Below are 263,832 nucleotides of genomic sequence, written 5' to 3' on the forward strand. Positions count from 1 at the left end.
TAGTTTATATATAAATAGTCATACTAAAGCCTGGTTTTCACTTAGATCTGTTTTTGGTACTAAAATATGATCAGATTACTCAATTGTCAAAATAATCAGTAGATTACTTGATTACCAAAATAATCATTAGTTACGGTCATTAGTTACTCCTCCCCCCCACACAGCCTGAACCAACCAACCAGGATTTTTAATTTTTTTTTGCTTCAACCCCTGTGAATGTACACAGTGCCATTATATTTTATATAATGCTCGGGTGTTATCTACATCTGTTTTTTTTTTTTCTTTGTTTTTTTTTTGGTGTATCAGGAGCACAGACAGACACATGGAACCACTCGTGAACCACTGCTGGAGAACATCACCAGTGATTATGATCTAGAGCTCTTCAGGAAAGCTCAGGCCCGTGCAGCAGAGGATCTGGTATGAACAGACATGCCTCGCTTCTTACACACAATAGTCATTTGAGATGTCCTAATTTAAGTATTTAATTTACGGATATTATAGTGTGGTTATGTAAATTATAGATATTATAGTGTGTTTTTTTTGTTTTTTGTTTTTTTTTTAGATTCCGCAAAAATAATCATATGATAGGGCTGGACTTTTAATCGAAAATAAATCTAAACCAAAATTCAGAACCTCTAACCGACGTAATTTTCCCATGTCTGTTATTTCGTTTTTTAATCCCATTTCCCCTTAAAAACATACTACCGTATCAGCGCTATACGGATGTGTATGATCGTTGCGCTCGCATGTTTTGCTGTGTCTCGCGTGAGTGGTGCGTTAAAAGATCTTAAACTTACATGCAGCGCCGCTTATCAATGTCAGTTCCAAAACAGTGGACCAATCAGAAGACCCCAGAGGTGGGGCAAGCCTTGTGAGCTTTTGTTTACATTGGCAGGTTGATATAACACTCCTGAGCGCTGCGTCTCACGGTTTTAGTCACAAAGATTTGTTCTGTGTGAACGACCAGTAAGAACCTAGAGTAAATACACACATAGAGTGACAGGACAAGATCAATGGTGCCATGCTCTTTCTCTTAATCAGCAGTGTTCTATTTGCATAAATTCATATTTTTTGTAAATATTAATTTGCAAGAGATGCAAGTTATTTTCTGCTTTTCACATGACAATATTTTCTTCCAAACAGAACACCAGAATCTTAAAAAGAGAGAGAGAAAAAAATCACAGAGATATTAAAAAACATTGAGACCGCATGACAATATTTAAAGGCTGCGTTTACACTGGCACAAAAAATAAAATCTTTTGCTCACATCTGATACAGATCGGAATTTGTTGCACATGTGTAAACACAAAAACCCGCGCGAGATCCAATTTTTTCGCATCCGATGTGAGCCACTTCCAAATGTGGATTTTAATCGGATACACATCTGATATCTGGACATCCGACCTACGTCTAAACACACACATCTGATTCTCCACAGAAATCCCAATGCAAGGGTGACACTTTTGCTAATAAAGATTTTTAATGGCGTTTTAATGCCGGCGTGCTGTATTCGCTCACATTTTATTGAGATGGAAACTTTATATAGCTAAGAAATTGCACATTCAGGAGTTGGTTTTCAACCTCTGACCCGTGAATTTTGAAAATAGGCTACAACAGCTAAAAGCTACATTATATTTCTGATCAATGAGGTGATAATTTAGCAGTTTTTGTAATTGCACCGATAAGCTTGTTTGCAATGCTTCACAATCGCTCGCTCGCACGTGAGTGCATGCGTTCGCTGTCTCTCTCTCTCTCGTTAATTCATTCAAATTAATTTCAATAAATATCATCTTTATTTCTCTAAAGAATTCTACCTCAGCTGTAGATAAAATACTCTAAAAAAAAAAAATTACCGTTATTTTCCGGTCTTTATCTGTTTAGTCATGACATGACAGCCGTTGTCCATGCTGGCAAATAATAACGGCCATTCAACGTGAATTATTTAAATAATTTTAATAGCACGGCCATTTAAAACCCGAGAATCTACCATGTGCATAGTAAAGCGATCACTAATTCCCGCCCAAAAGGATTGTTTGCAATGCAAACACGCATAGATGGGCCAAAAAATCGGATATGGTCAAAAGATCGGATCTGTGCATTAAGACTTGCAGTGTAAACGTTCCTAAAATGTATTTTGTTTGCAAGAGATGTTAGTTATTTTATACTTTTGTCATGGCAATATTCATTTGTTATGTTTACAAAAATGTTTTTTTTTTTTGGGAAACGTGCTTTTTACAATAAAACTGAAATTGAGACTTTTTTCATAAGATGTCTTCATTTCAAGCAAGCTTTGATTTCAGTTGTTCAAAATATTCCAAACTTTTTTTTATAAATAGTTTGTTTCCTTCAATTATTTTAAAATCCCAAAGATAAGAAATGCTCTCTTTCATTAGAAAAAAACAAAAAGCCCACATTTAATATTGGAGTATTTTTACACTGTAACCCTTTAGTAAACTGTAAAAAATAAAATAATTATAATTGTTAAATAATCTTAATCGAGGTAAAATGTTCAATTAATCGAGGATTTGATTTTAGGACAAATTGCCCGACCATATGATGATTTACTGTTATTGTGATGAAATTAATTGAATTAACTGGGATTTTTGGTTTTACTGCCCAGTCCTAGTTTTTATGTGTTATTTTAGCTTTTTGATTTCTACGGTTTTTGTTGTTTGCAGGAGAAACTTCGTCTGCAGGGTCAGATCACAGAGGGCAGTAACATGATCAAGACCATCCTGTTTGGCCGTTATGAGCTCGACACTTGGTACCATTCTCCTTACCCTGAGGAATACGCCCGTCTGGGGCGTCTGTACATCTGTGAGTTCTGCCTCAAGTATATGAAGAGTCAGACCATCCTGCGCAGACACATGGTATGAAGCCAAACTTCCCTTAATCTCCGTTATGATTGCATGTCTAAACTTTGTAAAATGTTACTACTGGCTAAATCTATATGGAGATGAAGTTAAATGTGACATGTCATGATCTATGCAGGCTAAATGTGTGTGGAAACACCCTCCTGGTGATGAAGTCTACAGAAAAGGTGCCATCTCTGTGTTTGAAGTTGATGGGAAAAAGAACAAGGTGGGCATTGAATGTTAATTTCCTCATTTTTTGTGGCTGTATGTATACAGAGAGTGTTGGATGCGTGTGTTTGCTTTGTGGCATGGACTGTTTTCCCTCTTAAATCCAATTCTAAGCTGTTGATGAGTATGTTTGATAAACATGTGAAATTTATTCATCCCCGCTCCAACAGATATATTGCCAGAACCTCTGTTTGCTGGCCAAGCTGTTTCTGGACCATAAAACGCTGTACTACGATGTGGAGCCTTTCCTGTTTTATGTCATGATTGAAGCTGATAACACAGGCTGTCACCTCGTGGGATATTTCTCAAAGGTAATTAGGTCCTTGAGGCTACATGTTGTGAGTTACATGATCACAAAACCATAAACACTAAACTGTCAACTAGGGATGTCAAAGATTAATCGACGATCAATTAAGTCGATTGCATCTCTTATCGACAATTAAAGTTATCGGTGGCCGACTAAGCAGTTTAATTTTTGGGCTGCGTGCGGCTCATGTGCAAAACACGTGCAAGCAGATGTGAATGATGGTGACGGGGCTGGATCTTTGACGAAAATAATTCACTAATGTACAAATTGCGCTTCGGATTGGGCTGCGGACACTAGGGATGGGCATTTCAGGCAAAAATATTCAAAGATCACCTAGTATTATTTGAAAATCGCACCCCTCCCCCGCATGCACACACACACACACGCACGCATAGGCTACAGCACCGAAAACATGGAGAATTGTCAAAAAAAATTGTCAAAAAAAATACTCTGTTATTAAATCAACTAATCGAATATTCAAAAATTGTGCCCCATCCATAATATACACAATGTTACATTTGCCTGCTAACCCATTATTTCTTTTATAAACAAAGCTTTGTACCTCACTTGTGTCATAATACTCACATTAAAATGTTTCATGTGAGCAACCATGTGTTTTGCCTCAGCACTGCCGGTGGAAGCAGTTCTCTGACCACACGGCACAGCTCCATGCGCCACAGTTGTGTTTGGGATCATTTTATTTTAAAAGCCAATAATGTCAATTGCAAACATTGTGATTGTGTTATAAAATACAACAACGAGCACCATGAAACCATTTAAAGAGGCGCATTCAGTGGTCCCCGTGACGGGATATGAAACAAACGTAACTACGGCTCGCTCTCTTCATTTTATCAAATGATCATAATCGTATCTATTCATTTTACAATCCTGCTATTAGCCTATTTTTAGACCCCTTTAATTTGGGTGAGGAAGCTGGTGTTTTGAGTGGCATTTGCACATCCTGTCATGCCGGTGAATATGCCACTGCAATAGGCGCATTTTGCAGTGTTAACGTTAACGATTAATTGATCGTTCATTTATTCGACAATCGATCATGGAAATGATCGAAAATTGATATCCTTAATGTCAACACATTTACATTTAATGCCAATGTCCCACAAAACAATTTTTTGACTGATTTTCAAAAGCTTCTTTTATGTAGTTGTTGGAGAATCAGAGGGTGTGTGCAAAAACTGTTCTTAGCTGTAACAATTTAGTTTAGCTTAAGTAGTATGCAGCTTTAAAGCTAGGGAAGTAGAGACTGATTGAATTTAAGACATCTGTTTTGATCTTTGTTGTTTTCTGTTCTGAATATGTGAACGAGGAATCGGCTGGCATGGAATGTCTTTCTAAGGGTCTAATTATGTGAATTAAAAAAAAAAATCTGAACCAGGCTTAAGTGTTTTGTGGGGCTGCTAACCAGTCTGAGGAGCACTTCACCCCATTGAGTACTGAAAACCTCATGACCTGGCAAAACATGCAAATATAATGCTACTTTTAAGAACAATATTGAGAAATGTTAGTCTATAGTGTCTTTCGAGTCGACACGGAAGAGTTGTCACGTAATATGCGCACTGGCTAAACTGCTTCTCCATTTTATGCAGGAGAAGAACTCGTTCCTGAATTACAATGTGTCCTGTATCCTGACTATGCCACAGTACATGAGGCAGGGCTACGGAAAGATGCTGATTGATTTCAGTGAGTACCTGTGTTATGTCTTATGCGAGTTTGCAGACTAGTGATATGAAGATCTAGATGGTAATCTGAAAGCATGTTTAATTAATCAAAATCGTTAAACTGATACATTGTAAAAATGTATTAAGTTTAGCAAATAAATTTTTAGGGCCCTATGAATCAGTTAAACTTTTTCCCCCAAAATTTTATTTAGTTTTTTAATTTAATGTTTCTGAATTTCGCTTTATTGGTTTATAACGTGTAATCAGTCAAAATAATAAACAATTAGCAGTTTAATAATTTATTAATTGTATCATAAAATTGTTACAATCATAGCGTTCCATTTTAACATTTTAAAATGTAATCAAATGAAAATGTAACAGTTTTATTGTTTTGGCAAACAAAGTGCCGCACAAGTGGGTTTACTATTACAATGTAAAATTCCACGATATTCTACGTTATTTTGCAAGTTCCATTTTTATAACTGCATTCTGCAATACCACCTGTTTTCAAGAACACAGAAATCATAGGCCTCTATACATGTAAATGGTTATGATGTCAAAGTACTGATGCCATGTTAAAACTGTAACCGTTCCCATTAATATTGGAGTTATTTCAGAACAGTTGTAGTGTCATTATCTCTGATCCTGTTATTCTTCAACTCGTGCATCACTGTCTTTGTTTGACATGGTTCTAGGTTACCTCCTGTCAAAGGTTGAGGAGAAGGTAGGTTCTCCAGAGCGCCCTCTCTCAGATTTGGGCCTCATCAGTTATCGCAGCTACTGGAAAGAAGTGCTACTGCGGTATATGTACAACTTCAAGGGCAAAGAGATCTCCATCAAAGGTAAGATAAGTTGCCCCTGCCATGCAAGGGAGCATTTGTAGGCACGTTCACTGTGACGTCCCTTTAAAATCACTGTGGGTTTAGCCTTGATTTTTGTTTTGTCCTCTTCAGAGATCAGTCAAGAGACGGCAGTGAATCCTGTGGATATTGTCAGTACTCTGCAGTCACTTCAGATGCTCAAGTACTGGAAAGGGAAGCATCTGGTCTTGAAGCGACAGGTATCAGAAAATATATAGATTTTTTTTTAACAGCACAAATGTCTGCGGCCTTTTTTTTTTTCCTTCTAATATTTTATTATTGGGCTGCTGTTTTCATGGACTGAACTATGTTGATAATTTAATTAATCTTTTAGTTATTCTTCTGCAAATTTAAAAAAAAAAAGTTAATTTAGTAGTAATTGCATTGCTGTTCTTGCAGAAATATCATTGCATTAAAATAGATTTAAATAGACTTTTTGCTTCAACCAGTCATTTTTCAAAGCGAATTTAGACTGGTGGTTGCATGTATGTACCTGCTCTATAGAATAATAATGGAAGTCCAATGGCATTTCACTAGCTTTTAAATATTCCGATTTTGTTTGGAAAACGTGCATGGTTTTGAAAGGATAATATTAAATGAAATGTAACGTGTGCTGGAGGAAAACGCCTCTCTTTTTGTTTTTGTGTATGCTTTGTATTAATTAGTGCTGGGCGGTATACCGGTTCATACAGAATACCGGTGTTTATTTTTCTTATGATATGAATTTTTTAAATACTGCAATAGCAATAGTGTTGTTGTTTAATCAACGTTCGGAACGCTACACTGTTTGAAAGAGGTCTCTCTTCACTGTTGCACTGTGGCGAGGACACAGCTGTGTGTTACTAAGCGTGAAAGTTCTGAAACCGAAGCTGTAGAACTAGTAGAATGTGAACTCGGCCACAAATATCCACCGCCCCCTGCCATCAGCTCCCACGTCTCACACACACAAGCATGACTTCAGCACTGTATATAGATTTATAGCTTTCAGACCCTTTTAGCAGCTATTTTTTCCAGTACCACCCCGCGGGCGTGAGATCTGACTGTCCCGGTGCAGTATCATCTCTTCTGTGCAGAGAAGCAGCGCATTCAGCTGGCCGTACTGCAGTAGACTCATCAATAAATGAATACAAAACAGTGTTTCCAAGCACCTGTCGCTTACTGACTGTTTGGAATTATGAATATGAGCATAGTTCGTTTGTTAATATTATGCACTTCGTTGTTTTTTTAAGTTTGTTACTTGTGTGCTGCATGAGACAAAAAAACTAATATAGCCAACTCTTTAGTGTAGAGATGCATGTTGATTTTATCAGACTATGTCGCGATTATAAATGAGAGTGACTCCTGGTTAATATGCATTAATTTGGTGAGTAATTTTTCTACAAGATTCACTCATCATGACAAGTCAATCTACTGAAGTTTTTCCTCTCTCAATCAGTAGAAAATGTGGTTAACACCTGGTCATGCATGAAAAAAATATATACCGTGAATCCAGTATAATTTTGAAAAAATACCATGATATAAATTTGTGATTATACCCCCCAGCACTAATACTAACTGTTGTTTTTGTTTTTTTTCTGGTTCTGTTTTGTTCTGAATGGCACAGGACCTGATTGACGAGTGGAAGGCCAAAGAGACCAAAAGGGGCAACAACAACAAGACCATAGACCCCAGCTCTCTGAAATGGACCCCTCCCAAAGGAACCTAATGGACTTATGCGTTACATTTCGTACTGCCGTTATATCTTTTTTTTTATGACTCCATCAACAGTGTCTTTTGCAATGGCTTCAGCTGTTAGTGTCATTTTTGTCTCTTTTTATGTGCCCTTTGTATCTCTGGAATCTCTCACTTTTGTTTATACAGTGCTATTTATTTTTTGAAATCGTGTTTCATTCATATTTTTCTCTGGCCAAGATATTGTCAATGCCCCAGCATATGAAGAGTTTATTTGCAAAAACATAACTTTTTTTTTTTACCTTTTTTTTTATGCTATCATGTTTTTATTGTGTTAGTTAGCTGTATTTTATTTTTTTACCTAATCAAACTTAACCAGACTGCATTATGATGGAGATTAATTGGAATGCACAATGAAAAAACAAGATTTTTGAAAACTGTTAAAAATGGAGTTATCTGGTTTTGCAAATTAAGTTAGTTTTTTTTTTTAAGCAAAAAATAGTTTCTCATCAGTAGAATATAGTGAAAAATGAGGCCTTACAAAAAATATTTTGGATTTGTACAAATTGGGTCCATGATTTCTTAGTGTTGAAAGATTTGTGAAAATGTTTCATTTAAATTAGAACTGGGAGAAAAAATGTTTGATACATACTTTTTATTACATCACATTTGATACCTAAAGCAAGACATTTACTTGCTTAATGTTCCCGATTTATGTTGGTGCCAGTTAAGAGTGGAGAATAATTGTGTATTGATTCACGGAGGCTAGTGAAGTCTGTAACAGAGCACTGGATAATGTCATCAGTAGTACTGCAGTCGGTCCCATTCCTCTCGCACATCTGCTGTATGAACAACAACATGATTTCACATTCATAAACTGCTGGTTTTTCATCATTTTTGCATAAATACAGTTCTTTCAGTGTTGTACCTGCTTGCTTGTTCAAATCTCCAGTTTTGTCCATTGCTGTGCTGGTCTCTGAGATTGTTTTTCTGAAATCACCTGCAGATTAATAAGAAAATCTGTTTTTCTCCTTGTTTAAACTGTTGCAGTAAAGCCTAGCAGTTTTTATTGTACATTTAGTCATTCAGGAGATGCTTTTATCCAAAGCTGCTTAGAAATGAGGACAATAGAAGCAATCAAAACCAACAAAAGAGCAATAATATGCAAGTCTTGGTTAGCTTAACACCGTACACGTAGCAAGGTGTTTTTTTAATCTATATAACAAAAAAAACAAAACAAGTAGAATAGGAAAAGAATAGTGAACCCTAGTGTTTGAGTTTTTTTTTTTTATATAATAAAAAAAGTAGATTGAATAGAAAAAGAAGAGTAACAAATAAGACTAAAAACATTAACTGCTGGTGTAAGTAGAGCAGTGTAAAGCCATACCTCCTGAAGATCTCTTGCCCATCAGTCCCACAAACATGTCTCCCTTATGCCCTTTGAGGAAACGGAGCTAGTCTTTAATGCATGTTTTTAAACCAAGACATTTAGACCATGGCAAAAAAAAAAAATTTGTTGGGATACAGGGTTTCTGCAGGCTTCAGAAAGCTTTCAAATAGGAGCAGAAAATCATGTCATGGCATTAAATGTTGAATACACTGCAAACATTAATATCTTCCTCTATAATATATGTTTGTCTCGTTTCTAATACAAATACCTAAACATCCTTAAATCAAGATACATTTTCTGGAGATGCAAAATATGGAGTCTGGTTGTCTGAGAAATTTCACAAGTTAATGCCTAAAAATGAACAAACATTTGTTGTATAATTTTGTATGAATATCGATGCAAGGATCTTTAGACATTAGTGCTGGAAAACAAGACACAATTGTCATGGAAAATACAATGTAAGTTATATTTTCCGACCAAGTGTTGCTAATACAACTCGATGTGTGCTCCCTAGATGTTTTTACATCCAGAGAACGTGCTGATGTATGTTGTTCCCTTGAATTTATTGTTTAAAAAGTCTAACATTTACCTTTATAACATCTGCAGAAACCCTGGATGTAGATATGCATGTTATAAACATTCTATATAAAAATATATACATTAAGGAAATATTTCATTTAGATACTTAAGTTAATTTACTCACTTCTTTGTTCCATTTTCACAGGCTGGACGACTTCTAGAGCAAATAAGGGAAATAAAATCATGAATATACAGTTATTTTTTAATTGTTAATGTCATGTCACTGTATTTTGTGGTAATAATCAAGTATTAATAACTAATACATCAAGGTAAACAACATAATTCTTGTAGGTGTTTTGTATCCTGGAGTCAGTAAAACCAAATCTTACCAGAGCGTTTTCCCATTAGTCCATAGAACTGATGAGATTTTGATCTCTTTAGTAGACTGGCCACTTGGCTGGCTAGTGTCTCCTCCACTGGTTCAGCCTGTCCAAACAACCAAAGCATTTTGATGAATGCACAGCATTGCATGTTTTGGTTTTATGATGGAAAACCCTTTCTAATGGATAAAAACAAATGAATTCATTAATGAAATAAAACATTTCTCACCTCCCAGTTATCTGAAATCCAGGGGTCTCTGTTTAGAGTAAAAGACAACCCTTGAACACTACAGGCAAGAGCAAGTATGGTGGGCATTAACACTGAGAGTTTCCAAATCTCCATAAGGAACCAAAATGTGCAAATAAAACTTATGTTAAAAAATACTGATAATGAGCTTAAAATACAAAAGAAAAATCTTTCTCAGCTAAGAGATTTTCTCCGTCGGTACAGTCTGTCCAGCCAGCAGGAGGGTCTTCTGAAATCGCAGATCTTTTCTGTTCTTCACATAGTGGCGGCTGCATTTATAGCCATATGGCTGCCAACCCCCTCCCAGCTCTCAGATCCCAAAACCACCCTCGTCACACCATCTCTCTGCCATAATTCATATAATGCATTTATTGCAAAACGACATCCACTTGACTTGAGTGATCAATGACTCCATGATTAATCGACCCATCACATACCAATGAAGATGCAAAATAATTCATGAAACAATGTTTTATTTTTATTTATTTTGAATCCATTATTTGGCTCTTTTATGCAAGATTGGTAGATTAGAATCATGGATATAATTGAAAAATATAAACAAAATATGAATCCAATGTACTTAATGACAAAAGCAGTAAATCAAACTTACATTACAGCCTTATGTTTGAAATGACGTTAGCAAATATTTGACCTCCTTTTCTTTGCTTGTAAAACATATATATCTAGTATAGAGGCTATTACCTGTTTCTGCCATTTCAATCGTTGTTTTCAGAGCCAAACAGATTGACTGAAGTGTCTTATACTTTCACAGGTGCTTGCGCAAGTATGACTAACTCATTCTTAATTGTTCAGTAAGTTCTATTCATATACTAAATTACACTTGTCTCCCTGAAGTCAAAAGCCTATAAGCCTGGATTTACAAAATCAGTAAACTCTAATTGCTCAAGTCATATTTTTGCCATTGAAGAAACTGCTGCTCACTGTAACTTGTCTTATTATACCACTTAGTTGTCTATGATCTGTTGAAAATAGGTTTAAATTATATATTTTGCCAAAAAGTGATTTAGATCTTGAAGTTGTCAGTCCATATGCATCATCATTTGGCTCTGTTTTGTTTAACTCTCATGCTGTGTTCTGTTAATGTTGTCTCACTGGAATAAAACGTCCTGACTTTGCTCACACAGGGTAAACCAACTACCAAAATGACTGGCCAACAAAAATGTTCCCGATATGTTTTATTGCTACCAAATATTGGATCTGTTTTCTTTCAATTGGCATTTTTTTTTTTTTGGCTTTTGGAACTCATTGGTCATAGTCCTTGTTTATCTGAACTTAAGCACTTCAGCTTTTGAGTGAACATTGGCAAAAAAAAATAAAAAATTCACTCAAAAACTGGTGCATAGGCTAAGCTGAGGTGCACAAGCTCAGATCATTGAGGGCTACAGTCAATTGGTTCCCAAAAGAAATACAAAACCTGTACTAATCAAAAGAAAACAAGTTGCAGGAAAGATGTAATCCAAGATTTGGTAGTAATATAGCATAATGAGAGATGTACAAGCAAATTTCAAACGTACAGTTATTTTTCACCTGGATCACCAATTTAGGAAAATGATTTTCAAAATATAATAGATCTTCTAAATGTTAATGATGAAACTTGCTTTTTGATAGCTATAGCAAAAACATTTTTGGATGATACATTTGTGCTGAGGGTTGAAATGTGAGGGTTTCTTCTCGAGAAGAAGGTTGAGAAAGGCTTTGAACAACACTGGTGTGATCTGATGATAGAGGCACACGATTGCTTTGTTCTTCTTTTAAACAATATAAGAGAACTGACTGAAAAAAGAGCTGTGCTAATAAAAAGAAATGATGGTGGGATTATGAAATGGTCGGCATCAAAACCTGGAAGCCCATTGGTTCCTTCGAGATTTCCCTGTTTTTTACTTTTTTTCTTCCCAAAATATGAGGAAAACAATGTTTGTGGTGAATATAAATTAACATCACTTTTTGCTCTACAACATGAATTACACCCACGAAAACGCCATTTTTGAAGAAGTTATGATTATTTTTTTAAAATGTATGTTTGTAATAAAAATGTTTGGGGTGTGAATGCGTGCAGTTTACTTTGAACAACAAAACTTATTCAGAAGTCCTTCAAAAGCTCAATGCATTGTTTGCGTTAGTCCGACAATTAAATGTGAAAGTTTTCTTTCATTCCAAATGACTAACGTATCAAGCTTCACACAAACACCTCTCATTGAAACCGAGATGACACAGGATTTGTGCTCTTTGATCTCACCACAGGTGCTTAACAAAGCAAGAAACCAATTTTCGATAATTTCACCTGAACGCCACTCATGCGCTTCCAAGCCCACAGGGATCTAATGTTGAGTGCTGAATCAAAAAGATTCAGAGGCTCTTCATTTTTATATGAAAACTGCTTCATTCAATGGGGCCCTGACAATGCTGACACCATATTACCATGTTATACTCAACTGTTTTCCCATATTAGGCATAGATTTATGATGGAATATACCATTGATACTAGTTGATCAGCATTATGAGAAAAAAATTTAGGCCTGAATTTAAGAATTTGTGTATCTGATGTATTTGAATTGCATATAAACTTTCCATCTTAAGACTGCAGTTTTAACAAAAAAAAAAAAAAAAAAAAAAATACAAAGCATGCATGAAACAGGTAAGGATTTGCATTGTTTACAACATATATTATTATATGTTTAATTTAGATTTTGGCAAGAAAAAAATATAAAAATGTTTATAATTTTCAACTGAATAAATGTTATTAGTTTCACAGTGAACAGATTTATGCAGATTTGAATGATAAATGCATTTTGAAAATGTAAAAACTGTAATGCGAATGGATGGAAATTTTATATGCAATTCAAATACTTTTTTTTGAGTGGATTTATTTGTACATTTGTAAAGCCCCGATGAAGCAAATGAAAGTATGCATAGTCTTAAAGTAATGCTTATACAGCGCACACACACACATTTGTTTTTGTGAAAAGTGGGGAAATCTCATAGGCGTAATGGTTTTTATACTGTAGAAACTGTATGTGCTATTGCCATACACCTAAACGTAGCCCTCACAGGAGACTGTGCATTTTTACTTTCCCCCCAAAACTCTCACTCTGTATGATTTATAAGCGTTTTGAAAAGTGGGGACATGAGGCAATGTCCTGAAAAGTCACCTTCACCTTGTAATACCTGTGTAATACCTGTGTCATTATATAAATTTATGTCACAAAAACGCGCGCACACACACACACACACACACACACATATGGAGCTCAGCTTTTCGTGATCGTGATCTTGGTGGGAAATCGTGACTGGGATTCTGTATATCTTGATTGCATCCACTTTGACCATTGACATTTCCTGAAGCTCTTTCAACTTCCTTTGTGCATCATCTGATTGCTGATATTGTTGCTTTTAATAGATGTGATGAGCCATGTCTTGCTTTTTTATCACCAGTTCAACTTGTCCTGTCATTTCTGAAACCTTTTTTCAAACAAGACAGATGAAACTGATATTTGAAATCTGGTAAAGCTGAAGTAAAGAGTTTTTTTTGCCATTGCAGGTCTTGGTTTGCATTTAGAGGAGCGGAACAGCATGTGCTGGAACTGGTTTTTTCAGCCTTTAAAATGGTTCATGTTCAATTTATATGTCAGAATGAAGGTTATCAAAAGCTGTAAAGAAATATACTAGTAGTTTGATCTGAATATCTTCTGTTAACTCAATTTGAGTGTCACACTGTGCAAAATTATATTAGATTTCTTTGAAATATGACGTTTGTTCATTAACCGTTTATTATGTTTTCAGGGAAATAATTAGCTACAGTCAGTTAAACAACCCCATAGGGGAAAAAAAAAACAAATATCTTTACCACAGCCTACTGTATCATATTTTATACACAAATTACTAAGGCTCTAAATTATCAACATGATCAACTGCATGCTTTCTGTTGTCTGATTCATCATTTATACTTTCTTAGCAAGTAAAAGATGTTTTAGTATCATTTAGTAAAAATGTCAATCTTCAGATAATGATTAATGATAACTTTTATGTTGTTAGTAATAATGGGAAGTCGTGGCCTAATGGTTAGAGAGTCGGACTCGTAATCGAAAGGTTGCGGGTTCGAGTCTCCGGCCGGCAGGAGTTGTAGGTGGGGGGAGTAAATGTCCAGCGCTCTCTCTCCACCCTCAATACCACGACTGAGGTGCCCTTGAGCAAGGCACCGAACCCACAACTGCTCCCCGGGCGCCGCAGCATTGGCTGCCCACTGCTCCAGGTGTGTGTTCACGGTGCGTGTGTGTGTGTGTGTGTGTGTGTGTGTGTGTGTGGATTTGTTCACTACTCACTGCTGTGTGTGTGCACTTGGATGGGTTAAACGCAGAGCACCAATTTCGAGTATGGGTCACCATACTTGACAATACGTCACGACTTTATATTATTTCAAGATGATTATTTACTGGATAGAAGCAACAAAAGTTTACTTGATTATCCATACATAATGTTTTTAAAATATCATGTTAAAAAGTAAGTATCAAATATTATACATCAGGTTTTTGATGGACATTTCTCAAAAAAAAAAATTTTTTTTTCAGTTTAGGCCTTGAAATATTTTTTCCTTTTTCCTAAAGGCCTGATGTTAGAAATATGATACTCAACAAAACACGTGTATTTAATTTAGTTTAATTTAATTTAATTTTATAATATATATAAGATTAGGGTAAGATGTGAGCTAAAAAACAACTATGAGTAATATTTTTTGTGTGTTTATTTAGTGTTAAGGACAGATTTAGACAAATTCTATTAAACCATTTCGAATGGTTTGTGCTTTAAGTGAACATTATTTTTTTTTTAAATAAAGTTCTTTACTACTTTACTTAGAGATAGACTATTTACAGACTGGGTCTATGCAGAATAAAGACAGGAAGCCTGTGGACAGGCCCTCAGCTCTCCAAACAATTGATTGTGCTCTAATCCTGTGATGAGAGATTTGCCGTCAGATTGGCCTAATGCCAGTTTCTGCATGTGTGCGAAAACAATCATTGAGTCCAACAAACTCCATTTAACGCCCTTGTAGATTTCATGTGTTTACTGTTACTTGTAGCAATTGTGAGATCTGCGATCACATTTGCTGTTTTACTATTGTAGCATCATATAAATCAGTATGGCTGATCTTTCTGAAATTTGACAGGCTCTTAGAAATGATCAACTTTATCCCATTAAGTCGATTCAATCCATATAAACACATAATTTTAATCCCCCAGTCATTAAAATGAGAAGGATTTACATTGCTGAAATACAAAATTATACATCAGTCTGATTAACTATTGCTCCTAAAAGAGATGATAGTGCTAATTTCAAATACATTTCTGTATTTATTTAATAGATTTATTTCTGACATAATATTAGCATAATTGTAACCCACTTAAAACCTTAGATAAACTTTTGCTTTAGGTTAGTCTCTAAAAAACAAAAACAACACCAACAAAACTCTTTTCAAAACTATTTAGAACATACTTGACATAATAACACACATCATTTGCATATACTCGTTATTAGATCTGCTAAACCGGTTGGAAAATGACTTTTTGTTTTTTTATTTCGCCCTTAAAATGCCAAATACTTCAGCTTGGGTGTGTGTTTTGTGGTGGTAGGTTTGCTTTTATTTCTTTGATTTGACCAGGTACTATTGTTCACAAGATTTTTTGTGCCTTTCGTGGAAATCAGACACCAATCAGATCCAGCTGTTGTGTACGAAGCCAGGATTGTAAACTTTTGCTTTGGGATAATTCCTGTCTGACAACTTTACTTGGTCCTTGACCTTCTAAGATTCCTGAGGTCTCCTCCCATGGAGTCATCACATAACCAGGCTGAACGGTCTGAGTAGCTTCAACCAATACCTTTTATCTCAGGTATGATCTTACCAGGGTGAGACCAGTATCTCTTCAGAGATGATACTTTGTTTTAGTCACGCAATTTGTTATTGTCTTGACTTGTGCTTCAGTAATAGCAGCCGTATTTAACAGTATCGAACACAAACTATTGATGTCTAAATTGATGGTTGTCTTTGGAACTACATATTCTTGGATAATGTCATACATTGATTACATTAAGTCATATAGAATTGTTGGGTTTCCACATTTAACAGCATTGCTATCCCGGAGTCCCACAGGGTTCAATACTAGGCCTTTTTTATTTTCTGTTTGCACCGGATTACATGGTTTTGCCTGCTCGTAGCAAACTAATTAAGCATTTTAACTCATGAACTAGAGATTATTAAAATATATATGCTTATATATGCAGTGTACATCCCATGTTTTTGGCTAGTAAATCACATTTAGTTGTTTATTGTAGGTTTTCCTAAAGAGCCTTTGTCAATACTAATAATTCAGCATTTTATTACATTAGTTATGCTCTGGTGCTTTTGGTTATCATTCTTTTGTTTGAAAAATATTGGGTCACCACTTGATCTATAAACGGTTAAACAACACCAATTTTGAAAAACGGGATGACATTTGAACTAAACTAAATATAACTACAGTAGGCTTTCAAATGGGAGTGCATTTCAGGTCACCACATGCAAATTAACCCCTCCATGCTAAAATCCTTAGTTTTTTGCACATCTCCCTTGCATGCATCAGGAAATAGGCCTAATTATAAAAGATATAAATGAAAACATTATACTTACCGCTCAAACATGCCTATATATATTTTTTTTATCCGTTAAACCCTTTAAAAATCGAGCTGCTCAGAGGTGACAGATTCTCATTCTGCCTTTAGAGGGCAGTATTGTTTCAATTGTGAAACATTAAAAGTGTCCTGACAGGTCCCTGTTTGCTTCATTTTCCTAGACAAGCCATGTTCTGTTTACCAACATTAACTTGACTTTAACACATTTAACACTTCTTTCTACCTGCAGTTGCAAAGTAATAACCGATCATTATCTGTTAAGGAAACACTTCAAATGGATTTTGTATTTTAAAAGAAGCACGAATTACATGTGATTACCGTCGGCTTAAGTATAAATACTTGTGCAATTCCCAGTCAATCTACTTATGTGACAACAGTGGCACAATCCCAACATTTTGATAAATTAGACGTTCATGTTTGGACCATCTCCATGATGCCTGTAACAGTTAAAGGCCGTGTGGAATTATCTTACACAGCTTTCAGAATAAAATGACTACAGTGGCTGTACAGTTTTAACTCATGAAGTTAACTGTACAGTTTTAACTGTACAGTTATGGCTTATTTGTGGTTGTTGTAGATGTTTGTGATTTTACTGGCTCCATAGCGTCAGCATATTTTTGTCCTTTTGCTTTCACAGGCCTTTGACAAATACTAATATACTTGGCAAGAAGCTAAAATTGTGTAGTACATCAACACTTGTAAGTAAAAAACAGCTTACTCTTAAGACTCATTGGATCTTTTTGTTTTTAAAGAACCAATTCATGCTGTTACTCACATTGATGTAATTTCACACCAAAAACTGCTTTTAGTGTTTCACCCCCATGGATAAAAACTACATGATGTTAAGTCAGATAATAGTGCCAAAATCCTCTCAGCGCCATGTTATATAACATTCTGGGTTGCTAGCATGGCGCAGACAGACTCCTGAAATAAAGTCTTAGTAAGTCACAATAGCGGGCGTAACATGCAGACTTGCACAGAGCTATAAATTGTCAGCGAGAGAGAGAGTGTTCTATTGCATATGTGATCCCAAAAGCCTGATTCTCATGTTCCTTGAGTCATTTTTCTGTGATTTTGAGGCCCATGGCACATTATGTGTGCTCTACGAGAGCAGAAGGAGTCTTTGAGGCAGTAACTTTGGCTTTTTATTTCTATTTTTATCTCTTCTCTCACACTTTCGCCAATGCAAGCCAAAAAACCTTAAGATCCTATGAGACAGCTGTCATTTTTTATTTGAATTTTTGTTGTCACATGAGACTACAACTTATTGATGTGGCAAAGCTCAAAAATACATTGTGCCTGAGAAACATTTGACTTGCATGAAGCAGATCCAAGACAAGCAAGCACTGTCTTTTGATAATAAATTGTATTTTGTAGTATATATTTACTATACGGTATAGTATATGTTGTAGGCCTACTGTATTCTTAGTGTAGTATACTTCTATGTAGGAACACCCTAAAAAGGGGATATGTGTATTGCATGAACTATATACACAAAGATTTAGCATTTGCTTTGTTAAACCTAAACACTGAAAGAAAAAAACATAATGCAATATCAAATAATTTATATATATATATATAGTATATCTGTATACATTTTGTCAGTGAAGTGGTGCTTGATACACACACAATTATTAAATTAATATTATATATAAGATATTATATTTGTTAAAAAATATACATACATACATACATATATAAAAAATATTTAAATAAAATACAAAAAACAAATGTAATGTATAAATAAAACATAATAAAATTATATCCAGCATAAAATGAGATTAAAATAACATAGGTTTATTGGCAACAGTTATTTTTACATTAGTATTTATATGCCCACCACTTTATTAGGTGCCAACCAGCAGTTTGTGCAGTGAACAGTTGCCAGTTCAAACAAACATCAGTCATGGACACAATGACATTTTCTCACAGACCTTGTGTGTTGATGTGGGTCCCTTATAAACAATAACCCACATGCACTGATACACACACTCGTACACTATGTAATTAACAGCGAGCTCTCTTGCCAACAACATAACGGTCATCACAAGCAGTTATTTACCATTTTTAACGACTTACATTTGTCAGGAGAGCCCTTAGTATATTGTGTTCGCCTGTTAGACAGCTGATCACATGGCTGCACGCAGAAACCAAACCTGCAAGCTTGTTATCATGGTTATGTCCTAACATTTTTCCTTTCAGCAGTTTGAAGTTACAACGGCATACATAATGTTTTTTTAGTCCAATCTTGTGGCAACGCTGTTCAGAACACCCTGCAGTGCTCTGCTTTGCATGGTCAAATTTGCTTACTTTGTCTTCCAGCCAATATCTAGCTCCTCTGGTGAACCACAGAGGTGCAAAAGCCAAGAGCATAATGGGTAGATTGGGAGCGGCGTACAACTGGACAAATGTCAGCGAGGAAAATGGCAGTCAATTCATAATGTGGCATTGTGTCAATCATGTCAGAATAGATTAGGATTTGACGTATCCCTCATGTCTATTTGTCTTCCTCTGTAATTATCAGATCTGGTGTGCTTTAATGCGTTCCAACAGTTACTACCGCACAACAGCAGTTCAGATGAGCCTGCATGCATGTCACTGATTTATACATTAGGATCTCCTTCTTTCATTTTGTTTATATTTCATTTCACCTTCTGACTAACTGGGTTATGTTTATAGTGCACTAGCTATCGACCGCATAGAAATTTACACTGATATTGATAAATACGTTGATTAATCAATCGTGAGATTCGTTTTCCTGTATTTTTGTAAAATGAGTGCTAAAATATATTTTTGAACGCTGTCCCAGAAGCTACTTTTACATCTGCTGCATGTATACTGTCCCTGTCTTTGTGATAAAAAAGTACAATTTAGCACACTTTTAAAAAGAGGATTGATTATGGAAATAATAATATCTTTTACTGAATGTAATGTTTTCGGGCACTTTTTTGCATATTTGCAATTAAATGAAAATGCATTAATGCAATTAGTTGACCTTGAGAGCTCTTTTGATACATATAAGTAGTTTACATTTGTTTTAGTATGTTAGTCAACACATTTAGCTATACTGACTTCTATATTAATAATAACTAGTGTCAACATAATATGATTGCAGTGTTTGTCTTGCTGCTAGGTGGATGTTGCTATGGACTATTTAGCCTATTATAATAAACCTGGATGTATGTCACGGATTAATATTTGATTTATATGTTGTCTTTTTACTTATATATGTCAGCTGCACAACGAAGTTGCAGTTTCTATAAATAGATACGTCCTGAAACTGTTTTTTTTTTCTACAAATGGTCAGTGAATGGAAATAACCTTAAAAAAGCTAGTAAAGCCTACTACTACATTTTAGGACCTATCGAATAATATTTCAAACCTTGATTAGTGTGCTTATGTAATTAGTATTAAACATTAAATTAAAATATAAAAAATTATGATATAATATTATAAATATTAAAAAAGCATTTTTACTATCATTTATACAGTATATTATATTTATGTTATCATACTAAATTATAATATAATATAATTTAACAGTGATGAGTAGTTGCGCTTGATGAATGCACACAACAATATTTGTAATATTTTGAAAAAATATCCTTCGGAAATCATACTCATATGCTGATTTGCTGCTCAAGAATATTTCTTATTATTATCAATGTTTTGCTGCTTAATATTTTTGTGGAAGCCATGATCTTTTTTCAGTTCTTTAATTAGAAAGCTCAACAGCTTTCTAATTTTCTAATTTGAACGGTAGTGTGTCTAGGTTTCAACAAAATATTATACCGCTAAAACTTATAATAATAACAAATGTTTCCTTAGCAGCAGATCGGCATATTAGAATGATTTCTGAAGGATCGTGTGACACTGAAGACTGGAGTAGCAATGCTGAAAATCCAGCTTTGATTCGCAGGAATAAATTACATTTGAAAATATTTTAAAACAGAAAAGAGTTCTTTGGAATTGTAATAATATTTCAGAATATAACTATTTTTACTGTATTTTTAATCCAATAAACGGAGCCTTGTTGAGCAGAAGAGGCTTCTTTCAATAACATAAATAATAGTGTAGTATTGTACAATGACACCATCTTCCCAACATTACGTAGAAAGAGTCTAAATGATATTCTTATACAGAAGTTTATGTGTTTAAAACAAGCTACTGTTCATGTTGTGGTAATGGTTGGATAATAGATTATCTACCATATCTAGTAGTTCTGATTAATAAAAACAACCAGGACACCAAGTGTACTGAAAACTACCTGATAGCTAGCTATGGCTCACAATGCCATTGACTTTACGAGGCTTGTTTAATACATACAGTACATTTCTTCCCCTCCTCTGCTGCCTGCTTGTATTTGCAGGCGGCTTTAGCGCCAGACACCCTGAGGCAGCAGTAGCGCCAGTGAGTCTTCCCACCTCTGTTTTTGTGGTGGGAGATGACATGTCGAAGCTTTGAAGAGCAGCGGAGGGAGGGAGGGAAGGACTGAACACATCACTCTGCGAAAGTACAGAAATGTCATGTGGCCAGCAGTCCGCCCAGGTTCCCTCACTGTCTAAGTGGGCTGGATAAATATAGACAGGAAGTACAACTCTCTCTCTTTCTCTTTCTCTCTCTCTCTCTCTCTCTCTCTCTATCTCTCTCTCTCTCTCACACACACACACACACACACATACATTTAAAAGCTCCTAAACTCTGCAGTCCCATATGTGCATTATTGTGCTGTTCGTCAGCTCAAAGCTGTGCCAGAACCCACACCTAACGTTCAGAACGGCTGCAACACATCACAGTTCCTTTAAGAAAGAGAGAGAGAGAAAGAGAGAGAGCAGAAACACTTGGAATGTTGATTCTCTTTAGATACACCAAACAAAAGAGACACAGCACAAACAGACCCAGACGATCCACCCACCCGCAGCACCTACACCAAAATAAATAAAGACACCTATACTATAATAAAGAATAGCACAATGCTTTTTGTGTGTGAGCGTGTCTGTTTGTTACACTTGTGAAGTCATTGTTTTGGGTATTTCTGCCGTTTGCTGGCGTTCTTGTGGTTAGAAACTGCACAGATGCTCAGAAAAGTGATATAAAGTATGGCCTCTGTATAAATATGTATTTAATGTCATCCCAAATTAGGTCCTCCCTCGAATTCGGTCTCTATTAACTATCCGTTTATAGTTAACCGGTACATACAAATGATATTAATCTAAAATTTGTATGTAAACTGCTTACTGTATAGCGCATAATCAAAGGCCATCAGGCAATAAAGAGAGTACCCATTAAGAGTTATTTGAGTTAGTGGGATTGTATGGGACCCTAATGGAAATTTTGTTGGAAGACTTGATTTTTTCCGGCAATGGCTGACTGGAATACTTGATTCTAATCGGCTAATCTGTATTCTGCAGTCAAATATTTTTTGTGGTACTAATCTGACTGCGGTTTTTAATTTAGCTGTTAAAATGGATTAGCCAAGTAGTGCTGTTTTGAGACTGAAATGGCTACAAATCTAGAAAAAAAGCAGATGACATCACGTGCTTATAATAAACGGAACTTTATCATCCATTGGTATAGTCGGTAATGTAGTTATTGCTATAGTTATAGTTATCGTCCTTGGTGTGAATGGCCTTTATATATACATACACACACACACACACACACACACACACACACACATATATATATATTAGGCTGCTAATTTTACTGGAAATTAAACGGTTATAAAATGTAATAAAATTATTATTTTTAATTAGAATATTTATATATATTTACATGATTTTTAAATAATATATATATATATATATATATATATATAATAAAACTATAATACAACACATGATCAAATAATAAAATGAAATAATATTTTAGTAATACAACACTGGGTTTATTTCACAGTACTGATGAGCTGATTTTAGATCATCTCTTTAATAAAACTGTATTTCTACTATATGATTGTGGAAAAATGCATGTTTGCTTGTGGTGAGTTGGATGTGGGTACACCTGTACGCCGAGACACTAGACAGAGAAGCGCACCTCCCTCAGCTGTGCCACCAGCGCACCTCCTGCAGGGTTTATGTCCGCTTGGATCTCCTGTCTGAAGTGCCGACCTTCATTTAGAGACAGAGATTAGAGAGGAAGCCCTCTGCATCCCTCCTATAGAGATCAAACATCGCCAAACCCACGTCTCATGCAGCGCTGCAGTCAGGGTTACAAGGAGTTGGTGCTCAGTTTGAACCACACACTCCTAGACAAATAAGCCACTAGACATTCATGCACAGGGCAGCAAAGACTCAGAAGGCCAGACTAGCATGCTGCATACATTTTGTGCATTTAACTTCTGCTGTAGTTTGTGTTCTGCTTTAGCTTGATTGATATGATATATTGTATTGTAAATTGCTTGTAATGTTTCTCATTTGTAAGTTGCTTTGGTTAAACAGGTGAAACCGAACGCATTATGCAAAGATACGTTTTAAACCGTAATATGCTAAACTACTGTCACATGACCTTGTCACTTTGCAATCATTTTTCATTAATGCAAAGTGAGTGGTGCTAAGAATTTTTTTTTCTCAATTCATTAGGGTTTTCACAATACACATCATTTCAGAGAAGCTTTACAATCATTAATAGCTTCATGCCTTATAGTCACGTTTTTCTTATTAGAGCTGGATGATAATATAGCTTATATTTTGCAAAGATATAAACAATCAAGCAGTTGAGTTTCGCTATGTGGTATATATTCCAAAACACTCATTTGGAAGTTCGTAACTATTTAAGTGTTTGGCAAATTGGTGGCTAATGTTATTAGGGGAATATTCCATTTTAAAATCAATTTGCAAATATTATGGGAATGTTACGTTTGAATGTTCTCTGAACATTTTGAAATAGTAACATTTAAAAATTCTGCTAAAATGTTTCAGGATAAAATGTTGTGTGAATGATGTATAAATATCGTTTTTGAGACCTGAGAACTTTTAACGAATCTCCTATCAACGTTACTGGAAGAATGTTTGTTCATAACTTTGAGAAAGCCTTGCCAGAATATTCTGAGAATGTTCCCTCTTAGCTGGGTTCAGTTTTTTTTTTCTGAATGTTTTCATTCAAATTACATCATACGAATTCATATGAATTCACCACCTCTTTAAATAGTTATGTTTTCTCATAATATCAGGGTTGGCTATTCCAAACACTCAATATCTGTGTTAACAAAACAGCAGAGAAATCCTACAGTATTGGAAAACGTCTGTGTAAATATGTCTAGGTCGGGTTCTCATTGACTTCAGATACCTGTTTGATTAGCTGTAGTTTAGTGCTGCTTTTATTTTGATTTGGCAGTGAGTGATTAAGGAGTTCCATTGGATGACCTCCAGACTCTGTTGATTAGATTTTGATTGCCATCACCATCAAACATTTTGATAAGCTGCCAAGAGGAGGCCGGGAGGCTTGTGATCTCAGCTCACCGTCGACTTGTTGCATTAGAATTTTGCACGATGGCTCCGTCAGTTTCTTAACTGACTGAATCTGTCTTTGACTGAATCGCACAATCCTAGACTGCTCTGTCTGCACCTGCAATTACTGTGAGGCTGAAGGTTCTTTAATCAGGATCTGGAGTGACCTCATCTGTAAACTCCATCATAAACAAGCCTCGTATTCAAATGGCTTCTTCATAACAGTTTACTTTTATTACAACATATTATTCTAAACCTAAGCCTACGCCAAAAGTTCAGTCAGTTCATACAGATGTAAAGTCATTAACCGCTATGAAACCTTCAACAGTTTGGCCATGTTAAAACAAGTATGTGTTACACAAACCAAACGGTTCTTATATGTATTTATTTATTATAAAATATTTATTTCTTCTCAGTTGTTATCAGCATTTGTTATTTATTTATTTATTACAAACTAATAGCATTCTTCTTTTTTCTTTTATTTATTTGTTTATTACAAACTAATAGCATTCTTTTATTTATTTATAAATTATTTATCAACTAAAAGCGTTACTTATTTATTTATTCCTTCAAAGTTGTGATCAGAATTTATTTATGTATTATAAATTACTACCTTTCTTTATTAGTTATGAGTATTTTTTTTTTTTTTTTGGTTGTATGTATGCATTTATTTATTTTAAACTATTAGAATTCTGTCTTTTTGTTTTAAAACTTTATTTATTGAGTTATTATTCAGTGTTTATTTGGTTGTTTATTATAATTGATAAGCTTTTCTTTTATTCATTATAGTCATTTTAGCCTTTAATTGTTTGATTTTTTATTATAAATTGTTACTGTTCTTTCTTTCGTTTCATATTTATTTATTTAAATGGCTTTATAACCTAACATCATGATGGAGAGTTTTGCATTTTTGGCAAACACCACTGACAAATTCAAAATCATACTTTTACGTCATCATTCTATATGCCAGATTTAATCCTGGAGTGCGTATTGTCGTAGTATTGCTGGAGTGCTCTGTTATGTCATGAAAGTCAAAGGGCCGTAGTAACTAAACATATTACACGCATCATTAGAGTGAAAGGCTGTCATTATATGACTGAAAGTCAGGTGGGGTGTCAAAATATAACTCACCCGCTCTGCCAGATCAGCAGTATGTAATTTCTAATTTCATTAGATAATTATAGCACTCAAGAGCTTAACTATGACATACTGTGTCAGTTACGCTGAAAGCAGCTCTCGGACCGGCTACTTTACATGTCGTCCAACGTGATGGCGTGCTGTGTTTGGTTTCGGTTTGGCTCGATCAGGTGAATTTGCCCATGAATGGAGCACCTGGACAAATGGCTCAGCTTTAACGGCAAAACAAAGAAACCAAATAAGCAGCAACGACAGTTATAGATTCCTCAAGGGACAACGTGTTAAAACCTTTTAAGAAAATCAAAAGCTGTCAGAAATGGGGGGGGGGGGGGGGGGGGGGTTAAAAACCTCCGAAAACAAAATAACACCTCCACACCTCCCTCTTCCTGGTCTTTCTAGTTGCGTCTACATTTTCCATGGCTGCCGGCCCAGCTGCTGAGAGAGCTGTTCCTTGAAGCCGCAGTGTATTTAGAAACAAGATTGAGGGAGAGCGCTCAGGCTCCGTGCGGCAAACACAGGCCTCACAGTTCTGGGCTGAGGCTTGGCAACGGACCTGACCAGAGAGGCCAGGCAGCCAACACTCCCCACAGCATGTGAGAGCAGGCCAAAGAATGAGCCGTGTGTGTGTGTGTGTGTGTGTGTGTGTGAGGGAATCTACCTCGGGGCAAGAGCTGCAGCTAAGGTGTGCCAAACAGCAGAACCTGTCTGTCCTCGATTTACGTTTGCATGCATTAGTTGTCCGGCTGATCTGCATTTGGAAAGAGTGACTGTTATTACTGATTAAGTCTTTGACCTGTACACTTTACCGTAAAAGAATCATAATTGTCCGAAAGTGTGATGTGACGTGCGCTTGAACGCATGCCTGGGATTTTTGTCCAGTTGTGAGGTGTTCCTGCCCATGTTTTTGTCTCATATTTAATGCCTGCGTCAGGCGGTTATGGTTTCTCAGTTTTTGTCGTTTTATCTCGATATGCAGGGGTCTGGTTGTTGTAAAGCTGGAGGAGGGTCCAGATGTTCGCAGATTTGACCCATCTGCACAGGAAGAGGAGAGGGGAGAGCGTGAAATTGGTTCCATACGTTTTGCTGACAGTGAGGTCATTACACTGTGTTACACGGGTGACAGTGTGTCATAGTCGGGCGGTGGGGGAATGAATATTCATCTTCAGAGACAGTGTGGTGGCTTCAATACTAGAGAGTTTGGGTGCTTGCCAGGCAATTGCTATGCATTTGTTAAGGTCTTCTGCATGGTTGCCTGCAAGGCCATTTCCAGAGTGCCCATGATAAAGAAAGCGGTAAAATATTTAATCTATTTTAAAATACATGTGAAGAGTTCATAGAAATGTACTCTTGTTGAATTCATAATAAAAAAATATATACAGTTTTCAAGACAAATTTGAATATTAAGACTGTGGTGTAACCATCAAGTAAAAAATAAATAATTTTTTTCAAAAATAAATAATTTTTATAATTCTAGCTTTTCAAATGTAATCTTGTTCAAAATTATTTGCAATTTTTTTATTTGTTTGCGTGTTTGTTTATTTATGTATTATTCATTTACTTATTTATGTATGTATGTTTACAATTAGAATGAATGATTAGCTGATTTGCTCATACATATTATGTTTTGTGACACCACAAAACAAAACATTGTGACTTTTATATTATTGCAATAAAATGAGAGACAGACAGACAGACAGACAGACAGACAGACAGACAGACAGACAGACAGATAGATAGATAGATAGATACCGTCTCTACCTAAGTCACAGTGTTCATTGCTCTTTGGACACATGGGAATGACATTAGTGTTCTCTACCTACACCACATAGTCAGCTGTAAAAAAAAACAAAAAAAACAAAAAAAACAGCTGTCTAGTAGTAATATCCTCCCCGGGGTCTGTATGTCTGGTCCGCAAAATGCAAAACCACTGAGAAGAAATAAATACAAATAAATGTTCCTGATTTGTCTTCTGTGCCTTTGTCTGTCCAACACACTCAAGTCCTCTGTGTGCCAAGCTGAGCATCTACATTTGGGTTTGGCTGTTCTTGTCTGTGAAAACCACAGGAAAAGGAAATGTAAAGCCCTCTGAAAGCTTGAAAAACATTGGCCTGAGTAAAAATGGCTGTAAAAATGGAAACATCCAGTTTATACTAACATTTTCAAATTTTAAGATTCAGGCAGACTGCCTTTTTTTCTTGATAATGTGTCCTGCTTTTACATTTATTTAGCTTAACTCGCTTTTCAGAGAGAAAATTATTCTGGCGTTTACTCCTTTATACCTTTTTTGATTGCCATGACTGTCTTTCTTCAATGAAACAAAAAAATATATATATATATTATTTATAGCTCCATTAAAAGGGAACATTCACCACGGCTGTTAAAAACATTTTCAGGGCAATATGTTGGCTTCAGAAAAACTTATTATAGTTTAATTATACATGCTTTTATTAAAAAATAGTCCCCATCCATGTATCCATTGCATGGAAAAGAGCAGCATGAATATTTTTCAGAACATCTTCTCTTGTGCTTCACAGAAGAAAGTAAGTCATAACTGTCTGGACTCTGGAATGACATGAGGATGAGTAAATGATGACAGAATTGTCTTTTTAGGGTGACCAAATAATGATTTATTCCTTATGGCTTAATCAGACGTCATTCTTTAGTGTTTCACACACAGTTCCTCTCATGCTTCACACATGCCACATATATCCTCGCTCTGTGTTCCCAGCTGTATTGAGTGTGTCTAACAGTCTTGGTGAATGAGTGTAGAGTCTTCGGGATGCTCCAGCGAGGTGGGCCATCTGGTCACTGCCGCCGGGCCCTTGAAGTACTGTGAGAGAAGCCACTGTGGTTGGCCATGGCGACTGGAGGTTTGCAGCACAGCACTTCCAGCCCTTGCGCTGACCTCAGAAAAGGAAATTTGGGTTGGAGAAACAGAGGGGTTGCTCCTGACCTATTTCCAGAGCGCTCTGCCTATCCAGTGCCACCCACGAGATTCCATATGACAGAAGAAGGGTGTGTGTGTGTGTGTGTCGAGTTTCACTACAAATTATATGCAAGTACACTTGCATATGTCCATCAGCAGGATAAGATTTTGAATCTGATAAATCTATAAAACAAAATTTACCCGGGTGGTTTATAAAACAGCCAGTCCAATTTTTCATCAGTGTTGGTGTTTTTGCCATTTATTTTTCCCATAGGGATTTTAAAGTCTTTGTTTAAGCATTATAAGCCATAATCCAAGCCAAACAGCTATGAGGTGAATCACAACATTACAAGATTGTATTTGAAGGATGTTTTTATTTGCACTTAATAGCTTTAATGAGGGAAAAACTACAATCCCATGAGGCTTTGTGAATGACAATCAAATGAAAAATGATGGAAACATATAAACCTACAAATTTAAAGTGGTTGATTATATTTATTTTAAGTGTATTGCTTTATATACAGTATATATATATATATTTACACACACAAACAAGTTATTAAAAATGTTCCTAAAAACCTTTTTTTTCTGACGTTGTGACATTATAGGTGGCGAAAACTGAGTAACCTGAATCATCGTCGACCAATTAATTTAAAGGCAGATACATTCATCAGAAACAAAAGGGTTATGGCTAGATGGCATTCAGATTTGTTTACTGGGCATGCGCACATCAATACAGAGTCATTTTTGTCACACTGTACAACAATAATTATTGTTTTTGCATTAGGCTATTGTAAGGGGTAGGTATAGGGTTAGGGTAGGGGTAGGTGTAGACATTAATAAAACATAATCTAATAGGCATAAAATTACATTTATTAGCTTTCCGGTTCTCTCCATGCTGAATATCCTGAGTCCTCAGTCGTTTCACCCACACATACTGTAACAACAAAACCACAAAGTGAGTCTCAGCAAGTAACCAGAAATCATAAATCACAGTCTTTTTAGTCTGCATACCTTAACCTAAATTTGTAGGTTTGTATTTTCTTTTCCACGACTGTATAAGCAGTTGCTGGTCGCAACTGTTGATGGATATGCAGAAGGGGAGAGCACAAAGAGAAATATGAGGCTTGTGTTGTAGTGCACGAGCTCAAGATTCAGAGAGGCACAACGTTTGGTTCAGATGAGCTCATGGGCATCTCTATTTCAACAGACATCAATCGTATTCTGTGGTTTTGTAGTTACTTCTAAGAACTACCTTTTTATAATCAGTGGCAGTCTGACTGTGAAGCTGTAGTTAGCGACTGAAAAGGCTGAGTATGCTTTTTGACATAAACGTGGACTACAGTGACATTTCAACAGCAACTACAGAGCAATGGGCTATCAATCGTAATTATTCATTTTTAAATCAATTCTTAAAGGGGTCATATGATGCAATTTCATGTTTTCCTTTGTCTTTGGTGCGTTACAAGCTGTTTGTGCATATATAAAATATTTAAAGTTGCAAAGATTAAAGTTTCAAACCCAAAGAGATATAAAAGTTAAGACTCTGTCACGCCTTCCTAAAACGGCTTGTTCAAACAAGCCCACACATTTCTACATCACGGTGTGGGAAGATTTGCATAACACCGCCCAAACGTATAAGCAAAGAAAGAGGGCATAATTTTTATTCTTGCTGTAGTATCGTTGCTGCCGCCGCCATGTCATGGAGAAACGCTGTGTGTTTCGTCGTGAAAGCAAAAGTACTTTGTTTGGCCTTCCAAATGAGTACACAACTAAAAATCAGTGGTTAAGTTATATTTACAACACTGTTTTCCAGAACAGTGCAACGCAAATATTAGAGTGTGTGCAGCGCATTTTACAGAGGACTGTTTCCTGATCCTGGGAGAGAGTAGCTTATAATATGAACACTATGAATGGCTGTGAACACTAAGTGGGGCAATTCCATCGTCGCAAGGACAGTCTGGTGCTTCTGACTCACAGCCTGTAAGTATGTTTTGATATTTAAAGAATTTGCTACTGACTATTCAAATGCGAGTTTTAAGCAGTGTGGAGTAGTGCTTGTTTGGTGTTTCTGCGATCACAAATGCAGACATGATGTTATGTTTACGTGGCGCGGCGCGGTGTGGTGCAACGCGTAAAAAGTCCTTATGAGTCATTATAATCAGTAATTATGTCCTCACTGAATGCAACAAATGCCTCATTTATAGTGGGTTTTATTGTTTTAGTCTTGTCGCGCCGGGACAGGGCATCACAACATGGTAAGAGGCATAGCATTTCCATCACACGCTTAAGGTATTTGGCCAATCACAATGCACTGGATAGCTGGCCAATCAGAGCACACCTCGCTTCTTTTTTTATTTTATATTTTTATTATTGAAACACCTTGCTTCTCAGAACTATGAGCTTTGTAAAAATCGACGTGCTTCAGAAAGGCGGAGCATAGAGGAGAAACAATGATGTACAGTATTTCGAAAATAATGTGTTTTTTGAACCGCGTAAACACATTGCATTACACCAAATACACAAAATAATGTTTTTATTAGCAACATCATATGACCACCATGTGAAAACTTTGCTTTATTTAATATGAAACAAAGTCTCTAGTATGAATCAAATTCTGTCAATTTTATCATGCATGTCAAACAATAAATGTTCTGGTGCTTTTTAAAGCACTGTATGTTTGTTTTGTTTATTTATTGATTTACTTTGAAATATCAGTTTCAAAATCCTTCTGATGGTTCACTGACTTCTAATGAGACGAATGGCTTTTGTTTCTTTCTAAACGTCTGTGTTTGTAAGTTGGTATGTGGGTATGAAATTCTGCGAAAAAGTGCATTGCTTTATGGCAGCAACAATGTACTCGCTACTGTAATTACGACTGTGATATATTTACGACAGTGGACTTCAATCTTTTAACTGCAGGGGGCACCAAAGTTGACAAACCTACATACAGTTGCTTTAATGAGGCGTAGCAGATAGCCATGTCTGTACCTCTTTCTCATTACTATTAGTTACAGCACAGACATAAATACAAATGAACATCGAAAGGCATGTTGAAAGAAACAGTACAATTAACTGAAATGTATGGTGCCTCATGTAATCGCTAAACAGTGTAGATATGTCAACAACAGCTTGTAATCAATGTCAGTTAATGTCAGTTACCTCAGGAAAGCCAATGTCCATAGTTAGCTAGAAAAATAACTGGAGGAGCTTTTTGTGAAATATGTACACTAAATGACATTCATTATATTTTTTCCTTTGTGATATTTATATGATGTGCTTAAATATTTCTTGTCATGAAAACAAGTTTTTTATGATAAAATCATTTATGTTTATACTTCAACAACGAACTTGAGTAGTTTAGAATTGTATCATAAGTTATTATAAAAACAGCCTTATGTGCAATTTAAACGTTCGTATACAACTCGGTTTTTTATTCGAGTGTTGATTATTAAATGTAATATCATAAATAGCAATTGAACTTTTAACCTTAAATATTTTAGTAATGTGCTAACTGACAAGTTTCCCTGTATAGTTTACAGCATTAGTTAAGAGATTCTTTTTGTATAAGAAAAATTCTTTAGTGGATCCAAATGAATCAATATCCAATCAGATCTTGTCAAATCAAGAGCTTGTAAGTCAGAATTGAATCAAATCATGAAATCCTTCTCATTTATCATTAGCATGAATAAATGGTTAATAGTTGGCAACCTAGATAGCTAATTAGATTTCAAATGAATGGAAACAAGGATGTGAAAACCTACAATTTGAAAATATTGAAAACACTGCCAAAAAGACATTTTCAGGTCTTTGTCAGCAGAAGAAAATGCTTTTGCTTAGAGCCAGAGGTTATTCTTTTTATAATTCAGAACTTCATCCACAGAAGTCTCAGTAATGTTTCATTTAAAGTATGGACTTTGTCTCAAATATTGCTACATAAAATTCTGTGGAAGATATAAAAATCGAGTGAATTGTTGACATTTAAAACAAGTTTAAGGGATGTATACAGATTTTCTATCTATTTATTTGTTTTTTTCAGTGTGCAAGTCAGCAACAAATGCATGGCAATGATCCTGGAATCATGGAAATCATGGAAACCAGAGGCTTTTGGTTTCTATGCATCTGTATAGTCAATCAGGAGTCACCTCGCAGCTTTAAAGTCCTGAATGAAGCAGACAAGCCACCCAGGAGGACCTCCAGGAAGTCCTGTAAGTCTCCGGATGGAGCTTTTTAGGTTAAAGTTATTTTAGGTAGCTTTGCTTTAGAGGAAATTATAGCAGCAGTGGTAAAACGAAGAGAGAGAGAAGAGGGGAGAAAAGATCAGGCGGTCAGAAAAGTATATAATTTTCTCATTGCTCTCGTGGAGGATGAGGTATTCCTCGAGAAGGCTTCATTAGATTTATGAAGCCTCTAGCCCAACCCTCTGATGACCCCAGATAAACAACGTTGGTCTTCTTTAGGCTGTGGAGACAGTGGTGTGGGGCTCGGTGTCTCCTGCTGTAACCCTTTCTGCACGCTTGCGTACATGTTATCTAAACTTCATCTATTATTGTAAAACTGTCAACACTATTCCATTTCCATGGAAAGCTTAGAGGCCACAAATGAGCAGTTAGCATCATGTTAGCTCATAGGGTCGTTTTATCATCATTGTACTATCATTTTATGCAATGCTGCACAGTCATGCAGCCTGCTAACTACTCTCAAAGGAGGCGTGAATGCGTTTTGAATTTTGACATAATATGTTTTACCACAAGAAAATTATTTCAGCTCACTCCTGTGAGCTAAAATCACTGTTACAGTAACATAACAATAAACTCGCTACGTATTTCTGCTTTTATACCATGCAGAAGTCAGTTTAGATCAATTGTGTCTTACTGAAGCTGCCACTTTTGCTTTTGTAAAGAAACTGAGGGATAAGTATTTTCATAACGTCATAATGCTCCAAATGTTGTTGCTAGAGCTTAAGTTATATTGAATCTGGAACATTCCTTGATCACTTAGCATCATTATGCTGTCTCTGTGTCTCTTTCAGCTTTAATCATAGCCTTTACAGGGTTTATGTTCTGTCTCTTTTTCAGTAATGTTATGCAAAAGCGGCTTCTTTTTTGGAGATTTTCTCAGATTTTTACTCAGGTTTTGCTTTGATCTCTATGACAGCTGGAATTAAGCTCTTCAGTCTCTCGAACGTCACTGTAAGAAACATAAGTTTCACTCTTAATCTAAAAGATAAGTCAGACATTGTGCATTTGTTAGCACACATGCTCAGAAAGACTGAGCCTTCCAGGCCACATTCGTTTGAATTCTGCTTGCAACAGTTCCTCTTCTTATGCTGATGAATTTGTGGTAAAATACAATAGATATCATTTGTTTGGTCGCACAGCCAATGACATCGACAACTAAATATAGGGGAAGTGTTTCATCTTTCCTTTTAAAAAATAGATTTATTACATATAGTTTGTTGCATTTAATATGAGCATTTATTGTTGCTTTTCAGACCAAACCTGCGACACATGACCCACCAGTTGACTATTGCTGTAAGAGATGTATGAGATCATTTGTGCTGTTGAACTCTGTTTCTACAATGCAAAGCAGTGTTTTGGCAAACAAAAACTTATAAGCAGTTATTTTAACGAGTCTTTTCTCCACTCCACCACACACTGTGCTATGTGATTCCCAGTAGCACATCTATAAAACAGCAGTGAATGACATTAATAATGAGTACTGCATGTCTTTGGGTCTATTCCAAATCTAGCAAGCTTCCTTCGACTGATGTAAAACATTCGACATAGTCAACAACACAAATAATGACACATGAATAGTGCTTTTCATGTGAGGCTTGACTAACAACTGAATTCAGTTATATTTGTAGGCCTAAACCTGGAAAGGAGTTAGGAGTTTACTGATTCTAGTTCCATCGTCAGTGGTTTTTTATTAATGGAATTTGGTTAAAAGTTTGAAATAAGGTCTGTGGTTAACACAAGCTCAAGATATTTTCACATTTTATTTTATGATATAAAATACATCACCAATTCCTCCTTGTGATTTTTAAAAGCTTTTACTTTTCTTGAAAAAGCCGATTGATAACAAGCAGTTAAATGGGACTACAGAGGTTGTCTGAGACATTTAAAGGGTAGTTCACCCAAAAATGAAAAATTCTGTTGTTCCAAAGCTGTCATCTTCGGAACACAAATTAAGATATTTTTGATGAAATCCGAGAGCTTTCTTACTCTGCATATAGACAGCAACGCAACAACCACGTTCAAGGCCCAGAAAGATAGTAAGGTCATCTGTAAAATAGTCCATGTGACATCAGAGGTTCAACCTTAATTTTATGAAACTACGACAATACCAAACCAACAAAAGAGCAACAACGTGCAAGTGCTATTACAAGTCTTGGTTAGCCTAACACAGTACAGATAATTATTATTATTATTTTTATTTATTTATTTTTTTTAAATAAAAAGACATATAGATAAAACTAAATTAGAACAGAGAGTGCTAGAGTTAGAGGGTCAAGTAAAGATGGAACAGATGAGTTTTTAGCCGTTTCTTGAAGATGGGTAAGGATCCGGCTGCTCGGATTGAGTTGGGCAAGTCATTCCACCAGATGGGAACAGTTAATGAAAAAGTCCGTGAAAGTGTTTTTGTGCGTCTTTGGAATGGAACAATAATGCGTCATTCACTTGAAGAACTCAAGCTTCTAGAGGGCACATAAGTCTGAAGTAATACATTTAGGTAAAGGGGTGCAGAGCCAGTGATGGTTCTGTAGGCAAACATTAATGCCTTGAATTTAATGCGAGCAGCTATTGGTAGCCAGTGCAAATTGATGAACAGAGGCGCGATGTGCGTTCTTTTCGGCTCATTAAAGATTAATCTTGCAGCGGCATTTTGGATTAATTGTAGAGGTTTAATAGAATTGGCTGGAAGACCTGCCAAGAGAGCATTGCAATAGTCAAGTCTGGACAGAACAAGAGCCTGAACAAGGAGTTGTGTTGCATGTTCCGAGAGAAAGGGCCTGATCTTCTTAATATTGTATAATGCAAATCTGCAGGACCGGGCAGTTTTAGCAATGTGGTCTGAGAAATTCAGTTTATCATCAATCACAACTCCAAGGTTTCTGGCTGTTTTTGAAGGAGTTATGGTAGGTGAGCCTAACTGGAAGGTGAGATTGTGATGAAGCGATGGGTTAGCTGAAACTACAAGCAGTTCTGTCTTTTATCCTATAATAATAAAAATCCACCCAGTGTTTTTTTTTTTTAAATCCTTATTTTAAAATCCCCTTTCTCAAATCAGGCTGTTCTGAGATTCCTCTAAGAATGATGTAGTTCTGCACAGACTTACCTTAGACCCGCCCTGAGTGAGCTGAGAGCTGTCTGCCTCCGGTGCAGGGGAAGACAAGAACGTCTCCGATTTAAGCGATTGAGGTGTTTCGTTGTTGGATGTATTAATGAATATAGCATTCGTCATTAACTCCCGACATCTGAGCCGCTGAAGATGCAGAGGATCAACTTTCCTTCCGTTTTAAAGGGAATGCGCTGATCCGGATCTACCTAAATGCTTCTAAGTTCACGCAAATCATTCGTGATCCAGCTTCATCTACAGAAGAAGTGAGAATGGGTTTTTTATGAATCTTTGCAAATCACCTTTCCTAATAACGTGCTAGTTAGCCAGTTTCATGGCTAAAGTAAACAGTACTGCTCCTCATCCCACAGAAGAGAGGGGCGGGGTCAGCAGAGCTCATTAGTATTTAAAGCAACATGGACTAGAATGGCTTGCTAAAAACAGCGGATTTTGACGGGGTAAAAAAGGTGTTTTTTACACTACCATTGAGAAATTTTAACCAAAGTTATGTTATAGACTTTTCATTAAGACCCTAAAGAATCATATCAACTTGTGGAAAATGGCCATCTGATGACCCCTTTAAAAACTTCAGTTCAGTTCCTGCTTTAACTTTTTTTTACTTTTCATTTAAAAAAAAATTAAGTTAAGTTGAAATTGGTTAAATTATTTTAAAGGAGCCCTATTATGCCCCTTTTTACAATATGTAATATAACTCTCAGGTGTCTCAAGAATATGTATGTGAAGTTTCAGCTCAAAATACGATAAATCATTTATTATATCTTTTTGAAAATGACTAATTTCCAGAATAGGACTGTGCCTTTACAGCTCATACCTCAGATATTCTGCAAAAAAAAATCTGCTTGGTTCTGATTATCATGTCTTTCGTGCTGAAATCATGCGTTTTAAACCATATTAGTTCAAACTTCTGATAAACGGTTTTCTGAGCACACACATCCGAGGAGCACACACAGAAAGCATCTGTCACACGTCATGTGAGTATTAAACTAAGTTCTCTTTCATGTCTTATTGTGGTTGGTTATGTCTGTGAAGGTAAACAGCTGGGAAAGAAATCGCATGTTTATATAAATCTGTGTGGCAGCAATGTAATACACAACAAATAAATCAAGAAATCCACTGCTCTCTTGTCTCCTCTGAGGCTGGGACTCTAAATAGTGTTCTGTGCTCGTCAGTGCAGCCAACGACAGAACAGTTAGCATGCTTTGCTCGAACTTTCGTCATGGCATTAGAACTGGTACACGTTGTCGCTTACGAAAACACAATGGTGGCGTCGTGGGTGGAAACTTGCAGATTAAGGGGCAGTAATATTATAATAAGATCCCCTTTCTACAGAGCAAAATATGACACACTTGTTTTTTCACAAGCTTGCAGAGAAAGGTTGATCGAAAAAAAAAACTTACTGGGAGGTTCTTTTTCACATTTTCTATGTTGGTAGATGCACCCGATTATAGCACTTAAACACGAAAAGTCAGATTTTCATGATATGTCACCTTTAAAAAAATATTGAAAATGTATATATTATACATACTGTATATAAATATGTCATTTTTTACAGTATAATGGGATTAGCTTCTTTGTGAAGATTACATTCAGAGAGAGAGAGAGAGAGAGAGAGAGTAGGGGGTAGAGCTGTGTAATTATGGGCCCTGTGCTGCAACTAAACTGGCCTGGGCGGTCTCTGGAGCCAGTGGGTCTGGCACAGGGAGGTCTGGCCACAGACCCCAGTGGTGACGGCACAGAGTCTGGGACGAGTCGCAACACCAGCCCGGGTTTGGAGCATTCCACACATAACCCTCCCCTTCCTCTTCTCTCATCCCAGCCCTTCCCAGCCATACCAGACAGGGAATTATGCTGTGTGTGTGTGTGTGTGTGTGTGTGTGTGTGTGATGATGAACATTTATGTGTGTGTGTTTAGCATGCAGGTGTGAATGTTTTTATGTGTGTACATTGTTGTTTTTGCATGCCTGTTTTTGAAAAATGTGTCACATGTTTTCTTTAGGATTTAGATCTAGACTTGCCTGAATTTTATGGGTTTTGGGACAATGGTAGAACAGACAAATGGATATTGTTGAAGTCAACATGAAATGGTATTTGCATTTTAATTCAGTGATGTGTCATTTCTAAAGATATTCAATATGATAAAATGTAAGCAGGGGCCTTGTTTTATTTATCTGGAACTTTTTGGATGGTAAAAAAGATGGTATAGAAGGGGAGGAACTGAAAAATAAAAGGCCTTGGTGACTCCAGCTGAAAAGAAAGGTTTATTTATTTATTTGCAATACTTACACTAATGGACCCTTTTCACATACTGATGGCATGAAAGTAACATCGTTAATCTAGCTATGTTTTTTTACGCTTTCATTTTTAAAAAGATTAATCTACATTTATAGCACTATATATTGTTTTATAACCTTGACGAATTATAGAAATCTGGTTAACGCTGCTGTGTTGTGTGACAAATTTGTGTGAAATTTGACATCTTTCTTTCTTCTAACCAATGTAATCAATTTCTTGTTTTTATTTATTTCTTGTTTTGGTTTTGTTTTAGAAAGTCATAGAAATGTGTGATAATTTCCTGTTGCTATTGGGATAAATGAAAATGCTAAAATTATATTTGTTGTAGTTTTCATTTACCACGATAGAAGTTTACCCAACTATGGCAACTTCTACTTTTGAGAACCCTGTAAATGCAAAAAGGGTAGCAAGAAGACTAATTCTGCATCCAGATAGGCATACTTGCCTGATTCACAATATTCATCATTAGGCAAAATTGCTAGATTTCCTACTGCTTTCTACAATATTCTGAAGTATGCATCCAGTGGACACTTTACTATCCCATGAGGCATGAGGCCCATAAGTACCTAATCAGCTATGATAAATAATAATAATAAAAAAAACGGGGACAATATTTATCCTTGAAACTCTCATGAGTCCGGTGCTATATACAGTGGTGGTCACAATCTGTGCGTGGTTTGCCTGCGTGCTGAGTATGCGGCATCGGCTCTCGAGGGAGCCGATTGCCCTCATTGCAAGCTGCTGTCGCTGCTTACACTCCGCACCTGGAGGGCTCTCTTCGAGGAGGGAGCCTTCACGAGCTCTCCACGCAGTGTTGGTCCCGCTTCTGCCGAGGCAGAGTGGCGGCTGCACTCGTGGGGCTCGCAGATCTGGCGCCCCGTCTCTCGGTTTGGAAGCGGTCTCTTCCCCCCCGAGACGAGGGCGCAACGCTTCAACCGAGGAGGTTGATGTGACGAGCGTTCATGAGGTTTTCGCCGCCTTGTTCGCCCCAGTATGAATAACTTAGGGGCGAAAGTTTCAGACCACGTTTCAGGTTGTGTGTTCGTCCTGCCCTCGCTATTTCACGAGTGGGGACACACACGATCTGTGCGTAGTCTGCCTGGGTTTGGAGCACACGAAATCGGCTCTCGAGGGAGCCGGTTGCCATCATTTCACGAGCTGTCCACGCGGTTTCGGTCCCGCTTCTGCCGAGGCAGAGCGGCGGCTGCACTCGTGGGTCTCGCAGGCTGATCCTTATCTCCTCCCGTATCCGCCAGATCTGGCGCCCCGTCTCTCATTTGGAAGCGGTCTCTTCCCCCCGAGACGAGGGCTTGACGCTGCGTCTTTCTTCCTCCGAGGAGGTTGATGTGACGAGCGTTCACGAGGTTTCGCCGCCTCTTTCGCCAATATGAGGAGCTTTTAGAGGTGGTTACTCGGGCAGTGGCCAAGCTTGACATCAGCTGGTCCCCCAGAGAGCATCTGAGCTGCAGACTAGCCGTTTGGATAAGCGTTTTCGGCGCTCGCGGCCGCCACCTCTACACAGGAGCCTTCCGTTTTCCCCGATCTCCACACCGAGGTGTCGAGATCATGGGTGAAACCTTTTTCGTCCTGACCATTCATTCCCTCCGCTGATTATTATGGCAGCGTTAGGGAATTGAATGAGCACAGGTACATGGCGATGCCGCCGGTCGAGCAGACGCTTGTGAACTTTCTGTCTTCCTCGACGGCATTGTCTTTGAAGGCTCCTGCGCTGCCCACTAAGCCTCTGCGTACAACATCTTTTTTAAGTGGGCAGAGGGTATGTGGCAGGGGGCTGCTGGGCGGGCGCAGCATCCTCCGCATACCAGCTCGTCGCGCAGGGAGCGCAAAAGGTCCTGATGGGTGAGCCCCAGGACCGTGGAGGGTGACCCCTACTGGGCGACCCCACCGCGGTACACGGTGACCGTCTCCCCCCGGTACCCTCCGGGGACTTGTCTGCCGTTGTCCCAGGGCGCAGCTGGTCCCAGCGAGTGTTTATCTCAGGTCTTTCCGCCCTTAAGCACAGCGGAGCAGAGAAACTCGCCTCAGCCGCCAGATCACGCGTCTCCTTCCGGTGCGCCGCATGGAGACAGCGGTCTGGCCGCGTCTCTTACACCAGAGGTCAGTCTCGAGAGACTGATTCCCTTAGTAAATCGTTTGGCAGCTAAGGGAATGTGTCTCGTTGGGTCCTGCATACCATAGCGAATGGATATCGCATTCAGTTCGGCGGGTCATCCCCGCTGTTCAACGGGGTTGTTGTGACTGCGGTCTGCCCTGGTGCCCTGGCTCTGGTGCTGGAACAGGAAGTCGTTACGTTAGGAAGGAAGCCATCGAGTTGGTTCCTCCTCACGAAGTTCACACCGGCTTCTACAGCCGGTACTTCATTGTTCCAAAGAAGGATGGGGGGCTGAGGCCCATACTGGACTTGCATCTGCTGAACCGCTCCGTCAGAAAACTGAAGTTCAAAATGCTCACTGTCAAGCAGGGCGTGTCTCAAATCAGGTCCGAGGACTGGTTTGTCACGATAGACCTCAAAGACGCCTATTTCCATGTCTCCATCCTTCCTTCTCACAGGAAGTTCCTGAGGTTCGCTTTCAGGGGCAAAGCGTACCAGTATCGGGTTCTTCCCTTCGGCCTAGCACTCTCACCCCGCACTTTCACCAAGTGTGTGGATGCGGCACTGGTCCCGTTGCGACTGCAGGGCATCCGCATACTCAATTATATCGACGATTGGTTGATCCTCGCTTGATCAGAGCGGTTGGCGATTCGGCATCGAGATGTCGTTCTCGCCCACATGAAAGACTTGGGGTTAAGACTAAACGCAAGGAAAACGCCAGGTCCGCTTGCGACGGAAGCCTCCCTCACCAGTTGGGGTGCGGTCATGAGTGGCCACCCTGCCCGTGGTCTGTGGAGTGGTCGCCACCTGACGTGGCATATCAACTGGCTAGAGATCCTAGCTGTGTTCCGTGCACTCCAGCACTTCCTCCCGGACCTGAGAGATCACCACGTGCTGGTCCGCACCGACAGCACGGCAGTGGTCTCTTACATCAACCACCAAGGAGGTCTGCGGTCGCGCCCCTTGTACAAGCTGGCACACCAGATCCTTGTGTGGTCTCAGGGCAAGCTCCTATCACTGAGAGCTATGCACATTCCTGGGCATCTCAATGTGGGAGCAGACGTCCTGTCGAGACAGGGGCCGAGGCCCGGGGAATCGATGCTTCACCCCGAGATGGTGAAGCAGATTTCGAGAGTTTTTGGCCAGGCACAGGTGGACCTCTTTGCCACTCGAGAGTCAGCACAGTGTCCCCTCTGGTTCTCTCTAGCTCCTCCAGCTCCTCTGGGACTGGACGCTATGGTACAGACTTGGCCGAGGCTTCGTCTGTACGCCTTTCCCGGGAGTTCTGGCGAGAGTGCGCCGGGACGAGGTCAGTCTACTGTTAGTAGCACCGTTCTGGCCGGGCCGAGTATGGTTCTCGGACCTGATTTCTCTCCCCGACGGCACTCCGTGGGAAGTGCCCATCAGGAGGGATCTCCTCTCACAGGCCAGGGGCACTATCGTGCACCCTCGCCCGGAGTTATGGAAGCTGTGGGTGTGGCCCCTGAGGGGGCACAGCTCTTAGCTTCCGGTCTGTCAACCGAGGTTGTCGAGACCATCCTCCAATCCAGAGCTCCCTCCACGAGGAAACTGTACGCCTTGAAGTGGAGGCTCTTCACTTCTTGGTGCGGGGACCGCCAGCTCGACCCAGTCAACTGCCCGATTCGCACAGTTCTGGAGTTCCTGCAGGCCCGTTTCTCCACAGGGTTAACCCATTCCACTATTAAGGTCTACGTGGCAGCTATTTCGTCATACCACGCCCCTAGTAGTGGCCAGACAGTGGGTAGACACCCCGTAGTTACACGTTTCCTCTGCGGTGCGCTGAGGCCGAGGCCGCCGGTACGCTCCCGCATCCCTACGTGGGACCTGGCTGTGGTTCTGGAGGCTCTGTGCAAGGCACCTTTCGAGCCTATTGAGGAGATAACTGATAGACTCCTCACCATTAAGACCGCTTTCTTGCTGGCTATCACCTCTCTGAGGAGGGTGAGTGACCTTCAGGCCCTGTCTACGGCCTCTATTGACTTTGTGCCCGGCATGGCGAAAGTATTTCTCTACCCCCACGTGGGGTACGTATCTAAGGTCCCATCGGTCGTACCACAGCCAGTCGTACTCCAGGCCTTCTGTCCCCCTCCCTTCAGGGAGCCAGACCAGGAGAAGCACAACTGTACGTGTCCAGTGCGAGCACTGGGCACGTGCATCCACAGGCCATCCCTGTGGAGGAAATCGGACCAACTGCTTGTGTGCTATGGTCCCCCTAAGAGGGGTCTTCCTGCTACGAAGCCCACTCTTAGTAGGTGGATAGTGGATGCCATCTCTCTGGCATACGAGGCCTCTGAGCGTCCCCCGCCACTGGGAGTCAGAGCGCACTCGACCCGAGGTGTGGCGGCCTCCAAGGCCTTCTGGGCAGGTGTCCCGGTTCAGGACATCTGCAATGGTGCTGGGTGGTCCACGCCCCTGACTTTCGCCAGGTTCTATAACCTCGACATCCGAGCCACTCCAGGCTCTTCCGTCCTATTGTCCTGACACCAGGCAGGGATTTGTCAGTCTGGCGGCATTGGTATCTCGTTCCCAAAGTGTCTCTGGACGCAGCTCAAAGTTCCTGGAAGGGAACGTCTCAGGTTACGTATGTAACGATGGTTCCCTGAAGGGAACTGCGTCCCTTAGCCACACTTCCGGCATCCCTGCCCACACTTGCTTCATGACTTGGAGCTGACACCGGTTCCGCCGCACGTGCTTATATACTTCCTGGTCGTGACGTCACCCCGCCCGTGACGCCTCGCCCTCCTTCGGACTGATTACACCTGATATTCAGAGCATGGTCACGCTGATGGCGTTCCCAAAGCGTCGCTGGACGCAGCGTCTCGTTCCCTTCAGGGAACCATGGTTACATATGTAACCTGAGACGTTTTGTGCCCAGTTACCCATTTTTGTGTTGTTTTTGAGGTTTGTGTTTGGATTATTGTCCTGTTGGAAGATCCAAACATTGCCCATTACAAGATTTCTAACAGAGTCAGTCACTTGTTGATTTTTTTATCTGTTGGTATTTGATAGAATCCATGATGCCATGTGTCTAAACAAGATGTCCAGGACCTCCAGCAGATATATAGTCCCACAACATCAAAAATACAACAGTATATTTCATTGTACATGTGGGGTACTTTTTTTTTTTTTTTTTCTGTGTGCACCAAACCCATCTTGAGTGTTTGCTGCTAAAAAGCTAATTTTTTAGTTTCATCTGACCATAGAAGCCACTCCCATTTGAAGTTCCAGTCGTGTCTGATAACTGAATATGCTGGAGATTGTTTTTGGATGAGTGAGGAGAATTTTTCTTGAAACCCTCCCGAACAACATGTGGTAATGTAGGGGCTGTTTGACAATTAAGGTTTTCTGACCCCGAAACTCAACCTTTCTCTACACTTCTCCACCTGTGGTCCTTGAAGAGTCTTTGGCCACTCAAATTCTCCTTCTCACCATGCATTAGGACGATATAGACACATGTCCTCCTCCTGGTAGATTCATAACATTTTCTGTTGACTGGAAATTCTTAATTATTGCCCTGATGGTGGAAATGGGAATTTTCACTGCTCTAGCTCTTTTCTTAAAGCCACTTCACTAATTTGTGAAGCTCAATTATCTTTTGCTGCATATCAGAAATATATTCTTTGGTTTTTCTCGTGATGGATGATTAAGGGAATTTGGACTTTGTTTTCCCTCCTATTTATATTTCTGTGAAACAGGAAGCCATGGCTGGATAATTTCATCTTCATTATCTCCCTGGAGTGCTCAAAATTGTAAATATGAATGGGAATATACTTCAGAGATATTTTACTCATAAAAAATTCTAGGGGTACCAATAATTGTGTATAACGTGTATTTGAGAAGAAAAAAAAAAATCATAATGAGATTTTCCCACATTTTCAATTGTTTTAGTTCAATGAAAGATTCGATTTTTGTGATTTTTTTAAATAAAAGATCAAAAGGATTAATAATTGAGGTTTATTTTCATAGCCTTCTTTGGTCATATTTAGCAAGGGTGCCAATAATTCTCACCACGACTGTTTAACCTTAATGTGCATGAGGCCATATAGAATAAGTCAGATGTTTGGAAATGCATATAATTCATAATTTTTTGTAATTTTCACAAATGATTATAAACATGGTGAAGTTCAAGTGTGTGTGGGCTGAAACTGTATAGTGCAGCAAACCTATGTGGCAGGTGTGTGGGCCATGAAATTTGGTTTCAATCTACACGCCAAAAACAAGATCAAACAAGACAGTAATCCATGCGTGCACAGCTCAGAGCATTCATATCAACACCTTTTCCATCTCGTAATACCAGCACACAGACACGTTGTTCATCTTATTCTTTAAACGTGTAAGCCTGTGGGAAAAGAATACAACCCAAAAAACTCAGTTCTGCTGAGGTAATCTCAGTTTATCTGAGTTTACCAATTCTGGATAAACTTCAAGGTTTAGATCAAAAATCCGGCCAAAAGTTCTCCACTGGATCTTCTGGATAGGCTTGTCATCTTGAATCTTTTTTAGGGCTGTGGCAACATGGTGTAGCAAAATAAAAATATTACAGTTCATGGTGGGAGAGTAGGAGAAAGTGTGGATAAAACTGGGCAGATATTATCCTGTAAACTTTCCAACAACGTATTTCATTCTTTGTAGTTGTTGATGAGGGAGAAATGAATAAATAAAGCAAGCGGCAGTAAATTGTGCACAACGTACAGCTCAGAATACACTGTCCTTAGTTCAAGCACATATTTATGCGGGCTACACCAGCATGAGTCAGTGATCCATATCATTTGTTGTGGCAATAGTAGCAACACTACAGTCCTTTCAGTAATATATTTTGTGGTTCATCATCAGGAGATCTGATGACTGTGAAGAGCTATGGGGTATTATGTACATATAAATATTGTTTTTATTCAGAGCATAGTACATAATACAGAGAGAGAGAGAAGAAATTTACACTAGAGCAGCATTTACCAACTTTTTTGTCTTAGGTACCCGAAAACCTTTAACCAAAAACATCCAGAAATGACAATATTCTGAATATAATTTAGCTATAATAATTTATATGATCAAAGTCACTTTTAAAGAGAAAAAAAAACCCATCCATTTTCCAAACCTGTTGTAACAGATAAAATATGTACGTTACACATTATTTAATTTTTCTTTATCTCTTTTTCTTTTATCTGTTTATTTTTCTGTGGCAAAAAAACCCACTGTGAAATGAGACTCCACTGATGTAGTCAAGTACCTTTTCCCCTCTCTGCACATTGTGTGGTCTCACTGATATGGAAAAAGGTCGGAGTGGAACAGTCATAAGGCTGTTGGTAAAATGGATTCCTTACCGCCTGTGTAGAGGCACAACTCAGTTGCATTCTTGAAAACAACACTGGAAGAACTGCATTGCTCTAAATCGCATTAGCACCCTGGCTGCTTTCCCCGAATGCCTACAGTCATTATAGTCAATAGATAATCTATTGTAAACTAGTAAACAGTTAATCGCATTGTAAAATATCAGACAATGTGTGTTTTGTTTTCATCAAGTCATAAAAATGAATTAAAAGATGCCTGGAGCTATTGGTGGAGAAATAAATCACATTGTGTTTTTGGATACATTTGCACAAGGGATGAATTTAAAAACAATATGCTCCTTCCTGACTTCTTACATGGCCTGAAACGGCAGTATTTATACATTAGGCCTTATACAGGAGCTGTTTTACTCAATAACAAATCATAGTTTGCTTAGAAACAATTAAGATAGATCTTGTCTTCTGTATTGTGATGCCCATCCAAATGTAATGAATTATTGACAAATAAAAAATGTAGGTTGTCTTTTTTTTATTGTTAAAAATATAGCCTACATGGATGAATCGTTTAGAATATCTATAACATGCATTCAACTTAACATTACATTTAATTAAGCACATTTCACTCCAAATCACTGTAATACACATGACTGTTTTGCTTATTTATGTATTTGTTAATTTTAGTTATTTTCAAAGGTCTGCATACTACAGAATTTATAATAAATCAGCATTAAAGGCATTAGAAGATATATTACCATATTACATTATGAATAAAAATCATGTTTTTTTTTAGTCTTAATGTAATCAAAGTAATTGATTAGGACGAAAAAAAAATGAAAGCCTGTTTTTAAGATTTGTGACATTATTTTCAAGATAATTCAGTACATTTCCCTCCAAATTAACATAATGCACATGATTTATTTTTTGGTAATTTCAGTTCTCACGTATATACATCACTATTTATAATATATCAACTTTAAAGGTATCAGAATATATATTACCATGATGTATAAATACTTTATAAATTTAAGTAATGTGTGTTTTTTTTTAGCATTAATGTAATGAAAATGATTTGATTGGGAAAGGAAAAAAAATGAAATGAAAATCTACAAATCTAAAAAAAAAAAAAAACAAGGCTTATGTTTTATACAAAATGTAATTTCCTTTGATCTTTTTTGGGGTAAAATATGACGTGGGCATGTTGTAATGGGTTTGACCCACAGACAAATTAACCCTTATGTTGTGCATTTATTTGTATGTGGACTTCTCCTAGCAACTGAGCACATCTTTTTTAGAGGAAACCAGTCTGAGGATGCTGTAGGTACACAGCACACATAAGCAGCCAAAATAAACCCTTACACTGGCAGGCGGATGCCACAAAAAAAAGAATCCCTGTTTCTTTTTTCATAAGGTCCTTTATTTTTACATGAACAGGAGAAATGGGTATTTATATCCCTGGCTGTGTGCTGCGGCCTCTCCACAATTACAGACTGTTCATCCCAGACTCTGAAGAGGGAGAGACAGAGGGAGGGAGGGAGGTGTAGCGAGATGAAGGGAGGGGGACAGCAGGACAAGAGGGGACCAAGGGACAGCTCAGAAATATATTGTGCATTAATGTATTTATTGACAAAACAACATATTTTAAGTGATAATTCATTCAGAAATCAAAATCTACTCAGCCTCCATATAATTTTGTTCTATAGATTTATATATATATATATATATTTATATATATACACACATTTCTATTATATATTTTGCTATAACTTTGTTCTGAGATACAATAGGCAAATTTTGGAAAATGTACTGGTTGCTCTGTTTAGTGATAACTCTGAAATTTAAGTTGCTTTTCATTGATAATCTTTCTTTTCCAGCGAGCATTTAACTGAATCAGTGGGTGAAATCAAGTACTGAATCAGCTGAAATCATGAATCATGAATCAACTCAAAAAAACAATGAAAGAAAAAACTGATTGTTACAGTAATGTCGTATGACTTGATGCTTTTGCGGCAGTTTTTGAAGTTTGAAACCTCAGTCTCCATTCATTGCAGATGCATAGAAAAGAACAACCCATACATTTCTTTGCAATTTCACCTTTTGTGTCCCATGGAAGAAAGAAAGTCATAGGTTTATCTTTAAAGGTTGATTTGTTGTGCTGTTTATTAATAACAAAACATTTCTTTATGAGGCCTTGTTTACAACTGTTTAATCCTCATACACGAGTGAGGACTCGTTTTACAAGAATCTGCTTCACAAGCGTGTTTTCAGAAACAAAATATACTTGTAAAACAGGGTACACCTGTAGTAAGCCTGTGAAAATGACCAATCAGCACACCTCTGGCAGATAACAGCAATCAAATACTCCCATCATTCGTATTTGATTTTTGTAGAACAATATGGTAACTCAGTAACCGAAAAGTGCAGGATACTTGTAGTTTAGAATTTTTTTAAAGACTTCACATAAATACAGAAATGTATTTATATGTACATTATTCTTTTATTACGTTGAATGAGAATTGTCCCGTGGCTAAGGCCACCCCTCAGGTTTGCTCTGTGAAGACTGTTGCATATCTTGGACTTTGGGATCCGGCCTTGGTTTTGTATGATGGTTTTGATGTATCCAGCATGCTTGATGTTTTTTCAGGGGGCTGGGGATTTGCGGTTTGGTGGGGGTGCCTGAAGCCAGGGTGGTGTCTGAACCACCTTCTCTCCACTGGCCATGTGCCCAGTGGCGCTCCACCTCAACTATATGTCACTGCAGCCAAGCCCATCTAGGGCAGCCAAGAAGATGGCGTGCAAAGCAACAGGAAATACAAGACAGCCTTGTTTATGAGTACAGTGTGTGATGCAATGCTGCCTGTACTGGACCGTCTGGTGCCTTTGAGGCAGACATCTTTCAGTGCTGACTGTAGTGTCAGCAATCACAGCTGCAGAGGGGATTACAGAAGACCCAAATTTCACCAGTAAAAGTTTTAAATGTCCTTAAGGGACTGTAATGTGTTTTACGTAGAGCTGTTGAGTTTGTGGTCATAAAACCCCGAAGAGCGTTAGCGTTTTTGAGCCACGGGTTCCCTTGGGAGATTCTAATGGCTTTTTAGAATAGTAGTTTTCAATTTATGAGCACAGTAAGGTCCATGTTGAATAAATCTTGTAGAGGCGTTGTTGGTTTGTTTGAGTTTACAGTTTTATTTTCTGTGCTTCAAAAATGTAAGTTGCTCAAATATGGATTACAGCTACCACAAGGATGCGAGTTTACATGCTTATTGAGACATCAGTTGTAGTTACAATTGTTTCAAAACGTTTTGTGACGAACTTCATCTCTGACAATGTGACTTTCTTACTAACAATATGACAAAGTCAGCATGAGATAGAAATTGTGATCATTTTTAGTGTCACATCCAAGTGAAATGGCTTCTGTAGGGAAGGAATAACACCGCAATGTTCCATAAAATAATAAAAATGTATGGTGATTTCAGTATCTCACAGCATTGTACTCTCACACTTTTCCTCTAAATTGTGACTTTGTAACTCAGTGTAACTTCATAGGAATATCACAATGTGGCTTTTCCTTATTTTAAACTATAATTATTTTATTCTAAGAAAAATGGGCTTCCATGCTATAAGTTTGAGAAATGATTGTGTTTAATTTCTTTTTTAAATAAATTCAAGTCTCTTCAACTAATGTCTCAAATATTACTTCTAAATAAAAAATCAGAGGAAGCAAATTAACCTTCTTGATTAGCCTACAAATGAACTCTCTTGAGCTCTATTGTGGTGATCATGACTTTGAAAAATTATCAAAATGATCATGACTTTAATTTCCTCGAGCTGCGGTTAAAGCATGTAAACATTTTGTATGCTTCAGCAGTTTAACTATACTCTCCTGTGATGTTAATGTTCTTCCTTGTTCTGAAACCGATATACAGAACAACTCTATTGGGAGTCTGTCAAAGGCTTAATGGGGAGTCAGGTTGCTTTTGATATCACTTTCCGTTTGTGAGACGGATTGCACTTTGCATGCGTTTGTTGATGGATGTCTCAGCAGTCTGTAACCTACTAACAGTGAAGTGTTGGCACAGTAACTAATTGCTCTTTGGCTCTTTTGCAATTCTAATATATTTTCACCTTGACACCTACAACTTTGTTTGCAGATACGGTTGCCATAGCAATGTCTGCTAGTCAAAATAGGCGTCACATTATTTAAAGGTAATGCATCATAGTTTTAAAACAAAGAAAATGTAGCATTGTTTCTAAACTGAACATTTCTCGAAGTTCAATTTTGGAAGAACTTTAAATAAAATTAAAAAACAAACAAGTTTGCAACTGCTAAAAAACAAAACAAAAAGCAACATTCTGATTATTTGTGGGTGGATAAGACCAATCATTAATGCAAATATTAACTACACTTTCTAAATAGGCTACAGAAATTGAATAAAAGTGTAAATCAACATTAAAGTTAGCCTATTCACCAAAACATTTAGTCAAGAGCAGTGAGGGATTTCCTCTGTCTTGTGTTGTTTCATTCACATTAAATGACAGACCGCACAGCTTTATTAGGCTGCTGTCACAAGACTTATTTTGCGCAAGATTTGCTTGCAAACTCAATTTGGTACTCGCAGCGAGCGCGTCGGATGTGACTGCAGTGCACAGAAAAGTGCCTCTGGAGCGCGCGAGTACCGAATGGCTTAAGACGTGAAAATACATTTTTGTGACGATACAATGACCGATTAGGAAATTGACAATTCTGTCAACTGCACCGAAACGTGAGCTAAAGTCTTGAAATCGCAGCGTTCAGCTATGCGCCGATGTGAAGAGAAGATCAGAAAGAGGACGCGGTACAGCTGAATCACTCACGCGGTTTTCAATGACTGATTTGATCTGATGGTTTGTGTAGATTTATTTACTCATCTAACCTACATGCTATAATACGGAAGTTCTAAGCGGCCATGCATTATTATAATTTTTCTGTCTTGTTTTCTTGTGATCACGACTTAATTTTCTCGTGATCAGGACATAACGAGTTGTTTTGTCGTTATCACGACTTAATTTTCTCGTGATCTCGACATAACGAAAGTTGTTGATCTCAACGTAAAAACCGTTTTCTCACGACGTAATTGTAGCTATCATGAGAAAATCAGGGTCGCTATATTGTCTTCGACGATAAAGTTGCAGAGCCGACAGCCTCCTTCTCAAGTGTCGAACACTTATGTGTAAGTCGTCAATCACTGACAGACACAGAGCTATTTCAGTTTGAGTGAGTACCTGATCAAAGTAAAAGCGAATACGATCATCCATGATGCTGCGATGTTGCTGCTTATAGCATTTTCTCATGCCGAATACACAGAGAAAATTAAGTCGTGATAACGACAAAACAACTTTCGTTATGTCGAGATCACGAGAAAATTAAGTCGTGATCATGAGAAAACAAGACAGAAAAATTAGAATAATGCATGGCCGCATAGAACTTCCGTAATATTGAATAAATATTTTGCAGGAATTTCCCTCATTTTAAAGCTGAAAGTAATGCGATATAGCCTGCGCAATACCGCACCGAAATTCAGGACCCAATTAAACAATTCTATTATACAGAGGATTGTGAAATAGTTTTCCATGACTCTTCCAAAACATTCAAGGTTTATTTATTTTTCCAAAACTTTCCAGGCCTGTAAATTGCCGGCTTAAAATTCCATGACTTTTCCGGGTTTTTCATGACCATACGAACCCTGAATGTGATGATCGGGTGCGGTTATCCAAATCAGACAAAAAATATATAGGTGCGGGTGGTTGGCGTGTGGATAATTTATTTGAAGCTGCGGATTCGGGTGACGTTTTAGCTCATTCGCGCATCACTAATACAGTTCCAAAAGTTTAATTAGGATCTGTGGCCCTCCCTAGGCTCAGCGAGGAACTAGATCCATTGGAACTGGGAACGGCACTCCTGGCCGAAACTGGGGAACTGGATTTTCTGGGACTGTGATCTGCAGTTCTCTTGGGGGGTAAATTACTGGAACTGGAGAACTGGAACCTCCTCAGGGCTAAACTGAGGAACTGGAGCCCTCTTTGGGCTTAACAGGGAATCAGAAGCCCTCACTGGCCCGAACTGGGGATCTGAGTTCAATGAAGCTCAATAAACTGAGGAATTAATCATCCTTATCGCTCCCTTTTTTTTTTAGTACAATCAACTGGAGAAAGACATCCACGGAACAACAGCGATCCAGCAGGTAAATGACAAGACAGACAAAGAACTTGTAACCTCGTGACCAAACAATGAGCATATGGATGGAGTGTTGTTTTATAGGGAGCTTGATTGGCAGCAACAGGTGAGGAGGATTCCCTGATGGAGGTCAGGTGTGAGTAATTTATGACGGAGTGCAGGTGAGTGGCAAGAGGGATGCTGTGTGTATTTATATATACATAATAAATATACACAGTACACACACATATATTAGATAAACAAAAACTTTTATTTTTAGTCAAGACATTTGCCAATATGATTAAAAGATGAATATGAGACAAAACTACAGAATATCACATTTTATTATTAGCCGTTTCAACACATACATGCTTTACCAAATAAAAAGAACAGCACTTTTAGAGTTCATCCCATTGATGTGACCATAAGTATTGAGACAGTTAAAAATAAGGCAGATATAAAAGATTAAAAGCTATTATTTAATTACAGATCCCTTGCGCACAATCACAGCAGTGAGTCTGTGACCCATAGACATCACCTGACTCTTGGTCTCATCCTTTGAAAGACTTTTCCCAGCCTTTAATGCAGCCAATTCCAATTGTTGCTTGTTTTGGGGAGTTTCTGCCTTTCCTCTCCAGCTGGTGAAATTAATGTTCAATCGGATTTAAATCTGGAGATTGACTTGGGCAATCTAAGACTTTCCATTTCTTTGCCCTTATAAATTCCTTGACTGAACTGGCAGGATGTTTTGGGTCATTGTCCTGATGCAATATGAAGCACTTCCCAATGAATCTGGTGGCATTTTCTTGAATATTGGTAGGCAAGATGGTTTTGTACCCTTCCAAGTTCATTCTGCTACTGTCATCATACATTAAGTCATCAGTAAAGTTGAGAGGGCCTGTTCCAGAGACAGCCATGCATGCCCATGCCTTGACAACACCTCCACCATGCTTTACAGATGAGGCTGTATGCTTGGGATCATATGTATGTATGTATAAAGTCGTGAAGTCGTGGCCTAATGGTTAAAGAGTCGGACTCGTAATCCAAAGTTTGCGGGTTCGAGTCTCGGGCCGGCAGGGATTGTAGGTGGGGGGAGTGAATGTCCAGCGCTCTCTCCACCCTCAATACCATGACTGAGGTACCCTTGAGCAAGGCACTGAACCCCCAACTGCTCCCCGGGCGCCACAGCATAAATGGCTGTCCACTGCTCCAGGTGTGTGTTCATTGCTGTGTGTGTGAACGTTGGATGGGTTAAATGCAGAGCACGAATTCCGAGTATGGGTCACCATACTTGGCAGTATGTCACTTCACTATAAAGATTTTGGAACTTCATGTTTGCAAGTTCTAAATAAAAAACCTTTGGAACTTCAAGTTCACAACTTTAAATACAACTTTAGACCTTCAGTTTTGCAGTTTCTAAACTGAAAAAACTTTGGATTGTCAATTTTAGAACTTCTAAAAAAGAAGTTTGCAACTTCTAATTAAAAAAACCTTAAGGACTTATTTTGGACCAATTTTGGAACTTCTAAATTTAAAAACAAAAACTTTTGGAACTTTAAATTTGGAACTTCTAAATTAAAGGAACATTTGGAAGATAATGTTTACAACTTCTAATCTGAAAAAAAATTACTTTGGAATTTAAAATTTGGAACTTTTAAAATAAAAATGTATATAATTTTAGAACTTTTTTTCAGTATGGAAGTGATTATTTGCCATATATCATGCAATAACAACCAAATGTGTCCCATAAGGCCACCATATTTGGAGGACAACACATCGTTTCTCAAACCACTTGACATGACGACAACGTGTCTGACCTTTAAGATGTGCATTGTCACTTTTTTTTCTCTCTTCCTGCTCGCTCTACACTTGAAGCAGATCAAAGGCTGCGCATCCTTCACCTGTCCCTGGAATCCACCTCCTCCTCCATCCATCAGCATGTCTCTTCTCCCAGCGCATGGCAGCAGCCCAGGCAAGATCAGGCCTCGGGGAACGCTTTATGATGGACATGCGGCACCACGATACCATTAGAGCTATGTGCATGTGCGTGTATGTGTGTTTACTTGTGCGTTTTTGGGATGGGGCTGGTTGGGAATGGGGAGGGGGTGAAGCGGGAGAAACCAGGGTGTGAGCCTGTGCAGTCAAACATGTCACAGCTTTGCTCAGGTGGTTTTTCTGATGTCTGCGGTTTAGACAGGGCGTTACGCGACGTTCACAAGAACTTTGAGGAGAAAAAACAGAAGAAAAGAGAGGGATTCGGCATGCATCAACATGCATACCTGTTGCTGTGCAGAGAAGGCCCTGAAGGCACGGTGAGAGTTTCTCATGAGTGTGATGAGCCAAACCCAGACAACAGGCCTACGAGAGCACTGTGCTCACCTGAGCCACACTGGCTTAGAGTGGCGTCAACCACCAACACCTTCACATTCTTCTAGGTTTTTTTTCCCTCTCTGCATCATGTTTGTGTGGGCCGCTGCTGACTGCGGCTCGCTTTAGAGGTCTTGTTTTTCTCATGAGTTTGTGGGTGGTAGTTAGAGAGGCAGGTCTTAATGCTCTATGATGTCTGTGTGACTATACTGTATTCGGCACGTCACAAAGAATGGATAATACGACTGGCACCAAGCACTCACCATGATTGTCACCATCATAAGAGGATATGAGATGAAGGCTTACAAAAGTCCTGCAGTCAGATTACTGTGTTGGCTGTTGGGTCAGTGACGTAAAGTTTTATTTGCTTTTCGCAGACCTTTTCATTTTGTACAAAATTTTCTCAAATCTGTTAAGTTATTCAACAACACACTACATGCGTTAAAAGCAGTTTTGATGTTCATTATTGTTATGTGTGTGAGGGAGCAAAAAAGCATTTTTTTTTTTTTATATTTGAAATAAAAATTAAATGTAAAAAAAAATGTGATTAAAAAGTTAAATGTGATTAAATTTTTTTGAGTGCAAATTCATTGACATAAAATAACAAAGCTTCCAAAAAAAATAAAAAATCATACACTAAGTAAAGTGATTTTTAAGTCAGGTGTTTACTTTTTTAATTAATTAATGCTAATTGTACAAGTATTCAAGTAAAACACCTTGTTATTGTCGGGCGCTTGTGCTCTGTCCAAGGTCGTTTCCATGGCAATTGCTATGTCGCATCACAACCTGCGAACTGAGTCGACTGGTTTGGAGTGCTGGCGAAACGGATTTCAAGGCATACGAACTCACACGAACTTACACATACACACACTCATACACTTCCCTACCCCCATCCCACGCCTTCGTCGCTTCATCCTGTCAGGTGATAACGGGTCCGTGTGTTTGCGCTGAATGGCTAGGATTGCTATGCAAGGATTACTAGGATTACTATGCAAGTTATGTTCCTGTGTTGACTGTGCTCCATGCTGAGGTTTTTGTCTGTTCTCACACTGCACTCTCGTTCAGGAACGTAGTGTGAGGACAATTTTTTTCTCCTCTCTTTCCTCATGTTATGCTGTATTTCTTCTTCTTCATTGCATTTCGTTGCCTTGTACCTACATGTGCAATGACAATAAATTGAATCCAATCCAATCCAATCCAATTCTGTAAAACATATTCATATGTTTTCATATGCTTTTACAACATATTTTCTGTTAAAGTCCGCATGAAATCTAAATTTACACTATTTACTTTGGCAGCGCACATTTCTAGTCTTAAAGTGAACAGTTTAATCCATGCAAGTTAATCCACTGAAAAAAAATAACAGTTTCCTTGGTAATATTTAATTAAAGTCTGAACATTTGCTTTTGCTCTGGAATGGCATTCCTTCTCTGATGACGTCAGTTTGACAGCTTGGGCAAAACATCCTTAACCACTCCCCTCCAACCATTAGTTTGCTACGAGCAAGAGATGAGCACTAAAATAAAACCCCACCTTCTAATCAATATTCCTTTTCGATTATAAATACGTCACTATATTGAAACAAAAAAAAAGTCAGCTACATCTTCCAGTTCATGTGGACTTTAACTCTTTGCATTTTGTGTACACTCTTAAACTGACACTGCACTGTAATTATTCAAATTAGAATCCACACCCATATACTACTGTGCACAGAAAAAAACTAACTGTGATTAGTCACTTTTCCTGTTGGGTGGCTCTTGGCCAGTCTGCAAACTGGACCAGACTTTATGCCGATACTTAAAAGTCTGGCTGTGGAAAAATCATATTAACAAAATATAGCTGCAAGCAGCAATTAGGGGGCCAAGCACTCCAGCAGCAAAATGATGACCTAAGCATAGCATGAAGCATCAGATCAAGTGCAATGAGTACTAAAAGCAATTTTAGGATGATTTCAATTGAAATGGCTGAAATACAACCTAAAGTAATGTGATTAAATGGCTTATCACTTTTGACCAACAGGTGGCACCATTATGAAAGCGATGCGTTGTGTTCTGCATTAGGTGACAATGGCACACACAAAGTTTGGTGTCATTCTGGCATCATGCCTCAAATTTGTTGCGGTGTTAGGTGAAAACGGTTTTGTCTGTCAACACAAAATCCATAACTTTTTGTCAGCATGGTCTGAAGATGATACGATTCGATTTTGGTGAAAATCGGACCAACAGTCTAGGAGGAGTTAAAAAAAGGACGTTTTAAAAGAAAATCAAAATGGAAAATTATATATAGCATATATAATTATAGCAACTATAGACTATAGCAACATTGGTATCACTGTTCTCAGCATTACCCAAGGAATCTAAAAATACCAGTCTAATTACAATAGGCAAAATTCACAGAAAGCTATTAGCATTTATTTGAAATTTCATTGTAACTTTTGACCATAAGGTGGCACTATCTCAAAACTCTTTGATTACTTTCAGGTCATGGTCTTGATGGTACCTACAAAGGTTCATAATAATACACCAATGCATTTGTAAAATATAGCATTTTATATAATAATACTCCATTGTAGTCAATGGCAATTTCATGTTTTGTTCAATTATAGGGGCACCAAGAGGCACAATCCCACCAAATTTTTTTATGTGTCCTTAGAGTGTGCCCATACTTAAGTGTGTCAGATTTGGTGAAAATATCTGATTTTGTTTTGGAGTAATAGACATTTTTGTATACGAGAGGAGAAAAAATTACTGTTGACTTTGTTTGCATTTTTGTGCCATGTACTATCAACATTTTGGCAATTGGGCATTAGTATATTACTGGCACGCTATGTTTCCGAATATCCTACGCTGGTTTCGTGTCGATCAGAGTAATGATTTCTAAGATATTGGCAAATGTTTTTTAAGCGCTAAAATGCAACGTAGCACAAACCATAAGGAAAAACCTAGCAAGTTTGGTATCACTGGACTCGGTAAGGATTCAGGAGTCTAAAAAGGTGACTCCCGTGAAAATAAGTCAACCATACCCAAAGTTATAATCATGTGAATATTTGCTTTTACCCACTAAGTGGCGCTGACTCGAAACTTTTCAGACTCCTTCAGGGCATCGTGCTGATGACCCATACCAAGTTTCGTATCGATACGTCAATGCGTTCGTAAAATATAGCATTTTACTACAAAATTCAAAATGGTCGACGCCCAAAATGGCTGACATGGGAAAATTAGATATGGTTCGACTCGGCATGATGCCCCCAATCCAAAGAGACCACTTTTTAGATTTTTGGCCAAACTATTCACAAGTTATAAGCAAAAATATGCATTTTTCATATCTCCTGATCACTAGGTGTCACAGTGCCGAAACACTGCAGGTAGCCTTAGGTAATGCTTGTTATAACACACACCAAGTTTGGTCTCAATACACCAAACCGTTGCGGAGATATACCCTCAGATCCATTTGTGCTTGCTTTTCAGAGAATTTGTTTGCGCGTTATTCGAGAACGGCTAAGCGAATCAACTTGAATTGCATAACTTTTTGCCAGCATGGTCTGTAGATGATCTGAGCCAATTTTGGTGAAAATCGGACAAACCGTCTAGGGCGATTTCAAAAAAGTAGGTTTTACGAACATTTGAAAATAGCAAAAAAACTAAACCTTACGATTTTTAAATTTTGGACATGATTCGACTCGGCTTGAGCCAAGGATTCAGAGGAAAAATTTTAAATTTGTGGCTTACGGTTCAAAAGTTATTAGCATAAACATGAGTGAAACTTTGGACAAGTGGTGGCGCTAGAGAGTTTGAGACAGAGACTCCAAATTTGCTGTGGTTAGTATTGAGACAGTCCTCTATCAGTGTGCCAAATGTTACAACTTTCCCACAAATGGTTCTATGGTCTGCCATAGACTCAAGAGCTGAAGAAGAAGAAGAAGAAGAACGGCAAGAAAAACAATAGGTGCCTAGCTTGGCCCCTAATGACTGCATTGCGTTTTAAGAGGTCACATTTGCAAATGGAGCGCTTTGCTGGCATACATTCCGAAGACATATGAACATTATTAGAGCCCTAAATTAGATCAAGCACAAGCTCAGATTTTGTTATGTAGTTTATAGCCATAAAATTTGCCATAATTCATACCAATGCTGAGCACATAAAATACTCTCTAGTAAACTGCTGGTGCAAAGCCACCGTGGCTTACAGCCTTACAGCTCCGTCTGCAACTAACAACGAATATTCTGTATCATTTCTGCATCCCGGCCGACATCAAAGAATCATCGCTCTGTGAAAGGTCAAACATTTCTCAGAGGCGTTTCGAGTCTGCATGACACACAATGGGAATGATTGCAGCTGTCTGGGTTGCACGAGACAGGAAGAGGCCGCTTGCACATTCCTGTACTTCTCTTTACCTGCTTTGTTACGTCTGCTCTGTCTTTTATTCCACTTACTGCTAACAGACGCTGACAGCTGCGTTTCACAATGCTGCAATAGCGATCTAACAAATGAGAAAAGGGAAATGAAAGCCAGTACAGTAGGTATAGGCAGAAGTGTCTGGAAGGGGGGACAATAATTAGTTTTAGGTTACAGGCCCCGTTTACCAGTTTTGTCATTTGAATCACAAAAGCTGTAATTAGCTTGTAATTGCCTTGCCACGAGTTGTCAATAATTTACATTAGTCTGTGTTTTGGCGCATGTGCATGAATGCAATGGGTACATCCATTAAAGTAAACCCTAATTGAAGGACATCTGATATGATAATTAAGATAAGCCGGTTACAAGGCCCCAGGTGCCAGTTTCTATGTTAGCACTGTGATACAGCAGGTTCTTCCAGAGCTAAATAAGTAGCGATATCCCAGAAACGATAATTGCTGACACCGTCATTTCAAGGGGGCTCTCCCATTCAAAACAGTGGCATGCTGTTGGGTGATAGTGTCGTATACATAGATATAGCTCGCTTCAGGCACTTGTGATGCTAAATGGCTTAAGACGAGACCTGTGTGCACTTAAGTTGTGCCTGATTGTGGTTTTCATATTATGAGTTGTTCTAAAGAATAAATGTGTTTGACTGATTAAGTCAATTGATTCAATGGATTAGTTTTGATTCAAGCAAGACAGCTGTTTCAGGATTTTATTTTGAAATAAGGTAAAGCCTTGTGCACACAATTTAGCTGTCTTAGACAAATAAAGGATTTATTTAGCCATGTATAGGCAAAACTGACAGTCTTTGCATAGTGTGACTTTTCGCAAGTATATTGAAAAATATTTGGTGAATGAAACTTGAAATTTTGAAGTAAACAGAGTAAAATAGTTTTTTTTTTTTTGCAGAACATACTAAAATAATCTTGCTTTTATTGCTTTTTATTTTATTTGCTTTTATATTTTGCTTACTATTACAACTTTACTTTTTTTATATTGTAATCAATTTATTGTACTAGTTGGTCATTTTGGTGGCATTTTGTTGTACCAAATTTGTAGGTAAAACACCATAATGATGTTCCACCTCTAAATCTAAGAGTGGGGAGTGAGCAGATCGGTCAAAAATTTACAAATTTGTGACAAATTTACCAAATTGTAAAAGACAAATTGTCATGAGTCTGTTGGACTTGTTCAATGACAACAGTTAATTTGGCTGTATTCGCTAATTTCGCAGTCTTGCAGTGTGAATACTTCCATGACGTCTGTCTATTGGAGAACAAATAGGAACACAGTTACTGATGAAACTAGGGATGCATGTCACAGTCACCAGTTGAACCGCACTGCATTTCCGAGCATCCCTCTTGCCACTCACCTGCACTCCGTCATAATCTCTCATACCTGACCTCCATCAGGGAATCCTCCTTACCTGTTGCCACTAATCAAGCTCCCTATAAGACTGCACTCAATCCATGCCCTCATTGTCTGGTCTTGAGGTTAAGCTCTTCGTCTGTCTTATCACTTACCTGCTGGATCTCTGTGGATGTCTTCCTCCAATTGATTCTACTAAAGGGAAAAATAAGGACAATTGATTCCTCAATTTATTGAACTTCATTGAAATCTGAGTTATTGCACTTACCTGTTGAGGTTGCCTTCAGTTTGTTTAATAAAGAAGCTCTACCTTACTCATCCTTGTATGCCTCTCCATCCAGTGTGTGACAATGCAACGATACCATTTTTCAGAACTGATCTGATACCAAAAATTCTGAGTGTCTGTCGTACTGATCTGACTCGATACAGCGCAGTTTTCTTTAAATCAGTGTAGAATTTCTATACCTCTGTGTGGTGACCTGATCGTCATTATTTTGAGTGTTGAAAATGAAAAGTCACGAAAACTAATGAAAAATAACAAATTAAAATATATATAATCACAATCTGATACTATTATATGATAAACTAGGTTAGTGGATAATTCAGCAGCAAAAGATGCTCTAGTCTAGAAAAATCATGGGTGCTCAATTTGATAAAATCTAAACATTTAGTGAAACATTATTTAGTGAGGAACAAATAAAAGTTAATAAGTGCAGGACTAAATCTGGTAAAATGTTACAAATTGCTCTTTGTATTGTAAAATACATTCATGAAAAACAAGTAAATATATTTATATAAATATATACTATTAATTAAAAGACATTTCTTTTAAATGTATAGCACAGTAATGAAGGCAGCAACATATGATAGGACAGAACAAGAAAGTCTACTAATAATCTTTCATTGCATAAAAGTATTATAATACGAAAGGGTATGGCTCCAATACAATTTAACGACTTAAATATTCATCTGTAGCTCACATTTAACTATGAAACAGCTTCAGAACACTTGCAATATAGTGCACGAAATGGTGCTTTATGATGTTTTTGTTCCTTTCGTGGGGCTTAACAATAACACAGAATAGTATACGCACAATATCGGATTTGGATCGGTCTCGTTTGACCAATACCTGATCTGGCAGAAAATAACCGTATCGCAGCCGAAACTGAGTCTCGGATAGATGCATCCCTAGATGAAACTGGAAATTTCAACCAACCTCATCACAATGATGTTGGAGAGAAAAAGCTGAAAAAACGTGTTAAATTATAGGCAGACAGACAGAAAAATAAATATGTAAAGGTAGGTTGATAAATATTCAGTCAGTGACTAAAGTAGCATGCAGTCTGACGTGAAAGATGTTGAACAGTCTGTCATGAGTCAATATCCGACAAATTGACAAGCAGCAAAATAGGAATTGTACATCATTCACCTGGTTTTAGAAGAATTATAAATAAAAAAGTGCCCCTCTTTATGCACTTTCCAGTTTCTATTGTGTAGAACTTTTTTTATTTTTAAATTTGAAGTCTAATAACTCAAATAATACATTCTTCCCACATTCTAAAAAATGCTGGGTTAAATACAACCTAGTGCTGGGTAAAATATGGACGAACCCAGCGGTTCGGTTACTGCCCAGAAGGTTGCACATTATTTAGAGTGCACTAATCACCTGGCTTCATTCTGGCCTGTGTTTTACTGAAAGCATCGTAAGTAAATCATAGATACCATTGGCACCAATAGACTGTTACACCCACTTTTCATGATCCAATTCCCAATGGATCAATTGAAGTCCCATCCTGCACTTTTTTTTTCTTGCAAAATTTACACTTTACATCAGATTATGGAAGTATAATGATTCGTGAATGGTGTTTCATGTTGACATTTACCTAAATACATCTGCCAACCTAACATTGTCTCTTAATACATGACTTGTTTTTTGAAAGCAGTAGCCCTTACAAAAAAAGTACAATGGTAGAACCATCAGAGTAATGGTATCTGGTGGTAATACTATTGTGTTATGATACATGCCATTGAATTGAATGATTTCCATATTTTCTACCATAGTTTTCCACACTACCGGCTTCTCAACAAAAACAGTCCGCATTGAATCTTGAGATCGAATTCAGCCTGCTAGAGCATTTTTTAAGTGCCAAGTCAAAATACATGGTGAAAACTGTGCATAAAAATGAAATGTTGAAAGTGCCACTTGAGTTGGGTGTCAAGAACAACAGCATCAGTGTCATCCTGCTGTCTCAGGTTTCCAGCGTGCCACACATGGGCACCGAGCCATAAAGTTTCTCTCACGCAAACAGTTGGCTGTTCCACATGGCTCAGCAGCTTAACAACAGGAGCAGGGTGTTGTGGCATTAAACATATCATTACTTCACTTGGAACTATCAGGGTGTCCTTACAGCTTGGTGCTGTAGCTTCATTCATACCAACTACAGTTTGGATTTCCACCATTCAGGCATGTGAATTTAGGAGCTACTTAAAAATTAATATCTCAGATAGTGTGGCTTCGGTTTCCACTCGTATAACTTTCTACAGAGTTGTCAGAGAAGCAGACAAAAAAATATATATATTTTTTATTTGTCACCAGTATTGGATTCAAAGACATTGTTTTTCAAGATCTGCTGTGACAGAGCACATGAGGTCAGCCCGGTGGTTGCAAAGAGCATCACTGGTCAAAAAGGTGACGCACTTGTCTTGTCAAGGCTCCGTAGGTGCTCATTGGCTTGGGCTTTGGTGTGAATAAGCATGTCATGTGGGTATTAGTCACGCTCATGCTGCTGGTGTCTATAATTGATGAGTGGTTTATGGCTCTTCCAGGACAACCTGAGGATTTATGCTCTCCTAGAACGGGCCGCTACCTCACATCTTATTAATTAAGTAAATGGAGACAAAGTGCACATGAGAGCTTCTGAACAGGATCAATACCTCTCCAGCACTTCACAACTTTTGTCTCACCCCGTTTCTTAATATGTCTCCACTTGAGCGCTGTCCCGTCTTCCCATTTTTCCTTCTTATGACAGCTGTGTGTCTGTCTTGGAGTGATTTGGGTCATTCTATGAAACAGAGGTTGGTTTGAATTTCTGGTGTAAGTCACTTGCATTAAAGCTTGTAATATATGCTGGGATATAATTATGGTTTCAGACAGGGTTATTATATTAAAATGATTTTTGTCACTAGAAAGTAACTGTTAACTGAAAATATATATTTTAAAAAGTATTGTGTTTTAGCTATTAACTTCATCATTTTTCATTTAGTTGAACTTGATGTATTAAACTAAAACCAAAAAAGAAAAAAAGAATAAAAACTATAAATAGATAAAAAAAAGGAATAAAAATGACAAAAACAAAATTACTAAACCTTTCAAATTGTAATGAAAACAGAAAATATGTTCAAAATATGAATAAAAACTATTATAGTATTTCAAAAATATAAAAATAAAACTGGTTTCAGAATGCAAGTAACAGTGTGGACCGTTTTATAGCTTCATTTGATATTATGAGCCTTGTGCTTGAGTTTGTAACACTGCAGAATTTAATTTGATTATTATATAATAGCATTATAACAGGGTTGATATTTAAGATCCACTCTTTTTTGAAAAACTTAGCAAGGATGTTTATGCCATTGAGTTTTTCTGTTAAAAAGTGATTACTTTAAAAAAGGGAAAAAATATGAATGTAACAGGTTTGATGCATGAGCCTGAAAAAAGATCACATAAATGTTTTGATTTTTTTTTTCTTTTTTAAACAAAATATTAATATTATTTGGAGAAATTGGAAATCTTGTTATATGTGTATATGGTATATTGGATGAAATTCTTTAGAAAATAAAATGTCTATATCTGCGTCCAATATTGACCAAATCAGAGTGACAATGAACATTTAAAAAACATAATGTTAAGTCCCTGATATATTAGGCATCCTAGAATGAAGAAAAAGTGTACTTTAAGATATCAGAAGAATCTTCCTCAGTTCTCCAGCAAGGTAAGGCAAGTTCAAAATAAATCCGAATGACTCAGTTTAAGATATTTTCTCTGAATACAAGAGAGAACAATACACAGTCCACCTGAAGTACATGCATTAGTTTAATTTGTCCATTACTTGTCTTGTAGTCATAATATATTGTTGCTTCTCCATAGTGTTGACTATCCAGTGTGCCAGAAAGACAGCAAATGAGAGGTGTAAGGCCAGAGGTCTCGAGCAGGGCTAATGGAGAATGCTGTAGTGGTCCAGTGTTACTGTGAATTATTGAAGAAGATTAGGTTTCCTGTGGTAACACTCTCTCACACGATGGAAAGAAAACCAACACCACTAATCCCGGCACTTTGTGTGTTGACTTCACCCTGCACAACTTTACGTCTGTGTTTGCACTTTGCTTTTGCAAGTTTGTGCGCTCCAGTGTTTGTTGTTTCAGTGTATGGCAAGATTAAACAAATCTAAACAGATCAGCTTGGGATGGATTTTCTCGGTGTATGCTAATGCTAATGCTAATGTGTTCTTGTCAAATTTAGAGTCGTAGCGATTATTAATGTGATTAGGTTGCGTTTTAATTATTAAGCATCCTTTGGGCATCAAAATGCCTCAGGAAATAGACCATAATTACAGTGCCTGCTAACTTTAAGTCATTTCAGAGCAACCGTATTTACGAAATGAGTAAAGCATACGTTTATGCACAGTAATCAAGAGTTTCTTACTGACTTTCTGAGTTGTCGGCATACACTGTATCATCTGTATTAATTTTATAATAATAACTGTTGAGTTTTTGTCTATGGGAAGTTTTGTTTTGTGCTGTAAATGAGGAATAGTGACAAATAATACTCATTTAACTGGTTTATGATTGACAAAACTACTGCTGCTGTATAGAAAAAAGCTTAATAATGAGCATCTTTATTAGCAGCTTTAAAAAAGAAAGGAATCACAATCCACAACCACAATCACTTTTTTTTTCATCTTGGTGGCTTAATACACATTGTCCCTGAACAAAAAAAAAAAAATGCTGTTTCCTCTAAACTTTGCTGATTTTTTGTTGCATTTCGTTTAGCTGACGTGTGCGATTTTATATAACTCGGCTGATAATCCGTCATAGGATGCAGTTTTTGAGTATTGCCAGGTACTTACGGTCCCACACACCCATAAGACAAGTATGAAAATTCTTTGCAGCTCTTCAACTCTCCCATCGTTTACTGGCATCACAGTCTATCAGGAAAACACTGGCTTGGATTTTTCCTCCTGTCCACCATCCTTGTATTTTTAAATAGCGATGTGTGACTTACATCTTTGTCAGACTTGTTTTGGAAAAATAATATTTTAATTGCAATGCAACTTTTTTTTTTTCAGTTCTACAAAGACAGGTATCCCCTGTCCGGTGGCTTTGACACAAACAGACTTCTTGAACATGAAATCCTTAAGGATTACAAAGATTTCCCTATTGGCTGTTAAGGTTTCTGTCTGTAATTCAGCTGAGCGCTTCTTTTTATTAGCATGTGGTGTAACAAGAGGGTCTGAGCATTCTCACACCACAGCGCAATGGAAAATCCCATCCCATTCTATGTGTTTCCCTTCCAGTGAGATCATCTCACCAGTCTAACCACAGCTCACCCACTCCAGAGAGGGACAAGAAGCAGAGGAGCACGGGATTTTTGAGGACAGACCGCTTGGTGGCAGTGTTGAGCCAGTGTCAGTCTGAAACACAAACACATCTGCATGCACAACAAAACCACTGGAGAAACCCAAACTCTTCTTTTTGTACAGTTGTTTTGTACAGCTGTTTGTGATTTTTATTTTTATTTTTTGGAATAGCATAAATGTTTATGACTTTTTTTTATTTTATTTTTTTTTTTTTTTTTTTTACTTTAAATCATTGTCACTGGTCCTATTGTCACCCGGCAGTCAGAGAAAGTATTGTTCCTGTTCTTTCAAACAACCTTACTTGTCACTGAACCGTATCCTGTGTTTAGCTTCTGGGACAGGGTTGAAGGATGAGACGTCTCGAGAAAATATCATCTCCAAAGAGATAAATGATCAATCACCGATCTGCCAAACAGGGATTCACTAGTGTTGATGGAGGGTCATCATCGCCTCTGGGAAACTGCTGAAACAATAATGCTTCCTGATGGGAAACGGTACCACTGTCAGACTGACTCATGTAGTCTACACACAAACAAATACTGTACCAATTGTATTTAAAACACAAGTTCCAACTATATTAAATGTAAGTGCCACATATCAAGAAGTCTGAATATCTAATCTAATGAAAAATTGCCTGAAATTGTTCATATAAAATGTTTTTTCTCTGAACAATATCAATAAACAATCATTTGTATAGTCCAAAATATTGACTGCGTAGTTGAGAAAGAATAGAATAGAATATACCAGGACCAGGACCAGAATTTTATATTAGAATATTTATATTAAATAAATTGTTTAATAAATATTTAGTATGTTGTAATGTTATACAGCATCTGTTTTCCTGAAAAATTTCACTTAAATAACTATAAAATGTGAAATATAATATAATATAATATCTGGAACAGAGGCTATAATAATAATAATAATTAAAAACACTGGATAGGCCTAAATCTAAACTAGTTGTGCCACTGGTTGGCAAACATTGAAGTTCTGCTATAAATTATATATAATCCCTTAATGTGCACTCATGAGTGTTTCTTTGATATTAGTATTACCAATAATTGATTTGTTTTTAAATATAATTATAGCAGTGTTGGCTGCTTCTGTTGGTGTTTCGAGGAATCGACTAGTTCTCGCTGCAGCGGTAGGTGTTTTGCTCAAGGGAAATATGTTTTCAGCTCAAGAGTCTTTTGTTCCACCTGCGAGCTGAAGGAGTCAAAGGTCAGCTGCACCTGAGGCCAGGTCCAGTAAACAAAAGCTTTCTTTTCTTTTTCTTTTCCAAACAACCACTTTTTGTCACGTGCACAGAAGACAGGAGCACAATGGCCTGACTGGAATGTCACAAAAACTGAACCTGCGGGGTCACTTAATATGCATTAAGCCTTATTTATGGCTTATGACTTTTTCAGTGTTCCTCGTTCATTCATTAAGACGTTTAGAGGTATCACAATGTCGGCCTCATCAGAAATTCAATGGAGATCTTTTAAAGGCGGCCCATTGTTTTCAAGTCGAAAGCTGTGCCAGATTTCACCGCTTACGCAATTTTGGAAGATTTTGAATGCTTTTGGACGGGTTCCCTTGTGCTTGCACCCATTAAAAGGAAAAAAAAAAAGCTCCTTCCTCCCGGCCTCTTCCTGGTTCCTCGGCTCTGCAGTGGGTCTTCAGCCCATCTGGCACCAAGTCAAGGCCAGCAGATGGGAGTCTTTATCCCTGGTGTTGAGGGTGTCAGGCAGTTGGCCTGTGGAGAGATTGGCCCCTGGTGAGAGACAGAGCCGTTGATCACAATGGGCTCAGGTTGTGCCTGTTCAGACACGAGTCCACCAGGTGAGGGGGGTCTCAGCGGCACAGAAGGTATTGAGCTCAGCCCCCCGACCCTCTGTATTCCTCCTCACATAAAGCCTTCCACCTGGGATGATAAACAGCAGGTTCCTCATGCTTCCCACCCTTCTGCTCTCAGAAACATGCACTCTCGTTCGCGGGAACTCCCGTCTGCGTCGGCACCAGCTGCGTACCTGCTCAGTCCTGGGAGTGTCTGAGGAAGAAGATGAGGAACATCTTTCCCACAGTTGTCCTGCTAGATTCATATGTTGTCAAAATGACAAACCTCTGAAATTGCATGAGTTAATATAATCTGCCGACAGGATCAACATTAAACTTCACCATGTGCCAAATGCAAGTGAAGTGCAGCTTTGGCGAGTAAACAGAACAATGGAACACAGATCAAACTGAAAGACGTAACTTAAATGAGGCGAATGATAGAAATCAAAGACAAACAAACTGTCTGCTGAAGAATACATCTTACACTGACATGGATTCAATGGAACTTAAGTGGAAGTTGATCTATGATGCTCAAGGTTTTTTTTCCCCTTATATGTAAAGCCACGTGAAATATTCTTTGTTTTAAGGCACGAAAACAAATACACAAACTACTGCTCCATGTATTTATGACAGCTTTAAAGAGACAATGAGACAATCTCATTTTATGCATAATTCTGTGATTTAATACAGTGACACAAGCTCAACTAAATAATCCAATTGTCATAAAAAGATTTATTTCTTATATATATATATATATATATATGGGTAGTTGACGTATCAGTGTGTCCTATATGGTCTGACGGAAAAACGTAAAAAAAATTATAAAAAAATAAAACCTCTAACATTGAAGATAAACCGCTCTCATGCTATTTGTAACTCTAAGAATGAAGATACATTTTTTCATGTTATTTGTATGTTGAGTTATTTTTCTACATTTTTGCTATGTCACACCACAGGACACAGTCCAATTTTTATTGTCAACTACCCATATATATATATATATATATAAGAAATAAATCTTTCTTTTTATGACAATTGTATTATTTAGTTGAGCTTGTGTATGTATATATATATATATATATATATATATATATATATATATATATATATATATATATAATTTTATTTCAGTTAATGTTTATTTTATTTCAAGTAATGAAAATGTTTTAACGGTTTTAGTGTTAGTTTTAGATAACTATGATAACCGTGGTTCTAACCTATATTCTGCTATGCAAGACCACTACATTCTGTAGTTTTTTCAAATCAGCAGAAGATAGCAGCGACGGCGGTGGCAACGCTGAGGCAGGTTCAGGAGGAGGAAATGCCTCTTGTGTATCTGGAGGTCGTTTGGGCTGGGATGATGCTTTTCCCCAGTGTGACTCAGCAGCACATGACATGTCAACATATTTATGAGGCGTTTCCAAAACTCCTGTCTTCTCTGACTCATTTCTTAACAGCTGCATTGCTAGTGTCCTATTAGGCCTCGGCCATCTTTCTAACTTGAATTATGATAACGTTAAACCGGGTTTATTATGAACCTTTTGTTTAACATTTTGCCTGTATTTAGACCATCGCACCTAAACATTTCTAAAAACCTCAGTGCTTGGCACAGCATTTCTTCTCCTAAATAATGGTGCCCTTGTTTATGTGCATTGGTTCTTAGCTTGCAGACTCCGCACTAAGTCACCTCCGCTTGTGGTTGTTCAGGGCATCGTTGGCATCCCAATGTCAAAGCTGAAGTGTTTGTTGTTTTATATGACTTTTTTTTTAAGACTCAAGGATTAAAAGTAAAGAGCTGCTCCCAGTGTGCCGGCAGCCTGAGGCGGGACTGGAACCTTTATACACACACACCCCAGTCACGCAAGCCGACAGAACAGACAAGTACATGCAGTGCCAGAACAGCTCCTCTTGGTATTTTGTGGTTACTGGCTTTCTAATAATATTTGTTGAAGGCTATTATGAACTTCTGATCGATAATTGAATCCTCGGTGACATAATTATATGAACATTACACACATTTATGCTAATTGCTTGTGCTAACATTGCTGTGGCTCCATGTAACATTGCCTTTGATACTCTTTTTTAAAAGCAAATTATGTCAAGTCAACCTAAAATTTAAATCAGCCTGTTTACTTATGTAACACATTCCGAATATTTCTATTCACTATTGCACTATAAATAAGCACATAAAAGCATAGACTTGTTAGATATAAATATCTATATTTGATGTATCAAATATTTTTTTGTGCAACACAACGCTATGTAAATGTATGTAATAGTATTAGTTATATACATATAAATGCATACATTGAAATTAGTTATACAAATATGTGTAATATGTAAATAGATGTTTTGTATAAATGTATTTTTTCCTGATTGAATATCCTATTTCACTCATAAATGTGTGTCACTATATATATATATATACAGTGCCCTCAATAATTATTGGAACAGTAAAGACAAAATTGCTCTGTTGGCTGTGGAGTCAAGACATTTGCAAATATGATTAAAAGATGAATATGAGACAAAACTACAGAATGTCACATTTTATTATTAGCCGTTTCAACATTTACATTTACGCATTTAGCAGACGCTTTTATCCAAAGCGATTTACATTGCATTCAAGTTACAGTTTCTACATTTTATCAGCTCTTGCTTTCCCTGGAAATCGAACCCATGATCTTGGTGTTGCTAGCGCCATGCTCTACTATTTGAGCTACACCTGTAACGGTTGTGGTTGTAGAGGTAGGCGCACGACAAGGAGTGGACGAATAGTAGTTTTTAATACACATCAACACACTATAACCATTGTAAACATTAATCCAAGACAAAGACTGAGGGAGAACTGAGGACTTATAAAGGGACCAACCAAACAAGATAATTAATTACACACAGGTGATGAAAATGAATGATGATTAACTAATGACAGGAAACTAGAACAGGAAAAACCAAATAAGGGCAAAAGGGAACCTAAACAGAAACCAAACTGTGACAGATATCGCCCCCCTCCCAGAAGGTGCGTCCCGCACCGTAACAGTTACATCGGGGAGGGGGGGCGGGCGCCCTGGAGGCTGGAACAGGGTCAGGACAGGGAGGAGACAAGGGAAGCCTCCAGGGCAGATCAGGGGCCTTGGGAGGCCATGGCGGGATAGGATACTCGTGAGGCCATGGCGGGACTGGAGACTCGGGAGGCCATGGCGGATCAGGGGACATGGGAGGCCATGGCGGATCAGGAGACACGGGAGGCCATGGCGGATCAGGAGACACGGGAAGCCATGGCGGATCAGGAGGCTCGGGGAGCCACGGCGGGACTGGAGGCTTGGACGGCCATGGAGGATCAGGGAGCTTGAACGGCCATGGCGGATCAGGGAGCTTGGATGGTCCTGGCGGATCAGAAAGCTTGGATGGCCCTGGCGGATCAGAGAGCTTGGATGGCCATGGCGGTATTATTTTTTTGGGAGCCCAATGTGGATCACGGAGCTCAGTGGCCTTGGTCCTAGGCCCGGCCACGCAGGCCAGGGGAATATAGCCCCCCCCAAAAAAATTTTTTGGGAAAATTCCCCACTAGGGGCCACACTGGAGGAGCAGGCTCTGTGGGAAGCTCAGGAGGAGTGGGCTCTGTGGGACGCTCAGGAGGAGCGGGCACTTGAGGGCGCTCGGGAGGAGCGGGCTTTGGGGGACACTCTGGATGAGCGGGCTCTAGGGGGTGCTCTTGAAGTGCGGACACTTGAGGGCGCTCTTGCAGCGCAGACATTTGAGGGCGCTCTTGCAGCGCGGATACTTGAGGGCGCTCTTGCAGCGCGGATACTTGAGGGTGCTCTTGCAGCGCGTGTACTTGGGGGCGCTCTTGCAGCGCGGATACTCGGGGGCGCTCTTGCAGCGCGGACATTTGGGGGAGCTCTTGCAGCGTGGACATTTGGGGGCACTCTTGCAGCGCGGACATTTGGGGGCGCTCTTGAAGCGCTGAGCTGGATGGGACCAGCGGAGACGTAGGAGAGCTGGACGGGACCAGCGGAGACACAGGAGAGCTGGACGGGACCAGCGGAGACGCAGGAGAGCTGGACGGGACCAGCGGAGATGCAGGAGAGCTGGACGGGACCAGCGGAGACGCAGGAGGGTGTTCTTGCAGCGCGGACTCTCGAGGGCGCTCTTGCAGCGCGGACTGTTGGGGGCGCTCTGTCAGTGCGACTTCTCGGGGGTACTCTGGGAGCGCAGATCCGTACGGGACCAGCGGGGACGCAGGAGAGCTGGGCGGAACCAGCGGAGACGCAGGAAAGCTGGGCGGAACCAGCAGAGATGCAGGAGAGCTGGGCGGAACCAGCGGAGACGCAGGAGGGTACTTGCGAGGAGCAGGCACTGGAGGGCACTGGCGAGGAGCAGGCACTGGAGGGCGCTTGCGGGTTTGAGAAAATAGGGCAGACTTCAGCGCTGACCGGACAGATGTTAAGCATGGGTCAAAAACTTTAGCCCCCAGGTCAGCGCTGTGGGAAACCCATTTACGGGCACGCGAGGGTACCGCGGACCGCGGCGGCTGCACCCTCTTGGTCACAATCAGGTCTGAGTGGGACTTTAAAATGGAGATTCCTTCAACTGGAAGAGAATTGGCGAGTACGGGGTCCTCTCCGGCTCGAGATCTAAGAAACTCCAGACACCGGATGATAGTTTCCTTCCAGTTTAGGTTGGTGGTGTCTGGCAGCTTCATGGGAAGGTTAGATATGATCTGGCAAGCCCACCTGAGTTCCCGCTTGTCCCGTCCAGCCGACCAGAGTTCCCGCTGGTCCCGTCCAGCCCACCAGAGTTCCCGCTGGTCCCGTCCAGCCCACCAGAGTTCCCGCTGGTCCCGTCCAGCCCACCAGAGTCTCCGCTGGTTCCGTCCAGCTCCGCGCAACAAGAGCGCCCTTCTGAATCCGCGCTTGCAGAGCACCCCCGAGAATCTAGTTCTCAAGCCACGGCCAGGAGTGCCGATCCCGAATCCCGAGAATCCAGTTCTCAAGCCACGGCCAGGAGTGCCGATCCCGAATCCCGAGAATCCAGTTCTCAAGCCACGGCCAGGAGAGCCGATCCCGATCCCCGAGAATCCAGTTCTCAAGCCACGGCCAGGAGTGCCGATCCCGAATCCCGAGAATCCAGTTCTCGCCTCCAGATTGCCATCATAGCATTGAACTCTTGGATTACACTGGTTGTAGTTTATAAAAACAAATCTATATATTTATATAGTACAAAATAGTAATAAAATATTCAAAAATATTGTTAATTATTAAAATATTTTAGATAATTATATTTAGGGAATTAAAAAGGGGTTGTGTTGTTTATATAAAATATTGTATTTATTTATTGAGTATAAATAACAATTACATATTTAAACTATTCTGGTTGAATATCCTGTTTCAGTTAGTTGTCATTAAAGAACAAAAATGGTTGTGAATAATGTATATAAAATATATTTATTTATTTATAGCACAAATTCTGTTATTACTCATTAAACTATTACTCTTTAAAATTATAGCGTTTTATTTTGAATGCTGTATCTGAATCATTCCACATCAATTTAACCCTTGGTTATCACCCCATGCCTTCCAAACACCTGTTAAATACAGACCATTAGTCACAGATATGGATAATATCATATCTACATTTTTTTTCCTGGTTGAAATGTTACTCATGAATAGGTGTCATTATGGATGTAAAATGAGCTAATGTTTCATGTTGACTTGACATGATTCGAATGTTTTTAGTATATAGTTTAGTTTTGTTAGTAGTGTTTTGGGAATGTTTGAGGGGTCAGACCTGTGCCACCTCATTTAATGCAGTATATTTTGGTATCAAGATAGATCCACCTAACTGTTGTCTGGTGAAATGATGTCTCCCGTGCTCCAGAATTAGGCTTGTGTTTGTAAACATGTGGGTGGTGCCGCCATAAAAAGAATATGGGAGTGTTAAAGCATGTGTTACTGTCCAACAAGTGGCCTGTCAGTTGAAAAAATTATGCTGTCATGGAAACATATATTCTGTCCATTTTGTTGAGGCACTTACTTTATATATTGTAGCACTTTTGAAAAATGATATTTTGCAAACTGAATGTAATGTTTACTCCCATATTTGTGAGTCAATAGAAACTGCTGGTCGGGTTCCTGAGCTACAGATCCTAAACGTTCTTTGGAATGGAGACGGCCGTGAGTGTGTGCCAGCCACACAGTTTGACAGCAAAGAAACAGGCTGGAGGGCATTACTGAATGAGAAATATGAAAGACGCCGGCCCGTTCACCATGACTGCCATGACACGTCGTAGAATAATAAGAGTGTTTGTGCTCCACTGTTGTTCTGAGCTTGCACATGTCTCATACTTACCACTGTTTCATCTTAGTGTAATTTGTTTACTGGGTCAGTGACGTTTTTCAGGCTTGATCTATTTATTAATTTATTCAGAAACATATGGAAATGCAATTCATACAGTCATTTTTTTTTTTTTTTTTTTTTTACTTGAGCGTAATATAAAACATTTTTGGGGCAATACAATTGTCCTGATATCATAATAATAATAACAATAATAATAAATATTCAAAATAAAGCCTTTTAGTAGTTTGCAAAAGTTGTTTCCATAATCTTTTTTATTGTTTCTTAGGAAAAAAACTGCTTCACTTATTATTATTTGAAAACATCTTGTTTTCAACGTATAGTGCAACCAGTTTTGTCATGTGGTCCAACCAACATGCAAGAAAAGAAGGGGAAAAAAACAACAACAAGTCAGCAAGTCTCTAATAATATTTAATATTAGGCTAAATAATTTGACTTTTTATGAAAAGGTTAGGTTAGTTCAGGTTATAAAATGTTATGTGGTATGACTCTGCAAAAATCAAATGATATTTATGAACAATTAAATCATTCCAGATATTTGAATGCATGAAGAAATTAACAAAAAATGCAGTTTTTAAATTAACTTATAAATAATAAATTTCTAGGCTATCATAGCATAACTGTCATAGCATGTTTCATAACAGATTCATTCAAACATAATTAAATAATAAAGACTAATAGGTTTAGTAACATTTAATGAGTATATAGTGTAATATTTCTTAGTGTATGTTTCTTGTTTATTTATTTATTTATTTATTTTAATTAAAAAAGTTTTTATGTATTAAATTTGATATTCTTCACAATGTGCCGTTTTGGTTTGTATGTTGAGTCTGTATGAAGAACCATATCAGTGTATACAGAGCATTTTAATCGTAAAACAAGCCTCTTTCAGTGCACTTTTTAACATTTTTAGTGCTGATTTGGAGTAATTCTGCACAGTGAATTTGAATGTTGGAAACTGTTAAATGAGTTACACACTCATTGGTAGCTGAAAGTAACATTAAATCAGCTAAAATAATTATTAAACAAACTTGATGCATATAATTGAGCAAATGACATCGGCAGAATTTCATGCAGGCTTTTTTTTAAATTAAAGAATAGCCTCCAAATATTGGAAGATTGCCATATTTGTTCTTCCTAGAACACCCAGAAAGCTGTAATGGGAAACAACAGTTTATGACCCTTGGTAACTAATGGATTCAGGAACATTCTGTAAATCCTGCCTATGTAGATCACGTCACTCACTGAGAAACAAAAGGTTTTCTGTAACATTCATCGGCTACACCCGTTGGCTCTAGAGAAGTATATGAGCGCCGACACGCCGTGCCAACTGCCCAGCCATCATCACGCCACTGACAGACTGAATCCTGGCCTGAAGTCAAAAGAGCACAGTGCTTTGTGGAATGACATAAGAGTTGAGCATAAGGAAGTACAGAACATAAATCCCCCGAATCGCCAATCCTTCACGGGTGAGCCAACAGGTTGTCCCTGCTTGTGCCTCTCCCAGGTGTGGAGCCAGGTTTATCCCTATATGAGAATCTTCTACATGCAATTGGTTTTGCATAGGGAGGAGCCGATTAACCTGAGGGCTTGAGTTGTATGTAGGGCAGAAAGTTCTCCACCGATAGCTGAGCGAATCGGTGAGAGGTTGTAAGGGAGGCCGCTGGCCTGCACTGAGTCACGTTGGGGAGGTTAACTTCAGAACACCTCGAACCTGTCGTGGCATGCGTAGAGTCCTTCCACGGTTCTCCATCAGGTTTTATAGTGCTTTGTGAACTTTGGTCTCTATGTGAACTCAAATAAACGAAGCTCGAGACCTGCAGCTGTACAGCTAGCCTGAGAAATGTTTTCAGTGCAATGATCTTCAGCAATCATGTGTACTATATCATGGATCTCTGTCGACTGAACCAGTGATGATGATCATTTGTGTTATTCTTTTGGAGGCAGTTCTTTAGTTTCAGTGAAATGGCCAAACGGGTTTGCAAAACGGTCTGAGTCAATTTGCATTCATTCGTATCTCTACACACTTTCCAAGGACTGTTTTTCAGTTGTTTTCTTGTTGAATAGAGCTCGATTCGATTCTGATTCACTAGCTTGCAATCGATTCGATTTCCGATTCGGTTTGATATAGATTATTTTGGATATACAATACTGTTCAAAAGTTAGCTTAGGTTAGTTAAAAGTCAGTTATTTTTTATCTTTTGCTATAGTTTAAATATCAGTTTTCCTTTCCAAACATTCATTTTGCCATTAATTTTAATAATCCAGTGAGATTTTTGTCTGACAACAGCCAGTGGTCCACACGGAGATATGATCTGATCATCGTCCAGTCTGTCTGGAATGACATGAAGAAACAGAACAAACTAAGACAGACTAAATCCAGAACTGTGGCAACGTCTCCAAGATGCCTCAAGAGACCTACTTACAAAAGTTTTAGGCACTTGTGTAATGCTGTAAAATGAAGATACTGCCAAAAATAATGTCATAAATAGATTTTATTTGTCAACTGACTTCTATTAACAAAATTAATCAACATTTGGCATGAGCATCCTTTGCGTTTAAAGCAACTTTTGCATAGTTTTTCAGGAAGCTTTGCAGGTAGGTTTCTTGTAGCATCTTGGAGACGTCTCAGTTTGTTCTGTTTCTTCATGTCATTCCAGACAGACTGGATGATGATCAGATCAGGTCTCTGTGTGGAGCACTGGCAGACAAAAATCTCACCGGATTATAACAATGAATGTTTGGAAATGTAAACTGATATTTCCTACTGACACACTACAGCAAAACATAGAAATAACTGACTTAAAACCATTTTTGTTGGTGAAAATACTAATGGACTAAGACTTTGGCACAGTACTGTATATCAAATACAATGCATGCCAAATTTTTTAAAGAAAAAAAAATCTCTCAATTAATGCTGTAAAATAGACACAAGAGTCAGTTGGCACTATTACTATAATATTGAAGGATAAAATTAGCTGATTTGTTTACAAACACTTAAATTACACTAATACTGTGATAAAATGGACAGAATTATGAGACTTTGTTTCATATCAAAGGTAACAAAGCACAAAGATTGATGGGAGGTGCACTGCAATGTTCCATTCATTAACTGAAAGCAGGCTAGACTCATTGATTCTTGGGATTTAAAGAATCACTATTGTTTCGTAAAAATGAGAATCGATTAAAATCGAGAAATCATTATTTTTTACCCAGCCCTACTGTTGAACATGCGTTAAATGGATGTATTTGCCATTCTGTTGCTTTTTGCCATTTTTGGTTTTAAAATTGTTTCAAACTTGTCTAGAGTCATTTTGTTCTGCTCAGGTGTACAGTTTTCAATCGCTGATCATTTGATCAGAAGACCAAGTCTTATAAAAATGTGTTGTGGTTACATGAGTGCTGAACATCTTCAAGAAAATAAAACTTCTCAAGAGTTGCTTCAGAGACTGAATCATCTGAAGCGTTTTCTCAGTCAATAAAGCAAACGGTATTGATATACTGAGTAGAACAAAAGAACCGTGGATTTGTTTCAAACTATTGAAACAAAAGGCACGTTTTTGAGAGGTAATTTTGAAGTGTAAAAAAAAAAAAAAAAAAAAATCATATCTAGACACCTGTGTCAAGTAAATGAAAACTTTTATTTTCTGAATTTTGTGCATGTGCATGTATTTCTTTTTTTTTTCAGTGTTGTTTTTGCACAAAAATGTTCCTTCTCTGAGGACCATCAGATGAAATCCTGTTGGCGCCCATGCCTAAGACTGCCATAGAGCACGTAAAGCTTGGCTCTGGCATCCGTCCGCCCCCATACGGCGAAGTTCCCAGCACTAGAGACGCCAATCGAAGCCAGACAGCAATTAAAGGCTGTCTTGCTCGGTCCTCAGAGATGTTCAAGGAATCAGCCACAACACCCTGAAACCATGGGATTTGTGCACCTTATCGCAGCCTCTATCTAATGACTTGTGGAAGGTAGTGGAGAAGTAACCACATCTAATGGCCTCCCCCTGCTTCCCCTATGTGGCAGTGCATCAGTTCACGTACAGTGTGCAGGAAGTGATTAAGTGGGCGAGATCAAAGACACTGGACACGATAAACATTCCTCCCCAGGACGAGTCGCTCGGGGCAACAGCTCGCTTCCTCCTCTCGCAGACTTCCACCACAGCGCACACATTGTCACCACATGACCGTAGAGGATGTGTGGAGCGTCTTTGTTGGTGCGTTGAGTATTTCAGGGGCAGAGGATGTGTGGACTGTGTTTTTGTGAATGGGTTTGAATGGAGCGAAAAAGGCAAAAATACTGAGGACAGAGAGTCTTATCTGAGGGATACACATGGGTCATCGATCTCAATACACATGACTCATCTGCTAGGAAGATCTAGTGATGCTTAAGAAGACAATATTGTGTCCATTTTAATGGTTTATAGTTTGTAATGGATAAACATTAAAGAAGTATTTCTATTTGATTGATTATACAATTTCAAGAAAAATAACAGGGTGGAACGTAATTAAAGTAGGGCCATATTAAATCATTTTTCTTTTATTTTTTATTTTTTTGCTTAAACTCCATTTTATTTTTTCTAAATCCTGTTTTTCTTTTTTGTTTTGTTTTTCATTTAAATTACGTTGGATTCAATTTTTTTTTTTTTTTTTACTAATTTTCATTATTTTTGATTCCGGTTTTTGCTTTTGCCCCATTTTAATTTAGCTGGAGTTTGTTTTCATAGTTAAAACAATTTTGCAATCAGAAAGCATGTCTAATTAATTTAAATTACCTACACAATTTAGCTACAGTTTATTAAAATTTTAACAAAAAAAATGATATTTTTAGGGCCCTACAAAATCCATTTTATTTTTTCACAAGTTTCATGTTTTTTATTCATTTTTTCTGGCTTTCAGTTGCTTCAAGTTAAAGCAAACTCTTTTTTGAGATCATTTGTGATTCTGTGTGTATCTGATGATTTTTTGTTTGTTTGTTTTTGACATTTTGATAATATCATACAGATTTCTATAATTGCGAAAAACAGAATGGAATGCTTTAAAGAAAAACGGAAAAAGCACCTGATAGCATAAATATCACAAAATATCAGATCCATAATATTTAAGCTGTTATTTTCCTGCAAGGCTGTCACTTCCTGGAGAATGATGTCATTAAAGGAACATGCTATAATCATTAAAAAGGTTCCTTTATGAGATATTGCGAAAGACTAACAGGATGGAAATTGAAAATGTATAGACACACATTTGAAAAGCTTTTGAATTTATTACAAATTTAAACAATATTCCAAAATAATATTTACTAGAATATTTCTTAATAATTGATAATTTTCCATGTTAGAAAAAAGTTCAGCACCGACATTGCAAAGAAATAAAGCCACTCAAACCAAAGTAGTAAAGTCATTTAAATTCAACCCTTTTCTGTCTTACAAATATTTTATTAATTGTATGATCGAGTACTCTTATGATAGCAACGACCTATCGAATGTCCCTCTAGTCCAAATAAACCAGGCTTGGTCTCGGTTTACAGGGATATGTGTTAGTGTGTGAGTAATGGTCGTGTTAGGCGCATAAGAGGACCTGTAGCATGCTAATTTCACACATGGTTCTGTTGCTGTTCTACAGCTGGCCTGTTAACGGACTGCCATTGGGAGTTTATTAATCAGACCAGCTGCAGGTGTGTTTGTGCATGTATGTGTGTGCATTTGTGTGTGTGAAAGCACATGTGTGTGTGTGAGAGCTGCTGAAGAAATTGCAATGAGGGGAAACCTCTCTAGTCAGATGACATCAAATGTTTGGAGGTAAACGTTATCACAAGTTGAAACTGGAATCATTTGTAGGTGCAGTGCCGTTGGTTAGTGTGGGTGTTAAACCGTTTGTAACTTCTGTGCATTGGGAAAGCTTTTGATTTTGATTTTTTGTAATGCTATTTATTTATTGTTCATTTAAGGGTGTATGCAGTTTTATTAATTATGTTACAGAAAAGTAATGCAATTATAATTAAGTAAAATTATATATTTTATAATTATATACTATAATAAAATAAACATTGTTTTAATGTATAAAATGAATAATTATATAAGCATAAAATATCTAAATACATTTTTAAATAAATTCCTGGGCTCTTTATGTAATATATGTAAAATACTATTATAATGTAGTGGTTTAAAATGTTGCAATATGGGGCACTTGATATTAAATATATACCCCTTGCAAGTGAATATATTAAAATAATGATCATGGTAAAGTAGTACAAATGTCCTATCCATAAAGCATGCTGAATATAACACTAATTAAATCTTGAGGGGAAAAAAAGGTCTTTGATTCCTTATTGGTTTGTGTTATGTGAAGTGGAACTCCATCCATCCACATGCGAAAAGAATCCGTCATTCCTTCAACTTCAATGGATGGAGGATCACACAAGCCCTCGGTGATCTGAAAGAGACAATTATCTACAATTGAGCTCTGTCAGGAAGAACAAACCTGCCCTTAATAAGCCGTGTGTGGGGGTGCTTTGCTGTTTCAGATAGTCGAGTGTCCTGTCCACAGACAACAGCCCAGGTGAGTGACGAGGTTGCCCCTCGGCTAGGGTCCTGAACCCCTCCCTTCTCTATCTCTCCACTCCACATGCTTGGGTGATCACAGGTAGAGGTTGGTTTTACTGGGCCCAAATCCAGACTGTCCTCTCACCTGTGTCTGTTTAATGAAGAAACGCCACTGGAGGACAGTGTCTGTCTGATCTAAATGACCCACAGCTCTTTGTAGGAGCATCACTTGACCTTTCCGCAGCTTTTCAAAAGCCTCTTTTGTGCTGCACCGATGATCTTGGGAGTTTCTTGGGCTGCAGGATTTTGGTGTAGGTTTTTGTCTCCTGCCATTATTTGCCTTTTTTATGCATATAAAACAGTTAATGATTCGTGACAAGGATAGAAGCAATTTTATTAGATATGATTACAGTACACAAATGTTAAAATATATTACACTAAGATAAAAAACAAATTGACAATAAAAACATTTATAATGTTACAAAATATTTCTATTTCAGTTAAATGCCGTTCTTTTGAACTTTCTCTTTATTAAAAAAAAATCCTGAAAAAATATATTACAGTTTCCACAAAAATATTAAGCAGCACAACTGTTTTCAGCATTGATAATTATAAGAAATGTGTCTTAATCACCAAATCATGTTTTCTGAAGGATCATGCGACACTGAAAACTGGAGTAATGATGCTGAAAATTCAGATTACTATTTAATTCATAACATTTAATGTAAAAATATTTTGCTTAATAATATTTAATTTATTATTACAAATTAAACTAAATTTAATTTTACATTTGAAATTGTAATATTTCACAAATTTGCTGTTTTACTGTATTCAAATATATAAGAACATGTAATTTTTTTTGAAAGGTATATAAGAAATCATAAATCTGTTCACTCATAAAAACAATACCACACCTCAACAAGTTGTATGGTTCATGTCCGTAGCACAAGCAGCTCAAGACATGTTATGTGCTAAAGTGTAAAGCCCGGTAATACTTAGGATCAGGGGTTTGCTCAAGTATGAGTATTAATAATGCTCACAGTTGGCTTAACAAACATTACTACTTATACGAAAGAGTCTGTGTTTTTGACTTGTCTAATAGCATTAACACCTTCATCGGTGCAGACTGCATTTGATATTCTCCAGTGTGATTCAGAAGAACTTTGTAGATTTTGAAAGCAGAACAAGTTATGGACATTGTGTCGCAGGAGACGCAATATTTCACGGTCTTTTCACACGCTCCACATTATCAGTCCAGTTTAATTAAGTGTGACATGATTTGGACCCAGTAATTCTCACCTGGTCTCTATTTCATTCTGGAAGGAATAGTACTATGACTTTTTGTGTCTTAGTTCCAGTTTGCCTTTCCTTGACATTTTCAAATGTATTCCTCTGCTTCAGATGGAATACATGACTTGGCCCTAGGCAAAAACACTAGGAGTTGGACTTTGTCTAACACTACAAAGCTCTGCTGTCATTATACACAGTGCATCTGGAGAAACAAACAACACAGATTGCACACGGGCCCCTGTGAGGCAGAGCGGATTACAAATTAGAGCTCATTTTGAATGATTATCAGAGCAAATTCACATATGGCTTCTAGCCGTGTCCTCACAGACTTTCTCCGTATGCCATTAAAAAACATTTAATCTGATAGATTCATTTGTCTTTGTGTCTGGGCCGACAAAGTCAAGGGCAGGCCGGAGCGCTCCGATTTGCCGAAGGATGCATTGACATCAGCAGGGGTGAAAGGTGGAGCCAGGACAAGCCTACAGGTTCTGGGGTGCCAAGTTTTGTGTTGAGACTTGCCAGGTGTGAAGGGTTCTCCTTGTTGTTCTTGGGCTTATTTGAACATCTGTGCTGGACTACCGGTCAGGCCCGGCACTCTGGAACGATTTCAGCCTGAATCTGGCTGCAAATTCCATTTAAACAAGAAGGTAATTTAGCAGAAGAAAGTTTCAAGGCGGACATGGAAGGTGATTTAGGGATTGGCTATCGGAGTCCCAAGCACAGTGGGATGCCTCTTCACACCCCATCAAACCCTAGATAGAGATCTGGAAGCGGGCGTAGAGTATTACGCCTATGCTAGTTTGAGAAATCCAGCATAATTGCTATGGAAAAGCAAACATACCTATAAAGAGCCATTGTATTTTTGTTTTGAAAATGTTATGTACAGCTTGGCGTGCTCTTAGTAATACAGGTTTTTCTTTGGCATTTATGGTTACAGAACCTTTAAAGCGATAGTTTGCACAATAATTAAAAATTCTGATGTTTGATTGATTTTCTCACTCTCAAGCCATCCTAGGTATATATGATTTTGTTCTTTAAAAAAATTTACTGCTTTCCCAGCTTTGCAGTGGGTAGTGGTCCAGAAGCAAAATAAAGTGCATAAATCCATCATAAAAAGTGCTAAGTAATAAAGACCATATGAAGTGAATTGATGCGTTTGTGTAAGAAAAATATCCATATTTACAACTTTATAAACTGTAATCTCTAGCTTCCGCTAACTGTCGTACGCGTTCATAAGAGAGTGGTGTCCAGCGGATGATGTCTTGCGTTGGTGAACAAGGTGACGAACACCGGTCACAAATTTGAAGTACAAAATGAGGATTTATAAATAAAAATGGAGGATTTTGATATAAGCCAAGAGGAGACCTTTGCTGTAAATAAAACTTGATTCTTGTGAGACTAGCAGATTCTCACTGGAGTTTACGCTATGCCTGCATTCTTCGTCTTCTGCTGGAACGCCAGTCTCTCACGTACGTCTGTACAACAGTTAGCAGAAGCTAGAGGTTTCCATTCTATAAAGGTTCTTTATTGTGGAAGAAGGTTATATTAGATTTTTTAAATGTTCTTCACACTAAGAAAAATGGTTCATTTAAGAACTATTCTGTAAAATTAGTCATTCTATGGCATTACTGTGAAAACCCCCTTTAGGAACCATTGTCCATATTTTCCCCAGGCTTCCTCTTTAAGGACACATGTAGTTTCTTATGTATAACATCATGCTCATTTATGTCAAATAAATTTAACCATTTCAAAAATAAAAGTTTTTTAGAGGGTTCTACAAAGGTTTTTTAGCTTATCAAAAATAATGGTTCTTTATTGGCATCTGTAGAGGAACCTTTAACATCCATAGGGCTTTTCCAATGCAAAAAGATGCACAAACACTGGGCAAAGGTAAAATATTCTTCACACTAGGAAAAATGGGTTTATAAGAACTGTTCAATGAAGGGGAACCAGAATTGGTAAAACCTACTTTTTGAGTAGTGTACAGATTGTGAGGTCTTTTGCAGTGATTGGTGCAGAAGGTGTGGAAACCATTTCTTCTGGATTTGAAGGGATGTGGTTTTGTGCCACAAATGCTATGTTCCATCTGGACATTCAATTTTGGCCAAGGTCAGAGTTCATGCTCCTGAAATGACAGTCCCCACGGAACTAAATTGGCCCATTTATTTTTAGTCTAAACAGGGCAATCCAAGCTATTAAAAGAAAGGCCAACATGAGGCAGTGTGCTAATTGCAGCTGGTCAGACAGCGCTTTCTCTCCTTAATTGCTGCCATATGTTCCCATCGAGACGTCTTTTCGATCACCTTCTCTGCATTCAATTCACTTTCACTTGGGAATATTTTGAATATTGTCAAGTTGTAAAAATAAAATTTTGATCTAAATCATGAAGTAAAAAATCTTGATATTATAGGAAAGAAAGAAAGTCTCATAAAATGCATGAAATTATTTTTTATTTCTTCGAAAAAAATTATTTGAACAAAACTTTGGTTTGTTGCTTATTTAAAACATAGTATGAAACTGTCAATATATAATAGAATCGTTCAAATCATAGTCATTTGAATTCATAATTAGTTTCGATAACATTAACCCAGCCCGAGTACATTTCAATTATGTTGGCATGTGTGTTTTTTTTTTTCTTTGTCATTGACTCATTTGCATTTCATTCAACCTGTTGCTTGTTCAGTTGATTATTTGTGCATCTCGCTCGCCTATGTAAATGAGAAAGCCTTGTTATTTCTACACTGGCTATGAAGCGGGACATACAAATAAACCAGTTATCACGGATGTAGCGCTGGAAAGTATCAAAGGATTGGGAACCTCTGTTTTGGACAAGTAAAGTAATTGGTTCGATTAGAGCCTGGTTTTGAACAGACTAAGTAATTGGTTTGATTCAGCCCTGTTTGTGGTCAAAGTTAGATTGAAACAAACAGCATAATTAATAATGGTTGTGGTTGGTCGAACACAAGGTGCGCTCTGATTAATCTAATAGATCATTAGGAGGTTTTAAGCATGGAATCCGAATGGATTTCCACAATACTGGAGCAGTTGTTCAAGTTCTAAGCATCCCTTGTCCCTTTTGTGGTTGTTTATTAAATGTCTTGACTAAGTTGATTATGATTTGAGAGTTTTTCCACAGAAATCAACATAAAAGGACTTTAACTAGCCTTTTTATCACAAAATTTGAGATCTTCTGACCTGGAGACATGAAAAAGAAAGTTTACACTTGGCTTAGTGGTTTTTGAACTTGTGCAGCTGATGTTATCTTCTACTTTAACTGCTTAATGGCCTTTATTTTACGCAATGTAATCACAGGTTTGTGCACTTGACTTTAACAGCCAGGCTTTCTTTCAAAACTTGGCTTTCCTCCAGCTGGCCAGACATCCTTGCTTTTCTGTTTCTGTTCACTTTTCGACTCGTTCCTTATTTTCTCTATGAAACAAAGTTGCATACCATGTTTGTTTCAGCACGTGTGTGAAGGAACATCTATTTTGAGTGTTTGCATATTTAAACTGCAAGCTCTGAGGTGCTCTGGCTTGTATCAGGTCGGGGATGGGTGGACACCTCCAGCCCACCCACCTTGAACCCACCTGATTTGACTGATTTTCCACCTTAATTCCTCATTAGCTGTTTTCATCTGTAAAGCAGCCGTTCTAGACATGATATTTATCATTGCCAAGTTACTCTGGCCTACGTTTTGTAATGGTTGCCTTCGCAAATTCAAAATAAATGGTGTTGGTTTATTTCACAGACTTTGAGATATACAAAAAGTGCACCTGCAACTTCTCAATCCAGCATGCAAGTGTGTTTAGTCTTTTTCCTTTTCTTCTAGTTTAGTTTTTTAGTACAAATTATATTATTAACAAAAATTAACACTTTTTTTAGTATTAGAGAAAGCAAGAACTGATAAAGCGTGTACCTTGAGGGTAAAGTAAGTCATTTTGGATAAAAGCATCTGCCAAATGCATAAATGTAAATGTAAGAAATTTTTATTTTGCTTACAGCATCAGATGAGCTAACATGAGAAAACCGGATGATCCATTCATGCAGCATGATTCGAAAACGTTAACACGGTCAGTGTCACAAATTTGCTTACATTTGATTGCTGACCTAGAAAAAGTGCAGAACTTAATTTGTATCCTTTTTTAAAACTTTCTGTTTATTTCCAGGTTATGTTAGATTTTAAATGGCATATTTTCAATGTAGTCTCATACCATTGGACTCCACTGTATATAGCGCATTATGAAAATTCCCCTCTACATGCAGTGATCTATGGATCACTGAACACTGAACTTACATAATTGCTGAATTGCTTAGTAATTAATCACTGCTATTAATTCACAAGCTCATGGGAATTGCACTTTAATGTTGCTCAAAGGCATAAAAGAATGGAGTAATCTAATAGTTCATGAATAATAATCTAAATATATTAATATAGTACTACTACTCATCTACATTTGACATGAGATAATGACAGAGATTTTGTACAGCAATACTCAAATTTCAATATTACAAACAGTATCTCACTCATGCTCACACATTGACTGCCTAAAATCCTAAATCCAAAAATAGCTCCTGATTCCGGAACCTTTTTCCCTCATTAACCCTTTTCCTGAGAGCAAATATAGGTGTTTCAAGATGGTGGTTTTGGGCAGGGTCAGGTGGGTGGGCTAAGGGTCTGCTATTAAACTGCCAGAGGCTGTGCCCCCACCGGACTGTCAGTCAGAGTGATAAAGCCCAGACACCCCGTGTGCCCTGTACCATGTGGTCTCTATCCCACCACCCCTATGACTGTGAAATTAAGTCAGGTTATCTCAATGTGTTTAAGAGAAACAGGTTTCTTCTTTCTTGACTTTGCTGACTGGGATCTAATTTCCTGTTTGTTTATGTGGACCTCGGTCTACGGAGTCATTTTTGTTGTTTTCTTTTGTTGTTGCTGTTGTTTTGTTATTTCCTCTAACACAGTTTGATTTTACTGGAGGGCGATGCTTGAAATGTGGCGTGCACATGTACCTACACTATAGACACGGATCCAAGATGCTTTCCCACCAATTCACTCTGCACATTCTCACTTATGTTCCCTATATGTCCTAGACATAATGTTTAGTCAAAAATAGTTTGAACTAGAAAATACTTCATTAAAAATACTTTTGAACAGTTTTGACTACAAAATTTGAATTGTAAAGCCTTCATTAGACGTGCTAAGGATAGCAGCAGACCAATTCCCAGTCTAGGGAGCTACAATTATGATCATGGTGTTATTTTACAGCGCAGTGATTGTATGATTGACAGCTTGGACATCATTAATATCAAATATCATTGGTTCTGGAATACATACATACATATTTGATTTGAGAAACACAGGACTGACAAAGTTTTTCAGTTAATAATGATTTAATGCCGGTCTGCTGTTTTGTAATAATATTTCATGAATGAATCCAAACTTTTGACCGGTAGTGTACAATGCAACATATTATAATATAATAATACCAAATATATTTGGACTTTTGTTGGACTTTAAAAAAAAAAATCCTTTATTGTAAAAAATAAATAAATAAAAGAAGAAATAAATCATCAACACTTGTCAAGAGTTCATTATGATTTTATAAAATCATAGCTTTTTGATTACATCAGGGTAATTTATTTAAAGTGGATGTCACTAATGAGTTTAAATTAGGCTCACCCCTCATATTTACGTAAGGAACAGCTGGAGTGTTTGATAGGAGACTAGCACCCCTCCAGTTTTATAGCTAATCTCCCTGAGAATTCAAGGAGTAGCAAAAACACAAAAATCAGGCGGCTCTTCAGGCATTCCTGATTCCGCAGGGGGCCATGGGTTGGGTTCGAATGACTGGCAGGCCTAGTTCAGAGGCAGCATTGTTTGAGAAGGGGCAGGTACACAGGTGGGCAAGTCCCGGGTTTGTTGTTGTCGTCATTGTTGACGAAGCTCAATAAACATTCCAGCCCTCAATGCTGGAAGGTAACAAGATGGCCGTGCGGGGGAGGAGTGGAAGAAGCAGGAGAAAAAGTCAGGTTTTCAAATCTCAGAAGCTCAAAAACAATAGAGGATGAACCTCCGAGCCATGTGACCCCATGGGCCCTCGCACTCACTGATGCATGACAATGAGAAGGCCACTGTGCAGTCCGTTGCCCCGGGCTAAGCCACCGACTGAGGTCCAGGCCAGGTTTCCGTCAAATATTTGAATGTGCAGTACAAAGATTGGCGAGATGTGTGTCATTCGGGCCTACCGCTGTCCCTGGTGTTACTGGAGCATGGCAAGGCCAGTGTACAAACACCTATGATGTCATGGATGCAAAATGATGGAGGGGTTATGATGCTGAGATTTTAAAGAGTTTATTCGCTTTGGTTGCAGGCTGCGGCAGCCCCACCCTTCCTGACCACAGCTCCGAGGCCCAATGGAGATTTTTCTGTAATCCCTAAAGCCTCGTGCTTTGTATCGGATATTAAGTTGAAGGGGCAGATCAGACCTATTCATGTGCTTTACCTGTAGTAGATGGACTAAAGCCTAACCTGGGGATAGCTGAAGAAAGACGAGCTATAGTTTTTCAAATCTACTGCTTTAACAGCTGTGTACAGTCTGCTGAAAAACACATATCTCAGTTCCTGATTTCAAGTGAAGCAGTTTCATACCTTGTCTTTCAGGGTTTAATAGAAACTTTGAATGAAGTCTGTTCATTTTAATGTTGGCGAGTTGGCTACTTTACTCAATGTTGGCTACTTTACTCAAGCACAACTGAAAAAATTACACTTTTTCCTGCTTCCTTCTATCCATCCATCCACTTATTTACTTACTTATTTCTATCTTACTACACTAAAAAAAAACTGGTGTAAACTTTTTCATTCAGAATTTGCTAGTATTTCATATATAATAGAATTTTCATATGTAATTACAAAGAGTCAGCAAGTAATTTACATTACTTTGATATAAAACCCATTGATTTAAACCTGAAAACTGACTGAAATAGCATTTATTTGTAAATCATCCTCCAGTAAACAATTTTATTTACAACTTTAAAAAAATACGTTTATGCAAATGTTACTTTCATACTCAATAAAATCTAACTCAACATAAAATGTAATGACCTCAACTATTATTATTTATCCTTGTGAATAGTATTCTCATTATTTCATTAATAATGCAACTCATAACACAATATTTAAACTTATTATTAATTATTAATAACTCACCTTCACTAGAAATTTCTGATTCATGTGACTCAAGTGCATTCAAGTGTAAAACAACTAAAAAATCCCATGCTGATGTATTTTAATGCCTACAGTTTCAGTATATTGGATTTAGTATTGTATATAGTCAGGATATAAATAAAAAAATCACCCATTTCATAAGTTGAATCCAGGCATCTGAATTTGAAAGAACAATAAAATACAAAGTTTTAAATCCCAAAAAAGCTTTTAAGTTAAATTAGAGTCTACTTAATAAACACACAAGTAAATTACAAGTAAACTGGGAAACATCACTCTAGTATACAGGCTAAATACAAAGTCTTATCAACATTTCTTCAATTCCAGACTCTCAGGCATTTCCTTTGCTCTGGGATCAGCATTTCTCATCAACAACTTGGTGTTCTTTGAAGGTTTTGCCTTAGTGTGATGATGGAAGTGTTTGAAACACATATGCTTATGTGTATGATAGAAAGCTTCACAATCTCAAAAGAAGCCCTATCTGACTCTTGGCAGTTCATCATTTCTGACAAACCTCAAAGCTGAATTCCTCAGCCTAAATTGCCATGGGCTATACAATGCTCAAGGTTCAAAAACATTGTTCTTATTACTCTCTAGTGTAATTTATGAACTCTCTCATAGCATAGGCCCTTTTTTTTGCATGGGATCTTGAATTGTTAAAACAGACAAACTTGCTAAAACAATATGTTTGCGCAATGTGCGTTGCATTGCAGCACTCATTCTAGAGTACATTATTATGCTTCTCTCTGCAGGGACTTTCTCATTAGGGATGTACAATCACTGTAGAATTGAATTTCGAGAGGTCATAATCACCTGCAATGTGGGGTGAAACAGAACCGTTCTGCATCATTAGCATCACCCTTTTTTTCCACTCTCTGCCAAGTTCAAGGGTTTAATTCATTAAAAAGCCCTCCTCTCAGTTAAGGAACTGCTACAGTAAAGTCAATCAGATAAGAGTTTTTTCCATCTTCCTTGAGAATTACAGACATAGGTTTTCTCCAGCAGATTTTGTTTTTCAAGTTTGGCCCTTGGGAGCCGATAATGGGTAATGGGGCCGTGTTAACGTGACCGAGAGCAGCCGCCATCAAAGGGGAGGCCGAAAGCTTATCAAGCGATCTCGCTGTAGCCCGACTCAGAAAGAGGAAAACGGCTAACCCTCTGGTCACTTCAGGGACATATCTTGATGGTAAACACAGGCAATGTTAGGAAAGGGAGCTAAGACACTGATACCACACACATACTATTGTTTCTTTGCCAATACAAAGATTTCGGTCCACGTGCCTTTTTGTCCTACCCCAAAAAAGTAGAATCAAATGTACATTTGCTCATTGAAATAAACCAGCTTACCTGATAGTACTGCTATGAAAACGTTACATTCGCAGTCCCAGCCATTGCTGATCATCTTTTTCGTTTGCCAGAAGCATCTGTGTTTATTTCTTTGTGCTAACCGCTGAATTAGCCCTCGTGAGATTGAGAGGTGACATATGTCAAGGAGCTAACAGCATACATGTGGGAGAGGAGAGCAGCAAACAGGTGTTGGGTTTGATTGGAATAATTATCACAGGCAGAACACACCTGTCAACTCCTTCAATTGGCGTGTGTGTAGGCAGTGTACTGTATCTTTGTGTTGAAGACGCACAGTTGTAAGGAAATCAAAACTCTTCAATCGAACAAGAGTGGTGTCAGGGTATCTGCGGGGACGAAGGAGCGAAGAGATGGGGAGTTCTTCAGAATACAATCTTTAATTACACAATCAACAAAGGAAGACATTCAACGTAGGAAGACATATAACAGCAGACAAGAAACATGGAGCAGAACACACTATAAATGGGCAGAACTAACGAAGGGATAATGAGACACACCTGGAAACAGATCAGACAGGGCGGGGACTAAATGAACTGAATGGGGACAGCAACAGGAAAAACCAAATAAGGGCAAAACGGAACAAACTCCTGACAAGTGGCAGGTTATTTAAAGGAATATTCTGGATCCAATATGTGTTAAGATCATATAGGCATAATGTTCATTACCGCAACAATTAGACCTTTTTTTTTTCTCTGCTCAAAAAAGAAAATGTGACCAATCTGTAAAAGCTATATTACTCAATGTTTAAATATTATGGCCACAAAAGATGAGCTTGTGTACATGATTTTTCAGTGAATTCTTTCTGTTATATCCAATTTGTTGCCATGATGATGTCTGAAACCCCAAAAAGGCGCAAGAAGAATGAATGTCAGGGATTTTATCAATTTATAGACTTCACATTTCTGCTTTTAAATCCTCCAAAAAAATGCCCACATTCACTTTCATTGTAAGTGCTTCATTCTAAACTTGATATTTCATTTAAACAAAAGGAGGGATGAGTTGAAATTAGTTTTGTGATACTCAATATTACACCACAAGTGCTGTCAGTTGTGCTCATCTTGTATTTAACCCAGAATATTTCTGTCTTTTATATTAGTCTTTATATTCGTATTTCTAAGGATGCAGACCTAGATTTTCCAACCCATTGAAAAAATGTGCCTGTGGCAACATTTCTAAAAAATTATATTACGTTGTTTCCTGCATGTTTTGCCACACTTTCAAAGTGAAATGTCCAGTTAGCACCACTAGGTTTTATCTAGAACAGATTCAAGATTTTTTTATTTGTCACATACACAATTATACAGAGTATAACCAGCAGTGAAATGTAGGATAAACATGAATATGCCACATTTTATTACGTTGGTTGATATACGTCTTGGGTAGGTCTGAAAATTAAATGTCTAATGAGTGGTGCTAAAAGGTTAAAAATCAGCCACACTTAAAATAGCGTAGCACCTACATTAAACCTGACCAATTGTTAACAAAAGCAGATGAGATGTGTGCTTCAAGTCTTTGAGTTCTTACTCTTCATGTGAGCCACATGTACAATGCTGTACCAGGTGCACTACCGAGCAAGTTTACTACTTTAGAACAGCTGTACATATTAAGCTAGTTATGTGACGCAAATGTCAAAATTTGTTAGTTTATAAATCATGCACTATCGTCAGGGGCGTAGTTTGTAGGGGGATGGGGGGTAACAACCCCCCCGCCCCAATAACCAAAACTAGCAAGTACAACCCCCACTCCAAGCCCATATTTTAAGTTTATCATGGTTAATGGAAACCTAGAATCGGGCTATTAATTAATTATTTAAATTGCGCCTTCAGCACTTTTATGAGTGCTAACTTCACGTACGAACTGAAGGACCAGTCAGCACAATATGACTGAAATTCAGGAGCGGCGCATGAATTAATGTGTACTCTGTGCACGTTCACCGGTGCGCTCCAAAAGTGTGGTAAGATTTGCACGAGCAAATGTAGATTTCCCTATAGATTTTCCCTATAGATTTATATCACAACTGTGGCAAGTACAAGTCAGAATCGAGAGCCATGTGTAAAATGGGTTCTAATAATGAGTGATGGAAAATCGTGGCCTTCAGATCTTCCAAAACATGGCATAGATTAAATCATTAAGATATATTGAATTAGAACATTCTGCCAAACTATAGCCTAAATAATATAACTAAGTGCCTAAATAATATAAAATACAGTATATATCTTATGTAAACAAGTAATTAACTATCCTGTTACTTTATTGCAGTTATCAACCAACTTTGCATGTGTGGATGATTGCACAAAAGACCATTTTACAGAAATAAATATTTCAGCAAACAAACAAATAAATAAACCTTATGAGGGAGCATGACCCGGTACTCATCCCCCATACACCCACCCACCCCCACAATGTTCCCACCAAAACTATGACCTTGACTATTTGTTCAAAGAAACAAAAATTGGGTTTTATTTCAGCTACTAGCTACTTAATTCAGCTGGAAAATGCAGTGAATATTTTCTGTATAGGTACTTTTCTGGAGTTTCCAAAAATGTAAGGTACAGTAGGTGCATATTTTTCTTAGTTTTTCTCAGTCCAAAGTTTAAATCAGTGTCTTGCATGATAATTTAGCAGTTTCGGCTTTCCATCGTTTTTTCTTTTTTTAAATGACACCCAGGGGATTTTCTTCACGCTTTTTCTCTTCAATCTGCAGAGGACTCAGGTACCTTGTTAGCTAGCAAACGTATTATCTCATTAGTCTTGCACCACCACATCCTTTTGTGACCTCAACAGATCTTCCCTCTTGGTATATCATTAAGGCTAATCAAAAGCCACAAAGTCTAACCACATTCCTCACATCTTCAGACGTTCAGGATTTGGTTATTGGTGAAGAAAATGAAAGACAACTTCATTTCTTTTGAATATAAACCATTAGATCTATAATCCGAACTCTCCTCACCCATGAGGCTATGTTTATGAATTAAGCACACTATTGTGTGCGATAATGATTTCTTGATCTACCACAAATAATTGTGTGACTCAAGAGGAACAGACAACAACAGGTCCCACAACCCAAGATCATTTGTCTCACAGGTTTCCCCAGTCAGCATCACAGAGAGACCATTCACAAGAACTTGGAAAAACAGGTGTTGGAATGATGTAAACACATCCCAGTTTGCATTGTTTGTATCTCCAAGCTCTTTAAGGGACAGTCCACTTTGTCTGACTAACAGCAGAACTGCGCAATTATGGCATTAACACTCAGTGGTTGCACAGTAAACACAGCGCAACTATTGAGACAGGCAAATATGGATCTCTGATGACTTGCTCCCACAGGAAATTAATCCAGCTCAGTGAGATGAGGTCTCAGTGGCTCTTCTGTATGTATTCTGATGTTTGTTTCATACAGTGGACGTTCTCAGGAGAGCCTCTGTACTATTTAGTGGATTTTCTCAAAGTGGTTCTTTGTTGACTAGGATTATATCCCAGTGCACGTTTGAGGAGCTATTATTCCAAATGAGTGCTTTATCTTTACCCACTGAAAGCTGGTGATTGGCAGGCAATGGCGAAGCACACCAAATTACGTTCGTCAAATTTTTGTTTAGTTAAACGAATTACACAGTGAACTGAATCTTGGCATGATTCCTCAGTCCAACTCCCTTAGCTTTCATATGGTCGAGGTGGCACCAAAAAGGTTTTGCTTATTCTGGCCAAAATTAGAGTGCAAAGGAGATAATCTCTAACTGTGTATCATAAGTGAGGTCCCGTGGAGGGATAAGTAAGAAAATAGGATGTTATTTGTATTTTTTCTTACATTACATAAAAAGAAAAACAGGTAACTTCAGTTTTTGAATATTTGGTATTGGAGTTTAAAGTTTTGTGGGTTTTAGGCCATGTTTTATGACCAAAAACTATTAGCACAGCTTCACTAGCGACTTTTGCACCGCAGGAACCTTTTCATTACCTGAACTAATTGTGGAACTACCCACTTTTTGGCATGTTCGCACCACGGGAACTAGGAGTACTAGGAGTTTAGTTCCAGGAACTCCATTTGGAAGAACTAAATTAGCTCCTACTTCAGAGTAGGGTTTAAAACAGTTCTAGAAACTATCCGTGACGTAAGTGTACGCTGATTGGCTTAACGCATACGAAAACGCCCTCATCCACCATGATTTAAATCATTGTGTAAACATATGCTGTGGAAACATTGTATCATACTGAGAGCATTTATAAACAGCATTTACCTGAAGACTTCGTCTATGGCGTTTTGTGCTTCTATCAGCCTCAATGAAATGTAACACTGCAAATTGTCGTTGGAGATTCTTAGCCCTCCTTTCTATTCTTTCAATCGCTAGACGTATACGTCGAAATTCCATGTCCATTATTGTGAAACCCGCGAGACACAACAAAAACACAGCTCCGATCACAGCATCCTCCATCTTACTGTTGTTAACATTGTTCTTCTTTGTTTACGTTGTTGAATGCCGCGTACAAATTACGTCGCTGTCGACCGGCATACATCACTTCTTAGTACCTAATGTGTTCCTGCTGAAGACAGGATTATTGAATTTGAATGGTTCAATAAAGCACTAGATACATTCCCAGCTTATAAAGCCCAGGCTTTATTTGCAACATCAGACTAAATGTGAAAACACTACAAACAACAACCTTAAAGGGGTCCTCAGATGCTACATGCACTTTTACAAGTAGTTTGAACTGAAATGTGTGTTGGCAGTGTGTGTGTACACCACCCTATAATGATAAAAATCCACCCAGTGTTTTTTTATCTACTAAAATGTTTACCCCTTTCTCAAATCGAGTTGATCTCAGACAGGCCCCTCCCACGATAGTTTGATTGACAGTAGCGTTTCAGCACAGACTGGATTTGTGTCTTACCTTAGACCCGCCCTGAGTGATCTGTCATCAGTCCGCCATTGTTTCACTGCCGGAGCAGATGTAGACAAGAATGGCTCCTAAGCGACTGAGGTGCTTTGTTGTTGGATGTAATAATGAACATAGCAGTTGTCATTTACTACCGACTTCTGAGCCGCTGAAGACGCAGTGGATTATGTTTGTTTGTGAAGGGAATGCACCCCCGATCTACCTAAATGCGTCTATCTTCACGCGAATCATTCGTGATCCAGCTTCACCAACAGAAGTGAGTTTAAGGTTTTTAATGAATCTTTGCAAATCGCCTTTCTAATAATGAGCTAATTAGCAAGTTTCACTATGAATGCAGCTAAAGTAAACAGTCCCTCAGAGAGGCTTGTAAGAGAGGGTGGAGTCAGCAGAGCTCATTTGCATTTAAAGGAAAATGCTACAAAACGGCTTGCTCTGAAAAGAGCTGTTTTTGACAGGGTAAAATAGGTGTTTTTACACTACCATTGAGAAATTTTAACCAAACTATGTTACAGACTTTTCATTAAGACCCTAAAGAATCATATCAACTTGTGAAAAATGGGCATCCGATGACCCCTTTAAAAAAGACACTTCAATAACATAAATGAAACAGACATCTGTGCTACCTCTCATTCACACTGCAACATGTCCAGTTATGGCAAATGGAGGCTTGCTTTCTGGGTCTTTTTTTTCCATGTATGATGCTTCATATGTTCTCACATTAATACAGTCAGGATAATTATTTTCTATATTGTGCCCAAATCAGAACAGAAAACAGGATTTTAAACATTTTTGTATAATTGTACACTTAAGTATTAAGTCGTTTTCAAAAAAAAAATTTTTTTAAAGTCAGCATGAAATGAAAATTCACTCAATGCATGTTATTTATTGTGAATTAAACAACCATGCTTCTACGTTTCATATATTAAAATGTTGCCACTTTGTTGCAATCAACTTAAAACTTTCAGATTTGCAACTATTTATGAGTGCGATGGCTATCTTGTCCCAACACAAGCTGGAGACAAGAGGTCAGTGAGCAAAACAGGTATTTTTTTGATATTAAATATTAAAAACAGTTTAATATTGGGGAAGCTGAGAGGAGGTGAATCCGAACACAAATGTCAGTTTCTTGATGCTTTGCAGTGATGGCTAATGCGGTTTCTTTTGCAGTTTGAGCGAGATGGATCTGGAACGAGGGAGAACGGGATCACTGGAGGAAACAGAAGGTAAGTACAAGCAGGTAAGCAGCAAGGGTGCGTCAAGCTTAGTTCAGGAAGGTGAACGGTAGACCGGACGATGAGACACTGAGAGGAGCGTGTATTTGAAGGAGTGCTGATTGATGACTGCAGGTGCGGGTGATCAGTAATCAGGTGATTGTGATCTGGTGAGTGTTGTGGCCAGTGACTGTGGTGACTGAGGTGGTTGTGACTGCGTGGAATCCCTGACACCGTCATACTTTTTTTCCTCCTTTTTCGATAATCTGTTACACTTTGATGTACGTCACAACTCAGAAGATCCTTCATTTTATTGCAACCTTGTGGTTTTGAAAACTGTGCCATTGTGGGCAACTTATTTTTTGTAAGGTAGGATTTCTAATGCAATCACACTTAAAAGTAATCATTACCTAGCACTCAGATACTAGCTTTTAGTTGTAAGATTATACTTTTTTACTGTAGATGTTATTAATAATTCTATATAATACTTTTTAATTCCAAAGAATAACCAAGCGAATCCTCTCCGGATTAAAGGATCTTTTTTTTTTATTACAGTAGCTTAATGTTTATTTTGACTGCAGCCATTTTTCATAATGACTGATCTCAGTGCATGCATGTAATCATATCTACAGCATTCACTGTGAAACTCTAGAGGGATACGAAGTTCTCTGCATTCCTGGTGATGTGTGGGACAGTGTATCACCCCCACTGACTGCATGCCTCAACTTCACCTGAGGTGCAAGCAATAAGAGAAACATGCTTTGATCTGCTGCCCCACCCATGCACAGCCTCCTCTAATGGACTAATTCATTACTGGACCAGTGCATGGCTCAGGCCCACCTCTTCAAAGCGTGGCCTGTTAGTTCGGCTGAGAAACTCTACATTCTGAGACAGACTTTTAAACGCTTGCCCTCCCTAGGGCTATTGGACTGGTATTTAGCGTGAAAGGTTAAAGTGAAACACCTACAGTTCCTCAGGTTGTGGGGTTATTATTGTAAGAGCAGAGTTTACGTCGTTCCCACAGGTAATAAAGTTCAATCAGCTGACCTTCCAGCTTCAGAACAGCTTTTTTTTTAACTTTTCATTTTCTGTCATTTATTTTTAAGCCTGCCTGGCTTCATATTGTTTGCTCATTGTTTTGTTTTTACCCTACCGTTTTCTTCAGATACTCTGTAGCTTTTTACATCTTGAAGTTAGATTTTATTCAGCAAGCAAATTTGCAACAATACTTGCAAATTTACACTCAATATCTAGTTACAATTGCAATTAACTGTAGGTTTGCTTTGAGTTTTGCCTCCGTTTTTGGGAGGCAAAAGATCTCAATCAATGGACAAAACCAAGTTCTTGCCCTACATGGCTTTTTAAAAACGTATTTTCTATCATTTCCATTAATTTTATTTTTGGGTTTGCATTGCATCACATTGGTGGTTAGTCATTTCCTTTTTTCATTTTTCAAAAGCTCAGTAACTTTTAATATCTTGAATATAATATTGTATAAAAAGACACCTAACAGGGCTTCAGACTGAATAAAAAATGGTTCTAAATTCAACAAAACATAAATTTGCTACAAAAATTTGCCTCCATGTGTGTGTGTGTGTATTCTGCATAAGTCATCCTTTGTTTTTTTTGTTTCTTTTTAATGCTTTTTTCCCTCCAGTTGCTGACTTTTCAGATTTTGAAGTATCTTCGGATTTCATTCAATTCTATAACTAGTTACCGCCTGTCAGTATTTCTCCAAAAAAAGGACACAGGACTCCAGACTATCAACAAAGATTGTTATAAATTTAACAAAACTTACAAATTTGCCACAGTAATAAGAAATTTAGTTATATTTAGCAAATCTCAGAAAAACTTGGTGATTATTGCCAATGTTTCCTGCTAATGACAACAAACACTGAGTCATGAAAAAAAATATTATTTTTTTTTAAAAGAGTCAGTCAAAACAATTCATGAAACAGCACTTGAGTCAGGTTGAATCAGACTCTGTCTGTGACTCATTCAAAGCCATTGCTGACTTCACAACTACAAATCAGGAAGAACAAAAAAACATTATTTAAACATATAATGGTCACACTTTAGTTTTGGGGGAAATTCTTTCTATCAACTAACTATTAACTGTGACTTTTACCTCGATAAATTCCTAATTTGCTGTTTATTAATATTTAGCATGACAGTTGTTAAGTTTAGATATGGAGTAGGAGTAAGAGATCTAAAATATTGTCATGCAAAATTATAAGTACTAATAAACAACCAATATGCCAGTAATATGCATCTTAATAAGCAACTTGTTTACAGAATTGTCCTCAAACTTAAGTGTTACCAATATTATGACAAAGTGCATTGGAACAACCATTTTATAGAACAGTTCTGTAATATGTCAACTGAATACAGTCATATGACTCCTAAATGTTTTTATTACACTCTTAAAAATAAAGGTTCTTTATTGGCGGTTCCATGAAGAACCTTTAACATTTCCACTGCATGAAAGGTTCTTGGAAAAGGTGTAAAAGGTTATTTAGATTTTTAAATGTCCTTCACAATAAGAAAAAAGTGGTTCTTTTAAGAACTGTTGACTGAAATGTTCTGTTGCTGCGAAATCCCTCTTTGGAAACGTTGACTTTTGAGAGCTAGTGGCACCTTAGTCATTCTTTTACTCTGGAGTGTTGCCTAATAGATACTCCTTTTTCATCTCGCAGTACTAATAGATCTTCTACTTTTTTTTGTCCCGATTGCCTTTAGGAAGACACAGAACAAATGGAATTCTTAAACATGGATCAAGTTGTGTGGAATGTCTTGACCCCAGGCTTCTGGACCACAGTTCGGCATTGACATGCACCCCCCTCAGTCTCACCCACGCAGACCCACATCGCCCATAACACTTGCCAAGTCTGATGTCAACCTGCTGCACACAAGTCCCCAGGCTCATGTTCCATTTCTGTTTTGACACCATGCCCTAATTACTGATGTAAATGATTGATCACCTAGATTACGCTGCAAGGGTAGATGGAAGTCTTCTGCTTATCAAGTGAGACTGATCTGTTGAACTAGTACAGAGGTAAACAGATACCTGGCCCATCCTAAGAGATGGGAGATTAGGTTCTGAGCACCTGCAAATTGGACCAAAGGCTTTTCCCATTAGCAGACACTCCACTGGCCACAGTACCCGCACAGGTGTTTGAGAATATCTGTGGCCCTTTGTTCACTCTAATCCCACTCTTTTCTGCTCTCTGGTTCTCTCCTCCAGGTCTAAGCCTTCTTTTTGACACCTGAAGGATTTGACCATTGGCAGGTAAACTCAAGCACTTTTGAAATGTGATTTGGCTAATTGGGTTTGGAGTGGAAGGCCAGAGTGCCTTTGGGGAATTGCGCCAGATGGCTGAATGTCTGCAGACCACAGCGTCTAAAGAAATGTGAGATTTCAAAGTTCACGTCTAAAGTGAAATCGCTACCTTGGCTTTACCTTTATGTTTTCAAGTTGGTTTAAAAATGCAACATCCTTTTGATCATCATGTGCATTTTCATGAAACTCCTGTTTACGAGTGCTCAGATCAACCCAGGCTCATTGGAAATATGTGCCTCTAAATATATTTCTGCAACATCGTTATTACGTACCTTACTGCACGTTTCAAGGCAGCTTCAAAGTAAAACGTCCATTAAATGTCACTAAAATGCAGGTTCAATAGATTTTTGATATAGGCACAAATTGCTGTGCCTTATTACATTCCTTCAGGTACATATTGTGGTGGTTCATAATTCAAATATTCATTACATGCTCTATTGTGTTGGAAATATCCCCTACACCAAACCCAACCCTAAACCTACCCGATAGTGTTAAAACTGGTATAAAAATGGATTTGTTGATGCAACCGTGCCATTTGAACTTCCTTATATGCAGGTTTGAGCTGTTTAGTTTCACGGGATTCGCACCCAAGCTCTTCACCTCTCAAGGCAAGCTCAATACTGTGTGAGCTAAAGAACAAACCTACTGAATATAAAAACCCATACATATGAAGCTGGATATGTGATGCTAACATTCAAAAGTATCAGTTTTCAAATGTTGCAGAATGTTAAAATTGTTTTGAATTCATAACATGATATTTCTCAAGTAACTGTGCGGAAATTAGGCTTTATTAATCGAAACTGAAATCGAAATCAGAGTTTTACTGCCTCTAGTATGTATTTCAACTGGAAACTGCAGTGATTCGTATGCATAGGTATTGTACATTATTAAAATTTTTCCAATGAGCCTATGTTGGCTCAGATGGTTGGGCATGCGACTCATAAAGATTTATGATACCTTGGGATTTATTAAATTATTTAACTTGCTGTAAGAATGACACTCTCAGTATGAATATATCCCAGCAAACACCGAGCATTCCCCTAACATTAGTGTATGGTTCCTTTGGTTATGGTTACTTCTTTTGGAACCAATGCCTAGTGTTTTAGAACCCTTCTTTTTAGGTTTTATTGTAGAATAATAGAGTAACGCTGCAGAATTTGCCTACTGTCATAGTATGTGGAAAACAGTATGCCAAAAGAGTACTAATGTCCCAATTCATTGACAGTAGGCAAAAAGTACCCGGATGACCTACTACATCCATCGAGATTCTGGTGTGCGCATTAGATGGACACTTTACTAACCATGAAGATATGGAAGAGGCAGTGAAGTGACCCATGTCACTTTACATACCGGATATAGTATGTCCAAATTACATTCATACTTTCCATATTCATACTACATCAATCAAACTTTTTTTGAATGGTCGCAAAGTAAGTTTCAAAACAAATGTAGTACTTGCTAGACATTAGGTGATTTTGGACACAACTTAACATTCTCAGAATGCTCTGGTAATCAGAATTGTTAACTGGGTATAACTGTAAAATCCAGTGGTCAATTCAGGTCAGTGCCTGATGATATCTTGCATTTGAACAGATGTTAATCTTAATTGAATTCAATATAATTTTTAAATTTAGAGTTGTAAATATTACAAATTTTAATGGAATGAATTACATGAATTTAAATTGAAAATGAATGAAATGCATTTCTAAGTAATTTACAGAAATTGTCTTTATAGTCGATAGATTTTCAATCTGTGGTATTATTATTTAGCATACCTTCTGCAAACTCTAAAACAAAAGTTTTTGCATAGTTGAGTTATAGCCTTCATCATTTTTTCCAGCGCAGTCAAACATTAATTTGACATTTTTAAGAAAGACAAATTACTTAATTACTGAAACGGATTCAAATTATTTATATAACTGTGTGTTATATAAAGTTATACTTTTAAAAAATGCTTCACAGTTTAATAGTTTAATTTCATTGCATTACGTCATGTACTTGAGAAGGTGGAGAATAGTCAGAAGAATACATATTACAAGGCTTGCAAAAATAATGTCATGTTCTGGATTATGACAAAATATGACAAACTATACTGTATTGACCCACACCCCATTCTTATCCCAACTTCACACACACACACACACCCTTAAGACAGCCGGATTTGAAACCCCCATTCATCTGAAACAGGTATGAAGACAATCTTGCTAGTCTTTCTCCTAGGGGCCAGGCGAGGTTTACCTCAATCTTCTCATTTTCCCAGACACACATGGCCCTTGCAGCTGCAGTCCAATTGATCTAGGTGCTGCGGGGAGGTAAATTGGAGGGGAAATGGCTTAATTGACCTCACTCTCACTGCTGGAATGCAATAGCTCTGTTATCCACCCGTGAGGCCAAATCTTCGCACGTTTAGGTTGCTCCTGTTATGTAGTCAGCAAGAACTCTAATGTATTTGTGGTTTATTGCTTGCTGACAATCTGCTGTACACTAAATAACCATTTTTGGTTCCCCAAAGAATCATTGAGTAAACAATTCGTAAAAGAACCATTTTTTAGAACTTTTTAATAATCTAAATAACATTTTTCCACTATAAAGAAATGGAAAGTTTAAAGGTTCATGGAACCATAAATGCCCATAAAGAACCTTTATTTTTGAGAGTGTTTCCAACAGGTGGATTATCTTCTAAACTGGTTTAATAGCAACCCAAGTAGTTTTTTAGGGTTTTTGTTCATTTCTGTTAAAGAAAGTATGCAGGTGCATCTCTCGGGCTTCCAGCAGTGGGCTGGCTAGATAAACAGGCTCGGGTCGTGACTCCCGGAGCTGTGCGAAGATGAAAGAGTTAAACAGGCAGACGCATGTAACCTGTGTGGCTTTGATCTTCTTCAAAGGTCACTGTTCCATTCACATCAATCTTCACGCGACCCTGAGCCACTGTAGAGGGCGCTGTCTTTCACGTGAACAATAGGTCAGTTCTTTGTGTGGACCTATTAAAATCTGACAGTGGAGACATGGAGATCACAGTGAACACATTCACTCAGACATCAATCAATCAAAATACTGCGGCTCTGTTCCAAAACCTTGTGAGCTGTGATGCTTTTTAAATAGGCAGCTGCCTTCTAAGATAACATCCTAATAAAAACTGAACCACATGAAATGCACCGCAGACTCAAATAGCTAAAATATTGGGTCTAATATTTAAAAATATTGGTTGCTTTTTTAAATAAAAGGTGTGTGTGTGTGTGTGTATACAGTATATATATATATATATATATATATATATATATATTTAATTATAATTATTTACTTTGTATATTAGATTCGTTTCTAAATTGAAAAACATACAAATTATAGAAAAGACAGACAGACAGACAGATAGATAGATAGATAGATAGATAGATAGATAGATAGATAGATAGATAGATAGATAGATAGATAGATAGATAGATAGATAGATAGATAGATAGATAGATAGATAGATAGATAGATAGATTGATTGATTGTTGCTATTTATCTTTGACCTTCACTGTGAAGCATTCAGTACTTCATAATTAGGCTTAAAATGCTGTCTACCTAGGCACCTCACTAGTTTTTGGAACTTCACCTACATATACTGTCAGACTCTAGTGCTTGAAGTTTTAAAAGAGTGAATATTTACAAGTGGAAAGAGACGGATGTGTCTTTAGAGGTTGTCTGAAGCGTGTCTCATGACGTTCAAATATGACAGCAGCAAAACTGCAGATCCTTTGAAGTCAGCGGTTGTCCCTCGAATGGCAGACAATCCGACGCTTAGCAGACACAGAAAGAGGAGTAGAGGGACGGGAATAGCACCACCTCTCTCCTTCCTCCTCTTCTTCCGCCCAGGGCCTGGCAAACAAGCTTTCAAATATGACACTCTATCACAAAGTTACCTGAGGTCATGGAAGACACCTTTAACATTGTAATTTATTTTCATTGTTTATGTCCCTTTTTTTGCCCCTGCAGTTATGGTGCACATGCTGTTCTGTGGTTTGCAGAATGCCTTCCTTTGCTATATAACAAAGCATAATCTGTTTTGTTTTTGTTTGTTTGTTTTTTACTACCGTTGGTTAATTTTATTAAAGATTTTAAATAAATGTAAATGTAGGTACAGCTTCCTTCTTATTCCATTTGTGGGTGTTTTCTCTTGCCTATACCTATACCCTATTTGTCAACACTGTCAGATACAACAAAAATGTATCCTGTGATATGAAAATATCATATGTGAAAATAACCACATTTTGCATATTACACCTGTGTTAAACATAGTAGATTTGGTCATTATTTTGGTGGTATAGGTACTACCGGGAAATCTAAAAATCCCAGATAATTACTTTAATGGATGATGAAACTGATATCACGGTTGTGACATAAAACATGATTACCTAAAGCATGATTATCTAAAATTATATATAAATCTCACCAGAGCCTGTATGACATTATTGAACTCACAGCAGTTTATATATAGAAAAGGGAGCTTTAGAATGAGGTCTCATATTATGTTTCAATAAATAGCGAATGGTGTAAACACAAATTAGGTGCCTAGCTGAAAAATATATTAGTAAGATATATTTTCAAGTCAGTGTTTCCTGAAAAAGAATCCTCAAAATGAAGAAAATGTACTTAATTGTAGCAGAGGAGTAAATGATTGATTAATTAGTAGTCCATTTACAGTCGATTTTGTCATGCTGTTCGAGTCTAATGTTCACACAGAACACAGTCCATCTGTAGTAGCAGCGCATTACACATTGAAGGGATAGTTCACCCAAACATGTCTTATTCGACTTCCTTTACTGAAACAGTCAACAGTACCCATAGTATTTTTTTTCCCATACTATGGAAGTCAGTGGCTACCATCAACTGTTTGGTTACCAACATTCTTCAAAATATCTTCTTTGGTGTTCAACAGAACAAAAAATGTCATACAGGTTTGGAACAACTTGAGGGCGAGTAAATGATGACAGAATTTTCATTTTTGGGTGAACTGTCCCTTTGAATTTCCTTTATTTTGTTAATTGCTCTAAATGAACACATTCAACTGACAGCTCTTTGTATTGATTTATGGGGTTGGATTTATGAGTGATAATATACTATTTTAAGCTTAATAAAATAAAGAGAAAATAATATGAAATTGAACTTTGTGTGAAGAATGTTCTAGTAAGCATCTCTGATTAATTAGTAAAAATGTTGTTCTTTTTAAAACTGGGACAGATCTTTGGTCCCATATCTCAGTGATGTGATAACCTGTCCACATCCAGGGCTCCCGCGTTATTCATCAGGCAGCAGGGACAGCCCGGGTGCTGCGAGGGCCATTGTGTGCTATAGTAGGTCACAATGGAACTTAACACTTGACAGAGCCGGGGACTTCTTGTCAGGAGCTGAACTTGATCCTGGTGGTTTGTTCCTATTGAGGAGCTCTGGAAAGAGGGATTTGACCTTGGGGCAGGTGCTTTCTTAATATTTGATTCGTGGGAGTGAAAGGATGGAAAAATCATATTCGTCATTTGGGTCTCGAGATGTCTAAAGTATCAGTCGTCACAGAGAGGCATTCGTTGTTGAAACTCAAATAAGTGAGAATGTCTTTCTCGTGTTTCCCACGCAGGAAGTGCTCTTGTTTTGCTTAGACAGATGTCAGGTTTGCTGAAGCTGGCCGTACAGATGGACTAAGCCGAGATGGTTAATCATAATGCTCTGGGCAGAGTAGACCACAATGCCATGGGCTAGAAGGAGGTCACGTTACTGAGGGGTTGGGTAACCCCAGAAGGATAATCCCTGGACCTGGTAAACCGGTCTTTAGAAACTCCGTCTATACCTGGAAACCTCAGGCCTTGTCGCATTGTCTGTTGATTGGATGTGCATGTGCTCTGCTCCACTCCCTTGGGATTAGCCTTCAACCTTAGGCTGGACCGTTTCTCCTCCCATATGCCGTCCTCGTGTCCTTCATTCTGCAATGTCAAGTCAAGTCACTATTATTTGTATAGCGCTTTTAACAATGCAAATTGTGTCAAAGCAACTTTACATCAGCTTGATATAAAGCTGGGTGGCTTTATATCAGCTTTACAGTATTTAGACGGGGAAATAGTGTGTCGAAATAGTGTCATTCTCCTCTGGCCACAGACAATCAGCAGTTTAAATCTAGGCTAAAGCAGAGTCAGATTGTGCAAAGGACTCATCTGGTTCCTGTGGTCTTGTCCCGATGGCCGTCTAGGAGACAGGGTCGTCACTGGGGATCAGTCTCTGGGGCTCATCTAGTCTCCTCATCTGGTCTCCGCTGACGTTCAGGGCTGTAGAGGTCATCTTTAGGTGCTGATCCACCATCTGATCTGGATACAGTCTGGATCTGGGTGGCTACGGTGACCTCGGAATAAGAAAGAAACAGACTAATATTAGCATAGATGCCATTCTTCTAACGATGTAACAAGTACATCAGGTGTTTTGGGAAGTGTTCCCGGTTCCGGTTGACCTAATTAATGCAGCCTAACCATTCTTTACCGGATTTGAATGATAGAAATGCGATACATAGTGTATTATGTGTAAACCAGGTTAAAGAGATGGGTCTTTAATCTAGATTTAAACTGACAGAGTGTGTCTGCTTCCCGAACAGCGTTAGGTAGATTGGACAGCACACTGGTTCAAAAAGAGCCTCTTGAAGAGATATTTCACCCCAAAATTCTGTCATCATACTCACCCTCATGTCTGTTCGAAAGCTGTATGACTTTTTCAACCCAGGATCAATGGAAGAATGTGCCTGTGGCGACACTTCTGTGAATTGACGTTTCGCGATACTTTGCAAAGTGAAATGTCCAGTTTCAATCAGCGTGAATGCGTTAATGTTTTATTAAGTTTATTGTAAGGATCGTGGGAGTTTGAAATTGAAATGTCTTGTGAATGGTGCTAATATGCTCTATTACATTTGAAAGTAACATATTAAGTTAATTAAGCCTAAATCTAACCAATATTGTTAACAAAAGCAAACGTGAGATAACACATTTGCTAAAACAAGCATGTCATTTCAGCTTGATTTTATACGTTTTTGAGCTCTTTTGTGACTTGTGTTTTATGAGCACTTCGCATGTCAAGTGCAGTGCCTCCAGGTGTGCTACCAAGCATGTTTACTATGTCAGAAAAGCCATGCATATGCAGCTGATTATGTGAAGCAAACATCACAATGTGTTTGTTAAGAAATCATGCGCTACGGGAAAATTATTTTGAGGTCTTAACATGGTGTTGTGCAAGGAACCAAGTGAAAATCTTTATTAATCGATAATCTGCCCCCATAATCATAATTCATGTGAAAAGGAATAAAAGTTGGTGTTTCATTGTCATTATAGTGTTCATTTGTGTTCACTATAGTGTTCATTTGGAAGCTTATTATCATAGAATAAAAAAATATATTTTAGTCTCTCAATTCTGAATTGAAAGATGCTAATGTTCACTTGCTACTGTGAGGAATAAACTCACAATTCTGAGAAGAAAAGCCGAAATTGTGAGACACAAACTCAGAATTGCAAGAAAAAACATCAGAATTGTGAGATGAAAAGATGCAGTTGTCTTAATTATTTCTTATTCCTTTGTGGAAACATACAATTCTGACGGGGTTTTTTTTCTGTCCGTTGTTATAATAAACTTGCAGTTTTTCTCAGAATTATTTTTAGAAACTAGCAGTTTTTCTCAGAATTGTTTCATCTCAGAACTGAGTTTATATCTCATAATTCTGAATTTAGAAAAAATGTCAGAATTGTGAGATATAAGCTCAGAATTGTCAGAAAAATGGACCCCACTGACATTCACTGTATGAAAAAAAGCACAGACATTTTTTTTTAAATAAGTGTTCCATAAAAGACAAACTATTCATACATACAAATTTGGAATGACATGAAGGTATGACATATAACTTATTTATACCGGAGTGTTTATCACAATGGTTAAAATGAATTATAAATGAATATTTTAATCTGGGTCATATGACATACAGCATATAGCCGGCAGCTCTCACAATGTGCTGTGGCGTTGTGTTTCAATGTAAACTGAAAACTCTGAAAGGCCACCTCTCGTCTCATTACATACCACAACATTCCTGCTGCCCTGTTTTCGGTGACCTCAGCTGAACTGTGCCCATCTCCTCCAGCAGCCGCACCAAAGTGTCCCGGATGCATAGACACCCCCAGCCTCTGCAGCACCCCACCGCAGCGCTTAGCTGATCTGAGCTCATTTCTGAGCACTTTGCTTTTTTTGTGGTCCATGGTGACATTTACAGTGGAAAAAGCCCAAGCCCCCTCCCCTGTGTTGTCTCGTCCTCTGGAATGTGTCTTTTGCTCTGCTTGAGTGTCAGAAAACAGCTCAGTGGTGCTTCTGCGCTCACTCCAGTTCAGTTTTCCTGCCATCCAGATGTGAATGTTTAGCGAGTTGGATAAAACTCGCTCTGTCAATCTCGTTCCACTTCTTTCTCATTTATTTTCTTTATGTTATTTCTCTGCTTTATGCCCTTCAGTTGTATGCTGCCCTGTCATTTGAATTCAGTTTTAAAAAGATTTTATTTTGTTTTGTTTTGTGTTGAAACTATTAAAATATTACATGTAGTGAATGAAAAAGTTCCTTAGATTCATATAGATCTCATAATATATCACATGTTGTTATTGCTAGCTAATGTCATAGACTAGATGTGCTACATAGATTAATATTAATTAACATTTGTGGTGACACTCTGTCCGATTTATCTAATTTACCACGTAGCACTCAAATACAAGTTATACATTACACCTGGTTGTCTTTTTTTTATCAAATCTCGGAAACTGTGGTCACACACATAGACAGTCATTTAACAGTTGGTCAAGTCATTCTTGCAGAGAGATTCCAGCGCCTTCCCTCACATTTCTGTCTGGCAGCAATTACTCTAGTGATGAATTCAGAGCCCAGGCCAAAAAACAGACACACACACATTTGCAATTTGCAAGCAAGTTTTCAATGGCTTCTCAATGCCTGAAAGATGTTACTCTTTTGCCTACTTCTGCAGGTGCCCATTGGCTTTTCTCCACTTGCATTTAAGGAACTTGATATAACTATTAAAATAGTGCAATAATGCAATGTATTCAGGTTTATTCTTTCACATCAGATCATTCGTTTGCCTTTACAGGTCTAAAGTTTGGAATAATTATCCTCACCAGTCTGCATTTATTCGATACAGTAATAATAATATTGTGAAAATATTATGCAGTATTGTGAAATATTATTGCAATTTGGAGGAACTTATTTCTAACTGAATATATTTTTTAAATGTAATTTATTGCTGCGATGCAAAGCTGAATTTTCAGCATCGTTACTCCAGTCTTCAGTGTTACAAACATGATCCTTCAGAAATCAAGCTCAAGAAACATTTCCTATTATTTTTGTTGTTGAAAACAGTTGTGCTGCTTAATAGTTTTGTGGAAATCACATGGAAACATTTTGTCAGGATTCTTTGGTGAATAGAAAGTTCAAAAGAGCAGAATTTTTGTAGCATTGTAAATGTCTTTACTGTCACTTTTGATCAATTTAATGTGTCATCGCTGAATAAAAGTATAGTAACACTTTATTTTAGGGTCTTTTAACTAGTTGCTTATTAGCATGCATATTACTAGAATATTAGCCATTTATTAGTACTAGTTAAACACATATTATTACCTCATTCTACATCCCTAATCCTACCCAATACCTAAACTTAACAACTACCTTATTAACTATTAAATTAGGAATTTATTGAAAGAAAAGTCGTAGTTAAGAGTGAATAAATGTTCCCTATTCTAAAGTGTTACCAAAAGGATTAACTTCTTTAAAAATATGAAACAGTACAACACAGTGTCTGTTTTATTTGTATAGCAAATCCCAAATGCTTTAAGCATTATTTAGAATTTATACCTGAATACATTTCAGAAACAAATGAAAGTAACAGTAGTCTTTTTTTTTACTTTTCAATGGCATATTTGACTGATCATAGTCTTCAAGAGCAAAATAACAACAAAACTGAAATGTATAAGGTTTTCAATAATCAACATACTATTTGGATTAGACAGACTTTACCTTGTCAACAAAACATTTAAAATGTGCTATTATTCTTCCTTCTGTGCATCTCTATTAGCTTCTCCTCATTTCACAAATGTATTAGCATGTTTCATAATTACACTTCAGATTCGTCTCTCTCGTCGTCTCACTGTCATTGTTAGCCATTTAATCCGTTTCAGTCACTTGCATCTCTTGCGTACCCATCAGTGCTGAGTGATGATTGTACGAGGAGTGGCAGCAGACAGTTCTTTGATGATTCCAGCTAATTATCTCAGGGAGTGCTAGCAGCTAAAACTGCATGCTTTGCACAACTCTGAAACATGATTTTTAAATCAGTAATCTTCAAGAGCTCCCTGTGAATGGTCACATATTTATCCAAATCCCATGCAAAGGGCCCTGCCAACATACGAACGCACGCACGCAGGCAGGCACCATCAATGACCGTGGACTGTCTATGCAACAGGAATGAGGGTGGACCACAGAAAACAGTCCCGAGTCTTCCAGTAGCCTGGAGCACAGATTAACAGTCTTTATCCTACAAAGCACACCTACCTCTTCCTCTGACCCAGAATCCCCCCTGGCCAAAACATGAGTGGAAAAAGACAAATCCTGTTGTAAACATTGCTGTTTGCAAGACCCAAGCATCACACTACCTGTCAAACGTTTCCAATAAAGTCTCTTATGCTCGCCAAAAATACAGTAAAGACAGTAATATTGTGAAAATACTTTTATAAAATGTCATTTATTCCTGTGACGGTAAAGCTATTTTTATTGACTCTATTCTTCAATCTCACTTGAGCCTTCAGAAATCATTCTAATATGCTGATTTGCATGCTCAAGAAAGCTGAACACAGTTGGGCTGCTTAATATTTAGTTCAAATCGTTTTTACAGGATTTTTGGATGAATGGGAATTATAAAGAACAGCATTTATTTGAAATAGTACATTTTTGTACCATTATAAATGTTTAACTGTCACTTGATCAATTTAATACAGCCTTGCTAAATAAAAGTAGTATTTTTATATATATATACAATAAATAAAATGTTTTGAATGATAGCGTATCGTGGTTTACACAAAAATATTAAGCAGCAAGATCTGATTATTGATCAAATATTAAACAACAAGATCGTTGATTTTCTTGAGGAATGATTTCTGTAGGATCATGTGACACTCAAGACTGGAGTAACGATGCTGAAAAGGATCAATAATAAAGTACATTTCACAATATATTTTAATATAATCACCTTAAAACTATTTTACTGTATTTTTGATCAAATACATGAAGGTTTAGTGAGCCTAAAAAATAAAAATAGTAATTAATTTCAAACTTTTAAATGGTAGTGTAGAAAGAAATCTTAAAGCAAAAATTCTAATAAAAAAATGTAGTAAAATATAAACACTTTTCTAAATTAAAAAAATAAATACATTTTAAATACTGAAAATTCAGAGCAGAGCAGTCTATTGAAAGTGTAAAAACCCGTTGATGTGATCTAACACGTTTACCAAAAGGTGATGGAGTGAAGATGGAGCTAGAGGAATAACGCACAACTGATTCGAATGGAAAGGAATGCTGTCACTCCACATCACTGGACAATGATGGACTTAACAGGACTTTAGCGCGGTCCAAGATTCACACGCACACTTCCACGCTTACCTAAGGTTTTCCATCTTTTCTAGTCTGACACACGCACGTGTGCAGGGCAGCAGACGCCAGCCAGTCTGGGCCGCGTTCTGGTGTATTGTTATTAACGTTCAATCTCGTGTGTATTAAGGCACGGTGAGGACACATCCCTGCACTATGACTCCAGGGCTCGGCTTTGTTCTTCTCCGTAACACAGGCATAATTACAGCCTTAAAGAGCGTCTACCTTTCCTTCTCACCCTCTCCACTCTATCCCACACCCCAGACCATAACAACAGGTATTCACAGGGATCTGCTCTGGCTACAACTTTGCTCTCAAGTTCACTTTGCTGCATTGTATTCATGCATGTGATTTGTGAAATACAGTCAGTTCACCAAAACCGCATTTGCTTAACTTAGAATATTTCCTATACAGTGCCTATGAAAAGTATTTGGACATTGAAGAAACAAACTAAATGTATGAATGCCATTGCATTAAATAATTAAGTCTCAAGTTTAAATCTAAATCTCAATCTTACATTTGAAAATTAAGATTATTTGGACGTGAGTAAAAGGTGAGGAAAAATCATTTTGTTTTTATATTTTATTGTCAGTGCATAGCGAATTTGTTGATTTTAACTTGTTTTTTTTTTATAAATAACATAACTTTGAAATAATTAAGATTCTTATTGTTTTATGCTCACCAAGGCTGCATTTATTTGATCAAAAATACAGAAAAATTTTAATATTGTTCAATTTCATTACAGTTTGAAACAACTGTTTTCTATTGTAAAATACGGAATCTAATTCTATTTTTATTCCTGTGATAGCAAAGCTGAATTGTCAGCAGCCAATTTAATGCATCTTTGCTAAATGAAAGTATTCATCTCATTTATATATATATATATATATACAGCCTTGGTGAAATTAAGAGACTTATTTCAAAAACATGAAAAAAAATTGTTATTATAATATTATTTGACTGGTAGTTTTTTACAAATTTGACCTGCAACAGAGCTGATAAAACGCTCCTCTCAATGAAATTGTCTTGTCGCATCCTCACTGTAATTTCAGAGAATGTGGTTTAGCCATGACAATAATTTGTGGCTTTGTTTTGGTCCATTGGCCTTGGAGACCACGAGCTGCCATGGCTTGGGTCTCAGCCCACTGTGGTCCCCTACGGCCCCAGAAAACTCAGCTGCGATGAGAAACACGACCAAAATGAACAAGTAGCACACCAGCACTTCAGCAACATACAGAAGGTGCTTTTTAATTAAGGTTATCTTTTTAATGACAAATATTTGAATTAAAGAGAGTAATAACTAGCCTACCCTCCACTACATGCAATTGATTGACTGTGAAGTTGCATTGCATTGAGATATTATTGCTGTAAATATTTTGCCGCTCTCCTTTCTTCCAAATAATTTAAGTAAAGGTCGTGTTTAATTTAAAGATCATGGCTTTGTTTTGGTCCATTGGCCTTGGAGACCACGAACTGCCATGGCTTGGGTCTCAGCCCACTGTGGTCCCCTACGGCCCCAGAAAACTCAGCTGCGATGAGAAACACGACCAAAATGAACAAGTAGCACACCAGCACTTCAGCAACATACAGAAGTTGCTCCGCTTTAATGATCATACTCTGAGACAGCTGAAGAGGGAGGTATAGCTGCAGTCTCTTGCTTGGCTGGGATTTTCAGGGTGTGATTAAAAATACTGCAGGTTTTTCTAGAAAGCTGAGCAATACAGTAATTATCTCAATACTGGAAGGTTTACCAGGCAACAGCAAAGCTTAAAGATTACAGAAAGATTTTGCTCATTTAATCTCTTTTTTGCTTACTCTGCTTTTGCATGCATTTGTGTCAGATCCATCCTTGTGACTGATTTTGGATGGTGCATGTTTTTCCAGACAATTTTTTAATATTGTAAAAATGTATGATTTCCAAACGTTATTTCCAAATAGTTATTTCTATTTAACCCATAAAAATTCGTTTTGGTTGTATGAATTGATGTATTTAGGTCGATTCAGCTATTAAATCATTTTTTACTTGCATAAACCGGTTAACTTATATGTTACCATTTTCAGTTTTCAGGGGGATTGTTTTTGTGCACAATTCACTGCACAAGTCTATATATCTTTTTGATATGAAATTCCTTTATTTGGATGCTAAATGTTAAAGTAAATTTACTGCTTATTGCTAAAGTGTGTACATTTTGCGCATAAGTGTGTTGTGGTAATCAAAGTTTCTTGTTCTGGCAATCACCCACTCTGTTTTGTTTTCATTTTTAATTCAAAATTGCATAGGAAAAGTTTTAATTTGGTAGAGGAAAGAAAATGTGCAACAATTACTAGAGTATGTTTGATATTTGATATTTCTGTTTTTTGTTGTGTGGATGTTTGGCTACATATCGAATTAAACAAAACAAGCAGCAGTTCCCGATAATATGGTCACCAATCCGGGCATGAGATTTGACATTCTTTTTCAATTTAATTTTTACACAGACACCTAAAACATACTGCAATCTCATGTTGCCATAATTATTTGGTTCATTTAAAACGGTTAAGCTGACTCTCTTACAGTCTCCTTGTTCTGCTAAATTACTAGGCCTGAAAAATAATCATGTCATATAAAATGCTATGAATGATTGTGCTATGAATTCTTCAGTGTTGTCGGTGTGTGCGCGCTCATGCGCTCAAAGGCTTGTCAAACTCTGACTGGATTACACAAAGCGCCGAAAACACCAGCTCCACTTTTACTGATCGTTTTACTGAAAAAAAGCAATGAGGGGATTCCTTATAACTATTATAACTATTTTGTTCGTTTTTTAAAACTAGTTCTTGTCTAATTCACAAATAGGCACATCTTAATTGAATTGAACTTGAACATTTCCGCTTGCAATTATAGTATATCCATTATATAACTCTAGATTAATCAAGAATTTTGCCAATTTTACCTTCGTGGTTATCAAATGTGACTCAAATACTTCCATGCTGACATCTTTGATAGCATAAGGGAGATCTGGGCAGGTTGTCACATCTATATCTAGGCCTCATCACTCTTTTTTAACAGCTCTTAAATACATCAGGAACCCAGTAAAAACAGGGGTTAATTTAGGGTTTCCGTTTTTCTTTTCTAATAAACTTTTAATAAACGTGTAATATTTACAGCTTTGTGTCAGTTAAGCGAAATATCAGCGCTTGGTTGCATTTAGTGATTTCAGGGTCAGATGAGCTGCTGTAGGACTGTGGTGGTTCTTCAGATAAGGGAACTTTTTCTGCCTCCTTGGATGATTTTAACATTTTTCGATTAAACCAGTTGGTCTAGTTTTAATTTAGCCTATTGATTATTATGCATTTAAAAAAGTTTGTTATGTCTATTTATTTGAAAGGTGAAATTTGCCGGATTTATTTTTTTATTCTGTTTGATTTATTTCCCAGACCTTTAAACTATGTAAGTATTTAAAACAAAACCTAAATTCTAAATTCTTACGTATGGTATATTTTAAACTTTTGTTTCGATATCTATGTGTAGACCTGTATATATTTCGTATTTTAATGTAGGCTAAATAATCGCTACCCAATAGGCCTACTTTTATTAGGCTACCTATATACATATTTTATCACAGTTCGGAGTTTCTCCTTTTTTTAGCGGGTCCACTTGCTAAAAGCAGCAGGGACGTGTGCGATCTGGAACAAACAAAAACTGGACTGGAGGAATGCAATGGATTAACAAACAAACTTCCAATCATGTTAGTTTTCTGAATGGAAGGTGGTGTCACAACTGACGCAATCCACTCGATTTGTAATAATCAAGCACTGCATACTACAGTCAGTGTACCAAACTGATTGCAATAAACCTCATGAAGAAAGATCACATAATCACAGTTTTCAACAGGACATGCATTAATAGAAGCATGCATAAATATACTGACATGCATTCATATTTTTAATATAAGTGTGTGTGTGTGTGTGTGTGTGTGTGTGTGTGCATGTTTATGTGGTTTATGAGGACACAAATTTGTATAATGACATGGGTATGACAGAGGTATTACAATATGAAGGTGGTTTATGAGGACACTGCCTATGTCCCCGTAAATCAAAAGGCTTTAAAAACATACTAAATTGTGTTTTTTTGAAAATCTAAAAATGCACAAAGTCTCCTGTGAGGGCTAAGTTTAGGTGTAGGGTTGGTGTAGGGCAATAGCACACACAGTTTGTTCAGTATAAAAACCATTACGCCTATGGAGAGTCCCCATAAACCACAAACACCAACGTGTGTGTGTGTGTGTGTGTGTGTGTGTGTGTGTGTGTGTGTGTGTGTGTGTGTGTGTGTGTGTGTGTGTGTGTGTGTGTGTTTATGGTCGTTGCAGATTGAATGTAATTTTAAAAAGTATTCATTTATTTATATTATTACTATAATATTATATAATATAATGGTTAAAAAGGAACCCATACAGTGTGACATCATGCTCTGCTGTTGCAATCATGCTTTCATGTTTTCACAAGTGGTTTTAATCCTTTGCTAATCATTCTAATTACTAATAATTGTGAAAATGTCCAATATCTTTTTAATGACAAATATTTGAATTAAAGAGAGTAATAACTAGCCTACCCTCCACTACATGCAATTGATTGACTGTAAAGTTGCATTGCATTGAGATATTATTGCTGTAAATATTTTGCCGCTCTCCTTTCTTCCAAATAATTTAAATAAAGGTCGTGTTTAATTTGAAGATCATTATTATGTGACATGATCGATATCAGGGCTCAGCATTCGATTGCAAATGCTCATCAACTTAATTTTGCTCTCCCCGGTGTCGCGTGACACACCAATCAGCGCGCGCTCTCGAGGAGCGCGAGTCAGTCAGAAACACGCAGGACCGTGAACCCGAGGTGCCTTAGACTATTGCGCGGTTCTGTCATGATTTAAGAAAGATAAACGCGTGTTCACCTATGAGATTCGCTGCAGTGACTTTGGGAAATAAGTTTTCATAGAATGTGTTTTACCCCGGATTATTTTGGGATGGATCCGGTTCAAGATCTTTTTCGTGCTCAGTGAACGTTCAATGCAGCACTCGAGCTTTATGGACTTGACTGTTAATGATGTCTATGAGTTTCATGTCTGATGCGCGGAATAGTTCAGATCCTTCCAAAACAGCATTTTTAGAGTTCGGCCACGGACTTGCAAGCAACCAGCAGCATTTATCCGGATTCGCACACAATATTTACCCAGTACATGGATTGCACTCAGGCGGACACCTCCAGCACGATGCTCCATACCCTTCCAGCGCGTCCCATTACAGCCGGCCGCTGGGATACGCCTACCCCGGGCCGGTGAGCGCTCCTGCTGCGGGTGCTTACATGCCTTACCAGCCAAACAACCACAGCAGTACTCTGGCGCACACTAGGGCTGAGGAGACGAGTGAGTATCCTCAAGAAACGTCAAAGTGTGAGATTTGTATGATTCTGTATGCGTTTGTTTTGGAATTTGTAATCAAGTTTGCTAATGCACTTTTCAATATATCTACATCAATAATCAATGAGAAAACAACAACAACAAAACCTTTATGCATGCATGTTTCATTATTTGATTAATATCTGTCATGGCTAATACATATTTATTGCATTTGTATCAGTAGCTAATTTAATGCACACTGCATTTTAAATAAATAACAGATTTAGTTGAAGAAAAAAGCACACATGGTCTAATTAATTTGAAAGGTTTCAGTGAACTCGGAGTAAATCAGTTGCAAATGGCAAACACAAAAGTCTGTGTATTGCAAGGTCCTGACCTTTTATTTGAACAACTTTCATTCAAAACAAAAACAAATATTTTTCTTAAGCTTATGGGGATTTGTATTTTAAGCTTAATTAACCTCGTTTTTCCTGGTAGGTCTCAAACTTGATTTAAAAACAACATTAAAACGTTTATTTCTTTATAGGCTGCCATTAATGCAGTCGTCAGAAATGTAATTAAAATCCAGATTGAACATTGTACACACAGTAGCAGTTCATCGACATTAGAGATATACACACAATATTTGTAGGCTGTATCCATTGTTAAAATATATCTGTTATGTAATTACCCATGCAAATATATAAAGCTAGCCTACTAGATTATAGCTGCATATAGCCTAATATTGTGTACGCCCACCTTTGCCACATAGCGAAGAAGTCTTTCAAATAATTTTTCAATAGTAATATAATTGACGTAATTTTCATTTTTCCAAAAATGACGTTGTTATGGCTTTTGCAGAATCTTAGGTTCAAGTTTAGGCTCTGTAGGCCTGTAAACTTTAAAGACTTTAAAGCGACGTTAATTGTGGTTTACTGATCTTAAAACATGATGACCCATTAATGTTCCTCCTAAAACACCTGATAAATCTCCTGTTTGGCTGCTGTAAATCAAACAGACAGTTCCAGCTGCGTCATAATTTATGATTTTTCTCACACAGTGCTCGTTTGCAGATATTTATCCTCAGCGTTTACTGTGTCATAATGCTGTCGTTTTATTTCGTCTGCATGCCTGAAGACCACGAAAAGCCAGCGGTCATTGAGAATGGTGAAATTCGCCTTAATGGCAAGGGGAAGAAGATCCGCAAACCGCGAACCATTTACTCCAGTGTTCAGCTGCAGGCGCTGCACCAGCGTTTCCAGCAGACCCAGTACCTCGCGCTGCCAGAGCGCGCCGACCTCGCTGCGAAACTGGGACTCACGCAAACACAGGTGAATGTCCAGCATCTTCCCTTCTGTTTGGGACCATACAACTGTAGCGTGTTCCTCCTGCTAGCTACGAGGCCTTGTTAATACGGCAGGACGAATTGCAAAAGTTCTGTTGATGAGAGCAGATGTGGAACAAGATTGGGGGTTACAGTAGGCTATATTAGGTCATATACAGTATGATCTGTTGAAGAACCTCATTAGGGTGACGCCGGCATTATGGCGTTTGTAACATTTTTTCAAATTATCTGTATATCATTCATGGATTTATTTATTTTTTTTTCTGGAACGCTTTAGTTGAACGTTCATCTAGCGTTTTTTTTTGTTTGTTTTTTTTTTGTTTTTTAGAGAGCATTCGAATGTAAGTTTCCATAATGTTTGCAAAATGATAACATGGAATATTCACTCAGCCTACAAAAAGCCGTTTTTGGAACATTTTAAGAATTGGCCGTTTTGAATGTTCAGAGAACATTCAGAAATAACATTTTCTAACTTAAGTTAACTGAATGCTCATAGAACATATTTCGTTAGCTGGGTGGGCTCTGTTCGTGAACCACAGGAAAACTATTATTTGCGAAAAAATAAATGTGCATTTTAGCATTTTCCATGTTATATGTTGTTTTAGGGTTGTCTCCAAAACATTTAGACACTTGAGCATGTAAGTCTAAAGTATTATTATTAGTAAATATTGTTTAAAATATCAAATCAAGTGGCATTTATATAGCACTAAGTGACTTTTGTTAGCTTTGCGATTATTTGGAAATTATTTGGTTGTTGAAAAGTGCACTTGGTAGTGCAATATGTTCATAGTTAATGTGATGAGCTGGACTCTGTGTGAACTTGAGAGGGAACTGACTTCATACACACACTAAAAATCACCAGAACACCAGTCATTTTGAAAGTGAAGTTACTTCTGTGATAAAGGTCTAGCTTACTGCAACTGCATGAATGAATGAATGAATGATGCATTTATATATTCATTCATTTGGTTTTATATTCCAATAAAATAATATTCATGCATTTTTAAGTGAGGCTCAAGTGCTCAAATGCCTGCAAATCTGTCTGAAAGTAATTACGCTGAGGTGAGGCTTTAAGTCAGTATCATACTGGATGAACATTCAAATGAGACCATGAAGAGTCAGCACTGGTTTCTGAGCATTTATGTGCTTTGTGTCATGTATACGCAAGTAGGCTGATTTGTTTCACTATTGTTAAAGCTAAGTGAGGATTTTGTTTAATCCGACCTTAACTTTCATTTTTTAGTTAGCACACTAGCTTTTGTGTTCTTAGTCTTTGCATGATTTACTCTTGATTGCTTAAGCCTTATGCTAATTAATATATATTCAACCGCTCACTCATGTGATTGATTTCATGAAATACGGTCATTTCTGGGCCAGTGGAGGAGATGAATGAGCGTTGATAAGTTTTTGGGCCATTTGCTCAGTCAGAACCCTTTCTATGCATTCTCTTAGGGAAAGCTAATTGATTTATAAGTCATATGCCTATGCTTGTTATGTTGATGTCACACCCATTAATGAGTTCCTGTTGGGTGGTGTTATGGACATTGATTTATTTTGATAAAAATCCCTCATGTTGACACATGCAGGATTGAACAGTAAACTATTAAAGCATGCATCAGAAATGTGTATGTGTGTGGAGAAATATGGAAACCAAACATAAGCCTGGGTGCAGTCATATTGCCCATAAGCCTTCCCATTATCCTTGCACTGTTTTTCATTTACAGCTTTCCTTCTTCGTTTCTCTCCCTCCGTCTATAGCTACGTTATACACTTGCCGCCCTTCGTGTGACAGGTTGCACCTCATTTTTGGCCATGGAGAATGAATTCAGTCTGTCTCTCAGCTCTCAGGGGTTTCCTATCTGATTACGCCTCGGTTTTCATCAACGTCTTCCTGTCATCGGTTGACGAATGCTTCTTTCGTTCGCCTCAAAAAGAGCTTGCAAATTCGCTTTGTAGAGTTCAAACCTACTACAGTGATACAGAACGTATGCAATATCGGTGGCAGCGATTTGAAGTCCAGATCAGCGCTGCCAGTTTCCATTTGATCCATAAATGTGATTGAAGGCACATAAACAAGTGCCACACAGCACAAGTCCCTCTTTGCGCTTATAACATAGGTCTGGAATCCATCACCTCACCATAAAAGCTGTTTGGCAAACCGATCTTTGGAAATAAAAAAGAAAATCCTTTTTACACGTGTTTATTAAATCTGTTGACAGCCAAACTAATAACAATGTGTAAAAACCCAGTGCATAGATTTTGATTGTCTGAGGTTATGGAAACTCCATTAGGTGGGCTCTCTGACTCAGCCTTTCAGTGTGGCTGGTGTTTTTCACGCAGACGTTCAGCTGAATTCATCCGAGGGCACAATTTCGGATCTCGTTCTTCAAGGTGTTGCTAAATGGAGTCCACATTCTGGCAAAGGAACCATAAACTCCCACATCATTAAGGACACTTCTCAAACATTGCGTGCGAGTGTATTTGCAGTGAAATACATAGATTTAAAGCTATACGAGATTTTATAATTCCAGAAAACCTTCACCACTATAACCGTCTGGTCATACAATAAAAATAAATAAATAATTAAAACCTCAGGTGAAAGGGGTAAAAAAAAATTAACTAATAGATATAAACATACTTGATTAATAACAGCACATTAAATGGAACGTTATGTTTATGTTTTTATTTCATTAAATCTGCATTTATTTCCAGAAGAGAAATGGGAAATTTTTTTGTTTATTTCATTTTGTTGACATTTGGGATTTGGGTATGAAGTTTTATCACTCCTTATATCAGAAAATACTGTTAACAGCAAGAAAACTGTTGCAGTTTTTATGAATAAAATGTTATATAAATCCAGCAAATGAACAAATCCCTTTGTAAAAACCTTCAGAATATGCTGTTGATAGGAACATTTGGTGTATATGTAAATGCTACCGAAGTGAGTAAATGATGACAGAATTTTCATTTTTGAGCAGTGCATGAAATCAATACAAAAATTCTGTCATCATTTACTCATTCTCAAGTTGTTCCAAACCTGTATGAGTTTCATTGAAAGTATATTGTTACCAAATAGTTGACAGTAACCATTGACTTTTTGACCATTGTATTTTTTGTCAATGGCTACCGGCAACTGTTTGGCCAACATCCTTCAAAATATCTTCTTTTCTACAAGAAAAAAACTCAATACAGGTTTGAGGGTGAATAAATTATGAGAGAATTTGCATTTTTTGAGTTAACCATCCCTTTAACGATTGGTGGGTGGCTTTAGCATCAATATGTACCAACTCTACGCTAAATGTATTCCTGATTCTTTTGTCAAAATCTGCCAAGCAAACTCTCTGGAAGTCATTTCAGTTCAACTAAATCTAAGCATATTTTTCCGCTGTGATTGTTGTTGTCAGACACATGCTTCACTGCCTTCATAAAAATGGCAGGGCGGAACAATTGCTGAGTACGTGTGTAATGAAACGCAGCAATGTCACTGAGTCCATCTCAACAAAGACCGTTCAAGCTGTCTAGCAAATTCTTCAGAATGTCAATATCATCATAAAAAAAAGTGTCGTAAAAATAGACCTCTGATGTCTTGAAAGCTGTTTGATTGAAAAATGTGGCCTGCATGCTTGTTGCAAGTATTGTAATGCTCTTCTTTTTTCTCTCCTCTGTTTGCTGAAGGTGAAAATATGGTTTCAAAACAAGCGCTCCAAGTATAAGAAGATCATGAAGCATGGCTCCAGTGGACCTGAAGGGGAGCTGCTTCACACCACCTCCTCATCTTCTCCATGCTCTCCGGGTCTCTCTCAGCTCTGGGAGTTCTCTATGGCCAACAAAGTGCCACCCATGCATCCCAGCAGTTATATGAACAATTACGGGCACTGGTATCCCCCGCACCACCAGGATCCTGTGCCCAGACCTCAGATGATGTGATTGAAATCGGAAACACAGAGCCAAAGAGACTCCATTCCGTGTTGACACCTGCCTAACCTGTGAAGGTTTTTTCCTTTACGATGTTCACATGTGTTTTATTGCTTCGTGTGACTGTGTTTTACTCCCCCTGACTCCCCTATTACACTTAGCTTTTCAACCTTTTCGGATCTTTTACAATGTGCTTGAAATAAAGGATTTATGAAAGTGTTACTGTGTTAAGAATGATTTATAGGAATGTTGATATTTAAATTGTCTGTAGAATGAAGGTTTGTTTTCATTTAAGAAAAAAAAGGCCTGGTGCATTCACATGGTATGTAGCTTATTCAAAACAATATGAGCTTAGTATAATAATGTCAATCATTTTTCACAGCGGTTTTAATAATATTGTCAATAATAAACGCGACTGAAATAGATCTATGTAGACCTATAAATTAGCCTTGTGAAATAAATAGCAAAAATAGCACAGAACTAATGAGACTTTTGAGATTAAAGGAAGCTGCCAAAATATGAAATTACACCAATTATATCAATACATCACTTATAAATTCACAGATGTTCAGGCAGCGTCTGTATAGATTTTCGTTTTCCCGCAGGTGAGGGAAAACTAGAGGTTGAGATTTATGAATTATTTATGATCAAGGCAGATGAATGTAAGACGATCAGTTTTTATTCGGCTCTGACTGGGATTTTTTTTTTTTTATATCTAAAGAGATTTTTTTTTTAATTATCGTGTCACGTAATTTTTCGAGTTCTGAGCTCGTTTAGCCTACTTGTGACTTGTTTTAAATGATCCTATGGTTTTGTATAGACATTTCTGATATTATCTAGCTACTACAAAATAGCAAAAATGTCAGTACGTTAAACGCTGCATCCAGAAGCACACACACAAAAATCCTTCAAGTCCAGAGGGTCCGATTTAAATCAATTTCATTTTGGAAATATTTGGAGATATTGCCAGTGTAATTGTTCTGCTTTTTTGCAGACAGAAATTGCGCGAACAGCTGGATAGATGAGCTAACAGCTGAATTATGAATAACCAATAACAATATAGATGCTCAATGCAGCAGAAAAGTTGGATTTTGAAGTTTCTATTCAAATAGGCTATACCTTAATATCTTATTTAGTCAGAATCATAGAAATACAATTTGATCAATTCAGTGATAAATATGCGGCTAGTTATCGAATTTCAAGACGCGTGGAACACATCTGGTTTTCCACAGCTTGTTTTCTTCCTTTCTTACTAAAGTAAAAATAATTTAAGGTACTGATTGAATTGACGTCGTGATGCCACCATGATAAATCACCACAACAGAGAGAAAACCGTAAACGTGCATTTCAGTGCTTAAACTATATAAATACCGCTTATAAGATATTTGTGTTAGTTACGCATCCCTATACGCTGATGCTCATTCAATGTGATTCACCGTGATTTATGGGGTGCTTTTTCCTGTCGTGATTGTTTACGGGAGATAGGTTTAGTATCCATTCATTTTGCTTCTAAAGTGGTAGAAAAACGCGACGCGACTTTTAGTTATTTAGGGTCCTCGGATAGAAGTTTAATTTTTGGTTCCTCAAAGAACCGTTAGATCAAAAGTTTTTAAAAATAACCATTTTTGTAGGATACATGTGTATATATATGTATATATAAGTACAGGTTTTAGACCTTTGCAAAGCAAAAATGCTTTGATAAAGATCATGAACCATCACAAAATAAAGGGTGCAGATTTTGCTCTGTTCCACTGTAACAATATGCTGCCTGGAGGAATGCGGGTCCACCTGACCTGACTTTGACCCGGCTCACTCAACAGGATCTTGTCTAAACAACCTTATTTAAACAGGCATATTACAAAGCATCTCTGTCATTTCAAGCTCTTCAGATCCAATACAATTCTGCATGGTATGGGACTTTTTTCAGCTTGGAATAAATCTGTTTTAATCAATCACAAACTGCAAATAACGTCAATTAAATTGCTGAGGGGATTTTATTATATGGCCTGTTATAAGATAAAATAATGCCTGCCACATGCAACTCTCATGCACAGAACAATAAGGACAAAATTCTTCCAAAACCTTTTACTGCATGAAACTCTTAATATCATGTACAACAATACACATTTATGGGCCTCCGCAACATCTGTGGGAGATTTACTGCGATGACTCTACAGTCCCACAATCAGTATTTTCTTGCTTACTTCCACAGTCCTAATCATAATCACTAGAGCAGAGTCACTTACCGGCTCTCCCTCGATAGGTGACAAACCATGCTTAAAAATCCAGCACGCTTCTGTAAATAGAAACCGTCTCTCTGCACTTAAAGTATGAAACGATTTTAACATGCACCCCTTTATATACTCCCATCCCAAAGTATGATTTGTGGAGTTTATGTTGCTCCGTTTAGATGACAGTCATGGGAAGAGAAGACAAGTGTTTTTGAATGAAGCAGCGAGCCCTCACAAGGGAAATTATGGGCAATTTTACATCTCGAGATTAGAATAATGGGTGCCCATGTCGGACAAGCAGAGAAAAGGGGCTTTCAAAGAGGGCAATTACTTGGGAAGCTGATTTGGGAGAGCACTAAAGGGTGATGCGATGGACTGATAGTGGTTTAAAGACATTTCCAGCACTTCGAGGTGCCTGGCGAGGTCTAATTGTGGTGCATCAGCGTTTGCGGAAATTAATCTTCGGCGAATGGATTTTGAGGCCTGGAGGAGATTTGAAGGACAACGAAACCGGTTCCCGAAATCTTCCCCGGTTTGTGGGGTGAAAGAGAGTTCAGTGGTTCACAGCTGTCAAGAAAACCTCTCTCATTTGATCTTATTTACATTTGGAGCAGAACGATGCTGCTGAGTGAAGCCTGCGGACCCGGGCTTTGAGCGGGTGTCAGGCAGCTGCCCTCTGTCTTTACATGGCAACACATGCATGTCCCAACTGCAGCTGACCTCCAGTTCAACCACCCCAGAGCCTCCGGTGCCATTTTTTGGATACGGTTTCTCGTCAAACACGTAAAGATTGGCCCTGCCTATCTTTATTTAGGTGTTGCGGTGCACTGAATCATAGTATCATGTTCAAGTTCAACAGTTCAGGCACGGACGGAGCACACGGGGCCGAGGTGACCATGTCAGCCCACACACCCTGCTTGGCTACGGGTTTCTCTGAGTGAGCGATGCGTCCCAAGACGACGCCACCTAGATCATAGCCTGTAATTGAAGGCCACACACCACGAACAAGCCCAACCGAAAACAGATACATTACATATGGCCCAACTACAACTGCAAATATTGTATCAAACAGATAGCAGCCGTTTCTTTATGGACCCTATGGCATAACTACCTCACATGAAAGTGGTAAACACATTAGAGGAGATAAAATGTCTTAGGGTTTGAGCTATGGCCATTGTACACAGATGACGGGATTATCATGTTTTAAGGAGAACTAAGTGGCCTGACAGGTTTTAGGTGTGAATATGACTCTTTCTTCTCTATTGGAGGTAGGAGAGTAACTCAATCGCATGCAACAGCGAGGCGGGTATTATAAGACCTTCATGACTAATTCCATAGCTATGAAATGCCCAAAAATGACTAACAGTTAATCAACCAACCATCTTAACCATCTCGATCTATTATGCTATTAATCTAACTACAGTGGCATCTCACGTTTTTTCTTTTCATCCCTGTCAGCATCAGCATCTACATCCACCTATGCTTTGGATATCACAGCGATATTTTTGGATGCAAGATCTACAGTGCTGGTCACGCAGATGGACTGTTTATGCTTCTTGTTACTAAAGCTACAACAGTTGCTGTTAAACAGAACGAAGATTTCCGTGTGAAACTTCTCTGAATATTTGGAAGTATTCAAATTTCAATACAATTCCAAATGGGGGTTTTCGAACCATTTTTGATTCCTTTTGGTAACCTTTCAGTGAAAAGTTCTTAAAAGAACCATTTTTCCTAGTGTGAAGAACATTTTAGAAAATAACCTAAATAAACTTTTCCCCTAGGAACTGCCAATGCAATAAAGAATCTTTATTTTTAAGAGAATATTTCGCTTTTCCCAACTTTGTGTCCTAAAGAAGCACTAGTGCTGTGTTTGCCATGAGGTCCATGTGAGTGCCCACAAACTACTCATCTCCATATTCATATTCCCAAGAGGATGGTGGATACATTGATATTCCAATATCACAGCCTACTTTATGAGATATTGAAAATACATTGCCATAAACACGTAGAACCAATCTTGGAAAAAAGTCTGTTCTAAAATACATCACTTATTAATAAAACTAATATAGCCTAATATAGGCGACAGGCCTATATTTGAATATACCAATAGATCTATTTAGGATTCCAGTCATGAAAATTCAACTTATTTTCATATTGGATCATGTTTTAGTCACAGTCCGCGTAAGGGGGTTGAATCATGAACCGCATTAGCGGTTAGTCGTATGATTTCTGCATGAAACCAGATTATTGATGGTTTCTGTGGTTCAAATTATGGTTTTGCGCCCATTCCACGTAAAACCAAAGGGCATGTTGCACGACCTACAAACTTGAATGAAGTCTGTTCTCAGTCATTATACAAGAATCCGAGATTTTTAATGTCTTGCATCATACCATCCATTTTCTGTGAATTGGCAGATTGGTTAATTAATTAAATTACAGTAAGCACAAGGTGTTCAGACAACACCGAACAATTAAAATTTTCTGAAGGTCTGATATGCGTACCGTCTTGTTTTTTATTATATTTAATTGACAGTTGTAATTAAAAACACAAAAAAGTGTAAACGCTCTCTGAGTCTATGAGATGAATGATAGCTATAATAATAATAATAGCTATAGATTCTTACACTATGTTAAAATAGCAAGATTTTCTGCTATTTATACTACTTATTGCAAATAGTGGCAATTATCTGCACCTCAGTATTGTAGTACATTATAAAACAGTACGCAATAATAACGTACTGAGTGTAAATTATCATTTTAATTCAAATTTATTAAATGGATGCCACCTTATTGGGACAATAAAGCCCTCCCTACACCTACCCTAACCCTACCCGATACTTTATTTTCAACTTTTTGATTATTTCCTTCATTTTTATTGAAAATAAATGCCTTTCTGATGCGATATGAGATTTGAAAAGGGAGAAAAAAATGTTTGGCAAAAGGTGGGCTCGAACTCGGGTCGATCGCGTCAAAATGCATGCGCTTTATCTACGCCACTGAAACTAATGTTGAATTAACTTCTTTTTTATCAGTAGGCGGACTTAGTGTAAATAGCCTTTGCCAACAAGATGGGCTATTTGAACTTATTGTAAATAGACACTCCGTTTAAAGGGCTACAGGCATAACGTTTAAGTAATGCATGACATCATTTCGATTTTTGTCAGGATAATACTTTACATAATAATATAATTTAAACATTAACCGATTTTCCATTAGCCTATACGATTATTAACCGATCACTAACGTACACTAAAATAATTAGAAAAGTCATAAAACCAATTTCATAAATGAATGTAGCCTTATAGGCTAACGTCTTTAAGTTAGTCTACTATAAATTGTTACCCAAAACTTTAATGGTCAGTTATGAGTAAATCAAAAAGCCACGACCATTGTCTTTTTCTCTCTCTCTCTCTCTCTCTCTCTCTCTCTCTCTCTCTCACACTTTTTCATTGTATTTATTCCATCTGATTTTTGGCACCTAAAAAGCCTTTGTATTAAACCCTCATGACGGATAATATATTTTTTCACACCTAATTTCTGCTTGATGCTTTGGCATCGGCTGGACGATTTCTACCCAACTTCCTTGAATAAACATCAACAACACATGTTTTCAGTAGGACTTACAGGAAATCAATTCTTCCAGAAAACATCTGATGCTGGTAAACTCCAGACCACTAGAAACACACCAACACAGCAGACCGCGCAAACCTTTTCACATTCTTACTGAAGACCTTTATATTTTGTTGTTGTAGAGACAAAAGCGTAAAATAAACTAAACGTAACAATATACGGACGCATTCTATTGCTTCGTTTGTCACGTGAAAGTCGAGTTCTAAAATTCTCTAAAATCGAATAGACGGGAACTTTAAATGCGTATTGATGTGAATATTATACTGCATTATTACATAAAGTCATTACGCGGTCTTAAAGACCAATAATAGGCCTATGTATCGGTATGAAAAAGAAACCAAAACCTTGGAAGGGTGGAATCTGGTATGGGAACATGTTAAATGCCTGCTTTGAAATACCATCGCTCTGTAATTTGCATATACCTGTAGGAACCTCTTGGGATTTTTCTTGGCCTGCGTCTGATGCCTTTGTTTGCCCTGTGGATTCTTGTTGTGACCGACTATCCCTAAAGCTCAAGGCTTTATTTCAGTAGTAACCCCCTCCTTCGCTGTAGTCTCTCTTGTTATCTGCCAACAGAATACTAATAAAATCCATTGACTCCAACGTGTCTGCTCGCCTGTCGCCTCCTATAGCCTCTTTGCACGCAGCCCTACCAGGCTTATGCATGCAAACACATCACAAAATAACATCTGTCTGACTTAACCCTTTCCTAAGAGTCCAAACAGTGCGATATCACTGCAAACCTTAGATTTGTAAATCATTTCAAACGGAATTGTGCAACTCATAAAGACAGGCTGTGGCAGAAAGCAAACAGAGCAAACGAGGAAATATTTTCAATTCGCATTTATTCAGTTTGACAGAATAACAATAAAACTACTTACAAGAATATAAAATGGTTCGAGCACCAGTCTCTGTCTCTCGACGTAACACGAATTTAGTGGTTCTGCTTTATTTAAACACATTATGTACAGCTTTCATCATTTTCTACAAGTCTATATAACTTATGTCCTGAGTCTCTGATGCACGCAACACCAGCCCACATTTTGGGTGGTGAGGCTGATAACGACACAAATTGGGGTTCAATCGTTCTTTAAAACATTTTTAATATTCACCTGTTAATGAACAAAACGTGAAAATAAAGGAAGTCATAAAACATAATAATTTAAAACCACTCTAAACTTCCTTTACATTGTTTAACCTACACCTATATACATTGTTATTATTAATATTACACTACTGTTATTTCAACACAAAGCATTCATCTCCACATATATGCGTTTAAACAGTATACAAAATGCCAACACAGGTGTGATACTCGCGGAGCATCTCTCAGCTTATTTATATTGAGTTTTTCAAAAGTCCTTTCCCTCTTATTTTAAACTCTTCCATCGGTGTCTATTAATACACGGCCCCCACGCTCTGTGGTGGTCCTGGGTGGTGAACTGGATGCTGTAAATGTGATCCCTGCTGGTACCAGTGATTGCTGTAATCTTCCATGTAGGGGGGTGTGGAACTGAGGGGTGGCTGCGGGATCTGTCCCCGGTTGACCTGGCTAGAGTGCGCGTTACTGTCCCAAACAGCCGGGGATGGAGGCGAGTTGCAGGCCATGGAGTCGCTGGCGTTCGGGCTGTGCTCCAGCGGAACCTCGCCGTTCTTGTAAAGTTTCTTGAACTTGGATCTCCGGTTCTGGAACCAGATTTTGACCTGTTCAAAAAAAAAAAAAAACGATTCACGTCAGTCTTGTTTTGGGCATTGAAAATAATATTAACTCAAATGAATCGCTTAAATTTAATTGCTGCCTTACATTTTTACAAGAAAACTGTAAACTGGTGCAAAAGTATTTCACTTTGAACTGGTTAAGAAAGGTTTGGGGGATCGGGGGCTTAAACCAACCCCGCAAAGAAACAAAACGATGGGAGGTCTTGGTACATGTAGACTTATGTGCTATTATTTATTTGTACATATATCTACACAAAACAATATGGTTTGATCATTTCAGTAGTATTTCGAAAATATAGGTTACAAGTTTTTCACCTTTCCATAAATAGGGTAGACAATAATGATAAGACGTTCAAGGAGGTAACCATTTAACAACAGCTAACTTCTGAAGTTTTTATTTTTTTACCATTTATTATGTATTTAACATAATTATACTTGTATCACTAATACATGAGAACATGTTCGTGTTTAAAATTATTTTAGACAGACTGCGTCACGAAAATACCTTTAAGCTACATTCATATCATTTTAAAATCCTTAACAAAGCCGAAATGACTTTAAATTAAATAATTTATGTAGACAACTGATATGAAAATATTCTTAAATTTTATTAGAACTATAATGATGACTTTTTTTTTTACAATGCACATAGGCCTATTGCCAATATGTCCAGACAAAAATAAATTGTCGATTTGTCATATCTTGTTTATAACACTTTGCATGGCGATATTTTTTGAAAGCATAACAAAATAAAGTGATTTCCACATATTTTTGTTGCAAACACTGCAAATAAATAACAATTATTCATTTAATAATTACGATGGTAAAAATATGAGCAATAACATTTCAACACATCTGACATGAGCAATGTTTTATGACCTGATAAGCTTGCTACTTCTCTTTATCTCAGTGTGCTCAGTGTCAGCGATAGAAGTTTAACAAATCACTCAAAGCTGTTAACGCAATGTCAAGTGGCAGCCTAGTAATGAATTATGTTAACAGAACTGTAGATGAATTTGAGCTCCAGTATTACCTGTGTCTGCGTGAGCCCCAGCTGTGCGGCGAGCTCGGCTCTCTCCGGCAGCGCCAGATACTGCGCCTTCTGGAAGCGGCGCTGCAGCGCGGCGAGCTGGTAACTCGAGTAGATGGTGCGCGGCTTGCGGATTTTCTTGGGTTTTCCGTTTACCATCCGAACTTCAGTCTCTGGTTCCTCTTTGACTGGAAAGAATAAAATTATAGATCACGTTAAGGCAGAGTAAGATTGTTACAGAACCTAAAAGAACACCGAAAGCCGACTGGTTTCATTTTGGGATTGTGACCAAATTAAAAAAAGTCACTGAAATTCATGCATTAAACAAATCTGCTTCTTAAAAATTTGACAAGCGACTTTATATGAGTACAATAAAATGTATGTCAGTTGTGGCAGGCAGTATCAGATAAAGAAATGTCAATTTGATACGCTATAGTTAAATCATTTTTAAGTTTGTAGGAATGGCTGTACATTTGTAGGCCTACTTCAACAATGAAATATACCGTGACATCTAGCCTAGACTCAGCACCGAGTAATAATGATTAATCGGGTTGCAATAAAAATGTCATAATTGTTTTACAGCGACCGCAAGCCTCGTCATAAAGTAGAGCAACTTTCTACCCTGCTTAATATATTTTATGTACATCAATCCTTCAAATAAATAATAATAATACAGAGTAGCATGCTCAAAACAAATTAAAGAACCTAAATAATTCATAGTTTTTTGAGAAACGCGAAGGCTTCTCAGAAATCGAGCCGCTCAAAACTATTTTTATCATCTTTAGAAAATGCCTATTTTACACCGATATTAAGAAGAAAAATGCATATAGACCACCTCTGGCATATTTAAAAAATAAAATAAATATTTCAAACTCTCACCTGCGCTTTGTGGTGGCGTCTGCAGGTCTCTGTTGTAATGTCCGTATTGTCTGTAAGTATTGTAAGGGTACTCTGTCTTGGTGGGGTAAGGTCCGACTGATGCCCCCATCCCAGACAGATTAAACTGATGATATGAATTCATCTGTTGATGGTATGGAGGACTCTGGTAGTATTCGTGATGGCTGCTGTAATAACCCATGTCTGTGGCCGATGACTCTGGAAGAGTCGGAGAGTCCTTAGAAGTCGGATGGCAACTCATAGAGCCTGAAAGATCGGTTGAAATACCGGGTATCTTCCTTTCGTATGTCGATCCACTCATCCTTTAGAGGGGAAAACAAAACAACAACGATCGTCCACTTTATTTCCAGGGCAGACTTGAACAAAACATGCAGACATTTAGTTCAGGACGCAGCTTGTAACACAAAATCCTCGATGAGCTGCTTTCTCTAACTCCCTCGGTTGAAGCACTGAAGGTAATGGCAGGGATCTAGTATGAGAAACTCTGAATTATAGGGAACATGGGTGGACGCTTTGCTCCTATTGGCTCCTCGCTTCTCTGTTTTTTCTCTCTCCAGCCCTGAGGGCGAAGCAAAAACTGTTCTCCGCCTCGCGCCTTAACGTCTCCAAACTTCAGCATTTGGGGATTTCGGCTGTTATAGTGATAATGAAGATGCGAAATGTTGCAGATATATTAGTAGAGCTGCAGTGAAGTAGGTTGAGCGTCTGTGCAAGTTAGTAGGCTACAACAGAATTATGTTTTCTCGTTGCATAAAAAAAGACTAGCTACATTAAAAAAGCGTAAGCACGGACCTTTAAACCTACATTTGAAATAGCCTTCATCGTTAAATGCTAATAAATGTCCCTTTCGAATGCATTATTTAATACGACTGAATCAACATTAGACTACATCCCATACAGTTTTATTTATTTATTTATTATTATTTTTTTGAGTCTTATAAGTTAGAAGTTGAGCTATAAGTTAGAATGTTTAAGGTAGCCTAACAACTGCATGCTTTTTAAGTGAATGACACTTCAGATTAGAACAGTTTTACGTTTCTTTCCTGAACCAGGGCTGCTGCAAAGAAACATTCAATAATATTTTAATATATAATCATGTATGTGGAAGGCCAGACGTGGCTGTTTAAAATCTTCAGTAGGCTACAAACAATAATTGATTTGTAAATGTAACGAATGTTCACTGTACTGCTGGAAACATTCTAATCTCATCAGTTCGCTCTTTTCTGATTGAGAATGGCTTTGGTGAAAGAGGTTGGATGAGTTTATCTGCCTCACTGATCACCCCTGCGGCTCTCACTTGTGTGTCCTCTTTATTAGGGCAAGGCGTGGTACCAGAAGTAACCTCTAGCACCCAAATAACCTTTATCAGCCACTGGCCTATAAATGTAAACGAGGAATAGAGGATGAGCCGACCTGTTTACTGCTGCTCGTTGTTTTATTGTGAGTAGCGTATGCAAATGCTGTGCACCTGAACGCACTGTTTGACGGTAAACGTGCTCCTCCATGTGTGAACTTCATCGGTTTCAGTCGTGGCTTGTAGTCAAATTCCATAAAGTCTTTTGAGAGACATGCAAACCATTCTTGAGCTCCGGGACATTCTGTCCGATGTCAGTGTCTGGTCTGGTAGTTTTATTAAAATAAAATAATTAAATTGTGAATAAATAAATGTGTTTTATTTAGTCAGTCAAGCATAAAATCGGCTTTGCGGAGCTAATGCATCAAAATCACCATCATTAGCCTACTGTTTTTATTTCAAATTGGTAGCTTTTGCATACATTCTCGTTTAACAGTAACATCTAAATTTATTGGACACGTAATGTGACATTAATATTGCTTTGTAGCAGCTGTCTTTTAAATTCCAAATCCTACGGGTCCAGGCATGTTACAGCTGTGGTAGTTTTTGGTGTGATACTGCCTCCTTGTGGCTGTAGTGCAATAAGTCATTGCTGTTCCAGATGGTAATTCGTTAGAACTATATTCCTCCTCAAGTAAAGGAGACTGAATGCTTGTATGACAGATCCCATTTCTGCTAAAGGCCTTTCTGTGCAGGAGAGACTATAGGCATAGTCTTTTATGAGGGCGCTCTCTCCACCCTCAATACCACGACTGAGGTGCCCTTGAGCAAGGCACCGAACCCCCAACTGCTCCCCGGGCGCTGCAGCATTGGCTGCCCACTGCTCCGGGTGTGTGTTCACCGTGTGTGTGTGTGTTCACTGCTGTGTGTGTGCACTTGGATGGGTTAAAAGCAGAGCACAAATTTCGAGTATGGGTCACCATACTTGGCCACATGTCACTTCCTTTCCTTTCCTTTAATTACTGTCATATTTTTATTTATTACATTTAATTATTATTTTAATATTATAGCCTATTTATTATTGTTTATTAAGAATGATCTTCAATCAATAGTTAATGATGTCCTAAGTATTCACTGGTTGGTTTAAAATGTATTATTATTATTATTATTATTATTATTTTATTAAACTGGATCTACCTTACTACACAGTGAAAACCAGGGTTATCGTGGTAAAACTAAAACTAAAAATATATATTTTTGTTACTTGAAATACAATAAATGTTAAGTAAATTATAATAAAAACGTATTTTATTTTAGATTTTTCATTTTCATTTAGTTCAACTTTTATGTAAAATAAGTACAAATTTAAATTATATACATGTTATAAACTAACAATAACTAATAAAAATGACAAAAATGCACAACAAAATTACTAAAGCTAACTAAAATGAAAATGGATAATACAAAAATAAAACTAATTCAAAATCTTAACAAAAACTATAATATTTCTCGATGCAAAAATAACACTGGCAGAAACAGATTGCTTTTCAAGCAGTAAAAAAAACATTAGAGTTCATTATTGGAAAAATGCATGTCAAAATGTAATGTGTAATTTAATGTAGGCTGTCGTTTTTCTTTGTAATTATTTGTGAAATTTACAAATGTTTAAATTAAATCTTACACCAAACTGTTTTCAGTGTACACTGTTACACCAAAAAAAAGTAAATGAATAATTTAAGTAATGTAAGGTTAGATCAAATAGAATTTATTTAATATGATTTTTAATTAGCTATTTATTTAAGCTGGGTCTCAAAGGGGGGGGGGGGGGGGGGGGGGGGGGTTGCTAGTTTCTATATGTAGATTGTAAAAAAATGTGTGATGTAATACTCTAATCAGCAGGTGGCGCCAGTAACGCAGTTTCTCTGTAATCTCACCTGCATTGTTTTATTGTAAGCGTTTTTCAGTTTTAATTCAGGAATTATAAATTATGCTTTAATTAATAAATCATGATTAATGACCACTATAATAATAAATAATGATGCTTTTTTGTTGTTGTTTTTTGCTTTGCTCTTAACCTCTTAAAACCCGAGAAAAAAGTCTTAGGAATTTGTTTTTTTTTTAAATATCTTAAACGGGTTTTCTCATTATATACAATGTATCTATAAACTAAATCTAATTTGCATATCAATGTGTTTTGGGGGCAACATGTAATGGAAAAAAGAAGTGTAATAATGGGAGTAATAATTGACCAGATTTTCATAACAATATATGATATTTCATAGAATATTGAAATATCATTTCTTTCCCTATTAATTTGTCTCCCAAAATGCGTAATAAACATGCTTTTAGTCCCGGTGTACTCATATGAGGACATGTATGAAATCAACATCCTGTTTCATAACAGACAGACATATTTTGATTTGAAACCCCATAACATTTTCCTGAGATGTTGATTTATGACACACAGTTTAAAAATTAGACAGATTTAAATGATAACTACAAAATATGATCATATTTCCATAAGAATGTCACTAAATTAATTTCAGACATATTTGAAGACCAATGAGAGGGAGTGGTCGTGGTGAAACATCCAATCATTTGGTATCTCTGAAAAGCCCTGAATGTGCTCTGTACAGGACATCCAGACTTCAAACTGTGGCATGTATTGTCTCAGAGAAATTAACTAAAATATAATGTCCTCATATGAGGGTCTTAAGAGGTTAAGAGTGCAAGTTATTTGTCTTTTTTTGTATTATAAGGACATTTGTGCTATTAATACATAATGGTTATTTCTGTTGTTGACTTATTTGTTCCATTACATGTAAGAACATGAGTAAAATAGTTTTACTTCCTTCTTCACATAGGTTCATTGTGGCTGTTATCTGAGTATAGTCAAGAACACACACACACACACACACACACACACACAGTGCCTGGAATGTGACTGGCAGAGGATTAAAGATACATTGTTCACACTTTCTCTTTCCTATGAAATCAACTCTGGGCATTTCTCTGATAGATCATGAGTTATGACAGTCAGGGGCTTCAGCATGTTAAAAATGACACGGGCTCCTTTGAAAGTTCTCTTGTAGACCTTCTTTGTTTGATGTTGGAAGTGTTTAAACCTCTCATTTGTGGCCTGGTCAAAGCATTGAAGTTCTTCGGGGAAGCCTGCAATTACAGGATGAGTGTACAGTTCCACTGGTCAGCCAGGTTGAGCGCAGTCTTTTGTTGTGACGAATACAAATGGTTCCGTCTTTCCTCCAAGTGCGTAATTTCCATTAAGCGCTGGCAAATCCGCCGGAAAATGCACGCAGCTGCGGCTTAACACACTGCCTTTGGCGGGTAATGGGTGTTAAATTGTTGGTGAATTAAGCAGTGATGTTCAGATGAAAACATTGGAACGGTGTCTGGGTGTTTTAGCAATATAAAACTTCCTCCGAAGTACATAATACGTGCATGAAATATATTAGTTTACAATACGCTTTAATACAACTGTGTATGTATGGCTTTTCGAAATTTCCCTATATGATGCGTTAAAAACGTGTGTAAAAGGTAGAAGTGCGTAGCCTACTGTTCTTCCTTACATCGCTCACAAACACTAACTAATGAAGGGAGGATGAGAGGAAGTTTGGAACTTCATTAAGGTTGGAGAGACGGGCAACAATAGCCCTCCCACTTGTGTTTTTCTCTCTTTTTGTGCGCTGCACAACCAAGTCCGTTTCTTTGAGGAAAACATCAGAGAGCACTCTGGGATAATGAAGGTTCTCTACTGAACATCAGGAGCTCTGCATGTCATTCATGAGTCATGAGGGAGGCATCTTTCAATCTCTGAGCTGAATTCAGCTATGAACAAAACTGGCACATAAAATAAAAAAAACATAAAATGTGTTATATCTTTGAAATTAATTAACCCAATTAGCATACAACATTGATAATATTGAATGTTTACATTTTTGTCTAATGTTTAATTGATTTTGAATGAATTATTCAGTCTCTCAATATATATATATATATATATATATATATATATATATATATATATATGAGTTAATTTGCAAAACAGATAACTCTGTTTTTAAAAATCATGGTTTTTTTTTTTTTTTTTTTTTTTATCCTGCATTCCAATTAATATCAGTCAAACTGCAGTTGGGTTGTTTTGATTAAACAATAATAAAAAAAAAACAAAACAAAAAAAACATGATAACACAATAAAAAACACGATTTATGAGCATTAATAAAAACAAGTTATCTGTTTTTGCAAATAAACTGTGTGTGTGTGTGGAACATAAAATGGTGAAATTGTGGACCATTGGTCAGTTAAAAGAGATTGGATGGCAAATACTCTATTTCACATAATATTTGCTATTAACCAACAATAAAATAATTACATGTTCAAATTACTGATCACTCAAAATGTATACAGCACTCACACACAAATATATATTATAACATTTTATATTATATTTTTGAGGTCATATTCACTCATTATTACATTATTATTAAATGTACAAATATTTGATGTTTGCTTAGGAATGAGCATGAAAATATAACATGCATGTATGCACATACTTCAATATTTTATATTACACATTCATGCTAGTGAACCTATTCACCCTTGCATTAGAAACATCCAAAAAAAAAAAAAAAAAAAAAAAAACGAGAACTTTATATTATTATGTCTTTATTAAAGGGACAAACTTAATGTGGGAGCAGAATTTTTCAGTGTTTGACATGGACATCTCAGCTGTGCTTCCAAATACAAATAATATCTGTGTGTTTTCTGTTTCCTTTTACTGAGATCTTTGTTTCATTCATGCTGTAAGGTAGAGTCTTCCCAGCGTGTTGCAAGGCTGCTGTGGGAGGCAGTGTTGGGGTTATAAGCTCAGTGCATGGGGTGTTAAAGGAAAAGCCCCCAGTAATTCACTCCCAGAGGACCACAGCTGTCAAAGGAGTCAGTTAGCAAATGACTGCCAGCTGTGGCTGGATGTTGTGAATGAAGCCTTTGCTTGATGCCGCAAAAATTGATTCCAACTTTCTATCTTAACCCTCTTTTACCCACAAGCACGTATATGAAGAAAAACTCTAGCGTTTACCATCTGTTTACAGTAAGCTAATGATTTCTGAGGATATTTCTGCATCTCATGCGTTAATCTTTACCCCCTTCATAAGTACAGCTGACCTCTGACCTTTAGCCTTACATCCTCTGCACCGAAGGACCCCAGATCACAGCAGGTGCAACTCCTTTCTGCTGCATGTGCTTCTGCAATAATAAATCACTCTGCTAGATTCACTTCTTTAAGATCATAAACAGATTTTTCTTTTTAAAATTCTCATTTTTGGTGCTGTAAAACATAATTTCCATTAAGCTTTAGAAACAATGTGCTTCTTTGGTTGCTCTTTCCAGGGACTGTTTTGTTTCATTTAAAGGAATGGTTCACCCCCAATAAATGACAATTAGCTGAAAATTAACTCACATTCAAGTCATCCAAGATGTAGATGATTTTGTTTCGTCATCAGAACAGATTTGTTTAAATGTTGCCTTACATCACTTGCTCACCGATGGATCCTCTACAGTGAATGGGTGCCGTCAGAATGAGAGTCCAAACAGCTGATAAAAACATTACAACAATCCACAAGTAATCCACACCACTCCAGTCCATCAATTAACATCTTGTGAAGTGAAAAGCTGCATGTTTGTAAACAAATCCATCAAGACGTTTTTAACTTCAACCCATTGCTTCCAAGCTAAAATATAAGTCCTCTATCCATAATATTGCTCCATTCTCAAATGGTCTCATCTGAATCAGGAGAGAAATATGCACAGAGCAAGCACTGTTTATAAAAAAGTAAAAAATAAACAAGTAAGTAAATAAATAAAAAATTGGGTGAACTATTTCTTTGAGCATCAAGTTTGTCTCAGGTGTTTCTCTTAAAAATGTATAACTGTTGACAGAATTACAAAGCTATAAAATGAATGTAGCTAGATAACATAGCTCAGATAATGAATTCAGCTCAAATTAAAAAGTCAAGAATGTTGTATATAAACAAAAATATGAGCAGAGTTTGGAAGATTGTTGTGAGATTACATGCACTATTAGCTAAAAAAATAAAATTTAAGAAACAGAAGACCTCTTCATTTGCTTCCCATTACTGTCCAGGAGAAACAAATGACATGTTAAGGAGGTTATATATATGGTATTTCTTTTCTTAAAAAAAAAAAAAAAAAAAAAAAAAGCTGGCTTTTATAACTACGGAGCTAAAAATGCCCACTCGAGGGTGTTCCACATGCCTTCAAAATTGTATTTAAAGATATTTAATATGCATCTAATCTGAGAGTCTATTTATTAATAAATATCACATTGCCTCTCTTCAGCAAAAATAGGATCTGTTGTGTTTTCTCTGAAGGAAAGTCTGTTCTATTCTTTGGTTTTCCAGCTGGTGTCTGTAGGAATAAGCGGCACAGAGGCAGCTGGTTTCTCTGGGTGACGGGAGCGGGCTTCACAGGAATGTGTTAATTTCGCAGGACAGACTTATTCTGAACTGCTGGACAGAACAGCTGTGGTGGGAGTGAAGCGGTCCCTCTTCTCTTAATGAACTCCATCATCTCTTCTCATTCTTCAGCACCTCTCAAGCCCTCAGCAGCTACCATGGTGGCATTTTGTGCAGCAACTGCTATATTGTTCAAATATTTTTTATTAATTATTTACCAAAACCAATGTGAGTGAATCAATAGCTAGTCTCTAGAATAACAATGAAATAGATATTAATAATGGAAATATCTGTTTTTATACCTGAACAGGAGTTACAATACCAAACAAATAAATAAATAAAATAAAACTATAGAAATAAAAAAGTGCCAGTTAAAAATATATGAATAATAATTTTTGTAAGGTTAATAATAATAATAATAAATCGATTAATTAATGTGTTTATTTGTTGATTTTGTTAATGAAATTATAATAAAAACAAAATAAATGTTAAAGGTAAATATTAATGTTAATAATAACAGAATATGTCCCTAAACTGAAGTGCTACCGATTTTTTCTTTCTTTCTTTCTTTCTTTCTTTCTTTCTTTCTTTCTTTCTTTCTTTCTTTCTTTCTTTCTTTCTTTCTTTTTTTTTTTTGAGCACATTTAGATATTTATGGACATATAATTTGCCCTGTAATAGAATCAGCTGTAGATGGGAAAGTATTGCATACAGTCTAAAGAATTGTCCGTTTCCTGCTAAAGATAATAAAATGTGTTATTTGTAGAGTGTAAGGTCTGGCCTCCCAGACTGTTCTGTTGTGTTTGCTTTTGTGCCAGGCTTTGGCCTGTTCTCCCGTGCTAATGAATGGACATAATGATCTGAATGAGAGATTCAACTGAGTGTGAAACATGCAGGTTTGTGGAGCGCTGTTCTTTCTGTTCAAAGAGAACAAAGACCCGTTCTAATACTCAACTCTTTCCTTCCTTCTTTGTTAGAAGCACTTTAAAATCCTTGGGATTTCTCAGACTTTTTATCAATCTTTTGTTGAAATTCTACCTCAAGCATTACATCAACGAATATGGAATTGTCCCACTTCAAAACAAAGCCAAATACCTGCTTTTACATCCCACAGACATTCTTTAAACTCCCACCTATGACACTTTCTATTCAGCACAAACAAGCAGAAGATAAGTTGAGATCTACAGTAACCTTCCCATGTAAATGATAAATAACATAGGCTACTGCTATGGACCTGCAGCTGTTGCTTCACGAGTTCACACTTACATATAATAATAACGGAGCAAATTTGCGTATTTGGCGTGCTGGGGGAGGGCTCCGAGCTCGGAAATCATTCCCGAGCCCGGGGTACTCCCCTCGACCGGGGAGAGGATACGAGCTCGGCATTTAGCCCAGACCCAAAGTGCTCCCCCAAAACGCTATTATTGCAGGACAGCAGCTGAAGAGGGGCTTGATAAGCCCCCAAAAACTTGCATGGCTTAGGCTGAAGGGATGCTGGATACTGCTGTGGTAGTGGTACTTCTGTGGAATCTGGAATAAGAGATGAGAGGGAGGTAGAGATGCAGGCTCCTGCGGGAGCAGTCACTGCTGCGGCAGTGGAGGAATATAGAAAAGGCTCCTGCGGGAGCATTCACTGCTGCGTCAGTGGAGAAATATAGAAAAGGCTCCTGCGGGAGCGGTCACTGCAGCGGCAGTGGGGACATACATATAGGGCTCCTGCGGGAGCAGTCACTGCTGCGGCAGTGGAGAAATATAGAAAAGGCTCCTGCGGGAGCAGTCACTGCTGCGGCAGTGAAGAAATATAGAAAAGGCTCCTGCGGGAGCAGTCACTGCTGCGGCAGTGAAGAAATATAGAAAAGGCTCCTGCGGGAGCAGTCACTGCTGCAGCAGTGGAGAAATATAGAAAAGGCTCCTGCGGGAGCAGTCACTGCAGCGGCAGTGGGGAAATACAAATAGGGCTCCTGCGGGAGCAGTCACTGCAGCTGCAGTGGGGAAATACAGATAGGGCTCCTACGGGAGCAGTCACTGCTGCGGCAGTGGAGAAATATAGAAAAGGCTCCTGCGGGAGCAGTCACTGCTGCAGCAGTGGGGAAATACAGATAGGGCTCCTGCGGGAGCAGTCACTGCTGTAGCAGTGGAGAAATATAGAAAAGGCTTCTGCGGGAGCAGTCACTGCCGCGGCAGTGGGGAAATACAGATAGGCTCCTGCGGGAGCAGTCACTGCAGCGGCAGTGGGGAAATACAGATAGGGCTCCTGCGGGAGCAGTCACTGCTGCGGCAATGGAGATATATAGAAAAGGCTCCTGCGGGAGCAGTCACTGCAGCGGCAGTGAGGAAATACAGATAGGGCTCCTGCAGGAGCAGTCACTGCTGCGGCAGTGGAGGAATATAGAAAAGGCTCCTGCGGGAGCAGTCACTGCAGCGGCAGTGGAGAAATATAGAAAAGGCTCCTGCGGGAGCAGACACTGCAGCGGCAGTGGAGGAATATAGAAAAGGCTCCTGCGGGAGCAGACACTGCAGCGGCAGTGGAGGAATATAGAAAAGGCTCCTGCGGGAGCAGACACTGCAGTGGCAGTGGAGAAAATACAGATAGGGCTCCTGCGGGAACAGTCACTGCTGCGGCAGTGGTTGAGTACAGACAAGGCTGAATGTAGTGCTGTTGGAATGAATGGAGTGGGGATGGGCCGTTGAAGGTGGATATAGGTGATGTTAAGAGGGGTTGGCTATGAAGGGTCTGAAGTTCGGGTTCCCAGGGATGTATATCATTAGAGGGGTTGGCCGATTAATGTTTGGTGAGCTTCCTTGATGTGGGAGCGGTCTGATCGAATATAGCTTTTGAAAGCTTCTGACGACCAGCGACCAAGCGCTTGAATGCTGCTGGGAAAGGCCTTTATGGGCCGCTGTGGTTGCTGCGCCTATTCGGAAAGAATGGCTGGAAAAGTTTTCGGCTGGGGTACCAGATAGGAGCAGGACTGACTTAAGGTGCTTTTGGAACCAAAAGCGAGTGACGGGGCAGTTGGAGTCGTCTGTAAACAGGGGGTCGGATGGGAGTTTGGCCTGTGATTTCCTGAGGTGGAGGAAAGCTAGGAGGGCTTGGTATGGTAATATGGGCGATAGGAGGTTGAAGATGTAAACAAAGTGGCCTTCTTTGACTGGCCTGTTTTACTTTGCTTAATGAAGTAAGAGATAGTTTGATCGTCCAGCACCGCTAGATCAGAAATAGTGGAATGACTTTTTTTTTTTTTTTTTTTTTAACTGGACAAATCAAGCGGGCGTGAGCACCGCCACAAAAGTCACGAATATGCATAAACCGGCAGCGCTGTCTTGAGCATCTACCCGTATTGAAACTGATGCAGATCTGGCTGTCGGAGAAAAAATGGGCGGTGGCGAAGTAAAGGAAATGGGTTGGATGAGACATTTGGAATGCTTGGCACGTAGCTGGTGCATTTGGGCGGAGATGATTCTGGGCATGGGGGAATAGATGGGTTGATGAAGAGGCATAAGGTGGTGGAGTGGGAAATGGATCGGCAGACCACGCATGTAATGTTACGGCAGCCTAAAATATTCTGTTATGGAGTTCGGTGTCCAGGGCTCCCCAGTAAGGGGCTTGATTCCACTGGGCCACTCGAATGGCGCATTTAGCTGCAAATAGTTTGTGGTACGTATAGAAGTGGGAGCCTCCGTATGATAATGCGAGTTTGGCAACTATCGCGAGATAGTCACCGAGCTCGCGTTTTCTGTGGGGAAATTCGGTGCAAATAACTTCCGTGTAGCGGTTGAAAGCAATCGTGAATTCGGTGAATGATAAGATATGTGACAGGTTGATAGCTGTGTTCTTTAAAGTGACGGAAAATTCGCCGCAGTCAATTTGGCGATCAGCGGATGGAGGTGAAATTGGTGACAAAAAGGGAAAAAAGGTCTATATCCGCACCTGACAAGATCTGTGTCCTGATAGAGTTGGCTACGGGGGCTGGTTCCAGTGCGAGCACATTTGGCGGGATGGGTAGGGGTGTGGCTGAAGAAAGTGAGAATGGACCTCGGGAGGAGGTAAGGGGAAAGTTAGTCGCCGAGGCAGCTAGCGGAGCCATGCTTGTGCTTGGAAAATTTAGAGGATCAGAGGAAAGGGAGGGGAAGAGAGGGGGAATGGTGGGCGCTGGGGCTTGCGCTGTTAGCGGCTGCGTGCTCGCGCTTGGGTAAGCTCGGTGAGCAGAGGAAAGGGAGGGGTGGAGAGGGGGAATGGCGGGCGCCGGGGCTTGCACCGTGGTTAGCGGAGGCATGCTCGTGCTTGGGTAATCTCGGTGAGCAGAGGAAAGGGAGGGGAAGAGAGGGGGAATGGTGGGCGCCGGGGTTTGCGCCGATGGCGGAGGCATGCTCGCACTATGCGTGTGTGGTGGGGCTGCTCAGTGTTGCCAAATTCTTTCGATGGAAAGTAGCTAAAGCCAGTTTGAAAAAGTCCTCGCCGCTAGCGGAGGTGTGCTCGCTCTGACGCGGCGGCTTGTGGAGGCGAAGGCCAGCTCTTCGCCAGGATGGGTTACTAGCTCGGTGGCTCGAGGTGGAGGGTGGGGGCTGGTGGCAGCAGCATCCGAGGTGCAGCCGAAACTTGCTGAAGGTCTTCTGGTGCGGCCTAATGGCCGGAGGCCCGTCCCCGAGGGAGTGGTGAATTGTTCTGGTCATGAATAAGGAACAAGCCCTGGCTTGTTTTAGTCACTGCTTTGGACGGAGGTGAAGAGTTTGAAGGCTCCCCAGACTGGAGAGAAGCGTAGAGGGCGAGGAGATCCGGCTTTGTAGAAAGACTTGAAATGATGATGCTGGCGCTGGTGAGTACCTGGCGAAGTCCTGCCACGGTCCAATTTTCCGCGGCTGGGGCGTAAGAAATGGCTGACGTGAAGGAGGACGCTGGAGAAGGTGGCTGACGCCTTGAAGATGCAGGTGATGGCGTGCCTCGACGCCTGGATGTATGAACGGGTGCTGCGCGGGAAAGCCGGCGGCCCCGTGTTGCAGCCGTGGGCTCGAATGTGATGTCCTGCGGAGCACTGGTGCAGAGGACAGCTGCTGGTGATGCAGGAGGATCCGTGGTTTCAAAGGAATTTTTGTTTACGAAAAGTTCTGTCTCTGACATGGTTCTGCGATTGGGTGTGTCAATGTTGGAAGACGAGAGATAATGATGGTAAGACTGCTTGGTTATTTATAGGGATTCTCTCTCGTGCTGATTGGATAGGTGGTGTAATTGCTGATGATTAATTGGCCGTGTTAATTATCTGCGCGTGCTCCTCTCGAAATTTGTTAATAAAACATTACTTATTTTGAGTCAGTCAGGGAAGAATAAATTGTTTAGCTGGTGAACTGAACAGAGAGTTTTATACGGAAGAATGAATAATTGCACATTTTTACCTCACAATTCAGACTTTTTCCTCAGGACTGTAAGATGTAAACTCAGCATTCTGAAAGAATTCAGAATCGTGAGGAAGCCTATAAATTCAGAATCTTACAATTCTTTTTTTCCGCAATTCTGAGTTCAGTTACTTCTCACAATTCAGATTTTTTTTTCTCTGAATATACATCTCGTAATTTTTGGTTGTTTGTTTCTGCCACGATTTAAAATAAAAAAGGTCATTGAGACTTTTTCACAATTCTGACATTGTTTTCCCCTCACAACTACAAGTTTATATCTCACAATTCTGACATTTCTTCTCTTAATGGCACAATGTTTGTTTAAATAAACAATATGCGTTACGACAAGGCACGGCACGGCACGTTTCTCAATTTGCAGCCGGTTCGCGACACAATCCAGTTCGCCTGGCCAAGAACTCTGCTCCAAAATGTGAACTATTCTGCTTGAGAAGAGGATACCTGGAGACAATACACAGAAAGAAACCCTGGAAACATAAAGACAGCTGTTGATAATGCAGGAGAGCTAGCAGAAGTCAGAAGAAAGCAGTTTTGAACTCTTTTCAGGGAATTGGGCTTAATGTTGAAAACATGTTTCTGCTTTTATTTCACCAGTACTATCACTGGAGTTGTTCCTAAATCACTTTTTTCCATTACAGGAAATGAGCATATCATCCTTTACCAGTGTTGGGCAGTAACTAATTACTAGTAATTTAGTTACTGTAATAATATTAGTTTTTGCAGTAACTAACTAATTGCTAATACGATTTCATTAATAATATTACAGTTACTATCCATAAAGTTAGTTTTACTTAGTTACTTAATTACTTTTGATGCCTCGACCCCGCTGATTTAAAATCCATCAATCAAATAATTCCTCGGTTTATTTTCATAGTTTTCTTGACTCACACATGCATGTGATGTCCCTAGTGCTGCAGGCAAGCTTGGAATATAGAACAACTTACATTCAGCAGATAGAAATATTGCATTATATTGATTTTGTCAGGAAAAAAGATGATCTGAACACTGTTGTGTAAATTGTGGCTTTACTTTACTCTGGCATTACATCCCACCCACATCCCTCTGATCAGCATGCACATTATATTACTATAATTAAAAATCTTTGTGGAAAATTAAACAGTTTCTTACAAACTTATGTGATTTGATAAAATACATAATGAAATATAATCGTATATATGGGTAACGGAAAAATTACTTCAAGCTACACATGACAATTAATGAGATTAATACAACACTTCCACTTGAATGTTACAATCAATCACTATGGAGTGTTTGTAATACCTGTGATCCAATGTGGATTTTGGTCAAATGATGAGGAAAAAATATGTTATTATTAACACTCTAGAAGAATTTTATGTGGAAGATACACAGTTACAACTTCTGTGGGGCGTGAAGAAAAAGTAATGTAACTAGTAGTGTAACTAATTACTGTTGCCAGAAAGTAATAAGTAAAGTAACAATATTACTTTTGAAAGGAGTAACTAGTAATGAGTAATATATTACATTATTTGAGTAACTAGCCCAACACTGTCCTTTACTGTCCCAGCAGTCAAAGAGCCTGTTTTCAGCTCTTCTATGAAGTGAAGCATGCAGTGATGTCACGCTGTGGTGGGACTCCATCACTCCATTGAGAAACTGCAGTTTGATTTATTACAGGACAAGCACATGGATTGGAAAGACTGATCTACATCAGTGATTCTTAACTCATTTTTCTTTAGGACACAGCTTTCACATTATACTACAAGTCCATGTGAATTTTCATTATTGATTTTAACAGGTGTTTTACTCATATTTCGAATTATGCATTGCATGTTAAGTAAATATCTGTAAACTTAACGGATAATGACCTGGCAGAAAATTACCTGTACCTTTTACAATTTTTTTTTTCTTTTAAAATGTAAGCCTATATTGAGAGAACATAAGTCAAATGAAATTAAAGCACAAAATTTAAAGTCAAAACAAACTGTGCTAGTAACTAGAGTCTCAAAAAAGCGTTTTTATAAATCTGAGACTCCAAAGACACCACCACTTCAGTTTTGCACTTAATCTTTGTTTTTTGTATATGAAGGTCAGACAAAGTCGTCTTTGTTATCAACACAATAGAATGTGCACAACATGAGATAACCTAGCTCAAGATTATATTATTTTGCCCCAGTACTGACACTGTGAAATATGCTAATATGCGATTGTTATTATAAAGTGCTATTTTTACCCGATCAGACACATAAAATGTTTTTTTTTTTGTATAAAAGAATAAATTTATGTTGATTCAGTACTGTTAAATAATATAGTAAACTTGAATATAACCAGGTAATTTAGATGTGAATTTAGATTTAATCGTATTTAATAAATAATGATGTGTAATTTTAAATGCAATTAAAATCTTTTGTACATGACTAAAATAAAGAGAATGAGTCAATTCTCATTCAGTCCATATTAAATGATAATGACTACAATTCATTGTTAATGTACAAAAAATAATAATTCTGAAAAAAAAACTATGGTTTTCGAGGCTTTAGCAGATTACATCAAATTATGTATGAGATCATGTCTTTCATAGTGCCTGCATTCCTCTCTGAGCGAAGACCCATGCACTGATTACACAGAGAGGGGGGTTGAGTCGTAAATGTACAGAAAGTGGGCTGAAACAGTGTGATGTGATTTTCTCACACAGTTCTTACAACATGCATCACATAACAAGCCCCTATTGTCCAATATCTGATATGTTAAACACATGTAGCACACACCCAGAGCTGAGAGCCGGTGGGAAACAGCTATACAGCCTCGGCTTCTAGCCCAAGTTACCACCAAAAACATCAATACATACATGTGACTATAAGATTAACTTGATTTATGATTTTTATGATTTTATAAATGCATATATATTAATACTATGGGGCTGTTAAATGCTTGATCCTGATTGGTTGACAAGCCTTTTAGGGTGTGCAATTTATTTTTAATTACAGCTTTGAAGTAGTTCCACATTACAGTTACAAATCAAATTATTTCAGTTATTTCAAATGTTTATTTCAAGCGAACATATATGACCAACAATACGATAAAAAAAGACAATTTCCATGTTTTCCTGACTAAATTACCATTTATTTTTTATGCAAAACGTACTTTCTTTCTCTTGCACTCTCTGCACACACACACACATACAGTGCAGACACACACAAGCACAGAAACTTCTTGTCAGTACTGCCCTGGCCTTTTTTGCTTATATAGTTCACAACTGTAAAGCTAAATGTTTTTTTTCTCAATATATGAATATGGCAATGTTGCTGTTCTTGAAGCAGTTAAACTTACAGTTTCACTATTACTAGAGATGCATAGACTCAGGCAATTCATAACTGCATATCAATGGCTCAAGCCTCTAATACACACTAAAATCACATTATCAGTAAAAAATTAGTTAGCAAGGTTGTATTAAAATTATTTTTAAAAAGTCATAGTAAAGACTTATATTGTTAGAAAAGATTTATATTGTGAATAAATATCAGTCAAAATCAGCATATTGTTATTAAAACATTCTATTTGTGTATTTTGATTTTTTTTTCCTTTTGTAGGAAACACAGCTGGTCAAGGAGGAACACTGAGGAACAAAACTGTCTGATAAAGACAGTTTGAACCAAAACACAAACTATTTTCCAAATAGACTATTATCTTCCCCATGCAGAGCCTTGAAAGCCTCTAAGCTCTGAAAACCCTGCTGACATTTTTGTGGTCTGTATTTTGCCATTGTTTCACTGCCTTTTTTGTTCACAAAAAAAAATGCATGAATTAAACCGGAAGACATGGATTAGACATGTCAGAACAAGAGCTATACCATCAACAAAACCTTGTGTGTGCATAATAAATGATGGTTGTGCACTTGGATTAATTGTGAGGTATCAAATTCTCAGTTCCTATAAAGTTGCTCAAACAGTCAAGCATGGCACTAACTACTGCACAATGACAATCAATGACTCAAACAATGACATATGTTTGGGAAAGGTCTGTCTGACTGGCTGACCCGTAGCCGTAGCAGACCGAGTGAATATTCAGGAAACCAATAATAATAAGGAGAAGAAGAATCAAGGAACAAGCGTATTTGAGAGCTATTTAACTTATTAATTACTTATTTTGATTTAAAAAAATGAATAAAAACTTTTCTCTCCTCGTATGTGTAATTGTAAGTGTAATTGGTCCTTCAGTTCATTAATATTTGTTTAAACTAATTTGCATTGAAAAAATTCTTTGATGTTATAATTTACTGAGATTAAACTGACACTATCAAAAGTGAGAATTAATCTCTTAATTTAGAGCAGTGGTGGAGGGCCACATTTCTGCAGAGTTTAGCTCCAAATCACACCCGCTCAGAAGTTTCTAGTGATCCTGAAGACCTTGATTAGCTGGATCAGGTGTGTTTGATTGGGGTTGGAGCAAAACTATGCAGAGCTGTGGCCCCCCAGGAACTGAGTTTGAGACCAATGATTTAGAATAAAATGCAACTGTTTGGTTTTTATAGCATTTCTACATTGTCTATATGCATATCAGTCAAAAGTCTTTGTCTTTAATTCATTGTACTTATTAGATTTGATGCCACTTTTAGACTTAAAGAGTCACCATTTCTTTGCAACAATCTTAATGTAACGAATTTAGGCCACAAAAACTATTACTAACAGATGATACTGTGTATCATATTAACAAGAACATATTATATATTCTTATATATTATCCAGAAATTGCCATACTGTTTCTGTGATACAGCAAAATGAAGCAGTAAAGGTCACACTAGAGCTGGAAAACTTGGCAGGGCTTTAAAAGAACTCAGTGTCGTCCTCCACTGACACACATTTGGAGAGCATTGCGCACATAGCAACCAGGGTCTCCATGACAACGGCAGGCCTTGTCATCTAGGTGCGGACAGGAGTGAAGCCACTGACCGAAATCCTGAAAGCGTTACGCACTGCAGATCTGCTCAGTGAATCTGCAGTAATAGATTATAGCCTCTCCAGCACTTCATCACTGATTTCCTTTTGAAAGATCTGGACTAAAGTCAAGCAGATTCAAAGCACGTTGTTTGCTCTTCAGCCGATCCAGACTATGTTTGAGTTATTATTGTTTGAGGAAGCCGCAATCTGTCTTTCTTTTACTAGACATTATATATCGTTCTATTAAATATTTACTGTGGCAATGAATAATTGCTCAGTCTCAAGTGCTTTTGTCAGTATTCATACTCTTTTGTTTGGACAATGTTTGCTCAGCCTGTTTACGCCAACTGACAAAGTCTGAAACGGATTTACAACTGATAACCCTTAAAGACCTGAAGAAATAATCAGAGGCTGTGGGGTTCAAGAGTTAACAGCACTGTGCCGTTTAAGAACAACGTACCAAGCGTTGAAGTGAACCGAGATCAGATTTCTCCCTCTCACGTTCATTTATCTTAAGTGCCTGAGCTGATCTGATTGAGAAAAGCAATGAGCATTGCAAATGAATATTTATTTTGGGTGGACTATCCCTTAAGCCCAAAGTATACTTTGGCTTTTATGCATACATAAGCGTCATCGTACTGTGCACATTACGTAAATGTTGTCACCAGAATAGTACGCCCATATTGTACACACACCATTTGATTTTGCTGGAAGTGCTGGATGGCACTTCACACTCCAGTCCAGTAGGCGGCGAGAGTGTCTTCCTCAAACACCGCAATCATATAATATCAGAAGTCTCAGGTCTGTACACACAAACATGAATGTTCGGAAAATTTGGTCTGATTTCTTCAAAGCAGTTTGTCTATTCAGAGCAAAAAATGTCAGATGGGCTCAATGAAAATTCAGTTTTACTCGCTAACAGTAGGTGGCACTTATTGAAAAGCAAAATATCATGGTTACACAGTCTGTTTTTTTGAGCACCAACAGCAGCTCTCTGGCCATGACTAAAAGCGCAAATCTTATTGGGTGGACAGAATTTTTTGCAGTGGAAAATAAATTCTGAGATTCATTCATTAAAAAAAAATGTTTATTGCTCTAAATTTGCAACTGGACATTCGTCTTGGAGTGAACATGCCTGTGTTGTTTTGTCACTTTTATATTGTTGTTGTGCATGAAATTATTTCAAAATTGACTTTTGTGCTCCTTTTGCTGGTATATAATGACAATATTTTTATTTTAGGTGTAAAGTTTATTTGTTGGCAAATAGCACTGTTCTATTGCATTTGCATAGTTTTTGAGTTAAAAGAGAAGTTAAACAAGGAATAAGGGCACTTTAGGGTATACTGTATCACATATTACATGTGAGTATGTACTATGGTTGGACTAAGGTCTTCCTGTGGTGAACCTCAGGGCACTAGGGGGCTTTGTTTTCCTTGAGAAGTCAGGCTGGTGTTGGTTTACTCAGGGTCTCGGCCTGAAACAAATACAACTGACACATCTATTGCTACAGCACTGTTAATATACACTGAATAAAGGCGAGATACAGATCTACATAATTAATTCACGAGTCATTTGTGTCGCTAGGTCTCATTTGCTGTGTAATATTCACACTCACGGATCCAGCTCAGCGTTCCCTTCATGCATATGTAAAAATGTTCTTGTCATGTACAAGACTTATATCTGTGTCCATTGAGAGAACAGATCCCGACTAGATTTACAGAGCTCACGGTATCATCTGTCAGGCTGAATAGATGCAGATATAAATGTGTGGTTGCTTCAGGTGCGCTGAGGAGCCGGAGGGGGTGTACTGAGAGCATTTTACAAGCCTGGATGCTTTACTGACAAAAACACTGGAAATGCAAAGCCAAAGGATCCAGTATGGGGGAAATCCCACCTGGAGGAAAACAGTCATTAAAACAAGATTTAAATGTGATTTCTGAGGAAAATGTTTGTTACCAGCAAAATGATACGATGGCTGCCAAGGCATTGCTTGGGTGTTCTGGGTGGTTTCTAGGGTGTTGCTAGGTGGTGCCTTCCAAGTCTCTAGGCTATTCCCATCTCTAGTTATAGCTCATGTGCAATCTTTTGGATATTTACAACTATTACTATTTCTTTACAATTTCAATTCATAACTATTTTATATTTTGGCAAATTGGTGGCTAATTTAAATCTAATTTGTTTGATCTACTAAAGTATAGCCTAGTTTGGTAAACTATTAACTATGGCTTTTGTCTCAGTAAACTCCTAATTTGATGCTTATTAATAGTTAGTAAGGTAGTTGTTAAGTTTTTTAATTTGGGTATCATTTAAGTCTGTAGAAAGAAATGGGTATGCAATAATAGAGATGTTTGTCTTAACAAGCACCACTAATCTACAGACTATATTTAAATCTGGTTTTGAAAGCTGTTGGATATGAAAATCTTTACCCCAGATATATTTCCTGTAGAGTATCTCATAGTGTGATTGACTCTGCCTTTGCCATTTCCATTGTTGCCCAAAATATTTTTAGTGTTTTCATTGGAATGCCTTAAATGGATCATTCTAAAACAGTCTAATGATTTTCATGGGCAAGGCTTAAGGAAAACCCAGAAACGTCCCAAAAGCACATCTATAGGGAATATGAATTTAGTAGCAAATAAAAAAAACAAACAAACCTTTCCAAGCCTTTTTAATAGATTGAGATCTACTTGGAGACTCGTATCTGCTTCTGTGTTTTCCCATGAGCTGGAGTCTTCCTCCCTCTTACAGAAGCTGGGGCAGTCTGTCATTTTCCTGTGATCTGCTATCTACAAAGCTATTATTTTAGTTCAGTGGGTGCCCCCACTGAAAAACTCAAGGCATGACAAGGCAGATCAGAGAGGGAGGGTGGTGGTGTTAAGGTTCCATGACACAAGTGGAATCAAGCCTTGACCCAAATACACAAACAGGCCAAATGAAAACTAATATAAATCTCTGGTAATGTTATTTGAAAGTTAGAAAGACTTCATGTGAGGTCACTGATTCATTCCAGTCTGTTTCCTTCCCCAGTATTTGTTAAGTCGATTCATGCTGTGATGACCTGGGGTCAGTCGTTTGTTGGTGATCTGTTTTGAGTACCGTTCTTATCAGGACTCTTGTGTGATGGCAGTTCTGCTCCAATCAGCTCATCTGAGGGAGTCAAGAGTCTTGATTCTCATGAGGAGCTGAACAAAGACTTTCTCAGACTGATAATTAATGAGAATTTGCATACGGCTTTCCAAAACAAAGCTTTTCAGACCGTTTTAAAAAGGTGGTTTTTAGGGGGGAATGGATACATTTTTGTCGAGTTTATCAGTAAATGGGTAAATCACAAAAACCTGTCAAAAAACATCATTCTACATTTGTATTATTACCTCTCTTTTGCACTTGCAGTGCTGTAGTGATGTCCGACTTGTGAATCATTTGCACCAATTCTGTTTAATTATTCAGCTAGTTGAGAACTGTTTGTAGTGTATTTCACTTTTTTTATTTGAAAATACAGTTTTGCTTAAAAACAAAACTTAATTAGGAGCATTCCATTGTGATATTTTATTGGCAATTAAGCACATTTTTACCCAATTCAGAAAAAATAAATACTTATTGTAATTACAAAAATAGCCTAATTACATTACTATACATATTTAAATTCAAAAGTGTTTATGCATCATGATAGCATTTGTTGTACTCACTTTATACTGATTTTATTGTAAAAAAAAAATATATATTATTACTAAAGGACACTAAAAGGGTAATGTAATCATTAATGTTTGATTTTGTTGTGAAATGTGACCTGAACATGTTTTCTCAGGATTCACCCATGCACACCATGTTAAAATTTGAATAACAAAACCTTGAAAAATGAAATCTTATGTGCGTGAAGGCTTGTGTGTAACAGTGTGTGTGTGTGTGCGCGCGCGCACTACTGCCTTTAAGGGCTCTTTCTCTCTCTTATCAGACTTGTGGGCCATATCTAGTCCTCTATTTGGAGAAGCAGGGCTGAGGTTTGGTGAAGTGTTGCGGACAGCGGCAGGTTGTGTGGAGACGGAGATCCGAGAACAGCAAGAAACACCTTACTGCTCAGTGCCAGAGAGTGAAAGAAGACGCTTTCCTATGGCGTGTGATTGATCTATTCAATCTCATTGGCTTTGGTTGTGCAAGTGGCAGAGAGAGGGAGAGAGAGGGGAATATTAAATATGGCTGGAAAGTCTCTGCACTTGTGCGTCTTGGTGATTTGCGCGATTCAAACAAACACTGGATTTAACATTGACGTGCAGTTCCCGGTTATCAAAGAAGGAAAAACCCAGGGCAGCTTATTTGGATTTTCTGTTGCATTGCACAAACAGACCGAAAAGACAAAGAAGAACTTGTAAGTACCAGGATGACATTACATATGTAGAAAGTTGCTTGTTTTGCTTCTGCGCTAGTCTAAAACGAGGAATACAAATGACATATTCGACATCACAAACCTTTAGATATTTATGCTCCTTGAACGGATTCATCCACATGCATTAATATCTAGTTTTGAGCATCCAGATAAACTAAAACAACCTCTCTTTCGCACCTGCAGCGCTGTGGTGTCTGATTCGCGAATCATTTAGACTATTGAACCGATTCTGTTGAATGATTGAACTGATTTGAGAAGCGTTTGTAGTCTAGTCACTACATTATAAAGAATGATTCAACAACATTATAAAATGTCTAGAGTAGGCTACTAAATATTATCACATGATTATTAAGTTCTAGCTTGTCATTAGCTAGTGCAAGCTTTGAAACGAACCGAATGGTTAAAACGAATCGCCTGTTCATTGCGAGTCCTTAACTTTCACAAACTGCGCAGACGCCATAATTTAGCTACTCATCTGCAGTTTTTGTTTTTATTTTTTATCTGAGTTGTTCTGCTTTATATTATAGCCTAACTGAAGTTCTCTTGAAGTAAATATGCTATAAACAAAATATAGGCCACCAAGCTTGATACTGCCATGGTAAAATCACCAATTTTTGGGCAATGTCATGTTTTTCATAAATATGATAGTCATTCAGCATTATGCTACAGTATACGTCACAATACTGACATCTGATGCCATCACTGAACCATCACAATACCTTTTTTGATCTGCTATGTTTACTTTTAATTTAAGTACAGTTGTATACTTGAACATGAATATAAATGGCACCGTTTGATAGTACTGTAAACGGTGTGCAAGCTGTTTTTATGGTCTATATCGCTTTTCAATTTCTACAGTCTTCTAGTTACCCTCTGAGGACATTTGAATACAAATCCGGTGAAATAGGACGGGTGTTAACACGCCAACAGACGCCAGGAACAGTCAAAACAATAAGACTGTGTTCAAACCGTGTAGCCAAAGACAGGACAGTAGAATGCTGCAACTTTGAGATCATTGCATTATCTTTCTCCCTGTTATGAGAAATGAGACATAGGTCCAGATGAACCTGTATATATTTGCCGCTGGCTATGCCAAAATAAATTACACCTCGGACATGGATTTATAGCTGAATGTGGGCAGTGCTTTCATTTCAAAGAAGGAAACAATCGGATATAAACATAATCCTTTCTTTAGGCTTTTAAAGCTGTTATAAGATAAAGTCTGATATCAAAAGTGCACAGATTTATTTTCTTGCTTTAAAGTAGATTTCTTCAAAGATATGCAGGTTTTGTACGACAGAGCTTTGTCATGCCTTCATATCCTGTGCCGGTATAACCTGTTGCCTGCAGACTGTTTATGCTCCTGATAAACCTATTACCCTCTCGGTGGCTGCTTTCAAAAGGAAAACTCTCAGCAATGGCCCCCTGCTATATTTCAAAGCATGTAGCACCAGAATTAGCAGCACAAATATGGGTCAGCAGCACCTCGCTTTAGTGAGAAGATGGATTGCATGTGCTGTATATCATTGTTGCTGATGTATTTTGTGAAGCTGTCAGCTATGCCTCTGTTGTGGGATGGTAGGGAGTTCCCCTAAATTGCTCTTTCCTTATTTGTGATTTCCTGATAATTTAAGAGCCTATCGTCTAGTTTCATCTACAGACCCTGATGCACTTCAAAGAACAGAGGAATCTCCTTGGCGCATGTTTTAGTGATGACGCTGCTTTGAAAGTAATCACCTAAATCACTTCACCTCTCTGCTGCATCAGGCTGTTATAAATTTGCCACTTAACGCAGTGTTATTATTAAGGACTGGATGGATGCTGTGCCCTCTGGGGAGCGTGATATTGTCCAGGCACTGAAACCTGAGACGGTGAGTGTGTCCATCTCTCATAGGCGGATGGGGACACTGGTACAGAAATGACATTTAGGATCTGTGTCAAGGATGGCTAGATGGGCAGATGCGCGGTTAAAGAAGACCCATCTGTGTTCACTTTAACAATCTGCCACTTAAAGAGATGCTTTATATGCTGTAAATCTGTACATGCCAGCTTGTGAAAGGCCAGCTAATAAAGTCAGCACTGTACCTGTATATAATATATATATATATATATATATATATATATATATATATATATATATATATGATGTCTATAATGTTATTTTGTAAAATTTCTAAAATAAAGTGCTTATATTTGTTTACAATTAACTGTGAAATTGATTTTAATTATGCTGATTTGGATTTTTTTGCTAAAGATTCTTTAAAATTATTGAAATTAATAAAGTTACAATTACATTTCTAAATTCTGACTTCATGCATGTCACTATTTAAAATAATTAAATTATATAATAATTAATTAATATAAATATGACATATTATTATAATAATACTATTTAATTTAAATGAATAATTATAGACAGATTGCTTGTAAAATAGATTAAAATTGATTCTGGTTAATCCGTTATTATTTTAGTTTAATTTAGTTTAATTTAATTTAGTTTAGATTTTTAGTTTTATTTATTTTATTTTTTATTGTGCCCAAACAGGATGATTTTCATTAGAGAAGAGTATCAGATTTGTTTATTAATTTATTAATGTACTTATTTTCTGCAGTATTGTAGTTCAAGTTTGGGATAAAAATGTTCTTATGGAGGAAAATGAAGTTGTAATAAGAAAGGCTATATAATATATCTAAATATGATATTTTGATTTAAAAAAAAAATATGCAACTAAAACCATTTTTGACATCAGTATTTCATCGTTGGGAAGAAAACCTAGTTTTCTTTATGGTTGACTTTTCTCACTTTTCTTTAGAGCTGAATTTTATTGATGCATCTTATGAGAGAGATCTAATCAAATCTCTCTTTAGGCCATGTTTGTCTAAGCAGGACACTGTGCAGACCCCTCTTTTAACTCTGCATATCCTGAGAGATGGACTGTGCTGGCTCAAACTGAAGCGTTTTCAATGAAAAGAGAGAAATAAATAAATTTCTACTGTATGTTTTCACTGCTTTTCTGCATTTGTCAACCAAAAACAAAATGTCTGCATGTTCTCACTTCAGAGACAAGAATTTAGCTGAGCATGAGGAGAACTTTTAAGTAATGCAGAAGTGCAAGCCATTGCCCATTTACAACATGCATTTAACACTGCTTTAGTGTGCAAAATGAAGACGTGTAAGTTTGAAAAAGACAAGGGAGGTGAAGGATGAACGTTTATAGTTTTTGAGGGAATACAATGCAGTTTCATTAACTAAAACTAAAAAAATGTTACTTGGAAAAAAAAAACTTTAACATTACTAATTTTTCTTTGACATTTTAAAAAAACTAAAATCAAATAAAATGACATATTATTAACTTATTACTGGTAGCTAAAACCTTAAAAAACATTTTTGTTAATTGCAAACAAAACAAAAAACTTTTGTACATTATTCTACAGTACTAAAATAATGTACTAAAATAATGAAATAAAATAATAAAAACTATATAGACATTTTAAAAAAAATAATAAAATGACAAAAACACAACAAAATAATTAAAACTTGAACTAAAAATAAAGTGAAAATCTAAAAATATCTCATTTAAATATTGACAAAAACATATAATTATTAATTTATTATCATTAACTAAAACTAAAAAACATTACAAATAAAACACTAATACTAAAAATGTAAAAAAATAAAAAATACTTAAAGTAAAACTTAAAAAAAATAAAATAAGGCATTTAAAAAAATAGCACTTTACCAACTTATCTGATCCTTTTGAGTAATGGAGAATCATCTTCATATCACAATTGTTACAAAATATAAGGAAATGGGACCAAACGAGAAAATGAAAAGGAAAAGCTGTTTGCAGCTCATTTTGCTTTCATAATCTGTTGTATTTTATTCATTTAGATCGTTTGGATGATGAGAAGTCATCTCTGACAGGTGCTGGAGAAACTAGGTTACAGAAAGTCAGAGAAATGTATTATTCTTCAATAAAAGCACAGACAAATACTTTATCTTTGGAATAAAGCGCACCGATGAATCATGCACAATAAGACCAAGAATATGCTTTAAGGGCTAAAAGGGATCAAAGCCAATTTTAAGCCTCCCAGAATGAACTGTTCATATCCCGACTTGATCCCTTTGCAGAGATGGCAGCCTTTCAGAGCACAAAACAAATATATAGCCCCCTTACAACCTCTTTAAACAGCTCGTTCAGCATGGAGTGCCCAGTGCTGCTTTATCTTCTCATTCTGTGCAGGAGCTTGTGGCTCTTTGATTGGTTCTTCCTGTCCTCCGACCCTGTGGAATGCTGAGAATTCCTCATCCTGCCCTGCTCAAGTGGGCCTGCCATGGTTGCAGGTTGGGACAGGACCGAAAGAGAGGAAGAGGCATTTGGGAACCTCTCAAACAGAGGAGGATTACAGCGCTATTAGAGGCCTGCGAACCAGACATGCACAGTCATTTTCTGCCTCAGAGAGAGAGTTTATTAAATGCTGCGCTTTTGTTTTGTGATGGAGAGTAAGATCAGATCAATGGGTCTGATTCCTCTGAGTCACGCATTTAATTAAAAGAAGGAAAATGTGTTGCTGAGCCAGACCATACTGTAACTGTCTGCGATCTATAGCTCAAGGCAATGTTTTTTAATTTGACAGGCATGATCTTCGCTCTCAAAATAAATCTGTTAATGAGAGTTGAAACTCTTAAACATTCCATCTCCCTCTTATAAAACATCACTGTTGCTCCATAAATAGTTCAAATAGTCTTTAATAGTCACAATCCTCGCTGGCGTACCTCCCTCTTTCTGATTGTTTAAAAAAAAAGAATGATCTCTAGAGTAAATGTTTGCTTGGACTTTCACATTCCCAAGATTAATTTCATGTCACTATATTTAAACGAGAAAAATGCGTTTGTTTATGCATGAATAAACAGAGAATGAGCTGTTCAGTGCATGGCATGAATACGTGAGGTTTGGCAAGCCTCCAGCCTTCTCGTTTTTCATCCCAGCAGTTCCTCTGTTTGATTCATATGTGGGTCTTTGAAGGCTCCAGCTGTGTACTGTGATGATACCCTGTAGGATTCTGTGCTGACTTGTTGACTGATGATAATGGTTTATTGATGAAATGTCAAATTTGAATGCAGCGACAATGGCATTTATCATTTAGACATTTGAGACATCAGCAGTATCTAACTAAATTTAAGTGGTAAGTCTGTGCCAATTCTATTTTTACAAAATGGAAAATGCCTTCAGGGACCTATTTTAAAGCAAGTTTGTCCAGAAATGATCACTTGCTCATCCTCACATGATTCCAGACCAGTAGGATATTTTTTCTTCCTTGGAAAACACTAAAAGTGAATTTTTGATGAAAATCCTGGCTGCACTGTTACATATAATGTAAGTGAATGAGGATGTGTGCTGTCAAGATATTGAGTTGTCATTTTTGTGTGAGCTATCAGTTGTACAGGATTTGGACTGGCATAGACCCTGAAGTTATTAATTGCTGATTCAGACTCACTTTGTGATTCTTTTACACAACCGGAATGTAAAATGTCATAGATGTTCCTGAACAAAAATAAAATATAATAAATATTAAATATAATAAAAAATCAGATGTTCGTCTTACATAATTACCATGACAAAATCAGTAGTTATTTTAATATCATTGATATATAATTTCTTATTATTTTGTATTTGATTTTTAAAAATATATTTTCCTTTTTCACTTTGATTTTAAATTTGAAAGTTATTTATTTATTTTTGTTTGTTTTTTGTTATTTGTTGTGTGTTATGTTATTTTTATATGTTTATATGTGTTACTTTTTATTTCATTCATTTTTAGTTTTAGTTATTTTAGAAACTACACACAAATATGAAATGTTGCCCAAATTATCTGGGGGAAAAAACACATTTTTTTTACAGAGCAATATCACAAAAATCACTTTTAGAGTGATTTTTTTCCACCTTATGAACAGCAAAAATTTCGACAGCCAATCAAAATCTACACTGTAAAAAATCTAAAGTTGAGAAAACTTAAAAGTTTAAGTCAACCAGCTTCAGCAGATTTGAATTTTTTCAACTTGTTTTTAGTTTATACCACAACAAAAAAAAAATCTACAAAAATAAGTTGAGAACTCAAAAAAATCGGCTGAAGCTGGTTGCCTTAAACTTTTAAGTTTTCTCAAATTTTGATTTTTAACAGTGTACACACTTAGAACAACTAGCAGTGAGCTCAGAATAGGCATAGCGTTATAGTATGTTGGTGTGGATGTAAATATAGTTACTGTTATACTTTTCATTCTTGGTGTGAACAGCTGTTTTTTTAATTAATCTTATTCAGAATGATGTCAGTTCTCTAAGAGATGATACATTATTTTGTGTTACAAAATAACAAAAATCACCAGACACGAATCTGTTGCCATATGAGGAATTATGAATTTTCTGATACAGGAGTTGTGCTTGTCCATTAAGAATTTGTCAGCATGCTCCTATATTGTTGCTAGGGTGCTCAGGATTGTGATAGGATGTTGCTGGTTTTGTAATTGTCCTAACAGCATTAAGTGGCTCATAACATTTGGGGCTGAAGTCTGTTTTGCAGATAATCTTAAACTGAGCTGTAAAATATCTGGCCATCAAAAGACCCCTGTTGGGAACACCATGAAGTCCACACAGGGAACTGGCTTCAATATCTCATCCTGAGCAGATTATATCAGATGAGAAGCAGTGAAGGTGTCTCACGCATAAGTGAAAATAGTCACCCAGGGAGCTGGATACGTCTGGTTCCTCGCTCATCATTACTTAGTGCTCTCAGCAAACGTTATACAAAAGGCACACTTTTCAACACGTACAGGAGAATGCAGATGAAATGATGGTGAATAAAATTGAATTTAAGATAAAAGAAAAGAAAAGAAAGAATTACAGTATCTTTGAATAAAGAATTACAGTATCTTTGGTTTTTGTACATTTTTAGGATAAGTTTTGCAAATCACACATTGACATATGCCACTATCCTGTAATGGCTGAGCTTAAAAATAAAATGCTAATGAACCATGATTATTTTTTCTTCTCAGTCATTTTATTTATGATTGGACTTGTAAACTTTTGTATATTCTTTGCTGCCTTGTAAACACTGCTGTTTCCTTCAAGAAATTTCCATCATGAAAATCTAGCTGTTTTTTGATCCACCTTGCATATCTAAGGTCAGCGGTCACAGTGAAGTCAAGAATGCACTATAAGACTCAAGCGTGGCATCTTTGATGGTTTCACACGATGGCTGGTCTGCTACAGGAAGTCTCCTCAAGCACTGTCGCAAATGTGCAAATCAACACAAAGGCAACCTTGCAATCTGCAGTTCCCTTTCAGTCGGTCACTCCGAGTCACGTCGGATGACCGACGAAATTGGGATCTCGCCAGAGAGACCAATCCACTTCGAGTGTAACTAAACGAGCCAATGAACATTGGCATGCGATCATTGCATCCAGCTGCCGCTGATCACAGCGTGAGCATAAGAGGCAGCAGGTGCACCGTATGAGGAGCTTACAAGATTGTGGAAGGCACCTTTTACTGCCCCGAAACAAATCTTGTGGCTCCTCCTCCCTCACCACCCTCGATGGTGGGGCCGCTTTGGGGTACGCGGGCATCCCCTCGGTGGAGCGGTCTGTGGCCATGCAACTATGTCCAACAGCCGCTACCACCCTGCGGGGTGACCCGCGTCTCCCCTCACGGGCCTGTAAGTATTCGTCAGGTCTAACTGGCAGTGCTTATAGAGCCTGTGGGGAGGCGGCTTCTGCCCTCCACGCCATGGCGTTATTGCAGGTCCACCAGGCCAAACCTCGCTGCCCCTCCGCGGGTACGTCGGTGGCCCCGCTGGTCACGCTGTCTCTCGGAGCCTGGCTAGCGCTCCCCAGTCCGTCTCGGTGGCTCCTGCGGACCATCAGACTCGGCTATGTGATTCAGTCCGCCCGGCGTCCCCCCAAGTTCAGGGGCATACGGTTCACTTCAGTCAAGGCCGTCGATGCCCCTGTCTTGCGTGTGCGGAAATCACAGTCCTGCTGGCGAAGGACGCGATAGAGCCGGTCCCTCCAGCCAATATGAGGTCGGGGTTTCACAGCCCTTACTTCATTGTGCCCAAGAAAAGCGGTGGGTTACGACCGATCTTGAATCTGCGAGTTTTGAACCGTGCACTTCACAAGATTCCATTCAAGATGTTGACGCAGAAACGCATTTTCGGGTGCGTCCGTCCCCTAGATTGGTTTGCAGCAATCGAGCTGAAGGACGCGTACTTTCATGTCTCGATTCTCCCGCGGCACAGGCCATTCCTGCGGTTCGCGTTCGAGGGTCGGGCATATCAGTACAAGGTCCTGCCGTTCGGGCTGTCCCTTTCGCCTCGCGTCTTCACGTCTTCAAGTCGCAGAGGCGGCCCTTGTTCCCCTGAGAGAACGGGGTGTGCGCATCCTCAACTATCTCGACGACTGGCTCATACTTGCACAGTCTCGAGAGCAGTTGTGCGCACACAGAGACCTGGTGCTCAGGCACCTCAGCCAGTTGGGCCTTCGGGTCAACTGGGAAAAGAGCAAACTCGTGCCAACGCAGAGGATCTCTTTTGTCGGCATGGAGTTGGATTCGGTCAACCAGACAGCACGCCTCACCCAGGAACGTGCTCAGTCGGTGCTAAACTGCCTCAAGACTTTATCAGGCAGGACGCCGGTCCCACTGAAACACTTTCAGAGGCTTCTGGGGCATATGGCTGCAGCTGCGGCTATAGTTCCGCTCGGTCTGCTCCATATGAGACCGCTTCAGCACTGGCTCCATGGCCGAATCCCGAGGTGGGCGTGGAAATGCGGTACTCTCCGGGTTCAGATTACACCGGCCTGCCGCAAAACCTTCAGCTCGTGGTCAGATCCCTCATTCCTTCGGGCAGGAGTGCCCCTGGAGCAGGTATCCAGGCATGCTGTGGTATTCACAGATGCCTCGGCCACCGGCTGGGGAGCCATGTACAACGGGCACGCAGTGTCAGGGGTTTGGACGGGTCCCCAACTGCGTTGACATATCAATTGCCTCGAGCTGCTGGCAGTACGCCTTGCCTTGAGTCGCCTCAGAGGGCGCCTTCAGGGCAAGGATGTTCTGGTCCATACGGACAACACTGCGACCGTTGCGTATATCAACCGGCAAGGCGGTTTACGCTCCCGTCGCATGTCGCAACTCGCCCGCCACCTCCTCCTCTGGAGTCAGAAGCATCTGAGGTCCCTTCGTGCCATCCACATCCCGGGAGTGTTCAATCGGGCAGCCGACGAGCTGTCTCGAGCAGCACTTTCAGGGGAGTGGAGACTCCATCCCCAGGTGGTCCAGCTGATTTGGAGTCGGTTCAGAGTTGCTCAGGTAGACCTGTTTGCATCTCCGGAAACCACCCACTGCCAGTGGTTCTACTTCCTAACCGAGGCAACGCTCGGCACAGATGCACTGGCGCACAGCTTGCCCCAGGGTCTGCGCAAATATGCGTTCCCCCCAGTGAGCCTACTAGCACAGACACTGTGCAAGATCAGGGAGGACGCAGAGGAGAGCAGGTCTTGTTAGTGGCTCCATATTGGCCCAACAGGACCTGGTTCCCGGAACTCATGCTCCTCGCGACAGCCCCTCCCTGGCCGATTCCTCTGAGGAAGGATCTGCTTTCTCAGAGACAGGGCACCCTCTGGCACCCGCGTCCGGACTTGTGGAAACCCCACGTATGGTCCCTGGATGGGACACGGAGGTTCTAGGTGACCTACCCCAGGAGGTAGCACTCACTATCGCTTCAGCATGTGCACCGTCCACAAGACGGGCCTATGCTCTGAAGTGGAACCTGTTCGTCGAATGGTGTTCCTCTCACCATGAGGACCCCCGGAGATGTTCGATCAGAGCCGTGCTTTCCTTTCTGCAACAAGGGTTGGAGCGTAGGCTGTTCCCCTTCACCCTTAAGGTTTATGTTGCTGCCATTTCCGCTCACCACGACCCCGTAGAGGGGAAGTCGGTGGGGAAGCACGATCTGGTTGTCAGGTTTCTTAGGGGGGCCAGGAGGTTAAATCCTCCTAGGCCTCCCTCCCTACCCTCTTGGGATTTGGCATTGGTGCTAAGAGCCATACAAACTGCCCCCTTTGAGCCTTTGCAGTCAGTCGAGTTGAAGTTTCTCTCTATGAAAACCCTACTCCTGACTGCATTGGCCTCGATCGAGAGGGTAGGGGACCTGCAGGCATTTTCAGTCGACGAATTGTGCCTCGAGTTTGGGCCGGCTGACTCCAGTGCAACACTGAGGCCCCGGCCCGGCTATGTGCCTAAGGTTCCTACCACTCACCAGGTAGTGAACTTGCAAGCGCTGCCCCTGGAGGAGGCAGACCTAGCCCTAGCCTTGCTCTGTCCTGTACGCGCACTGTGACAGTACGTGGATAGAACTCAGAGCTTCAGGACCTCAGAACAGCTCTTTGTCTGTTACGGAGGACAGCAGAAGGGGAAGGCTGTTTCCAAGCAGAGGATGGCCCACTGGATAGTGGATGCCGTCACCTTGGCCTATGAAGCACAAGGTGTGCCCTGCCCACTCAGGTTGCGTGCTCACTCCACTAGGGGTGTCGCATCGTCCTGGGCGCTGGCTCGTGGTGCCTCACTAGCAGACATCTGTAGAGCTGTGGGTTGGGCGACTCCCAACACATTCGCTAGGTTTTATAGCCTACGTGTCGAACCGGTTTCCTCCTGTGTTCTCACCTCAAACGGGTAGTGGCACTGAGAGGCCCGGCTCAGAGTCGGCTTGCGGCGTCCTTACGCCTAATTCTCCAGAGAGTTCCTTAACCAGGCAAACCCTGTCGAGTCCTCCAGCACTCTGGCGTCCGGACGTGGCAGAGCGTCGGCGCCAGGCCTTTCAGCCAATGAATTCTTGAAATCTGGTGTGAGGCTAGTGCCCATATGAGAGACCCTGTCGGGATCCCAATTTCGTCAGGTCATCCGACGTGACTCGGAGTAACCGACTGAAAGGGAACGTCTCGGTTATGTATGTAACCCTCGTTCCCTGAAGGAGGGAACGGAGACGTCACGTCCCGTCGCCACAGTCGCTGTACCTCCGCTGAGCTGCCATGAATTAATGCGGTGCACCTGCTGCCTCTTATGCTCACGCTGTGATCAGCGGCAGCTGGATGCAATGATCGCATGCCAATGTCCATTGGCTCGTTTAGTTACACTCGAAGTGGATTGGTCTCTCTGGCGAGATCCCAATTTCGTCGGTCATCCGACGTGACGTCTCCGTTTCCTCCTTCAGGGAACGAGGGTTAAATACGTAACCGAGACGTTACTTGTGTTGAGTGCTCACCAGCATGGCAGAAGAAAAAATAGGGTTTTAAGTGTGGGCTGAGGTCTTTAGTTGGCTTAATTCAGCATATTCATCTGAGCACTCCCAAATGAGCAATGATACATCCGACACGAATTAGCTAAACAAGTTTCAGGTCAGCAGCTATTTTAGTCTCCTACAGAGGAAGCGAGAGGTGCTGGATGTGCTTTTCTGGGCCCTTCAGCATGAGCGTTTGATCTGTACGGATTAGAGAACTGCAGCTGAACATGTTCAGGTCACCATGAAATGTGTTTTGCTCAGGTCATTGTGGTCAGGTCACGGTCTCGCACAGCCAGACTTCTGACTTGTTGGCATAGAGTCTGGTCCACATTGAATATTCCGGCCAAGAATTGACCTAACACTGACAATTTTTATGAATGCTTGTGTTTATTTATTTATATTTTTATGAAGTAGGAAATAGCAATAATAACCTGACTAATGACTTTTATTAGGGCTGCATATTGCTAATTGCATTTTAATAGCATTTTGCTTTTCTATTAAGCATAATTGTCTGCAATATTGTCCCAGCAGTTATTTATCCTGAAATCAGTTCTTGCATTTCAGTTAACTTGCATTGGTAACATGTATAAATGAGGCCTCCATGTATAAAGTTATTTGTTTGTCATATAAATATCAGGTATCGTTCAAAGAACTAATGCTTAAATATGGAAAACTTTGGAAAATCCAGTGATTATCTTTTCATTAAAAGCTTTCATTATGGAATCTAGCTACTTCAGCATACATATTTTCCAAGTTACAGGACTTTTTGGATTGCAAATACTAAGAAATGTGAATTATTTAAAACTCTAAAATAACAACCCATGTTAAACCAAAAGAATTTGCCCAAAAATTGTCCCAACTAGTCAAACTGTTGTCTGAAATATTAAGGGTTTGTGAGTTACCAGCATGCATTGCAGCATGAATAAATTATGCGGTTACTTTTTTTTATATATAATGTTTTATAAACTCATCATTTTGCATTTGTTGATTCATTGTATCATAAGTATTGTATTCATTCGATTTTGTGGGAAAAAAATGTAATCTTCTGTTATGAAAATGTTATGGAAATGATGTAAATATGTGACATTTTCACACCAGTTATATTTCTCTGCCTAGGGGAAACCTGCACTTTTGCTGAGTGGTACTATTGAACTTTTTCTGAATTTATGAACAGTTGAATGACAGTAATGTTGATAGATGCTTCATAATCAGGTTGTGATTCTCCTGCTCAGAGTAGTAATTATGCCATTTACCAAAATCTAAATAGATTAAAGAGCTTGTTCCCGGCTTGAGTTGTCATATTCAATATGCCATCTGAGTGGCTGTATTACCCTGTTTACGATATTTGCACTGAAATGATTATCTAGTCAGCAGGGAACTTCACTGAATAATCCAATCACCAATAATCTAATCCATTGAACAATCTATTTATAGAAAAGAATCGACATCAGAGAGGAGTGGAGAAGAAGCCCTGGCGTGACGGTGCTTTTTAGTCTTGTCTGATTCTTTTTGTGCCAGTAAATTTGTCTTCAATCAGGGCTGTTAAATAATATCTTAAATATTATAATATAAATAATATGAAATATATTATTTCATATATTTTATATTATATATAATATAATATTTAATTTAAAAAAATTCAATGTGTGAAATGTAAAAGCAAATATACAAAAATATAAAATAATGCAAATACATTAAAAAAATTGAACGTTAAACAAAATAAATCAAGCCACATTAATGTGAAATTTTGGATGTCATAAAAATATTGCATATAACCAAAAAAAAATTGTATTAGACTATTTTATATTATACTATATATAGGCGGCTTTAATTTTCTCACTGACATGCGTTGTGTGAATGACCTGATATCAGTTCAATCATATCTCCATACAGGCGTAAAGATCCCAGGTTCATCTCGATCAATCGTCTGTCCTCCATTCTACACAGGTTAAAGTGAGCGTAACTATGGTGGAATCGGTGATTTTGAGCCATACGGGTTGTTTGGATGTTCAGTCTCAAACAATGTCTGAGTATCTGCTCTGATTAGTTTAGTTAGGATCAGCATGAACCTAAAAGTTGTCACTTTATCACAGGACTGCAATATTGCATTCCCAAACAGCACATGCACATGGAGTATCAATATTTATTGAAAAATCTGTATTTTTGACAATATTCCAACCTACTGATACCTAGTTGCTACTAACAAAAAAACCTAACATTGTCCTACAAAGCGAACATTTTTACATCGGGTCTGTAAAGTCACACTATATCGTGAAGCTGAAGCTTGTCACAGTCTTGCCAGTTCTTAATGCCAGTCTCACAGTTCACTAAACAGGCCTGTTCTCAGACATGCCCTAATTCCTCACAGCATTACTGGGACAAACTGAGGTCATGTTTTTGTTTAATTTTTCCACAGACTACTGTGGTTGATGGCCAAAGTTGCAGGAGTTTCCATTGATGTTACATGTTGCATGATTACTTTAAAGGGATAGTTCACCCAAAATTATCAGTCTGTCATCATTTACTGTTGTTCCAAACCTGTACAACATACTTTGTTCTGGGGAACACAAAAGAAAATATTCTGCAAAATTGATCTTATTTTGTCTGTAAAATAAAAGTCAATATAGTCCAGTTTTTTTTTGAACCCCAGAAAATAAAATACAGGTTTTGAATGACATGTTCAAGTGCTTTGTTGTCAGAGAGAGTAGGAATCATGAAGACAGCAGGTTTATTCTTTCATATTTCTTGCATGGGGAAATCTTAATAAAGCTGAAATGTAGTGAAGATTAAAATACAGAATCCCATTCGTTGGCAACCATGTAAACATTACCTGCACTATTGTATTCATAATGTGGCGGCAACATTACGTGTGCTAAAACATTCATGATGACTAAGAAGGGTCAAAATGTAAAATAGCATCAGGTATGAAGTGTATAATAAGTGATTTTATCCTTTGGTTACACCCAGATTCTCTGCTTTTGTTAATACAGGAGGCTTTTAAGCTGTGTTTCAGTAGATGAACCAGATATACAGGAAGTGTTGAGGAAACCTGTGAGAAAACAGTCGTTATTATCACAGTTTTGTTTGGTATTGCTAGTGATGCAGAAATTATCCACTTTTCTTTCAACGTGTGTTAGTTGTCCATTTAATCTCATTGCTGTCCAAGAGAAACAACTGAGATATTAAAGATACATAATTTGTGCTTTTTTTCTGTATGGACCAGTCATCTCATCGTTCCCTTTTCTCTCACACACTTACACACACACATAGCTGTGATGCCCATATCTGTGATTGTCTCCTGCTCTGGGAGTGTCTGTGGAATCTCAGATAAAGCTGGTAGTGAGTGATCCTGAGAGCCAAGGCCTCTCTCTCGTTCACAGGATGAGATCAGACTCTTACTGCTGTGAGCTATGCTTTTTATTGTTACTGCAGTACCATATACAGTTTTGGTCTGATGTGTGTCCAAGGTACCTCAAAGATACAGTCATGGCCAAAAATATCGGTACCCTTCGCAAATATGATCAAAGAAGTCTGTGAAAATTAATCTGCATTGTTAATCCTTTTGATCTTTTATTTAAAAAATTCACAAAAATCTAACCTTTCAATGCAGATTAATTTTCACAGCCTTCTTTGATGCCGATATTTTTGGCCATGACGGTATATACCATGGTTAAAAACATCTTTTTGGTACTTTTCTATTAGTGATATTGTCTGTTAGTGAAATATTGCATACTTATAGTTCTTTCTGTTAACTTAACTCACACAACACAATTTTCAGTATTAAATAATATAAAAAATTTATTTCACCCAAAAATGAAGATTCTGTCAACATTTACTCACTCTCATGTCATTCCAAACCTGTTGAACTTACATTCTTCTGTGGACCACAAGTGTCCCATTGGTTTCCAATGTAGTCCGATTTAGTTTGGACACCAGCATTTTTCTAAATATTATCTTTTGTGTTCATACAGTCTTAAGTCATAAAGGTTTGTGACTATTTGAAGGTAAATGTAATTTTTGAGTGAGCTATCCCTTTATGTAAAGAATAATGTAACAGGAGCTTATCAGGTCGTTCATTGTCTCTTTGTTTTGGCTACTCTGTAGTGTCTGAATTGAATGTGTGACGTGTCATAGCGAGCCAGGAACCTACTAGCTCCATTTGAAGGCTGCATTTGTTTTATGGAAGCAGCACCACACGTTACCATGTTTTTTGTTATGTAACTTTTTTATCAGGTGACTTACATTGTTCAATATGGCGCCTTGATTTAACACTGCAATCAGGCAGGAGAAAGGTCACTTGTAACTGAAATGCACACTTTAAAATCTTACCAATATTTTACATTAGTGGTGTATATTTTCTTACAACAGTAGTGTGTTTGGATTTTTGTGAACTACAAACCATAATCAGTTTTTGGCCTTTTGATATAGGCGCAGTGAGTTTTTGATGGTTTTCATAGTTATGTAGCAAAAACTATTTACAATTTTACTGTCTGCATACCAATAACTTAATATGAAAAATAAAGCATGTTTTTGTATGTTGCAATATTTTGCAATATGATGTTGCCTTTTTATTGGATGTTACAGATGTATTGGAAGCAGGTAAATTTGAATATGGCATTGTTTTATTATGTTGATTGTTGTATATCTGGATGGCAATAAAAGGTTAATGCTCTACTGCATTTAAAAAAGTAGCCTACCACCTAAACTACACTAAACCTAACCATTGTGACTTGTGTTTCACTGGACTCGAACCCGAGTTTAGTGGTGTACCAGGTGTGCTACCAAGCAAGTTGACTTCGTCACAAAAGGCAAAAATATGGAGCTGTTATGTGATGCAAATATATATATATATATTTGCATCAAAATATATTAATTTACAAATCATGTTCTGCGATAAAAGTCTTTATTGATCGATAATCTGCACTGTGTTAAAATGAATAAACATTTTGTTGCTTTACCACCACTATTTTATACACTTTTGGAATGTTGCCAAATGTAGTAGCCAGCATTTCTGCCGTTATTTTAGTTCTTTTCTGTAAGTGTTTCTCCCACTCCGCTGTGGTTTGCTCAGTGTAAACACTAAGCAGCAGGGTATCGGTGCTAGTATGAGACAGGTACTCTAAGTTTGGGGAGGAGAGTCATTCCTGCAAAAACCACTGACAAATATTAGTCATGACTGATTGCAGGTTTGGTTCAGCACTCTCACCGGAGAAAAATTCCTGTAATGCCATTTGACTGTGGGGGTCTTGTCTGAACATGAGTAAACTGCACTCCTTTAAGACCCGCAGTCCATTATAGTGGCTTTATTCACTATATGAGTGATACTCAGAATGGAATGTCTTCCACTGATGTCCACTAGAAGATCACTCAACACTACTACTGCTCTTCTAACAAAAGTTTTAGCAAAGAACAATCTCAGACAGTAGATATCGCACCTCTGATAGTCTAAGGAAAGCTTTGTCCTCTGCTATCAGTGAGGAATGGGCTCGAGTTTAATAACTTTGCAAGTCCAAACTATTCTTGCTAAGATCACTGCACTGACATCTGGTGATAGAGCGTGTCCCCTGGGCTCAGAAATAGCTCCCGTCTTTCATGACATCATTCACGCTCTCAGAGAAGCTGAATTTCATAGCTCCAAGGTCTAATACGTTGTGATTAGAAGCACTGAAGAAGAAGGTTAATATGAAAAAAATTTAGGGAAAATTTACACTTTTTTTTTTAGCTGATGAATGATACAGACAGCCAATCGTGGTGTTCAGTCTTTACAGAACACAAACAAGACAGACACATAAATAGCACTTATAATAAACAGAACACTTTCATGCATTGGTGTGAACGTTAATATAGTTATCGTTTAAATCATCTTTATAATTATCGTTTTTGCTGTGAATGGGTTTAGTATTTAATCGTTGTAAAACGTAGAGTAGCACATTAGTTTTCTTTGTTTCTTCCCATTTGTTTACTATTTTTTTAGAGCTAGGTTTTGACAATTCTGATTCACAAGCTCTTGATTTGACTCTGATCTCAATTTGATTTGATATACTGTAAATTCATTTTTATCAGTAGGTCCAAAAGTCCATACTTTTAAATTCAATTGTTATTTATTTTAGATATAGGCCTACCAATCAGCACTCAAAAGTTGTATACAAACATTTAAAGGTTTTTATTTTTTATATGATATAATTGTTTATTTATGATTATGAAGTTTAATACTGAATTTTGAAAAACTTTTAATGGTGACCCAGTTGCTAGACTAATTTTCATTAAGTTTCATGAGCTTTTTTTTCTGTTCTAGCTCAAGTACATGTTTTCACTGTTTAGTATTTATGCTTCCACTTACTTGCTACCTAACAACCTCATAAAAGTCTCCCTTCTGTGACGCCATCTGCCTCTAAAGGCCAAAGCAGCACATGACTCTGAAGCCCTGGGTCATGTGACAGAGCCTTAAATGCCATTAATAAATCTTACATTCAGTTGCATATAAATTTGCTTTTTTCTATACATGTGTGTGTCCAAAAAGGGGTGCAGCTCTAGTAAGTTATTAGATCAAATGCCATGGTGGCATACCCTCTTACTTATTCTCATGTATAATAAAACGTGCAAGAGGAGAGGAGAGAAAATAAAAGGACAAACTGCACCTTTCCTTTCAGGTTTGGGCTTGTTTTCTTTCTCTGGTCCTCTTCTCCTTCATTCTTTTTCTATACTACGACCATACACTTACAAATTTACTCTCTACGTTCATTTTTAATACATGGTACTTGTGCTGGATTTGATCAATTGTTTGATCCAAATCAGGAACTAAATTAAACATCTTGCCACTTTTGTTTATTCCAATATAAGACCTTTAAGACCAGTTTTTTGTATAGACTACTCTCTATCCAAAAATCACTTGAGATTTGGCACTCTGGGTTCTCATCACCCACATTTTGTTTATTCTACAACCGAATGAAATGAAAAAAAAATTGATTAGCAATTGTGAGGACAAGCTGACCAATTTTACATTCATATCATTTACAGTTAAGGCTCATATTTTGGTTAAAAGTCATGTTGAAACGAAAGTAGTAACAGATATTTTCTTGAAATGAAAAAAGAACAAATGTGGTTCTATGCATCGGTTGCTGATTGGATGTTGAGTGGAATCAGATGAACACACGCTTGTAGAGCTGTGGTTTAAACCGAGTAAATGACTGAGGATTCCTGGTCAGTTTTTGTTTAAATTAAACACATACACTGGTGAATTGTTCACACTATTATATACATTTAGAAAATAGATTAATTGTATTCAGAAAAATTGTAATTTTATCGATTTGTATTGAGTGTTTGCTGCTCTTCTGTAGGCTCTTAGTCGGAGCGCCCCAAGAAAAAGCCCAGCCCCAACTCAGCAAATTTAACATTAATGAAACCGGAGCCGTGTATTACTGTCCCATCTCCATCGACCAGCATGACTGCAGGAGGATGGACCTCATCAGTCCACGTAGGTATTCATATGACTTATCAGAAATATATGCTTAAAGCAGGAAAAATAACTTGATAAAAACGAATTTATTCTCTGAAAATGTATGAAGACTTATTACATGTTACATTTTTTATTCACAAGTAAATGTATTGTGTAATGGATGTTTAGATGGTGTTTTTTTTCTTGAAAGCAAGACAAAAATACTGATTAAGAAATAGTTTTGCATTGTATACCTGTTTGACCTCTGGATGGTATTGTGATTTATACAATACACTACTGTTCAAGACCAAAGAAATCAAACAAATATTGTGAAATATTATTGCAATGTTTTCTATTTGAATATATTCTATGCTGATTTTATCAATGTTAGAAACAATTTTGCTGGAAACCATGATACATTTTAAAGGATTCTTTGATGAACAAAGAACAAGTATTTTAATTAGAAATATTTTGTAACATCATGAATGTATTTAATTTAATGTGTCCTTGCTGAATAAAAGTATGCATGCTTTAGAAGCTAAATGTCATTGAAAGTGTTGCCTTAGATTGAAGGACTAAGGTAAATTTAGGGCATTGAGTTCACAGATGAGCTAATGTGTCTCACATCCACATATCAGCACTCAGACAGTCCTATCTATTTCCCAAAATTACCTGCTCCTGTGTTAGACTTAAGTGAAAGTTAAAACAAGCCTCAACACAGCAACCATAAAATGCATCTGTCTGAGTGCTGTCTCACTCCGTGTTATTCAAAAGACCTTCATCTTCACATTTCTAGCCTGCCTTTCTCCCTCTTCTGTCAGGTCGGCTTGACTGGCTCATATTGCAGACAGGTATTTGCTTCAGAATTAACATGATACGTTCAGCACAGGAAGTGTTTGAGTCTGCAACATAAAAGTTACTTTGAGCAGACACAGAGCATGTCTGTTCTGGTTTACAGCATTTTACTAAGACTTTAAAAGTATGGACATTTCTTAGCTTAGTACTTGTTAGCTTTTTATGTAGTACTTGGTGTGGTGGATAAGTATACTAAAATAAAACATTAAATACCTTATAAACCATACAGCAACACTCTAGCATCCACAAACAAAACTTTAGCATTGTGGTGTCGACTTTAGCAGTAGTCAAAATTTTGTTTCAGCAAAAGCACTCAGAATATGATCATTTTTGAATTCATGGGAAATATAGACTGCTATTTACATTTTCAATGCAAGTGTCACAGTCTTTAAGTGTGCTTAATAGTATTGCACTCTTAAAAATATATATTTTTAAAAACGATATTTGCCGATAATATAATATTAATGAAATAAAGGGCCAATTAAGTGTACAAAAAGATAATGCAATTTCATGAATGTATGTCTAAAAACACTTTTTTACTTCAAAGTACATTTGAAAGAACATTTATTTTGGTCTGCTTACTAATAAACCACAATGTACAACCCGAATTCTGGAAATGTTGGGACGTTTTTTTAAATTTGAATAAAAAGAAAACTAAAAGACTTTCAAATCACATGAGCCAATATTTTATTCACAAGAGAACATGGATAACAAATGTTTAAACTGAGAAATTGTAAAATTTTATGCACAAAATGAGCTCATTTCAAATTTGATGAAAAATTGACACTTAAGACTGGTTTTGTGGGCCAGGGTCACATATTATAGTATAGTATTATAGTGTATTTTATAGTATATTTTATAATAAAGTATATTTTATTTTACCATAAATGTTTGTCAATGCATTCAGCATAACCATATCTGAAAGACAGCAGAAGTAATTATGAAATTACATGTAAAGATGCAATTTAATTCTACTTAAGTGGGCCAAAAAACATTTGTATTTAATATAAATTTAAACCACAATGCATTTTCATTTCATTGTTTCATTGTTCTTTTGAAGTATATGAGTTCCATTACAAATACTCTTTTTAAAAGCATGCGTATGTTACTATTTCTGTTCGAGAATCTCTCTCAAGCCAACAATTGAGCATGCTGCTACCTCATCATTCAGATTCAGATATAGAGAAATGCTCTTTTTGGACAGATTGAGGTATAACGTATCTGCTGTCTGATGGAGTGTGTTTCTCCTCCAGCGCAGTCAACAGAGATGGTGGAGGGCATGTGGCTGGGAGTGACCGTGGCCAGTCAGAGGAATGGAGGACGTGTTCTGGTGAGATCAGATGCATCTTTGGTTCCTTTTTTATAATAAACTGTTTATTTGCAAAGGCTAGAGCATCATTTAAAATGATGAGAGGGTCAGTGAGAGAGTCAGATGCACTCAGGCCACTGTTATAATAATTTAGATCTTTTATGTTTTTGAAAGAAGTATCTTATGATCACCAAGGCTGCATTTATTTTAATGAAACGTACAGTAAAACTTCTTGTAATATTGTGAAATATTATAATAACAGTTTTCTTTTTGAATATATTTTAAAATGTCAAAATGGACCACAAAACCAGTCTTAAGTCGCTGGGGTATATTTGTAGCAATAGCCAAAAATACATTGTATGGGTCAAAATTATCCATTTTTCTTTTATGCCAAGAATCATTAGGATATTAAGTAAAGATCATATTCCATGAAGATATTTTGTAAGTTTCCTACCATAAATATATCAAATCTTAATTTTTGATTAGTAATGTGCATTGATAAGAACTTAATTTGGACAATTTTATAAGCGATTTTCTCAATATTTAGATTTTTTTTTTTTCATACCCTCAGATTCCAGATTTTCAAGTAGTTGTCTCTCAGCCACATATTTCCCTATACTAACAAACCATACATAAATGGAAAGATTATTTATTCAGCTTATTATTTATTCTTATTTATTCATGTATAAATCTCAATTTCACAAATTGACCCTTATGACTGGTTTTGTGGTCCAGGGTCACATTTATTCTTGTGAATTTTAAGCACACCAGTCTTCACATAATCCTTCATAAATAATTCTAAAATACTGATTCGATGCTCAGGAAACAGTTTTGATAATTATGAATGTTGAAAACAGTTTTACTGCTTGATAATTTTGTGGAAACTGTGATACACTCCATTCAAATGTTTGGGGTAAACACAGGTCTTTTTTTCTGCTGTTTTCCTGTATTTATGATCAAATAAATGCAGCCTTGGTGAGGATAAGAGACTTCTTTTAAAAACATTGAAAATCTTTAATTATTCCAAACTTTTGAACTTATAATTTTTAATGCACAGGCCTTATAATTTGGACTCAAATAATAATTTTAAAAATTAAAATTAAAACAGACGTTAATCAGAATTCCTTATGTTCATCTCTTATTTCATGTTGGCAGGCATGTGGTCATCGCTATGTAAAGAAACTGCTGGGTGCTGAAGAGCAGCAGCGTATGGTTGGCAAATGTTACGTGCGGAGCAACGACCTGACCTACGACCCGTCTGATTACTGGCAGTCTGACACTTACGAGCTCTGCGACTTCAACTATGACCAGAACCTGGAGGGCATGTGTAACATGGGCATCTCAGGGGGCATGACGGAGAATGACGTGTACTTTGGGACGCCCGGCAGCTTTGTGTGGCAGGGTGAGTACGGGAAAACCAACAAAATCTGGTGTGTCAGATCATCCTTCAGTGTCATATAGTTAATAAAAGGGGTTCTTCTGTTCATATAGGAACTGTCCATATGAAAGAGAGAGACCCCAACTCAGATTTTGCTGGAGATGCCAATGAAATAACCTTCGGAAAGCTAGGCGAGGACAGACTCAACATCTATATAGGTATGTACTTTATTTTGGTTTTTATGAGGGGCTGTACAAACCGTAATTCATTGTGGCGCTCTCACACACTTACACTCTCCTTTCACATACATATATTTCTGCTCTCACACACCTACATTCACTTTTCACATTACACATTACATTCACTTACTCTTTCCTTTCACATGCATATATTTTTACTTTCACACATACATTCATTCTTCTTCTCTCTCTCTCTCTCTCTCTCTCTCTCTCTATATATATCATACACACTTTACTTTTCAACACATGCATGTTTTCTGACATTCTTGCACACATATTTACATGCACATATATTTACACCGTGTTCTAACTACACGCGGCGCGATGCCGCAACACGTGATAAAAGGTATCTTTTCCATGTTAATCAGAGTTCCCCTTCAGGAACTCCATCTGCGTTGAAACGCTATGGCAATGACTCCAGTGTGACCGCGCGCTGAATCGCGTGTGTAATCTGTCCAAAGGAAGGGCGAGACGTCACGGGCGGGTGACGTAATCGGCCAGGAAGCATAAAAGCACGTGCGGTGGAACAGGTGTCAGCATTTTGTCATTCAGCAACCGCTACTCTGTGTGTGTCTGTCAATCTGTGTTGTGAGTCTTATTTAGTGTTGTTTGTTCCTACACAATCACTTAAAATAAGCTCCAATATGTCTTTAAGTGCTGCTAAAACTAAGCACTTAGGCGAGAGCAGATCACATTATAGGCTGTGTGTTCCTCCCTGCAAACGTTACATCTCTGCTGGGGATACACACACAGTCTTTGCTGAGGGAGCCCTCGGTAGCCGAGGCGGAGCGGCGGCTGCATTCGTGGGGTTCGCAGGTGGATCTGGTGAAGGGAATGGAGACGGGCGAGTCCCTATCATCTTCCTCACCTACCAGATTCAGCGGACACTCTCGGGGTCAGAAGCCCGCGCTAGAGAAGTGCCCCTCCCTCCCCCTTTGAGTGAGAGACCACTGCGGCAGCACGCGTTGCCAAGACAACGCGTGCATTACATCATTCTCGGTTCATTATATGAATCCCTTTATCAGACCATGTTACTTGTCTGTTGGTTTGAAGCATTTGATTCTAAGGAGTTAAATGATGTATTTTCATCTAACTATTTGAAGTTAGATATATATACACACACACACACACACACACACACACATACATATATATATATATATATATATATATATATATATATATATTAGGGCAGCGACTTTAACACGTTAATTTAGATTAATTAATTACACAAAAATAACGCGTTAAATTTTTTTTACGCATTTTAATCGCACTTATTTTTGCACCGCGGAACGTTTCTCACTGGGTGAGTTTCGGCGGACCGATTATACTGGAGCACCAACTAGCGTTCAGACAAAAACAAACCACAGTGAACATGGACAAAGAAGCTGATGAGACCGCTTTGGTTGGCCCTGTGGATGGGAAATTTTGTTATAAAAAACGAATGGATGGAAGCGTCGATAAGAGCATGGTTGTGTGCAAGCTATGCAACAAGGAATTCGCATATCACCGCAGCACATCGAGCCTCAAGTATCACCTCATGTTCTGAATGTACTTGAAAGTATTGTGTTTTACTTAAAAAAACAGTTTACAGAAGGTATACCTACCTATAGGGTACCTGAATTTCTGAAATGTAGGCTACTATATTTCTAAATATCCTATTGCTACACTTAATGGAAATATTGCACTGGTCTGTTGGACTTGGTTGAACAAAAATAAACAATATTTTGTTGCTTAAGCTTATGTATTCAGTCATTATTCAATGGTATACTAAAAATCCATATGAAAAAACTTACTTCTCACTGTTCTCAGGTCAAATATTTATATGTGATTAAAATGCGATTAATTTCGATTAATTAATTACAAAGCCTCTAATTAATTAGATTATTTTTTTTAATCGAGTCCCGGCCCTAATATATATATATATATATATATATATATATATATATATATATATATATATATATATATATATATACAGGAGCCTCTTAGGGATATTAGGGTATTTCTCATGTGAGAGGGGGCTGCTGGGTGGAGCAGCCCAAACCCTTTTTCAGCTCCCGGGCCGAAGGCTTCTAGCAGAAGGTGGATCTGCGGACCGTCATTCTCGCCGGATAGTCTTCGGCTAAGACGTTTTGAGAGCTGGCCCCTCTGGGGAAGAGCGGCGTACACCGCATTACTCAGTGCCTGTCTCTCCTCAGTGCCCTCAGGAGATCGGTCTGCCAACCCTGCCAATGTTCCAGGGCGCAGCGGTCTCCAGTGAGCGCTTCTCTCAGTTGTTTCCGCCTGTAGAACATAGCAGAGCTCATAGGCTCGCCGCCCCTTCGGGGGTCCCCAGAGCAGCTGGTTCGGTCATCTCCTGCCGGTCCTCCGCTTCAGGGCACCGAGCTAGCAGCTCTAGGCACACCAGAGGCCAGTTTCGGGAGACTGGTTCCCTTAGCAGGGGGGTTCATGAGGTTTGCTTTGGGGGCAAAGCATGCCAATATAGTTCTTCCCCTCGAAAAGGTCACTGCAAGCTTTGTAGGCCTCCTCTCGCTGCTGAGAGTTTTTGAGGCCTCTGCTTGCTAGAGCTCCGCTGGGACAGTCTGTGAGTGGAAGGCCCTAGGTGAGCCTCCTTACAAAATCCCAGCATGTGGAGTATAGTTGGCATCCTCTCGATCCAGAGAGTCCTCATGCTAAGGCCTAGAGCCCTAGAGCCCGACCGTTTCAGCAAGTGTCGTCAGGCCTCCTCTCGCTACAGAGAGTTTTCGGAGCTTCCGCTCACCAGAGCTCCGCTGGGGCAGTTATGTGAGTGGTAGCTGCACCTCCTCACAGGATGCCTAGTGTACGAAGTGTAATAGACCTCCTCTCGATTTAGAGAGTCGGTATACAGAGGTCTCTGCTCTGAGTGCTTGACTGTTTAGGCGAGTGTCGTCAGGTCTCCTCTCGCTTAGAGAGTCTTAGAGATCTCCGCTTGTCAGAGCTCCGCTAGGACAGTTATGTGAGTGGTAGGCTCTAGGTGAGTCTCCTTACAGGATGTCCAGCATGTGGAGCGTAGTAGACCTCCTCTCGATAAGGGAGTCGGTATGCAGAGGTCTCCTCTCTGAGAGCTCGACTGTTTCGGCGAATATCGTCAGGTCTCCTCTCGCTTAGAGAGTTTTAGAGAACTCCGCTCGCCAGAGCTCCGCTAGGACAGTTATGTGAGTGGTAGGCCCTAGGCGAGTCTCCTTAGAGCATGTTCAGCGTTTTAGAGTTTTAGAGGCCTCCACTCTCCGGAGCACGAGGCCAGAGAGCTTATGCCTGTGGTGGATGAGGATGCTTTTTTTTTTTTTTTTTTTTTTTTTTTTTAATAAAGAGAGAACAACAGAAGAGAAAACAACAGAAGACACATCAGAGAAACTGCAGCAACAACCAACATCTGTATGAATCACAATAAATTCTAAATGTTAAATGTTATTGAGCAGCACACATAACTAATATTACAAAATAAGTTTTGAAGCAACAGCAGATTAAGACAATGTGAGTCTGTGAGCACCTGTTTTTACACCAATGTAAATACTTGAGTGTACACCTGTGTGTGTGAGCGCGCTTGTGTTCATAAGGTTCCTCCATGTAAATGTTTAATAGTGTGTGTGGGGAACAACAGCCCCAACCCGCAAGGCATGAAGCAGGCATGGAAAAGATCCGGGCCCCAAACATCCGGAGGCCCCCCTGGGCACGGGACCCCCAGGAGAACCACCCCAGAAAAAAAGGGCAGAGGAGAGCCCGAAGGTGGGACATCCGACAGCCACAGTGTAGACGCCCCAGGGTGCTGTGGCGGCAAGCCCGCAGGCTCCGCCGGCAGCCGACCACACCAGGGCAGACCGGTCCCTGGGCCCGGAGATCCAAGGGCCCCCCACCCCCCAACCGGGGCCCAGCAAAGCCAGTAGGGACAGGCCCCGCCAAGCGACCGCCGAAAGTGGGCCAGCGCTCACCCGAGCACCCTGACCCGGCGCGAGAAATCACCAATGCACCGGCGGCAACCTCCACCGGCAGGGCATGGTGGTGGGGTGGGGGTTGATTGAGATGAGGAGTGAGGTGGAGTCTAAGGCCCGACCTGACACATAGACGTAGACGAACAAGCACACATATACACAAGCATACTTTCCCACCCTCATACACGCAAATAAATATTCACACCCTCGCCCCACATATAGACACACAAAAATGGACACGGTACCCACACTCACACTCCCCATATGCACTCTATACTCCTAGATCCAGGCACCACCACCCCCAAAGGGGTAATCAGTGCCCGATCCCGGAGCTGAACCCCCTTCGCTCCGGCGTGGGGACAGGAAGACCACCCCGGTCCCCGCAGCAGCAGAGAAGACCACCAGCCTAGACCCTTTGAGGATGCTTTCAATAGCCTCGAGTCCTCTGCTCTCCCCTCTCTTGGGGACCAAGACTCACTTCTCAGAAGTTGGCCTTCAGGATGCAGGCCCCACCCACTTAGCCACTCGTGGCCCCTTTTTTTCTCTCGCCCTAGCTGTGCTCCATCCACACTGGGCAGGGATTTGGAAGTCCGGCGGCGTGGGCATCTCGTTCCCATAGCGTTTTGATGCAGTTCGAGTTCCTGAAGGGGAATGTCTCAGGTTACGCATGTAACCATGGTTCCCCAAAGGGAACGAGACGCTGCGTCTCAGGGCCATACTTCCGGCATCCCTGCAAGCGGTTGCTTCATTCCTGAAGCTGACACAGGTTCCACCGCACATGCTTTTATGCTTCCCGGCCAATTACGTCACCCGCCCGTGACGTCTCGCCCATCCTTTGGACAGATTACACATGTGATTCAGAGTGCAGTCACGCTGGAGGTGTTCCCATAGCGTTTCGACGCAACGTCTCATTCCCTTCGGGGAATCATGGTTACATGCGTAACCTGAGATGTTTTTGTCCTAACTAGCCGCGACGGCGACATGCAAAATTTCGAATTTAGAAACAGTTTCTATTTCGATGTCGCGGCTGGAACAACAACATACAAACTATACGACTGAAAGCGACTGAAAGTTCAGACACATTTGGAGAAACGGAACAGGCAGATAGTCCATGAGTGGTTATATTGTCAGTGACAGGGTTAACGGGGCAGACATTGAGTGGTTGTATCTTACCTGGGTTCATGACAGACAGGATTAAAAGTTCCAAAGCAGACCTTTGGGCTATGACAGACAGGGTTAAGGGTTCATGTGTGACCTCTTTGGACATAATATGGTGACTAGGGCATACAAGAAATTTGTTTGTGGTCTCTGGGGTTATGACAGGGTTAACAAGGTTTACAGAAAGTTAATTTACAGCTTCCATGGCTGTGACAGACAGGGATGAGGATACACGAATGGCCCATATAGGTGCAACGCAACGGTCAGGAAGTTCACCAATAACCTCCTTGGTTGTAACTGACGGGACTAATAGTTCAAAGGCAGCCTCTTCGGCTGGGTCAGGACAGGACAATGGTTCATAAATTGGCCTCCATGGCCAGCTCAGGACAGGACGAGAGTTCATAACCAGCCACTTCGGACTGATTCAGAGCAGGACAACAGTTCATAGGCCGTGACATGAGCAATGGAAGGTTCATTATTGGCCTCCATGGCCATGACAGGACAGGCAGCGAGTTCACGGATGGCCTCCATGGCCGTGACAGGATTGGCTGAGAGCTGATAAGTGGATACCACTGACACCTCTGGAGGTTCTGCAGCAGATGCCGCCACCTCTAGAGTTTCTACAGCAGTACCATCAGGAGTATCATCAAATGCAGAGAGTTCAGCAATGGTACCTTCGAACGTGACATGACAGGCTGAGAGTGCATTACCTGCTGCCACCACTATGCAAGGAACAAAGCAGCGAGCACCACTACCTCAGGAGGTTCTGCAGCGTCAGCTGCCCCCTCTGGAAACATCATAGTGGGCACTGCCATTTTTAGAGTTTGAGTGGTGGTGTATGGATATATAATACACCATAAAGCGATCCCCATTGTGGGAAACGGTACAGACGGGGGAATTAGTTCAGAGACAGGAGGGCTAGAATGAGTGGGTTTGGGGATACCAGCTGCACGTGCTGACACCAGCGGTGCATCCCTCACATTGGCTACCAGACTGGGATACCGAAGGACTGATCTTGAAGCTCTGGGTGTGACAGACAGGACGTGATGAGACTCTGGAAGATCAACTGAGACGTGACGAGTCTCTGGAAGATCAGCTGAGACGTGACGAGTCTCTGGGAGATCAGCTGAGACTCTGGAAGATCAGCTGAGACGTGACGAGACTCTGGAAGATCAGCTGAGATGTGATGAGACTCTGGAAGATCAGCTGAGACGTAACGAGTCTCTGGGAGATCAGCTGAGACATGACAAGACTCTGGAAGATCAGCTGAGATGTGACGAGACTCTGGAAGATCAGCTGAGATGTGATGAGACTCTGGAAGATCAGCTGAGACGTGACGAGACTCTGGAAGATCAGCTGAGATGTGATGAGACTCTGAAAGATCAGCTGAGACGTAACGAGTCTCTGGGAGATCAGCTGAGATGTGACGAGACTCTGGAAGATCAGCTGAGACGTGACGAGACTCTGGTCGATCAATTGTAGCTTGGCTTGACAGATGAAGATCATCTGTAACGGCCATTATGCGCTGTTGCCGCCATTTTGTGCTCACGCTCTAGTGCGGCCGCTATTACATGAGTGAGTGTGTTCCTACGCGACACCCACAGTGAACACTGAACCAACAGTCAATAAAGCATAGTCCATAAAATCACTTAGAGATGAACGGGGACCTTCAAGGATTAATCGTGATTTGAGCGGTTGGTTAATGCCCTCACAAAAAAGTGAGCACACAGTCAAGGAAAAACAGAATAATTAGCTATCTCTAAATACTCTTGAATATAGCTCTCGAGTGATCGAGTGTCCTGCTTGAGATCTAATAGCAGTTTTGCTGTGTCCATACCTAGCCAGTGTCCATTTGAAAAGCTGCTGGATACTTTGGCGGCCAAGTATTCTGTAACGAAGCCAACAAGGCAAGAGGCATGTGGATCCATATGCTGAGCTTTTATTAAACAGAGACATGGTTAAACACAGGCAGGGTCGAAAACTGGCAAACAGGTATATAGAGGGCAAGTCACGGCGGTCCAGTAAACAAGTGTGAGTCTTTGAACGACGAACAGTATCCAGAGGGCTTGACGAGTGGGAAGATCCGATAACGTGAGCCAGGAAAGGCGCGAATAGAGTCCGAAACGGCAAGACAACGGTAATTACAAAAACAGCTATAAGTACAGCTACAGCTGTAAGTGTAACACTCTGTGCTGTGTTAGAGTCAATATGATGGAAGAGCGACCTCTTGTGGTGAATGAACGGAAGTTCATAAACCGGATTCGTGACACCTACATTCATATATTGTCACTTTCACATATACTTCACACTCATATTCATACATGCATGTCTCATCTTTTTTTTTTTTATCTATTACTTGCTCTTCAAGCAGGAAGTTAATCTCAAACCAGGAAATACATGTACAAGACTTGCTCAGCTCATCCCAACACAACTGTACAATGATGCTATTCAAAGTCATCCTGCAGTTTTTAATTTTGGGAGTAAGTAGCAAAGAAAAAAATTATATTAGACATTTTTAATCATGTCCTGGAATGTATTGAACACCAGTAAGCCACCAAAATAAAAGTTTGCTGATTTTAGGTTTGAAAATGATAAGAATGTTTGAAATAAAATATTTTTTAACTTTACTAATTTGTTTATTATTTTAAAAAGAAAACTAAATAAAGTCAAATAATACTATTATTATTTTTAATAGGTATATTTAATGAGTCACACTATACGTGCAGGGTGAGCACCACACCGAATCTCCAGGTGCTCTCATGAGAACCAGAATCAAAACTTACACACATCCCTGGATATAACATCTACAAATGGAACTCATTATATACTCGTAAAATATACATTTACGTCTTTTTCTGTATAGCAAATAGCATTATACAATAATCTTACCCTTAATCTTAGTGTTTTAGTGTTAATATGTGCAGTATTTATTTAGTGATTTACTGATCATTTTATAATAATTTGATTAATCATTGTTACATATTAAGTGTGTTTTTATTTGCTTTATATGCTTTTATAATTTTTGTATGTTTGCTATTTTAAATTTGCATTTAATTAAATGCTGTTTACTATTGTCAATCTAACTGAGATTTCTTTTTGGCCAGATAAATACTGTTCTGTCTGCATAAAATAAAATTAAAATAAATAATAAAGTAAAATCAAATAAAAAGTCATATAACCTATGATGAGCAGATAACCTCATTGCGCTTTGGGTGTCCCGAGTTCAAATCCAACCTTGAGGTCCTTTCCCGATCCTGTCCCTCGCTCTCTCCCACTTTTCCTATCAGAAAAATTCCTAAATAAATATATAAATGTTGAATAGCTAACTTCTTTCCTCTTTTTCACTAGTCATTTCTACTGTGATTAAACTTTCTATCTTGACAAGCTACAGTCACAAAGTAGCTTCACACTGACGTTTAAGAATCCTCATCTCTTTCTTCAGGTTACTCTGTGCTGGAGGACATAAAGTTACTGGATCGCTCTAAGTACACTGTGGTGACGGGGGCTCCCAGAGACAATTTCAAAGGTTCAGTGATCCTTGCAGAAAAACAAGATTTGCTTCTTAACCCAGTGATGACGATCCCAGGGGAACAAATAGGTTCGTACTTCGGCAGCTGCTTGGCAGTGACGGACCTCAACAATGATGAGTAAGTCTCTGTGTAACTCAATCAATATCCATGCTGTAACTGGCTAATTTGTTGAACGTGTTCTTAGTATTTGCTGTTCAGTGGATTTTATCAAATATATTCAAAAGAACTCAAAATATACAAAAGAATTATGTCTGTACAAGAAAAGTCGATGGGGTCCAATGCATCACTGTATATAAAAAAACATAATATTGCTTACACAGCTTTGTAACTATTGGTGTAACTTGCCAGTATCACAGTTTCCATACCCAATAATCCATTATCATAACAGAGACTGATCTGTGTCACACTTCACTGAGTTTGAAAGTAAATTCAAAGCAAGTAGAGCAAAGCATGTCTAACTTGAGCCTTTGCAAAGATCCTGTTGAGCTTCATACTTAAGTATGTCAACAGATACATGGCTGAGTGCTTCTATATGGCAGGTTTCTCCTTGTTTATTAAAGCTATGAAAGACTTATGAAAATAAACAGTGGTAATTTAGACATAACATGTCATTTGTGTGGTTGTCGGTTGTTATAGCTGGAACGACTTGATTGTTGGAGCTCCGTTCTACTTCGACCGCTACGAGGAGGAGGGAGGAGCGGTTTACATTTTCATGAACGAGAATGGATCCTTCCGGCAAAAAGCCAGCTTGGTTCTGAAGGGTAAAAAAGACTCAGGGTTTGGATTTGCTGTTGCTGCGGTAGGGGACGTCAATCAGGATGGATTTCAAGGTATCGCTGAAAATACTGTAATAAATGATAGATATATTCCAAAACTTTTCAAAAGTTTAGAGTCAGTAATATTTTTTATTAAAAGTTCTTTTCTTTAACTTTCTATTTATCAAAGAATCCTGTGAAAAATATGGTTTCCACAAAAATATGAAGCAGCACGGCTGTTTTCAGCATGAAAAATAATAATAAAATGTTTTCTGAGCAGCAAAGCAGCATATTAGAATGATTTCTGAAGGATCCTGTGACACTGAAGACTGGAGTAATGATGCTGAAAATTCAGCTTTGACTCGCAGGAATAAATTACATTTTAAAATATATTCAAGCAAAAAATAGTTATTTTAAATTGTAATAATATTTCCCAATATAACTGTTTTTACTGTATTTTTGATCAAATAAATGCAGCCTTGATGAGCAGAAGAACTTTTCAGTGGTAGAGTAAATGCAGAAATGTGTAATTTGGTGTCATTCATGTCATAATGCTGCCATCTGGACGCCATGGAGGGTTAATCGTGTTGTTCTGAGGTTTGTGTCTTGGTTTCTTCATTCAGATTTTGCTGTTGGTGCTCCGTTCCATGACTCTGGGAAAGTCTATGTATGGATGGGAAGTAAAAATGGAATAAATAAAGAACCCAGCCAGGTAAAGCAAAGCATCTTGGGATTTGTATGGAACACCTTTAGAATGATTTATTTAAGATTTTGGGGTAATGTTTCTACAATTACTTTCCATTCCATGTCATTGATAATGAAACAGCAATACATAGATCAAGCACATCCGACATATATGGACTTGTATTGGATACCATGAGAATAAGAAGAGAGTGTATGTTAAACGGGTAATATGACTCTCTCATAGGGGATCGAGGGGAAATCCTTGAGTCCCAGTGGCTTTCAGACGTTCGGCTACTCTCTCAGTGGAGGAATGGATATGGATGGAAATGATTATCCTGACATTTTGGTGGGCTCCATGGATGACCGCATCGCTCTCTTGAGGTTCAGTCTTTCAGCAGTGTTTGCCATTTATAGAAGTTCATATTATTCAGAGGGATTTTCAACGATTCTTTCCCAAACACAAAAGCCGCATGAATATACAAATACAGATTTTATATATACACACATACACTTCCAATCAAAAGTTTGGACACGCTTAAATAAATGGTTGTTTCTCATGATATTAAAAACCTTTTTAGTAGTTGGAATTTGCTCTATAGACAAATATATATTTTGCCTATGTGTGCATTTTTTGTGCCCAACAATTTCTCTACAAAATCGATGATGATGAAGATGATGATTATTAATAATTATTTTTATTATAAATTTGATATATACATTTTGTATTTTATTTAATTTATATTTATTTATAATTCCAAATATAACATAAAAATAAACATATTACTGTTACTATTATAATAGTTATTTATTCTTTGTTATATTTTATATAATTTATTAATTTTATAATAATACATTTATATAATGTATATTTATTTATTCATGTAAAAATAAATAGATAATAACAATAATAATATAATAATAATAATTATTATTATTATTATCATAATTATCATAGATGTTCATATTATTCACAATAAATTGTGCATATTTCTTTACAAATTGTAGTGTTATTGTTTTGTTTTTGTTGTTTGTCTATTTATTAATTTTGTATATTTTTATATAATTTATATTTATTTATATTTGCAAATAAATAATATATTAAATAAAATAAATAATAAATATAACAATGAATAATAGAATTGTATTATTATTGTTATAGTTTTGTTTTTATTATGGTTTGTTTATTTATAAATTTTGTATATTATTTTTATGTAATTTATATTTATTTATATTCGCAAATACTTAATAAAAAATATTAATATAATAATTAATTTATGTCCATATTGTATTTTATATTGTTTATATTTGTTTAAATTTAAACTAGTACATTTTTCACTAAATCAGTCCGTTCTGCATGCTAACCTCAAAATGTGACATTTGATGTGTTTTTCAGGGCTCGTCCTGTCATCCACCTCTCCAAAAACTTCACAGTAGAGCCAAAGATTGTGATTCCAAGCCAGTGTGTTAGTTCCTGGTAAGAGGATGTAGTGCACATATTTCTGTTCTAACAAATGTTTCAGGCACATGCATTTGATTTTTCAGTATGAATTAGTCATAAACTTATTATACTTGTCCTGTAGTACTGTTTAAAATAATTCATTGTGTTATTTTTCTAGCATAAAGGTGAAGGTGTGTTTCAGTTACACTCTCAGCAATGGAAACAAAGCCTTCAGGAAGGCCATCAGTAAGTGTACGCCTGCTTCAGGAGTGTTTGCTCTGTGTTTTATTCCATTAACCGTGTGTTTGAATCTCTCTGCTTCAGCTGTGAAGTACACAGTAGATGCTGACCAGAATCGCCGTGGTGCTCGAGTCCGTTTTCTTGACAGCAAGCAAAGCACATTTACAGGCCTGCTGTCTGTCTCCGCTCCCACATGTCAAGAGCTGGAACTTACTGTTAATGTGAGAAACCACCTGATCACACCACACACACACACACACACACACACACAGGTTTCCATGTTTTATGAAGTGAAGTGAAGTGACATACTGCCAAGTATGGTGACCCATACTCGGAATTTGTGCTCTGCATTTAACCCATCCAACGTGCACACACACACAGCAGTGAACACACACACACCGTGAACACACACCCGGAGCAGTGGGCAGCCATTTATGCTGCGGCGCCCGGGGAGCAGTTGGGGGTTCGGGGGTTCAAGGGCACCTCAGTCGTGGTATTGAGGGTGGAGAGAGCGCTGGACATTCACTCCCACCACCTACAATCCCTGCCGGCCGGAGACTCGAACCCGCAACCTTTGGATTACGAGTCTGACTCTAACCATTAGGCCACGACTTCCCCTATGGGACTTTATGGGACATTCCATTGACAAAATGTATTTTCTTACCCTAAACTTACCCTTGACACAAAACTTTCAGCATTTTTAGATTTACAAAAAACATTCTGTGTGATTTATAAGCTTGTTTCCTCTTGTGAACAAAATATTTTACTGGTATTACTATCCTTGTGGGTCCCCATAACTCTGAACACCAGATAGACATAAATTATACATTCACGCAAACATATATTTAGAAATTAATAAACAAACAAACAGTTGTTACTGCAAAATAAAGTATTGGCAACTATATTTTATATAAATTATATTATATTGTATTATATTAAATTATATTTATTGGTGTAATGTATAATTAGCCTGTCATTATTGTAAAATGATTGTAATTTACCTATATTATATTACATTATTATTTATATTATAGGCATATTATATTATATTATATATTTATATTCTTGATGATTTATAATAATAAGATAATAATAATAAATGAGTTAGAAAAGATATATGTGACCCAGGACCAATTTTTTGAAATTGAGATTTATACATCATCTGAAAGCTGAATAAATAAGCTTACTATTGATTTATGGTTTGTTAGGATAGGACAATATTTGGCCGAGATACAACTATTTGAAAATCTGGAATCTGAGGGTGCAAAAAAATCTAAATATTGATAAAATCACCTTTAAAGTTGTCCAGATGCAATGTTCTTGGCAATGCATATTACTAATCAAAAATTAAGTTTTCATATATTTACGGTAAGAAATTTACAAAATATTTTCATGGAACATGATCTTTACTTAATATCCTAATGATTTTTGGCATGAAAGAAAAATCAATCATTTTGACCCATACAATGTATTTTTGGCTATTGCTGCAAATATACCCCAGTGACTTAAGACTGGTTTTGTGATCCTGGGTCACATATAGCCAACATATATAATGCACGTATTTAATGCATATGGACCTTTTGCATAGGATAAGATACTTCTATAAAACAATGTTTAGAGTAGAATAGTACTGCTTAGGACAGCAAATTTACACTGTTATACAAGCTGTACACTCACTACTTTACATTGTAGCAAAGTGTCATTTCTTCAGTGCTATCACATGAAAAGATATAATAAAATATTTACAAAAATGTGAGGGGTGTATTCACTTCTGTGAGATACTGTATATAATGCATGTGCTTAACGCACATAGAAAATTTGCATAGGATAAGATACAACTAAATAGTATTCCATTCTGATCTAGGAATGTGAGTTTAGTGAATGTAAAGAAGCAACAGGATCGAAAGCTGTTTTTTCTCCCCTCTACAGATTCCTGTGAGGGACAAACTTCAGCCTATAGCGTTCACTCTGAACGTGTCTCTAAACGAGCAGAAGGCAGCAGCACAGCAAACGCTCCAGAGTCTGGACGATTTCCCTGTGCTGAGCGGCCAGCAGGTCCTGACCGACAAAACCGAGGTACAAACCAGTTCACATTACCATCCCAGCTGAACAAAAACCTCTGCTCACAGCTCTGGTGTGTTTGTCCTCAGATTAACTTTCATAAGGAGTGTGGAGATGACAACAGGTGCAGCAGTAACCTGCAGCTCAAGGCCACATTTGCTGATGAGAATCACATTCCCTTCCCCAGGTGAGTATGAAAACTGCTGAATATGGATATGGACAAAATAAAACGTGTACACAAACAGATGAATGCTTATTCATATTTAATTTATTCAGTTATTATCATTTAAATGTAATTATTAATTTAACGTGCCATGTATAAAACAATGATCAGAGTGGAAAAGTACTGGTAATAGTATTGTGTTTATAGATAGTGGCCACTTAATAACAACTTATTTGGTTAAAGTAATTTTAAATTTTAAGTCTAAAACCTGAAAAAGATATTATAGATGTCATAAAAAGATATAAAATGATTACAATTTATATTATATTATTATTATGTATTACTTTACACTTTTTTTGGAGAAATATTTTTTTGGCAACTTACCCAATATTATATTATATTATATTATATAGTATTGGAAACTTTTATTGGGAAAAAATAAGCAGTTTTAATTTGAGTTTTAATTATTTTGTGATATTATGTGATAAAGAAAAAAAAACATACTACAAACAGCATGCACCTGCAATAAAAATAAAATGTATTTTATTTTACAAGCTACTGTCTTCCTCAAAAACGAATGTTTAAATGCACATGGGAATTATGGGATGTGCTGGTTTGTTAACAGTCAGACTATGGAGTTCAACAGTAACATTAAGAAGCTGGTGATGATGGTGGAGGTTACTAACACGCCGGATGGAGACAGGCAGGCTGAGGACGCCCATCAGGCCATGCTGAACATCACCATTCCCCCCTCACTCAAATACTCAGGAATACGCCCTCAGGTGAGGCCACACAGAGGCGCTCTTTCACTCTTCATCTCACCTCCACAGAAAAGAAAAATCACAAAGATCATCTCTGTAAAATCTCAAACAGTTGTGCTTGGTTGAGCTATAAAAGAGCAATATTTGAGATCAATTCTCCTGTATTTCCTGCACAGTTGTTTCTTTGATTTGGGGTTTATTTTGTTTGAAATTTTGCTATATCATTTTAAATGCATTATTTTCATACGTAAAATAGTTTATTTGTAGGTATTTGATATTATATTACATTATATTCTATTCTATTATACTATATTTATGGTGTAATGTACAGTTGTTATTGCAAAGTGTATTGGTAACTTATCAAATATTTGTATATTATATTATGATATTAATGATGTAATGCATAGATAGCCAGTCATTATTGCAAAATGAAGTAATGACAACTTACTAAGAAATTAAAGCAGGAATCAAAATAAAATGAAATACTGTATGTAAAGGTTGTTTAAAAAGTTGTATAGTTTTAATAAATCAATACTATATTATATAATATAATGTTGTAATATACAGTTGTAAAATAAAACAATGGCAGCTTACCAAACACTGAATTAGAGTTCCTATAGAGGCTCTTCCTAGTATTTCATTAATTAGATCATTTCAATGTTATTATGCTGTTCTTGTCTTTCTTGTTTTGTCTTTATTACAGTCTGGTTTCGATATTGAGTGCAGCGCAAACGAGACTGTGATATGCGATCTGGGAAACCCATTTAAAAGCAATCAGAAGGTAGCAGTCTGTTTTCTTACTGAAAACATGTCCAATGTGTGACCTTTCTGAGGATTTGCATGTTAATTCAAAAAAAGCATCTCCAATGGCTCATTTTCCACGGGCCATTTGAATGAGCTCAGCTAATCAGACTGGACAGCTGATATGTTTTGCTAATTTGCTCTCACCCCTGATTATCGTCTCCACAGGCCTCATTCATAATCATCTTTGAGACGTCTGGTATAACGCTTTACACTGAGCAGATTGAATCTCAGCTTCAGCTCTCCACGTAAGTGTGCACTAACTAAAATGCTTTCTTGTTTATACAGTGTAAGTTTCCCTTTAGTGCACAGTGTTGAACTAATGTGTTTCCTGAAGTCATTTCTGCAGGCCTTTTCTTTTACTGCGACTGACTGAATGGTGTTTGTGTTCGTCTTCAGTATCAGTGAGCAGAAGGATCTGTATCCTGTTCCTGTCACCCTCAACGTGAAGAACACGGTCCTCACAACCTTTTCCTTGTACGTACTTTGATATGTTTTTTAAATGACGAAAAAATTTGCATTCATCTGTGCATGTCAGACAGAAAAATTCACTTAATTGAATCAAGCATATATGTGACCCTGGATCACAAAACCTGTCTTAAGTCGCTGGGGTATATTTGTAGCAATAGCCAAAAATACATTGTATGGGTCAAAATTATTGATTTTTATTTTATGCCGAAAATCATTAGGATATTAAGTAAAGATATATTTAGTAAATTTCCTACTGTAAATATATCAAAACTGAATTTTTGATTAGTAATATGCATTGCTAAGAACTTAATTTGGACAACTTTAAAGGCGATTTTCTCAATATTTAGATTTTTTTGCACCCTCAGATTCCAGATTTTCAAATAGTTGTATCTCGGCCAAATATTCTCCTATCATAACTAACCATACATCAATGGAAAGCTTATTTATTTTGAAAAATTGAACCTTATGACTGGTTTTGTGGTCCAGGGTCACATATTATTAGTACTCTGTTAATAATGACAATGACACTTCATAGTTAATAGCTTATCAAATGCAAATTTGCAGCAAAAATTTGCAGTCCTGATGATAAAACTCTTATTTTAATTCTGTTATTCCCATTCTCTTTCTGTCATGTGCAGAGAAAAACAAGTGATTGACACGTCGTTCAGTGGCAGCGTGATTGGTGAATCTGCTATGAACAGCAGCAGTGATGTGGGGAGTCCGCTGGAGTTTGTGTTTCGTGTGAGTGTGGCTTTAGCTTTCTTCAGACACGCACCAAAAATGTGTTTTATTTTGGGATATCTGGCTCAAATCAGTTTAGCTGGTTGTAGTTTGAACAGCAAACCACATTTTTTTTGTCTTTTATGCTCACCAAGGCTGCATTTGTTTTATTAAAAATACAGTAAATTATTTTATTACAAGTTTAAAATATTATTACAAGTTAAAAAAGAACTGTTGTCTGTTGTTTTGTGCAGATTAACATCTTGGAAGGGAGAGCTAGGTATGTCTTAATGGGTCGCATTTCGGTCACTATTTCATATTGATTCCGTTGTCTGACAACAGTAAGATATATCAATGAAAACAGCTTTACTTAAAATTTAGCTGCATCAAAATACAGTATGTGGCCACAGAGAGGCAAACACAAGTAATAATGAATAATAAATGTACAGCATGTTCAGAAGAAGTGAGCTGCCCTGTCCTGTGAAAATGTAAACAGGCTTGTGTCAGTAAAGTGCTCAGTGCAAAGAAAGAGAAGTAATAGGAACCTGGTATTTCTATGTTCTATTTTCATGTGTCTAATAGACATGAACAAGTTCTCTGAAAAACATCTATGACCTTTGAAACATGTCTAGTCTTCATGCTCTATGTTGGGCATGGTTTCACTAATAATAAACATATATTTGCATAAAACATCCATATTTGTCCATGCCCATGTTGATTAGAGTATTAAAAACTTGAAAAGTATTAATTTAAGGTACATTTAGAACAGATAAAAATGTGCGATTAATCACAAGTCAACTCATGAGATTCATGCATTTAATCGTGATTAAAAAAAAGAATCGATTGACAGCCCTAATATATATATATATATATATATATATATATATATATATATATATATATATATATATATATATATAATAAATTTGATGAATTAAATGTTCAAAAGAACAGCACTAATATAAAAATAGAAACTTTACTGTTGCTTTTGATTACTTTAATCCATCCTTGCTGAATAAAAGTATTCCTTTATTTCAAAAATGTAAAAAAATTTAAATAATTATACTGCCTCCAATTTTGAACTGGAGTGTAGTTTTAAATGTTTTTGAGCAGTAATTAAAAAGTCAATATGCCAAAAAACCTCAAGGGTTTAATCATTGCTGCATTAAAGTTAAGAAATTCGGGCAAACAATATATGACTATTATGTAATAATGAATAATATTATTCTACTATAATATTGGTTGGAAGACAAATATAATAAATACAGTATTTAATTGGTACAGATTCCAAAAAAAAGTGGAAATGAAAAGTAGACAGAGACTTTTTTTTTTTTTTTTTTAAAGTAAATTTGAGCCCACTTTTAAATGGATAGTTCACTCAAAATTAATTTTGTCATTTACTCACCTTCATCACATTCTAAATCTGTATAACTGTTTTATTTTTTTCTGCGGAACACAAAAGATATTTTGAAGAATTTCCATACATTGTTTTTTGTCAGTGTCAGTGGTCTCCAAAATATCTTTTTTGTGTCTCACAGACGAAAATTATACATACTCAGAATGACAAGAGGATGAATAAATGATGTCATCATTTTCAGTTTTGAGTGAACTATCCCTTTTAAACAGTTCAAAGTGTTAAAACGCTAAAAATTTTCTTTGTTTCCACTTTCCAGGTGCACGTGCTGGGAGAACCTCTGGGAGATTTGGGAACTCTGGTGATTGACTTTGAATGGCCATTTGAGGTAACCAATGGGAAATGGCTGCTGTATCTCACAGAGATCGTGATCAAAGGAGCGTCAGAGTCACGTTGTGTCCCACCAGGGAAGGTTGTCAACCCTCTCAACCTCACAGTGAGTCTTAGGAAATCCTACAGCAGTAACTCATTTCCAGTTTCATTCACTCCATTCAACTGTCGTCCTACATCATCTCTTCCAGTTGTCAGATCGAGCTACCAGACGGTCCAAAAGAGAGTTGGAGTCAGGATATCCACATGCAGAAGCTTCTGTCACCGTCCAGGCACCTCGTAAAGTGCCCCATTTTCTGGTGAGGGAGGCGTCTGCTCTGATTTTCATGCTGTCCCACCAGTTTTTTCATCATATCAATGACAAATGTCAAAAAGCATGTCTTTTATCTCTGTTCAGGAGTGTTCAAAGCAGAAGGCTCGCTGCATGACCTTCTCCTGCCCACTGCACAACATGTCGACTCAGGCGGAGATCAGAGTCAGGTCTCGTGTGTGGAACAGCACCTTGCTGGAGGTTTGTGTTAGTAGCTGTTTGTGAAGTACTCAATAAATGGTGCTCACTGAATGCGTCTCTGTGGTTTTCTGGCAGGATTACGCCAATGCCCTGCGAGTGGAAGTGAAGGGCCAGGCCACGCTGAGACTGCTGACAGATAAACCGGCCATCAGAATGGACAACCAGATCAGAGAGGTCAGAGCTGTTCGCATTAAAGTTCACCCAATAATGATTTATCTACTTCATAGTTCATAATTTCCTCAGACTGTCAAACTCAAGAAATACACTGTAAAACACTATGAAAGCAGTCTAGATGACTTTACCTCGCCGTATTGTAAGTCTTCTAAAATATAATGGAATTTAGTGCACGAGTCATATGAACTGGGGTTTAAAAGACAATTCATATTCAGAAATAGTATTGCTTTGACTGCACTGACACTATCAAAAAAGAACAAAACTCGAGCTGGATAATGATACCGTTGCCTTCTGTTGAGCTGCTTCACAGTTGAATTTGAAGTTATTTCATAATTTATGACCTTTGCAATATTGACACAGTTATTGAATTATCTCTGTTCAGGAGTGTTCTAGCTGAAGCTGAGCTGAACAATAACACTGTTGTCCTGTGTAGAGCTGCTGTGAATCAGATTTGTTTCATAATTGGTCAACTCTGCAACATCAACATCGTTACTGAACTGAACTGAATCAATATTGAACCAAATTAAGAGACAGTGGCACTATTGTCTTCTGCAGAGCTGCTGTGAAACAAATTTGTTTTGATTATTGATAAACTTTGCATTTAACATCAACAATGTTAGTGAACTGAGATAACACTGGATGAAATTCAGCTGAATAATGACCGCTGTCTTCTATAGAGCTGCTTTACAGTTTAATAACTGTTGAATTTTACAGCATTAATGGTTATTTTCCTGTTTATTACTGGAGGCTGTTTTATAAAAATAACTTGACTTCTGAAACCGTTTTGATAACTGTGAAATACAGTGCAAAATATAAGTCATTACTAATTTTGACATGAAGGAGCCAATGATAGCTGTGCCAGTGGCGCTCTTGCGTTCCTCCCCCGTTCCACAGACACCTGCTGATTGTTGACTCTGTCTGGGTCCTGATCAAGGCTGTCTCCATGGCAGCTTGCTGTGTCGCTATCACATTCTGCGGACTGAGACAACTTGATTTGAATGCCAGCGTGGCGACTCTCCAGGCCTACAAATACACAAACTCTTACATACATACACACACATACGCACATATATACAGATATGCATTCACCTACCCACCCTGATCCCACGCCTTCGCCGCTTTGTACAAGCGGGTCTGTGACCAGCGCCGAGAATGTCTGCAGGACCGGATGGCTGCTTGCCGGAGCTGGATTACCTCCCCTGTTGCAAAGTCGTGTGTCTATGTTGTATTGATTATGTGCTTTTGTTCTCACACTGTACTCCCAAAGGAGCATAGTTTGGGGGTTATTTTTTTTCTCCCCCCCTTCCTCATGTTATGCTGTATTTCTTCCTCAATACCTACATTTCACTGCTAGTTATACTCTGTATAATTGTGTATGTGACAAATAAAATTACTATTACTATTACTATTACCGTATTTGATATGAGAGCTATGAAAAGATGAAGATTTTTAGTAAATAATGACATAAATTGGTCTGTTTCTCACACAACATGATTAAATGACTTCAAAATACTTTGTTCACAAGTCATATGAACTCCTTTTTGTGTCCTGTTCAGAGCTTGAAAGCATATAGTCACTCTAAATAATTTTTTTCTGTGTTCCGTGGGTTTTAAATGACATGAAGGTGAAGTTTGGATAAACAAATCCTTTTAAATATTCTCAGTGTAACTGCTAATGGCATTGCTGAAAGCTCATCTAATTGAATTGTCTGTAGTTTTCAGTAAACATTGATCCGGTGCTGGGAGAGGAGATGCCGTATGAAGTTCCTCTTTGGATCATAATTGTTGCAGCGGTTGCAGGGATACTGTTATTAGGCATCATCAGTCTCATTCTGTGGAAGGTATTTGCACTTTTATATTTGGTCAACATTCCATCAAGATCAAATCAAAATTTTCCAAACAAAACAAAACAAAAACAATTCCCATTATTTAGAATGATCTGAAATCCAGGTCACAATTGGGCTGGGAAGTGTTATGATAGTAGAAATGTGTCACCTGAGGAATTCTGCTAGCACAGCATACAGTAGTATGTTTGTGTGCAGATACAGATACAGTTTATTATATTAAAAATTACTATAAAATTCCACTGATGTGTGGTAATGTGTGTATACATCAGCTATTTTATGCTCAACATTTTATAATATTGGTTGTATTTTGTTTTTAAGTCAAGTGTTGCATAATGTTGGGTTAAGCTTTGTTTTTGTTTTTTCACTGATGCCAGATTTTTTTGTTATAAATAATTTTATGTTGTGGTGTGCATCCATTAGTTTCCAAACAAAAGAGCAAATAATGAAACGAGATTAAGTATTTACTTCACTGGTTAATCAAAAAGGAGCACAAGCACATTATTTGAACAAATTATTATATTGTGATATACACTACAATTTAAAAGATTGGGGTTGGTGAGATTTTTTAATGTTTATGAAAAGTCTCTTCTTCTCAGGCTGCATTTATTTGATCAAAAATACAGTAATATTGTGAAATATATTGCAGTTTTAAGGTTAATTCCTGTGAAAAAAAAGCTGAATTTTCAGCATCATTACTCCAGTCTTCAGTGTCACATGATCATTCAGAAATCATTCTAATATGCTGATTTGTTGCTCCAAAAAATAATGTAAGGATTATTTGATGAACAGAATGTTCAAAAGAACAGCATTTATTTGAAATAGAAAACTTTTGTCGCTTTTGAGTTGAATGTGTCCTTGCTGAATAAAACATCATTCTAATCCCAAACTTTTGAAATGTACCATTACATAAAATTACTCATAGCGTGAAATTAGATTTTGGTCACACTGCCCACTTTTAGGCACTGTTCCTAAAACATTTATTTTTAAATTAGAACTTAACCAGGGACGGTTAATAAACGTAAATAAAAGGACATATTTAAACCACATGCTCGCAGTCCACGAAATTCAGTTTGACCCCGTGCACTCTTGATGTGAAATGTCACTGCCTCTTGTTATTTAAATCAGTAATAAATGTCCCGCCTTGGGCTCCGCCCCTCCTCCACAGTGCGGTTTCTTCCGACGGGCCAGCAGGAGGGAGATGTATGAGGCCAAATCCCAGAAAGCAGAAATAAAGATCCAGCCCTCTGAGACAGAGTGGCTGACGGAGGAATACTGAGCCTGCGGGGGCCCTCGGGCCACTATGGCAGCACTGTTAGGGCCCTTCGGTAAAGCAGACCCTGGAGAGCTCTCTAGTTACTATACGCTTTTTCTGACTTCACTTCGCAAATCTTTTTTCTGGCATTCCTTCCCTGCCAGAGTCAAATAACAATCTTTTCATTTCTCATTCTCCGTCTTGCTCAATAACCCTTAATATTCCCAGAGAAGTACAGCTCAAATGGGAATCTCAATGCACTTTTTCCACTAATTAAATGTTTTTACATGTTTTGTGTACACTAATTTCAACTAATCCTAATTGAAGCATGAAGATTAGTTTTTTCCCCATTCTTTAATAATGTCTATGCATTTAAAGGGTTACTCCAACCCAAAATGAAAATTTTGTCATTAATCACTTACCCCCATGTCATTCCAAACCCGTAAAAGCTTTGTTCGTCTTCAGAACACAATTTAAGATATTTTGGGTGAAAACCGGGAGGCTTGTGACTGTCACATTGACTGCCAAGTAAATAGTACTGTCAAGGCCCAGTAAAGTATGAAAGACATTGTCAAAAACGATGTTACGTCAAAATTACATCACTGTAATTTTACGAAGCTACGAGAAAACTTTTTGTACGCAAAGAAAACAAAAATAACGACTTTATTCAACAATTCGTCTCCTCCATGTGTAACAGACGTAGGCAAGTAAGTGCTGGTGCGTGTAAACCTCACTCCCCTGATCTCAAAAAGAGGCGCTCTGGCGACTGACGCTAGAGGCCGTGGCCTTTAGCCTCCTCGTTAGAGCGCCCGACTCCCGCGCCGGAGACCGCGGTTCGAATCCCGCTCGGAGCGAGGCGAAGTAGAACCGTTACATTGGTGCCGTGACCCGGATGGGAGTGAGGTTTAGGGGGGTGAGTGTAACAGACGTAGGCAAGTAAGTGCTGGTGCGTGTAAACCTCACTCCCCTGATCTCAAAAAGAGGCGCTCTGGCGACTGACGCTAGAGGCCGTGGCCTTTAGCCTCCTCGTTAGAGCGCCCGACTCCCGCGCCGGAGACCGCGGTTCGAATCCCGCTCGGAGCGAGGTGAAGTAGAACCGTTACATTGGTGCCGTGACCCGGATGGGAGTGAGGTTTAGGGGGGTGAGTGTAACAGACGTAGGCAAGTAAGTGCTGGTGCGTGTAAACCTCACTCCCCTGATCTCAAAAAGAGGCGCTCTGGCGACTGACGCTAGAGGCCGTGGCCTTTAGCCTCCTCGTTAGAGCGCCCGACTCCCGTGCCGGAGACCGCGGTTCGAATCCCGCTCGGAGCAAGGTTGAAGTAGAACAGTTACACATGTCACCGTAGCACCATTTTGGAGAGTATCCACTGGACGCAAATAGTGTATGCTGCTCTGTGTCAGCCGCGCCACACGGATACGTTTTCAATGATTATTTACGCTTTGATTTGAACAAAAGCAGCGTATCCATGACTGACACATGACAGCACTATTTGCATCCAGTGTAAACTCTCCAAAATGGAGCTACAGTGGAGACGAACTGTTGAATAAAGTCGTTATTTATGTTTTCTTTGAGTACAAAAAGTATTCTCGTAGCTTTGTAAAATTGCGGTGACGAATTTTTGACGTAACATCGTTTTTGACAATGTCTTTCATACTTTTCTGGGCCTTGACAGTACTATTTACTTGGCAGTCAATGGGAGAGTCACAAGCCTCCTGGTTTTCATCCAAAATATCTTAAATTGTGTTCCGAAGACGAACGAAGCTTTTACGGGTTTGGAACGACATGGTGATTAATGACAATTTTCATTTTGGGGTGGAGTTACCATTTAAACAGTGCTTCAAGGAATAGTTAACCAAAAAATGAAAATTTACCGGATATTTACTCACCCTCAGGCCATCCAAGATGTAGGTGAGTTTGTTTCTTCATCAGAACAGTTTTGTAGAAATTTAGCATTACATCACTTGCTCACCAATGGATCCTCTGCAGTGAATGAGTGCCGTCAGAATGAGCGCACAAACAGCTGATGAAAACATCACAATAATCCACATGAATTGAGTCCATCAAGTAACGTTTAGTGAAGTGAAAATCTGCGTGTTTGTAATAAACAAATCCATCAAGACATTTTTACTTAAAACCGACTAAAACATGAATCCTCTATCCATAATATTGCTTTATCCAGTGAAAAAGCAATTTCTCTGAATCAGGAGAGAAATATGCACAGATCAAGAAATGTTTAAAAGCCAAAAAAAATATGTTAGTGGATTTTGATGTGAGAGGACAACAGGGGATGGACGTTTTCACTGGAGGAACCATTATTCTAGATGATAATCAACAGTTTAATGTTAAAACGTGATTTGTTTCATTCTGAAATAATTCACCCAAAAATTAACATTCTGTCCTCATTTACTTACCCTCTCGTCATAGTATTTATAAAATGTATCAAATGGCTTCAGAAGACTTGAAATATAGAGTCACATGTCATAAGAACTCCTTTTATGATGCTTTTATGGCGCTACAGGGATGTCTTGAGGGTGAATAACTGCTAACATTTAAAATCTTATTACTTTTTTTTACTGTTAAAGTTTCATTACAAAGCATATCCATCACTCTTGCCTGAAACGTTTCTTTGATTCTCTGTCTCGAGCAGTGCAGTTTCTTCAAAAGGACCGTTTACTACAGGATAATGCCAAAGTACCATGGAGTGAAAGTACGCAAAGAGGAACGATATAACTTGGCCTTTCAGCCCGAGCAAGAACTCAGCAAGAAACTCTGGGTCACCAACTGGACAGAAATGCATGAATATTACTACTGACCTCTTCACCTCTCTCCGTCCAGAGCCAGGGGAACGTGATGATTGGAGGACGTCTTTTATTAACCCCGTCTCAACACAACAGACACTGGACACTGGCGTTTGGAGCCGCAACTCACGCAGTGAGAACATTTTGAAATGTTTGTTGGTCTGTGTGCAATATCATGATGTGTAGACCATTAAACCGCTTTCAACGAAGCCAGAGTACTGTCTGGGATATCCTTGACTTAGCAACTGATTTATTTTCCTAGTTTCAAATCTTCATGATGCTTTGTGTGCTTCATTGCATTTTAAATTTCATTCCATTGTAATATTTTTTTAATGTCACTATAATAGTTCCCCTTTCCAGAGCCTTGGGGCATTTTACTCATTGAGATTAGATATTTTCCATCATGCTATAACTGATCTGAAACCAGTTCTGATCGAACAGCACTGAGGAAATAGACTAGATTTTCAAGTTCCAGTTGTTTTGTCTTTGGATGTTTATTTTGTAAAACTGTGTAAGAACTGCTCCATTTTTTTTTCCAGTTACTTCCTCCCATGGAGGAAGACTACAGTGTTTAAGTGTGTGAAATCTTTGCCCAAACCATCATGTTCCTGTCAGCATTAGTAGGGTGAATCTCTTGAAGTTGGGTCAATCTCAAATTACAAAAAAAATAGAAAGTGTGTATCTAGTCCTACATTTTTATTTTAAATTTAATTTTTAAATATATATAAGCTTAATTTAGGACTTTTTTTTTTACATTGTGAAGCAATTTTACGACAATTATGCACAATTCTCATTACTGCAATGCGACAAAAACAAAACAAAAAAACATTTGTATTGTATGAGCAAAAATCAAAGCTGATTTGGTCAATAATATATATATCCCTGCCCCAAAATTCACTTAATGTTTGATGACTCAATGTTGATTATTTTTGTATGATTTTGTGGTGTAATATGATGCAAGTGTCAACTTCAAATCTTTGAACTACTCAAATAGTATTGTATTGATCCTCTTTTTTGCGCCGAACAGCTACTAGAAACTACTGTTGATTTTATGTTTGAACAAATGCTATAAATTTTATAAAAAAAGATGTACATGTACTGCCAATCCACAAGGATTGTTGCAGGGTTCAGTTCAGCTCAGATCAGTCCACTTTCAGTAATGGGAATACTGAAAATGTTCACATCGTTAATTGCTTGAAGAAGTTTTATATTTTAGTGAAATTTAATATAATCAAGTGGTGGATTAGAGTAGATTGTCAGAAAGAAGCCCACATTGGTTGACTCGTTTAGTTATTAAAGGGGAGTTGAATACTAAACCACTAGAGTTCATTACATTCTGAGCAAATGCTTGTATACATCAGACCTGGGTATATACTGTATGTCCACACAGGAAAAAAAATGATGGTCTGTAAGGTCTTTTTTTATATATATTGTACTGATATTAAATGTTTTTTTTTTTTTATTATTGAAGTCTCATTTTTATGAAATGTTCCTGCACTCAGGCAATACACAAAGCCAGAACGTCTGTATAATTCTTTATATTCTATAAAGATTTACCAGTAAAATCAATCAGAAATGCATACAGCTAAGACTATTCAAATACTTGAAACAGCAGTCAAACATTTAAAAACAAATTTTACAAATAAATTACAAGTTACCTTTCATTGCATAGTCAAACAAATTTGACCAAAAATAATAAATATACATTACATTCAAAAAGAGGTGGATTTTGTCAGAAAGAAATGACTGCATGGTACGAATAGAATGTGTTCCTTTTTAAGGATTTTACTTAAGCTCCATCTGAGACATTGATTTGTCCTGTAAGCGTTTAGTTTTCCTGTATCTGTAGACTAAATAGATGATGCCAAGCAGGAAGACGATGCTCAGAACCAGGAGAATCCACTGTCCCGCCAAAGCGCCTGCCTCATCCACACTCAAACCCAGGAAACTGACTGCTTTCGGCTTCTCTTCCATCACTGAAGTGACTGAAACAAGCAGGTGAGAAGTGTGTGAGCATTTTACTAGTGTTAAAAAGTGCTATGATCTGGATTTTTGTTATTGAAGTTAAACTTTTGCGCTTGTTAACACATGATGTTACTTAGCAGACAAATAACTTCGAATTACAGAAAAAAATATAATAAATATACACTATAATTAATCTTATATAGATACTTTAATAAACCTCAAATGAAGTTTAAAATCCTAATATTAGTGACATTTCTGACCCTGGGACTTGTCATTTCCATCATAAGTAGAATAGAACAGAATGGAATGTAGTGATCAGTATTGGGGACAGATTATTTAAAAAAAATATTACAAATTGTCCATACACAGAAAGTTGGTTGAAAACTGTGTCCTTATTATGTTATGAATCTTTTTTATCGTATTTTATACATTTTATATTATTATACAAAGTCTTGTGTGATGGTAATGACAGCAATATTGGGGACAGAGATTCTGTTGTTATAAATAATAAAATTGTACATATACAGTGCCAAGTATAAGTGAAATGTGATCCGTAAGCCCTAAACACACTGCACGATTTTCGGCTGTCCCAGACAAAAGATTGGCACCGTGAAACCATCGTGGCCAATCAGAAATCACCACGATTGCTTCACGATGCCAGTCTTTCATCTGGGACAGCCAAAAATATAGACATAGGGAATGGAGTCAGAAGGGAAAGGAATTAGTCAGAAAGGCAGAAATTCTGACAAATTTTACTTTTCAGCACAGAAAATTCAAAAATAAAATAGATAAAAAAAAAAAAATACAATTACAATTATATTCCATTCCTCAAAAAAAATTTTTTTTTTTTTTTTTCAGAAAATAAACTTTCCTTATTTGAATAATCCCCCAAATCCAGTGGTTTACAATTGAGTTGGAGCTTCAGTATCTTGGAAAGTTATAGAGATTGGCTTCCTAACATTCAAATTTTACTCTGCTCCAATTAATTTGACTGAAATCCATCCCAGTTTCCCAGCTGAAGCACATTTATTTTTCAATAAAACACAGGAAATTGAGTGGTAAACCAACATTTGTCGATTCATGAACTCCAAGCTTACTTTTATAAGGCGTCCAATCGTACTCTGGCCATCCCAGGACGTCACCGTTCTTTTTGTTCTCCTCTTCAAGCCACTCGATGAGCGGTTGGAAATACTCCATCAGAGGCTGGACTGACATTTTGGGCTGGCCAGTAATCAAAGTCATGGCTTCGGGCCAGGGTTTACTGAAGCCCATCTTCATCACATCACTGAGGAGGAGGGAGTAGAGCTCTTTTACTCGCAAGCAAAAATTATGCGAATCTATAAAATCTTACTACTTTATTGCTCCTAGTGCTTGTAAAAACTGGAAACAGTTCTCAATGATTTACTGACCCCAGGAGTTTCCCTGCTGCTTTGGACTGGTAGATGTCACAGTTGTGGAGCGGAGCTGGCTGACCGGCAGCTTCACACAGGGCTTTGTGGAACTGGAACTGAATTACAAAACTCACAAAGTACCTTTGGAGCCAAATCAAATAAACGGTCAATCCAAAGGCTTATTTGATTACATGAGTTGTGTAAACATGATAGATGCAAGATCTTTCCACATTAGTGATATATTGTATTGTCTACCTGACGTAGGGCACATTAGCTGGGATGTGGAACTTTGCACCAGGGTCGAAGTCTTCCTCAGTGCGAGGTACAGGTGGACACAATCCTTGATACTTCATTCTGTTAGTATAAAATACACAAAATCAACTCTGGTATAACTGTTCATATTGCACAGCTTTGATGTTAATATAACTGATTATCAAACAACAACAACTAGGGGTGCAACAGTACACCGATATGGATCAATGCATCAGTTAAATGATGTATCAATGAAACACGTAAAAAATCATGTATACAGTATTTTTTAAGATGCACCTTTATTTTGACACTTGCGTTTGATACATCTGCATTGCCTCTGAGCTGTCATTAAATATTTGAAAAGTTTAAACAACTTTATTTTTAAAATGGCTTGCTCTGTTTATTTATTTTCTATGTATTTTTTGGAAAACATGGATGGAAATTAATGTAGGCTAATATTTATTATTTAATTTATTATTATTTAATTTTTATTTATTTATTATTTTTTATTTAAACACACACACACACACACACGCATTTGACCCTCTATCAATTGCATATTTATTCTCTAACTGTTAGCTTTTCTTGAAAAACTAACACTAGCTTTCTTTTTTCTATTCTATCTATTTGTTTGTCTTTGGATAAAAGCGTCTGCTAAATGACTAAATGTAAATGTAATATTCTTTTTAAAAATGTTTTTTATGAACTGTATTATTATTATTGTTGTTATTATTATTTTGAGAGGTACATTTTACTGTAGTAATACATGTTATAATTTCTTCAAGCTAATCCGAACTTTTATTTTCAAGGGTCTTGAAGACCGTTAACGATATGATTACAGCAACGAAGCTTCGAATCAATTAAATCAACATGATTTCGAAGCATTGGAAACACCTCACGCCTGTTGGTCAAAACTGTTTAACTACAACAAAAAAAGCTTTTACAAACCCAAAAAGCAAATGTCTAATTGAAATGATAATATCTCAAATGCAATTAACAAATCATTAAATACCATTAAATTAAATGAAGAATACGAACCACTGAAATTCTGAAACTTTTGAAACAGTTATGATGTAACGAAGCATCGTTTAGTGAAATCACGTGACTTTGGCAGTTTGACTCGCGCTCCGAACCACTGGTTCGAAAACAAATGATTCGCAAAGGTTCTAGTAGCAGTGCTTCAAATGCGCCCGTCAGCTATCTGACGATAGTTTTGATGGTGAAATGCCTCTCAGAGAAGGTATGGAGATGAAGTTCATTTGTTGATGTCCTCATATTTTGAGACTGCAGAGGCTGAAGAAGACACGAGCGTCAAGCGTGTTGCAATTTGTACGTTAATAGCGGTCTTTTGCGCTTTAATATTCTCCGACAGTAGTCCATATCGCTATTTGATTAAGTATACAGCCCTGCTTTTCATTAATTTATCTGCATTTTGTCCGTCCACGTTGTCCTCACTATCTAAATCATAGTGCCCTATTAACAGCAACGTTACTTTTTGATTAATGGAAAAAGAGTCACCTCAGGTTCCACCACTCTTTGTTGTACTCTGAGCTTGAGATCCTGCCATCAAACACCTTCCACCTCCACTGGTCCATTAGGTAGCCAAAAGGCAGGAAGGCAATCTTATCCAAGGCAATGCTCATCAGGAAGTTGATGGTGCTTTCTACAGACCAGTAAGACACTTAGGTTTTGAACTAGCATTGTATGTGTTTTGCTGCAAGCTTCTTTGTAGATGTATGAGCTGTACCTTTATTGTCGTCCACCTTGTCCAGCAGGCCAATGCTCTGGAGATGTTTAGGTGTGGAAACGGACAGGGCCAGTACGTCACCAATGGCCTCGTGGAATCCAGGGTTGGCGCCGTCGCGGAAAGAGATGGGTTGATCCTTATACTGCAGGAAGTACTGAACGTGGCCCATTTCATGGTGCACGGTGATGAGGTCGTCCATGGTCACCACCGTGCACTGCTTGATCCTTGAGATGGGAAAAGTTAACAGTGAGGTTCACAAGATAACACGTGGAAAGGAAAAGGCTAGAAAGTTGTTGTTTCAGATGTCTTTACAACTATAGCATCCTCTCTTTATAAAAATGAACAACAGGAGTGGTTGAAATTAGGGTTTGTTTGGCCAGGGAGACATATTAGGACAGTTCATGAGAAATAGGCTCAGTCCAAAACTAGCTTGCTGCCTTGTTGTGTATTGTCTATAGGAAGCACAGAGTGACAGAATTAAGAAAAAAACAAACACTCTACTGTACAGAAAAAAACTATATATGTTAAAATACACATTTTAATTTTTCAAATGTTATGCTTTAAAACGATATACAGTGTGAATTGAATGTAATGCTTTAGTGTCACTTCTAGTCAAACGTATGCCATTTAATTTGTAATTACTTATTTTTAATTAAGCTGCAGTTTACTACATTTGAAACACACTAACTTTAAATATCAAATAACACTAAAGTTAAATTTAGAATCAAATACTTTACATGTCCTGTAATATGTTAATCAATACATCCAAATACGTGTACTTTAAAGCACAACTAAATATTATTAAACCAGTGTAAAAAGATTTTTTTTTAGTTTGACATTACCAAGAACACTTTTTAAAAGATAGTCATCAGAGTTGGGTATAACGCGTTACTGTAATTTAATTACTTTTCCTGGTAACGCAGTAAAGTAATGAGTTACATTTTAAATTTATGTAATTTGATTACAGTTACTTATGTCAATAAAATTACGTTACTTAAGTTACAAATGCAGTGTTAAAAAAAAGAAATGAAGTAAAAATCATGTCAGTATGCCCTTTAATGAATCACGGAGAATGCTAGCTAAAATGAGAGTCCTGCGACATTTAGATGCAATGAAAGGTTGTCTATCATATTTTTTAAATGTTGCATTCGACATATTTTAGTCTGCCATTATAGTTTGGGAAAAGTTCAACAAGTGAATGTGTAGCCTACAAGTTAATAACGCTAATGCAGAATGCAGAGAGCACACCCTATTTGCTTTCTTTATTTAAAAAAAAATAATTTATAAAAAAAGTTTTGTTGATATTGGGAGTGAATCAGGTACAAATAATAGGCTTACTTGTGTAATATGGGTTATTAAAGGTTCATATTTTGGTTTTTGGAGTCCCCAACAACAGGTTGACATGCATGAAAGGTCAAAAAACACTTTCGTTGTTTTATAATATGCATTTATTTTTACCTTATTTGCTCAACGATTTGTTCAATGATTCATTTTTCAAACCCCTCCTTTGCGTGACGCTAATTTGTTGGTTATTGGTCCGATTGGTCTCATTTCAATGATTCAGACTCAACTCTTTCTTTTGAGAGACAATAACTTTATACAAGGTGCACCTCCAGATTTAAAACTTGCAGGATGTTTTCATTCCCTTAGAGCTGTGTTACACACTGCATGAAAGGTCATTTTCAAAAATCTATAATAGGGGCACTTTAAGCTAATATATCAAACCTCTTCTACCCTAGCATGGACCATCTTACTGTGATATGAGGCTTGTACCTGAAGTCTTTGCGGTTGTAGAAGTCCCAAGCAGAAGCATGGCAGACCACTTCACGTCCATCTGTTGGCTTTTCCAGCATGGACTTGTCCCAGAACTCTGGAGGCATGGGCAGAAGGCCTATAGAAGTGAAGAACCGGTCCGATTCCTCGAACATGCGCTTGGGGTTCCATCCCTGAAGAACCAAAGAGCACCTCACAATCAGAGACACCATGCAGACAATTTACAGGTATGAGTGCCATTTATGTCCTTCATATGCCATTGTACAAAGCCTTCACCAAACGATATATAATTTACAGCAAACATTTGTTTGCCATGTTTGTATTTCAGTAATTCAGTGAGATTTTGAATGCACACGGAGGCATAAAACGTGTCTATCGCACTTGTTTGCACTCCATGCAAACAAGAAGCTGTTTGTTGCTATTTAGGCTTGGTGCAAACAGTATCTACCACTATTTACACTCAGTGTAAACAGCATCTGCCTTCTTTGGCACCTAATGTATACAGCCACTGCTTTCAGAAAATGGGGCTTTTTCCAAGAAATCAGATTGTCGGAATAGAAATAGATTAAAGAATGTGTTTTTAGTTGTAATCTTACTTGAGCAATCATGGCTGGTGTGGCATCCACTTGTGTGGCATCAGGGTACGGAATGACAAGATCCATGATAGAAGACCACGTTTGGGCCCACATATTTCCTGAGAAAAACCGAGCAGAGAAGAACATCAGCCAACTGAAAGACAGGATGTGAGAGATGTAGTATCTCTGACCAGTGGTACTGGAGGAAACCACTGGGCTTGGAATTCCAAGCCATTTAATCTCGAGCCATGTGGAACCATTGCGTATACACAAACACAAGTACACACAGTTTCCCATACGTGCAAATGTAGCCACTGATATGTACACACACACAGTCACAATTGATGATTTTGAAAGCACATTAACTCCTGTCGATTGCTTTGGAGTTTCCCCAAATAACTACATCAATGTTAACCCTCAAGAAAAAAGAAAAAGTTTTTTTTTGCATAAAAAATTTAGCTCATTTCAGTAAATTCAGCAATGAAAAACATTTCACACAGTGATTTTTTTTTTTTTGTAGCAGAAATCATGTAGATTTTGTCTAGTTGTTCATGTTTAACCACTTCTGTGAAAGAAACTTTGGGTTTAAAGAATTATGTAGGGATGCATGGTTAGAAAATGATTAAAAAATGTTAAAATCAAATAATTTGCTGTATTTGCATTGAGGTGGCAAAGGATGCAGAATTCAAATTTGGCTGAAAATTAGAGTTATCCCCTCCAACCCCCCTCCCCCCAATATTAAAAAAAAAAAACATTTTGTTATCATTTACAAAGTCATGTTGTTCAAAACCTATGATTTTTTTCCTGTAACACCACTCCACCATTCTATTCTATTCTATTCTATTCTATTCTATTCTATTCTATTCTTAGTAGTAGTACACTACTATTAGGTAGTACATTTAATAGTATGTTACTAAACACAATGAAGCCAAAATATACTGGTAATTCATTAGACATATTGATAGGAATATTAATTAGGAATATATAGGCATAATTAGTCAAAATCATATTCTTATGTGACTGGGCGAGGGGGGCGTGTTTCAGCGAAGTCAGCAGCGGGAGAGAGCATTGGGAGACGAGCGGTGAGAAAGTAGGTCAAGTGCAAAATGATGATCACCTGTGTCTGATTGCATTGATTGGCGTGGAGAGACCGGATAAGAAGCCTCCGACAGCGACAGACGGGAGAGAGAGCCGGATGGGAAGGAAACTCGGACTGTGACAAGCTGGTTTTAACTGGGTGAAAATTTGTTCAACTGTCCCACGGAGTGCACGTTCGTGTTGTGTACAGAACGGCAATCTTTATTTTGGTTTTTGTTTTGAGTTATTGTAAATAAAGCCTTCCGAGTCTCCAAAACGCCAACCTTGTCCTCTTCCATCCTCAAACCCCGAACTTGAACTGTATCACAGAGACATATTAAGCCCCTTTTTACAATATGTAATATAAGTCTCTGGTGTCCCCAGAATGTGTCTGTGAAATTTCAGCTCCCCACAGATCATTTATTATATCATTTTTAAAATGCCTATTTTGAGTGGAAGCAGAAATATGCTGTTTTTCATGCCTGCAAATGAGCTCCTGTTCCCTGCCCCCTTTTTCAGAATAGAGCTGTACCATTACAGCTCTTACCTGCTAAAAAACAGTTCTGATTATCATGTTTATCATGCTGAAATCATCATATTCGTTTAAACCTCTGATAAATGGTTTCCTGAGTGCACTCATCTGAAGCACATGGACAGAAAGCGGCTGTCTAGGGGATCGAAATTAGACGCGCGCATTTTTCAGACGCTTGCAGAAAAAGGCTTACCAAAACAAAGTTACTGGGTTTCCTTGGTTGGTAGACACCCTGGAGACCTGATTATATATTTTCATGACATGTCACCTTAAAGGGGTGGACCTTCATGCTTCAATTTTTTATAAATTGTACATTTTTGTATGATTCACATGATGATGAGCTGTTTTCAAACAAGACATTGAACGAAAAATTGGCTAAGATATTTTACAAAGCTTGTAATATTCCTGTTGTAAAAATGGCCTTGATGTTTGAAATGCATTTCATTGCTGAATTTACTGAAATTAGCTAAATTTATCAAAGATTAAAATCACTGTAAATGTCCTGGATATTACGTTGACCACAACATATCAGACTGACAGAAGATGCAGATCAGGCACCAATTTGAAACTTTAATTGATTCCCTCAGCTCTGAGTTTTCCCACATGTACATTAGTACCCCACTATTAGCATGTGTGAAGACACATAAAGTCTTCTAAAATGAAATGGATGAGACTATCGCAATGTAGAAGCTTTTTACAGAATACATTTGAGAGAATTTGTATTTCAGTGCACAAACAATAAATAAATTAATTAATTAATAAAATTGTATTAACTGCTTGATGGATGAATATATCATGTCTCTGTGCAGACGAGATAAAAAATGGCAAGATAAAATAAACAAAATTAAAACATTTAAAATGATATCTCAAGGTTTGTAGTATTGCTGAATAGTCATATGTATGTGTGAATTAAATATTTTTATTAAAGCTACAGAAGTTATTCTGTCAAAAGCAGTGAGTGATTTTTCCCCTTTTCTTTGTTTGACTGACTTTAATGACAGACAGCAGCAAGTTTATAAGGCTGCTATCAGTTTACAGGGGACCTATTATGCAAAATTCACTTTTACATATTTTTTGAACATTATTATGTGTCCGAGGTGTGTATACACAGCCACTCTATTATGTTAAGTAAATACTGCTGTTAAAAGTTCATTTTATATGCATCTCAGTGCTTTACATGTGCATTTCCAACAAAAAAACATGAAATATTATTACTAACTGCACTTGTTAATGCAAAAGAGCAGCAATTAAATGCCTTTATGACATAATGTCTTATGATGACTAATGTCATAATGACTTAATATCTTTTTAAGAAAAACAAATTCCCCACCCAGCGCTACCAAATCAGGTACTGGTGCCATGTTTTGACAAATTGGTGACCTATTCGTACATTTTCATATGATCTGCTTGCTTACTCCCCGGTGATAGTTATGTTTAGAGGTGGATCTTCATGCTTGCTTTTTGTCTAAAATATAAATTGTAAATTTATGATTAATTAACATGAAAACACCAACTTGTAAACTAGATACAGTACATTTTCCAGTGAGATCGTGCTGATTTCGTCACAAAACACAAGTTTGGGATAAAACCTGCTACTAGTAAAATTTCTCTGTTGATTGGTTTTCTGTGTTGATTTTTATTTTAAAAACTGAATCTAATTAAAATTTCATTTCCCATGAAGGGAGCCAATTTTTAAGTTCTGAGTTTAGATAAGTTACATGTATATCATGTCTTTGGTTTACTTACCAAAGCATCTTAAAAAATACTTTTATTACACTATGTATATTTCATTTCTCACCGAGCAGATGAGCTGGAATTGGTCCTTTAAGGTTGATTCGTTCTGGTCCGTATTTCTTGTGCAGTGCCCTGCGCACATAGGCATGAACGTTGAGGTAGAGCGGTTCTAGATCTTTCCACAAGGCCTCCAGATCCTCTTCAAAGGTGGGGGTCTCATACAGAGAACGCCAGAACGCCCCATTATCCGTGTGGCCTGAAATTAGATAAAAAATCAACATTAGAGCTTCACTAAAAGCTCTCAGGAACTATTCTTAATGCGAGTCAGTGTTTGTTGCCACTTGGAATAAGTTTGTAAAATGTGGCCTGAAAATTAAATTCACTGAAATATATTAAATATTTTTTCTCCGGCTGTCAATAGTCATACCAAAAGTGCTTTATTTTCAGGCACTTACCATTGCTCTTTGCAGCTAAGTTGGCAAGCTCCACATATCTCTTGTAGCTGTTGCGGAGCTCTCTGCCCGAGGCATTACGCCAACCCTGCCAGGCAAACAGCAGCTCATCGTAATCCCTGGACACGGCCATGATCTTATTCAGATCTGGAAAACAAAACACAAACACATCAAAAACAGCATAAGGGGTTATAAGTAATCAATTTGGCAGGCTGTGATACGAAAAACAGACTCTGTAAGCATTTTCATTGTTCACTGTTCCACTACGAACAGTTTGCGGTTAGCATAACTAACAAAAGACAGAAAAGGCCACAGTGAGTTTTTGCAGAGTGTATGCATAATTTTTAAAACATCAAAAAAAAATCTTGTTCAACGTGTTCAAAATTTTGAAAGTCTCTTCTGTTCACCAAGGCTGCATTATTTGATCAAAAATAAAACAGTATCATAAAATATTTTTAAAACACTTTTTAAAACAACTGTTTTCCATTTTGATATATTTTAAAGTATCATTTATTCCTGTTTTGCAAAGCTTAAATGTTAGCACCTTTTCCTCTTTGTAAAGTTGGTGAAAACACTGTTGTGGGCTATTTGGAAACACAAAAACTATATTTCTCTCATTCACAACTATAGAACCCAGAAATGTGCAAAAGGTCAATATGATAATTTGCTACTCAATTTTATATTATTATCAGTGTTGAAAGCAGTTGTGCTGCTTAATATATATTTTGTGCAATACTTTTTTTTCTTGGTTAAAAATGTTTTTTTCAAAAGAGCAGCATTTATTTGAAATATATATATTTTGTAACATTTGTATTGTCACTTTTGATCAATTTATGCATTCTTGTTAAATAATAATTTCCCCCAAACTGTTGAACGGTATAGAAAAATAAATAAAAGTGAACTCACCTGGATCTAGAGGCAGACAAGTTGATTGATCCTTGCAGACTGTGGCTACACTGTACAAGGTCTCCATGGATGCTAGCAAATTATTGTACTATGACATGAAAAATATAGGAAAAGTCATAATGTAGTCTGTCACAAAGCCCAAGTTCAGCTCTAACAAAAACACCTGTAACCTGTTGTAAGTTACCACAGTCAAAAATGGCTCTTTTTGATCTTTCAGTATGCAAACTCTGTCTTCTTTCTTTCTTCTATCTTTCTGTCTGTCATCTGTCTGTTTGTCTTACCTCTATAAGATCTTTTTCAGTAAGTGCAGCTCTCTCAAGGTCACTCAGTTTGGTCAGGATTCTCTTCATCGACTCGTCCTGGAAGTCACTGGTGTCGAACTTACGGGCCTCTAGTCCATAGATCTTTGTGTGGTTGGCCATCTCCAAGTTTTTTTGCAGCTAAAGCCAAAAATTGCAGCATAAGACTCTGAGAATGAGTGGTGTTGTAGAATAGAGAGCAGGCCGGGCCTCACCATGATCTCCTTGTTGGCTTCAGTGATGTCAGTGTTGTAGGTCCAGGAGGCCTCAGTGTAAGCGTTCCAGACCTCCTCTGCTGTGCTGTTGTATTCCTCTAAGAACCTCTTGGCCAGCATCTCATCAGTTATTTTACCTGAGGCATTCAAAAAACATGAGAATAAGTTCTGTTCGTGAGAAGGAATTGTAGGCCTAATATATAAGGTAGCAGCATTTTAAAAAATCAAAAACTGAATCAGAAAATTAATCAAGGCTGATAAAGACAAAATATTGTCTAACTTTCACTTGAAAGGAAAAAATAAAATCGTCCCTATGGAAAAACCATGCGCAACCTACACTTTGGCGTAGTTAAAAAAAAAAAAGAGTACTTAAGTTGCACTTTAGAGTACTTATTAAATGCAAGAGTACTTAAAGATGAAAGAGATTTATTGTCAAAATACGTTCCTAGTTAATAAACTAGTTTATTGTTCATTTACTACTATAATGGGTTTATCTCCCTCAAGGAAATTAATATTTGGTTATAGAATGCATGTTATATTGCATGTTTGCAAAGGTTGCTTGAAAATATGCTGCGATTTTTGTAATTCAGCTATGTGATACTAAGGAAATAATTTGCGTTCAAACAATATATTAAGTGCAAACTGAATGTGATGTTGTTGGACGCTTAACTGCATGTTCATTTCAATTCATTTAAAATGTGTGATAGTTAAAATTTACATGAATTGCAGTTAGTTTAACTGAAGAGTTTATATTATCCAACACAACAAACAATTTTACTTGCAATTAATATTAATTAATAATTAATTTTACATTATTACAAAGTGCACTTTTTAAGAACTTTAGTCATGAAAGTATACACTCAATTACACTTAAGTGCCATTTTATTTCATTAATTTCACTTTATAAATACATTTTTAAAAATATACTTTTAAGGTTTCAAGTACACTGCTTTCAGTACAATTAAGCACACTTCTTTTTCACAAGCTTAAAATACCTGGATTTGGCAACTCTGCAGCTGAGAGACACAACATTTCCACCGGGTGCATTTATGTGCAGGTCAGGGGGCATGATTAAATGTGTTATTTGTAACGTGTGATGTTATTTTCTTTATATAATTAACTCAATTATGAAGCTAAACTGGCTGTCCTAATAAAAATAGTTTGCACACGTTCTTACCGATGTCTTCAGGGTAGCCTTCTGGTACTGGTGGCACCCAATTAAAATCAGGCCAGCCCAGCGTCTCTCCCGTTTTCGCGTTCTGTTCCTGCAGCCAGGTAGTAACTGGCTCAAAATAGCTCATCAGGGGACTGGCGTCCATTTTTTCAGTGCCCAGAACCTCTTGTAGCACTTCTGGCCAAGGCTTTGAAGAGCCAGCCATCAAGACTTTCCTTCCAAACAGAATAAAGTAGCACTTAATCTGAATGTACAGACTTTCCGTTCATCATGATGATACAGTGGTTTCATTCAAACCCCCAGCAGTCGCACTTTAAACTCAATACATACTCTAAAAGAGCTCCAGCCTCTCTTGATCTGTAGATATCGCATTTGTGCAGAGGTCCGGTGTGTCCAGCAGCCTGACATAATTTCTGATGGAACTGGAACTGCAGAATGAAGCTCACAAAGTATCTACGAGAGGTTAAATGAGAGAAAATAGTTATCTTCTATGTGTACATCATAAGTTTTGATTATTAATTGCTAACTTAGCATGGGCGGCACATGGTGATAAGCCCACCTGATGTACGGTGTGTTTCCAGGAATGTGATATTTGGCTCCAGCATCAAAATGCTCCTCTGTACGTCTGGTTGGTGGACAGATGCCCTGGTATTTTGTTCTAATAAAAGGAAAAATATTCATATTCAATTCAAGAAAGTACTGTTGATTTACATTTAAATACAAATACCTTATCTCAGTTAACTGAAAAAACCCTCACCAAAATTCAAGGAGATTTAACTTGTATTTACACTACTTTTCAAAGGTTTGGGGTTGGTAAGATTTTTTTTTTTTTTACGTTTTAAAAGAAGTGCCTCATTGTCAGCAAGGCTATATTAATTTAATCAAAAATACAAAAAGAAATCATTATAATATGCTGATTTACAGCTCAAAACATTTATTATTATCACAGTTTAATATTGTTGTGGAATACATGATCTCTCTCTCTCTCTATACTGTATATACAGTATGTATATACACTGAACAAGACAGTTTTATTGTACAAAAGTGTTGCGTTTATAATTTTGTTCAGTGTATATTCCAGGAATCATTAAGAAATAAAGTTAAATAAAACAGCATTTGTTTAAAAAAGATATCTATTGTAACGCTATAAATGTCTTTACTGTCACTTTTGGTCAATTTCATATTTGCTTGCTGAATAAAAGTATTAATTTCTTAAAATAAATACATAAAAATGTTACTGACCCCAAACTTTGGAATGGTAGGGATTGTTATGGAAGCCCGTTTACGCCACTGAATAAAAAAATTAAAAAGGTAATTGCGACTTTTTATCTCACAATTCTGACTTTTTTCTCATAATTGCGCGATAAAAACTCTCAATTCTGACTTTTTTTCCTCAAGATTGCATGATATAAACTCGCAACTCTGAGAACATACCCCCCCCCCCCCCCCCCCCCCCAAAAAATTGACTTTAACTCGCAATTGTGAGTTAATATCACGCAATTCTAAATTCTGAAAAAAAGTCAGAAAAACGTGAGAATTGCGAGTTTTGCGACTTTTAAAAATTCTGACTTTGTCTTGCAATTCTGACATTATAACGAGTTTATATCTTTATATTTTTTTATTATGCAAGTTTATATCTCACAATTCTGTGAAAAAAATGATACTCAATTACTCAAAAAATGACTTTTTTTCACAGAATTGTGAGATAAAAATAACCTATTTTATACACAATAAACTTTTTTTATTATTATTCAGTGGCGGAAACGGGCTTCCATAGATTGTAGAGCAAATAAATAAATAAATAAATAAGTAAATAAAATTGATGTCTCATAAAAAGGTAGGTTACCTAAGCATAACTATCATGACCTGTTTAATATTAAACAGATAAGCCACCAGTTGTGAAAAAGAAGTGCACTTAATTGAATTAAATGTGTCCTTGTAGTGTACTTCAAGTATACAAGTATATAAAGTAGAGGACAGGCATGCTATAATGGCACAAACGATCGATTGCTGACCCCAATGTTCCATTATGAGACCCTGTTTTGTTTTGTTTTTTACCTGAGGTACCACCACTCTGCATTGTAACGTTCAGGCGGTGTTTGTCCACTAAACACACCCCAGCGCCACTGATCAATAAGGTATCCAAAAGGAAGGAAGGCGATCTTTTCCAAAGCCATCTTTAATAGGTAGTTGATGTCGCTCTCTATAGAATTTCAAATACGTCATTATAATATCATTATTTTGGGTTTACATGACGAGTATCATTCTGAATGTCTTTCACCTACCAGCATCATCGGTCAGTTGGTCCAGGAGGTCGATGGTGTGGAGATGCTTGGGTGTGGACACAGACAGAGACAGCACATCCCCTATGGCCTCATGGAAGCCAGGATTGGCTCCACCTCTGAAGCTGACCGGCTGCTCTTTGTACTGGAGGTAATATTCCACATGGCCCATCTCGTGATGCACGATGAAAAGCTGCTCCATAGTCACAGTGGTGCACTGTTTGATTCTGTCAAGGATCACACATTTTGCTATATTACTTAAGAATAGCTTTGATGGTGATTTGTGTAATTCCCTGCCAATCCCTTCCTATATTACATTATAAATTGAAACAAAGCATTCATAGTTTGATGTGGTGCCATCAAATTATTCTGTTTATTTGATTACCCTGACCAATCGGACACTATGAAAGCTAATTTAATATAATAAATAAAATAAATAGTAATAATAACAGAATAAATCATCACTGTGAGTTTTTTATCACACAATTCAATTTTTTGTAGAATTTTATACATGTCAGAATTGTGAATTTGACATGTATAAAATGGGTATTTCATCCTGAAATGCAAGATATAAAGTCGCAATTAGAAAAAAAAACACAAATTGCGAGATGTAAACTTAGAATTAAGAAGAAAAACTCAGAACTGCACAACGTAAACTCGAACAATTGATAACTTGAGAAAACAGAATTGCAAGATGTAAATTTACAATGACGAGTTCATAACAATTGCGAGAAAAAAACTTGCAATTGTAAGTTTAAAAAAATCCAAAATTATCAGATGAAAGTTGCAAAGTCACTTTTTTCCTATTCTATGGTAGAAATCAGCTTTTATAAGACAGAGAACACTGACTATTGATGGAATGAGTTTGGGAAAATCAATATTCTGTGTTTTTTGCAGGACCAAACTAAATTATAATGTTAATTATAAACTTGTTAGGAAAATAAAAAATATAGCACACTTTGCATACTCTCACTAGTTTAATTCATCCATTAACAAAAGTGCATGTAGATGCATCTGTGTAGAAATATTTATTTTTATTCTTAAATAATGTTAGCATTACCTAATGTTACCTAATGAGGCATTATTGAAATTTTCAAACTAACATGAAATAACAATGAGCAATGCATTTGTTACAGTATTTGTTAATCTTAAAATTTGAAAAAAACTGATAAAGAATAAGGATTGCTACTGTGCGACAATATGAGATTGATTAACGTTTGATTGTTAGATTAGAGATGAATATGATTAACATACCTGAAGTCTTTGCGATTGTAGAAGTCCCAGGCAGAGGCATGACAGACCACATCCCTTCCGTCAGTGGGTTTCTCCAGCATGGCCTTGTCCCAAAACTCAGGAGGCATTTCGAGCAAACCCAGAGAGGTGAAGAACTCCTCAGCCACCCGGAACATGTGAGTAGCATTATAACCCTATGGGTACAAATCGCTTGATCAGTCTCTGGAGTGCTGAGGATATCATTCACTCATCAAGATATAGTTCTGTTCGCTTACTTTAGCAACCATGGTGCCTGTCACATCTACATTGGGCTTGCCAGGAAAAGGGATCATCATGTTGTAGATATTGTTCCATGTTTGTGACCACATATTGCCTGAAACAGAAACCAAACACAATGAGAGCATATGATCAAAAATGTTCACAATGTTGAAAAAATGAAAAAGTGGTAACACTAACAGTTTACTTGAAGCCTGTATGTATAATACATGAAATTGCATTATTATATTACAAAGTCAGATTTATGTGATGTAACTTGCAATTACCTGTTGATAACTTGCAATTTTGCCTATATCTCAAATGATGTACTGTGTCTAATATCATGGTGGGAATTTATACCATTTGAACATTATTGGTGAAAATAAAGCTAAATGATATCACTTTACAACGAGGTCTCATTACTTAATATTAGTTCATTCTTTATCTTTTCATAAACAATTGTCTCCAAAGTTAAAATGCATTGCATCACCTGTATATTCCAATCTGAAAATGGTTGTGATTCAATGCATTATATAGATACAGATTATATAATTTAATTTAGGATAGTTTTGTAATGTTTTATAACTGTTATTTATGAGATCATCCCATGCATTATTAGGTGCGTTACACAGCATAATTAATGCATTAATAATCATTTTATAATGCATTATATAGACAGGCTTCAAGTAAAGTGTTAGCAATGTGACAAATGACTTATGCTTCTCTACTGTAAGCTGCTTTGGACAAAAGTGTCTGCTGAATGCACAATTGTACAGTAAATGTAAGCAGTCTGAATCTATTTTCCTGTCTAAGTAGGCGATTTTTGGCCAGAATATATTGAAATGAGGAACAGATTTTATGCTTTATGTCAAAGTCTGGCTTTGTAAGTAGTGTACTATCTGTAATAATAAGCCATCTTCATTCATTCGCAAATCTGTATTTTTCGCAATCTAACGACTTACCCAAGAGGTGGGCGGGGATGGGACCCTTGAGGTTGATGTATTTAGGACCATAGTAGTCGTAGAGCTTTCGGCGAACAAAAGCATGCAGGTTTTGGTAGAGCGGTTCCAGCTGTTTAAACAGATTCTCGAGGTCTTGCTCGAAGGTCGGAGAGTTGTACCAGGAACGCCAGTAAGCACCTGTATCGTTAAAGCCTGGGGAGAACAGATAAGAAGAACAGGGCGTCAAATATTTATTTCTTTATCTTTCTCCCCTCTCCAAGAATTACTCACTCACCGTCCATCCGAGATGCCTTGTTGCTGAGCTCCACAAACTCAGGGTAGAGGGATCTGAGTGGGACCCCTGAGGCGTTGTGCCAGCCTTCCCAGGCATACAGAAGCCTCTTATAGCTTCTTGAGGTAGCCATGATTTCTGTGAGCTCTAAAAACACATAAATAACAAATGAATATTAATTATAGGAATACTCACAGGTAATGTAATGCTACATTTCTCCAAATCTGTTTTGATGAAGAAACAAACTCATTTACCTCTCAGATGACCTGAAGGTGAGTACATTTTCAGGGAATTTTAATTTCTAAGTCAACTATTTTTAATTACTAACTCTGCAGTAAAACAACTTCAAGATTTAGGTTATGCTGAGTCTTGCAAATGAGCCCCAGATGAAGAAAGGGTGTTTGTTTACAACTGTGTTCGCGATTTTTGTGGTCTGTAGAAGCTAAACCAGTGCAGTTTCTCAGGAAGAGCCTTGAACGGAAGCTTTTAGGAATACAGAATAAAACATGTTGATTTTAGCTTTGGATCATATGACCGGATCCATGAAGTGGAGGACAGGAACAGTAGGGTTAATGGACATCAGAATTTAGTGTTTAGTGTATTCATACAGAGTCAGATTTACTGCTGTTTGTTTGTGGCTTTTTTGGTCTATGAGTATTTGGAGATGGGAAAAAACACACATCTGCTGCAGATATAAACAAGTCCACATGTATGAAACACTGTTAGAACAAATATGTGATTTCATCCAAATAACCAGATAGTTTTGGATTTTGAATGCTATCGAGATTAATGATGTTATTAGCATATGCGAAACTGTTGTGACACGGATGTAATGGTGCACTCTTCAGATAAATGCAACCTTTTAAGATAAGCCAAACACTTCAAGTGTAATGTTCTGTTCGTTTTCGGCAAAAATCGTCAACCTAACTGCTAATGTAAGCAAACATTTAGTAAAGTTAATTGTTGATAATAAGGCAAGTGAGGTCAAGTGGTGTGGATTTTACAAGAATTCTTTCAGCAGGTTACAAACTTAGGTCACACTTTATTTTAAGGTCCAATTCTCACTATAAACTAAGACTTGTGCCTCAATAAACTCAATAAAAGTGCCTCAATTGCCTGCTTCTTAATAGTAAAGTAGCTAGTTGTTAAGTTTGGGATGGGGTTGGACTAAGGGATCTAAAATATCGGCATGCATAATGAGGCACTGATATGTACTAATAAGTACATACAATATTAGTAAAAAGTACTGATAAACAGCCAATTGTCAGGATCTTGGACCTGTTTTTGTTGTGTTTTGCTCCCCATGTGTTCTGTGACCCAGTTTCTCCCTCATGTTAATTGTTAATTTGATCCCAGGTGTGTCTCCTTAGGTCCCTCGTTATCCTGTGTTTATAAGCCCCAGTCCTTTCAGTTAGTTTTGTCGGTCGTTGAATTGTCTTCCCTGTCCGTGATGTGTTTCCTGTGCCTCCCATGCTCCTAGTTGGATTAAAGATTCTCGTGTTTGTGAATTCCTCGTCTCCTGGTCTCCGTGTTTCCGTGCTCCCGGGCAGAGTTGTGACAGAACGACCGACCAAAAACAGATACCTCTACTTTTACCTTCCGTTTTGTTTTCCGTCTTACCCAGTGTTTTTCTTTCCGTTGTGACCCATGGATCCCTATGTCTGGCCCGAATTCCTCCTCCTCCTGCTGGAGCAGGGGGACCGATCTCTCGAGGACCATACAAGACTGTTCCTCATGTTAGCTAACGCCACCAGCTACCCGGACGACGTGCTCTGCTCTTTCTATTATGGAAGCCTGAACACCGCGTGCAGAGCGCTGTCGTCCGAAGATGGTCCTCGAGAGGATTTCGCCGCTTTTGTGGAGTGGATTCTGGTGAGAAACGGATCGCCTCTCACAGTCTCCTCAGAGGATGATCTCGCTAGAACCACTCCAGACCCAGAGCCCAGCCCACCATCTCCCCACGGTGCGGAGCACCAGCCCGAGCCCACCGATGACGGAGAGCCATTTCCCGCCGCGATCTGCGAGCCAGCGCGAAGCCGAGCGACTGAGCGGATGATCGTCCCGGAAGTAGAGCCCAACCCGTCAGACCAGGTGCGAGAGCCGGCGTCAGTGTTCATCACGAGGGAGCAAGCCGTGGACGGTGTGAGCGCGGAGTGGAGCTCCGCCCCCTGCACCGCGGCTGAGGGTGAGCTGAGGAGAAATCTGGGACCGCTGGACAGAGAGGGGGCGTCCGACTTTCCCGTGCCGGCTCCCTCCAGCCCTCCTGAGTTCCCGCTGGTTCCGCCCAGCCGTCCTGAAGTCCCGCTGGTTCCGCCCAGCCGTCCTGAAGTCCCGCTGGTTCCGCCCAGCCGTCCTGAAGTCCCGCTGGTTCCGTCCAGCCCTCCTGAGTTCCCGCTGGTTCCGTCCAGCCCTCCTGAGTTCCCGCTGGTTCCGTCCAGCCCTCCTGAGTTCCCGCTGGTCCCGCCCAGCTCTCCTGCGTCCCCGCTGGTCCCGCCCAGCTCTCCTGCGTCCCCGCTGGTCCCGCCCAGCTCTCCTGCGTCTCCACTGGTCCCGTCCAGCTCAGCTCTTCCCGAGCGCCCCCAAGTGTCCGCGCTTCCAGAGCGCCCTCCAGTGCCGGCTCCACGCACGTGCCCTCCAGTGCCGGCTCCACGCACGTGCCCTCCAGTGCCGGCTCCACGCACGTGCCCTCCAGTGCCTGCTCCTCGAAGATCCCCACCCTCCCACCCACTCCTGCCTCCTCCACCGCTGTCGTCTGGCAGCCCCCCCGCTCGCCCTCAGCCCTCTATCGGTACGGTGCGAGCCCCGTGGGTCTGCCATCCTCCAGCGTTGCCGGGGCTGGAGTATCCCTTACCTCCGCCTCCAGCCTCCGAGGCCCGGACTCCGCCTCGGTCCGTAGACCCAGTGGCTCCACCTCGGCTCCTAGCTCCCTCGCCTCCACCGTCACTCCTCGATCCACCAGCTCCACCGGGCTCCCTCGTCCCTCCGGCTCCGCCTTGGTCGGGCGTCGACCCGCCTTCGCCTCTGGACTCCTCTCCTCTGGCTGCGCCTCGTCGCTCCGTCCCACCGGCTCCGTTGGGCTCCTTCCTCCCTCCAGCTCCACCTTGGTCCTCAGTCGCTCCGGCTCCGCCGCGGATCTCCGGGTCTCCGCCTCCACCTCGGTCACCAGAGCCCTCGGCTCCACCCTGTCCCCCCGGATCCTCGGCATCACCCTGGCTCGTTGGCTCTCCGTCTCCGCCTCGGGCTCCTCCACCACCTGCTCCGCCGCCGTTGGTCGGCCCCCTGGAGTCGGCGGCCATCCCTCCTCCATGGCTCCTCCCTCCGTCGGCTCCACCGTGGGCCATCGTCACGGCTGTGGCCTGGGTCCAGCTGAGCGCCTCCTGCTCCGGGTCTCTCCTGTCTCTTCCCTGGCTCCTCCCTCCTTCGTCACCGCCTTGGTCTCTGTCTGCTGGCCCCCTCCCGGGTATCCGCCCTCCTCCTGAGCCGCCTCCCAAGTTCCCACCCGCCCCTCCCCTTTGGATGTTTCTATGGTGCGAGGACGCACCTTCCGGGAGGGGGGCGATATGTCAGGATCTTGGACCTGTTTTTGTTGTGTTTTGCTCCCCATGTGTTCTGTGACCCAGTTCCTCCCTCATGTTAATTGTTAATTTGATCCCAGGTGTGTCTCCTTAGGTCCCTCGTTATCCTGTGTTTATAAGCCCCAGTCCTTTCAGTTAGTTTTGTCGGTCGTTGAATTGTCTTCCCTGTCCGTGATGTGTTTCCTGTGCCTCCCATGCTCCTAGTTGGATTAAAGATTCTCGTGTTTGTGAATTCCTCGTCTCCTGGTCTCCGTGTTTCCGTGCTCCCGGGCAGAGTTGTGACACCAATATGCTAGTAATATGCATGCTAGTTAATAGTGAGAATCAGTCCTTAAAATAAAGTATTACCCAAAGTTACACCTGTAGGTGCGACAAGTCTTTATGAGTGGATCTTCAAGTAATTGAAGATGCAGTCACATTAGCGACACTTTTGCTAATTTCGCAGACAAAAAAGATTAATTGTCGGTTCTCGATAGTCTAGTGATGTATGAAGCACTTTCAAACCCAGAAGCTTTCTGTTGGTCAACGATGCAAATTCATTTGTCCACTTTGAACCTGTTGCGAAATCTGCATTGGGAGATTTCACCCTTGTGTGAAATTCCGGATTGCTTGGATTCTCATTATAATTACTGCATTTTGCATGCAAAAGTTGGCCGAACGATGGTAAATGTGACCTCAGCAAAACAAGGAGCAAAACAAATGGCTTTTTTCAGTGAGTCACTGAATCATTCATTACCGTATGTTTCTCAGAGAGTTTATTGGCTGAACAGTTAGTTACTACGTATTAACTTCATTCGTTGTGTAAAAGCAATATCATACTCGCAATCAGGCTGTTGTCTTGAATATAGCATAAATAGCAACTTTAGTTACAAATAAACATATTTTAAAGCTGCAAAATTGCCCTTTGGAGAATGTGAACAATGTTTGATGTTCTCTGTTTTAAATATAATCTGTCTGCAAAGGTGTTATTGCTACTTTTGCATTCTCTGTTGTGATTAGTGTTCTTTGGTTAATCTTTTTAACCTTGGTCCACGTGCATAAATTTTAAAGAGTCAAGCTTATCTGAAACACAATTCTTTTCGAGCCCTTGTACTTCCTTGTGCGTATGCGTGTGTATTTTCACCTTCATTTTGACTTTTACTGACACACATCAACAAAGTGTTGGGAGCATTTCTCACCAGGCTCCAAAGACCAGCATTCCTCTGAAGGGGGACACACCTTTGCCTTTGAGTAGATGCTGTCCATCTGGCTCAGAATGGTATTGTACTAAGAAAACAAAGAGAGCGATCAAAACACATCTCGATGCGTCATCAAGAGCTCTTCTTCCTCAGCTCCAGTGGTCAACTCACCTGCTCTCTCTCCGCGGTTGGGAGATTGGCAGGTCCCAGAACACTGATCTTTCTGATGATTTTCTTCAGGTCTGGATTAGTGAAGCTCTCCATGAGAGAGTCACTGAAGGTAGCCTTTGCTTTTTGACCCCATGCCTCTGTGAAAGCCTGCTCCTCCAAAGACGCAGCAATCTGAAGGAAACAATGAGGAGTGTCTGATTATTCCAAATCATTATTAACAATGACAAACTGTTATTAAATCTTAAAAATAAAATAAAATAAATATCCATAGGAATATCATGGATTTTTCTTATCTGAAGTCACTTAAAGCAGTTTTCATGTTTTGGTGAAATTTAATTAAATGATCATAAAACTGATCATATTTATTTGTTATTATATAGCATATAAACTGTATTTCTTCATTAATTTGAATTATATTAATGCATCATTTCTGATGCTAACTTGTTGATGTTGCTCTGATTGGTTCTGTTCAGTAAAAGATTGTAAGACTGATTCAAACTCATCTTTTTGAACTATTGATTGAATTGGTCATTAAGAGTCATATGTTCAGGAATCAGACTACACTATTCACACTGTATGTTTTTGATTCACTAAAAAGAACCACTTTGTAAGAGTCATGTGTTTAGGAATCAGACTAGTTATGCTGCATATTTTGGTTTCACTAAAAAGAACCAGCTCATAAGAGTCATTTGTTTGTGAATCATAATTCACAGCATGCATTGTATATTTTTGATTCACTTAAAAGAACTGACTCATAAGAGCCATTTGTTTGGAAATCAGATGACACTAGCTGCACTGAATATTTTTGCATCACTAAAAAGAATTAGCTCATAAGCCTAATTTGTTTGTGAATCTAAATGCACTGATTGCATTCTATGTTTTTGTAATGTATGTAAATTCACTCTCATTTGCTGACTAAAAAATGTTGACTCAACAGAAATACATTTCTCATTATTTCAGTCTGTTTTTGTATCACATGTAATGCAGACTGCAAATTCTCATTTATAATTTAGATTAAATATGATTTCATTTGCCATGGCACTAAAGATTCTGATAAATAGTGGTGCAGAACTTGCTACATACTTGTTTTTCTGCCCTTCTCCTCCAGTGAATAAACTAATTCTATTCTGGCACGTAACCCCCAAGGTTCAAGATCCAATCAATGCTGATAGATAAAATGAAGTACGGGCCTGTATTTCTTGGCGTTGATATTGTTTTGCATATTTTTTTTCTTTGATTAATTGTACATATTTCAGTAAATCTTGGCCTAGTAGTTATTACATGTGCTCTGACTTAACATGATGCTTTGATGTTTGAGTATTTTTATATAATTGTGTCACTGTATCGCTTTCTCTCCCCATGATTTTCAGTCCTCTTTTTTCATTCTCTGTTAATAATCATTTCTGGCTCTTGCTCAAGCCTCGAACTCTCTAAGAGTTTCTTTCATTCTTGTTATGTTTTCAATAAGACCTTGAATTGCTTTTGCAGTAACAAGGGATGAAATGAGGTGACTGAGTTCACACCATCCATCAATTTATTCTTTGGATCCTGACAGGAAATAATTTCTTTTGGGGAACACGAACAGCACCTGAAACAATCCAGACTGAGGTATAAAGCACCTGCTAGCTCACATGCCATAAAACAGTAGTGTGCCTGCTGTGGAGAAACTTTTAGTCATTAAATTTCAGTCAGTTAGACATCATTGAGCTGAGAATGTGGCTATATTGTAAAGGACAATGATTTCTTCCAGACTCTGTGTATTTGAGAGACTTAGGTCATGTGTTGGGTGAGGGATGTGGGGAAATAGAGGTGAAGTTGGATATTTGTCATTTGTCATTGAATATTTCAAAGCTTCACCAAAGATTTACATGTCACTCATTCACACTCATGTTGTTCAATTTCTTCCTTCTGCAGAACACAAAAGAAGATTTTGAAGAACGTTGGTAATCAAACAGTTTTGGTGACCATCGACCTCCATTGTATAGCCAAAAAATACTGAGACATTCTTCAAAATATACTGTATATTTTTTATGTTACACAAAATAAAGTCATAATGTTTTAGAATGACATGAGGGTGAGTAAATGTTGACAGAATTCACAATCATCCCTTTAAGAAAAATTCTGCACTGGAGATTAGTGTCACATGTCGGTTTCCTTTTAGTTCTGTTTTGCCCTTATTTGGTAGTTCCTGTCATTAATCATCGTTCATCCTGTTCACCTGTCTTGTGTTAATTATCTCGTTTACTCCTTTGTTTCTGTTTGCTTTATAAGAATTCAGTTTGATGTCTAGTGTTGTCAAATCTTAACGTTATGTTGGTGTGGAAGACTTTATTTATTGGAACTTTCGTGTCATTAAAGCCTATTTTACCGAACTCCCCGTTTCCTGCCTTCCCTGGTGCACGTCTCATAGCAATTAGTCTATTCAACCAATGTCTCATGCTTTTCAAAGATGGTGCTTCATCACCAAATAAATCATATATGATGGCCAAGTTGTGGACATGATTTTGCATCCAAATGAGAAACAATTAATTATTTGAATTGTTCTTATGAACTTGCCTGAAAAACAAGCATTCTGGTCCAATTCACGTACAAGTGATTCTTTTAATGAATCACTCAAAACAATCACAAGTTGATGAATGTTGATAAATGAATCTGATGAATCCTTTGCTAAATGAAGTCACAAATCTGCCAGAGCGGTTAAAAAGAGAGTTCACCCAAAAATGAAAAGTACTCACCTCATGGCTTTTCTGTGCCTTGACCGTGGTAGGACCCTTGCTGTCTATGGAGCGTCAGAAAGCTCATGGATTTCACCAAAAATATCTTCATTTGTGTTCCGAAGGTCTTACACGTTTGGAACGACATGAAGGTGCGTAATTAATGACAGAATTTTCATTTTTGGGTGAACTATCTTTAATGAATCAAGATCTGATTAATTTGCTGAACTTGCTGTACATTTACTTCAGGATGTTATACTTAAAGCAAGATTTTTACAGACCAGTTGTTCAAAAACAGGATTCTCCAAGACACACAATGACACGCAACACTAAAATAGTGCAATAAATTTGAACTAAACAGCATAAAATGCAACATACTATGATGAGCATAAATGCTCACAAAAACAAACTATACATAACTATTTAAATATTCTATTATTTTGGTGTAAATTAAAGGTGGTTTATACTCTTTACCTCCAGAAAAGGTATAAAAATAAAATAGATTTTTAAGAATAAAATAAAACTAAAATTATAGCAGTACAATTATAACACCAAAACCTGGCATAAGTGTAAATGTTTCAAAATTAAGATTTATACATCATCTGAAAGCTTTCCATTGATGTATGGTTTGTTAGGATAGGACAATATTTGGCCGAGATACAACTATTTGAAAATCTGGAATCTGAGGGTGCAAAAAAAAAAAAAAAATATTGAGAAAATCACCTTTAAAGTTGTCCAAATGAAGTTCTTTGAAATGCATATTTACTAATCAAAAATTAAGTTTTAATATATTTACGGTAGGAAATTTACAAAATATTTTCATGGAACATGAACTTAATATCCTAATGATTTTCATCAAAAAGAAAAATTTATAATTTTGACCCATACAATGTATTTTTGGCTATTGCTACAAATATACCCAGCGACCGACTTGAGACTGGTTTTGTGGTCCAGGGTCACATATGTTAAAGCAACAGCAGGGTTTAAGCTAGCATTTTTACATTCTTTTTCTGTTAAAATTCCTTACATGTCTAGTGTACATTCTTCCTAAAGGTTTATTGTATCCTGGACTTGGGTGCGTCACTCTTTCTTGATGTTTTACCCCTTCCTGCTGTGAACGTTTGACCCCAGCATCCCTTCTCTGTTATGATAAACGCAGGGCGCGATGACCCTGTCAAAGCGGTTGCACTCATTAGTTCATGAGGTGATGCCTTTGTTGACCCGAGTGGAGATGAGCTTCCATCACTGATTAACAAGCTGGTGACACATGCATTTATCTCTATTATCTCTCATCCTTCACTTTGCATGTTCACACTCGGTTTTCCTCTGAGATAAAGATGGCTAGCTTCTTGTTTTTTCACCTCTTCTTCCAAGGTCCCATTTGTTCTGTCATGTTGTAAGAATGTGATAAGTCCGACCAGTGTGCAAGGTTCAAGGCTTGACATGAAACAGTAACATCATAACGACTTGTGACTGACACCATAAAAAGGGTGATGAGCTCAATCTGGTGTGCTTTGGCTTGGCTCTGAAACATCCCTGCAAACCTCACTAAACACTTCCCTCTCTCTAATCGGCAGATGTTTGATGGGTATGGAATGTGAGTTTTCCAAGCAGATTGTACTTGTTTTCCACCTCATTGTGTCTTTGAAGGATCTAAACTGTTTTTAAAGGAATCTTTTGTGATCTTTTGCTCTTTTCTGAGAGCTTTATTAAAAGACCTCTTGACTGATTCCAGCCTCTCTTGCTGTTTGATCTGATGCACTGACTGGCCTCACTCAACACAGAAATGAAATTATGGGCTACGCATGGCCACTCTGCCACAGAAATTGAGCAGAGAGAAAGATAATTTCTAATGTATGGGACTGGCATGGCAGAAAAGCGGATTGTGGAATTCGCTTGCATGAAGAATGCAGACCCTAGGGATGCATTTACATAAACATTTTTTTCACAGACATCTGGCACAGATCAGATTTTTGGCATCAGATTTAGGCCAATTTCAAATGTGGTTCTACTGCTGCACTCGCTAAATAATAATTCAGTGGCTTTGCAAGTATCACAATAATAAATAAGTGTGCTGCTGTGCGTCCCTGTGTGTAATAAGCAAAGTGAACGAGCGTTGTGGACCCACCCAGAGGCGCATTTTCGGTTGCACTTTAATTTACAGTACGTGTAATTGCATGTACTTACAATATACTTACAGTGTACTTATCCAAGAAAGTACTGGTAATATAAGGTAACTACATGGGGTAGGGTTAGGTTTAGGGTAGGTTCAGGGTTAATAGGCAAGGCAAGGCAAGGCAAGTTTATTTATATAGCACATTTCATACACAGTGGTAATTCAAAGTGCTTTACATAAAAGAAAGTGAAATAGACATTAAAAATCAATAAAAACATGGAAATAAAAATAATAAAAACAAGGAAATTTAAAATGATATAGAAATTGATTTAAAATGAATTTAAAGAAAATGATTATACATAAAATTCATTGCAGTCAGTTCGGACATATAGCACAGTGCTCATTCAAATGCACAGTTACACAGATGAGTTTTGAGTCTTGATTTAAATGTGGCTAATGTTTTAGCACATCTGATCTCTTCTGGAAGCTGGTTCCAACTGCAGGCCGCATAATAGCTAAAAGCAGACTCCCCTTGTTTTGTGTGAACCCTTGGTATTTCTAACTGACTCGATCCTAATGATCTGAGTGGTCTGTTCGGTTTATATTCAGTGAGCATATCAGCAATATATTTAGGTCCTGGGCCATTGAGTGACTTATAAACAAGTAAAAGTACTTTAAAATCAATCCTAAATGTAACTGGAAGCCAGTGTAAGGACCTGAGGACTGGTGTGATATGCTCAGATTTTCTGGTTCTAGTCAGAATCCTGGCAGCAGCGTTCTGGATGAGCTGCAGCTGTCTAATGGTCTTTTTGGGAAGGCCGGTGAGGAGACCATTACAGTAATCCACCCTGCTGGTGATAAAGGCATGAACAAGTTTCTCCAAGTCTTGACTGGAAACAAAACATCTAATTCTTGCAATGTTTTTGAGATGATAGTATGCTGATTTAGTTACTGCTTTGACATGACTACTGAAACTAAGGTCTGTCTCCACAATCACCCCAAGATTTCTGACTTGATTTTTAGTTGTTTGATCCCTAGAGTCAAGGTATGCATTCACCTTGAGAACTTCATCTTTGTTTCCAAATGCAATGACTTCAGTTTTCTCCTTGTTTAACTGAAGAAAGTTCTGGCACATCCAACTGTTAATTTCATCAATGCATTGGCAGAGGGTGTCAATGGGGCTGTAGTCATTTGGAGATAAGGCTAGGTAAATCTGGGTATCATCAGCATAGCTGTGATAGGCAATTTGGTTCTTCATCATTATCTGACTTAGTGGGAGCATATACAGGCTAAACAAGAGCGGTGCAAGAATTAAGCCTTGTGGGACTCCACATGTCATGGCCGTCCACTTAGACTTATGCTCTCCTATACTCACATAATACCCTCTCCCTTCTAAGTATGATCTGAACCATTTGAGTGCCATCCCAAACTCATTGCATTTGCTGTCGGAGAGCATTTCACTGGGAATCTGACTGGGGGGGTTTGTCAGTCTCTCAACAGTCGCAAAAAGAGTGCGAGTGTTGTTTAAGTTGCTGTTTATAAGGTTAGAAAAGAAAGTCTGTCTAGCTGTGGCTAGTTCCACATTGAAAGCATGAAGGCTGTCTTTATAGATGCTATAGTGAATTTCGAGCTTCGTCTTCCGCCACATCCGCTCAGCTTTTCTGCATTGTCTTTTCATGCTCTGAACTGCTGTTGATTTTCTCCAAATTGATTTCTGTTTCCCCGTCTTCTTGCTGACCTTTATCGGGGCAATATCATCAATAACATTCTTAATTTTTGAGTTAAATGACTCCAGGAGAAGATCAACAGTGTCTGCAGAATTGCTTGGTGTTAATGACATTGCCTTCATAAATAGCGCACTTGTGTTCTCGTTAATGCATCTCTTACTGATAGAGACAGATCTAGATTCAGTGGTGACTGAGATCAATATATCAAAGAAAATACAGAAGTGATCAGATAGTGCTACATCCTTAATAACAATGGATGAAATGTTTAGACCTCTACTGATGAGTAAATCTAGAGTGTGTCCACGATTGTGTGTGGGTCCGTGCACATGCTGACTCAGGTCAAAAGTGTTTAAAATAGTTATAATTTCATTTGTAGTTTTGATTTCTGCATTATCTATGTGAATATTAAAATCCCCTGCAATAGCAAAACAGTCAAACTCTAAGGAAATCATTGATAACAGTTCAATGAACTCATCAACAAAGGCTGGAGAATATTTTGGAGGCCTGTAAATAATGATAAACAGGGTGCGTGGAGCACCTTTCAGCACAATACCTAGGTGTTCAAAAGACAAATACTGACCAAATGACATTTGCTTGCACTGATAAACATCTTTAAACAGAGCAGCTACACCTCCACCTCTCCTAACAGTCCTGCAGACACTTATAAAATTAAAGTTAGGAGGGGCTGTTTCATTAAGGACTGTTGCACTGCAGCTGTCTTCTAACCATGTTTCATTTAGAAACATAAAATCCAGGTTGTTTGTGGTTATTAATTCGTTGATCAGAAATTATTTATTTTTAAGTGAGCGAATATTTAAAAATGCTAACTTGATGGAATTACATTTTGTCTCTACAGCAGTCTTGGATTGATGCATTATAGGCTGCAGGTTAGATGGGTCAGCCGTACGGCTTGAGAAGGCCTTAGACTTTCTATCACGTGATAAAACAGAAATAGGCATGCTGGGTTCTAATCTCTATCACTGAGAGCTGTTATCAGTTGTTTTTGGTTCACCTACACCAGATGGAGAGGGGTTTGGGCCCTGGCGTTGTGGCAGCGGCCTGCAGCTGGGCCTGCAGTTTTTGGTGGTTGTGGGGCCCGCCGTTTTTTAGTTGATATCTGGGGGCTTGCAGTGAAAGAGTGGGAGAGTTTGGTCCCAGCATACACCAGTTCCTCCATTTTCTGTGAGTAGCTTAGAAGTGGGGATGCTGGAGAGAGGGAAAGTGTGTCTGGTGAGCAGGGCTCTGGCTCTGGTGTTTCCGGTGACTGTGAGATGTCGTTCTGGCTTCCCTGGCTGTTTTCCAGAAAGTCGTCCTTGGGTGCTGAGTCTTGGAGCTGTTGTAATACGTCACAGTCTGCATGTGATGAGCTCTGTGGGCAGGGCTCAGTTGGGATGTCCATGAGCAGTGCTTGTTGTGGCTGCGTGGTGTTATCAGTGTCCTCGTGGGATTTGTCAACCACATGTTGACTTAAAAGCTGACATGAAGTCCTGTGGTCACTCATATTCTGTCCAGGTGTGTGTGTGCCATTCAGGCCGAGTAGATTGGTACATACCGCTGAAGGATGACGGAGGGAGAAATAGATATTGTCTTTAAGCACTCTTGCACCGAGTCTGTTTAGGTGGAGGCCATCCAGTTTAAACAGTTGTCTGTGGCCCCAGAAAAGGTTGAAGTTGTCGATGAAGTTGACTCCTTTTATACTGCAGGTTCTTTGTAGCCATGTATTCAGCCCAAGCAACCGTGAGAACATGTTAGTTCCCCTTGCTGGGAGTGGTCCACTGATGAACGACTGGACTTCAAGACTTTGAAGAGTTTCAAAGAGTTTACTGAAATCCTTCTTAAGGAGTTCTGACTGCTCCTTCCGAATATCATTCTTCCCCACATGGATGATGGCTCGATTTGCAGTCTTGTGCTTCATCAGAATGTTCCGAAGTTCTTTGTTCACATCAGAGATGGTTGCTTGAGGAAAGCAGTATGTAGTTGTAGTCCTGCAACTGATGTTTCTGATAATAGCGTCACCCACTATCAGAGTCCTGGGCTCGGCTGCGCTCTGAGCTGAAAGCCGCTGTCTGCTCGACCTTGAGCGCCTGTTAGTAGCGATGTTAGCTGTTGGCTGATTCGATCCGTGTTTAGGCACATTTGCGGATTCCTCATCCACATTCATTAATGCTTCAAATCTGTTCTTAAGATGTATTGGGGGTGGTAGGATACCAGTGTTTACAAGTCTTGTCACAGCCGTATCTGGGGTAGAGGATGCTACGGCAGCAATACGAGATACTCATGATAATCTGATGTCTCGATTGCCTTTGGGTCTCGCTCCCTGTTTGTGCCATCGATGTATCTGTCGATCTGTTTCGGCTTTTTCCTCTACATGTATAAACTGTTGAGATTCACTATATTCACAGGACTCACCGGCTGTATGCTGAGGGGGTCCGTGATGACCATCTGCTGTGTGTTCCACCTGATTTGGAAGTCCAGCAAGTAACTTTGTTTCAAGAACCACAATCCTTTGTAGAAGTCTGTGACAGTTTCTGCAGCAAGTAGATTCCACGGGAGGCATTTTCTCTTGTCTGTTTGGATGTAGACAGCTGTGTTTTTCCGTCTCTGGAATGTAAACTGCTGGGAAAGAATCTTAATTTTCCCCCAAAAATGTGTTGTCTGAGCACTGTGCTGATCTGCTGAAGTTAAAATCTTAGAGAGATCTGAGAAAAGTGCAAAAATAGGGAGCAGAGCAAGTGCAAGAGCGTCCGAACAGTAGCAAAGCCGGAAGTTATTACCTAGTTATTGTAATTACTACAATAAGTACATAGTATGTACATGAGGAACAGGACTGTAAAATAAAGCGCTACCGCATTTTCCACTAACGCGCTCTTTAAATAACAAAAAAATATGTTTGAGTTGGTCTATGGCGCAGTCTATTTTCTTGCACCGCATTGCGCCAGGTGTATGATAGGGCCCTTTGTCATTATTTGCATGGGTGCCATCATGTTTACATGACGTCATGCATCGCATCACGGTTCATTTGGGGTCGTGGCTTTCCACACAATTTTTTAATTACGTAATCCAAGTTCCCTTCCAGGAACTTCGAGCTATGTCCGAAGACGCTATGGGAACGCCATCAGCGTAACCGGCGCTCTGAATATTATTTACAACCAGTCTAATGGATGGGCGAGGCGTCACGGGCGGGGTGACGTCACGACCAGGAAGTATATAAGCACGTGCGGCGGAGCCCGCGTCAGCTTTCTGTCATTCAGCAAGCGCTCTGTGCGTTGTCAGTCTGATTCTTTGTCTTGTGAGTCTTATTTGGTGTTGTCTGTCTCAGAAAACTTAGGAGAACATGCCTAAAGCTAAGGCAAAGACTAGGGGCGATCCCAGATCGCGTTTCAGGTTGTGTGTTAGTCCCTGCCTTCGTTACATCACGAGTGGGGACACACACAGCCTGTGCGTGGTCTGTTTGGGTGCGGAGCATGCGGCATTAGCTCTCGAGGGAGCTGATTGCCTGCACTGTGAGCGGCTCCCGCTGCGCACACTCCGCACCCGGAAGGCTCTCTTCGAGAAGGGAGCCTTCGCGAGCCTCCCACGCGGTGCTGGCCCCGCTGCTGCCGAGGCAGAGCGGCTGCTACACTCGTGGGGCTCGCAGGCTGATCTGGCTGGCGGGAGTGAGACGGGCATGTCTCTATCTCCTCCCGTATCCGCCAGATCTGGTGTCCCGTCTCTCGGGGAAGCAGTTACTTCCCCCAGAGATGAGGACTCAGCGCTTCGTCTATCTTCCTCCGAGGAGGTTGATGTGACGAGCGTTGAAGGGGTTGCGCCGCCTCTCTCGCCCCAATACGAGGAGCTTTTAGAGGTGGTAACTCGGGCAGCGGCCAAGCTTGACATCAGTTGGCCCCCCGAGAAAACAGCTGTGCCGCAGTCCAGCCTGCTGGACGAGCGTTTCCTGCGCTCGCGGCCGCCACCTCTACGCAGGAGCCTTCCTTTCTTCCCCGATCTCCACACCGAGGTGTCGAGATCCTGGGCGAAACCGTATACATCCCGCCCTTTCGTTCCCGCGTCAGATTACTACGGTAATGTGCGGGAATTGGACGGGCGTGGATACAGGGCGATGCCCCGGATTGAGCAGATGCTCGCGGGCTATCTGTCTCCTTCCATGGCGTCGTCCTTGAAGGCTCCTACCCTGCCCACTAGGCCTCTGCGCACCACATCATCCCTAGTGGGCAAAGGGTATGCGGCAGCAGGACAGGCTGGTGCGTGTCTGCACACGATGGCTGTGTTGCAGGTGTACCAGGCCGAACTGCTGAAGGAGTTAGATGAGTTCGGGGATATCAGAGCCGACGATATCTCAGAGCTCAGGAGAACCGCCGATTTGTCTCTCCGCGCCACCAAGGAGTCGGCCCGTGCGATCGGACGCTCCATGGCAGCTATGGTGGCAGCGGAGAGGCATTTGTGGCTGACCCTGTCCGACATCAAGGAGAAGGACAGGGTCTGCATCCTGGACGCCCCGCTTCAGCCTTCTGGCCTGTTCGGCGACGCTGTGAGCACCGTCGTCGACAGGTTTCAGGAGGCCCGCAGGCAAGCGGAGGCGTTTCGCCGGTTCCTTCCCCGCCGCTCTCTTACTCTGGAGGCTGCTGGGCGGGAGCAGCCTCCTCCGCATACCAGCTCCTCGCACAGGGCTGCGCAGAAAGAGAGCGTCGCCTCTCGTGCTCCCCCGAGACGGAGCCGAGGGCAGCGGCGGTCCGTGCCGGGGACTTCAAAGCCCAAGACAGACCTGAGGGATGTCTTGGCGGCCAAGAGGTCCGCGGCAAGGAAGTCCTGATGGGCGAGCCCCAGGACTTCGGAGGGCGACCCCTACTGGGGTGGAGCGGCTCACACCGCGGCTCACGGTGACCGTCTCCCCTCGGTGCCCTCCGGGGATTTGTCTGCCAACCCTGCAGTTCCAGGGCACAGCAGGTCCCAGCGAGCGTTATTCTCAGGTTCTACCGCCTGTGACTTCAGCGGGCCTGAGAGACTCGCCTCAGCCGCCAGATTACGCGTCTCCTGTCGGTGCGCCGCAGCAAGACAGCGGTCTGGCCGCTTCTCTAACACCAGAGGTCAGTCTCGAGAGACTGATTCCCTTAGTAGATCGTTTGGCAGCCTGGCAACGGCTGCCGAACGTGTCTCTCTGGGTCCTGCGGACGGTAGAGGCTGGCTATTCCATCCAGTTCGATGGGCCACCCCCACGGTTCAACGGGGTCTGTGTGACTACGGTCCGCCCCGAGCAGGCTCTGGTCCTGGAACAGGAAGTCAACACTTTGCTGAAAAAGGAAGCCATAGAGTTGGTTCCACCTCACGAAGTGTACACCGGCTTCTACAGCCGATACTTCATTGTTCCGAAGAGGGACGGAGGGCTGAGGCCCATACTGGACTTGCGTCTCTTGAACCTCTCAGTCAGATCGCTGAAGTTCAAGATGCTGACGGTCAAGCAGATCGTATCTCAAATCAGGTCCGAGGACTGGTTTGTCACGATAGACCTCAAAGACGCCTATTTCCATGTGTCCATCCTTCCCTCTCACAGGAAGTTCCTGAGGTTCGCTTTCGGGGGCAAAGCGTACCAATATCGGGTTCTTCCCTTCGTCCTAGCACTCTCACCCCGCACTTTCACCAAGTGTGTAGATGCGGTCCTGGTCCCGTTGCGACTGCAAGGCATCCGCATACTAAATTATATCGACGATTGGTTGATCCTTGCTCAATCAGAGCAGTTGGCAGCTCAGCATCGAGATGTCATTCTTGCCCACATGAAAGATTTGGGGTTAAGACTAAACGCCAAAAAGAGTGTGCTTTCTCCAGCTCAGAGAACCACTTATCTAGGCGTGGTGTGGGATTCGACCACGATGCAGGCTCGTTTGACCCCTGCTCGGATCGAGTCGATCCTCACGGCAGTCAGGAGAGTGCGAGAAGGCCAGCCATTCACTGTCAAGCAGTTTCAGAGGCTGCTTGGGCTCATGGTAGCTGCGTCCAGCGTAATTCCTTCTGGCCTGCTGTACATGAGGCCCTTACAGTGGTGGCTCAAGACCAGGGGGGTCTCCCTGAGGGGAAACTCGCTCCACGCTGTCAAGGTGTCACGGCGCTGCATCCGTGCCTTAGACATGTGGACGAAACCCTGGTTCTTGTCCCAGGGCCCGGTGCTGGGAGCTCCTTGTCGCCGCGTCTCGCTAGCGACGGACGCTTCCCTCACCGGTTGGGGTGTGGTCATGAGTGGCCACCCTGCCCGCGGTCTGTGGAGTGGTCGCCACCTGACGTGGCATATCAACTGGCTAGAGATCCTAGCTGTGTTCCGTGCTCTCAAGCACTTCCTCCCAGACCTGAGAGATCGCCACGTGCTGGCCCGCACCGACAGCACGGCAGTGGTCTCTTACATCAACCACCAAGGAGGTCTGCGATCGCGCCCCTTGTACAAGCTGGCACACCAGATCCTTGTGTGGTCCCAGGGCAAGCTCCTATCATTGAGAGCTGTGCACATTCCTGGGTATCTCAACATCGGAGCAGACGTCCTGGGTTTTTGGCCAAGCACAGGTGGACCTCTTTGTGACTCGAGAGTCGGCGCAATGTCCCCTTTGGTTCTCTCTAGCTCCTCCAGCGCCTCTGGGACTGGATGCTATGGTACAGACCTGGCCGAGGCTTCGTCTGTACGCCTTCCCCCCGATCGCTCTGCTCCCGGGAGTTTTGGCGAGAGTGCGCCGGGACGCGGTCAGCCTACTGTTAGTAGCACCGTTCTGGCCGGGCCGAGTATGGTTCTCGGATCTGATTTCCCTCCTCGACGGCACCCCGTGGCTGGTACCGATCAGGAGCGATCTCCTCTCACAGGCCGGGGGCACCCTTGTGCACCCCCGCCCGGAGTGCTGGAGGCTGTGGGTGTGGCCCCTGAGGGGGCACAATTCATAGCTTCCGGTCTGTCAACCGAGGTTGTCGAGACCATCCTCCAATCCAGAGCTCCCTCTACAAGGAAACTGTACGCCTTGAAGTGGAAACTCTTCACTTCATGGTGCGGGGACCGCCAGCTCGACCCAGTCAACTGCCCGATCCGCGCAGTTCTGGAGTTCCTGCAGGCCCGCTTCTCCGCAGGGTTAACCCACCCCACTATTAAGGTCTACGTGGCAGCTATCTCGTCGTACCACGCCCTTATCGGTGGCCAGTCAGTGGGCAGACTCCCCCTGGTTACACGTTTCCTCCGCGGTGCGCTGAGGCCGCCTGTACGACCCCGTGTCCCCACATGGGACCTGGCTGTGGTACTAGAGGCTCTGGGCAGAGCACCCTTCGAGCCTCTCGGGGAGATAACTGATAGACTCCTCACGATCAAGACCGTCTTTCTGCTGGCTATCACCTCTCTGAGGAGGGTGAGTGACCTCCAGGCCCTATCTGTGGCCCCTTCGCATATCGACTTTGCGCCTGGTTCGGCGAAAGTCTTCCTCTACCCCCGCGCGGGGTACATACCGAAGGTTCTGACGGTCGTACTACAGCCGGTCGTACTCCAGGCCTTTTGTCCTCCTCCCTTCAGGGAGCCCGACCAGGAAAGGCACAACTGTGTGTGTCCAGTGCGAGCACTGGACACATACATCCACAGAGCTGCCCTGTGGAGAAAGACGGACCAATTGCTCGTGTGCTTTGGTCCGCCTAAGAGGGGTCTTCCAGCTTCGAAGCCCACTCTTAGCAGGTGGATAGTGGATGCCATCAATCTGGCATACGAGACCTCTGACCTTCCCCCGCCGTTGGGAGTCAGAGCACACTCGACCCGAGGTGTGGCGGCCTCCAAGGCCTTCTGGGCAGGTGTCTCCATGCAAGACATCTGCAACGCTGCTGGGTGGTCCACGCCCCTGACATTCGCCAGGTTTTACAACCTCGACATCAGAGCCACTCCAGGCTCCTCCGTCCTTTCAGCCTGACACCAGGCAGGGACTTGTCAGTCTGGCGGCGTTGGTATTGCGTTCCCATAGCGTCTTCGGACGTAGCTCGAAGTTCCTGGAAGGGAACGTACCAGGTTACGTATGTAACCCAGGTTCCCTGAAGGGAACGAGAGCTACGCCCCGAGCCACACTTCCGGCATCCCTGCCAGCGCTTGCTTCATGACTTGAAGCTGACGCGGGCTCCGCCGCACGTGCTTATATACTTCCTGGTCGTGACGTCACCCCGCCCGTGACGCCTCGCCCATCCATTAGACTGGTTGTAAATAATATTCAGAGCGCCGGTTACGCTGATGGCGTTCCCATAGCGTCTTCGGACGTAGCTCTCGTTCCCTTCAGGGTACCTGGGTTACATACGTAACCTGGTACGTTTTCCAAGCTGCTTGGAAGTTTGAAATTTCAACTTTTTCATCTAATTTGATTTGCAGACATAAGCGGCTTCTCGCTTGTGTTATCCTAAATTGCTGCAGTCATCAACAGTGCCCGAAAGGCACATCAGCATATGCTGCATTAGCATAACCTCTGTCAACCATCTGTTGAATGCACACCACCAACATGCCTACGGTCATGATGACTGCGAAACCAAAAATACCTGCTCCAGCAACCATGAGCGGCGTCCTGTGACGGCGGTCTCTGTGGAATGAGTGTGAAGGGCGTGTTGCTTTGATACAGTGCTGCTTTATCTTCATACGCAGTCAGGGTGAGTCCCACTCACAGCAACAATCTGGCCTCACGCCTGCCGCCTCCAATAGAGATGCCCAAAACAGAGGCTCTTTGATCACCTCGTTTGATGTGTCTGAAATAATAGACATCACACCAGGCGTCGCTCAGGCTCTGCCCAGCTCTCTATCAACTCTTTTTACAGCTTTTTGTGTTGAGGTTTGGTTCAGATGTTGAGCAGCGAGTTTGAGCCGTTAGCGGTGCCAGCACCCATTTGAAAAGCTGTGAGTGAGTGTTGAGACAGCTGTGAAACTGTTGAGACAGCTGTCTGAAGGAGGCGAGCTGTGTGTGTGTGAGAGCAATGGTGACCACCTCGCCTCTGCATTCATCACACTGGCATCCAGTCAAACTTTTGTTCACAGTCTATATCAACTTCTGTTTTTCTGCGTTGAACTGAACCGAAGTGCTTTATCATTTAAACACAGATTGGATGGAGAGACAGATTCAGTAAGCAGTTTGTTTTACCATGCTGAGATGTTATAAGCTTTCCGTTCTACCAGTATCTGGTAGGGATGAATTACATTCGGCACTATATCTGTTATTGGCTGATATTTTGGTAACTTTTCACAATAGTTAGTTTAAGTAAGTTAATGCATTAAAGATCACCCAAAAAGGAACATCTGTCATTTACTCTCCTACAAGTTTTTGATTTTGAAGAGTGTTGGTAACCAATCAGTTCCTGGTAGCCATTGAAGTCCATGGTATGCAAATAAATAAATAAATATGGAAGTCAATGGCTACCTTCAGCTGTTGGTTACTCGCATTCTCCAAAATATCTTCTTTTGTGTTAAACAAAATTAAATATATATATATATTCATATGTTCTGAATAACATGAGGGGAGTAAATGATGTCAAAATGTTTGATTTTGAGTGAACTATCCCATTAACTAACAATGATGAATATATTTATTAGTGTAGTTTTAAATTTTTGTTGATGTTGTAACAACTGTTCATTGTTAGTTCATGTTCTCAGGTCCATTAAATAATATTAATGTATTACTTTTAATAATTAGTAAATGTTGAACTCTACATGAACTAATATTAATTAATGCTTCAGAAGTATTTTTCATTGTTAGTTAATTTTAACAAATGTTAACAAAAGAAAACTTACTGTAAACTGTGACCTTTTTTTATTAAATGTATTGGTGTTGTCAGTTTATTTTTAATTTAGACAACATAGTGTTTTATAATTTATTTATTGAGTTGTTTTTTTGTTTTGTTTTCAAATAAACCATTTCTTGGTTATCACCCATTACATTGTTCATTAAAGAATTATTGTCTTATCAATATTGGAAATTGGAAATATGATCTGATTTCTTAACATGATTAGGACTTTTTCTCTATGAAATGCCCAACACTTGGCATCCCATAGGTAAGAAAGTCCCAAATGGCATTTCAACATCTCAATGGTTTCTCCTTGATAGCATTGATCTGTTCATATTGAATTTAAGTCCCACCTCGAAGCCCACTCCTAAAGCCCTTCCTCTACCACCGGTTCTGTCTGGCTTGTTAGACTCCCCGGTTCTGTCCGGGACCTTAGATTCCTAAGCTAAGCATGTCCATCTAGTGAGGCTGCTCCTTGGTGTCACTGTGATCCTCCATATTCCCTTGGCTCCACCATTGTCCTCTGTCCCACTGGCTTCACCTCAGTCGTCCGAGCCTGTGATGTTGCCCTGGTCCTGGACTCCTTGGTCTCCACCAGCAGCTTTGCCTCAGGTTTCCAGTCCACCGGTTCCACCATGGGCTTCTCTTTTGCTGGCTCCTCCATGGGGGTCTCCAGCTCTGACGTGGTCCATGGCCTCCATGGTTTTATCGTCACCTTTCCCTAACACTTCTTCCTTACCGGTGATACGCATCTGTGTATGTCATGTCTGGTTTGGGTTTGTTCTTGTTTTCTTAGTTTCTGTGTCTGTCTTGTGGTTTCTGATTAGTTACACTTGTGTCTCGTTTAGTTCCTATTTATTTCAGTGTGTGTATAAAAATAGCACTCTGTTTGTTCATTGAGTTGTCAGTCGTGTTTGTGTGTAAAGCTGTGTGCATTTGTATTACTAGGAATTCTTGGATTACCTTTTTTTTTTTTTTTTTTAAATAAATACCTGCTGCATTTAGATGCTTTACACAATTTTACCCAACTTCTCATAAGCTGTGAAAGAGCAAGGAAATGATGACACATGGATATATTCTTGTAATGATTAGTCAAGTCCTTTTAACACAAGTGAGTGTTGCTCAATAATCTCACAATTATTGCTCACTCGATTTAGTAAAACTTCACAGGAATCCTCAAACTGTCTACTATTAATCACAATACCCATAAACCCAGTGGGAGACATGTAATTGTGACGTTTTTTCGTAAGCTGTTAAATTATTACAGGCTTTCCAAAGAGCTGTCGAAATGGCTGATTCTTCAGTCCTATATGCAAAACAGGCTTTATAGCAGAACCACGCTGCCTGAATTCAACTGTTCCACATGCAAGTCAATCGTGGATCATGTTACATCAAGTTTTGTGCAGTTGTAGCTTGTCAGACTACAAGCAGTGTTACTGGGTGTCTGTAAAACCCATACTGGGTGTCTGTAAGTACCTGCAGCTGCGAATTGTGATCTGTCAGGTTGGTGTTGTAGTTCCAGCTGGCCTCTGTGCTGAAGTAGAAAACCTGCTCGGCGGTTGAGTTGTAGTCGCTCACGAAGCTCTCAGCTCCTGTCTCTGTCATAGGATAATCCCCCGGGATCCACTCGGGTTTCAGAGCCACGCTCGTGCTGACGAGAGTCAGCAGCACCACTGCCCGGTACATAATGGACCACAGCTGCGACGTGAGGAACGGGAAGAGTGCAGGAATGAAAGTTCCCTGAGGAGCCGTCTTGACACTCTCACTGCTGGATGCTCCTGTCCTGTGGTTGTTTCCTATCTGTGTCCTTCCTTCCCCCTTTCCCCTGTTAATCAGGCACAGAGCAACCACTGTCGGCTCTTTTAAGTGCCAGTTTAACCCAACCCACCCTCTCTCTTGAAAGATACACACAGTTGCTCTCTTTCGCTCTCTCTGTATCTGTCCCTCCTACTTTCCCCTTCCTCCTCTCTACCAGGATCTCCCTCTACCTTTTAGTCTCTCTCAACTTCTTCTGGACACCTGGATTTTATAAAAAGAAAAATAATTTCATAATATCTCAGTCGTTTTTCTGAAACAGCAGTGAAGACCTTGCATGCATTTCAGGAAACATCTTGACAGTGTTTCCAACAGTTGAGGTTTCCAAGACATTCAATAAGAAGTGTGGTTATGAACTCAAAAGATTTATCTCCTTAGAACAAATGATCATTCGTTTTATAGCTCTTCTTATTGTATGACAGCATTTGTGTCTGTTTTTATTAAAGAGAAAATATTCTCCTTCTGTCATCATTTACTTACTATTGTGTCGTTCCAAATCTGTATGGCATTTTTTCATCTTTGCAACATAAAAGAAGATATTTTGAAAATGTTTCTTTTTAAAATGATCTTCTGTGGAACATAACTGAAAATATTTTTGAAGATTTTCATTCAAAAAATCTCCATTGATCCATATAACAGATTTGGAATTACATCATAGAAAGTAAAGGAATGTTTCTTTTTATTTGTTTGTTTTTTTTGTTTGTTTTTTTGGGGGGGGGGGGGGGGGGGGGGGGTTCTGTCATTTTAGTAGAAATTACAATAAAACACTTGTTAAGAACTCTTCTGTGAACAGTTTTTTAAAGACCCATTTTTTTCTAATCTAAAGAGCCTTTTTCCACTATACAGTATCAGTATCTTTTGTGGAGTGGAAAGGTTCCGTGGATGTTAAAGGTTCTTCATGGAACCATTAATGCCAATAAAGAACCTTTAGTTTTAATAGTGCAAAGATGAACTTGAGTGAGTCAGAAAGCAGTTTTTAGTTAAAATAAATGCATTTAATATAAATTTGAACTAATACATTTCAATATAACTGTAAACAACATGCTATTACAAAAACATTGCATTCAGTATATACTATCAGTAAAAAGTACTCTTCAGTTAAAGGTGTTATAGTTGTACTACTTTTCACAAGGGTTTCCTCCAATGTTATAATTTCTTTGTCTGGCTTCCTTTTCTGAAGACATCAGCATTACTGTTGCTGTTAGATGATCTGGCAGACTGAGGCATAGCGTAGCACAGCTGCCAAGCTCCAGCTCTTCAGTCACTGTTCAATCAGTGATTCTATAGAGAGAGGCAGAATATTGCTTTCTGTTCACTAAGGAGGTTAATCTTAAAGTGATAGATAAGAGAAGCAGGTAGATGCGGTTTAAAAAGCTTCTTGCACTACAGTGATTACATCTGCAATGCTGCATGAAGAGCTCTGAAGAGCCTGTTCTTAGAATAGAAAATGTCAAGTATTTTAATATTTATACAAACTGAAGCCTGTTCCTTTGGTCCACTGTAGCAAAGCCCCTATAAGGCAAGTCAGTCATCTTGGTGGCCAAAAATTATTGTAATTGTAAAAGTTGTAAACAAAAGATTATTGAAGTGTGATTTACAAGAAAATATTTCATCCTTTCTACTTCAAAAACTCATTTAGTTCAGTGTGTTTCTTGGCGATTCTTTGTAATCATTTGTGAAATCTAATAGTAATTTCTGAGTGAAGATTGTATTCAAAACTAACAATATATAAGTTATTCTTAAAGGTGGGGTAAGTGATTTCTGGTAGCCAATGTTGATATTTGAAATCACTAAAACAAACATGCCCGTACCCCAAAAGGGTCTCGTCCCTATTTTGATAGCTCCGCCCCCCTAATACGCAACCCAGGCAATGATTAGTTCTGTGAAACAAAGCAAAACTCATTATAATCAGATGCTGTCTACACTGGATGCCGCGCTGTGACACGACAAATCCCCGACAGTAAACTGCTGCCACATTCTATTTATGACATATTGACACAAATTTCAAATGATTTTCAACGGCCGCTTTTGTCCAGTGTAGACAGACTTCAGCTGTTGCGGAACAGCACAGTTGCGCTCTCTCCTCAGCATTATGAGTAGACGCACCCCTTACTGCTGATTGGCTACAAATTTGTTTTGGTACTAGTCCCGACTCAGTTTTCTAAAGCGTTTTTCAAAAAATGCATACCCCTCCTTTAAGTTTGCTTTATGGAAATCAGTGAAACTTTCACAGCAAAAAGATTTCAGACATACATAGGCACGGGACAGTTGGCTCTTTTACTTGAAAGGATTGACCTCCATTCCTACAGCCACTATATAATGAGTGTTGTGATTTTTCCTTTTCATACTATATCTACAAGTGGTCCATCTCCTTCTACAGGAAACTGTCTCTCAACATTGGAATGGATGTTGTGGGATTACACACCATTGCAAAGAAAATAACAGTGTTGCATTTTTGGTTCAACTGTAATGGTATTGTTCTGAACTTGGCATTGCAGAGAAGTACGTCCCGGAAACTTCACAGAGAAACCCAAGGAAAGATGGGAAGATTGTATTGCTCAATCAGAGGGTCTCCGTCATTTTATTTGAGAACAAGTCTCCTTGTGTTGGGAACGGAGAGGTGCGTAATCACACATCCATTTGAGCGTACTGGAGAATCTGTCTATAATCCTTGAGCAAACGATGTCATCCTCCTGGAATTTATGTGATGTGCTTTTTTTTGAGAGGACAGCTTAGGGCAGCTTATGGTGTCATGACCATGTCCAGAGTTCTTCGCTGACTGAGCTAACGACTGCCTGCCTGCTCCAAAACAATCTGCACTGCATGACCTCCTATTAGGCATTTTTTGGGGTGTGAAAAATTAAGAAAACAGCATGGTCCTTTACAGAGTCCGCAATATCTTGTGCCAAGGACACTTGGCAACTTAAACTTTGTACATGGCAAATCTGAGCCTTTTTAATACACACTCACTCCTTTCTGTCAGCTTGTATGCTTGTTTAAGGCAAGGCATTACAACCGAAAACACAGTGCTGTTAACTGTTAACTGTTGATAAACTATCAAATGCAAAGGTGAGAAATGATGTAGATAACAGCAGACGTCCTGATATACCTGCTGTATCTCAAGTTCTTAGCGTTGCTTACTAGAATTAGATAAAATATTCATTTATCATCTCAATGAAGGTCTACTCAGTGTAGAAGGTCACCATCTTTGGCTAGCAAAAGATGTCTAAAACAGAATCTGATTAATAAAATATCTGAAGAGTGTTGACAGCAATAAATCAGAAGGTTAAATATTATTCTAGAAGTTAAATATAAAGGGAAGCAAAAGGCCAAGATATTAAATATTCACATGGAATATAATAACATAAACCTATAAACTTAATGTTATGCATATTTGTCAGTCATATATAAATAAAACAGATAAAAAGCATGTAAAATTATTTTAAGTCCTGTTGAATGTGTTTTAAGTCCTGATCCCAGCTGAACTGCTCTGGTGTGACTTTATATGCAGACCTTGAGCCAAAAACTCATCACCAAACACCAATGACTTGTACATAAGGGTGCTGTAATTTTAGACACATACAAAACTGTTGCAACAGAGATGGAAATACAGTTTTTAAATACATGAATTATGTTTCCATCTTTGTTGCCACAGTTTTGTTAGTGCCTTTTTCTGTTCTAAAGAAGGGGGTGTCCCAACACTTTTGTCCTTATAGTGTCTATACAAGTCATTGTTGTTTGGTGATGAGTTTTTGGCTGAAGGTCTGCATATAAAGTCACACCAGAGGTGTTCAGCTGGGATCAGGACTTGGCTTTCTGCAGACCAGTCAAGTTCTTCCACACTGACTGAATCAATCATGTCTTTTTGAACCGTGCCTTATACACAGAGGCACTGTCATGTTAGAATAGAAAAGGGTCCTATTCAAACTGTTGCTATAAAATTAGAAGCACACAATTCCCTAGAATATCATTATATGCTTTAACATTAAGATTTGTACTAAAGTATATTTACTAAAGTAAATGACTAAAGTAGTCAAACATGTTCATTGGAAAGGGGTGACCCAATACTTTTGGCAATATAGTGTATATATACAATATATAAATCTTATTTTTTCTTAACCATGTCTGACTAACAAACATGAAATGTATTAATTTACATTAGTAATCCAAATGTGTGTGTGTGTGTGTGCGCGCAATGTTATATGCAATTCAAACACATGGAATACATACTTCAGGACTAAATATTTTTTGAGTGTTAATCAACATATCATGCATTCAATTAAAATGAAAACCTTTAATTGACAGGAAGCTCTGTATATAAACACAAAACTACACACATTTTTGTGAGACTCTTAAAACAGCCAGTGTTGATTTGATTGTGATCTGGTCTTGTTTCTCTCTGAAGAGATACATTTATACGATTGCTGTTCTGTTTCACTGTTATCCATGTGATATGCATTGTTTAGACTCTGCTGTCACATCTTAAAAATGGAACATAACGTAAGCTTGGAACCAAACTAGAACAGCCTTGGAGATTAAAACCTGCTTCTGGTTTGCACAATTTTTTGTTTGAAATCTGTATTTTATAGTTCAATGTGAGTGTGCTTTAAGTGTGTGAGCCATTTGCCATAGTTTTTTTCTTAATGCTCTATTTTACATGCATTGTTCTGGGCATTGGCCTATTCACACCAAGACCATATGTGACCCTGGACCACAAAACCAGTCTTAAGTCGCTGGGGTATATTTGTAGCAATAGCCAAAAATACACTGTATGGGTCAAAATTATCCATTTTTCTTTTATGCCAAAATCATTAGGATATTAAATAAAGATCATGTTCCATGAAGATATTTTGTAAATTTCCTACCGTAAATATATCAAAACTTCATTTCATTTGGACCAATTTAAAGGCGATTTTCTCAATATTTAATTTTTTTTGCACCCTCAGATTCCAGATTTTCAAATATTTGTATCACAGTCAAATATTGTTTGAACTATACATCAATTGAAAGCTTATTTATTCAGCATTCAGATGATGTATACATCTCAGTTTCGAAAAATTGACACTTAAGACTAGTTTTGTGGTCCAGGGTCACATATACAGTTAGGTCCATATACCGGTACATCTCCGAAAATTTGAATTATGGTGAAAAAGTTCATTTTTTTCTTGTAACTTATTTCAAAAAGTGAAACTTTCATATATTTTAGATTCATTACATGTAAAGTAAAACACTTCAAAAGTTTTCTTAATTTTGATGATTAGAGCTTACAGCTAATGAATGTCAAAAGTCTGTATCTCAAAATATTAGAATATTTACATTTGAGTTTCAGTTAATGACCATCCATACAGTATAAATTCTGGGTATCTCTTGTTCTTTGAAACCACAATAATGGGGAACACTGCTGACTTGGCAATGGTCCTGAAGACGATCATTGACACCCTCCACAAAGAGGGTAAGTCACAGAGGGTCATTACTGAAAGGGGTGGCTGTTCAAGGAGTGCTGTATCAAAGCATATTAAATGCAAAGTTGACTGGAAGGAAGAAATTGGGTAGGAAAATGTGCACAAGCAACAGGGATGACCGCAAGCTTGAGAATACTGTCAAGCAAAGCAGATTCAAACACTTGGAAGAGCTTCACAAGGAGTGGACTGAAGCTGGAGTCAGTGCATCAAGAGTCACCACGCTCAGACGTCTTCAGGAAAAGGGCTTCCAAGCCACTTCTGAAACAGAAACATCGTCAGAAGCATCTTACCTGGGCTGTGGAGAAAAAGAACTGGACTGTTGCTCAGTGGTCCAAAGTCCTCTTTTCAGATAAAAGTACATTTTTCTTTTCATTTGGAAATCAAGGTCTGGAGTCTGGAGGAAGACTGGAGAGCAGTGGTGTAGTCTAGTTAGTGAGCATACTGTGATTTTTTTCCCTCCCTCACCCGTCCCAAAGAGACACCCCATAAGCACCACTCATTAATGTGTACAGTATGCATCTACATGTATCTGACAGCATTCTGAAAGACTGTTTATGTGATATTAACATGTCAACTTATTATAAGCAACACAAGACAGCCAAAGACACAGCTGGGGAGACTGGACTGATTTTCTACTGTGTTAATCAACTAACTCAGCCAGTTAAGAGCTACATTTTTTCCTGAATATGGTCCCTGGAGCACAGGTTTTATAATCTGGCAATTTTCAATGCACATTTAAGAGTGCCTGTTTTTAAATTCCCTAGCCTGACCTTCAGTCCACAAGGCTGGCCAGGAGTTCTCATCTCTCTCATCATCTGAAACAAGGAGATATAAACAACATTGTATTCGGTTTAACTGCTGTACACAGACACACTTATCTGTGTTATCTCTCCCCTTCTCCTGCATTCATTGATCCGCACACTAATGTTACTGAAGTTATTATCTATCATTGGGTGGGTGGTGATGGCGCAGTGGATAAGACACATGCCTTTGGTGTGAGAGACCCGGGTTCGAATCCACTGTGAGACACCAATGTGTCCCTGAGCAAGACGCTTTACCCCTAGTTGCTCCAGAGGCGTGCGACCTCTGACATATATAGCAATTGTAAGTCGCTTTGGATAAAAGCGTCAGCTAAATTAGGCGCAATCACTTAAAGAGACAATATATCCAATATAAAACACAACCAATTTTTTTGCTCTCTGTGTGCGCACCGAACACAGCGTGCGAGCACTCATTTGAGTTTTTCCACTTCCTGTGTTTGAATGCTTATAAACTCTTTTGAATGTTTTAAATGGGCAAGGCATAAAAGCCGTGGCGCATTTTTAGGATGGCCTCAGCCAGTCAGTAGAAATGAAAGATGCGCAATAGCACTGGTCATCAACAGAATTAATAAATGAATGATGCATTTATAGAACAGAAACACAGCGTGATTTTTCAAAAAGTTGGTGCTTTGATCGCAACACAGACGGGGTGAATTTATGAATGAACGTGAGAAAGTTCTATCACAAAGATGTTTACGTATCCTCACGCTTTTTTAAGTGGGTCTACGGAAATCCTTGACCTTTGCTAGTGGGTATACGCCGTATACTACATCAGACTACACCACTGCTGGAGAGGCACAGAATCCAAGCTGCTTGAAGTCCAGTGTGAAGTTTCTGAAGTCAGTGATGATTTGGGGTGCCATGACGTCTGCTGGTGTTGGGCCATTGTGTTTTATCAAGTCCAAAGTCAATGCAGCCGTCTACAAGGAGATTTTAGAGCACTTAATGCTTCCATCTGCTGAAAAGCTTTATGGAGATGCTGATTTCCTTTTCCAGCAGAACTTTAGCACCTGCCCACAGTGCCAAAACCACTTCCAAGTGGTTTGCTGACCATGATATTTCTGTGCTTGATTGGCCTTTGAACTTGAACTTTTCTGTTTTGCAAATCCTTTTTTTTTATTATTATTGATCTAAGGAAATATTCTAATATTTTGAGATATTGATTTTTGACTTTCATGAGCTGAAAACTCTAATCATCAAAATGAAAACAAAAAAACTTTTGAAGTATTTTACTTTACATGTAATGAATCTATAATTTATGAATGTTTCACTTTTTTAAATAAGTTACAAGAAAAAAACATATTCTAATTTTCTGAGATGTACCTGTATATTTGGACATTATTTTAGCTGTTGACCGAAATATGTTCAAGTTACAGTTATATAATGAATATAAAGTGCGCATTCTAAGCTTTAATTTGAGGGTATTCACATCAAAATTGGAGGAAAGATTAAGGAATTACAACCCTTTAATATATACCTCCCCCCTTTTCGGTGGACCAAAAGTAATTGGAAAGTTGACTCAAAAGCTGTTTGATGGACAGGTGTGGGCTATTCCTTCGTTATTTCTACATCAACTAAGCAGGTAAAAGGTCTGGAGTTGATTCTAAGTGCCATTTGCATTTGGAAGCTGTTGCTGTGAACCCACACCCACAACATTGTTCACACCTGTGAACAAGTATCTCTCCATGCAGGTGAAGCAGACAATTGTTAGGCTTCGAAAACAAAACAGATCCATCAGAGAGATAGCAGGAACATTAGGACTGGCCAAATCAACAGTTTGGTACATTCTGAGAAAAAAAGAAAGCACTAGTGAGCTCAGCAAAATAAAGGCCTGGACGTCCACGGAGGACAACAGTGGTGGATGATCGGAAAATCCTCTCTATGGTAAAGAAAAACCTTTTCACAACATACAACCAAGAGAAGAACACTCTCCAGCCCGATGAATTCTGAAGTGTATAGTGTATATACTATCTGCCCAGATTCACCCAAATGCAGAAAAGTTGATTGGACAGTGCTTCATAGTACAAATGGGCAATGACCCAAAACATACAACAAAAACAATCCAGTCGTATTTGAAGGTAAAAAGTGGAATATTCTGCAATGGCCAAGTCAATCTCCTGATCTCAACCCAATTGAGCATGTATTTCACTTGCTAAAGACAAAACTAAAGGCAGAAAGACCCACAAACAACAACTGAAGTCAGCTGCAGTAAAGGCCTGGCGAAGCATCACAAAGGAGGAAACCCAGTCTCTGGTGATGTCCATGATGAGTTCCAGACTTAAGGCAGTCATTGCCTGCAAAGGATTCTCAACAAAATATTAAAAATGAACATTTGATTTACGATTATATTTTTGTCCAATTACATTTGAGCCCCTAAAAATGGGGAGACTGTGTATAAAAATGGTTGTAATTCCTAAGCATTTTATGTTATATTTTTGTTCAGCCCCTTAAATTAAAACTGAAGTTCTGCACTTCAATTTAATCTTGATTGTTTCATTTTAATTATTTTCTGGTGGCATACAGAGTCACAATTATTAAAATTGTGTCAGCGTCCAAATATATATGGACCTAACTGTATTCATTACAAATGCTTTCTGATTGTTTTTACGGAAAGCAGCTTTTTTTTCTTCTAATGAGCATTCAGTCATGTTTTCTGAGTGGCTGCTGCAAAACAATCCAGCATACTAGTGGAAACAACCAGCAAGAAAGTGCTATTGGATGTGAAACTGTTGTTATATTTGCACAGCCCTGAAAAATGACACAGGCTGCTTAAAATAAAACTGTTTATGAGGGGTTAGTTTACTGTCTAACCCTTGGTGCTACAGACATAACCTCATTCTCATTTGAAAGTCCGTTGTACAGTGCCCTCCAAACGTTTAGAAATACCATAAGCTTTTACATCGCTACAAAAGAAATCAATTTCAAATAAATGCTGTTTGAACTTTATATTTATCAAAGAATTCCATGTTATTTTTTGAGCAGGAAATCAGCATATTAGAATGATTTGCCAAGGATCGTGTTACATTGAAGACTGGAAACTGTGTTCTGATTGGTCGTTTGTGTACTAACCAATCCATAAAAGAATCAATAAAACTATAAAGATGTACTGACACAATAAACCTTAGAGAAACCTGAGCGTAGTTTAATCCTGTTTGTGCTGTATATTACCTTTATTATGCAGTCAAATATAAAATCATTATTGCTCTTCTTCAGTAATAATTGCAAGTAACTTTATTGCATGCATATAAAAATAAAATTATAAGAATCTATACTGATATGGGCTAAAACCTTTTGATGTAGTTTAATGTAAGGCATTTCTAAACTTTGGAGGGCACTTGATCATGTTGCTGTCCCATTCCTCTCTTTCCCTCTCTTTGAGTTTCTGCTACTGTGTCTGCCAATAAAATATGGTAAAACATCCCCAGAACTATAACTCTACACTTTTGATGGTATTACAGTATAAATTGGCAGGGTTGCCAACTCACGCAATTGACACTGTTCTCACGCTGTTACGTCACACGTCCATTTTCTCACACAGTCTAAAGCACAATCAGGGAAAACTGTAATATTAGGATATTGGCGACACAGATTTGGTAAAGGCTCCAGCACGTCTCTGAGTCTGTGTTCTAGAATGTGTCAAAGGTTGCCATTTACAACGTGTTTTTGTAGCTTTGAGCAGTGTAGCCAGTCATATCTGTTCATTTCTTGAACACCTGTGATAGGCCATTGCGTTGAATGAGTCAGGATTCTCTCATGACTAAATGCTCGTAAATCCTCTCATTGTAACAAAGTGTAGACATGATGTAAATAAGAGTATCATTGATTATAACAGAACATTGTGAGAATAACAGAATAACATCCACAAGCAAACACAGGGAAAAATGCAAGAAACTCCAAACCCCAAACATTCACAGACACCGCACAAGTGAATCACAAAGACAGTTTATACACAGGGGCAAACAAGCTTAACAAGGTAACAAGAGGGCATGGTTAGTTGTTGAGGGAACACACGAGGGTAACTCTGGGAACTAACAAGGGAGTTGAGCCTTCTACACTGCACGCTTTTAGCAATCCTTTAAGATCATTGCAGATCATGCTGTGCGACATGGATAAACTTGGGTACGACGTATGACTGTATGATGATGACGCCTATTGATTCGTATGCTATAGAAGAATAAAACGTCATCAGCATGTGCTAGTGGTAAACAAAAAGAGCATGTCGAATCACATGTCATGTGCTGGACTAAATGCACTCGTTGTATGTGTGGAAATGTTGATATTTTATACAGCTTATAACCTGCAGAGATGGGCACAAATACAAACTACTGTGTGGGAAAATAAATGCAGTATACAAATAAATACAAATACAGTATATTGTATTTTGAAAATACACAAAATACATGTGAAATTGGCCATTCAGTGAAGTAACACTATTAAGGCCTGTTTACACCAAGAACGATAATTATAAAGATAACTATATTAGTGTATTCTAAGTATACAATGCAGTTGTGTCATCTGTCACTTTAAATGCTCAAGCTCAAGCAGAAATAATTCAGATTGGCTGTCAATGTTTTTATCATTTATTGTATTTTGTGCTGTTATGTGCTATCTGTTATTCACTTAGATTTAGGATGTACTCACACTAGGGGATCTGATCCGTGCTTGAGCATGATTGACCCCCAAAGTCCAGTTAATTTCACAAGTGTGTCTGCTCTGTACCGTGTCCAGTGCGGTTCGTTTAACCATGCCCTGGCCCGCTTGAGGAGATGTAATGTGATCGCTAACCACGCCGGAGCATGGAACAGTTAATTTACTATTTTTGTATGCGCTAACGTTATCATTATAACAGCAAAAATCTTTATTACTACTTGGATATCACACTTTTCAATTCATTTAATTTTGAGTACATTTATATTTATAATGGGTCTGGTTCTGATCTTATTGATGAACAGATATTGTAGTTTACGAGTAAAGCTGCAAATTCCACCATTAACCTCAGTTGCCCCTGTAATAATCCTCTGATATCGGTCTTTTATCGAAAGGACAATCGCGCTTGGGCTTCAGTACAAGGCAACTGTGCCTAGTGTGAGTATACCCTTAGAGCAATTTTTTTTTTAAAAGTTATTATTAGCATTATATTTATTATTTCTGCTTATTACTTAGTTATCCATGTTTCTTTATCGCTCTGACGTGTCAATGGCTCCTGCCCACTAAAAGCTCCACAGATATATTTGCATACAATGATGATATATAAATGATATAGAAAAAGTATCGTGTGACATTACATTCTGTTTTTGGTTTGTTTATATGTCTTTGGTCTGTGTTGTGTTCATTTATCGGTCTGGTTTGTTAAGAAAGTGGACTGAGGTGTGCTTTTTTTTAGCACAGTACAGTTTCGGAGCAACGTTCACACTTATTCAAATGAGCTACACCAAGAGAGCAATCACACCAGAGTTTGTTATAATCAAACCAAACCTGCCAAGTGTACATGCATCTGTGGATAAGAAAAATGTATTTCCTTGCAATAAATCTGTTGATCATCTGGCTGACTTAGAGATACCTGAGCATGAGAAATTAATGAACTTTCCACAGAAGTCCTGTCACAGAAACATCCACAGCTCAGTCTCCAGCTCACAGTCACTTCAGCTGGTAATTCAATTCTGGAGCTGTAATGGAACTCTGTGAAGTGTGTCAGAGCTGTGATTGCTCACAACATCCAATCTGCAGAGATAAGGGAAGAGCTCACTGACTAGCACAACGCTGAGCCAGGGAAAACCCACGCTGGGTTCACCAGATCGGCTTGATGCTTGAGGCAAGTGTCTACATCCTCATGTTTGTTAGGAGACATTAAAACTAACCACAAATGAGACAATTGTTTGTCATGCAGTAATGAGAGTATAAAACTATCTAGCAGCTCAGGTCTTTCAGTGCATTGAAATATCTGCAGAGCTTGTTTAGAGATCTTTTCTAAAACTCAAGAGGAGACATGTGATGAAGTTTGAGAAGCAGGATGCTATTTCAAAAGTGATTGTTCTCCATTTAATATTGTTATTGTCTAAGAGAGACAATTGTAGCATTTTGACCAATCACACACACAATTTTGCATTTGATTTAACAAATCAATTAGTTATTAGATTAACAAATGGTCACAGACCCCCCCACCCCATACACATACTGGTGCTGGTGTGTCTGTCAATGACTCCAGGCCCCTGGTTTAATGGCAACCCATCTGATAACACTTGTTTTATTGCTCAATGGAATGCGGGTAGAGCAACACTTCCTCTTAGGAAAGACACATTTCGTCATAAAATGGATACTTCTCTAATTAATTAATAGAAAAACCTTTCTTTGAATGAACACACATATCTTCAGGTCATTGTGTATATTATTACTGTTCTTGTATATGTTTTTGTGTATTGTACACCATTTTATGCATGCTTATGATAGATCACTAGTTAATAGTCCGGGCAAGGATATTAGTATCGCTTTTATTTTTATTTAATTTTTTTTCCTTTATATGTTTACTATTGAAATGTTGTTGTTGTATGCATTTGTCAATTTTATTTAATTTCTGTATTTTCTTAAATGGGTGTGTAGATAGTATTTACAGAGTGTTAACTTTTAGTTTTAGTTACTTTTTCTTATTTGTAAGTCGCTTTGGATAAAAGCGTCTGCTAAATGACTAAAAGTAAAGTAAAGTAAGTAATATCACTCTAGCTGTATCATGTTTAGTCTCTATCAATTCGTCTTCGGATGATCTAATTGAGAGTGAATATTACATGTTGATACCTATGCAACATATTAGTGTCTTAAGAATCTTTAGGAGTTTGTGCATTAACCCAGCTCAATTACCTATGCAAATTACCATGTCAAGAGACAAAGAATCGTAAAACTTTCCCTCCAAAAATCCAGGACTCCATTGGGTATTTGACACCCCAGAGGTGTGACCTCTATAGCAGATAAAGCTCTCACTTCAGAGATGCCTTGGCAGTCTGTGGTTCTGTTAGATCCCAGGAGGATGTGAGCTAAAACTCTTCTGGACACTTGGAAGTTTTGTGCCAGGCCTTGCGGCTTTGTCTTTCCATTCAACCAAAGCTCCTTGTACCTCAGCAGATCTCTTTCTTAGCTCTTTTCCACTCATTACTTGGAAGAACATTTCTAGCTCAGAACATCTTTGGAATTCATCACTCTTCAACCCGGAAGAACCTGATCGGGAGTCCAAAACTTTGAAACCATTAAGACTTTCATCTGAGACTGCATTCCGGACACTAGACCCGACCAAAGGCAGTGCAAGTATAACATTTAACTAAACGAAACAGAGGTTTAGTATAAGTTATAGACCCCATTATAAATGGTGCTGATGGTTTTACTCAGGTGGTTAAATGACTTTCTCCATAACTGCTTTCTCTGGTTTTCCTGATGGTTTCATCCATCAACTCTCATTTGCCCTTTCCCGTGTATGAGTGATTGTATGTTTGTTTGTTAGTTAGTTTGTTTGTTTGTTAGACTAGTCTGCGTTAGTGCTTAGTTAATAAAAGTTTTGTGCACAAATTACATGAGTTGCTGATTCTGCCTTGCATATTAAATGTCACTTTACTATTTTGACCCTCGCTACATGCTCTAATGCATTAATAGGAAAGTGTATACGAACTTACACTGAATGTTCGCTGGACGGACAGATCAGCTGATGGCAATTTAATTCTGCAACAGTTATTACTGTCAGCCGATATAAATAATTGTAATTAATCATAATTAACTGTATTTATTTATATACAATTCCCATTTGAGCTTATAAATTGTTACACAATACAGATATAAACAGAACAAGATATGATTTTTTTTCTGTAACGGGAGTCTCCTGGTTATGTAAATGATTACTAACGATCAAGAATGTGTATATCCATGTGAATGGATGTAAGCTGAAGTTTGTTTAGGATGTATTAGGTTGATTTTAGGTGAACTGGCTTTTTAGAAAGAGAACTGCTGTAACAGCTTGTCCAAACTCCCATGCAGCTCTCTTGAGTGTTTTTGGAAACCCTGCGGCTGGCATTCACGCTGTACATATTCCTGTTAAATGAAGTCATCTCAGAGCAATTGTTGGATACATCAGTGTTTTCTAGTACGTTAAAATCATAAAACAGCAGGGTTCTCACTGACATTATGAGAAATGTGATTTCAGAGTATCCACCAAATATATATTAGACCAGGAGGGGGGATTGCAATGAAATGTCTTGAATGCGCAAGACTTTCACATTTACATCAATCAACATATAAACACAACGCTATAACAGTGGTTCTTAACTAGTTTCAGTTGTATAGGCAAATCCAAAAACATAGACATTGACAGACTGAATAGGAAAACTGACAGTTTTGTAAATGCATAAACGGCTGAAGTGTGATCTACCAACCTGACCCATGGAACAAACGCTTGGTTAATATTGTGTTAGTATTAGCCGTATTATAAAGTAACAGATAAATTTGCTCCAAAATACTGCAGTTTGATTGGACGCCTTTGATGTCAACAGCTAAAGATATGGGAAAGATATTTTCCCCTCCTTTTTAAAAGATGATATTCCCATGACCATATCAGAACACAGCATGACCAATTTCAGGGGAGGTCTATAACTTCTAGCTAGAGCTATCTGTTAGCATTTCCATTCCTCGCAGTAACAGTTGTTCAGCTGGCAGAGGACCATCTAATTGATTTGAAACCCTTTTGAGCTAATCAACTGGAAAATTACATCATGACAGTGCTGATTGACTAATGGCGCTACAAGAACATGCAGTCTTCTACACCGTTAACTATCCTGAGCTGCCCATTACATCCCCTGCAGTCAATAATTATATCCCTTAAAACATCAAAATGACATATTTAAAAGTGTTTCCCATTTCTTCATGTATTAAAATGACTTGAATGTACCTCATTTAGTATGCGTGGATCTATGAATATGCAAATCAGTCCCTGCCTCACTCAGATGCACCGGCTCGGACCTGTTCCACTTTCACTCAGTTAACAGAAATACACGCTGAAGTAACGCTACACAATGGCAGTTGGCAATTTTGGATTATTGGTAGTCGCTATGTCATTCATTGCGATTTAGAGAATCAATCCATGAGTGAATGTATTTAAATTATAGACTAGAAAGCGTACAAAGAGCGCTTCCCTTATAATCACTGAAAAGCTGTCACTCGTTTTAGTTCAGTGCAGTCTCATTTTATTATAATTTATGAAGCTCTAAACTGCAGACTTGTTTACATCGTGTTTACTTTATAATGATTCATGAGCATGCAGAACTCAGTACTGAACAAAACTCAGCGTTTTGAGCGTTGAGTGGATTCTGACTAAATGAAACACCTTTGATTGGCCATTTCGATTAAGAAATCAACAGTTATGTAATATCCAATTTAAAGGGATAGTTCACCCAAAAATTAAAATTACCCCATGATTTACTCGCCCTCAAGCCAACCTAGGTGTATATGACTTCCTTCTTTCAGATGAATACAGTCGGAGTTCTATTAAAAATTTCCTGGCTTTTCTAAGCTTTATAAAGGCAGTGAATGGGGTTTAAGATTTTGAAGCCCAAAAAACAGCATCCATACATCATAAAAAGTAACTCACATGGCTCCGGGGGAGTTAACAAAGGCCTTCTGAAGTGAATTGATGCATTTGTGTAAGAAAAATATCCTTATTTAACTTTATAAACCGTAATCTCTAGCTTCCTTTAATTGTTGTATGCACATTAACGAGAGAGTGGTGTTCCAGTGGATGACGTAGGCGTAGCATAAGCTCCGCTGAGAACATGCTAGTCTCGCAAGAACCAAGTTTTCTTACACAAATGCATTGCTTCACTTCAGAAGGCCTTTATTAACCTTCTGGAGCCGCGTGGAGCACTTTTTATGACATTTTCATTCATTTGTAACCCCATTCACTGCCATTATAAAGCTTGGAATAGCCAGGACATTTTATAGTATAACTCCGATTGTATTTGTCTGAAAAAAGAAAGTCATATACACATGGCATGGCCTGAGGGTGAGTAAATCATGGGGTAATTTTCATTTTTGGGTGAACTATCCTTTTAATATGAAGATAAACTATTCATGATTATATGTTGCTTGTAAAAAATGGCATCAGAATTCATTGTGATTTTTTTAATGACCGTTGGTAGAGAAAGATGGTTTTTCGGACTGAATTATTTGGTTTAGAACAGTGGTTCTCATCCTTTTTGACTGGAAGGCCCCCCATTTTCCAACACAATATTCAGTGGCTAATATATTTTATCTGGTATTCTCCTGGAATTCTAACAGAAAGCTGTCAACAAAACTGTTGATTCATTGGTTAAAAATGATCTGAAATCAATATTTGAACAAGTACATAACCAGCTAGTGTTCCCAACTATCGCCTTACTTACTTAGCCCGATTCACAACAGTTAGCTTATAATAATGTTTTATTATTTGAGTGGTACAGGTATGGGAAATTCGAGCATGGCACTGCATTATTACATCACGTCTGTATACATAAAGAAGTTTTCCTGGCTACCAGGCTATGGCATGTGAGGATCCTGCAGGTGGAGGATCGTTTTTAGCCTTTTCTCACAGCAGCTAGATTAATTAAATGTATCATTTTGATGGCGGATTTTAATCCAGAAAGGATTATGTGTTTATGAAACGCATGTGAATGAAATTAAATTATATTCCAGGTTTAAATATGCTGATTACAGGTAGACTGGGATTACACAAGATTTGTAATTTAAAACCAGTTCGAAGGGAGCCTAATTTGCTTTTTGGGTTAAAAGAATTTCTTAATATGAAATTGGAATGGCATGACAATTAGATTAGACTGTACAGAAATTGAAATCTACATGTTAATACACACTATACTCATAGACACGCAATGCTGATGTTGTTACCATTAATAATTTGAGAATAAAGTATAACAATAATAATAATTTGCCTGGTTTGATGTGATATGAGCTAACGATTGTTAGATTTAATCACCATGCGTGATTTATTGTAATGCGTTTTTTCCTCAGTTGGTCAGAACAAACGTGGCAGACTTATTCAGATGACAATATACAGTGAAGTCTTATTTGGATTATGTATTTGAAGACGTAGACGTAGGCTAGAATCTGTGATTCTGAAGTACAGTGAATATCCTCACCGGTGCGGTGACTGACTGCCACACATTCACCTCAAAACATTAGATTCATCCGCGCTGGAGCCGTGCCAGAGGACATCCCACGCAAGCAAGATAATTCCGCAATAACTGCAATTCAAGGTTTTCAAACAGAGATGACGACAAAGAGGCAAAACTTATGGAATCTTTTTGATTCCTGAAGATTCAAGATTCTGATTTGGTGTGTTCTTTAATATAAACAATAGGTATTAAGGAGGAAAAAGTTATCCCTTGGAAGTTTGCTGAGGACCCTCCAGTGGCTCCAGACTGCTGGTTTTGAATCTTCCCCGCTGTGAAGTTGTAAGTAAAACAACGATTATAGGCCTACTATTTCTGTCTTTCTACTTAAAAATTTCACTTTAATGTGTTACTAGCTGTTTCTTTATAATTTTTTCGAATGAAGATTGTTTTCAAAGTAAATCCAACACCATTCTTTTTCAGACCAGGTGGGGTAACAGATCATGCTAACCAGCCAAACCTTGACCCACCAGATAACCCAGTTGATAGATGACCCAGTTGTGACCCACCAGATAACTATTGACTATAATAAGCAAATTATTGATCCAGACATGCATTTATGCAGATTAATAAATGATTTATAACAGATTTCCCTTTGGAATAAGTGGAATAGAATTGAATAATTGAAATGTGGATGTCATAAGAAGTTGATTATGCAGTTGAATTTAGTACGGAGCAGTTGGACTGAGTAAAAAATATTGTAATCATATTTTGGTAAGACATATTTTATTTGTCACTCCTACACCTAAACAATTTCTCTGACAACAATCTAAGTTTATTCTCCTTTTCTTTGCTTATATCATGTTACATTTATGTTTCTGCTGCACTTTTTTATACTGCTAAATTTTACTCCCAAATGTAATTACGCTTAAAGGTCAGACAGATTGTTTTGCAGCACCCTTGAAGGGCCTTTTCCAAACAAAGGCAATATTGATGCAGGATGGATGTCTTGTTTTTTTCATTGAATTCGCAATTGCTCTACAGTCTTCCTGTGGAACAGATTTCCACTTTCCTGGATACAAGATAAAACAACATGCACTTAACTATTAGTCACAAAGGTCTTTTTTCTGTCCGCATGGGAGCAGTTAACAGCCTGTAATGTTTTAGCTTTAACGTTTTAGTATAATTGTAACATTAGAAATATGTCATTTCTGTTTATAGTGAATATGCAGATGGGAGGCTGATATGCTGTTTATGCAGCATAAAATGTGCTTTGCATGCATAGAAAATGACAGTATTTGACTCTGTGGTACAAACGTGATGCACGTAATTGGCATCCAGATAAGTGATAATGATAACCAATTATCATTTAACCCCAGCTGCACACAGACTTTGCTCATTAAATCGGTCACAGGAGCTAAATATGATGGCTAATCTATCAGGCCTCAGTTCATAAGGGCATGAGCTGTTCCTATCAGAGACATCATTAAAATGCACAGCTCACCGTGACAGAGCATTAGGAGCAATATAATAACCTCAAAAGTATCCGATCGAGAATTCTTTGTGTTGTATCACCAGAAAAAGTCAATTTAATTGCTAGTTTTATGGTCATGAAACTGGTTACTGTTTAATAGCATGGTTAAATATTTAATATTTAGTCTGTTTCCTGGACCGACTTTGATGTTAGACTCACTAGAACATTGTTAAATTAGCTATTATCAGGCGCAAATGTATTTTAATGCACTTGGAAATATTGAACGTTTCACTCGTACTTTGTTAGCTGTATTCTGGCCTCTTGTGGCCTGACTGTGACATTAATTATATATATTTTTCTCTCTCTCTCTCTTTTAAAGGGATAGTTCAAGGGATGGTTTTTAAAAATTGTAAACTATATATTTTTTTTATAATTCACAAAAATAAATAAATAAATACTACCCCCAAAAATAAATTCTGCCATCATTTACTAAAGAATGCTGACATGCTGACAGCAAACAGAGACCAGGGGATGTCTAGTTCCAAAAAAGAACACAAAAAGCAGTGAAAATTTAACAAAACATTGCACATAATCATTTAGAGAGATCTAATCCTTTAGACAGACAGACAGAGAGACCGAGAGATAGATAGATAGATAGATAGATAGATAGATAGATAGATAGATAGATAGATAGATAGATAGATAGATAGATAGATAGATAGATAGATAGATAGATAGATAGATAGATAGATAGATAGATAGATAGATAGATAGATAGATAGATAGATAGACACTGGATGGATGGAGAGAGAGACAAACAGATACTGTATAGACAGACAGAAAGCAGAAAGATCGATAGATGACGAACAGATAGTAGGTAGACAGGCAGGTGGATAGAGATATGGAGACAGACAGATAGATAGATAGTGCATCATTTCCTGTAAATATGACTCTGTTCATTCATGCAGCTTGTGTCTAAAAATGCTTTACACACCCACTCTCCCAACATGTTTATGCCTGTCAACTTCACTGCAGTCGCTCTCTAGTCCTGTTTAGTTGAGTCTAGAGTCAGTGGAGATGAGCAGCATTCAGCAGAGACCTACACAATGAGAGACAACAGCTGTAAAGAATGCATAGACAAAATCCTGCAAGAGGCTCCGACCGCAAGAAAAGCTCTTCTAGACAACCACAGCAATCTGCACAAGGTGGCCGATTACTGTCAGAGCAAATACCTCAATGTGAGCCATTTTTAGTTTTTTTCTGTACATTTAATTTGCAGTAATATGTTTAATTTTTTTCTTCCTGGATATTATGTATTCTTTATGTTTACATTAGGCCTAAACATATATAGTATGTACTGATAAAGAAGTACAGCATTGTAAGTAGTCTAGTGATGACATACTTGCTTCTTTTAACTATTTGAACTGGATTTAAGAACTGAATTTTATTACATTTGCAAAAGTCATACATGCATATA

At 38.6% G+C, this 263,832-nt stretch overlaps 6 protein-coding genes across 6 annotated transcripts in view; 4 read left to right on the top strand and 2 right to left on the bottom strand.

The window, feature by feature from the left end:
• The window catches only part of LOC306852535 (histone acetyltransferase KAT7-like), a 15,452-nt gene extending 6,253 nt beyond the window's left edge, over positions 1-9,199 (top strand). Inside the window, exons 7-14 of the mRNA XM_079389440.1 lie at positions 307-417; positions 2,679-2,870; positions 2,992-3,081; positions 3,254-3,394; positions 4,995-5,088; positions 5,762-5,908; positions 6,020-6,126; positions 7,530-9,199. Coding sequence (XP_079245566.1) covers positions 307-417; positions 2,679-2,870; positions 2,992-3,081; positions 3,254-3,394; positions 4,995-5,088; positions 5,762-5,908; positions 6,020-6,126; positions 7,530-7,631 — 984 coding nt within the window. The 3' untranslated portion in view covers positions 7,632-9,199. The remainder of the gene's footprint in view (positions 1-306; positions 418-2,678; positions 2,871-2,991; positions 3,082-3,253; positions 3,395-4,994; positions 5,089-5,761; positions 5,909-6,019; positions 6,127-7,529) is intronic.
• Positions 9,200-115,921: 106,722 nt separating this feature from the next.
• LOC306852161 (homeobox protein Dlx4b) lies at positions 115,922-121,933 on the top strand. Its single transcript, XM_079388827.1, has 3 exons — positions 115,922-116,481; positions 117,592-117,785; positions 121,475-121,933. The coding sequence occupies exons 1-3, from the start codon at positions 116,160-116,162 to the stop codon at positions 121,724-121,726; spliced, it is 768 nt and encodes a 255-aa protein (XP_079244953.1). The 5' UTR covers positions 115,922-116,159; the 3' UTR covers positions 121,727-121,933.
• A 6,476-nt stretch (positions 121,934-128,409) lies between these two features.
• LOC306852162 (homeobox protein Dlx3b) lies at positions 128,410-131,684 on the bottom strand. Its single transcript, XM_079388828.1, has 3 exons — positions 131,204-131,684; positions 130,328-130,512; positions 128,410-129,279 (listed from the first exon to the last, which is right to left on the bottom strand). Exons 1-3 carry the CDS (start codon positions 131,520-131,522, stop codon positions 128,974-128,976), a joined length of 810 nt encoding a protein of 269 aa, XP_079244954.1. The 5' UTR covers positions 131,523-131,684; the 3' UTR covers positions 128,410-128,973.
• A 21,639-nt stretch (positions 131,685-153,323) lies between these two features.
• On the top strand, positions 153,324-202,785 carry LOC306852137 (integrin alpha-3-like). Its single transcript, XM_079388797.1, has 26 exons — positions 153,324-153,695; positions 172,379-172,515; positions 174,585-174,661; positions 175,796-176,042; positions 176,132-176,236; positions 184,811-185,015; positions 185,535-185,728; positions 186,277-186,365; positions 186,582-186,718; positions 187,731-187,811; positions 187,954-188,021; positions 188,100-188,236; positions 189,945-190,091; positions 190,166-190,263; positions 190,865-191,021; positions 191,704-191,781; positions 191,970-192,049; positions 192,201-192,278; positions 192,911-193,013; positions 194,666-194,842; positions 194,928-195,035; positions 195,134-195,247; positions 195,323-195,421; positions 197,136-197,261; positions 198,433-198,592; positions 201,169-202,785. The coding sequence occupies exons 1-25, from the start codon at positions 153,523-153,525 to the stop codon at positions 198,541-198,543; spliced, it is 3,126 nt and encodes a 1,041-aa protein (XP_079244923.1). The 5' UTR covers positions 153,324-153,522; the 3' UTR covers positions 198,544-198,592; positions 201,169-202,785.
• Position 202,786: 1 nt separating this feature from the next.
• Positions 202,787-243,531, bottom strand: LOC306852139 (angiotensin-converting enzyme-like). Its single transcript, XM_079388800.1, has 25 exons — positions 243,128-243,531; positions 225,339-225,509; positions 225,168-225,255; positions 220,418-220,561; positions 220,144-220,335; positions 219,202-219,299; positions 218,948-219,120; positions 217,697-217,920; positions 217,470-217,614; positions 215,971-216,069; positions 215,742-215,864; positions 215,415-215,626; positions 214,238-214,374; positions 214,005-214,163; positions 213,724-213,811; positions 212,821-212,964; positions 212,430-212,621; positions 209,044-209,141; positions 208,448-208,620; positions 206,675-206,898; positions 206,446-206,590; positions 204,931-205,029; positions 204,694-204,816; positions 204,382-204,569; positions 202,787-203,304 (listed from the first exon to the last, which is right to left on the bottom strand). Exons 1-25 carry the CDS (start codon positions 243,335-243,337, stop codon positions 203,105-203,107), a joined length of 3,849 nt encoding a protein of 1,282 aa, XP_079244926.1. The 5' UTR covers positions 243,338-243,531; the 3' UTR covers positions 202,787-203,104.
• Positions 243,532-263,415: 19,884 nt separating this feature from the next.
• Positions 263,416-263,832, top strand: part of LOC306852791 (uncharacterized protein) — a 6,359-nt gene continuing 5,942 nt past the window's right edge. The window contains exon 1 of the mRNA XM_079389872.1: positions 263,416-263,593. Within this exon, the coding sequence (XP_079245998.1) occupies positions 263,462-263,593 (132 nt within the window). The 5' untranslated portion in view covers positions 263,416-263,461. The remainder of the gene's footprint in view (positions 263,594-263,832) is intronic.

The sequence above is a fragment of the Barbus barbus genome (assembly GCF_936440315.1).
Source record: "Barbus barbus genome assembly, chromosome: 32".
Taxonomy (NCBI): Eukaryota; Metazoa; Chordata; class Actinopteri; order Cypriniformes; family Cyprinidae; genus Barbus; species Barbus barbus.

What these genes read in the sequence shown, in the direction of transcription:
- LOC306852161 (XM_079388827.1), top strand. Translation starts at nt 116,160, where the DNA reads ATGATGTCTATGAGTTTCATGTCTGATGCGCGGAATAGTTCAGATCCT. An exon ending in CACTAGGGCTGAGGAGACGA is followed by an intron (nt 116,482 to 117,591) that starts GTGAGTATCCTC and finishes GCATGCCTGAAG; the next exon opens with ACCACGAAAAGCCAGCGGTC. An exon ending in TGGGACTCACGCAAACACAG is followed by an intron (nt 117,786 to 121,474) that starts GTGAATGTCCAG and finishes TGTTTGCTGAAG; the next exon opens with GTGAAAATATGGTTTCAAAA.
- LOC306852139 (XM_079388800.1), bottom strand. Translation starts at nt 243,337, where the DNA reads ATGTACCGGGCAGTGGTGCTGCTGACTCTCGTCAGCACGAGCGTGGCT. An exon ending in CAGGCACCATGGTTGCTAAA is followed by an intron (nt 219,121 to 219,201) that starts GTAAGCGAACAG and finishes TTGTACCCATAG; the next exon opens with GGTTATAATGCTACTCACAT. An exon ending in AAAGAGTGGTGGAACCTGAG is followed by an intron (nt 205,030 to 206,445) that starts GTGACTCTTTTT and finishes TTATACTAACAG; the next exon opens with AATGAAGTATCAAGGATTGT.
- LOC306852162 (XM_079388828.1), bottom strand. Translation starts at nt 131,522, where the DNA reads ATGAGTGGATCGACATACGAAAGGAAGATACCCGGTATTTCAACCGAT. An exon ending in GACGCCACCACAAAGCGCAG is followed by an intron (nt 130,513 to 131,203) that starts GTGAGAGTTTGA and finishes TATTCTTTCCAG; the next exon opens with TCAAAGAGGAACCAGAGACT. An exon ending in TGGGGCTCACGCAGACACAG is followed by an intron (nt 129,280 to 130,327) that starts GTAATACTGGAG and finishes TTTTTTGAACAG; the next exon opens with GTCAAAATCTGGTTCCAGAA.
- LOC306852137 (XM_079388797.1), top strand. Translation starts at nt 153,523, where the DNA reads ATGGCTGGAAAGTCTCTGCACTTGTGCGTCTTGGTGATTTGCGCGATT. An exon ending in GTAAAGTGCCCCATTTTCTG is followed by an intron (nt 195,036 to 195,133) that starts GTGAGGGAGGCG and finishes ATCTCTGTTCAG; the next exon opens with GAGTGTTCAAAGCAGAAGGC. An exon ending in TCAGTCTCATTCTGTGGAAG is followed by an intron (nt 197,262 to 198,432) that starts GTATTTGCACTT and finishes CCTCCTCCACAG; the next exon opens with TGCGGTTTCTTCCGACGGGC.